Source organism: Bacillus rossius, chromosome 2, assembly GCF_032445375.1.
Source record: "Bacillus rossius redtenbacheri isolate Brsri chromosome 2, Brsri_v3, whole genome shotgun sequence".
Classification (NCBI taxonomy): Eukaryota; Metazoa; Arthropoda; class Insecta; order Phasmatodea; family Bacillidae; genus Bacillus; species Bacillus rossius.
The window spans coordinates 26,327,666-26,616,023 of NC_086331.1; the positions used below are offsets into that span (position 1 = coordinate 26,327,666).

Genomic DNA, 288,358 nt, shown 5'->3' on the forward strand with positions numbered 1-288,358 from the left:
TTGTCGGTGCTTCCAAATGTGCTGCCTTTTTGTTGTCGGTGCTTCCAAATGTGCTGCCTTTTCGTTGTCGGTGCTTCCAAATGTGCTGCCTTTTCGTTGTTGGTGCTTCCAAATGTGCTGCCTTTTCGATGACGGTGCTTCCAAATGTGCTGCCTTTTCGTTGTCGGTGCTTCCAAATGTGCTGCCTTTTCGTAGTTGGTGCTTCCAAATGTGCTGCCTTTTCGTAGTCGGTGCTTCCAAATGTGCTGCCTTTTCGTAGTCGGTGCTTTCAAATGTGCTGCCTTTTCGTAGTCGGTGCTTCCAAATGTGCTGCCTTTTCGTTGTCGGTGCTTCCAAATGTGCTGCCTTTTCGTTGGTGGTGCTGCCTTTTCGTTGTCGGTGCTTCCAAATGTGCTGCCTTTTCGTTGTCGGTGCTTCCAAATGTGCTGCCTTTTCGATGACGGTGCTTCTAAATGTGCTGCCTTTTCGTAGTCGGTGCTTCCAAATGTGCTGCCTTTTCGTTGTCGGTGCTTCCAAATGTGCTGCCTTTTCGTTGTCGGTGCTTCCAAATGTGCTGCCTTTTCGTTGTCGGTGCTTCCAAATGTGCTGCCTTTTCGTTGTCGGTGCTTCCAAATGTGCTGCCTTTTTGTTGTCGGTGCTTCCAAATGTGCTGCCTTTTCGTTGTCGGTGCTTCCAAATGTGCTGCCTTTTCGTTGTTGGTGCTTCCAAATGTGCTGCCTTTTCGATGACGGTGCTTCCAAATGTGCTGCCTTTTCGTTGTCGGTGCTTCCAAATGTGCTGCCTTTTCGTAGTTGGTGCTTCCAAATGTGCTGCCTTTTCGTAGTCGGTGCTTCCAAATGTGCTGCCTTTTCGTAGTCGGTGCTTCCAAATGTGCTGCCTTTTCGTAGTCGGTGCTTCCAAATGTGCTGCCTTTTCGTTGTCGGTGCTTCCAAATGTGCTGCCTTTTCGTTGGTGGTGCTGTCTTTTCGTTGTTGGTGCTTCCTTTTTTGTTGATTGCGCGTAGTACAAAATGTAGTGATTGAATATTTACTAGTTTATCACCTCTTGGTGTTACTAAAATATTTTACAAGGTTACTTGGTCCTTTAGAATGTATAAAAATGTCGCGATGGATTACGAAGGTCATGTGGTCCTGAAATGACTAGCCTATACGTCTGATAATGACATGACTCGGTCTCATGGACTGAATGCAATTGATCTATATGTGTGGCTTTGTACATGAACGGCTTATATGTTATTCAGATTATTGAAAAATTAGACTTTCATAATAGGCTAATCGGCACTGATTTAATTCGTTGGTCCGGTATATTGACTTGAGTTGATTTTCGTAGAGTGAATGATTAATAAACTCCGCGAAAGGTAATGGAAAACAGAACCTAACATTTATTTAATAATTAGTTACAACTGTCTCTGGTCAAGAATCGAACCGTGGACAGGGATCCATCGATTCAATTTGTGAATTAATTGATTTTTTTTTCGGAGACTATTGGAATTTTTCCCGCATTTCTAGCTAAATAATTACACTATTCCAAGATGTCGCCCAAATTTCAGGATGGCGGGGGCACCTCGGTAATAAATGATTACTGCAATGTAGCGGGTTAGAATAAAATTAACCAGATGGAAATGTACTCTATAATACGAGTACACGCACAAGATGGTGTACTCCAGCAGGTAGTCGCTCCTGGTAGCATGTACTGAACATAAAATGTCGGATCCATGATGGTCGACTAGGACAAAGTCAAATTTCAAGGACAAAATAAAATTTCAAGGTCAAAGTCAAATTTCAAGGTCCAGGTCAAATTTCAAGGTCAAGGTCAAATTTCAAGGTCAAGGTCAAAGTTCAAGGTCAAGGTCAAATTTCAAGTTCAAGGCCAAATTTCAAGGTAAGGTCAAATTTCAAGGTCAGGGTCAAATTTCAAGGTCAAGGTCAAATTTCAAGGTCAAGGTCAAATTTCAAGGTCAAGGCCAAATATCAAGGTCAAGGTCAAATTTCAAGGTCAAGGTCAAATTTCAAGGTCAAGGTCAAATTTCAAGATCAAGGTCAAATTTCAAGGTCAGGGTCTAATTTCAAGGTCAGGGTCAAATTTCAAGGTCAAGGTCAAAGTTCAAGGTCAAGGTCAAAGTTCAAGGTCAAGGTCAAAGGTGTGGTGACCAGATAATTATACTACATGATATCGGCACAATCTAGCAGATGAAAACAAGATGGTGGTCTCCAGTGGATGAAGACAAGATGGCGGACATGATGTCATATCAGTTGACGATATATACCTTGGTATTGGTGGTGATAGATCAGTCTAGGTAGCTTTCATGGAGGAAGGATCGACTGTTTACTCTCGTCGGGAATCGAACCAAGGACGTACATCGATATAATCAAACAGAATTCAAATATGTTAATTTTTTGATGAATTTTGGAATTTTTTTCATTAAAATCGGATAATAAATAAAGATTTTCAAGATGGCGTCCAAATTTCAAGATGGCGACCGTAACGAAAATTGCAACGGTGACGTCATCATCCAATATGGCGGAAAACACATCACCGGAATTTTCGAGAACACAATGACGTCATCCAAAATGGCGGATCCAAGATGACGGATCCAAAATGGCCGCCGTGATCTACTTGTCCCGTTACGATGTGTCCCGTTACGATGTGTCCCGTTACGCGGTGTCCCGTTACACTGTGCCCTGTTACGCCGGCTGCACGCACGAAAAAGTGTCACGTTACGCTTATCCAAGATGGCCGCCGTGACGTCACAATCCAAGATGGCCGCCGTGACGTCAGAATCCAAGATGGCGGAGCCGGCTCTCGGCTCCACACCCTGAACCCTGATCTCGGAGCCCCATTCATATACTACCAGTATTAAGTTCAAGATGTATTATGGTGTTACTTTTATATGTATTTTGTTGCCCCGTAATCAATATGTTTTAATACCAATGTAATTAAAATATAAAAACAAAAGTAAATTAGTTTAGTAAAAGGGCACTTATATAAATCAAACCACCAGTCTTGTTATTTCATTATTATTCATCCCCGATCCACATAGCCTACTAGAGTTGCTAGGAGGTTATAAATAAAATTCTTTTATACGACGTCTGGGCACCTCTGTGATTATTGTTGTTACTGTTTTGTTTTCTGGGCTGACGCTTCCAAGGCCTTAATTTAATTATTCACTTTTGAGTGTTTACCTGCAGCCCAGCGTTCGTTATAGTTTGTATCTAACATTAGTCACAGAAGCTACCATGGATCATTGTTTGTTATCTGCAGCTGATACGGAAGGAAGCCACTGTAGATACTGTGGCAAGGATTTTGTCATGAGAAGGAATGCTAGACGTCATGAGAAGAATGATTGTGCTAAAAACCCACTACGCAAAAAGATAAGCTGTAATCGATGTAGCAGGTTGTTAACACGAATTGACAGCTTAAAAAGACATGGTAGAACATGTAAAGCCAAGCCTACTTACGGCATAGAGGACATCGATGGATCCACTAGACTAAAGAACAATAATTTTCCTTGTCCTGAGCGTGATGGTATTAGCTCACTCGATCGTGACGAAGAACATAAATTGAAGGATGATGATGGCTTCGGGAAGACGGAAACTAATGGTAGTATCAACGCCGTGAAAAGTGAAAATACATTCAAGCCTATATTCAGTAGATCCTCCATACTTTGTTAAAATGATGGACTCCTAAAAAATAGGCAAGAAGACGATGAAGACACTTCGACATCAACGATATCGAGTTCTTACGGAAATCTGGGTGAAGACGATGCCTTCTACGGTGATTGCTACAGTGACTCTGAAACTGGCGACGTGATCGAAGACTGTGCTGAAGCATCTAAAGCAGGCAAGATCGAAGACTGTGATGTTGTACTGAGACCGAAAAGATGGAAACGACGTGTTATAATAAATAAATCTGATCAAGCTTGTGATGGTCGCTGGCTCGATGATGAAAGTTACCCTGAGGTTGGTGTTAAAACGGAAGACACCAGAGATCATAACATTTATTATAAACGTGCAAGGAAGATGGTGGTAAAGAGATTGGTTACATATAATGGAAAGATCCCAACATATTGGTTGGCCGGCTAAGACTGTTGGTGGCATCTGTTCGTAGAGGAAACTACTCTCATATCGAGGAAGTATCGTCCATACTTACAGAACTGCGGAAAGCTGGCTACATACAATAATCATTTGTTTAACTGTCACGTGTGTGCTATTGAAAAATAAATGAATTATTATTATTTTAAAAAAAGTATGTTTTATTTCTTGTATTCTGATTTCCAACTAAGCCCGTGTTTCCGCTACTGTATGTGTGATAATTCCATTTCCTGTGTGTTCGTTCCGTTTCCTGTGTGAACTGTGTGTACGTTCCGTCTCCTGTGTGTACGTTCCGTTTCCTGTGTGTACATTCCGTTTCCTGTGTGTACTGTGTGCACATTCTGTTTTTTCCTGTGTGTACTATTTCTTCATTTCGTTTCCTGTGTGTATTGTGTGATCATTACATTTATTGCACGTAAATTGCATGTATTGCGCGTACATTGCGTGCATTGCGTGTTGGAGCTGATGGAGCTTTTGGAGCCGAGTAGACTTGTATCCTTGTAGCTTCAAAGACATGTAGTTTCGTAGCCACGCGGTCTTTTAGCCATGCAGTATCGCAGCCATGTATAACTCGTAACCAGCTAGATCCTTTTAGACTCGTAGCCTTGTGGTCTCATAGTCTCTTAGACTCGTAGAATTCTAGTCAAATATCATTGGAGCTGTTAAGACAAAAGGCAGTTGGAGCCAATGACTTTAGGAGCCAATGACTTTTGTAGTCAAAAGACTGTTGGAGTCAATGACTGATGGAGTCAATGACTATTGGAGCCAATGACTAATGGAACTAAAAACTGATGGAGACATTATATCCTAACTTAACATTGACTATCGCATCCTACCGAGTTGCATGTACGTGAGAATGTACCTCCTTTTCGTTAAATGAACTTTCGTTTTGTAGAATGTGCATCCTTTTGATTGACGGTATGTCCACATTGTGGTTCCTTTTTGTTGATCGTGCTTCCAAATGTGCTGCCTTTTTGTTGATGGTGCTTCCTTTTTTGATGATTGCCGGTAGTGAAATATGCAGTGACTGAATATTTACTAGTTCAAAACCTCTTGGTGTTACTAAAATATTTTTCAAGGTCACTTGGTCCTTTAGTATGTGTAAAAATTTCACGATGGTCTAATTGACTGTAATTGGCTAAAAACGATGAAGGTTATGTGCTCCTGAAATGGCTATCCTATAGTCTGATATTGTCATGACTCGGTCTCATGGTCCGGAGACACTTGGCCTGTGTGTGCGGCTTTGTACATGAACGATTTATAGGTTATTCAGATTATCGAAAAATTCGACTTTCATGTAAGGCATAGCGGTACTGTATTTAATTCGATGGTCAGGTATATTGTCTTAAATTTATTTTTTCGTAGAGTGAATGATTAATAAATTCCACGAAAGGTAATGGAAAATAAAATATTACATATATTTAATAATATTTAGTTACACCTGTCACTCGTCAAGAATCGAACCGAGGACAGGAATCCATGAATTCTATATGTTAATTAATGAGTGATTTATTTAATCAATTTTGGATTTTTTCCCAAATTTCTAGCTAACTAATTACACGAATCCAAGATGATGACAAAATTTCAATATGGTGGGCACCTCAGTAGTAATAAATGATTACTGCATCTCTAGCGGCCTAGAATAAAACTAGCATGATGGTAATGATAGTAAGACGAGTACACACACACAAGATGGTGGACATAGCGTCATACCAGCTGACGATATATACCTTGTTATTGGTGGTGTGAGGTCAGTCTAGGTAGCTTCCACGGAGAAAGCATCTTTCGACATTTTTTAAAATTTTTTTTGCTCATAACGGTTTAGAACCAAGGACGGGAATCGATCGAATCAATCAGTATTATAATAAGTAAATTTTTTGATTAACTTTGGAATTTTTTCATTAAAATCATATAGTAAATAAAGATTTTAAAGATGGTGACCATAAAGATAATTGCAACATTACTAGGATCCAATATGACTGTCGTAACGTAAAGTGTAACGATGACATCGTACTCAACCAAGATGGCGGGCGTAACGAAACATGAAATATTTATATAATCCAAAATGGCAACCGTAACGATATGTGCAGCAGTGGTTTATAAGTAATATTTTATAAAAAAAATTTATTATTCAATTCGATTAATTAATTTTTTAATGATTTTTAAAAATTTTCCCGTTTTTCTAACATAAAAATTACGAATTTTCAAGATGGCGGACATGACGTCATACTAGGTTACGATATATACTTTGACATAAGTGGTCGGGGTCAGTCTGCCTGCAGCGACTGTGAGGGAAGGATTGGACCCCATTTTTATTTCTTTCCCTCACCGGGTTCGAACCGAGGACTCCAAGCTCCGTGCCGTAAATGTTTTTTTTTTTTTTTGTAATTTTTTATTAAAATTTTATTATTTGAATTTTTTTATAAATTAAAAAAAAATTCATTAAAATCGAATAATAAATAAAGATTTTCAATATGGCGGTCGTCACGGAAACTGCAACGGTGACGTCATAATTTAAAATGGCTGTCATGGCATCCGAATTTTCAAGGTCATGACCTCGGCGGCTTAAAGCGGCTAGCTCTTAGGACTTTTAAGCCGCTTTTAGGAATTTGGGTTCTTTCTAATGCGAAACGATTGTTGAGGATTTTCGAAATCCTAATTTTTGAATTGTGGAATTTTTTGAGATTTTTTTTGCGGAACTTTTTTTCCAAAAAATGGAAATTTTGGCGAATTTTGAGGAATTTTGGGCAAATGTTGCCTGATTCTGGCTAATTTTGACAAGTTTTGAGGGTCAAATTCAAGGTCAAAGGTCAAGGTCACGACCATCCAAGATGGCCGCCGTGACGTCACATTCCAATATGGCGGACCGACAATCATTAATCCTCACCCTGAACCCTGTTTCCGGACCGGCTATCCTATACTACTGCCCTACGTGGAGACTTCAATGGTTAGTGATTCGTCAACAACTAGCAAGCATCGATGCAGTTCCATCGTCAAGATTTTCTGATACAACAATAATGCTCGATGTCATGTGAAGAGAGTATGTGCAAAGATGTACCCCGCAAAAAGTTTGGTTGTAAAAAAAATGTCGCAAGCAATTTGCAAGAAATGATAATTTGAAAAGACACTTGAAGAAATTCAAAGGTCCTGCTGCGCAGAAGAAAGTAAATGTTTCGCTACAACAGCGATTGTTTGATGTGCTTAAGAGTAGCCAAGGAGTTGGTACTAATTCAGTTTTATCATCAACTGGTTCGAGCCCGAAAGGTTCGTATTCATCAACTATAGGCATCCTTGCAGCTACTGAGGTATGTCGTATACCTTTTTCCACGATGCACGAAGACAAGAGAGGAGCAAATGTGTGAAGAATCCTTTTCATATGAAGCTTCGCTGCGATTAGTGATATGTTTGGTTTACACATATTATGAGTTTGCGACGACATTCGAAAAACTGTAAGGGTAAGTCTGTGTTCCTACTGTTGAACTACCTGCAGACATTTAGGTCCTCGTTTTAGTTTTGGAGACTCTTATGCGTACAAGCACAAAAACCGATTTTCAGCAACCAATTGCAATAAGCCTGGACATGAATCTAAACCTAAGACTGTGCTTGGTGCATTACAGGTAAATGCTAATATATTCCACTTGGCGAAATCTGCATTTCGTGGAAAGTTTAAAGAAAACTTATATCTATATACATTTAGTAAATCAATATAATTTTGTACTTTTCTTGACAATATCAGGCAGAACATTAGAATCAACTTACTGATGAAGTAACTACATGCGGACCTTTAAAATATAAATTATGGTTGGAATGTGTATGTGGCAAACCATATACGTTCGAGGACAAAGTGAAGAAGTATGCATTCAAGACAGTGAACACTCCCATTTATAATTCCAGCGATGTGAAGCAGCCTGTTAAACAGAGTTACAAAAAACGGTGTCGGGAAGGAAAAGACTATGTAGTTCTGGCTGGTCTTCGTCTTCAGTAAACCGATTGGAGCTAAGAATTAGTCAGTTCAAGCCAATGCAAACTAAATATTTGTTAGATTGCTAACTTCAGAAAGTGTTCCTATAGCAGTGTAGGATTTATTAATAATTTTTTTTGTTTGTTATTTTGTTGGTTATTTCTTGAACCTTTTTTCTTTTATGGTAAACTGAATTTATATTTAATTAAAACAATTTTTTTTGAATTGACCAAGGATTGAACAGAAGAGGGATATCGATCGATTATATTATTACTTTAATGAGTGATTTTTTAATGGTTTTTGTAAATATTCCCGAATTTCTAGGTCAAATATATGGATTTACAAGATGGTGGCCAATGTATATTATTATTGGTTTACTGGAGGCTGGTAGACTAGTAACATAAGTTGCTTTTAAGACTTCCCAACATATATTAAAAAATAAGCATTTTTAACCCTAAATTATTAAGTTTTTTATCGAGCAAGGATTGAACCACGTACTGTAATCGATTGAATCTATAGATTAATTGTTTATTTTTTGATGAATTTTGGATTTTTTCCCGATTTTTTAGCTAAAAAATACAGATTTCCTAGATGGTGGCCAATATGGCCAATAAGAAGCCCGGCGCCCTGGCGCTAAATAATTACTGCACTCTAGCGGGTAAAATTTAAACTACAATGATGGTAGCGCCATTTATATGACGAAAACAATATATCAGATACAAGATGGTGGCCTCTAGCAGACGAAAACAAGATGGCGGGCGTTACATTATACTAGCTGGCGGTATATCTACCTTGGCATTGGTGGTGGGAGGTCAGTCTGTCTTTGGTTTCTGTGAAGGAAGGATCCATCGCTATTTTTTTTGCTCTCTTCAAGTTTGAACTGAGGAATCCGTGATTTAAGTGCATTTATAAATTAATATTTTATTGAAATTTCATTTAAAAATTTTCCTGAATTTTTAGCTAAATATTTACAGATTTTCTAGATGGTGGACATGACGTTATAATTTTAAAATGAAGGAACTTTATTAAAATTTTAATAATTAATTTTTTTATTAATTTAAATATTTTCACAGATATTATAGCATAAAAATTACGGATTCTTAAGATAACAGCTTTAGCGAAATGTGGCAGCCAGGTTATGACCTCGCCGGCTTAGTACGGCTTGCTCACGGGGAATTTAAGTCGCTTTGAAGAATTTCAGGCATTTTTGAAAAAAAAAATGGGAAATATTCCCTAAAACAGGAATTTTTCCTTCGAATTAGGAAATTTTAACTTTTTCTTATATTTTTAGAATTTTTGAATTTGGTAGTATTTTTTTTCTCGAAAAAAACTGTAAATTTTGGAGGATTTTAGTGAATGTTTGGCAAATTTTGATAAATTTGGAGTCATTTTTACAATATTTTAGCATACTTTGAAGGTCAAGGTCATCCAATATGTCCGTCGTGACCTCCGAATCCAAAATGGTGGACCGGCACCCGTCACCTCATGCCTACTCCTGCTGCCGGACATACATTTAAATACTACTTTAGATCAAAGCTTTTATAATTATTTCTGTGTATTAGTTTATTACTTTTTGTAATAAAATTAATACGAGGTGTGGCTATTAAACAACCGGACTGATGCTGCTCCCAGCAAACTGCGAGCGTGCCGCGACATGTTTGAACATGACCGTGTCTGATCTGATGGTCCTTCCCTCCACCCTGAGCTCGCTAGACAAGCCAGCAGGTCGCTCAGTTTGACTGAAGCAGTTGATTGGATTAGTCTACGCACTAGTGACGCGTCGGAAAAATACCAATTTGTCAGACGGAGTAACGGGTTAACCTCAGGTTTTTTTTTAAACTAGGGAAAACTGCCACAGAAGCTTATGCAATGTTGAAATAAGTCTACGGGAATGAATGTTTATCCCGCACACAAGTTTTTGAGTGGTTTAAACGGTTTAAAGAAGGGCGTGAAACGATTGAAGACGTTCGGCGTCCTTGACGGCCCTCAACGTCAAAAACGGACGAAAACATTGAACAAATTTGAAAATTAATCCGCGCTTATAGTCGTCTGAGCATCCGAGGGCTTGCTGAAATGACAGGAATGGACAAAGAAAGTGTTAGACAGATTTGGCATGAATAATTTAACATGCGGAAGGTTTGTGCAAAATTGGTGCCGAAAATCCTCACTCCCGAGCAAAAGGAATCAAGACAGAACATTTGTACTGGCATCCTAAACAACATTACCACTAATTCAAAATTTGTTAGACAAGGTGATTACTTGTGATGAATCGTGGATTTTTACTTACGATCCCGAAACAAAGAGGCAATCCATGTATTGGAAGAGCCCAAGCTCGCCAAGGCAAATAAAGAAGCCAGGATGAGCAAATCCAAATTCAAAGCAATGATGACTGTCTTTTTTGACATTAGTGGCAATGTCTTCGTTTACTGGGTACCCGAGCATCAGACAGTCAATCAATATTTATACATCGACCTGGTATCATGGTACAAAGACACTTGGCCTATATGTATAGCATTTTACATGAACTTGTCGGAATGTATTCTAAGTATCGACACATTAGACTTCCATGTTAGGCATAGCGACAACGTATTTAATTCGTTGGACAGGTATTTTGTCTATTGATGATTTTTGTAGAGTGAATGATTAATAAACTCCATGAAAGTTAATGGGTAAAAATACATTATTCATTTTAAGCTTTAGTTATTATTTATTACTGACCGAGAATAAAACCAAGGATGGAACTCTATCGCACCATTCATTATTTTAATAAGTGTATTTTTTACTGAATTTTGTAATTTTATCGAATTTCTGGTCAATAAATACTTATTTCCAAGATGGCGGACATAACGACTCACTGAAGGCTGGTAGACTAGGAACTTATACTGCTTTTAAGATTTTAACATGATTTATTAAATAAGTATTATTTTTACATAAAATAAAAATATTTGCATCGGTCAAGGGTCGAAGCAAGGACAGTAATCCATAAATTAAATCAGCAAATTAATGAGTGATTTTTTTATGAATTTTTTACATCTTCCCGAATTTCTAGGTTAAATATTAAGAATTTTCAAGTTGGTGAACATATCGGCTTATAGGAGGCTGGTTGGCCAGGAAACTAAGTTTATTTCAGGACTTTCTATAATATTTTTTGAAATTATAATTTTTTACATAAAATTACTTTTTTTTTGCATCGCCCAGGTATCTAACCAAGGATAGGCACTAATCGAATCAATCATTATATAAATTGCAAATTTAATTAATAATTTCTGGAATTTTTTCCGAATTTATAGATAAATAATTACGAATTTCCAAGATTGCACCCAAATGTCAAGATGGTGGATGCCACGGTAATAGTAAATTATAACTGCACTCTAGCAGGTTAAAAATGAAACTAATATGATGGTAACACACTCTAGGAGATGGCATGTGTACTACATGACACTAGTGTTCCTTATATCGATTACTGAAAAAAGATGATGACAGTGTTCTATAGTATGTGATGTGCATTAACTAGCGCTCCTGGTAGCAAGTATTGAAGATAAATATGGCGGTTTGGTCTCGAACAGGCGATTCTATTATTCCTTCAAACTAAAAAAATTATAAGTCCGAACATGTGTGTTTTTATATACCTTATTTAATTCTCAGTCTGGTAAAAGTCTTTATGGCTGTGCGGTCAAAGGCATATGTTTTCCAACCTAGAGATCAGAGCTGCGTTGGTTTTAATCACAGCACTTCCAATGTACTTTTTACAAAAAAATAAATGTTATATGTCGATAAGGTCCATAACAGCTCTGGTAGGTAATGGAACATCGACCTTATGTGATGAGACGGAGCGATGTTGGCGCTCTCTAGGAATAAACAGAGGAAACAAAGACGTCGGTATCTAAGATGTCGGCCTCCAGCATACCAGAAAAAATAAGATGGTGGATGTGTCTTCATCTAAGATGGCGGCCTCCAGCAGACGAAAACAAGATGATGGACATGATGTTAGAATCTAAAAAATGTCTTTGAAGTCAAATAAAAAATGTCGCACATGATATTAGAATTCAATATGGTGACCATAACGAAAATTGCAACATTCTATAATCCAAGGTGGTGGCCGTAACTAAAAGTGTAACTATGATGTCATACACAGCCTATGTGGTGGGCGTTATGAAAAGTGCAGAATTAGTCAGCTGGGAAATCGATTTAAAGATGGTGGATCCAATATAGTGTATCCAAGATGGTCACCGGGATCAAAGTCAAGTTTAAAAGTCAAGGTCAATGGCATCCAAGATGGCCGCCGTGATGTTACAATCCAAGATGGCGGTTGGCTCCACGGCTCCACAGCCTGAAGCCTAGCGCCGGATGAACTCTTATACACTACTTACAACATGTAATTAGTGATATATGTTTTTTTAAATGTTTCAGGTTAATATTTTAGTAATGCTATACAAGTACTATTTCTAACGTTTGCGGAAAATCAGTAGTTTTAACGGTTTAGTGAATTTTAAAAAGTTTGACATTATTTTAATAACTTTTACTGTCAAAAATCAGGTCCAAAGGCGAGGATTAGAATTTTTTCAAGTCTTATTGCTTTCATCGCAGACTTTTCTAATAGTTTAAAATTTCAGTTTGTTTCGTACTGCCATCTGCGGGTGAAAGTGGAAAGCGACATTTACGATTTAGGCAGCGAATCCTGGGCGCGGGTACAAAAAGTTTGTAATTAGCGTCTAGAAATTTTGGTTTTTACTTAAAATGCGAATATTTGATTTATAAGTATATTCATTGAGCTCGGCATTATTTTAAAGAATTCGACATTAAACTTCGTGTCCGAATTGAGTATTACGTGTTTATTTGCAACAAAAACCACATGAGAACACATGAATTTGCTCGTTATTAAAGTAAGATGTTCACACATCACTGGCGATTACTGAAAGACTCGCTTAAATTTTTTTTTCAAATTACTTTTATTTAAGAGTTACTTTTTAAATTTTAACACAATATCACCCTTGCATTTGTTGTTATGTTACCAATATTTTTAATAGCTGTTCTTTTAGTGTAATATTGGGTGTAAAAAGTCGCGCAAGTGATAACGATTACGAACACTTTCGCGACCCTCTTTCATCCATTACGGCCATTACGTTACAGTAAGTGAATTTCAGTTGGCAATATTTGTGACAGAACAACTAATGCAGAGGAAGTGTCGTGTTAAAATTTCAGAAATAGCAATTGAATGATAATAACCACATAAAAAAGGGGACAAAAAATATCAACATTGGCGAGTGAGACCTAGCCATAAGGAATACACCACACACTAACACCATAATGCCGTGTGTTTACTCAGGCATTATAATTTCCTATACACTGACAAAATTATTTTTGTTTAAAATATTCTTACCTTTATATGCCTCTGTTATTTATAAAATGAAAGAAATATATTGCATACAGTTTTACATTGAAAAGCCATTAATATGACTTTAAGAATTGTTTTTCGTATTATAATCTATGTCAACTGAGGCACTGAAAATTATAAAAAGCTTTTTTTTTTTAGAATTTAAATTCTATAATTTTGGTTACACATTATTCCATTATCAATTGTATTTCCAGACACTTTGTTACCATTGACACTGTTTGAATCAAACATTATGCGTATGATATTTTTAAACTATAACAATATTTTTTAGTGTTTTTTGTATGTTTATATACTTCTAAATAATTATAAGTCGTATTTTATTCTTCCTTATGTTTAAGAATGTGTCTGCAAAAATGTTTTGTGGTGAAATCAGTTCCGCTGATTGTATTGTGAAAAACAGAAAACTGATTTGTTTCCTTAGGTTTATTAATTTTATCTTAATTTTTAGTCTGTGCGTTTAAAGTAAACAAATTCCAAACAATTTTAAATAAGTATATTTCAGGAAAAGGAAAAAAAATTCACTTACATTTTTCTAATGAACAATTACTTTATTGAACAAATAACATATATTCATGCGATACAAAAACCTCTTAAAGAAAACAAAACTAATCGTTAATCCTCTAACGTATTGCACTGCACTGAGAAATATATTTTTAAGTGTACTGAGAACATTGCGTTCTATGGAATAGAGCTACGTCGATGGCACTACTGCATGCATTTCACTTACGACTCACTTAAACAAAAATTCTATAAATCAGTCATAAAAATGACAGAAATATTCTTTCTGAAACATTTTTTAAATATTTATATGCAGTCATGAGTAAACAGTCAATTGTTGCATAAATATCTCTGTAATATGAACACACTGCAAACGTCATTACATTTGGTATGATATTGATTTCTTCTGTTTGTGTAATCCATGGATCACCTTGTTTGAACACACTAATTTGATTTCATAAACCATACAATGAAATATGATATCGTATAAAGAATGCAGAGTCTAAAAATTACACTACTGTACGAGAGTATTAACATGTCTTTAACACTATTACCTTCTAACACGAGATTACAGGAAGCGTAGAGTATTTTAATATTATACATTATTTTAATGTTTAAAAGTACAGTGATTTACAAACTACTTTAAGTAGTGGTAATCAGTTATAGGACATCTTTTGGTGAATCATTTGATTATAAATTTTAAATCTTACAGACATTTCTATTTACAAAAAAAGTCTAATTTCATATGTCTGGGCTGTTTGATTTAAACGTAAGTTGGTCTTCATTACTATCAACATGAGAACGCTCCAAGAATATTATGAAAGTAAAAATACAAATCATTTTTTTTAAAACTGAAATTTTGAAAAAAAAAAAGAAATTTTACCGCGAAAAATTTCACAAAATGGTGTCTATTAAAAAAGTTCACGTTCAAACCTAAAATGTTTAAAAAAAGGGGGAAATTATGTTTGAACCGATTCGATAATGACATACCTATACGGTTAGCATAAACTAGTGGGAAATATAATACCGTTTGTTCAACTGAAATACTGAGTTTTAATTTACTGAAATTATATATACTAATAGAAATGTTCATAACTTTACACTACGAAATGTCTAAACAAATGTTATCTTGCAGTTAATACTTTATCAAGACCGTAAAAAATTCTGGTTTTCCAATCGTTAAATTTGTATGGAGATGATTGTACTTCTAGTTATGGCTTATTATTAGAGCCACGGAAATTTCGCGGATTCATTTAGTCGCAAGCTAGAATGCAAACCTCCACACTGTCGCACTGTGCTCATGATTGGACCGCATTTATCTGGACACGCCCCTCTACGACCGTGAGCCAACGATGTCCAGCTATAAGAGAAGTAAGCGAATCAGGTAGTGCCAAATAACAAGGATAAAAATGTTCTCGCTAAGAAATCAACCAATGGGAAAGTAAACATGGGTCGAGCACACCTATAACTTCTATCCTGAGGCCAGAGGAATCCGCGAAAGTTCCGGAACTCTACTTATGATCGTGTGTACAAAAAATTACAAAATTCACGTCATTTTATTTGCTGTCCTTTTATAAAATGCTCTTCTAAAGCTCCACATAAATATTTTTAAGAGAATTGATGACCATATATATATATATATATATATATGTTTGTACAGTTTAGGTGTTAAGCTAGACAGCTTTTGTGGCCTTTATAGATAACAACGTTGCACCCAATTCACAAAACCTTAAACGGTGGTCTTGCTAAAAGTCAGTGTCTCAAGAACGGGGGTGCTTCATTGACGTTACAAAATCATTGGCAATATTCATACACATACAAACTAGAACCAGTACAGGTCTTTCGACGACTCTTGAACTGGTGCTTCAAGACCTGAAATCAGAACAATAAACAATAATTAATTCATCACATTCAAAAAATATTCCTTTCAATTATCTACACTAAAATAGTACTAGTGTAAAAGGAATTTCAAAGAACTTATGATTAGCTAGTTATCTATACTATAAATGATGTGAAAAATATTCTCCACAAAATCATTACTTATACGTTTGTATTTTGACAAAAAAAGCTGCATACTCTGAAATCCTAAAGGAAGGACAAATATTAGCTTTTAACAAAAGTATTGGTGGATTCAAACTTTTTGAAATACATAGATTGCATTAAAATTTATCATACGTAAATGATACATACTTTACGGAAGACATTTTGGGTTTACGTATTTCTTTGATATTTTGCTGAAGACCACAAGTAACACATATTTGCAAATTGTTTGCTATGGTAGTAATAGTGTGATGTTCGTTAAATTGGAACATGTGCCTAGCATGGCCTGGTTATAAATATGACCCACTACCCACCATTTTGTTACGAACACGTGCCTTCACATGAAACTTCCAAAGATAAGTTTCGCAAATAGTCATCCATAGATGTATTACTCGTCTCAGTTGAATTAAATATCAAACATTAGGTGGGCCATACCAAGCACAGATACATTACGTACTTATAATAATTTACTAAAAAATATAGGTGAAGGATAAATAATAATATAAAACAATTCATAAATATTTATGATATGAATCACATAAAAACGTTTTATTATGTATAGGTACACAACTAATGGCATGGTACTAAACTAACTGAAAGTTCTTCTGATAGTTTGAGGATTATTAAACATGTTAAAATATATATATATATATGACCAAAAAATTAAAACAATTACAATCCTTGTCTTGTTCTGTATTTTCTGAGTCTGAAAAATAGTAAAATCAGATATATAATTGCCCTATCTTGTAACAAAATTGTACAACACATATAGGTCAATGTAACAGATAATGGTATTGAACGTTTAGGTTTTCTATATCATGCTAATTTCATTAATCTTTTTATAAATCTTAGATTTTAATATTTTTATCATCAGGAATATGTTAATATCGTCACTCTTTAATGTTTTACGTGGGTTACTATAAATAAAATATAAAACGTTATTTGGCTCGCCGATAAATCTCATTTGAACGATTTGATGAATTTTTTTCCAAACTGTAAATATGAAAATGATTGTTATGAAAATTCTGATTAGGTATTTTACGTAAAATATTTTAATGACTTCAATCACACAAAATAAAAATAAAAAATATATATTTGTTTAATTGTTAGACGAACGCTCGTATTTTTATTTAGGCCTAGATCTGTTAAACAAAGACGGTTGATTACAGATAGTTATATGCATAAACAATACGTTTTAGTCTAAGGATTTGATTAATATTTTGCCAACATGGAAATATGGAAACGATTCTTATGGAAATGCTGATTATTATATGTAAAGTAAATATTTAAACAAATTCAATCACACAATATTATATATAGGCCTATATATGTAAAATTGTTTGATATAGGTACGCTAGGATTTTTATTTAGTTCCGTTAGACAAAAACGGCTGATTAAAAAAAAAATTAGTTTAAATTATCGCAAATTATTTTAAAAGTACAGTTTTAACAGAATTTTAAATTTTAGACACATGCTAAATTTATTAATCAATGCATAGCTTTGGTTTAATATCTCAGAAAATCGAGGCTTTGACATGAGAACTCTCAAAAACATAAACGAGACAAGATAAGGAGTGTGCCTAACCGTGGCCCTAAATGACACGTAGATATTTATAATTACGTCCCTTACCGGAAACCCTACTGAAAATGCAACTGTCTGTTGTGGCTGAAAATAACGCTGAATGGGCTTCACACGTATCTATGGGCTATGTATGCTTCATTTAACGCCTACTGAATAGGGACCGGAAAAATTCGCGGGTTCAATGACCTGCAGGATGAACTCCATATTTCTACGTACACTCGGTCAAATGCCACCCACTCATTGGCTGCTGTCTTGTGAGACGTGCCATCGTAGCAGCCGGTGATTCGATAAAGCTTTAGTCGGGTGTTTCTCATTGGCCCAGAGTCATCCAGGTGAGTTGTGAGCCAATAGCAGAGGCAGCACTGAGGTATAACTATTTGTATTTTAGCCTATCGCGAAATGAATTCGCGAATTTTTCCGGTCTCTACTACTGAAGTGTATTTATATGTGCAAAAGGTGATTTTGGGTATGTTAACGCTAGAGAGACGGAATTTTCGCGCATTCATTTAGTCGCAAGCTAGAATGCAAACCTCCACACTCTCGCACTGTGTTCATGATTGGCCCGCAGTTGTTTGGACACCGACCCTATTAGACCGTGAGCCAACGATGTCCAGCTAGGAGAGAAGTAAGCGAATCAGGTAGTGCCAATTAACAGGGATAAAATGTTCTCGCTAAGAAATCAACCAATGGGAAAGTAAACATGGGTCGAGCACACCTATAACTTTCAAATCTATCCTGAGACCAGAAGAATCCGTGAAATTTACGGGTCTCTAGTTAACGCAAATGTGTTCCCCACAAGTCTACTCAGGATTCTCAGGAAATGAATAGCAAAAAATCAGTTACATATTTAAAACTCTATGTTTCAATTTCAATGATACGATGCGTAACTATTTAACTGACCTACATGGCTCCAAGAATAGCGCAATAAATAGAGTCCCGGAAATTTTGCGGATTCCTCAGGCCTCAGGATAGAATTCAAAGTTATAGGTGTGCTCGACCCATGTTTACTTTCCCATTGGTTGATTTCTTAGCGAGAACATTTTTATCCTTGTTATTTGGCACTACCTGATTCGCTTACTTCTCTCCTAGCTGGACATCGTTGGCTCACGGTCGTAGAGGGGCGTGTCCAGATAACTGCGGTCCAATCATGAACACAGTGCGACAGTGTGGAGGTTTGCATTCTAGCTTGCGACTAAATGAATGCGCGAAAATTCCGTGGCTCTAGTAATAAACAATAAATAAAGCTACTCTTTGTAGTTCACAACTTGTGGACGTGATCCCAATATTAAGACTGATATCTTAGCAGCATTTATAAGGGATAATATGTTGCTTTATAGATATAATATTTCTGGTTAAAACTGCAAAGAATTTTGTGAAATGAAGCATTCGACTTAATATGCATGTAAATTTTATCTAAATAATTTTATATACCAAAAAAACCGTCCAAAATGCTTATGAGTTTTGTAAATTTATTGTATAGGCTTTAATATAAAAAATCTCCATAAATGGATTGTTACAATCAACTGGTAAGAGATTTTTGTCATTTACGCTGAAGTTTCACACTATTGAAACATGTGCTTAGTAGTTATAAGAAACGTTAATAAAAATTATACTACTCATTAGTAGGGGCAGTCATTTATCGCGAAAAGATCTGAACACTTATTAGAATGCAACAAGGTATACCCGGACCTGTAGTTTCTTCCTTGTGATTTGCGGCCGTCTGCGAGAGAAGTCGTTACCTTATTTGACCGAGCCACTCAGGACGCGTTTACTTCCGCACTGAATTACAGTGATTGGTGTTGTTACAATCGATATGTACCTGGAAGAAACTCACCCAATCACGAAACACAGACGGTGCTAAAGTGTTTTAACTTTCATCTAGTCTCGAAATCTTTCCGCGAAATCTGCATGTCCCTACTCATTAGTTCTTGTGAGAATTTAAACACAAATTTCAGTTTTGATCTTTTTTTTGTTTTGAGTTGTTTTAATATTAGTTATTGATCTTGACAGGAAAACTTATCCTTCGAATCAAATGTACATTATCGATACGGTATTAGTAGCTGCAAAACAAATAACTGTTTAATAACTTCTAAGGTATCCAGATATTATTGTGAAATATTTAATGATGCTTAATATAATTTCAATAAAGTTAGCTAGTGTAGTATTATTTTGCATCATGACAACTTACACTCCAAAAAAAGGTTGTAAAATGTACAAGGAATTTGTATGTTAGGGTTTGTACCCTTGTCAAAGTACAACAGGTGTCGTGTATTATCATCTGCGTATAAAATTACAAGGGCAATGCTAGTAACGCCTCAACATAAACTTTTGTATAAACGCCTAGTCACCGGCAGTCGCAACATTAGTTAAAACACAAACGTGACAAACCCGATTTTTGCACGAAACTAGTAGGCTACTATAGCATCCCAGAGGTTTATAGCATGCTTCGAAACCATAAATGTCTTATTGTTTTCTTACTTCTTCACTGATAGTTTAGCTTAGTGGCTAAGGTCTCTGCTTCTTAACCCTAAAGCTGAGTGCACAATTTTAAAAAATAACAGTAACTGTAATAGTAGTTCGTGTGCACAAAATTTGACCGTCATAGGATGTTCACGTGCATGTAAGGGACATGAATACCTATATTTTATTTCTGTTCCGGACGCATGGCGCAACAGCCAATGAGGCATTTTTGGCAGGACTAGAGAATAGTTTTGTCGCAAGAAATTGTCAAAATATTACAAAGTCCAGGTGCACGTAATTCCTGCTTTAAAATTAATTATTGTCATTGCTACTTATAAAAAGTCACTAGCAATTAATGTAAATAAAAAATAAAATGTTTCGTGGGTAGAATGGTAAACCCAAAATTTTGACATAAACCAAATTATTTTGTATGTTGAAAAACTACGTTCACAAATTGCTGGTTAGATGGTGTGGTATAATCGTTTGGTAGTTCATATAGTTATTTACTAACACTACCAACAGATGTCGGATTCACCGCAAAATTTCATTGCCTAAAATCAACAGTAAGATTTCAATTGTGAACATATTTCACCCAGGTCTTGTGCACAGTCGTGTGCTTGGCCTTTTGTGCACTCACTTATGTTTTTTAATTGTAAATCCATCTTAAGATATGAAAAACAGCTTCCTTCGGTTCGAAACCAACCCACCGCGGTAGTGATTTTATATTAATATTGTTACCAACGTGATAAATGCCGGGACACGTGCAGGTGCAGAGCTGGCTGGCGACTGTCGCAACATGACATGCGCCGCGCGCGCCTGAAAGATAACAAGGATTGTCGCTTTCCCCCCTCCTTCCCACCACTCCCCGCGCGGCGCCCTGCCTTTGACACGTAACTGAAACCTGACAGCTGTGGAGTTACGCGAGCTGCCGACACGTGTTTTCGAGAGATTTCTGCCGTCGGGACGGCGCGGAATGACGCGACTGGTCACGGCCGCTCTCGTGAGTTCTGGAATGGCGCCGGGGCCTATATATATGCCCGAGGATGCCAGGGCAACAGGCAGTGGAGTTCAGAGCGAGAGTTCAGGCGGGAGCTTTCCAGTGGCGGAGTTCGGAGCGAAGTTCCGAGCGAGGCATCAAGCGGAACCTCGGCGAAGGCAAGTGTCGTCGGCGGCGGCGGAGTGCGGCGACGTAGTCCCGCGGCGGAGACCCACGAGGGGTGCTGCGGCGAGTGTTGCGCCAGAGGTGTGGCCCAGCGAGGTGTGTGGGTTATAAGAAACGAGTGACTGGGGAAGCAACATTATTTTTAAGTGCATTTGATTGTTTGGCAATTTTATAAGATTAATTGTAAGTGACATAAGTAGTGGCCATAAATAAAACAGTTTAGTGATAAAATCTTTAATTGGGCCATCCTTTACGAACCCGCGGTAAATCGCAACAATATTATTACATCTACAACCAGATGGCGTCCGATAGCAAACGATCTCAATCCAAGATGGCCGCCAACACCCACCAGAGTAACATCAAAATACAAGAGTATAATTTGTAATTTGGTACAAAGCTCTGCCTTGTAGTTTTGCAAGTGATTTCGTTGGCAACTGAGTTTACAAGGATTTTCCTTGTAAAAGTACAAACATTTGTTGTCAGTGTAAGATAAGTTTAAGTGTAAAAACGAAGTAAAGAAGACAACATGGTGTTGTCTTAATTTATAAAATTTATACATGTATGAGCTATATACACTCAAAAATACACCAAAATCCAACACCAATCAAATCAATAAAATAACATTGACTGGCTCCTAGAAATACCATGGAGTATTATAATTCAGCATTTACTTGCTGCGTTTGTGAATGAAGTACATGTTCGTCAGGTGACCCCTGAAATTTAACCTTGGCATTTGATGAAAACATGATACTAAGAATTAAATACGACGTCCTGAAAGAAACTCCATGCAAAGTTTTTGAAGCTCTATTGTTGTGTTATCTAAAAACTAAATAATTAATGAAAACAAGAAATAACAGTCCTGCACAATGTAAGCAATTTCGAATTTTAAACTACCGTGAAAGTTTCTCAGAAATATTAATTTCATAAATGTGTTTTTATTATTATTCTCAGCTCACCAGGATTGTAAACCACAGACAATTAAAAAATATATATATTGTAGTGTACAATAACTGATTTTAAGCATATTGAGTTAGATTATTAATAGAAAATCATTCACACAAAGGATGAAAGAACTACAAATTTAATTATGTGATAATGTTATGTCGCGGAATGCATGATTATTTATTAGAGACTCTGATTTATCGTGAAAATATTTTCTGACAAGTTAGTTAAAAAAATTTGTAACGTGTTATTATTTTGGTTTGAATGCATATTTTTGACGTGGCACTCTTATTTTCAAACGAGTAGTGGACTTTTATGACAAAGCAAAGCGTTATATTTGACACAAGACCAAGTTTATTTCGCCCATCAGAGCCTGTGACGGAAAACTGCTCCTTACGTGGACAAACGTATTCAAGCTCAACTAACAGACGTATTTCCTCGCTATGATTCAGTGTCCCTACCCATCAGTCATATGAATAAATTCTTTCTTCAAATGTAATAGTTCCTCTCGTCTATTATTGAGAAGCCAGCTGGGTTTATAAGCTTCCAAAGAAACTCAGGAGTGTAAGCACGCAACACGCTACAAACGGTAGAAAACCACGATAGTTTAAAAAGCACGCATGCCGTAATACATCACAAACCCTACAACTTGAAACTGTAAAACTGTTGAAAAAAGTTCTTCAGCGTGTTTCTTTTCATCAATAAAAGTTTTCATGAAAACGGATAGTTTGATAGTGGAAACGTGATACGCGTGATAAAAAGGAACTTGTGATGTTCTATATACATAACGTTATAAACTGAAAAAAATTGACGGCTCATTTTGAGATAGGTTTGAATCCAAACTCATTTACCTTTATTTGCTTCAGTGATAGGACCATAGTTCGCCTGAAGGACTCTAAGCGAATGAGAAACCCTTAATGAAATAAGTATCGAATCACGAGCATCACAGTTAACAGGTTTCATGAGTCAATAAACAATGAGCAGATGAAATTTGTCCGAATACATAGAAGATCGTGGTGTCTATCGTAGAGGTTATTGACACCGCAAATGTTTCCAGTCCCTTCATAACGTCATCATCATAAAAGTTTTCGAATTGCGTCTCTTTAAATACAGAAAGCAAAAACGCAAGTCGAATCGTAAGAGGTTTGCAGTTGGCTTATGACTGCGGTGCGTTTCTGCGTCGTCGTATTAAACCATATTTCATCCTGCGTTTATTTAATTCTCGCGTTTCTTAAGTAGTTTAAACACGGCCGTATCATCGTATTGATCGAGTATTTTAAACCATCGCGTCGTATTAATCCGTTTTGCGTCTTGTGTTAGTTGCGTACTTGCGTTTCATGTGTTGTTTATAAACCCGGCCTTTCCGATGCCTGTGAACCAAGCACAGACACTAGGACAAATTTGATCAATTTTTTCGTTGCTACTAGGAAATATTTGTTTTCAATTCAAGTGAAATCACCCCAGTAGTTTATTTTCTGTCAATTTCAATTCGAAATACGGTGTAGTTTCTACAAAGATTCAGTTATTTTAAATTACGAAGAAGTCTTCGTTAGTTAAAATTAAATTCTTTGTTAAAAAGTCTATACATTTACTGTAATTTCTAATAGTGTAGGACAGTCGGCTAAATGCTACATTACAAACTTGTTGACATTATTTCATACGGAAAACCAACCTTGTTCTTGGCTGAGGTGTGTTCTACAATAGAGCGGATACGGATAAGTTCGTTAATATCCAGATCACGTTAAATCGTGCCCACGACAGCACGCCCGCGGAAATAAACGTGTACATGGAGGTAAGAAATTAGGGACTGGCATTGACGTCAAAAAGAAAACGATCCCTAGTAGCGAAGAAAAGGGGTTCCTGCGCCAGGCTTCAGTCTGTGGATTGATTATTGGGGTTCAGTCTGTGTATTGTGACATCACGGCGGCCATCTTGGATGACCTTTACCTTGACCTTTGACTTTGACATTGACCTTCAAAATTGTTCCAATATTCACACAAATCCGCCAAAAATTTCCAGTTTTTTTTTTTTGGAAAATATTCACTTGAAAAATTAAAAAAAAAAAAAAGGTTTATTTGAAGGGAAAATTCCTGTTTTGAATAAAAATTTCCTGTTTTAGTCCTCAAAAATGCCATTAGCTTGAAAATTCCACCAAAGCGGCTTAAATTCCCTATGGACAAGCCGCGCTAAGCCACCGAGGTCATGACCTTGACAATAAGGATGCAATTACCGCCATATTAAATTGTTGCATAACCATTGCAGTTTTAGTTACGGCCCCCATCTTGAAAATCCTTGATTATTATGCTAGAAAATCGAAAAAAAATTTATAATGTACTAAATATTAACCTTATTTTAATAAAATATATTAAAACGCCATTACACATATCGTTACGGTCGCCATCTTGGATTCTAGAAACGGTGAAAATTTCGTTATGCCCGATATCTACTTTTAAGTTTTGCCTTCACCAGGTTCATACCAAGGACAACGCCCGAAGTGCCTTTTTAAATTATTATTTACTAAAATTGTATTAATGAAATCGTTTTATAAATTGTAAATTTTTTCCCATTAAAAATAATAATACCAACGGATTTTCAAAATAGCGTTCGTGACGTCATAATCTAAAATAGCGGAGTATTTTTTTGATTAATTTTTTTTATAACTTTTAAAATTTTTTCCGATTTTCTAGCATACAAAATGTGTATTTTCAAGATGTCGGCCGTAACGAAAAGTGCAACGATCTATAATCCAAGGTGGTGACAGTAACGAAATGTGCAACGATGACGTCATACACTTCTAAGATTGTGGGCGTAATGAATGTGCAACGTTTCTATAAACCAAGATGGTGACCGTAAATATATGTGCAGTGGTGTTTTAAAATAATATTTTAAAAAATTTTAATTAATTTGTTTAATTTTAATTTTTTTCTGGCATAATAATTACGGATTTTCAAGATAGCGGATGCAACTAAATTTTCAACGGTAATGCAACAATTCAACATGGCGGTAATTGCATCTTTAATGTCAAGTTCATGACCTTGGTGGCTTAGAGTGGCATGTCCATGAGGAATTTAAACCGCTTTGGGGAAATTTTCAAGCCATTGGCATTTTTGAGGACTAATACCGGAAATTTTTCTTCAAAACAGAAATTTTCTTCTCAAAATATTTTTTTTTTAAATAATTTTTTTAAATTTTTTGGTGGAATATTTTTAAAAAAAACTGGAAATTTTTGTCGGATTTGTGCGAATTTTGAGAAAATTTTGAAGGTCAATGTCAAAGTCAAAGGTCAAGGTCAAGGTCATCCAAGATAGCCACCGTGACGTCACAATACACAGACTGAAGCCTGGCGCAGGAACCCCTTTTCTACACTACTGGGGATGGTTTTATTTTTGACGTCAATGCAAGTCCCTAATTTCTTACCTCCATGTACACGTTTATTTCCGCGGGCGTGCTGTCGTAAACACGATTTAACGTGATCTGGATATTAACGAACTTATCCGTATCCGCTCTATTGTAGAACACACCTCAGCCAAGAACAAGATTGGTTTTCCATGATACAATGTCAACAGGTGTGGCAGGTAGCATTTAGCCGGCGGGTCCTACACTATTAGAAATTACAGTAAATCTACGGACTTTTTACCAAAGAATTTAATTCGAATTAACGAAGACTTCTTCGTAATTTAAAATAACTGAATCTTTGTATAAATTACGCCGTATTTTCGACTTTAAGAGTTGTATTTTTCGTTCTAAAAGGTGGACAAAAAATGATTGTTGTTGCTGTAGACTTCACCAGTTTTTGAATATTTTGTTAAAAACGAAGAATATTCATTTGGATTCATGTTCAAAGTAAGTTAATTCAGTGACCTTAAATTTACTAAGAAAGCGTAGATTTACGAAGATCCCTGAATAACTTGTAAACAGCGTTTTTCGTAAATTGAAGGTGAAAATTTTTAACAGTCTACTCAGAAGAGTGACAGTGTGACGTGACTTGATGATTAATTTGAGCAGCGACATAATTGAGGAGGTAACCCTAAGAAAATCAACTTACGGCAACGAATGCCACGTGTCTTACATGCGAACAAGCGTCTCCTTGCGAGAGGGGATTGTTCTGCCCACTGAGCCACCGTGGCTCCTCGCTTACTACCCAATATTTCGCATATTTGAGTACCTGAATCTCTGGCTTTAAACGTTAGTGTTTTCCCGTGTGTTAGACTCGCGTTGGTGACACAGTTATGATTATTTTAATGTGTACCATGTCGTTTATTATTAGACTATTACTAACTAATTCACAAGCAGTTGATAGTTTCGTAAATATTAATTTATGGCAGTAAAACTATGTTCGTTAAGTAAGTAACAGGTTTCATCTCAAAAGTCATGGCACATTTCTTAAATAAAAGTAGAGTGGTAATAATTTTTTACGATTCAGAATAACATCCGTGCCAAAGAATATTATTTGAGTGCGGTTTCGCAATAAGTGGGTTATTTTTTTACACTTCGCCCCAAAACTACCATAAATAAAGATATATACTTTTTTTAATGTATCACAATCGTGGTGATATGGCATTTCAGTTTTTTTTTATGTAGGTATAGTGGCTGAATTATATTCAACGTGAAAAGTAAGATTTTATTTTTTGCATTATAAACTTCGATGAAATAAAACAAATAAAATATTTGATTCAGCCACAGAATTTTTTAACAGTGCGAGCAATTGTGAGGAAGGATTTTAAGTCAGATATATCCACAAAAATAGATTTTTTTGTAAGTATCATAATCATAAGCATATGTATTTCTGATTGCTAAAAATATACTGCAGCTTAGTTATATTTAACGCGCGAAGTAAAAGTATTTGCATTACATGATCTTCAATGAAATAACTTAAATAAATATTTATTCAGCGTCAGCACTATGTTTAACGGTGAGGAAGGATTTTAAGTCATACAGCTATGTAGACTGTTAGAAATCACAGAACATTTACCGCTTTTTCAACGAAGAATTTAACTCAAATAAACTAAGAGTTATTCGTAATTTAAAAAAACCGAATCTTCGTAGAAACTAAGCCGTATTTCGATTTCCGAGTTGTATGTTTCTTTCTAAACAAAGGTGAACACACGCGTGGACAAAAGTAGAGTGTTCTTTGTGTAGAATTAACCAGTTATTGAATGTTTTTATTAATATACCGAGAATATTCTTTTAAATTCATGTACAAAGTAATTGAACTCAGTGTCCGTAAATTTACGAAGATAGCCGTAAATTTACGAACATCCCTGGAACATTTGAAATCAGCGTTCTTCCTAAATTGAAGGTGAAGAATTTTAACGGTGTATACATAGACCAAGTTGAAGGACCTTCCAAATTATAAAAAAAAAAAAAAAAAAGGACTTCATGAAAATTGATAAACGGCTCGGTACCAATGAATTGTATTCGGTACTTATGTGTTATCTTCCCCTTGCTACCGACCTAATCGATAAAACTACGTGATTCCCTGCTGTGCATCCAAAGCCAAGAGTCAGCCCTCGACAGGGATATGTCATAGCTAGAGACCTGAAAATTTCGCGGATTCATTTGGTGATAGGCTAGAATTCAAACACATATACCTCTTAGATAATTTTGCTATTTGTTTACTGGACGAATCTCAACCAGTTATAAACCCTCAAACAAAGAAGGATCGAATCACAGACAAACCAGCTGAGACGACTTACAAGTCGGCAGCCAATGAACTTGAGTTATTTGTCCGAGTGTACAGGGATATGTGCAGTCTATTCTGAAAGCCATCGAAACCGCGAATTTTGCAGGTCTCTAGTCATAGCTAAAGACCTGTAAAATTCGCGATTTCAAATCCCTAAAGGATAGATTCCATGATCCTCTATGCACTCGTACAAATTACATCTGCATTTTGGTTACCGACTCGTAACACCTGTTGACTGGAATGATCGTGATTCGCTAATTCTACTGTTAAAGATTTTTCATTGGTCCAGAGTCCTTATCCGCCAATTTTACAGGTCTCTAGGGATATGTCATAGCAGTATGAAGGCGCGGAGCAACTTGTTACGTGCGATAACACTTGACTTGACGTTCAAAAGGAATGTAGGTGGAAAGATAACATATAGGTAGAGACCCGTGAATTTCGCGGATTCATTTCGTGTTATGCTAAAATTCAAATAATTATACCTTTGTGCTGCTTCTGTCATTGGTTCTCTGTTAATCTGGAGGACTGAGGGCCAATTAGAGACCCTCACTCATAGAAATGTCGAATCACAGGCCACCCAGTCGAGACGACTCACAAGTCAACAGCCAATGAACAGCTGGCATTTGCCCAAGTGTGTAGAGGATATTGGAGTCTATCCTGGAGGTCATTGAATCCGCTAAATTCTCGGGTCTCTACATATAGGTACCTTGTAGTCATACCCTCACCTCATAAGCGAGTAGCCTCAGCGATGACGGCTACGGAGATCTCCAGAATGACGCTAGGGCGGTGGACACACCAAGGCGAGCACGAACGCGAGCGCGGGCGCGAACAACGCAACATTAAGGACTGAGTGCAGCAACACACACCGCCGAGCGAGCAGTTCGCGCAGCCACGTGGTCTGCGGTCAGGACGCGTGAGCTGCGAGCTGACCGCACATGCTGGGTTGTTCGCGCGGCCAGTGTGCACTTGTGAGCAGTTTGGACGAAAACATGGATTCTGAAATCACCGAACGACTAATTGAACTTGTAAAAGTAAATGAAGTGTATATGGAAGGATACAAAAACAACAGAGTAACAAACAAGAAATGGGATGAAATAGGAATCATACTAGGAATGCCAGATAATTATTTAATTATTATAGGTAGTATATAAATAATAGAAAATTGGTACACATAACTACAAGGTTTTTGCAATTGAACGTACGAAGTGATATAGGAACTTTGTTAGTTATCATTATTAGCATTAAAAAAAGGAAACAGATCTGTCGCAAATCTCAAATGCATAATTTGCAGGCCTTCTAGAAAATATGTTCTGATTTTGAAAGGCCCCAAACTCGCCAATTACAGGCTCTAAAATATGTTCTAGACGTCTTTCACCTTGTTCCCGCGACTGCCTCCGTTCGCTTTGGTGTGTACTGGGTTCGATCGCCAGTCGTCCGCGCCCGCGCTCGCGTTCATGCTCGCCTTGGTGTGTCCACCGCCTAAAGCGTTTTAAAACAAAAGAAATTATTTTCCAAAGCTCCAGCAAGTCGTAAATATTACGTTTTCTTATGTGATAATGCTTTTATTGGGCTATAGTTGACCTAACAGGACGATAGAAACTGCAGAATTCAAATGATAATTTTTCAGGATTATTAGTAAATTATAGAAGGTTTAAAAATTTACAACTATGGTTTGACATACACATAGCGTACTCGTGTCAAACAAAGATAATTCGTTTTCGACTTCCATTCTTTATGTTCCACCAACTAAGATGTTTACAATTTTTTTTCGCATAATATTTATAAGTAAGTAGATAATTATCATAAGTTTTGTATAAACTTATTGTAATGTATATTACCGACCGGTTTATCGTAGAATATATAACCATATCAACGTAAAGTGTTCCAGCCAACTTTTTTTCCAGTCTAACTAACCAACAACCAACTTTTGTCAACAACATTTCAACACAATACTTACCGAGTGAAACCACTGTAAAAATTGAATTAACTCCACTAGTAAAACCCCAATTTTTTGAATATTCCTATTGATAATAAATAACAGATGTAAAACATAAACAGAACTCCGTAACTCAGTTCAGCGTAACTATATTTGGCCTAAAGAAAAAGTTGCAAATAAAGGTTATTTGGAATACTTTAATGAAACGTTATTTACGCAAACTATGAAAGAAAAAAAGTTGTTATCCCTAAATTGTGATAATAGTCCTTAAACATTTAAGTTAAGCCTTACCCCCTCCCTCCTTTTCGTAAAAGAAAATATTCTTTAAAGCTAAAATAATGTTGGCATTATGTAGGAAATTACAATGGACCAACATAAATATAACCAACTTTGTAAAATAAATACTAAATATTAAAATTGCTTACAATGTAATTACTGAAAATACTTTCAGCAAAATGTTAACATATCACCTACTTAGTTTATAAGTTTTTGTACAAAATTTGAGTTATACGAAAAACAAAAAGTTATACCTTTAAATAGGAAGGTCAAAACATCCAAACTACACATTTAAAATCACTACTTTACACTTTGAAAATTTTGGTAATCTTTTTAGGTCTAATACACAAATTCGCGAATAACTTACTGTTGTGTAGGAAACTGAAATAAAATATTTCTTGTGAAAATTCGCTTGTAACAATATACATATATATATTTTTTTAATGTGGCCACTTAGACTAAGATAACAAGTTTCACCATAAAATACTTTTAACCTTACCAATGAAGTTAATTTAGATTGGACTTATAATGTTTAAAGCCTAACCACTGGAAACCAAATTACACTATTTTCGCAATTGGGAGTATATATATTTTAATTTTCAAATTAATTTAAGATCTTTAACAGCAGAAACTAGCCTGTGCTAAAAAAAACAATCCTAACTAATTTGAAACAATTATGAAATATTAAAGCTGGTTTAATTTAAGTATATTTACAGCTAGTTCTACTCAACTGTTGACATTTCAACATTGATCCAACACCTCACCAACTAAAATAACCGAGCGAGTTTTCACGGGAAATTTACAAGGCGAACAAGACCCATCTCAAAACTGTAATGCAACACAAAAAGGCTACGAGGCAGTCTCTTAAAGTGCAAAAGTACTTATATAGAGATATGTTAAGCCGAAAGAGAATTTTATAGGCCGGCACCAAAACGGTGATTTTGAAAGAAAGAAAAAATCGAAATGATTTAAAACTTTAGTACACATGACTTAGTGACCCTCGTATTCACCGCGATCAACTGGAGCAAAGTAGAACATCACAACCTTCCGTCCCTACGTGGTTCCTCGACCAAAGACCGTTCAAGCATGCGCGAAAGGGAATTAGGGGAATACACACTCTAAGGACGGAGCGGGTAAGGTTTGTTTTACTCGGAAGTATTTTCTTTTTACCTTTCCACTCCCGAGGCGTCCCCACACGTTTTACTTGCCGGAAACAGTTCGGCGGGTGTTCGCCCTACCCGTAGGAGCAAGATGCTCTCAGGTCACGATAGTCATGTCCTCGATGCTCTCAGGTCACGATGGTCATGTCCTCGGTGCTCTCAGGTCACGATAGTCATGTCCTCGGTGCTCTCAGGTCACGATTGTCATCCTCGGTGCTCTCAGGTCACGATAGTCATGTCCTCGATGCTCTCAGGTCACGATGGTCATGTCCTCGATGCTCTCAGGTCACGATAGTCACGTCCTCGGTGCTCTGAGGTCACGATAGCCATGTCCTCGATGCTCTCAGGTCACGATGGTCATGTCTTCGATGCTCTCAGGTCACGATAGTCATGTCCTCGATGCTTTCAGGTCACGATGGTCATGTCCTCGATGCTCTCAGGTCACGATAGTCATGTCTTCGATGCTCTCAGGTCACGATGGTCATGTCCTCGATGCTCTCAGGTCACGATAGTCATGTCCTCGATGCTCTCAGGTCACGATGGTCATGTCCTCGATGCTCTCAGGTCACGATAGTCATGTCCTCGGTGCTCTCAGGTCACGATAGTCATGTCCTCGATGCTCTCAGGTCACGATAGTCATGTCCTCGATGCTCTCAGGTCACGATGGTCATGTCCTCGATGCTCTCAGGTCACGATAGTCACCTCCTCGGTGCTCTGAGGTCACGATAGTCATGTCCTCGATGCTCTCAGGTCACGATGGTCATGTCCTCGATGCTCTCAGGTCACGATAGTCATGTCCTCGATGCACTCAGGTCACGATAGTCACGTCCTCGATGCTCTCAGGTCACGATAGTCATGTCCTCGGTGCTCTCAGGTCACGATAGTCATGTCCTCGGTGCTCTCAGGTCACGATAGTCATGTCCTCGATGCTCTCAGGTCACGATAGTCATGTCCTCGGTGCTCTCAGGTCACGATAGTCACGTCCTCGGTGCTCTAAGGTTACGATAGTCATGTCCTCGGTGCTCTCAGGTCACGATAGTCACGTCCTCGGTGCTCTCAGGTCACGATAGACATGTCCTCGATGCTCTCAGGTCACGATAGTCATGTCCTCGATGCTCTCAGGTCACGATAGTCATGTCCTCGATGCTCCTCTCGAGGAAGAGTTGTGAGGGCAAGTCGTCTGCATGTTGTTTCGGCGCGAACGTCTACTTCTGTGTTGTTCGCAATGTTCAGTGTATTGTATTTTTAGGATAATGAATAACTTATACATCACGTTACAAATCACAATCACGATCGCATATTTACAGCTCATGATATTTTAAATAAAGTACTTTTGCTATCATGAATTTATTTGATTACTACAGGTTATGTGGAGAATATTAGTATTGACTATCTTACTGTTCGGACTTTGTGACTTATGTCCTTGTTGTGTGAAGTGTTACTTGCCCCTTTTGCGTGTCGTATAAACAGTTCGGCAAGATGGCGGGCCGCATACAGTCGTGTCGTTTGTTTTGTATTTGGCTATCGTTTCGTTGTCATATTTGTATTCACTAAATCAGACTTTTAATATATTTATGGTCCTCCGGAAGAAATTCGTTGAAATAAAGAACATTTGGTCCACACGGGCCGGATATTTACCAGTAATCGTGCGTGTATTTGTGTCGTGTCTCGTGACGCTCATCTATTGTGATAGCGTTTTTTTTTTGATCTCATGTTGTCGCAGTGTTGGTGAATACTTTATTTGTCAAACTTTCATTCCCTTTATTTCTGTTTTGTGCATCAAACGGCAAAATGAATGACAAGACAGAAGTGTTAAAGATTCGTCTCGAGCGTGGGGAAAACAGGTTATGTCGTGCCGATGCACTTGCCGATAAAGTGATGAGTGACGATACGCAACGTGAGTTGTTTATCGCAACGTGTCGTGATCTGTCACAATTGCGTACTTGTTTTGAAGACGATCACTTGTCTTTGGAGATGTTGCTCAAAGATGACCCGGATTTCAATAAAAAACAGCACAGTGATCGCCTAAATGCTTTCGACGACACGTATTATAGTGTTCAGGCAATATACATTGCCACATGCAACAAGAATAAATTGCATGACGGCACGAAAGCACCAACTTCGCACAACCCATCTCAAGTAACTCTTCCAGCTATAAAACTACCACATTTCTCAGGAAATCCAACAGAGTGGCTTAATTTTTCTAACCTCTTTACCACATTGGTGGTAAACAATGCTCACTTGAACGATATTGAAAGGTTATCATACCTTAAAACATCACTGTCACTAGAACCACTCTCTCTTATCCAATCCCTGCCATTGATCAATGAGAACTTCAAAGTAGCTTGGAATTTGATTGAACAGAGATACAAAAATCTCAGGCTTATTGTGTCACACCACATTGATGCAATTATGCAGGCATCTACAGTGTCTCTTGCTCATCCTGCTTCATTAAGTGTCTTGGTGTCAGTGTTAAATGAACATATGGCTGCATTGCGTACTATGAAACTAGCAGTAAATTCTTGGGACCCACTCTTGCTACATTTTTTGGAGAGGAAGCTAGATAACCATTTACGTCAACAATGGGAACTACATATTTCTGTGAGTGACACAGAAATGCCTACATTTGCTCAGTTTTTAGCCTTCCTTGAAAGTCATCGCCGGGCTTCGGAGGCAATGTCTGGAGCCTCCAGTAAGTCAGGGTATCGAGTAAGGCAGGCAAACTATAGCACTGTATCTCAGTCTCGCTCACAACACACTTCACTGTTTGTTGGAAACACATTTGATTCTGCTGTAAAGTGCAGTGTATGTGACAGTGACCACCCACTTTACAAATGTCCACAGTTTGTACAATCCAAGCCAGAAGACCGCTACCAGATTGTCAAGAGACTTAACCTTTGTTTAAACTGCCTGGGAGCATCTCATCAAATGAAACAGTGTTGGTCAAAAACCAGCTGTCACTCATGCAAGAGTAGACATCACTCGCTTTTGCACTTCACTGAAGCCAACACGCATACACTTTTGAAAGAAGAAGCAACTTCATTTCAGCATTCTCCACCTGAATCTGCAGCAACAAAACCTACACCAGCTGTTGCATTGGCTACAGCTCAGAGACCTGGTCAATCAGAACCCAGAAACGTGTTATTATCCACTGCCTTGGTGGATGTACAAGACAGTGTTGGTGGTTACCAGAATTTTCGAGCAGTCTTAGACTCAGCCAGTCAGTCGAGCTTCATAACTGAACATTGTGCCCAGCTTTTGGGGTTGACTCGTCAGAAGGCGTTCTTACCAATTTATGGACTATCACAAGCTCCCTTACACACAGCAAAGGGATTAGTTAAATGCTGCATTAAACCAGTTGGCAAAACAAACCCACAACTGCCACTTGCTGCATATGTTGTACCGAAAATAACTGCAGATTTGCCCACATTTCCTGTACATTCTGACATGTGGGATCATGTACTTCATTTGAATTTGGCTGACCCGACATTTGCTACTTCAAGTTCTATTGATATTTTGATTGGAGCAGATTTGTTTCCATATATACTCACGGGGCACAAGCTAGTAAAAAATGTGGATTCACCGGTCGCACTGGATACAGTTTTTGGTTGGATTCTTATGGGTAAAGTGCCCAGTCCCATTGTACCAACCAACCATAGTGTCACACTCTTCGTATCGACTATGTGCCCTCCGCCATCTCTGGAAACTGTGGTTGAAAGGTTTTGGGAAATAGAGGACTTCCCCACTTGTGCACATCTATCGCCAGAAGATGAAGCCTGTGAGGCTTTCTTTAAAACCACTCACCATCGAGAACCTTCTGGACGTTACGTGGTTTCCCTTCCATTCCATTCACCTAAACCAATACTTGGAGACTCAAGAGCACACGCTGTTCGCTGTCTAGAGGCCTTGGAGTGCCGTCTGGTCAAGCAACCTGGACTGCGTACCGAGTACCAGGCCTTCATGGAGGACTACTTGCAGAGTGGTCACATGGATGTCATTGCCAACCCATTGCATGATGTTGAGTCAGCCTATTATCTTCCTCATCATGGAGTTATCAAGGCAGAAAGCACCACCACCAAGCTGCGCGTTGTCTTCAATGCTTCTGCTAAGACCCAGCGAGACGTGAGTCTAAATGACATGCTGATGACCGGACCCAAATTACAGACAGATGTTCGAGAAATTCTGCTTCGGGTTCGTGTACACAAAGTTGTATTCACTGCAGACATCAAACAAATGTATCGGCAAATAATGGTGGACAAGGAGCATCAAGACTACCAGCGAATTGTGTGGCGTTGTTCTCCAACCGATCCTATAGTGGACTATCGTTTGCAGACTGTTACTTACGGAGTTTCATCTGCCCCTTATCTAGCAATTCGCACCTTGCATCAGCTGGCCCAAGATGAGCAATGTAACTTCCCTCAAGCAGCTCATGTTTTGAAGTCTGATTTCTATGTGGATGATGTTGTCACAGGGGCCAATAGTGTTGAAGAAGCCATTGCTCTTCAAAAGGAACTTATTGCTTTGTTGGCAGCTGGTGGCTTCCATCTCAGGAAGTTTGCCAGCACTCATAGTGAAGTGCTTGAATGGCTGTCCTCAGACCAGCTACAATCCCCAGCATCTATGTCTTTTGACAAAGAACAGCCAGCTGTGGTGAAAGTTCTTGGTGTACAGTGGAACCCTAGCTCAGACTGTTTTTCTTATCAGATGACTCCATTAAACAGCTCAAGCACCAAGAGGGCAATTCTTTCAAATATCGCCAGGATCTTTGATCACCTTGGATGGCTGACGCCCATCCTCTTGTATGCCAAGTCTCTTGTACAGCTGTTGTGGCTCACTGGAGCAGGATGGGATGAACAGCTTCCTCCAGAGGTCTTATGTAGGTGGTGTGATTTTAAGTCTGAACTGTCTTTGTTGTCACAACTTCGACTGCCTCGGTGTGTATCAGGCTCAGTAAACGCTGTTCATGAACTGCATGGGTTTTGCGACAGTTCAGAGGTTGGCTATGCGTGTGTCATCTATCTCAGATCAATGTTTTCAGATGGTGGAATCAAGGTCTCACTATTGATGGCAAAATCAAGAGTAGCACCAGTGAAAAGGATCTCTTTGCCTCGCCTTGAGTTGTGTGCAGCTGTGATGTTAGCCAAGCTAATCAGTTTTGTGACCAATGTATACAAGGGGGTGCTGGACATCATGCAAGTGTATGCATGGTCAGACTCAACAGTTGTTCTTCATTGGATTGCATCATCACCCCACCGATGGAAAACATTTGTGGCAAATCGTGTCAGCATCATACAGGACTTAACTGATAAGGAATTCTGGAGACATGTTCGCACTGAAAACAACCCAGCAGATTGTGCATCCCGTGGCTTGTTGCCCTCACAACTTATTGATCATCCTCTGTGGTGGTCTGGAGCCCCATGGCTTAGACAGCCTCACAGCCAGTGGCCAAACGATACCCTGGGTAGTGTGGTAATTGATGATGCCATTGCATGTGAAGAAAAACTTACAGCAATAAGTTGTGTGACAGAGGTATCCCTAGAATTTGTTGCCAGATTCTCTTCCTTCAGCAAGCTGCAGCGTGTTGTTGCTTATTGCCTTCGGTTTGCAGACAACTGTCGTCAACCTAAGGAAAGGCGTTCTCTGGGACCGTTGACAACTACGGAACTGCAAAGGGGCTTGGAAGTTTGCATCAGACATGCCCAACAATGCTTTGCAGCTGATAAGGTTAACTTGGACAAGGGGCAGTGCAGTTCTCATCAAATTCGGCGCTTGTGCCCCTTCGTGGATAATGTGGGTATCATCCGTGTAGGAGGGAGGTTAAGTCAGGCATCCCTTCCCTATTCTGTTCAACACCCTATATTGTTGCCCAAAGATCACCCATTCACGTTAATGGTAATCAATCATTTTCATTGTTTACATTTGCACCCTGGTCCTCGAACTTTGCAAGCCATCCTGAGCCAACGATACTGGATTCTTTGTGCACGCTCTGTCATCAAAAGGGTTTTACGTGGGTGTATTAAGTGCTTCCGCACTAAACCCTCTCCATTCACTCCAACCATGGGAGAACTTCCATCTCCTAGAGTCCAACAAGTGACTGCTTTTCACCATACTGGTGTGGACTATGGTGGGCCCTTTCAGGTTACCACGACTCGCACTCGTGGTTGCAAGTCCACAAAAGCATACTTATGCTTGTTTGTTTGTCTTGCCACCAAAGCCCTACATTTGGAATTGGTTTCTGATCTCTCAACCAGTTTGTTCTTGGCAGCATTTTCTCGCTTCATCTCTCGAAGGGGAAGGCCAGCCCACGTTTACAGTGATTGTGGAACTAATTTTGTTGGAGCTCATAGAGAACTCAAAGAACTCTACCAGTTGGTAAGACAGACAACCCATAACACTGAAGTGAGCAATAAGCTGAGTGAGGAAGGAATTGCATGGCATTTCAACCCCCCAGCAGCACCGCACTTTGGCGGGTTATGGGAGGCTGGCATGAAGTCTGTTAAAAGCCACTTAACTAAAGTCATTGGCTTACAGATCCTTTCTTATGAAGAGCTCTCGACCATCCTGATTCGCATCGAAGGGGTCTTAAACTCTCGTCCTCTTTGTGAGATCAGCTCAGACCCGTCAGAACTTGATGTCCTAACACCTGCTCATTTTTTGATTCTACAGCCCATAACATCATTACCCGAACCTGACATCACCCACCTCAACATTAACCGATTAAATCGCTGGCAGCTGGTCCAACGTATAATTCAAGATTTCTGGAAACGCTGGAGAAAGGAATATTTGTACTCACTCCAGCAGAGAAGCAAATGGACACAGCCAGGTGGTCAGCCCAAGATTGGAGATTTGGTCGTGATCAAAGATGAGCACACCCCTCCACTCAAATGGGGTCTCGCTCGAATTGAAGCTCTTCACCCAGGACCAGACCGAATTCCCCGGGTGGCTACTATCCGGACTGCTACAAGTGTCTTGCAACGTCCGGTGATTAAGCTGTGCCCTTTGCCAGTGGACAATGGTTATGATCTAGGACAGAATTCAACAAGATCATGTAATCTGTAACAAATTGCTTTCTTTTCCTTGCTGTATATACCTTTGTGTTTGTTACCTGGAGCTAACAACGGGGGCGGAATGTTCGGACTTTGTGACTTATGTCCTTGTTGTGTGAAGTGTTACTTGCCCCTTTTGCGTGTCGTATAAACAGTTCGGCAAGATGGCGGGCCGCATACAGTCGTGTCGTTTGTTTTGTATTTGGCTATCGTTTCGTTGTCATATTTGTATTCACTAAATCAGACTTTTAATATATTTATGGTCCTCCGGAAGAAATTCGTTGAAATAAAGAACACTTACATTAACACACATATTACGCTCCCATTATTTGTGGCACGATATTAGTGATTGCCCAAACAGTTTTACCTACAGAAGAATCTTATTTCGCAATTTTATTTTTCAAGACGTCAATTTTTGTGCCATGTAAAAAAAGTAAAAAAAATAAATAAAATGAACCCCAAGTCGTTATCTTTGTCTATATGAGCGTTACTAACTCTTTTTGAACCTAGGTTCACCACTCCTAGAGAGCAAAGGAGACTGCAATAAAACAAATTGTTTAGTAACTTTTCGGGAGTGGACGTCCTCTAGTCCTGGGCGTGGTTTGAATCAGCTCAGATTAATTTAAATTTTCTCTAAAGAATGTCCTTTTTTTATATCTTCAAACTTCTCTACATTTATAAATGGTGATGTATCGTGGAGAAATTTTACTATTTGTTACATTTAAATGATTAGCTTTGTTTATTTCTGCAAAGAGATCTTACCTTCTTGGTTCTCGGTGAAGAATCTCGTATGGCTCTTGGATGGGCAGTGGGAACGCAACTACAGTATGTCCATGAAAGAATGTCCCAAATGTAAATTTTAATAGTGTCAACTGAAAGCATGGTAGAGTGTTGGTTCAAGGTCTCAATTAAAGAGGAACTCGAAAAGTTTTAGATAAGCGCATGCGCGAGTACTGTTTTGTTTTTCTCACTTGCAGTGCCACCTATGCAAAATGGCAACTACTGAGCGTAAAGCGTTTTGTATGCTGAAATTTGCTAAGAGTGAATCTGTTATTTGAGTTAAACGCTCGTTTCATTTAAAGTTGACTTGTCGAATTCCTTGACCGTTCGATTTGTTGAAATGGTCGAGACGACAGAGCTCTTTTTCGCTGGCCTCCACGTTCACCAAGAAAAAACGCAATGCGATTTTTTCATTTGGGGCTTTATAAAAGATCGTGTCTACGTTCCGCTGCTACCGAATGATTTGCCAGAGTTGATGCACATAATTGAAGAGGCTATTGCTTATTTTACTACGGAGGTGTTAACCAAAGTGTGGGAAGAATTGGACTTTAGGTTGGATGTGTGCCGTATTATTAAAGGTGCACATATTGAACAATAATTGCAAGAAAAAGTAGGCTAGTTAACCTTTAATTTGATATATGATTTATTGTAAACAGTCTAAATTAAACTTATTATATACTATTGAAACTGGGACATTTAGATGCGTATTTGCTTCTTAAGTATTCATTTTCAACATTTTATTGATTTGAGGTAAAAAAGCATACGTCCCTTAATGTTTCACTCTACTGCTATAGAAACAATGTAATGCTCACATATTCAAGGACATATAACAAGCCAATAAGGTGTATTTATCTTACTAATAATTTTAGTATGTCTTTAGAACCCTTCATGAAATCTCATAATCCTTGTCTTAGAAATGTATTACAGTAGTTTCATTACCTTTGTAACACTGGCCAAAATGTTGTAATACATAAACTTTACAATTATAGGCATTTTATTTTTTCTAGCATTATTACTGATAATTACTGTTAGTGCTTGACATTCCAGGGATCCAAAATATATATTTAATTTTATTATTGTTCAATGGTTATATATGTTCCCATTTTGTGTCGCATGAATCTATGTATTTGTTTATGGTTTGGTTTTTGTACTTGAATATGGTGCCAACCGATTTTGTACATTGTATGTTGGCTAGAAATAAAAATTAATAAATAATAACATAAATAAATAAATTTCGTTAATCTGTGATTCGTCTGAAAATAACTACATCCTATCATAAATATTTCTTCCAACCAAAATAGTACGAAAAAGGTTATAGTGGTATGTATATCTTTACTCAAACCATTTTCGTGATATATCGTAAGGGCTATTTATGTTATTAATAAATAACATCGTAACTTTTAAATGTGGCTAGAAAATCTTACTGGCCTAAAATTAAATTCTAAGTTCGTTCTCTTAACATAAATAGCTTATAACCTTACCAAAGCCAAGAGCTTCCTCACTGTAGATCATAACACCAAATATTTCCCTACACAGAAACATAGCACCAAACGCTCACTGGAGTGTGTGTGTATATATACACACAAATGTATAGTCAGTAATTGCAGGATCTGCTTCTAAAGGATACATATTACATAAGGGTTGTGTTTTTTTTTGTTTGGGGTTGACGATGAAGTTCCTGCTTTGAATAATATCGCTTGTCCATTCCTAAACTATTATCGGCAGCGAATAGGCCTTGCCTTGCCTTGTAGGGATAAAACCGTAATTTTACCAGCGGGCCGTGTTCCAGAACGTGTCCAAACCGAATCCCGGTAAGGAAACAAATCGGCAACCGTATTAATAAACGGTTCCCTGCGCGAGGCTAGAAACTGATTTCACTGCATTCTTTACGAAGTTTTATCAACCATCGATAAAATTGTTACGGCAAAAATACTAGAGATACCAGCACCTTTCTAATATTCTCAGAACTTTTATAGTTAAAATTATTTCTTATTGTGACCATAAAAGTGTACAAAATTTATTCCAGGATAGTTTGGCTATCAGCATAAAGTTTCACCTGGCACACCAACACGCTTGTTACGTCCCCCGATGTTCACGAAAGTGACTATATACGAGTTAATGGCGCCAGACGCGGGTCCGCCATCTGGACGAAATCAAGGAAGAGGTGAGCTCTGCGCATGCGCAGAATTTGGGCAACAGATCGGCAAAAGATAGGACACCAAAATCCGTTCCTTAAAAATAAGCGACTGGCCATGTCCTATTGTGCACTAGGAATACGGTTATGTTACAGGTGTAGCATATGCAATACCTAGAGAACTGCAAAATTCGCGTGTTCAATGACCTCCAGGATAGACTCTACTACACTCTACACACTCGGGAAAATGCCACCTGTTCATTGGCTGCTGACTTGTGAGTCGTCTCGACTGAGTGTCTGTGATTCGACACTTCTATGAGTGAGGGTCTCTAATTGGCCCTCATTAATCCAGATTAACAGAAGCAGCGCTAAGGTATAATTATTTGAATTGTAGCATATCACGAAATGAATCCGCGAATTTTGCAGGTCTCTAGCCAATACCTAAACCCTAATACCGGCCTTAGAGAACACACTAAATTCATGGAATTTCCTACTATTATTCCACATCAAACAAACGAAGGGATCTACTGAAACGCCCCTCGTGCCCAATTTTTATATTATTTTTAATTAATCAAAAAGTCCTTGGAAACTGCTGGGCAAAATATTAAGAAAATTTTAAGTTAATCACCAGAGGGGGCACGAGACGGTGAACAAGACAAAATTTACACTCCCTGCACACTAGGAACTTGGGAGTTCGTGGATTTTTACAATGAAGAAGGTATTTGATAAATAAATACACAAAATTGGTAGCTTGGTCTATAGGTTTTCCTAGTTTATTATTAAGGAATTTTATGTTCGCATTATTTATACCTGACAATAAAAATCTTAGTAATTAACAAAATTAAAAGGGGCGCCCCGGCATTATTGAAAACAATACATATTACAACCAAACAATCAAACGAATACATTAACAAAATTTCAAATATAGCTCCCAACGATTACATATATATATATAAGTTTCCTCGATTTCCCAGATTCTTGAGGATGACGTCCTTAAAACACTGCTTGCTGGTATCTTTGTTTTAGTTCCTTCTATTTAAGTGAAAAAATATATATATATATATCTCATATCACCCGGGTCTTTCCAGGATGACCTCGGACTGCCGGCCAAACTCTTCTAACAAGGGGGGGGGGGGATCAGCTGGAGGTCCCGAAGATCATGCGGGGGCAATTTCTCCCTCCGTAACTTCGACCCTATCTGAAACACAGCCCAAATTCAAAACGAATTAGACCTGCGTCCAGACAGTCATACACAGTTGGCACGAAAGCCAACAACGGGAAATTGGGGAAAGAAAAAAAAGGATTACTCACCAAACAGGGTGTGGAAACAGGGCTCGCGAGATGTCTCGCGCCGACATCAGGATGACGCGCACCGAGAATCCGCGGATGCGCGAAGGAAACCAGAATTTTGGGATTAAATATAAATAAAAAATTTAACTACGCATGACTTTTCTAAAACTACCTCTGCCTGGCTACTGTACAAATGGGATCACATCCCTTAAGCAACTGACTACATCTTTGTGCAACCGAAAATCGCCATTCCCGCGATAAGCCTCTTAGCGCAGAGGACGCCGAGAACACGTGGTCAGTAGCCGAGCTCAGAGAACTAAGTGCCCGCGGTGGCGGACAAGACTTCTAATTAAAACGGGCGCTCAAGCCCCAGGAAGGAGGGGGAAGGTTCGGTTCTAAGCCGAAAATTTCCGAAGGAGTCCGAGGCGGGCGTGACAACAACACGACATGCGCGCTCTCTACCGGACCGAAACGAAGGCAACGAACAATCGACTTCTACAGGCCGCGAGAAGAAAGCATAGTGCCTTATGGCACCGCGACGCTGCTTTCTAGCGGCGTAAGGGGGAACTACTTGAGGCGGTGAGCTGACTTGCCACCAGGTGTCATGAGGGTAAGCTCTGCACGCTGGCGACCAGGCCCGCGGTTACTTTTTCCTCCGCTAGATGTCGGGGATGTGTCTGTCGGACCAGGGAGAAGGTTTTTGTGTCAGGTCATCGTCCCGTCCGGTCACTGCTCCTAGCTTGATTTCTCAGAACTAAAGTGAGGTGGAGAGAGAGGAAGGGGGGGCAGAAATAGCCACTAAGGTGGGAACGCAGCTCCACTGGAGACTGCTTCGTGACGAGACATGCTATTCTCAGCAGGCCTCTACAAGGTAGCAGCTTGCAGCCCAGGAGCTGCTCAAAGCAGTTTTGGTCATGCAGGGAATTAAAATTACAAACTCGGGACGTGACTGCAGGCGAGAGAAATCTCAACCGGGCTGACCATGTCCACATTAGCCAGCAAAATATCAGATAGGCCCCCCTGGGAAGGGGCTTCGGTCCACTGGCACAAAGTTTAAATCCGTGGCGTACACCGGCCTAACAAAAAGTAAATCACCCCCATTAACAACCAGATAAATTTAAAAAATAAGAAAACCCCAAAAAATTTTAAAATTACAGAAAAAAATTAAAAAAGGTGACGAAATGCCTAATTTCCGGCACACTACAAAGGATTCTTCATATTTCAAGATAACTGTAGCTTCTCAGAAACTACGACTGAATACCAGGGCCAACGAGAAAAACTAAAGGCCCAGGGTAAAATATTTTGTCAGGACCCCTCCACATTAACTAACGTAAAACGTTTTCCAATCCCATAGTTAAAAAAAAAAAAAACCTGTGTGTGCGTGGAGTCCACGCGCGACGGAAGTGAAACTTCTTGTTTATTAGGTTTAGATAAAAATAAATTATTAGTATTTTTTTTATTGAACAAGAGATAATAACTGAGAATAGTAAGGACGCGGGTATGATCTCAAATAAAAAAAAAAATCCGGAGGAATAGACACACACAAGCAGCGTTACGAGAATTACTTAGCATCACTGCAGTAACATTTCTACCTATCCCCTGCTGACTATCATTCTTGCCGTTACAACTTGCATATAGCATGCTACGATAGGCCTACGTACCTATCCCCCCCCCCCCCCAACCCCTTTGTAGTCATCCTAGTCGACCGCTCGCGCATGCGTTGTAACTTTGACCATAAGGCCGGGTTTATAAACTACGCTAGAAATGCAAGAACGCAAGAAAACGCATGAGAAAAAATGCTAACCAATGACATTATCAAGTACCGATTCATAGACTACGCATGACGCAACAACGCAACGCAAGTATTTTTCAACTTCCAACTTTTTTGCGTCTTGGCTTGCGTTATCGACGACCATACCTATGTGAAGAGAAGTTCAGAATTTTTTTAAGATGCAGATATAATTTGTATAAAAGACATACATCATGTTTACATTTGTTAAACTTTCACTCTTTGAAAGAAAAAAAAATGTAAATAAAGTTATTAACAATTTCCTTGTTTTCATTGCAAATATAAACTATCAAAAGAAGCCCGAGGTAGAAATGTGTTTTCTACTGTTTTACAATTTTAATATCTTGCGTTGGTTGCGTATTACGCTGTTGCGTCGTTGTGTTCCTTGCGTAGTTCATAAACCCTGCCTAGCTATAATTTCTGATTTACGCGAACCACTTAATTTGTAAGGTTTCCAATTAATTATTTTATCTATGAACTCGTAATTTTCGTCCTATAAGAAAAAATCTTGAAACTCAACTGGCTCCTCTGGTACCTGGGCTTTGGTGATTCTTGCCCCTCCCCTTTTTCCCCAATTCACTATTCTAAGTCCTACATCTAGACGGCGCTGCTTTTTGGTTCTGTGTTAGGCCTCAACATCTTGCAATTTCATATAATTTGATTCCCCTTGCAATAAAGCTTTTGTGCCAAATTGTTTGGTTTGACATGACATAGGACTTAGCTTTGGGTTATTTTTGAAGTGTGAACTGTGTGTTTATCATGATAGTTGTAGTCACCCACGTAAAATAATAAGTTATTTCCTCTCAGCGCTTACAGACTAGAGTATGTTAGCAAATATGTGGTCACAAAAAGGTACAGGTATGGATGATATTATTTATGCCTTGACATGTTGCAAAATTAAGATAAATATTTAAAAATTATAATTATAACCAAAAATGGAGAAACTCCAAGATGGCGAAGTCAAATCCCCTTGAACTGGGCAAATATCTGCGTGGAAGAAATAAGAGCGTTTTTTCCCCCTGTGGAATTAATGACGTTTTGAACGTTTTTTAAATACTGCAAGATAAATATTGAGAGTTCACAATTACAGTTATAAACCTCAGTGATCATAAATTTACTAGTTCATCCGTGAATGAATTGTGACCAACGTACTAATTAGTTAAATTAAAGTGAAAAATATTTTAACAATTTAGGATGGTTTATAGAAGAATTAGCATTTTCAGAGAGCCAGTACATTTGGGTCGCGACTTGTATGCTTGTGCTATGATCCTATGATATGATAGTGGAGCGTTGATAGAACGGAATAAATTGGCGGAGAGAAACGGGAGTACCCCGAGAAAACCTACCAGCTCCAGGTTTGACCCCGTCTGGGGTCAACCACATAGGTCCCATTAAGCTTATCTTTACTCTTAGTTCTGTATCATTCATGCAATAAAAGCTCTTTGATATTTAAGTCGTGCTATTTTCACTTTACGTCGTAAGTTATAGTTTGCATGGCATAAATTGCTTCTGGAATTATTATTTGCGACAAATGGGTTGCATTTTTATAGCTATTTTATTTAATAATTTTTGTTGAACTTCATAAGTATATAAACGTTTATAGATATCTGAGATGCTTTACATTTGAAATACTATCTATTAATTTCCCCAACTTCCGATTTACAATGTAAATACAGCTAAATTTAAGACATAGACATACAAAATCTGTTCATGTTGACAAAACGTATAAATCGTGCTTTGAAAGATGACAAGGATGTTTTAGTTTTTATTTCAATAACCTTACTTGCTCTAAAGATGAATGTTTTAAAATAATATAGTGTTATTACATTCTGGTCATACCGATTTTTCATTTTTTATTTGTATTACAAATTTTTTTAAATGAAATTTACGCTTTAAGGAAACTGAAACAAAATTTACTTCTAAAAGGTAACGTACATATTTTTTAAATTTGTTTATAATAAAATTAATTGTATCGAAGGCTGTTTCATAAAACTTAACACGCTACTGATTCTACGCAATAATTCCAAAAATGCTTGTAGTTGTAAGCAACTTCTTAACCTTACATGCAATCGAACTACTTTTAAAGTTAAAAAAATCATAAATAAACATGATTTTTTGAAGGTATTAACACATCGAGTCTAAAGAACATTAATCTACGTTTGTTAAGATTAATATTAATTGGTGCTTTATTTTTCTGTACTCAATAATAAGTTATTGAAAACTAGTAAAATATACCCACTTACCACCCAAACAGCACACAATTTTTCAGTAAAATTTCTCTAACATTGCAAGAACGTATTTTAATATTTTTTTTAGGTACTACGTTAACGAATTAAACGCAAGGAAAATTAAGAGTCATTTCTGGCTAACAAATACTTTCTAGTCTTGACGACTTGTTTGATAGACGTTTTAGAAAGATTCCGCTGTTATTACAACTAGCAAAATTTAGTGATATCACGGAAAAAAATATTAAAACCTACCATCATGTTACAATTCACTGCCATGTCATTAGTTTTATTTATAATGGAGCCTCTATACTGAATTCCAGTTGTGTCGACACTTTCTCAGCTAACGTAGATATTGATTATATTTATGGTAGAAGAGCGGTTAGAAATTATCATTTATGTTTGGGCTATTAAATATTAATTTTTTCATGAAACAAAGGAAATTTAAAAAATAATTTAATTATTAATTTTACGTGAGTTCAATGACAAACCTAACGGGCTGTGTTTTAAATGTATCGTGAAATACACTGTGCTTACGTATGCATTCACTTTGTGTTGCTCTGATAACTGAACCGAAAACCTTGCTGATCTTTACTAAGGCTACATATAGACTTAGTGAAAAATATATACTGGGTAAAGTCTTTCTTAAAAAAATTTAATTCCATTAAGCCACTTTTTTATTAAGGATTATTTTTCATTTAAAATATCCTACTTAAGTGTTACTAAGTCTTTAAGAAATCATAATTCATTATTTTTTAGGGTACGAACATTTTCACGTTTTCAGAATATTTCAAACCTTTTCAAGTGGCGGTCAGAAAAATGTATGAAAACACCAAGTTCCCCATGTTCATTCCAGAAACTTATCTGAAATATTGTGTGCTCTGTGGGCGGATGAAACTGGACAGACCTCTCTGAAATCTGCAACACAAAGAGAAATAACTAAGATAGCATTAATTATTTTGTCACAAATGCATGATGTAAGAACACAAATGTTATCAAAATTTAAAAAATTAAAACAAGGAACTTAAGTCTGTACGATCACTATAAATGCACAGAATAAAATGCGAAAAAAATCGAATAATTCTGTTCCTATAACATTTATGAAATCATTTACTTACATTATAATTGTCACTTTTGAATTTAAACATGTGTCTATTAATCTGATTACTTATCATTAAATTCTGTTTTAATATTATTGATCTGTGACAAAATATAAAATCCATCCAATAAAATTACATGAAACAACATGTTATTACAAAAGTATTAAGTCCAAGAAAAATAATTCTGACTAATTTTACTAATGCACTAAAGTAGCACCTTGGCCTACAAACATTAAAAACACAAAAACACATAATGCTAAGGCCGTCTGCAATCATTGTTTTGTTTGTGGAACTCTTAACAAATTTTCACTATATTAGTCGGTTCGAAGCAGAATTATACCTACATTTTCATGGGTTTTATCTCTGCTTTTGGCATGGATGTCCAAAGGACTAGTTTATTTTCAAGCAATTTGCGGCCACCGGAATAAGGTGAAAACTTTCGTTTCAGAAAGTAAAAACATAATAATAAATGTAGGACACTTGGCATAGATTCTCGTTCGCTTGTAATAAGCGCATGGAAACTGCATTAACGTATATGGCATACTTTAGGCGCGGTAGTAATAATACAATCCATTGAGGCAAATACAGTTTGTGTTCTGACCCATACAGACACGGGTTGAGCTGCAGGGTGAACTCTGGCACAGAATTTTTTTTTATAAACTACTGTGTAGTATAGGCTACTTGACGTTATTCAAGGACGTGAACCCCGACAACCCACCACCAACCACCAACCACCAACATTACCAGAACTGGCTGTTGCATTCTACTTCAACGACAGGATTTAATAGCTTCATATAAAGTTAAAAATAAAAAAAAATTGTTTCCTTAATTTAAATATATGTAATAATAATAGTTTTCTTAATCTCTAAATATTGAAAAAGATACTTTAACAAACAAATCGTCTTTATACTCCTGCCAAATTATTTTTCTCGATAGAAAAAATATGTTAATTAATAAACTTACCTTTATTAAGATCTAAAAAATTATCAAATTCCCAATCTTCCAGAAACGTGATTACTCTACAATAATTAATCACGAAATTATAATATTCATACGGTTTTACATAAAAATATTCTGCCGTTTTAATGTTTGCTCTCCCATAAAATTATTTTACATTTCATATTATATGACGATACATATTTAAAATAAATTATATGTATTAGTTCAATACGTAGACCTTTACATTCTCAGACTAAATCCGTGAAAACATGTCCAACAATATTCTTTACAAATTTCGTGTTTTACTAAATACTTCGATTTTATATTTATCAAAAAGAATACGATAATTTATTTTGTAAAACTATCTTAGGAGCGTTAAACAAATATTGTTCACCATTATCAAAAACGTTTTTCAAGGCAGAACGTTTCTTCACTAGCCTTTTTTTTTTTTAAGTAGGCTTAACCATCTAGAACTAAAAAACACACTTGCCAGGAATTTGAGGTATGTAGGACATATACGATCCATAGTACACATACATACACATATATTTACTTATATATCTGAATATATAAGTAGTTTGGTTTAGGCATTTTGTGTGAAATTTCGCTACTCAGTAAAAAAAAAAACAAAAAAAAACAGGATTATAACACTCTCCGAAGCCTGTTTTATGATTTATTTCTGGGTTTTAAATCATTCTTTAAATCTTTAATTTTATAATTTATTTTATATGCATAATAATATTCCCTATTATCTAATTATTTCAATGTATATCACGCAGAACACGTAGGCCTAAATTGAAAATGTTGTTTACTTTTGCATTTGTTTTTTTAAGATTATTCTACAATCAACTGGCATGGTTATTATCCTATCGACATTAAACTATGCACTTCAACTTACAAGTTTTGCAAATTTTATTTACGTTGTAAACTGGTGTCTATAATAGTTACTAGATACCACCCTTATAATTTTTCGCTCTGTAATAATATCTCTATTAAAAACATTTATTCTCGCCCAGCGTAGTCAAATGCTGTCAGTAATGTAGAACTATAAAGGATTTTCAATGAAGGTATTCACAATAATTTCGCGGAACATTTTTACTCCAGGCTTGAATTAACTTACTTATAGACAGTATAGCCTCTTTTGAGTGCTCATTGGTCGATAACAAGGACACACCAGTGGGAAACCACTTCCCTTTGTTTATAACTGGCTCAGGGTAGTCAAGAGAGTGTTAATAGCACTTTTGTTTAATCATCAACGCGAAGCAGATACATATGTGCTTTCAGTTTACTTTGTTATCCAATGAAACTAGCAAAATATTATTGGCTATATCAGTGAGTACCTAAGGTTACTCAATTGATTTAAATAATTATATTAAACATACGAAATTTCTAGTTTCCACTGCATGGACCATCTGTCCGTTATTTGTGTTTTCTCTGTGGCATACAAATATTAATAGCTAGAGACAGGAAAAATTTGCAGATTCATTTCGCCTTATGCTAGAATACAAACCCCTGTACCTTCATATTAATTCTGTGATTGTGACACAGTTTATCTGAAGAATTTTGAATCAATGAAGACATTTAACCAAAGAAATATCCAATCGGAGGCATCCTATTTGACAGGTCTCATAAGTCAGTAGCCAATGAGTAGAGACCGGAAAAATTCGCGGGTTCAATGACCTTTAGGATAGACTCGAATATCCTCTACACACTCGGGCAAATGCCAACTGTTCATTGGCTGCTGACTTGTGAGTCGTCTCGACTGGGTGGCCTGTGATTCGACACTTCTATGAGTGGAGGGTCTCTAATTGGCCCACTGTCGTCCAGATTAACAGTGGACCAATGGCAGAAGCAGCACTAAGGTATAATTATTAGAATTTTTGCATAACACGAAATAAAACCGCGAATTTTTCAGGTATCTACCAATGAGCATGTGGCATTTTCCCGAGTATGTAGGTGATCGTGGAGTCTATCCTAGAGGTCAATGAATTCGTGTGTTTTCAGTGCCTAGAAATGGCACATGTACAAAATAATACTTAATATCAATCTTCCCCATTGCAATAACCATTCAAAGAACTCACCTGATGTTAAACCAGGATTAAAATGGAATTGGCTAAGGGCGGTAGTCCAAAACGTTTGGGTAAGGTAGCAAAAAAGCACTGCCTTGTTGAGACACAACCGTACCCCAACTCGTGGGTTGTATTCCAGATTGCGTCCGAACATAATCCCAGTAAGGAAATAGATCGGCAACCGTTTTAATAAACGGTGCCCTGCGCGAGGCTAGAAACTGGTTTCAACGCGTTATAGCGAACTTTTCGCAACCATCGACATAATTCTTACGACAAAAATACTGGATATAGCAGCACCATCGTAATTTTCTAACGTGATTTTCGAGATGTGATTATTTCTTTTTATGGCCATTTAAGTGTACGAAATATATTTGAGGATAGTTTCTCTAGCATAAATTTTCATTTGCCACACCAACACGCTTGGTACGTCCCCCGATGATCACAAAAGTGGCTATAGGCTATACGAGTTAATGGTGCCAGAAGCGGGTCCGCCATCTGGAAAAAAGTGAGCTCTGCGCATGCGCGGAATTTGGGAAACAGATCGGCAACGGATAGGGCGCCTAAATTCCTTCCCTAAAAATGAGGGACTGTCCGTGTCCCATCGTTAGAGATCTGTAAAATTCGCAGATTCATTTCGCGATAGGATAGAGTCCAAATACTTTTGACATTATTTTGCTTCAGTGACTGGGCCACAGTTTATCTGAAGGACTCTGGGCCAATGAAAAATCTTTAACAGAATAATTAGCGAATCACGATCATTCGAGTCAACAGGTGTTACGAGTCGGTAACCAATCAGCAGATGTAATTTGCACGAGTGCATGGAGGATCATGGAGTCTATCCTTTAGGGATTTGAAATCGCGAATTTTACAGGTCTCTACCCATCGTGCATTAGAGAAATACGGTTAGGACACGGGTGTCGCATATTCAACGTGGTGTGTTGGAACACCGGCCTGGCTGTCGGCGCCGCGAGGGGAAAACAAGGCCGTTGGAACGAAGTGGCAGAAGAGTCAGTTGTTTCTGTCCGTCCCGCCCGGCGATCGCTCGCGGAGAGAGAGGTATTTCGGGGCGGCGAGCCGGGGGCCTCGTTCAATATCGGAAACGTGATGAAGCACGCTAGTTGTGCAGGAAGGGGGGGGGGGGTGAAGGGTTAACCCAGGAAAACTGCCGGCACTTTGGCATTCCTCGCCGAGCGAGGCATGCAATACTCCCCCGGTAATGGCGCATCTCGAGCGAGGCGCGAGCTAGGGCGTCCTAACGGCCCCTGTGTTCGCGCCATTGGCAGCTGTCACGTCGCGGCAACATTCAGGGGCGTGGCCTGTTCCTTCCAGGATTTAAAAAAAAAAACACACACACACACACAAGAGAACACATAAGGTCACAAAGGGATTATTTTATATGGATTATTGAAATACTTAGTGGGATACAATAATTCATTTCCTCCCCATTGAAACCCGATATTCCTCATACACAGAAGCCATAGGGATTGTATTTATGAGTGGTCCATATTGAATTACGGTTTTCACACGTGTTACTGTAAACATGTCTTTCATACAAACTAAACCTGTGTGTTTCATGTATCTATTTAATAAATTTCATATATGTGATTTGTTTTAAAGAAACCATCAAACAATTCACTTAAAACAAATTATTAAAGCAAATAAATAAAAATCAAAAATATGAAATGTTCAGTTTACTATTCTTAAGCAAATAAATTACTTAAATTTCTATGTGAAAATGTCGGAGTTCTAAAAGTCTACTATTCCCTGAGATTTAAGTGTGACAGCCAATTTTCTTTCAAAAAAAACTTACTCATAAAATAGTGATATAATGTTTATGAGGGACGTCCTCCTTCACAAAAACGCAGTTATACCGACCAAACCTACTCAGTTGAGTTCAAGTTAATTCTACTACAGGCAGGGAATATCAGTGCTATACGTTTGGCACACTGGATTTTTTTCCCCACCAGATAGCAGTGGAGATATTTCTTAGTGACATTCGTCATTTCTTTGTTGTTGCTATCTGCACAAGAACGGGTGACATTCTGGCGTATTTGCCGTTTCCGACATCAAGTTTCATTCTTGAGGAACTCCCGAAGAAAATATTTGTGCTCTACTTTTATCCGCACGTTAGAAGTTACAGGCCTACTTCGTTTCGATTTAATGCACTAAAATCTTTTAAAATTAATAATGCAAAAAAAAATTGGTTACATATCTTTAATAAAAGAAAAAAAAACATTTTACATAACAATATACATAGAGTTATAAAAACGTTTATGTATAAATATATATAATTTGAAGTACATGGTATTCCCGGGCTTTATGCAGCGAAAGGAAACTTTTTTAGAGAGAGTAATGCGAATAAAAAATGTGTTTCATTTCATTAATTGAAATTACTAATGGATGAAAGATATAAATATTTTTTTTCCGAAATCATGTGTAGACGTTAATCTTTGTCTTATCTTGAATGTAAAGGGTGCAAAATTTCTTCAATAAGTGCCAAAATTATTTTTTAAAGTATGGGAATGTAGGCTGGGTTATAACTTTAACAATGCTGAAAAAGGAAAAAAAAACTCTTATGTTAAGTTCCACTAATAATCAAATAATACAGATATGAAATTTTTGTACACATCATAATCGATAGGAAATAACTGATTTGAATCCCGCTGCATTTTTTACAAAGTTTTTAACTGTACCTTAATGTTTGAAGGAGTGTTAGAAACAAAGACAGTTAGGTTTTGGGTTGTTTGAACTCTGTAAATTTATACCCCAAATATCTAACCTATTCAGGGCTCTAGCAGTGTCACGCAATTGTTTTCTTTAGAAAATTAAATGGTGAGTCATAGCGTCTTGTAAGGGATGTAGCACACAACAATATCTGCTTTATTAGTTTTTTATATCCCATAAATATTGACAGCACATTTACAGGTGTGTTATATGGAGCAGAAATTTTCCGTGGAGCGGTAATTTATCATGATATATGACCATCAAATTTACATACAGCAAACATGTCACGCAGTTAGAACAGTCGCGCACCAAGCGGTAGATATGTCCCCTGCGCCAAACTCGCCCCTAAGAAAACCAGCTGTCTTCCTAGCCTGTTGTAGAATAAACCTTAGTTGAGATTGCCATGTGAGATCAATCCAGCGGTCCTTATGTTAACAGTTTAATTTATAGTACAAATTATAAACAACGGAACAAAAAGCCAGTACACGTTGGAGGAAGTTACAGGGTTGGTAATCCTGCGTGCGCAAGGGGGATCGCAACTCTGTAAATAATGAAGGGGAAGCCTACAGTTCACAGCGATAAGAGCCACGCCCGAACAGGTCCAAAGTTATCCGATCGCTCATGAAATAAACGACATATTGCAAGGATTTATACATAGGGACTGGAAAAATTTGCGGTTTCAATGACACGATCCCATACATGCCACATGCTCATTGATAAAGACCCAAAAAAATTCGCGGATTCATTTCGCGATAGACTAAAATTAAAACACACGTGCCTTTAAGCTGCTTTTGCTATTTGCTCACTGTTCATCTGGACGACTCTAAGCCAATGAGAAACCCTCAACCAAAAACGTATCGAATCACAGCAACCCAGTTGAGATGACTCACAAGTCAGCAGCCAATGAACTGACATTATTTGCACGAGTATACAGAATACTGTGTGGTCTACCCTGAAGGTAAACGAAACCGCTAATTTTTTTGGTCTCTACTCATGACGTTTGCCCAAGTATGCAGAGAGTCGTGGAGTCCATCCTGGAGGTCATTGAATACGCAAAATTTTCCAGTCATTACTCATTGGCTACTCACTCGTGAGACCTGTCAATTGAACTGCTTTCGATTCGATACTTCTTTGGTTGAAAGTTTTTAACTGGCACAAAGTCCTTCAGATAAACTGTGGGCCAATCACAAAAACAATATAAAGGTACGTGTGTTTGGATTCTAGCACAACACGAATAATCCGCGAATTTCACCTATCTCTAAAAAAATTACGGTCATAGAGTATTTCAAATGAAGCTAATCTAATCTAACCAACCTTTCATTTCAGTTACGATAACCTAACCTAACTTACCCAGGAACCCGAAAAAAAAACTATTATTTATTACACTGAACGAACCTAACCTAAAATAACCTTTTACTTCGGTGAATTTCGGAATTGTTCGGGTTGTGGTTGTGGCTTTCATCCCTGTGAACTGTAGGTGACAATAGGACACAATGCTGTTGGGGAACGTTGAAACTCTGCGCATCGTAACTACGAGCGTTTCTGTTAACGAAGTGCAGCGTTGAAACTTAGGCTCCGGCGCTGATGAAAGGATGGCAGTTGGACCGATGTGGTTCGACAGCGTGACGCCATAGCGGGTGCGCTCTCGTGACTGAAAGGCGTCTAAAGTGTGGTTTTAACATCGACCTTGTTGGCAAACACGTCCTCCCACAAAGTTGTAAGTATGGACCGGCATTTTTCGCGAAAATATCTGAACACTTATTAGAATGCAACAAGGTATACCCGCGCCTGTGGTTTCTTCTTTGTGATTGGCGGCCGTCTGCGAGAGAAGTCGTTGCCTTACTTGACCGAGCCACTCAGGACGCGTTTATTTCCGCACTGAATCACTGTGATTGGTGTTGTTTCAATCGATATGTACCTGGCAGAAACTCACGCAATCATGAAACACAGACGATGCTATAGTATGTTAACTTTCATCTAGTCTCGAAATCTTTTCGCGAAATCTGCATGCCCCTAGATATAAGTCACGGTGAATTTAAGGACTTTTCCCCGATGAATGCACTCCAGAAACACGAAGAGTACTTTGCAGATCCTCTGGATTCCGACTAGCGAGTTCTGTGTTCCGTTTCAAACGAGATGACATACACGTGACGTGGGAGGAAGAAAAGTGCTTTACTGGCCTGATTACGTCTTACAAACCGGGATACCAGTTTGAAAAGTGGAGTGCAACGAAAATGGGATATACCTATATTGGAACGTTATAAAATTTAAAACGCACCGAGTATTTTATAGTTGTGCATACATAAAACTTACGTAGTGTATATTTACATGTCACTACGAGTAATAGGCAAGTTTCTCGAAGTTCGATATCGGTGACTCATCTACTTTGAGAGCAGATATTGGAAACACGCGCTTACCCATTTGAATCAAATTCAATTACTTCTGTGCAGAAAATAGTGAACTATTTTAACCACTTTTGAAAATTAAAAAAAAAAATGTTTGCCATTTAACAACTGTGAAACGAAATCGCGAATTATAGTGCGAAATAATTACAGTTTCGAGGCATATGGCGAATGTATACAGTCGGAATTGCAAGAAACTAAGATTAAAAGAAAGAACAACTTTTTACAATTCCAAAAGGAGCCATTCACCGGAGCCGAACGGACCAGACTCTGCAGGGAGATGAAGAAAACTAAGATGGCGGACGTCGCCCGGCCTAGTTCTGTTGTTGCCAAACGTCTTGGAGGATTTTTGCACGAGGGTGAGGTAGGCCAACTCCAGAGGGATTTGAGGAGAAGTATAGGAGGACAAACGGTTTATAGCGCACCCCCTCCAAGCTTTGTGCCGTTCTTAAAACATTTGGCTTCGTTTCACATAGTAAGGGCGATATTCCAAGACGTTCGGGTAAGGTAGCGAATAAGCACTGCCTTGCTGGGATACAACCGTAATCTAGCTCAAGGGGTGGCCACGTCTGCATGGTTACTTGGTAAGTGAAATAAGACCTTTTTTTCCCCCAGTTAATTGTTAGTACGCATGTTGGTTAGACGCCCAAAACATTGGTTGATGTGTAGTGTTTTAATTGTAGGAACAGTTTAAAATGACTTTTCTTTAAGGAAGTGACTTTTTAACGTTGGAGATTCTAATTAAAACTAACAATAATCGGACGTTATCAAACGCTATTTCCGCAATGTTTTGAGCGGAACAGAGTGGCGATGATGAGATTAAAAAGAGACTTCGTCACAGCATGCCGTCTCTTGAAGATTCCTAACTCCATGACTAACTCACGAGCCGTATTCCAGGCCGTGTCCAAACCGTATTCCAGTAAGGGATCTGATCTGAAGCCGTTTTAATAAACGGTGCCCTGCGCGAGGCTATAAACTGGTTCTAACGCATTCTAGCGGATATTTGGCAACCATCGATACAATTGTCACGTCAAAAATCCTAGAGATAGCGCACCGTCATACGAATTAAATTGTGTTATTCTAATTCTCTAAAGTACTCTTAAAGATGCGATTATTTCTTGTTATGACCATTAAAAAGTACAAAATGTATTCCAGGCTAATTTCGCTATCATAAAGTTTAATTTGTCACACCAACACGCTTGGTACGTCGCCCGATGATCACAAAAATGACTAAAATTGTTAATGGCGCCAGACGCGTGTCCACAGTCTGGATGAAATCAATGAAAAAGTAAGCTCTACGCATGAGCGGAATTTAGATAACAGATATGTTACGGATAGAGCACCGAAATCCTTTCCATAAGAAATAAAGGACTGGCCGTGTCCTATCGTGCACTAGGAATACGGTTAGGTAACAGGTGTAGCTTATTCAACGCCTAAACCCGTAGGTTTGTATCTTGGAAGATCAGCCTAAGATTCTCAATAATGGTCAGTGACGATCGTTCAGAACGTCACAATACAACTTTACGCAGTAGGGAGACCGGGTCCTGTTGATCCAATAATACGAAAATAAGTGGCGTGAGGCTGGACACTCAATTACCGCGCTTCTGTAGGATGAATTGGCTGTGACTGTTTTTACTTCGTGAGTAAAACATATTTTTAAACCATCAAAAGTATTTTTTTTTTTTATGTTCTTTCTTGAGGTCTCACGGAGGAATGGACGACTTGAAATGGGGCGGAGCCAAGCAGTTCAAGTAACGGCTGGTTGAAGCGCCACTGTGGGACACAGAATGTAAACAAACATTCATTGATAATGGAACAACTTTCGTTGAAAGCGTTTTCGTGGACAAAATCATTATTAATTTGAATTTATTTGAAGTTGGTTGAGTATTTAGCTTTGTCGAAGACTCGGGAAGGAAGGGGCTTAAAAAACGTAAAGTTTTCATGTTTCTACTACGTATTATATCGGTGTGAGGATAGCGACACGCGGTAGGACGTCTTTGTGAAAGCCTATTGCTATCCACAGTCAAGAAAATGAAAAGGTCGGATTTATTTAATTTTTGGAGAGAAAAAACCTAATGGTTTTGAAATCCCTTGAGCATAGGTACGATGCGCTAAATTAGGGCATATTTTTTTATTTTCGTTTTGTGTGGAAATGTTGCATGTGTTGATTATATGTAAACTGATGGTGATGGCTGATTACTTAAAAAAAACTTAACTGCAAAATAAATCACCATTCAGAAAAAGAAAACCATTATGCCTTCTACAATGAAGTTAGAGTTAACTTCTGTTTACTCAAAAATGTTGTCTGATATAATTTTGTTATATTTGATTTCTTTACCCCCTGTCCATTATGAATTTACAGGCACTTGCATAATTTGATAATGTAATTCAAGAACGTCACGGCATTTCCATGGGAAAAAAATTACAAAAGCAGGAACATTTGCGTTCTTCTAATATTTTTTGATTTCCCCCTCCCACCCACCCAAAAAAAAAAAAACTGCGTTTCGAAATTCCTAGTGGATTCAGAAATATTAGATGTGTGGAGGGCCATTAATTCCATGGAAACGGTGAGGTTAAAACATTAAAAACGAGAAAAATATTGAAAAAGAATATAATAATTATAATCGTTGTAACTTTGAACTCAGAAATACCATTTTCCCAGTTATCTCTAGTTTTACGGAAAAGCCGCTACCCTCCATAATTATCATTCCTAGGCTGCGCTGCAGGTATCGACGTTTACAATTTTCATGATAGCTGTGTTTTTATAGGGCTTATGCACTGTATAATTGTAAGATCTAGAAAAATTAATACGTTCAAATCTTGCGAACATATTTGTTCCACTGGTTTTGTTTATTGCTAAGTTGTGTTGTATCTAATTAGATAGTAGGCACAGCTGTAAATGTGGCGGGCCTTTGTGCTGCCCGTATAAACACAAGGTTTTAATCTTACTTATTTTTAATTTTCATTGATCTAAATGTCAATATCCAGTAAAAACATGAAACAGTCTTTGTTAAATAAATAGTTCTTGCAATGAGAAAATTTTTCATTTTTCATGTTCTGGGCCTACTTACTTTTGATCTGTAAAGCTGTTTTTTTACGTAGGATGATTTAGTTTCCTAGACGTTGTGAATGTAAAAAAAGTACTGGGAATAGAATTCTTCTTTAAAAATTTAACGTGGCAATTAACTTTTCTGTCATCTGCGGCGACGAAGTGTTTAGAACATACACGCTCGTGCGCTGATATTGTATTTGCGCGATCGTCCCTGCTAACTTAAATTTGCATTATTTAAGTTGTTTTTTTAAGATGTGAAATACTATTTCAGGCGTAAAACACGAACTCTTACAATAAGGAATTAAACAAAACTGTACCATTATTCAAACGATTGAACGGAAAAAAATATGAAATGCTTCGTTGTGGCCATTGGGCAGCCACTGCTTTCTTTGTTTCCCACAGCTCCACCCTTCTCCCCTTGTGCCACGTGACATCGTGACGTCAGAGGGCGGATACCTCAAGTCGTCCATTCACCACTACACTTTCTTTTCAAATGAAGTAGTCAAAGTGTTACTTAGTTAAAAGGTAATAATTTCTGATACAATATAGCATTTTAGCTGTACCCATTTTATTATAATTTTGAGTTTAATGTAATGGCGTATTTCGGGTAAAATTGATAAACTTTATTTGGGTTATGTTGATACGGTGTATAAACTTAACCCACAAGAGTTATATATATATATATATATATATATATATATATATTTCCTTTAGAAATGCCAAGGAACTACAAGAAAAAAACTTAAAGGGGAGAAACTTCCATTGAAATGTCCGAGAGAGCTTATGTGAATACTGAAAATGTCTCTTAGGTCCACCTCTAGTTGGTAAGACTTGCAAAGCAATGTTTTTTTTAATGATGAAAAAATTCATTTTAATCTTGTAACTGTACAAGAAGGTTGCTGACAAAAGAAAGCTTCATATTAAAAGATATAAGTTATTACACAAAAATTTTTAATTTTCCGTTTTCCATGGGATTCATACGCAATACTTTACATTTGTTCACTGCATACGCATTAGGGAGAATTTTAATCATATGATCAGGAGACTATTACATCATATATATATATATATATATATATATTAATTACACGTATTAACTCCACGGAGCTAACATGTAGTTACACGCTGGGTTTGGCTGGTGACAAGCACAACCAATTACAGTACAGTTGTTTGGATCGTATTTAACGTTAAGTCCCATCTATCGGCAGTGGACGCAACTTTCCGAGTCCAATGTTCATGGAATGAGCGCAAACAGAAGTTCTGTATTAATACGATTAATTTTTTTCAATTCTACAGATCATTTTCTTGTAATTGTACAGAAGACAGGTGTACAAAAATATTCTTGTATTTTTACAAAGACAATATTTCGGTCCCAATTATACGCGTAGAGCTTTGCGCCGCTGAGCGAGCGGCTGGTTGGTGAACGGATGCTCTAGTTTCTCACGCGGAGGAACATGAGTGCACTGGCGATGGACAGAGCTCCGCCAGCAAACAGCGCGAGGAGCGAACCGCGAGACACTAATCGCGAACTGCGATCACCGAAAGAGAGGGAGCTTATTGGTTTCCTGTCCAAGTAGGGGGGGGGGGGGGAGGTCTAGGGACGCAACATTTTGCATGGCTGGTGTCGACCCTCGCCCTCGGCCGTGACTAATCTCCACTGAATGTTTATTACTAAACGGCTCATCACAAAGGAGGGGAGGTCGCCATGGAAGGGGGACATTGGGGCGCTCGTGGGTTATGAAAACTCGGCCCCTAGCCTCGTCGAGCTGTTCACCTGTATTAAATTCCACATAATACTCGCTCTCCCCTGCTTCCCTCTCCCCTTCGCCTAGTTGCGGACTCGCATACAATGACCGCTTCGCGTGGCCCCTCCGACAGACACTCCAAAACACGTCCCTTCTCTCTCCCGCCGCGGGTAATTGCACGAGAGAGAGAAGGGGGCCACGATAAAACCATTCATTCTCGTGACTTTAATTTCGAGCATCACCCCCTCCCCCCTCCCCCACTCCTTGACAAGGAGAACGCGACCCCTGCACGCTGACCTCTCTTCCTTTGATCAATTTCCACGCGTCAATGGGCCGTGCCATCGCGAGTCATCGAGGAAGGATGCGCGGCGAATCTTATTTGAAAACTAGCTGCGTGTCCGGCGAGAGAGCGACACGTTACTTCGTCGCGTGTCTGTTGTTTGGCCCTTTTTGACGCAACTGCTGCTGTTTCATCTCGCGATACGCTACCGATACAAATACTTTCACTTTTACCTGCTTCTGCGATTGGCCCATATTACATGTGGATGACTCTAAACCAGTGGGGAATCTTCAACCTATCAGGTGTCGAATCACAAGAATTCCAGCTGAGACATCGCTCACGTGAGCGGCAATTGTATCATTTTTCCAATATTCAGAGAACTGTAGAGTCTAGCCCCGAGTTCATTGACACAGCAGAATATTCAATTCCCTAGGTGTGCCCAGTGAATTGAGACGGAAAAATTCACGGATCCATTTCGAAGTATGCTAGAATCTAAATACATGTACCGTCAGATTGCTTCTGTGTTTGTCTCACAGTTTATCTGAAGGACTTTGAAACAATGAACAACCTTCAAACCAAAAAATATCGAATCGGAAGCGTCTCAGTTGACAGGTCTCACAAGTCAGTAGCCAACAAGCACGTTGCATTTGACCGAGTGTGTAGGTGATCGTGGTGTTTATTCTAGAGGTCATTGAAATGACAAATTTTCCAGTTCCTAGGTATGCCCAATGAAGTTTTGAGTGAATAACAAATCCTGCCCAACTACTTCTTGGCTTCTGGTTCGAAATCACGTCCGTGTAAATTATGATGTTCCTTGTCGCAGCCATCTTCAAGAAGTGGCTCAGGCTATAAAAGCCCACGATCTAGATTTAAGTCCCAGTACGAGTAGAACGATAGTTGCTGGTATCAGACAAAAGAATTGAACTGAGGGAGTAAAGACGTCTTTCGTGCATCCTAGCATTCAACAGTTGTTAATTGCCCTTTAAGATGGCCGATAACAAGGCATGCCGAAACGTTGGGGACACCACCATCATAAAGTACTTGGCTTCACCACCATTGAAACGTACTTGGCTTCAACTCCAGAAACCAAGGAGAGGTCAAGTTGCGCATAATTATTTGTTTCTCAATTTTTGGTAAGGTGTAACAATATTTAAGTGGCCGCTTGCCAATAATTAGAGGTCACAAATATTTCGCGGTGTATTTGACCACCAGGCAGGACAAACAGGCAGGACCTCCAGGCAGAACTAACAGGTAGGAACACCAGACAAGAACTCCAAGCAGGACCAACAGGCAGGACCACCAGGCAGGACCACCAGGTAGGACCAACAGGCAGGACCACCAGGCAGGACTACCAGGCAGGACTACCAGGCAGGAACACTAGGCAGGACCACCAGCAAGGACACCCAGGCTAGACCTCCAGGCAGGACCACCAGGTAGGACCAACAGGTAGGACCACCAGGCAGGACTACCAGGCAGGACTACCAGGCAGGAACACTAGGCAGGACCACCAGCAAGGACACCCAGGCTAGACCTCCAGGCAGGACCACCAGGTAGGACCAACAGGCAGGACTACCAGGCAGGACCACCAGGTAGGACCAACAGGCAGGACCACCAGGCAGGACTACCAGGCAGGACTACCAGGCAGGAACACTAGGCAGGACCACCAGCAAGGACACCCAGGCTAGACCTCCAGGCAGGACCACCAGGTAGGACCAACAGGCAGGACCACCAAGCAGGACTACCAGGCAGGACTACCAGGCAGGAACACTAGGCAGGACCACCAGCAAGGACACCCAGGCTAGACCTCCAGGCAGGACCACCAGGTAGGACCAACAGGCAGGACCACCAGGCAGGACTACCAGGCAGGACTACCAGGCAGGAACACTAGGCAGGACCACCAGCAAGGACACCCAGGCTAGACCTCCAGGCAGGATCTCCAGGCAGGACCTCCAGGCAGGACCACCAGGTAGGACCACCAGGCAGGACTACCAGGCAGGACCACCAGGTAGCACCACCAGGCAGGACTACCCGGCAGGACCTCAAGGCAGAACCACCAGGCAGGACTATCAGACAGGAACACTAGGCAGGACCACCAGAAAGGACACCCAGGGTAGACCTCCAGGCAGCACTTTTAGTCAGGACCACCAGGTAGGACCACCAGGTAGGACCACCAGGCAGGACGACCAGGTAGGACCACCAGGCAGGACCACCAGGTAGGTTTACCAGGCAGGACAACTAGGTAGGACCACCAGGCAGGACTACCAGGCAGGAACACTAGGCAGGACTACCAGGCAGGACCACAAGGCAGGGCATCTAGGTAGGACCACCAGGCAGGATCACCATCAGGACTACCAGGCAGGACTAGGGATGTAGCCATGGGGGAGGTTCTGCCGGTCCAGACCACTCCCTTCCGGAATTTAAAAGAAAAAAAATACATGTGTTAACATAATTAGAAAATAACATCAATTCAACTTCATAAGTTTACAGAGACATAATTTTAGAAATATTATTGGAATCCTTAAAGAACAACATTAGTTTATTCCCTCCTTATTACAGCCCTTAACTTATACACAGAGACGGCAGGAATTGTGTTTCCAAGTACAATCTACATTTCATGCCAGTTTGCACATGTCTTTCATACAAACTTGAATGTGTTTTTCATGTATTTGCTAATATTAATATAGCCTATATGTATTTAGATCTTGTCTTAACGAAATAAAACAAATTAAAACGAAGTATTCAAACAATTAAGTAAAAATAAACAAATTATAAAATGTCCAGGTTTCTTTTCTCAAGCAAAATAATTACTTGAAAATTCTATGTGTTGGAGTACTAAAATTATATTACCTGAGATTTAAGGGTGACAAACAATTTACATTTTAATAGTTCAGGAAGAAACGCACAGTGTTTAAAGGGAAACCTGGTATTAAATAAAAAAACATGAACTGACACTTTCGTCTATACTAGTGATCATCTTCTATACAAGAAGTTACATAATTAGGTTCACCAGAAAATTTTAAAAGAACTTGGAGGTTTTTGTAAACAGATTTTAGGTTATGTTGTGAGTTTTATATGTAGAAATAAAGATAATTTTTGAAAAAATTTGGCACGAGTTTGTGACTTATTTGAGGCCATGTTATTTTTAATACTATTTAATTTGGACTGAAATTTTACTTTCCCATTTAGCACAGAATGACGTAACTGACAACATATACACTTCACAAACAAGTTTAGACTTAATAATTTTAAAATAAAGAAAATTTAGAGAAAAGGCGAAACCACGTGAAAATAAAAGACAGCGACTTTTCATTATTGCTTTGTCTATCAGAAATTAATTCTTGCTTTGACACCACTATTAAAATAGAAAAGCATAGAATGGGCTGTTTTTTTTAATTTACGTACATTTGATTGCATTTTCTTCAGCAACATTTACAAAGTTTATAATATTAAAATTCAAGATTTGTTTATCAATTATTGTTGAGTGTTTAGTGACAATTTTTATTCCCCATCAGTCTTAAACAAATACATGCATTTTTACTCACGTTGTTTCACACCTAACGTTTTATATCAATTAAAGTTTATATGAAAATATTTACATTTGTAAAAGTGCACGTTACTGCATTATGCATATTGTATGCCTCGATTATTGGAATATAAAATAAATTAAAGAACGTATATACGTGAGTTTGTTTGCGTTCTTTGTTTATTGTCTGATATTTACTGCCAATATAAATAGAGTTCATGGGTTATCATTACGTTGAAAGTAGCTGTATTGTTGAAACATTCATCTTAACCATTGCTTGGTTATAAACAGATATCTTAATCGGTCAAAGTAAATTATTAAAGTACTGAAAATTGTTTGGAAGTTCTGTTAAAATTAATAATGTGGTAAGAAAACCAATACTTTCTTTCACACACACATTGTGAAACAAATTTTTAATAATAGATGATGTACATAAATATTCCTACTGCGTAACGTTGAGTATTTTTTTACTCATATCCATAGGCCTACGAAAAACTGCAAACCATTTTTAGTTGCAAAAATATATAGTTCCCAAAACACAATTCTTTCTTAGTAAGGACCGATTGTGTTTAACTGAGAAAATGTTTCATCGGCAACACGGAATATTCCAAATTTTCTTTCGATTGCAACACATTGCACACATGTCTGGCACACTGTGGGGAGCGAGGTTATATACTTCAAGTCACTGGCTGACAAAGTAGAATTGAATCAGATATACGCCTCCTCTACGTTCTTTTCTCCGACATATCGGTCCAATGACTCTGGATTTACTGACTGCTGTCCTCTGAACCACGCCAAATATTTAGTATTTGGCATGTACAACCTTATACCGGTGCACAGCTGGTCAATAGGTAATAATGACCCCGACATCTTGAATTGTGTAATTTCACTTTAATTACTTTTTGAAGATATCTACAACAACGACTAGCATTACAAGACATAAAGAATATATTTATGTGCTTTTTGGGGCTGTTATCGTACGTGCGATATTAACGAACAGGCCCCAGCGCGTAGCTGGTTGGGAAGAGATCACTGATTAGGTCCATGTGAGTGATTTCAGTTGGTGTAATAGTTACGTTAGTCTACTAAAGTGGACTTTAAGAAGGGTCTGAGGATGGTGAAGCAATGAAATTAAACAATACGTCTTAACAGCAAGTTGTGGTCAGAAATGTACGGGCCATATGCTTTATAATTGGCTTCTATAATTTAGTGGATTTACTAATATTTTTAATAAATTCATTATATAACCATCTTTAATTCTTTATTAAATGCTGAAAGAGATAAGTAAATATTTCTTTGATAAGAAAAGTTTTGAAAACTTCAAAGGCCACTTTGTATTTCAATCCTAGAACACGAAATCGCAGTGAAAATAGTTTTGAATTAACTTATTTTCACAAAACTCTTTTGTTTTCAGTACATTATTTATAAATTAAAAAAATACTGGTTTTCCTAAAAATATGAAAAACACACTTTTCTATGAGATTTGTAAAATTAAATGCTAAAAATAAAAAGTTTAACAACAGCGGATATACACGACCACATATTTCAAAACTGTTTACGTTACAATTACGTGATCTTAGTGTACGTTATGGTTAAATAAAAAAAATGAATACATTTCTTAAAACCATTTAATAAACACTTATTAGATTAATACATATTTTTATTAATAATTTACGATATTAATATTATGAATTTATTCATTGGTTAGCAAAGTATACTTGGAGCACACATATATCTGTTTCACGTTGATAATTTAACAAAAGTGCTCTTGAAACGACCTTGAAAACCTGAGCGCGTTGTAGACATGGGAAATAAATTGTCATCCAATCACGTGTAACCTACAAATAATGAGACCTTGTTATTGACTAATGAGTATAGGTACAGGCAGGTTGAATCCAGTCCAAAGTGAAATGACATCTAGAAAATAATAGTCGCTCTAAGGAGACCATCCACTTATTAAGAGATGTTTGTAGATCTCGAAGTAGGAGTATGTACTGGCCGGTTCAGCGGTAGGTTCGGGGTTGTGGTGTCGTCGTGTCGGCAGCCATCTTGGATAGTGCCATCAAAGCGGCCAAAAATTTCACATAATTCCTCAAAAACGACTAAAATATCCTAAACTTGACAAAAAAAAACTCCCTATTTGGAGGGAAAATTTCCCATTTCCAAGAAAAATTTCTAATTTTTTCCTCAAATAAAATCTGAAGCTTAACATATTTTTGACAGGCTAAGACATTTGATTGCTTCTCTATTTGCAGAAGAATATTCTTGTACAGATGAGATATCTTCAATACTTTAAGTCTGAGAGAAATGGGATTCATTGTCAAAATCTTCAAATTGTTTTGATCTTAGTTATATATATATATATATGTATATATATATGTATATATATTTATTTATTTATATATATTTATATATATTTATATATATTTATTTATATATTGAAAATTTAACTAAACAAATTAAGATAAAATATTTATGACATTTATTTAATCACATTCTTACTTACCTAGATTAAAGTTTTTTCATGCCTAAAGCGTCCATTGAGTATATAAAATATTAGCATAACTTACATGTTATTCGAGTCAACACATAGCTATATATTCTACAGTTTAAACTCGATGTTGCAAAAGTCAGCGTCCGAAAAAAATGGGGCCAAATCCTATCGTATTCTGCTAATCGTATCCTATCGTGTCCTTGCGATTATATCCTTGCAATATTATCCTATCATATCCGTATCCTGGCGATGGTATCCTATCGTACACTGTCAATCGTATTCTATTGTATCCTTCCAATAGTATCCAACAGTATATTAGTATACACTTCAAATAGTATCCTGCCGATCATATCTTGCCAATATTATTCTACCGTATCCTGCCAATGGTTTCCTACCGCATCATACCAATCGTATCCTGTTGGTCGTATCCTACCGTATCCTGCCATTTGAATCCTATCTTACCCTATCAATAGTATCTTACCAATCCTATCCTTCTAATCGTATCCTGCCGATTGTATCCTACCATTCATATATATCGTATCCTACTGTTTTCTACCAATCTTATCCTAGCAAATGTATTATATTGTATCCTGAAAATCGTATCCTGCTTATCGTATCCTATCGCATCCTGGCAATCGTATCCTGTTGCATCCTGCCGATAGTATCCTACCATATCCTTCCAATCGTGTCCTGCTTATTGTATTCTTCCGATCGTATCCTACCATATCCTGCCAATCGTATCCTGCCGATCGTATTTTACCGTACCTTGACACTCGTATCCTACCGTATCCTATCGTATCATGTCGTGTTCTGTTGTTCATATGCTACCATATCCTAGCAATCGTATCATGTTGTATCCTGCCAAATGTATCATGTCGTATCATGTCATATTCTGTCGATCGTATCCTACCGTATCGTAGTAATAGTATCATATTGCATCCTATCAAATATATCCTTTCGTTTCGTACCAGTTGTATCATGTCGATCATATCCTACCGTATCCTATCGTATCCTGTCAATAGTATCCTAACGTATCATGCCGATCGCATCTTACGATTGAATGTGAGTAAAAATGTGCATCCTCTAGCATTTGAATGAGCGTAATCAAGTCTATAGTTAGGACAGAAAATTTAACTTTTCAGAACTTTGTCGTCTTGTAGTAGCTAAGCTTAAAACATACTTCAAGGGTGCATGGTTCTATAGTAATCGTAAAACATGGTTAGTTAATTGGTCAATATGCTTATAATTGGTTATTGTCATACCTTAGTTCTGGCAGTTCTGAGACTCTTGTCTTGTCTGCTTGAAATACGTCATGACTTGTTTGAACGTTTTGTCATGTATCAAAAAAGAAAGTCTCGTGGTTCGGAGACGCTTGGCCTATATGCTTGTATTTGGAAGTCTAGCAGTCATAGGTACACCGAATACAGCTCTCATGGTAGGCATAATGATATTGAGAAACCTTTTATTCAACCTGGTAGTTATTTTCTATAGTCTCCTAGTTTACAGAGAGGATGATTAATTTTAATAAGTTTCTTTAAGCTGAAATTGCTTTTTTCCGTTAACCAAGGATCGTGGCAAGGATGTTAATACATCCAATTAATCAATATATTATTAGGTATTATTTAAAAATAGGTTTTAGATTTTTTCAGACATTTTTTTTTGGTTGATAATTACAGATTTTCAAGACGGCCTCCAAGATTGTGTTGTTGTCTTGCCAGTGTGTGGTAAGGAGTTTTTATGCAAATTTGGGGACATTACATAATATTTAATGAAATAAAATTTTAATACATAACTATTTTGAGCATAAATATTTTTTTGCATCGACTAAGGATCGATCCAAGGACTGAAATCCATATAATCTATCAGAATATTAAGAGGTGAATTTCAATAATTTTTATAATTTGTTCCGAAAATCTATGTTAATAATTACAGATTTTCGGCCAAGATGGTCGATAATTAGGCGGATGCTTCGATATTTGATGATAAGGTAATGAAAACTGCTGCACTCCAGGATGTACTAAATAAACCAAAATTACGGGTGCACATTCTAGCAGAAGAAAGTAAGATGGCAGATCCAAGATGGCTGCCATGACGTCACACTGAAGAAATTAATAAATGCGTTGGTATTATAAAGGAAGGGGGGTCAATTGTCTGGTAAATATTGTAGAGGACGATGCGGAAGAACGTGACGCCATTTTTTTATAATAATTCTTACACAAGGAATTGAACGAAGGACCGTAATCGATTTAATCAAATAATGTAATAAAATTTCTTAATGTTTTTGGATTTAATAAAAATGGTCAAAATTCAAAGATTTTCAAGTTGATGGTCAAGGTCAAAGGCTTGAGTTTTTGCCATTTTAAGACATTGAAGTAAGACTCGGAGATTAAAATTAAGGCTCTCTGAGGAAAATTAATCCTCCGGATTTTTTTTGTTGAGAAAAAATGCTAAATTTTCCCTCCAAATAGAAATCATCCCACAAATTAGGGAAATTTTTACTTAATTTGAGAATTTTTAAAAGTCATTTTAGAAGAATTCTGTGGCAGTTATGGCCGTCATGACGTCACTATCCAAGATGGCTGCCGACATCACGACACCACAACATTGAACCTGCCGCGGACAAACAGTAGGTACCTAGGCCTACAGATTATTTTAGACCCAGTAGTGAGTTGTTGTTAAGGATGACATAAGCGCATGTATAATGCAGGCCATCCCCTCTACGTGCAACAAAACTAAACAGGCGCGTAGTATTTTTTCGTCATGCACAGTGCAACTGAGACATTGAACGGTGACCCTGTAGTATTGTTGCGCGCGACAAATGAAAATATGCTTTATCGCCGTCGACTACCTATAATTGGTTGATGTTATAAAATGTTAATTTTACTACCAAAAAAACTCTCAGACAATGCAATTTTCCAGACTTTTTACAATCGTAATAAATCAATTCATTAAGCCCGCCTATTCATTGAATGTTATACCCAGAATTTCCGACTCAATACTACCAATACACAGGGCAACGTATATATCGCGGGAAGATTTCCATACCAGTTGTATATTACAACTTTTGTCTGTGTTTCGTGATTGTCTGGGTTTATGTCAGGCACATGTCTACTATCGGCACACCAATCATAGCAATCCAGTGCGGAAGCAAACGCGCTCTTGCTGACGGCCGCCAATTACAAGGAATCAATCGCTAGCGAAGGCATAACTTACTGAAATCTAATGAGCGGTTGGATTATTTCGCAAAAAAAAGGGGGTTGTCTGTAAATTCGGTTTACTGACGATAATTTTACGTGATAACGTCATAAGAAAACATTGATGAAAAATTGCAAACTTTTTAATTTTCAAATATTATTCACCTACAGTTTTTGGAAATTTAATTTAAATAATTTGTTTAAATATAATAACGAACAATTAGTTAAAAAGCCCGCCTTAACCTGTTTGATATTATAGAGGATTTTCTCGTACGGTGGTTGGCCGGTTCTTGCACGCTCGGCTCAGGCGGAACGTGACAATTTTTCGTGCGTGCAGCCGGCGTTCATCGATTTATAAGACGTTATCACGTCAAAAAAACATTCTTCTACAAACAGTCTACACGAAATACTTATAAAGTAGGTAATTACTAAAACGCGACACACTTTATAAAGGAATTTTAAAAATATACATTTTCAGCTAGTGCTGCCTGCCCCTAACCAACAAGGGCAAACTTCCCTCTATGGGCTAGCCTGACAAACACACGTACATAAGTGCAAATGTTCTTGCGCGACATTTGAACACAAAGTCTTCAACATAACGTTACGTAGTTTACAAAACAGCGCACCGATTTCCAAACCTATAGGTACGCGCTACATGTATGACAACATTTGCTATAACTGTCCCGTTGACAAATTGGTAGAGACAGATTAAATTCGCGTTATCATTTGAAAAAAAGCCGTTAAAACGCACACCAAAACACATTTGAACGAAGATCTGATTAAACTGTGGGTAGTTTGTCACGTTCTGAACGACCAGAAACCACATCATTACAAGATTAAAATTACCCAATAGTAAGCTATCCCGAATGAATACAGGAGCTAATTAACAGGAGACACCAACTTATTCGTGTAACAGTGAGTGGAGTCCAGCCATGTACAAGACAATGGTGCGAAATATTCTTCGACAGGTCAACCAACAAGAAACAGGCGGAAACATTCACCTCGAAGTACGGCAACCCGCAACATATAAGTGTTGGTGCTGGTGGCGGCTATTCAGGCTCTACTTCAACTAGTCAGACAAAAATCTGACAAGAACGGCAGTCACTAAAACCTGGTCATAAGGAAAAACGTAAAAAAAATATTTAAAAAAAATGCATTGTGGAGAGTGAATGGGGCTTTATGACAGTGGTAGAGGTAATAAAAACATCCACGTGTGACACAATATTTATTTCTCTAACACCCTTTGCGAAAAAAATCAGAATCCTAGCTTTGATGATTAATGTCCGTTTCCAATAACGTTTTAAGTGGGAAACTTATATAATTCTTGACATTAAATTTAGTCTCTATACTTTTGTCTGCTATTGTCTAGAACCCATTAAAATTTCTTATTTATGTACAGATTTATCAATATGTCAAATTCTAAGATGCATATTCTACTAAAATAATTATGTCATTAGCTTACAGACGAACAATTCGTATAATATAAAAAAAAACCCTATCACACTTATAATTAAGACCTGCCAATTTTACGTGTTCATTGGCAGCTTCCACATTTCACTTTCTCTCCGATTCGAACATCATTTGATCGCTGTATTTTAGGTTCTATTAAATAAAAAAAAGCCATTTAAAAATATAAAACTTTGCAATTCTAAACTTTCGCAAAATAAAAAAACGTAAATTAATGAGTTTTCTCCTGACGAGATATTCGAACACACGACCTCACACGAAACTGCAAGTCATGCATTCTGCCCGGCGTGTACATGGCCGAGGGTAGGTTTTCAAACGAAGAGTGCGACTGGAGTTGGGAATATGCGGGAGGGGTGTCGACTCTAAAGTAATAACGGGCGAATACCGCTCTGAGCACGAGTCGCTGGGGCGATTATTTTGTTGTTTAAATTCCCCGCGAACAGCCGCAATAAAGCGGCGATGGCGGTCGTTGAGGGCAGCTGCAGCTCGGCGCCAATCGATGGCAGCGGCGCGGCGGAATGCGGGTCGCCGCCCCTCTCGCCAATCACGCGCCGCCATTGACTGACCACTCCCCTGCCCCCCCCCCCCCCCCCTCCGGCGAGAGAGTCGCCGGCGCCCGGCGCTCTCGCCCGCTGCCATGGCAACCGCCGGATATCTGATGACGTCACCGGGCCCGTCCTCCGCCTGCAGCGCCGCCTGCGCTCGACCTGTCCGAGCAGTGCCAAGAAGACGTATTTACTATTCGAGTCAACCGAGTGCTCGTTCGAGCAATGCCGAACAAATGTATTGTTCCGAGTCAATAAACTGATTGTCCAAGCAGTGCCAAGAAAATGTACCTATTGTTTGAGTCAACTAAATGCTTGTCTAACAAATGAAAAAAAATTGTGCACTGTTTGAGTCAACCGAGTTCTTCTCCAAGCAATGCCAAACAAACGTATTGTGCCAAGTCAGTAGTAAATTGCGTGTCCAAGCAGAGCCAAGGAAATGTATTGTTTGGGTCAACTAATTTCTTGTTCAAACAATGCTAAACTAAGTATACTTGTTCAAGCTATGCCAAACCAATTGGTTTTTGAGTCAATAAAGCGGTCGCTCAAAAAGTACCGAACGAAACGTCAAGTGCGTCAACCAAACGGTGCTTGAAATAGTGCCAAAACTATTTTGTTGGAGCAGACCAGACGCCTGTCCAAGCAATGACAAGCAAATGCATGTTTGAGTCAACCGAATGCTTGTGAAAGTAATGTCAAACAAGTGCACTGATTTAGTCAACCGAATGCTTGTTCGAGCAATTTGTTACTCCTAAATGGTTTGAGTCAATTAACCGCCAGTTCAAGCAGTGCCAACACAATAAACCTGTATATGTGTTTTAAATCAGTTAAATAATGGTGACTGAAAATTGTGTTAACAAGTTTGTTCAAACAGGTAAATCAGAGACTTCATTATGGATAAGTTTTATTATTATTATTCTGAAAATAACTGCTACATGAACGAAATGGAAATAAGATTCAGGCGGAGCAGTTTCAAAAGTTTTCCGATAACATTACACAGACTTAGAATTTATAGCGAAACAAGTGTAATGTCTTAGAAAAAAAACTCTTGTTCAAATAGCGCCAAACAAATGTACTATTCAAGACAGTCGAGCGGAAGTTTATAAAAAAAGTCGGAGTTTTAAGTCACAAGCTTCTGCACAGAGGCGCAAGGAACGTACCTCACAGACAAGAGAGGAGCGTGGAATATTACGGTGCCGACACGTTGTTACAAACTTCAGTCAAACTGGGCTGTTGGAATGTTCGTTTATGTAATAATGACAAACTATTAAATTGTTTTAGACCACCAAACTCTATATTAAATAATATCAAGCATGTATATAGGCTCTATACACGATTTTAAAATTATTACTAAATTCAATCTGCCTAAGTGAAGATTAAATATGTTCTGCCAAACAAATTATAGTGTCAATCCGATTGGAGAATTTTATTGGTGGAGCAAAATACATAATTAGGCATATTTAAACTTTTTATTTATTGAAACGGACTTTTGTGGTTTTGGGAATATTTCAATAAATAATGGTTGTGTGAACAGACATTCCTCTCAGTGTGTGTAAAATATAATATTCTATTGAAATTGCCAAATATTAGGGGTTCGTATTTTTGCGGAGAAATCTGAACGCTCATTAGACTGAAATAAGATTTGCCCACGACAGTGGTTTGGTCTTTGTAATTGGCGGCCGTCCAGAAGACGCCGGGCCAATCAGGACGCGTTTGCTTCAGCGCAGACTGGCTGTGATTCGTGTGCCGACAGGAGACATGCGTCTGAGAGGAACTCAACCAATCACGAAACACATACGACGCTAAAGTGTTGACGAACAAAAAGTTCGAAATATTTTTGCAAAAAATATATATGCCTCTACTAATTGTGATTTACGCTTAAAGACTGCTCTTGGGTCTCTGAATCCCTAGCGATTTCTTTTACAGTCACTTTTTTATATCTTATAACTGCAGTCTGGCAACCCTGATGTTACCTTCATATTATGAATGAGGGATGGTGACGATGCGCAGCCGTCAGTCACTGTCATTCTGTAAACACGGCCTTAAAGTTCTGTGAGACCCAGCTTCAGTAAGTAGTCTAGAATTTCTTTACACGCTTTAAGTTCATCCGGACTACGGGAACAAGTACCTACATACGTGTTAGTGATAGCAACTTCGAAAAAATTAAACATTTTCTCAATAGTTTGAAGAAATATCTAGTGATGTTAGTGATCTCGTTTAGAGTTCCTTTAGAGTTTGCAAATGAAAGCGATCATCAAAGTCGAGCAATCAGAAGAAGAAATTCCCGACAGTAAATGGTATGAGCTTGCCGGTCCGGCGCTTGGGTTCTGGGTGAGGATTGATATTGTGGGTTCCGCCATCTTTGATTCTAACGTCATGGCGGCTATCTTGTATGACCTTGACCTTAAAAATGTGCCAAATTTGACCCATGATTCGCAAAAAACATCGAAATCTCTAGTTTTTAAATAATTTAACGAAAAATAAAAAAAACTGATGGTTAAAAAATGTCTATTTTCAACAGAAAATTTCTCATAAAATTTTTTTAAAAATTTGAAATTCTAAATGCCTCAAAAAATTTTTGCTTTTATAAGAACTAAATGTGCCCAAATAGGCTTAAATTGCTCATCTACAAGCCTCCAGTAAGCATCTGGAGGGATCGTTTGACCTTGACGCCGGCGGCCTTTTTGTATGACATCACAGCCGCCATCTTGGATTCTGCCATTTTGAATTATGACATCACGCCTACCACTTTGTTTTCTAAATCTTTCCGCCATTTTATGATGTCATGTCCTCCATATTGAACATATGTAATTATTTTAAAAAATCGATAAGAATTTTAAAATTTAAAAAACAAATTTTAATTTAAATTTTAATACAATTTTGAAATAAAACGCACTTACGTAATGGTACTTGTAATCCTTGGTTCTAACCTGGTCAGGGCAAAAAAAAAAAGTTGATATACCCATCCTCCACACTGGCTATAGCAGACTGACTCCCACCACGAATGTTAAGAAATATAATACGCAAACCAGCATGACATCATGGCGGCCATCTTGAATCCACCATTTTGTTTTTGTCTACTAGAGATCGCTGCCACTATAATTCAGACCTGAGCCAGTTGCTGATGTTACTGCGTCTCCAATGTAATCTTAATACTCTTACGCGCACCAGTGCATCGTTGTTGTAGCGAAACCTTTAATTTCTGCCGCGCATGATAACCTTTATACGTCTTCAAGTGTCTTTTCAACTTATCATTTCTTGCAAACTGCTTGCGACATTTTTTTACAGTCAAACGTTTTGCGAGGCGGTTTCTTAGCACATTCTCTCTTCTCGACGAGCATTACTGTTGGTCGAGACATCTTTCCACTGTGGCGGCATCGATGCTCGGAAGATGCTGCTGTACCTTCAGTAGTCATAGTTAGAGACCTCCAGGATATAATCCATTATCCTCTACACAATCGGGCAAATGCCAACTGTTCATTGGCTGCTGACTTGTGAGTCGTCTCGACTGGGTGGCATGTGATTGGACACTTCTATGAGTGAGGGTCTCTAATTGGCCCTCAGTCCTCCAGATTAACAGTGAACCAATGACAGAAGCAGCACTAAGGTATGATTATTTGGATTTTAGCATAACACGAAAAGAACCCGCGAATTTTTCGGGTCTCTAGTCATAGTCGATAGGTTCACCATAGTCGAACTAACTGATGATGAGGACAACATGAATGTTTCCTCAGCAGTCAGCACTGCATTAACTAAAGTCTTCTCTAGCATTGTCAGTGGCGATGTTACACTTTACATCGAGATCTCAGAGATAGTCGGCGTCGCTTCCATCAAGATCTCCGATGTCGATTGTTCGATTTCCATCGAGGTGTTTGCGCTTGTCATCGACGATGCCAACGATATCCGCGCTGTCTCTGGTTATGCCGGCACCTTGATCTCTGCCGTCGATAGTTAAACTTCAATCGAATACTGCGTTAAAGACGGTAAAGTTACCAAGGAGTTCTCAAGAATATCCAGTTACTGAACGTATGTATCAGACGGGTCAAACTAGATGGATACTCACGCCACCGTAGTCAGTAACAGACTGGGAGTCGCACCGCCTGGCCTCCACTTGTGTACAAACTGTCGGCGACTGTAATAATACATAAATCAAAACAAGGACCATTTTTGTTAGTTTAATATTATATAATTTTGTACGAGTTTAAGTTAAAGAAAATTTACAAATAATATTCGAAAATGGCTCCAATTGGTCCAAATGCAGTTGGCTCCAACTTCTCCAATTGATCCAACTGCTACAATTGCTCCAACTGAATTTGGTTCCAGCTACTCCAACTGCATTTGGCTCTATCTGCTCCAACTGCATTTTGCTTCACCTGGCCGCATTTGACTCCATATGCTCTAAATCATTAGGCTTCATCTAGCAGCATTTCGCTGCATTTGACTATACCTGACTGCATTTGGCTCCAACTGGTTTCATTGACTCCAAATTGCAGGTTTTCAACAGATTCATGTAGGTTATACAAGTAATTATTGTATGTAGAACGCACTTCTGAATTCACGAAGTATAGTCCATGTTTATATGGTAATGGATACATATCCGGCATTTTGGGAAGCAAGTAAAAGTCTTAACCGGTTGACCAATATGTCAGGATCTTGTCATGACTCGGAGGCCCCGTCGCCGCATAACCGCAAGCGACGTAAGACACTAACTTCGCTAAGTTATTTTATTTTCGACCGTGCGCCCATCATAGGTCAGGCCAGCGTTTCACATCGGCACGCATAGCGAAAAACGCAACGACAACTGATTCGTAGGGGCAGGCGTTTATCGCGAAAAGATCTGAACACTTATTTGACTCCAACAAGGTATACCCGGACCTGTAGTTTCTTCCTTGTGATTGGCGGCCGTCTGCGAGAGAAGTCGTTACCTTATTTGACCGAGCCACTCAGGACGCGTTTACTTCCGCATTGAATCGCTGTGATTGGTGTTGTTACAATCGATATGTACCTGGAAGAAACTCACCCAATTCACGAAACTCAGACGGTGCTAAAAAGTTTTATCTTTCATCTAGTCTCGGAATCTTTCCGCGAAATCTGCATGCCCCTACTGATTCGTTTTGGTTTGCAAGCTGAGCCGAGTGACTCCCGGACAGCGCACCTGAGGACTTCTTCTCGGCGATGTGGCCCCCAGATCCCCGACCGTGATCCCTGGAGCGCGCAGTCGTGCCACAGTGGCGGGTAGGCCTACATATGGCGGGCGGCCCAGGCAAAGGGAGACCCCTCCCCCCCGCTCAGATCAGTCACAGTCAGCGACATGTGTGTCGCGGAACTGATACTGCCATCATTGCCGTTGGCGAGCCGCCGGCCCGAGTGCCTGTCTGTGGCCTCGAACCAGGGGGGCTCGCTAAGAGTCCCAGGCCGCCTTCTGCCGCCCCTAACCTCTTGTTTTGTTTTGGCCTTTTGTGCCCTCGCCGAACATGTTACACAATGCACATTCAATCGCGTTCATGCACTTACCCAGAACGACTTCATTATTATAGATACTAACTCATATTTTGCTCGAATTGACTTGATGATTTGTTACTAACCCATAGATCGAAAAAATTATTTTTTTTTACTTTTAGCACAACCCCCCCCCCCCACCCCAACCAAATAGAGTTTTTCTGTATCTGCCACTGGCCTGCCATGAGTAGCCTAACGTACGAAGTAACGAGTTCTGAGAAAACTCTAAGTCAAACCAGAAATTAAATCGACAACCAGAAATTAAAATCACGCAAAATGTATCAAACCGCACTGGATTTGCAAAAATACGAAAAAATTTATATAATTTGTAATCATACAAAATATTCCGTTACAATTTGTGTATTTTATGCCTTAAATAACCAAACTGTTACAAACTTAGTATAATTATTATATTTCATCGTTAGAATATTATACGTATTTTTATGTGATGTGTACTGATTTGCAATTTAATGGGAATTAATTATTATATTGGTTTTTTCTTTGTTTCAGTACAAAAATATATATAATTAATTACATTCACCCAACATTATTGCATTCAGCCATAATATTTTGAATTAAAAACTTATTAAATGATTACCGCAATGGCATGCTGAGATATTTTCCCATTCTCATTTAAACGTGGAATTATTTATTAGCCTTAGCAAAATCAGTAATCAAAAATAGTATTTTTTTTAGAAGAGGTGACGATGGAAAATAAAATCATGTAGGCTATTAAAATAGTTATAGTGTTATACGATATATATTCTTCTTTCATAGATAAGGATTAAAATAGTGTTTTTTATTAGTCTGGCACTTGGTAAAGTAGTGTTTAAGTACCGCACGATTTGTTTTCCTTGTTTCGTCTGTGCTTGTAGAGATTTCAGTGAAATACGGTTGTGTACTTCAAAGTCAAGCCCAGCTACATTTACTTTTTTTATTGAATATATAGCGTTAGAGGCATTTAAAGCTCGCGATAATATTTCGTGCCAAGATATTCCTGAAAACACTTTAGCTTCTTCCTTTTTCCTGTAGTTGGAGGAATTATTTTTCACGTGGCATTGTTGTTTTCACGATTATTCCGTTGAACAAAACAGAAGTGCAGATCCAACCAAAATAAATCAGCTCTCCTCACCAATGAAGGTGCCAGAACACTAGGACATCAGTTGTTTATAGCCGTTAATAGTCATGCCGAAAAATGGGGCATGCCATTATTTCCACGGTCGTGGCCTCAATATAACAGGTAGTTTTATTTTGAAAGGTATCTAATATTATAAATGAAACGTGAATCATAAAGTATGAAACTGTAACGATGCAACACATTTTAAAACTTATGACCTTTAGAACATCTTGTTTACTGGCATGTTCAGCGCCTGTTCATGGGAAAATTTACTTGAGGTTCATCCATCGTAACCAACCATCGCCTGTCTGACCACGATGCATCCAAACACCTAACCTTGAAATAAATCGATTTCAGTTATTCGCAACACCTCATGGTAATGCTGGAAAAAGTTTTTTTCAGTATTTTGACTCATGGTTTTAGGTTACCTGCTAACCAATGAAATTAAAATCTCAACAGTTGTAAATAATTTTTTTCTGTTTAGTTATTCGCCGTCAGTTACTATGCTCACGGTACACAGTCAAATAGATTTTAAGTTACTTCTAACATTGTTGAGATTATTAACTTTACTTTTTATACTGAGTTTTCTATTAAGCAACACAATTCTTAGAATATGTTAGGTTGCTGAATACATTATGTTTAGGATTTTACTTCATAACTCAGCTTTTCCAATATATTTGTTGTTATTTTATAATAATTGTTTTCATGTAATCAAATAAAAAGTGCGTGAACTTGTGTACACGCGTTAGAAGTTTTTACTTCTATGGCGTTATCAACAATTTTGAAACACACACAACATAGGGGAAGGTCGGGTAATACCGGACAGCGGGTGATACCGGACAGTACCAGTTTCCAGAGGTGCGCGCTAGGGGCAGCACCAGTCGGTCGTTTGTCTCGTAGGTCTCTGTGAAGGACACGCAGTGTCGCCATTATGAGTTCGTGCGTTGTCTGCTTGTTGAGTAGTGCTACGTTTTATTGATTTTAGGCCAAGATCTTCTGCACGAAGATAACTTTGCCGGGTTGTTACAACATAACAAGTAAGATATTTATAAGTTTAAGTATAGTAACTTGTGTACTAACCATTTATATATTACCATACAGTGTAACATCTGTGTGCGACAAATACTAAATATTTTATGACGTAATTTCGATGGCATGTCCGTCGGGTAATATCGGACAACCTGCTGGAGGGTTATATCGGACGGTTGCGGGTGGTATCGGACACAATGGTAGAGTAATTTCCCGTCTATTCTGATTCAAGTATTCTTTCTATTTGCAGAAAATGGAGAAAAGAAGGGGAAGGTGGAAAGAAGAAGATATGAAATTAGCAGTAGAGCATGTTATAAATAAAGAAATGAGCATTAGAGAAGCAAGTGAACAATTTTCTGTTCCGAAGAGTACACTAGGTGATCGACTCATTAAACTTGGTTCGGGAAATGAGGCAATTATGAAACCACACATGGGTACTTTTAGTAATACATTCAGTGATGCACACGAGGAGCAGTTATACAACCATGTTAAAGCTTTAGATAGACAACTCATGCCATTAACTCGAGATGAATTTCTTAAATTATCTTTTGACTTGGCAGAACACCTAAATATTGATCATCGCTTCAATAAGCAAAAAGAGAGGGCTGGGAAAGACTTCTATTATGAGTTCATGAAGAGGCACCCCGATTTGAGCCTAAGGTCTGCAGAATCCACAAGTTTGCAGCGAGCTGCAGGGTTTAATAAAGAACAAGTTGATCGGTTTTATGAAAAGCTGACTGAATTAATGGACAAATATTCATTTAGTCCATCGCGGATCTTTAATGCATATGAAACTGGGGTATCCTGTGTTCACAACAATCAACTGAAAGTCATGACAATAAAGGGAAAGAAACAAGTGGGGAAATTAACATCAGGCGAAAGAGGAAGAAATGTAACTGTTCTCTTATGCATCAATGCTTCTGGAGACATGTTTGTTCCCCCACTCTTTGTTTTCCCCAGAGTTCGCATCGATAAGGATCTCACTAAAGATGCTCCTGTTGGAAGTGTGTTTGACGGACAACAAAGTGGTTGGATAACCAAAGATGGATTCCTAAAATGGTTCAAATTATTTGTTGAACGAGTTGTGCCAAGTGAAAAGAACCCTACACTGTTAATTGTTGATGGTCATTCAAGTCACAAGGACTTAGAAGTGATTCTGTTTGCTCGTTCCCACCACGTCCATATCCTGAGTTTACCACCTCATACAACTCACAAAATGCAACCACTGGACAGAGTAGTTATGAAGCCATTTAAGAATGCTTTCAATGAAGCATGTTCTTTGTGGATGCGAAAATATCCAAAGCTGAAAATTGCTCTCAAGGACATAGCTGGACTGGTTAACTATGCATTAGCAAAAGTCTGCAGAATGGAACTCGCTCAATCAGCATTCATGTGCACTGGAATTTACCCACTCAACCGTAGCATATTCACAGACTTGGATTTCCATACTAGTTTGAATGACTTACCAATCACTGTTCAAGAAGAATCTCCACCGTGTGTTCGAAGACAGAGTTCACCAGAGCCTTCAACTTCAGATCAAGCAGTAGGTCTAACAACACAGCAAATGTCAACTCCATCATGCTCCAGAATGGAAGGTTCTGAAAGCACTGTACTGCACACTTCAGCCTTCAATGTAGTAGAACAAATTTCTCCACTTCCTAGCAGTGCAGTTGCCAAGTTGGCCTCACGAAAACGACGGGGAGACAGAAGTGAAGTTCTAACATCTAGCCCATACAAAAATGAGCTTGAAGCAAAAAGATGCAAGTTGAATGTGAATCAAAAGTCGCAAACCACTAAGAAACTAAAAGGGAAACATCTCAGAAAAACATCAATGCATAGAACACCCCAACCAAAAGTTCCATGTGCAACAAACGAAGAGACTACTGACTGTATCATTTGCGGTGAAAATTTCAGTGAGGATTGGATACAATGTACCATATGTAAAGGATGGGCACATGAAAACTGTGCTGACCTTGAAGGGGATGCTGTATTTTATAAGTGTGATGTTTGTAAGAAAACCTAAATGTTATTTACAGGCGGTATTTTGTAAAAATCTGAAGGGGAAATGACTGTCCGATATAACCCTCCAGTTTACTGAAACTTCCAAATACCACTGTTTGTTCAAATGTAAAATACTAATATTTCTAAATGTTTTGGCCCATTTTCTTTATTAGGCATTATAAATAATTAAAGTACAATTCCAGAGACATATGTACATTTCATTTTTTGCAGTAAGTTATATTTTTATTAAAAGAAAACCTAAGGTGTCCGGTACTGCCCGACCTTCCCCTAATACTAGGTGTATGATCATCAATTTTCCACTTGCACGCACAGTCAATCCTACGTAATAAAAAATTGGTTGTCTGTAAAGTCGGTTTACGGACGATAGTTCAACGTGACAACGTCATAACAAAACATTGATGAAATGATTGCATACTTTTATGAATAAAATTGAATCATTTTTATTTTAATAATAAAAGAATAAATACTTGAAATGATACTAGTAATCAGACTTTCAAAATGCAAGAATAATTAACCTTTATTGCCGAAATTGTTGTCGTAATAAGCAATGAAAACCACATTAAAGTTTTCACTTCACTTTATAAACAGTCGACGAAACAGTTCACGTGTAGATGACTTATAATTAATTTTAAAAACTGGCGTTTAGCTATAAAGTTTAAATAATATTATGAACAAGTTTTCATATAAATAAACTGTAATCAAATATCTATCATCAATTATATGAATCACCATAATTTTTTAGTCAATTGTAACATAACCTATTATTACTGCACTCGCCGACAGCGTAACAGAACACAGCGTAACGGAACAATTAGCGTAACGGGACACAGCGTAACGGAACAATGAGCGTAACGGGCCACAGCGTAACGGAACAATGTGCGTAACGGGACACTTTTTCGTGCGTGCAGCCGACGTTCATCGATTTATTAGACGTTGTCACGTCAAAAGCGTTTCAGTGACAAATCTCAGCTAACTCGATCTGTTGCACGAGTGACAGATGGCAGAGTGTCTTCTGGCAGATTGGTTCATGCCACGCAGACGTCTGGATCAGTTGAGTTCGAAGGCAGCTGCCACGGAGCCCGCCCGAACCTAAGTGAACAGCCACGCCGGCCCTTACATAGACCCAGCACAGTTTCGCAGCCGCTAGAAAGAAAAGAGGCCCTAATTTCGCGGTTGTATTTTTTTTTCTGTTTAGTTTAGTGAGGGTCGCTGTTGGTTAAAGCACTCGCCTCCACCACGACCCTCCTATCATCTCACTCCAACCACTAGGCCCGTGTTATTAGTACGAAACTAGACGGGGGATTTGAGAAAGCGCTTCTGTGTTGTAATTTAGCTTGGATATAAAGTTACTTCGCCATGGATGACTCCTCCGAAGCCCCTGTCTTCACTCGCCATGTAGGTATTTCGGCTTGTCTTACCATTGTTTCTCATTAAGGGCTACTCCCGTAATTTTTATCTCAACAGCTATTCTGCATTCGTTTTTTTTATCACATATGTTTGCTAAAGCTTATTTGCGAAGTGTAAAAAGTACGATAGTGATATTTATTTATCACTATGAGGTTACACTTAGAAAATATTTAGTTACAAAACTTGTGACTAAGCATAATAAGAAAACGAGCTATCGTGATCAGTTTGAAGATTGCCCATCGGCTCCGAGTTCTCCACTTGCAATATGGACCAACTGCAAAAGCAGTCCAAAGGTATAAGTATTTGAATTCTAGCATATTTCTAAATGAATCCACGGATTTTCCCGGTCTGTAGATATAAGATATACCTTCATACCAGTTTCACATTCTTCCCCACTGTTAAATTAGTTACGTTAAATGTAAGATAATGTAAGCAAGTACGTGAGTGGTTGCTCTCGCTATGTTTGGGCTCAAGAAATCATAATGGTACTAATTTACGATGTACAACATACTTTATACAAAATAGAAAAAAAAATAGCATCGAAAGAAACACATAAAGAACCGCTTTTCACAGAAAGGTAGATCGTGCTGGATATTAGTTTATCAGGTAATTTATGCTCTATTAAAAATATTATTTCATAAAAACATTTTATTGTTAATAATATTATAAGTTATTTGGCTAAATACTTGTCTTGATTTTCTGCCAACTGGGCTGGACTTAGACTAAGCGATGTTTGGGTATAATTACCGAACATTTTTGATTATATAAAAACTTAAATATTCTTGATAAGTATTGACATTCAATTAATGATATATTGAAATACTTGAGTACTCGTGATCGTATGCTGTCAGTTGAAATAGTTATAACCCAAGTTATGTTTGATATAATTTATGTGCAGATACAGGCTGTGATTATCATTATAAGTTGATGAGAAATGTTTGGATTAGATGTAACGCGAAAAGCATTGTTGCTTCACATGCAACTGAAAAATTTTGCTTCTCAGAGCACAGGCGTAGCAGAATCATCCACATACCTGCTTCGGTTCATTTTTATACATGATTATGCATATAGAAATTTAACGTTTCGATGGTCGCTGTTTTCCAGAATTGTTACCTGGGGAAACGTAATCTCTCAATTAAATTTTAATATAGGCCTATAGCATATGTGAAAATAGCAGAAGCAACAACATACTGAATAAAAAGGTAGTACATTATACATGAATGTTGCATGAGTGCTGTAGTAGTGATATTGACATTGACTTAAATAATTCGGCATTACATTAGTTATTTTTGGCCTTAATTACGTCATATATAACATAATAAATATGATTTACTTTTATTACTTTAGTTCAACATGGCTGCATTTGAGATATTTTAAACTAATTTTTAATAATAGATATACAAAATTTATTTGCCCAGAAATTTTAATTCTTATATTAAGTACCTTATAATGATGGTTATCCTTTATCTCTTGTTTTCTATCTGCAAGTGGTATTACCCTAACTGAAGTCTTTATGCTGCAGTAAATATTAATATTTTTATATGCATTTTAAAAGTCAGATTTTTAAATTGTGTTAGTTTTCTGGTTCGTGACCATCATAAAACGACAATATATTATCTACCTTCACGTCTTAGTAAGCCTAATAAGTTAGGGTAGATCACTAAAAAAATCCATAGTGTTTCCTGTCTTACCAAGGTCAAAATAGACGAAGAAAAACGGAAGAGTAGTATAGGAAAGTATTTCCGGGCGCACGGCGCTGGCGCGTGGAGCCGGAGCCGGTGTCCGCCATCTTGGATTGTGACGTCACGGCGGCCATCTTGGATGGATGTGACCTTGACCTTTGACCTTGACCTTGAATTTGACCTGCAAAATGTGTCAAAATTCTCCAAAATTGGGCAAAATGTGCCCAAAATTCCTCAAAATTTCCATTTTTGTGGAAAAACATTCCGCCAAAAATTCGCAAAAAATTCCTCAATTCGAAAATCAGGATTTCGAAAATCCTCAAAAGTCGTTTTGCCCTAGAAAGAACCCTAATTCCTAAAACTGGCTTAAAACTCCTAAGAGATAGCCGCTTATAAGCCATTTCTAGGAATAAGGATACCATGACCGCCATCTTGGATTATGTCGTCACCGATGCATTTTTCGTTACGGCCGCCATCTTTAACTTTTTTATTTATTATCCGATTTTAATAAAATATTTTTTAAAAATTATAAAAAAAATTAAATAATAAAATTTTAATAAAACATTTATAAAAAACACACATTAACGACACGGAGTTCGGAGTCCTCGGTTCGAACCCGGTGAGGGCAAAAAAAAAATTAAAAATGGCGACAGGCTCCTGCCTTAATGGTGGCTGCAGGCAGACTGACTCCCACCACTTTTCTTAAAGCAGATATATCGTCACCTAGTATGACGTCATGTCCGCCATCTTGTCTTCGTTGCTGGAGACCACCATCTTGTTTTCGTCGGCGAGAGTGCGCTGACGCCATGTTAGTTTAGTTCTTATCCGCTAGAGTGCAGTAATCATTTATTACTAAGGTGCCCGCCATCTTGAAATTTGAACGCCATATTGAAAATCCGTAATTATTTAGCTAGAAATTCGGGAAAAATTTCTAAATTCGTTAAATAAATCACTCATTAATTTACATATTGATTCGATCCGCTCCTGTCCTTGGTTCGATACTTGATCGATGCAATAATGTTTAATTTTATGTAAAAAATAATAATTTCAATAAACCATGTTCAACATTCGTAAAGAGACTCTAAATCCTCTACGACCACCATCCTATCAGACATCAAGACCACCATATTGGAAATGCGTAATTTTAATGCTAGAGATCCGGGAAAAAGTTCAGAAATCATTAAATAAATTTCCGATCAATAAACTGATTAATTAGATCGACTAAGGTCCTTGGTACGATCCCAGGCCGATACAAAACAACTTTAATATTTTAAAAAAGCACCACTAAAGTGTAAGGTTCGAGGAATTAAACACCGCAAGTTCTTTTACAAACATAATATTTATTACATAATTTCTATTCTACTACAGGATCACTTACGAAAGCCAGCAATCTTATAATCATTTAGTTTCGCAGCGGTGTGAAATGACTAATTCTTAGCTCCAATCGGTTTATACTAGACAGAGTCCAGCCAGAACCTTTACAGACATAGTCCACCTCTTCTTGACAGAGTTTCTGGATACCGTTTTTAACAGTTTGCTTCACATCGTTAGAACTGTAAATTACTGCAGCCGATGTCTTGAATGCACACTTCTTCACTTTGTCATCGAACGGATATGGCTTTCCATATATACAGTCCAACCACAAGTTATATTTCAAAGGTCCGTTTGTTGCTACATCATCAGTAAGCTGATTGATTATCTTCTGTCTGATATCGTCAAGAAAATTACAAATGTCCTTCGACTCACCGAACGTATTTAGATAATAGTAGTCTTTCAAAGTTCCACGAAATGCAGACTGCGCCAAGTAGAAGCCATTATCGTTCACTTGTAATGCTCCGAACACAGTCTTAGGTTTAGTTCCATGTTCAGACGTCATAACAATCGGTTGCTGGGCATCTGTTTTTTTGGTTGTACGCTTTCGTGTCTCCAATCTAAAGCGAGGAGCCGAAATGTCGGCAGGTAGTTCAGCAGTAGGAGCACAGACTCCACCTTTACATTTTTTCGCATGATGTCGCAAACTGTCAATTCGAGTAAACCATTTAAGGCACTCATCACATCGAAACTTCATGCGAGAAGGATTCTTCGTGCATTTGCTCCGCTCATGTCTTCGTGCATCATGGGAAAATGCGAACGACGTATCACAGTAGCTGCAAGGATACCGTGGTGATGAAGACGATCCTTTCAGACCCGATCCAGATACAGACATTGCAACAGTAGTACCATTTCCAGGCATTCTCTTATGCACATCGATGCATCGTTGTTGCGCCGAAACCTTTACTTTCTGCCGCACAGCAGGACCTTTGCATGCCTTCATGTGCGTTTTCATATTATCTTTTCTGGCAAACTGCTTATGACATTTCTCACAAACAAACATTTTACGATATAGGTTCTTGGCACATTCGCTCCTCTCGTGTCGCCGGGCATTGCTGTTGTTTGAGAAAATCTTGTCGCAGTAACAGCACCGATGTTCGCTAGTTGTCAAATCAGCATCCATTGAAGTCTCCATCGAGGTCGTATCGTCGATCGTCGTGGTTTCCTGCACATCCAGCTCAGTAGTCATTAAGCTATCTTCTGCTGGTGGTATCACATCTGTTGAAATCTCCTCCAATGTCGACGTCGTCGTCGTTGCCAACGGGATCTGCTCCACCATTGTCGTCGCTGACGTCAAGGTTCCCGTAGACGATGGTACAACGTCCATCGAGTTCGGCGTTAAAGTCGGTAAAGATGTCATCGAGTTCTCAAGAACAGGTAATTACACGACTTATGCACCAGATGAAATAATCTAGATGATCCTTACACCGTCGACGACAGTAACAAACTGAGCGACCTGCTGTCTAGGACTCGCTTATATACATGCACCGGATGGAATAATACGCAAGTCAAATCAAGAACCATTTACTATAATACTAGAGTCAAAACAACATTAAAAATAGAAGGACCATCAACGAAAAGGCAGCACATTTGGAAGCACCGACAACGAAAAGGCAGCACATTTGGAAGCACCGACTACGAAAAGGCAGCACATTTGGAAGCACCGACTACGAAAAGGCAGCACATTTGGAAGCACCGACTACGAAAAGGCAGCACATTTGGAAGCACCAACAACGAAAAGGCGGCACATTTGGAAGCACCGACAACGAAAAGGCAGCACATTTGGAAGCACCGACAACGAAAAGGCAGCACATTTGGAAGCACCGACAACGAAAAGGCAGCACATTTGGAAGCTCCATCAACAAAAAAAAAAGGCAAAAAGGAAGCACAAGTTACGAGATCTATGTCTTAGTTAGAAATCAGAATACAAGAAATAAAAACATTAAATTCTTATAATTTAAATTATTTATTTTATTGCTTTACACTATACAAATGCAAGTAAAACAAGCCATTATTGTATGTAGCCAGCATTCCTCAGTTCCTTGAGTATGAAGGATATTTCTTTGATGCACGAATAGTTTCCTGCACAAAGCGAACCATGTAGAAGTCTTAGCCGGTCAACCAATATGTTTGGATCTTTCCATGATGTGTAATCATTCTCTTCTACCACCATCTTCCTTGCACCTTTATAATTATTATGATCTCTGGTGTCTTCCGTTTTACCACCAACCGCAGGGTATCTTTCATGTTTGAGACGGTGATCATCACAAGCTTGATCAGATTTATTTAATATATCACGTCGTTTCCATCGTTTCGGTCTCAGGACACCGCCACATTCTTCAATCTTGGCAGCTTTAGGTGCTTCATCATAGTCTATGTCTTTGTCAACAGCCTCAGAGTCACTGTAACAATCACCGTAGAAGGAATCGTCTTCACCCAATTTACCGTAATAATTCGATGTTGATGATGTTGAAGTGTCTTCATCGTCTTCATGCTTCCTTTTTAGGAGTCCATCATTTTTACAAAGTAGGAAAGATCTACTTGAATTCGGCTGGAATATATTCTCACTTTTCACGTTAAGGATTCTTCCATTGTCTTCATTCTTCCGTAAATCATCAACCTCCTTCAATTTAAGTTCGTTGTCGAGATCGGAAGAGCCAAGAAAATTATTGGCGTAATGCAGATCACTCTTCCTTAGGCTAGTATATTCCTCGTTGTCCTCTAGCCTGTACGCAGGCTTGGCGCTACAAGTTCTGCCATGTCTTTTTAGGCTCTCTCTCCGCGTAAACGACTTGCTACATCTAACACAACTTATCATATTGCGCAGTGGATTTTTAACACAGTCATTCTTCTCGTGTTGTCTTTTATTCTTTCTCAAGATAAACTCTTTACTGCAAAACTTACACCTATGTTCTTTCGATACAGCGTCAGATCCCAAATCGGAATTCATATTAGTTACTGAGACTAACGTCAGATACCAATTGAGTGTTTTAAATTAGATCCAATACTTAAATAGAAATATTTTCATATTTCATCAGCGAGAATTAATATATCTCATGCAAAAGTACTTTATGCATGTAGTTCTGCTTTTCAACAACAGATGTCGCCACATGTTGCTTGCAGGTAAATAATATTTAGTTCTTTTATGCGGGATGCGGGATGCTCACTAACGATCGCAAAAGAAGGATGGCTTCGCTAGACTCCAAGGAAAAGGAAGTTCGTCTTGCATGTTGGTGCTCCACAGATGTCTCATGGTGTAATATTAATTTGACTGAGTAATGATATTTTTTAATTCCACCTGATAAAAATATTGCAAGTTTTGATTTAGTAGCAGAAATTATCGAATTAAATGTAACTCCAAATAAAATGACATGTCTCATTAGTCAAAAAAAAAAATCCATGCAGACAGCGGTTTCTCAGAATAGTCAGAAACACTTGAAGAAACCACAGGAATGATTGCAAGAACACGGGAAAAACCATCAAAATACTGACAAGAATAATCAGGAGCACACGGGAAAAACCATCAAAATACTGACAAGAATAATCAGGAGCACACGGAGAAAACCATCATAATATTAACAAGAATAATCAGGAGCACACGGAGAAAACCATCATAATATTGACCAGATTAATCAGAAGTACTCGGAGAAAACCACCACATGTTTTCTTTGATATCATAAAATTACAGGAAAAAATATTTAAAAATAAAAATAAATTAATAAAAAAAATGCATAAACAGTTTCTGCTAGCTTGGAAACTATTCGTGCATCAAAGAAATATCCTTCATACTCAAGGAACTGAGGAATGCTGGCTACATACAATAATGGCTTGTTTTACTTGCATTTGTATAGTGTAAAGCAATAAAATAAATAATTTAAATTATAAGAATTTAATGTTTTTATTTCTTGTATTCTGATTTCTAACTAAGACATAGATCTCGTAACTTGTGCTTCCTTTTTGCCTTTTTTTTTTGTTGATGGAGCTTCCAAATGTGCTGCCTTTTCGTTGTCGGTGCTTCCAAATGTGCTGCCTTTTCGTTGTCGGTGCTTCCAAATGTGCTGCCTTTTCGTTGTCGGTGCTTCCAAATGTGCCGCCTTTTCGTTGTTGGTGCTTCCAAATGTGCTGCCTTTTCGTAGTCGGTGCTTCCAAATGTGCTGCCTTTTCGTAGTCGGTGCTTCCAAATGTGCTGCCTTTTCGTAGTCGGTGCTTCCAAATGTGCTGCCTTTTCGTTGTCGGTGCTTCCAAATGTGCTGCCTTTTCGTTGATGGTCCTTCTATTTTTAATGTTGTTTTGACTCTAGTATTATAGTAAATGGTTCTTGATTTGACTTGCGTATTATTCCATCCGGTGCATGTATATAAGCGAGTCCTAGACAGCAGGTCGCTCAGTTTGTTACTGTCGTCGACGATGTAAGGATCATCTAGATTATTTCATCTGGTGCATAAGTCGTGTAATTACCTGTTCTTGAGAACTCGATGACATCTTTACCGACTTTAACGCCGAACTCGATGGACGTTGTACCATCGTCTACGGGAACCTTGACGTCAGCGACGACAATGGTGGAGCAGATCCCGTTGGCAACGACGACGACGTCGACATTGGAGGAGATTTCAACAGATGTGATACCACCAGCAGAAGATAGCTTAATGACTACTGAGCTGGATGTGCAGGAAACCACGACGATCGACGATACGACCTCGATGGAGACTTCAATGGATGCTGATTTGACAACTAGCGAACATCGGTGCTGTTACTGCGACAAGATTTTCTCAAACAACAGCAATGCCCGGCGACACGAGAGGAGCGAATGTGCCAAGAACCTATATCGTAAAATGTTTGTTTGTGAGAAATGTCATAAGCAGTTTGCCAGAAAAGATAATATGAAAACGCACATGAAGGCATGCAAAGGTCCTGCTGTGCGGCAGAAAGTAAAGGTTTCGGCGCAACAACGATGCATCGATGTGCATAAGAGAATGCCTGGAAATGGTACTACTGTTGCAATGTCTGTATCTGGATCGGGTCTGAAAGGATCGTCTTCATCACCACGGTATCCTTGCAGCTACTGTGATACGTCGTTCGCATTTTCCCATGATGCACGAAGACATGAGCGGAGCAAATGCACGAAGAATCCTTCTCGCATGAAGTTTCGATGTGATGAGTGCCTTAAATGGTTTACTCGAATTGACAGTTTGCGACATCATGCGAAAAAATGTAAAGGTGGAGTCTGTGCTCCTACTGCTGAACTACCTGCCGACATTTCGGCTCCTCGCTTTAGATTGGAGACACGAAAGCGTACAACCAAAAAAACAGATGCCCAGCAACCGATTGTTATGACGTCTGAACATGGAACTAAACCTAAGACTGTGTTCGGAGCATTACAAGTGAACGATAATGGCTTCTACTTGGCGCAGTCTGCATTTCGTGGAACTTTGAAAGACTACTATTATCTAAATACGTTCGGTGAGTCGAAGGACATTTGTAATTTTCTTGACGATATCAGACAGAAGATAATCAATCAGCTTACTGATGATGTAGCAACAAACGGACCTTTGAAATATAACTTGTGGTTGGACTGTATATATGGAAAGCCATATCCGTTCGATGACAAAGTGAAGAAGTGTGCATTCAAGACATCGGCTGCAGTAATTTACAGTTCTAACGATGTGAAGCAAACTGTTAAAAACGGTATCCAGAAACTCTGTCAAGAAGAGGTGGACTATGTCTGTAAAGGTTCTGGCTGGACTCTGTCTAGTATAAACCGATTGGAGCTAAGAATTAGTCATTTCACACCGCTGCGAAACTAAATGATTATAAGATTGCTGGCTTTCGTAAGTGATCCTGTAGTAGAATAGAAATTATGTAATAAATATTATGTTTGTAAAAGAACTTGCGGTGTTTAATTCCTCGAACCTTACACTTTAGTGGTGCTTTTTTAAAATATTAAAGTTGTTTTGTATCGGCCTGGGATCGTACCAAGGACCTTAGTCGATCTAATTAATCAGTTTATTGATCGGAAATTTATTTAATGATTTCTGAACTTTTTCCCGGATCTCTAGCATTAAAATTACGCATTTCCAATATGGTGGTCTTGATGTCTGATAGGATGGTGGTCGTAGAGGATTTAGAGTCTCTTTACGAATGTTGAACATGGTTTATTGAAATTATTATTTTTTACATAAAATTAAACATTATTGCATCGATCAAGTATCGAACCAAGGACAGGAGCGGATCGAATCAATATGTAAATTAATGAGTGATTTATTTAACGAATTTAGAAATTTTTCCCGAATTTCTAGCTAAATAATTACGGATTTTCAATATGGCGTTCAAATTTCAAGATGGCGGGCACCTTAGTAATAAATGATTACTGCACTCTAGCGGATAAGAACTAAACTAACATGGCGTCAGCGCACTCTCGCCGACGAAAACAAGATGGTGGTCTCCAGCAACGAAGACAAGATGGCGGACATGACGTCATACTAGGTGACGATATATCTGCTTTAAGAAAAGTGGTGGGAGTCAGTCTGCCTGCAGCCACCATTAAGGCAGGAGCCTGTCGCCATTTTTAATTTTTTTTGCCCTCACCGGGTTCGAACCGAGGACTCCGAACTCCGTGTCGTTAATGTTTGTTTTTTATAAATGTTTTATTAAAATTTTATTATTTAATTTTTTTTATAATTTTTAAAAAATATTTTATTAAAATCGGATAATAAATAAAAAAGTTAAAGATGGCGGCCGTAACGAAAAATGCATCGGTGACGACATAATCCAAGATGGCGGTCATGGTATCCTTATTCCTAGAAATGGCTTATAAGCGGCTATCTCTTAGGAGTTTTAAGCCAGTTTTAGGAATTAGGGTTCTTTCTAGGGCAAAACGACTTTTGAGGATTTTCGAAATCCTGATTTTCGAATTGAGGAATTTTTTGCGAATTTTTGGCGGAATGTTTTTCCACAAAAATGGAAATTTTGAGGAATTTTGGGCACATTTTGCCCAATTTTGGAGAATTTTGACACATTTTGCAGGTCAAATTCAAGGTCAAGGTCAAAGGTCAAGGTCACATCCATCCAAGATGGCCGCCGTGACGTCACAATCCAAGATGGCGGACACCGGCTCCGGCTCCACGCGCCAGCGCCGTGCGCCCGGAAATACTTTCCTATACTACTCGGAAGTGTGTGATTCTCACCGATACACCCGGAAAAAAATTGCTGGAAAATATAAAAAATGCGTAAGAAAGAGCAGGAAGAAACACAAACAAAAAAGTAAAATTTGCTCATCGAAAGTAGTCCGACGGATATATAAGAAGAAAACAGGAAGCAAAAGGAAACTCGAATTCAGTGCTGATACTTCTGAGAATGAAGAAAACACTTACTGTCTAAACTATGGGGGAATATATAAGGTGAAAAATGTGGTCATATTGGTCATGAGCTGATAAAAAATCAATTTTATTTGTGTATTGATTGTACAGATAATGACGCAGACGATTTAGGATATGAAAATTCTGAATAACTTAATGTTTCAAAGTGCCACTTCCGTTGTTGCTATTTGCCCCACATGCAAGGCCAATTGCAACATGTGCAAGAGCTTTTTAACCGATTATGTGAATGAAAAATATTTCTTTCCAATAATCATTTTTATTTTATGTTGTGGGCTGTAAGAATAGTTTAATTTTTCATAAAAATAAACTAGGAAATAATTGATAAATATTTTTTGCTGCAATGAGTCCCGGCTCCTCTTACTTGCAAATTGTTTCTCGAAAACAAACTTACTAATTTCGGACTTGAAACACCGATCTACTTAGATCCTTTGAATGTAAAAGCTTGTTTTTTTTTTTTTGCACCATTTTTTTTTTCATTTAACAAGATAGAATTTTAGAATATTTTATGTTGATAAAAATAAAGTTTTTTATGTAAGATCCGACCATAAAATATATTCTATAGAAGGGGTCTCCAAACGTTTTAGCCTAAAGGTCACACTGGCACCTTCACTAAGACCCAAGGCCGAGACCAAGGTAGCTCATCAGTAGTATATTTTGGCCGGTACTGGCACAGGGTCCAAGGTGTGGAGCCTGTGGAGCCGACCGCCATATTGTATTGTGACGTCACGGCGGCCATCTTGGATGGTTGTGACCTTGACCTTTGACCTTGAACTTGACATTTGTCCTTCAAAATGTGTCAAAATTGTCCAAAATTGGGCAAAATCTACCCAAAATTCCTCAAAAATCGCCAAAATTTCCATTTCTTTGGAAAAAAATTCTGTCAAAAATCTCGAAAAATTCCACAATTCAAAAATTAGGATTTCGAAAATCCTCAAAAGCCGTTTTGCCTTAGAAAGAACCCAAATTCCTGAAAGTGGCTTAAGCATCCTTAGAGCTAGCCGCTCTAAGCCGCCGAGGTCATGACCTTGAAAATTAGGATGCCATGGCAGCCATTTTGAATTATGACGTCACCATTGCAACTATCGTTACGGCCGCCATCTTTAAAATCTTTATTTATTATCCGATTTTAATGAAAAAAATTTAACATTTATAAAAAAAATAATTAATTAAATTTTAATAAAATATTTAAAAAAAACATACATTTACGACACGGAGTTCGGAGTCCTCGGTTCGAACCTGGTGAGGGACAAAATATAAAAAATGACTACCGATCCTTCCCTCACAGTGGCTGCTGGCATACTGATCCCCACCACTTATGTCTAGGTATATATATATCGTCACTTAGTATGACGTCATGTCCACAATTTTAAAAATCCGTAATTTTTATATTAGAAAAACGGGAAAAAATTTAAAAATCATCAAAAAAATTAATCAATCGAATTAAATAATAAAAATCGTTAGAAATACCGTTGCACTTTTCGTTGCGGCAGCCATCTTGAAAATCCGTAATTTTAATGCTAGAAATTCGGGAAAAAATCCAAAATTCACTAAATAAATTTACAATATATATACTGATTGACCCGGTCAGTTCCTATCCTTGGTTCGATACTCGATCGATGCAATTTATTTTTATTTAATGTAAAAATAATAATTTCAATAAATCATGTTCAAAATTCTTAAAGAGACTTAAAACCCTCTACTACCATCATCCTATCAGACATCATGTCCGCCATCTTGGAAAATTCGTAATTATATTGCTAGAGATTCGGGAAAAAGTTCAAAATTCATTAAATAAATTCCCAATCGATATACTGATTAGTTAGATCAACTAAGGTCCTTGGTACGATTCGGAATGAAGATGAAAAAAAAATAAACATAATATAATAGTGGCAGGTCCGAGAAATAAAACAACACAAGTTCTTTCACAAAATAAACTTTATTACATAATTTCTACTTTACTACAGGATCACTTGCGAAAGCCAGCAATCTTATCAACATTTAGGTCCGCATAGGCGTGAAATGACTAATTCTTAGCTCCAATCGACTTATACTTGACAAAGTTCAGCCAGAACCTTTACAGACATAGTCCTCCTCTTCTTGGCAGAGTTTCTGGATACCGTTTTTAACAGTTTGCTTCACATCGTTAGAACTGTAAATTACTGCAGCCGATGTCTTGAATGCACACTTCTTCACTTCGTCATCGAATGGATACGGCTTTCCATATATACAGTCCAACCACAAGTTATATTTTAATGGACCGTTTGTTGCTACATCATCAGTAAGCTGATTGATTATGTCCTCTCTGATATCATCAAGAAAATTACAAATGTCTTTCGACTCACCTAACGTATTTAGATAACAGTAGTCTTTTAATGTTCCACGAAATGCAGACTGCGCCAAGTAGAACCCATTATCATTCACTTGTAATGCGCCGAACACAGTCTTAGGTTTATTTTCATGTTCAGACGCCATACCAATCGGTAACTGCACATCGGTTTTCTTGCTTGTTCTCTTACGAGTCTCCAATCTAAAGCGAGGAGTCGAAATTTCTACAGGTTGTTCTTCAGTAGACGCACGGACTTTACCGTTGCATTTTTTCACATGTCGTTGCAAACTATCAATACGTGTAAACCATTCATGACACCCATCACAGCGAAATTTTATACGAGAAGGATTCTTCTTGCATTTACTCCGTTCATGTCTACGTGCATCATGAGAAAATGCGAACGACGTATCACAGTAGCTGCAAGGATACCGGGGTGATGAAGACGAGCCTTTCAGACCCGATCCAGAAACTAACGTTGCCGCAGTTGTGCCATCTCCAGGCATACTCTTATAAACATCAATGCATCGTTGTTGCACCGAAACCTTTACTTTCTGCCGCACAGCAGGACCTTTGCATGTCTTCATGTGCGTTTTCAGTGTACAGGTTACACGAAAATTTTACTTGAAAAAACATTATGAATTTTGTAAAGGTGTTACACTCCTGATCTGATGTATCGTGATCTGTATGAATTAGTTGTATTTTGTCACTCTAAAAACGAAATATAATAATTTATTTTAATAAAAATGAATGTCACATGAACTGAGAAATGTATACGATATATATATATATACAGTGTCAGATTTTAATGTGTATTAATGTACAATTTTAAATAAATTATAGAATTAAAGAAATTTTTATTTATTTTTCTAAACCTACATCGTTTATCTTAATGTAATAAACTACATGTGACACGAAATTTAGGTCGGAGTTGTAATGCGTGTTTTGTCTTGTTTGTGTGTATTATTATTTTTTTACAAATAATGTTCAAGACAGTTTATTTTGCTAAAATTATCTTTGTCTGAGTATGCCATCTGAATTCTTAAGATTTTTTATGGTAGATGTTTTTGTATTGTGTTGGTACAGGTAATACCTTAACATTAGTGCAAATCTGATAGGAACTTGATTTATTATTTCTGAGAAATAATTTATTACTCCCCGAAATAGACATAACATACTTGTGGGAAATTTATGGTTTTAAATCGTAACCTGTTATATAATGGTGTACACTACGGTGGTGATATTAAAAAATTAAAGAATGTTAATCAATTGACCACACTTCGGAGTACTCTGGTGCACTGTATGGGCTGTATCAGTAAGATTCTGGATACTTGGTAAGCGGTTCTTCGTCCAAGTTACTCACTCCTTCGTTGCTGATTACTAACATGAATTTTTACAACATGGAAAAAAGAATGTATACTGGCCGGGGTCTTGATTTAAAATATTTTGCCGCTTATAATTATCAGAGTATCGAATTTTACAGTATGGTATGTGGGGTTCGACTCCTCTCGTATATGTGCTACAAATTTATTTTTGTTGGTAGCAAGTTATACATACGTAGGCTGATTTTCTGCTCTGGTTCGGTGATGTATACTTTGAAGTGGTTCCAGCAAGTACTTTACGTATGCTGGATTACTATTTCACTGGAGTTTTACTTGTAGTGAGTTGGAAGGCTAGCGACGTGATGTATGCATGTCTCGAGCAAATCATATGAGTGTCGCAGCATTCTGCAAGCTTGAAACTCCCGCGCGAGGGGTCAATGTTCATTTGCAGGTGACGGTATGCGTGTCTCGATCGTGTAGACTCTGCCTCTATCCTTGAGATTTTTTTAAATTTTCTTTGAGGTTAACGTGCTTGAATTTAGGTACTTTTGACTATTCGCACGTGGATAAGTTTAAATTCGTATGCATTGTAAGATATTTTTCTACATGAGGTAAGAAAAATACATAGATGCTACAATGTCTGAGATAGGTATCGAACACATGTTCCTTACCCTATGAGGGACTAGCACTTGTCGTTTGACCTATCTCCTCTACCCTCGTTTACTTTGTGATATAGATGAGACATGGTTGATTTCAGGCAGATGATGGTTAAAATGTCTTGGGAAAAGAGTTCTTTGTAGAAATTACTATGAGTGGTAATTATTTTAGTCGAAGTGATAATTTAATAAAACATGTAAAAATAACGTGAAGTTTTTTTATGTGTAAACAAATCATTGATAGGATGGATTTGTATGTAGAAATGGTGGTATACCACATCTCTTGAAAAACACTGCATGGTATATAATGAAAGACTCTTGGGCTCAAGAAACTAAAATATAGGTGGAAAGGATTATGCGGTTCCTAAGATTAAATGAAAGGAACTTTGTTGATTTATTTTTCTATATACGAAGATTATTTAATTTAGTTTGGGATGATGGGTTGATGGATTAAATAATAAAACTGGACACATAGGCTTTTAAAGAAAATGAGAATGGAGCTAACCATGTCTAGAAAACAATAGAGAATATTGTAAAGCTCACAAGATCATAGATTGTGGTACATCTCTGACAACAGAAATGTGGAAACGATATCATAAAATGAGTGATATTGATGCAGCTCCTGGTATTATAACTGGTAGCTACGGTGATGATGTCTTTACGTCTGTGATAGTGACACGGACGCGAAATTTTTAAGACTAATAATAACATTTATGTAAAGAAGATGGAAGCCGTAGCACGCGAGACCAAATTGATCATCGAGAGTCAATCCAAATGATTGGATAATAGGCTAAAACTTCTACTTGGTTCGCAAAATGTTGAAAATTTATACATCCTCAAAGAAACATGAACTACGAAATGCAGGGTTTATAGAATAAAACCTGCTTTTTTTGATCAGATGTATATTATTGGAAATAAATATACAATTTAATATTAGTTTTATTAAATATCATTCTTACATAGGGTAACATGGTTTGAATCGGGTCAGGGGCCGAATCGGGTCATTCTTGTTCTCGGCGTCATTTCTCGTAAACGAAACGGAGAGAGGTCGCTGCTGCTATCTAGTGTTGAAGAGCGTAACTAAAACGCTGCTGTGAATGAGTATGCAACGTTACCGTGCGTTCGCTCTTCCATTTTCTGCAGTTTTGTAAAGGTAAGAATTCACGAGTGTCTCTTTTTAACCGTTTTCTTATTTTCGTGAGTTTTAATTCACAGAAAAGTAAAACCAATATCAGTATTTAAGCACAGCGGGTCATGCATGCAACAAATACACAAAGTAACGATTAATTGTATGTTTCCGTTTAGTTTTTAGCTTCAGTCAGTTTAGCCAACTTAACATTTAGAATTTTTCGCGTCACTAGGGTGAATCGGGTCAGAGTTCATAGGGCGAAAAGGGTCATCTGTTTAAAAGGTTTTTATTGAGCGATTTACTTACGCGGTATTTTTTTTCTTTAACAGATGGGTAAGTACAAGCGGAAAACGACGCAAACGTGGAGTGAGGAAAATATGAGAGAAGCAATGGAAGCCGTAAATAACAGGTACCTTAGTAAACGCGCAGCAGCTAAGACATTTGGCATGCCATTTTCGTGTCTTCAGCGGCGTTATACTCGTGGTGTAAAAGTGCAGTTAAGAAAAAAGGGAGGACAAACATTTTTACACACGAACAGGAATTAGCATTAAAAGACAGAATTGTTCGACTCTCTAAATGTGGTTTCGGTGTTACAAGAAAAGATGTAAGAAAAGTCGCGTTTTCTTTTGCTCAAGCAAATAACATACCAAACAAATTTTCAAAAAAATGTGAAATGGCAGGACCAGACTTTATGACGGGATTTCTAGAAAGGCACCCTGACATTAGCCTGCGTAAACCAGAAGCTCTTTCTTTCTCTCGCTGTGAAGGCCAAAACAAAGTCGAAGTTAACGAATATTTTGAATTGTTGGAAAATGAGCTTAACAAATTACAACTAATGACAAGTCCGGCAGCAATTTATAATTGCGATGAGTCTGGTTTCCCCCTGAATAATAAACCAGCCAGAAAATTTTTGGAACAGAAGGGTTCACCAACAGTTGTCAGCCAAACATGTGTTGAAAGAGGCGAGAACGTTACTGTTGTGGCTTGTACCAATGCAGTGGGGAATTATATTCCCCCATTTGTAATTTTTAAAGGAAAGCGATATCATAAGGAATATAAAGATGGTTTCCCAAATGGCACGGAAGTAATCATGCCTGAAAGTGGTTGGATTAATGAGGCTTTTGTGAAATGGTTGCATCATTTTCAGAAATTTAGGGTTGCTGGTCGATGTTTGTTAGTTCTAGATGGTCATTCTTCTCACAAATCCATCCAAGCTTTGGAGTTCTGTGAAAAAAATTTGATCAGCATCATTTGTCTGCCCAGTCACACGACTCACAGACTCCAGCCTTTGGACAGGTCTTTTTTTAAACCTTTAAAAACATTTTACAATGAAACGTGCAACAAATTCGTTCAGCAGCATGGCGGGGAAAGGAAAATAACCAAATTTAACTTTGGAGGAATCTTCAGGATTGCATGGTCACAGGCAGCCACGTCTAGAAATGCTGAGAGTGGTTTCGCGTCTACAGGGATTTATCCTTTAAATAAAGATGCAGTTCAAAACCATGAATATCTTCCATCTTCTGCCTGCGAGCAAGTTTCAATGCCTGAAGAAATAGCTGACAAAACCCAAACAGAAACTGTGCCTGCACATGTACCTAGATCTGAGGGTCTAGTTCAAGGTACTTCTGGAGCAGTCCTGGAACCCTTAAACAGTCCTGGTACTGTTTGCTTTCCTAGCCCTAGCAGACCTAAAACAAGTTTTCACGATCTCTTGCTTACTCCAGTGAAACAAGTGCAAAAAAGAAAACGAATAGCAAGAAAACCAACAGCTAAATTACTTACTTCCCCAGACTTCATTGTTGAAACAAAGTCTAGAAAGTTAGGTAAGAACAGAAATGAGACTGTGGAACACAATGAACCAGGCCAAAATAAACAACAATGGAATAACACTTGCACTAAGAGAACAATTGGCAGGCGTAGTGACGATGACTATCATCCCAGCAGCTGTAAATCCGCAGATGAAGAAAACGATACTGCATGCTGTTTCTGTAACCTAAAGTATTCAGATCCGCGATCCATCGCCAAAGGAGACTGGATACAGTGTCAAAAAGGCAAAGAATGGTATCACGAACTTTGTGTCGGAGCAGAAGGGAAAAAGTCATTTGTTTGTGGCAGATGTTTTACATAAACTAACAAAGTTAAACAAGTAAGACTTTATTTACTATAACTTTTTATAAACATGTTACTCTTAATATAACCAGTATTAATTTACAAGTGTACTTTTATTTGTAAATTAGGTTGTTTATCTGCAATAGGCTATTTTTCTTCATAGTAACATTGCAACAATGTAGCAATTTGCATTTTTATTACATTTTACATTTACTTGAAAAAATTTGTTCATAATGTAATTTTTATTTTCAATGCAGTTTCTTTGTGTCTTTTTTTACTGTTGTAGGTTAATAGTGTTAATACCATAGAAATTAGCTTAATTTTTAAAATGGTAACTAGAGCAGGTTTTTGGAATATGGTCATGTTGAGAATTTTATGTCAAAACTCAAGTTCAACACAAACCAAAGTAATATGTTTAAGTAAAATTAGACAAATATTATTTTATATAATTTTTTTTTTTCAGTTTTTGTATTTATTTTCTAGTGTTTGTTGCTGACCCGATTCGCCCTATTTAGTGACCCTATTCGCCATTAACCTTGGGCGAATAGGATCAATTGCAGGGTTTGATATATGACCTCGTTGTTTGGAAAATATTTGAAGCAAAATTTGTTTTATTAGTGTAATCTGTATTAAATTAACCAATCTTTCTTCTGATAGCATAATTATTTAGTACTTTGTATTTTGGTGTTTTTAATTGAGTGTTTTGCATTTTTTGACCCGATTCAGACCATGTTACCCTATGTACTTTCAGGGTTTTTGTGCCTACAGTGTCCATAAAGTATATAATATATTTACGTACCTAGTTCTTCAATTTAACAAGTACTTACATTTTACATTTTTAAATTCGAATTTGTTAAAGAACAATGGCTGAAATGATGTGTGTTATAAACTATAAGTCCTTCTATAACTGGTGTGATTTAAAGGACTATGAAATTTTGAGGATAGTATGACCAATAGGATGTTAATATGATGTGACATTGGCTTGATACTTCGCTTGAATGATATTTAAATGTTAACTTTGTGATGAAAGCTGCTAGTGCGTGCATTGCGTGTCCATTTCATTTGATGAATTTGTTCCAAATGCGTTACCTTATTTTAGTGTGCTTCTTTTTTAAATGATGTTTTGACTCGAGTATTATAGTAATTGGTTCTTGATTTGACTAGAGTATTATTCCAACCGGTGCGTGTATATAAGCGAGTCCTGGACAGCAGGTCGCTCAGTTTGTTACTGACGTCGACGGTGTAAGGATCACCTAGTTTGATCCTACTGGTGCATACGTCGTGTAATTGCCTGTTCTTGTGTACTCGATGGCATCTTTACCGTCTGAAACGACGAACTTGATGGATGTTGTACCATCATCTACGGGAACCCTGACGTCAGCGACGTCGAAGAAGGTGCAGATCCCGTCGGCAACGACGACGTCATCACAAGAGGAGACTTAAACAGTCGCGATACCGTCAGCAGAAGAGAATTTAATGCCGGTGGTGCTGGCTACACAGGAAAACTCGACGAACTTCGTTTCGTCCTCGATGGAGACTTCAATGGATGATGATTCAACAACGACTAACGAACATCGGTGTTGTTACTGTGACAAGATTTTCACAAACAGCAGCAATACTCGACGGCATGAGAAGAGAGAATGTGTCAAGAACCTTTATCAAAAAATTTTTGTTTGTGAGAAATGTCACAAGCAATTTGCAAGACAAGATAATATGAAAACGCACATGAAGACATGCAAAGGTCCTGCTGTGCGGCAGAAAGTAAAAATTTCGTTGCAACAACGATGCATTGATGTTCATAAGAGTATGCCTGGAGATGGCACAACTGCGGCAACATTAGTTTCTGGATCGGGTCTGAAAGGCTCGGCTTCATCACCCCGGTATCCTTGCAGCTACTGTGATACGTCGTTCGCATTTTCTCATGATGCACGGAGACATGAACGGAGTAAATGCAAGAAGAATTCTTCTCGTATAAAATTTCGCTGTGATGGGTGTCATGAATGGTTTACACTTATTGATAGTTTGCAACGATATGTGAAAAAATGCAACGGTAAAGTCCGTGCGTCTACTGAAGAACAACCTGTAGAAATTTCGACTCCTCGCTTTAGATTGGAGACTCGTAAGAGAACAAGCAAGAAAACCGATGTGCAGTTACCGATTGGTATGGCGTCTGAACATGAAAATAAACCTAAGACTGTGTTCGGCGCATTACAAGTGAATGATAATGGGTTCTACTTGGCGCAGTCTGCATTTCGTGGAACATTAAAAGACTACTGTTATCTAAATACGTTAGGTGAGTCGAAAGACATTTGTAATTTTCTTTATGATATTATAGAGGACATAATCTATCAGCTTACTGATGATGTAGCAACAAACGGTCCATTAAAATATAACTTGTGGTTGGACTGTATATATGGAAAGCCGTATCCATTCGATGACGAAGTGAAGAAGTGTGCATTCAAGACATCGGCTGCAGTAATTTACAGTTCTAACGATATGAAGCAAACTGTTAAAAACGGTATCCAGAAACTCTGCCAAGAAGAGGAGGACTATGTCTGTAAATGTTCTGGCTGGACTTTGTCTAGTATAAGTCGATTGGAGCTTAGCATTAGTCATTTCACGCCTATGCGGACCTAAATTTTGATAAGATTGCTGGCTTTCGCAAGTGATCCTGTAGTAAAGTAGAAATTATGTAATAAAGTTTATTTTGTGAAAGAACTTGTGTTGTTTTATTTCTCGGACCTGCCACTATTATATTATGTTTATTTTTTTTCCATCTTCATTCCGAATCGTACCAAGGACCTTAGTCGATCTAACTAATCAGTATATCGATTGGGAATTTATTTAATGAATTTTGAACTTTTTCCCGAATCTCTAGCAATATAATTACGAATTTTCCAAGATGGCGGACATGATGTCTGATAGGATGATGGTAGTATAGGGTTTAAAGTCTCTTTAAGAATTTTGAACATGATTTATTGAAATTATTATTTTTTACATAAAATAAAAATATATTGCATCGATCGAGTATCGAACCAAGGATAGGAACTAACCGGGTCAATCAGTATATTGATTGTAAATTTATTTAGTGAATTTTGGATTTTTTCCCGAATTTCTAGCATTAAAATTACGGATTTTCAAGATGGCTGCCGTAACGAAAAGTGCAACGGTATTTCTAACGATTTTTATTATTTAATTCGATTGATTAATTTTTTTGATGATTTTTAAATTTTTTCCCGTTTTTCTAACATAAAAATTACGGATATTTAAAATTGCGGACATGACCTCATACTAGGTTTCGATATATATATACTTTGACATAAGTGGTGGGGGTCAGTATGCTAGCAGCCACTGTGAGGGAAGGATCGGTAGTCATTTTTTATATTTTGTCCCTCACCGGGTTCGAACCGAGGACTCCGAACTCCGTGTCGTAAATGTATGTTTTTTTTAAATATTTTATTAAAATTTAATTAATTATTTTTTTTTATAAATTTTAAATTTTTTTTCATTAAAATCGGATAATAAATAAAGATTTTAAAGATGGCGGCCGTAACGATAATTGCAATGGTGACGTCATAATTCAAAATGGCTGCCATGGCATCCTAATTTTCAAGGTCATGACCTCGGCGGCTTAGAGCGGCTAGCTTTAAGGATGCTTAAGCCACTTTCAGGAATTTGGGTTCTTTCTAAGGCAAAACGGCTTTTGAGGATTTTCGAAATCCTAATTTTTGAATTGTGGAATTTTTCGAGATTTTTGACAGAATTTTTTTCCAAAGAAATGGAAATTTTGGCGATTTTTTAGGAATTTTGGGTAGGTTTTGCCCAATTTTGGACAATTTTGACACATTTTGAAGGACAAATGTCAAGGTCAAGGTCAAAGGTCAAGGTCACAACCATCCAAGATGGCCGCCGTGACGTCACAATCCAATATGGCGGTTGGCTCCACAGGCTCCACACCCTGGACCCTGTGCCAGTAACGGCCAAAACATACTACTCTCATCATTATGGGCAGGCATTTTTCGCGAAAAGATCTTAACACTTATTAGGCTGCAACAAGGTATACTCGCACCTGTGGTTTCTTTCTTGTGATTGGCGGCCGTCTAGCAAGAGAAGTCGTTGCCTTATTTGACCGAGCCACTCAGGACGCGTTTGCTTCCGCACTGAATCACTGTGATTGGTAGAGACCCGGAAATTTCGTGAATTAATCTAGCATCAGGGTAGAATTCAATGTCATAGGTGTGCTAAACCCAAGTTTGCTTTCCCATTGGTTGATATCTTAGCGAGAATAGTTTTAGCCTTGTTAATTGGCACTACCTGATTCGCCTGCTTCTCTCCTAGTTGGGCATCGTTGGCTCACGGTCGTAGAGGGGCGTGTCCAAGTAACTGCGGCCCAATCATGAACACAGAGCGAACGTGTGAATGTTTTCATTCTAGCTTGCAACTAATTGAATGCGCGAAATTTCCGTATCTCAAGTGATTGGTGTTGTTACAATCGATATGTACCTTTAAGAAACTCTCCCAATCACGAAACACAGACGATGCTACAGTGTTTTAACTTTCATCCAGTCTCGAAATCTTTTCGCGAAATCTGGAAGCCCCTATGTATTCATACAAACATATTGTAAAACTATGGCGGGCCGGATATCAAGCATGGCGGTGCTGGAGGGCCGTAATTTGGAGACTTCTGATTTGTGTCAGTCTCGATAAAAAAAACAGTTAACAACAGGTTTACGTTCTTTGAATGATTCTTGCAATGGTAAAAACTGATTTTAAAAAATGTCCATGGCCATAACCCATTTCTGGCTTACTCTGGTTGTCGTAGAAAAAAAAACCTCAAGATTGGATGGACAACAAATATTAACACATAAACACAAGTATCAGCTTATATCAAATGTTGCATGCGTAGACGGCAGAGATAATTACGTGGAAGTAATTTAGTCAGAATCAGAATAGCCATGGCTTGTCCTACATGTGTTTTATAAATACATCTTCGTTGTCCAATCTTGAGTTCATTTTTTTACGACAACCAGTGTAAGCCAGCATTGGCGTATGTCCATGAAATTTTTTAAAGTCAAATAACATGTATATTTCACAGAAAGGTGTTGATAACAATAACAATAACAGGTTACAATTTCCATTTACAATTCACTATTTTTTTCCAGTTCACAACACTAGCCTTAAATTTCATCTTCTCTTAACAACACTACCCATAACTTGGTATTCTCTAAGCACTGAACGAAATAAAAGTTAAGGTTAAATGATTTGGCAACACAGCCTTTTGGCCTCCTCAACACAAACTTTTGTATCAAAACAGCCATAGGTTTAAAAACAATTTCTCTTCTCAAATAAGAAAGAAAATGTGTCATTATTGTTACCGCATTCCTTTTCCCGCATTGTTTTTATACCATTCCTTAGCCCAATAAAAGCCATGGTTGTTTTAAGATAGAGCAAGTAAAATAATAAAAAAAATATTTTGGAATCAGGTACCTAGGTTATAAGGAAATCATAATAGGTATTTCTTTTTGCGAAACCTTCAAATATGAATTTCAGTTCTTAAGCTATTTTTTGCAGTTTACTTTTTAGTAATTATATTATAACATATAGTGTTAAAATATGTTTTTATACTTACATAGCCCTTAAAATTTAAACAAGTTAAATTAATAAATATGTTAGTGAAATTTTCTTGTTATAAAATATAATAAATTATAGGTGTGCTAAATAATTATATGATAGAACATGATTACAATATTAAAATTTTTTATGAGTTAACAGTCAATTTAATGCTTTATTTTAAAAATGCATCCTCTAAGAACAATATAGGTAATTATCTCCTGCTGGTCGATTACGGATATTTTAGAGTAAGGCATCATTACTTTGACGCCTTATTGTTAAGACGGTTGCCTCATGAAGGGGAGCGAAAAATTCGATTACGTTTTTCATCATACATCGTATAAAATGCTGTAGTTGACGTTACTGAAAATTAGATTCTGTTAACTCTTAGAAGACTTGTGGTCTATTTACTATGTCAACACACTAGTCGCATGAACAACAATCACAAGATACTAATGTTTCGAATATTATTGATTTGAAAAAAAAAATCATCATATAATTTCCAGTTTTTAAATAGCTTAAATGCGTGAACGAAAACACTTAATAAACTTTCCTCTTGAAATATTTTAAGTTAGGTATGTTTCTGGATTTACTCCTTGTGATACCTTTTATTTTTGATTTATCTACATAATGTTGACACTGTTGGATTCTCCCATATAATAATTTCTAAATGCTCAGTACATTGTAAACTTACATGAGATTTATATTTGGTGGCTTTTTTCCCTGACTTATAGTGTTATGCTCCAATCAATTAATAGTAATTTGAACATATTCGCTAATGAAGCTTTGTCTTTTTTAAACTGTAGAAGTTTTAACAGCAGGAAAAAAAAAATTAATGTGTTTATCCTTTCCTTTGAAATATACAACATTCATTAAAAAAACTGTTTTTTTTTAAACAATTATAAACAAGAATGTATAATTATCCTTCTATATCATATGAGTTTTTAAATCGAAGAAAAGTATGTGTGCATTCTTGTATGTATCTATAATTAAAAAGGAGTTCACACTAGTAGATATGTATTCAAAATAAACCTTTTTCCAAATGTTCCATATGCCACATCACAATTTTTAAGGGTAAATTTACAGATTAGGGGCTTCTGGGAAATAAAGTGAATAAAACTTATGTGAAATGTTGGTTAAATAAGCAATATAATAACGTATAAAGTATAACTTACATATTAAAGAAATTATTTTAATGTATTAGACTCGACCCAATAAAACCGTTCCCTTATGTTATTATAGCAACTTTCTTTCCAAGAATCCGCTACTCTACAAAATTACTAAATTGTGAACCTAACTTCAGTTTAATTGGTCTAATTTAGCATCACACTCCTCGTGAAACATAAACGAATCATAAATAAATGATTAGCCTCCATAAGTTGACTTAATAATAATCAGATTAATAATATAGGGTTTATTTTAGTTACCTACTAGTAATATTTTCTGAACATTAAATTATTAAATCTTTGAAATAGGGTGCGCCTTAACTGTGTAGTCTAGCATTTGTTAATAACTTATTGTTAGAGACACCTGTATTTCGCGATTTCATTTCATGTCAAGGTATTTCACAAAACACTGTAGCTTTTTCTAAGAGTCATGGCAAATTGTGAGGGTGCAGCAGTACGGTGACCACATTCTCATTGGCCCCGTCAAGAGCGGGACGACACCTCTCCCCGACCTCAGCAAATAACCACAGGAGAAAAGCTACAGTATTTTGTGAAATACCTTGACACGAAATGTATTCGCGAAATACAGGTGTCCCTACTTATTGTTTTACAAAAGCCATGCTGATTTATAACAGAAAAAATTTCTAAAGCTGATTTTGAATGATACATGGTTTTCACTCGGATTTGTGGTAAAAATGATTTTTGGCTCCACAACAAAGTCTACAGAACTGCATGTAGGGAAAGGAAAAGCCAAGGATATTTAATCATAAAATATATTTAATCATTTAGTTTTTCTTGTAAGATGCCCTAGCTCCTTTTGTGGTTCTACAGCGACCAAATTACTAGGATGCGAAGCACAATTCGCGGGTAGAACACGAGATGTAAACATATCAATACCCGATTATTCACTGTCATTGTATGGCACGTCTTTGATAAAAACATATTATGTATTCCTGTTGTATGTGATAAAAATTCCAGTTCAATGGTTTCATAATTTAATGTATTTAAACATTCATACAAGAACCCAGGGAAAAACCTTGTGGAAAAAAAAAATCCAAGAGTTGAGACATTTCGTAACTGTGTAGACATTGAAATACATATAAACGTATTTATTAAACATTTTTGAAGGTAATAAATTCAAATATTAATAAAATCTCTCTCATAAAAACCTCGTTTCTGTCTTATGACGTGAATTGTTAACTTATGACGCCCGAATTCGGGCGTCTTCGATTATTCGATTTGACGGGGCAAAATGAGATCCGTAATCGACCTACTAAAGGATGTTTTAAAAATATTTGTTTATCTATTGTATATTTCACGTCTTATTTAACCTCACTTTCGTAAATTTTATTAAATTATTCCAACATTTTATCTGGGAAGTTAAGGTCAGTAGCAAGTTAACGCCACTTAGAGCATGCTAATAAGGGGGGAACCTGGCTGGGCGCATGAAGACTAAAATTGCGGGGGGCGGGGGCCTAAGGACTAAACTGGCTCGCATGCCTCTCCACATCTACGCGCCATGCACCGAACTGGCATGTAGTCTTTGTGTCGGTTAGGCGTCTCTGTGTAAATTTTATAGTTACCCATTTATTTTAAACTGGAATATTTCAAAGAAAAGGCTCCCTGAGTAGGGAGAGGCGCAGGGGTTCTGGGGCATTTTTAATTCGACATAAATGGATCCAGTCACCCCAGGCACCTTCAGCATTGCTCCTAGTCATCATACACAAATGGATCCAGTCAAAGTGGCCTACCTTCTCCTTAGGCATCGTCTACAGTGCCCCGCTATTTTGTAGTCTGCTGTAGGCCGACATATTGTTTTGGTCAGCTGTCGGCGGCCATCTCAGTTCCGAATCATAGAGGTAGGTGTCACCAGTGTCACTGATGAATTTTATTATTATTATATTAAACTATATTAAACTTTTAAAGAATATATATGGAATATATGTATTTTAAGTATTTTATGAGACAATAGTTGTAGTGGCATTTGGTAGAGAGCACCACATTTAAAAAAAAAAAAGTAGTTTTCTTTAGGGTACCAACTTTATTGCTAGCCATTGCCGAAAGAGGGTGCAATTTTTAACTAAAAATTTTGCTGCCAGAGGGGGCCAAAATTTAATTTTCAAATAGTGGATAATAGATAGCACCATTCTTTAACTACAACACAGGCTAACAGATAGTGCGAGTGTTGGCCATATTTAGTGTCATTGTAATTTGTTAGAGAGTACTAGTGTCACTCCACCCCCACCATCTTGGGTAGAGAAGTGTAGGTATGGTGCACCTATACCACCTATTCCTCATTGTGCATTGAGTGCAAATAAATCTTTCAATGTGCTACATTTCCCGCCATATTTGATTCAGCACCCCACCATCTTGGATGGAGATGTATACACGTTGCACATAAGGATCTGTTATGTATCATGCAATATATGCACTCACAAGATGCATAAGAAAGTTTATAGATTATTTCTTTATTAATGTTGTTTGCCATTTTAATATTCATATTGAAAGTTTAAACGCAATCTCACTCATTCTCTCCTTTTGTAATAAGATGTTTATAAAATAACATATAGTCTAATAGTGTTGTGTGTACTCTTCTTCTCAAATTGGTGGCATATATCTTGCAGGAAGTGTTAACGACTCTGTATAGGCATGCTTTTTGATGTTCAGTAAAACTTATATTAATACATTTATTAAAAGGATAGTGGCAGCTGTGAGGTTATATAAATACTCCAATGTATAAATAAAGAATTTTTTTTTATACTGGAAGCTGTCTTTCTCCTATCATTCATACTTATTCCTATAAAAAAACCTATAGTAATAGTTTTCTTTTTAAAAAAAATGTTCATACTAAGTTTATAAGAATAGTGGTAGATTTTATGCTTGAATTCAAACATTGTTTATTAAATACGTAAAGTGGTATTTAAAGTTATGAAAGTTATATATATGTACTAACTAAAGTTATGTTTATCAAGGTGGTAAATAAATGTTTCCATATATTTAATACGTAGAGGTAAACTAATTAAATTGTGTATGTAGTAAATAATAATTAAAATTATATTTATTGTCAAATATTATTTTATGAAAAAAATTTTAATCTCTTTTTTTTTAATAATAAAATACAATAATAATTAGTATTATATTTTGAAATAATTTATAGTGATATACTCATAAAATAGAGATTGTAGATATATGTATCCCCCACATTTCAACAAGCAAAAGTATTAATATTTCCTCTCTCCGCCTGCTCAAGTAGTAGCTTAAGTATTTAATAAAACAATTTTAATACTTTAAATAATGTGTAGTAATATCATTATTCTTATAAGGAAATTCTATGTACATTTTCTCATCGAGTATTAATTATTAGTGAACGCCACCTCCAGTCTGAGAGAACAGTCAGCCTGCACTTTATTTCTCTGAAATTTAAATAAAATATATCCAAGTATAACTAGTGTAAGCGTCAACTACCGACAGCTAAGCTGTGTAGTGTTCAATCCAGATATTTGAAAGAATTGAATAAAACACATTATAAAATGACATCTTTCTTATCAGTTTCCACGAAGCAAGTTTGTTTTTGGACCGTGAAACCTCTTGTGCTTGAGAACAAGCAGCGCAGTAGTCTTACAGAAATAATTTCTCATTGACATAAAATACAGTGCTGGCATATTAAGCCCTAAACTAATTTAGCCCAATATTTTAAAACTAATCCATCCCAATATTTTTTATATATAACCATCCCATTCCCCCACATAAATATCCCTTCCTATAACATCGTCTACCTCCGTAAATAAATCTGCAGGTTAAGGGGCCCGCCTCGTCAGGGGTGTATGTGTGTTAGTGAGGCGGGATGGTAAGCGCGACGCTCGATGGTATTTCCAGCGCGGTATAGCCTCTAAGCGCAAGGCTCTGAACTGGCGCGCAGTCTTATCGTCGTTACGTGATAACTGTGAAATTTGAGCGGTGACCGTAACATTATTTTGCGGAGAAATGAAGATAAAGGTGTAATGCAAGTCCCTTAAGTGCTTTCAAGAATCTGTACTGGTATTTTTACGCTTAAAAATTACTCTGAAAACATGCGTTTTAGCCATTTTAACTCTCCTTAAAATACAGTTTCAAAACTTCATCCAAAATCAAAAGCACTTTTCGGCCCTCGGTGAACTCTTAAATGCTTTTCGTAAACAGACCCAACTCGGATATCTTGAGCAGTTTTGAAATCGCGTTGTTTTTCCTGAAGCTCTGCACACCGTGTGTGTGCCCGGGTAGGCGGAGCCCTTAAAGTCCCACACCGCTTCTGTAAAATTATCCACGTCGATCGCGGAAGAACTGTCTGTGTCACTGTCACTACCGCTGTCTCCCACGTCCACTTCATGATCATCGCATTCATCATCGTCGTCACCCTCATCCTCATACAGGACAGCTGTGCACGCAGCAAGCAGGTCCATTGGTGCTGGAGCCACAGACCAAGCCCTCGATAGCTGGATGGACTTTGCAGGTGTTGTCCCCTGGTGGAGAGGACGTACTGACATTCATGTCACTTTCACTGGATGAACACATGGTGTCCTCGGTGGTGTTAGAAGCGGAATGATCTTGCCGGCCGTCACGTGCAACCACGTGGTTGGTGAACCACGGAAATACGGCGGAAATACATCATAGGAACGCATTCCGAACAATCGCTTCCATCACGCCTCCCCTCCGGAAACCAAGTTCATCTGGCCCTCCCCAGAAACATCACAAGCAAGCAGCTAATAATGCCGTGGCCGGCTCGGCGTGACGTTACCTCATTACCCCAGAAGCAGAGAATGCGATTCGATACAGAACGCTACATCAAGCAAAAACTGACAATATTAGATAAAAATAAATAAAAATCGCACATCCTGCTTGAAAAAAAAAAACGTAAATTCCCCATGTCTTAAATGTCTCGGAAAACAAAAATAGCCATTGCAAGTCATACCAGCTTTAGAAGAAAAAAATATATTTTATGTCAATATATGGCTGGGAATATAAACTGGTGAACAAAAATGTTAAAGACATATAAACGGGTTGGAAGCGAAATATTTCCCGTGTAAGCAAAAATACCGCAAGTCATAATAGCCTTAAAAGAAAAATAAATTAAATGTCAATATATGACTATGAATATACCTACACTGGTCAACAAAAATGTTGAAGACATACAAAAAGGTTGTGGTATAAGTATTTCCCATGTAAATAAAACGTACTTGCTAGTCATACTTTCTTAAAAAAATATCTGTGCAAGAACTCTAGTTAAAAAAATTAATAAACATGTTTAAAAAATATAACTATTAAATAATTTTTATTTATAGTGGAGAGAATTTGCGTCTGAAATAAATTATGTATTTTATAGTGTAGAATTGAACGGAAACGGGTGTTGCCATATGCGAGGCATCAAGCCAACTCGCGCTCAAACTAGTCCATTCGGTCAAAAAAAAATGGTTGTCTGTAAAGTCGGTTTACGGACGATAGTTTAACTCGACAATGTCATAACAAAACATTGATGAAATGATTGCATACTTTATGAATAAAATTTAATCATTTTTATTTTAATAATAAAAGAATAAATACTTGAAATTATACTAGTAATCAGATTTTTAAAATGCAAGAAAAATTAACTTTTATTGCCGAAATTGTTGTTGTAATAAGCAATGAAAACCACATTAACTTTTCACTTCACTTTATAAACAGTCGACGAAACAGTTCACGTGTAGAACACTTGTAATTAATTTTAAAACTGGCGTTTAGCTATAAAGTTTAAATATAATTATGAACAAGTTTTCATATAAATAAACTGTAATCAAATATCTGTCATCAATTATATGATTCACGATTATTTTTTAGTCTTTTGTAACATAACCTATTATTACTGCACTCGCCGACAGCGTAACGGAACAATGAGCGTAACGGGACACAGCGTAACGGAACAATGTGCGTAACAGGACACTTTTTCGTGCGTGTAGCTGGCGTTCATCGATTTATTAGACGTTGTCACGTCAAAAAAAACCCTCAATGGGGATGTAATTTTACAAGTATATCTACGAGCCGTATGTGACAGATCCTGACTCTGGCGGACTCTATGCCTGTGACTGCAGGAGGACGATTTGACATGAAAACAGGCTACGTGCGTATCATCTCAATCAGTTAAGATGCAATTATATGACAAGCTGCATTATTTTCGTATTACACAATCATGTAGCTGATACAAGTCTGTAACCCAAATCTAATACGATTGAGACGCAAACAGGTAGTATAACCCAGCTGTCATGCGACCACACCTCTGTTCATGGCACTTCTACCACACGGCCCACGTAAGACGAATTATAAATGTAATACTACTCCACAGCTTGTTCTCAAGTGCGAGAGACTGCATATATTAATATGTTGTAGGGTGTAGTCATTTTTCAGGAATGCGAGTGGCCAGATTTTTTTTTTTTTTTAATATTAACAAACTTGCTTCGTGAAAACTGATGACGAAGATGTCATTTTACAATTGGTTTTATTAAATACTTTTAAATGTCTGGCGTGCACATTATACAGCTTAGCTGTCGGTGGTCGACGCTTACACTTGTTTTACTTATATATGTTTTTTTTTTTTTTAATTTCAGATAAATAAAGTGCAGGCTGTCTGGTCTCTCAGACTGGAAATGGCGTTCACTAATAATTAATATTCGATGAGAAAATGCACATAAAACTATAGAATTTCCTTATAAGAATAATGATATCACTACATAATATTTTAAAGTATTGCAATTGTTTTATTAAATATTTAAAACTAACACTAGAACATCTGGAGGGAGCAAAATTTCAATAATTTTGCTTGTTCAATTTAGGGGTATACACATACCTACAATCTCTATCTTATGAGCAAATCACTATAAATTATTTTAAAATATAATTCTTTTATAACATTGAATACTTTTATTATTAAATATTAAGAGTTCCACAATTAAGTTTTTCTGTAAGAATATATAACATTATATATCAATTTAATTATTATTTACATCTTTACACAATAACACACTATAAAATATACACATAACTCTTCATTTATTTACCAACATGTTAAACACATATTTTATTATCTATCTCATAAATTTTATTTCATTATCACTATACATATTTGATAAGCAACGTTTGCCTATGAGTATAAGATCTACCATCACTATCCTTACAAGCTAAATTATAAACATATCGTCAAAAAGCGAATTATCACTATATGTTTTTATAAGAAAAGGTATAAATAAGAGGAGAAAGCTACCACTGTAAAAACATTTATTTAATTAATTCATTAGAGTATGTATATAACCCCACAGTTACCATTAACCTTATAATAAATATATTAAAAAAAAGTTTTACTAAACATGAAAAAGCATGCCTATTCAGAGTCTTTAACACGTAGTACAAAATATCTATTACTATTACTACTATGAGAAGAAAAGAGAGTACACACAACACTATTCGACTATATAATTATTGTTTAATAAACAACATATTACAAAGGGAGAAAAAGAATGAGATTGTACAATATTTTTAAATATTAAATTTTAAATGGCACATAACATTAATAAAGAATTCAGCTCGAAACTTTCATATGCATCTATTTAAAAATTTGGAACACATCCTTATGTGTGCCATGCCTACACTTCCCCATTCAAGATTGCGGGGTACTCAATCCACTATGGTGGGAGATGTAGCAACATTGCAAGATTTCTTGTGCACTCTACACTCCATACGGAACAGATCCATAGGAGCACTATGCCTACACTTCTCCTTCCAAGATTGTGGGCTACTGAATATAATATGGCGGGGGTGGAGCAGCACTAGCACTCTTAGCAGACGATACTAAAGTTGGTCGACACTAGGGCTCTCTGGTAATCTGTGCTGTAACTAAAGATGGGCGATAGTGGTGCTATACAACAAGCACTTTTTAAATTTAATTGTGGCTATTTCGGCAGCAACACCTTGAATTTAATATGTCCCTTTCTACCATAAATGGTTAGAACTAAAAATGGTGCCCTCTGGGAAAATAATTTTTGAAACATAAATTTGGTGCTCTCTACTAAATATCACTGCAATTATAGTCTTATAACATACTTTAAAAACATATATTTCCTATTTATTTCAAGGCTTCCCAACTAATATTGTAGCTTAGTGGTTAGGGTCTCTGCCTTCAAACTTCAACATGCTGCTATATCTCGGGTCGATCCCGAGCCACTTCATTCAAGGATTTTGTACAAAATAAAATTCATCGGGACACTGTTGACACCTTCCTCAATGCTTCGAAATTAAGATGGCCGCTGACAGCAGCCCATTGCAGATTACAAAATGGCGGGGATTTAGAGTAAAGCTTCTTTCACTCGGAGATCTGCATGGTCCTTTAGGGCGCGCGAGTGAAGGCCGGTATGGCTCGTGCATCTCGCCGGGCGTTTGAAGGGGGTCGCGTGTCTTCCTCGAAGTGCAAAGGGAGGAGGGGAGCATTTACAAGAGAAGGGTGACAATTGCACCCCACCATTAAGTCAAGATGGATTTTGATGTTCGAGTTGTTAATTTATTCAGGGTGTATCCGACCAGAATGAAGCTGCTAAAACTTGGAGGTAAGTGTCCGATGTCATCAACAGGTTTTTGAAACATTGTCCGGGCCTGAGAAAAAGACATACGGTAAGTTGAAAGAAAACAAATAGTAAATTGAAATTATATTTATTTCTTTGAATCACTTTGAATACACATGTCTTTTTCACAAAGTCTACAGCGAAATCTAGTTGCACATTGATTGCATTATGATGTATTCGCCATTTATTGGAAAAGATTAAAAATCTGCATTCTACAAAACGTCTTGCTCTACTCAAACGGTAGTTAAATACTCTCTTTTCAAATGAAGGGGTTCGTCCTTCAAAGGGTCTCAACAAGTTTCTCTGCAACCCAAAAGCTTCATCAGTGATGAAAACATGAGGTAGTTGAGGTCCCATTGCAACAGGAAGACATTTTCGGTCGGAAGTTCAAGGGTTTCATTTTAGATTGATCTCCAAAGCTTCGACCATTGAAAAACCGAAGAGTCACAATCCTTTCCGTACTGCCAATATCCATGTACACAAAGCGGTATTCAGAATCCGCTATGACGATGAGTACCACAGAAAAATATTACTTGTAATAGTAGTACATGGATCCACTTTTAAAAGGTCATACCTAATGTACATGTTTTCCATCATTAGCGCCAAGACAATTTGGAAAGTTAGCTTTTGTTTCAAAGCCTGCTTTAAGGCATTCCCACTGTTCTTTTGTTGGGACTCAGAGCACTTCTGCTTTCATATTTGACCTAATGGCTTTGTAAATGCTTCTCTCAATAATGGATTCAGTTGAAATCCTGAATCTGAAAATATTATAGAGCTCGGTAAATGTGCAACCACTTGCAAGGTACCTGAAAACATGGCAATGGTGCAAGATAAATTACCTGTTGATTGTCTCAAAGGACAGGAGGGGTCATTTGACCCTTTTTGCAGTTTTAAACATATATTTAAGCCATTAATAAATTGTTGTGTAATTATTCCAGGATGATGTGACTTTTGGCCTTGAGGAACACATTTAATCTTATATCACCATCCCCCTTCATTTATGGAATTTATTTTCAAGTGATTCCAAACGTAATGAACAGCTGAGTTGGGCATACAGCTTACGCAAAATGAAGAATTCCTCATTTATCGTGGGTAGTATGCAATTTAATTATTTGTTTGACATAATTTTTATCATTTAGTCAATGATTACAATAAACTTAAAACAAGTTAACTTGAAAATAACAAGCAAAAGGGTGAAAATATGGTTTAGGGTTAAATGACACCTCTCCATTCTTGTAGGTAGATCAAAACTCACGTCCTTCTAGTGTAAATGGGTGTATTTGTATAACGTAATTCATTACTGTATTACAAGTATTATTAATGCTATGTTGTTACAGTCATTTCTTTGTTGTTAAAGAAAAGGACTTAACGACGAAATGGAAAACTCTCAGAGATGGATACCAGAAAGCACTTGACAGGGCAAAAAAGGAGAGGAAATCAAGAAGTATGTTTACCACAACCAAATGGATTTTTTAAGGAAAGGTTTTAAAAGAAGGGCGAATGAAGATTCGCTTGCCAGTGATAACAGTGACCCAGAAAGCTGCATCGGAAGTGTAGAAGGTGAATCTGAGGATCAATAGCAGTTTACTGTAGGTGCGGGACATTCGAATTCGGAAAGCCATACCACCCAAGAAAAGGAGGCTTATTCAAAAAAAGGAAAGGACAGAAAGAAACACCCAGAAGCCACCCAGGCGAATTTGAGCGGAAAATGCTGCATGTAATTGAAACCCCGAACAGACACATTTGTTTTATGCAAGGACTAGTGCATCACTAGAAATATTTACTGATGACAAATTCGTCAAATCTCAAGCTGGTGCACTTAATTTGATAAATGAAAATAAAATCTGTGAGGAATATTCTAGCTCACTCTGCTGTTCCACTGTTTATCGATCCAAACAAGACAAATCAAGTCTTCGGATGGGGACAACACGACATTCCTGCTCAGCATTCCAATCATCATTCCTTCAACTATCCACAAATGATGCCAACCTCATGTATGTCCTCCCCAAGCCTAAGAAATACCACAACCCTATCTCCCTCTCAGACTTCATTTCCATATGATATGGGATGATAACGTAAATGTCTTGTTTCGATGAGTATATGGGTTCCTATTTAATGTATCATTTATTCCATACTGTCCTTTCTCACTACCCACTATTTTACTAAATTATTTACATTTTTTCTATAATCAACTTTTGGACTATCTCTCAAGATTTTTTTAATTCCATGAAATGGAAGTTTTGTATGTGTCGGAGTTGGTGGTCATAGTTTATACGTTTTTTTTTGTTAAGTCAAATTCTGTTTTTTTCCTTCTGTTTAGACAGTGCACTTCACGTACCTTAAGGTTGCAGCCAGCCTCAGTTCAGTCTGAATGTAGTTCCTCATGTTAGTATCTTTGAGCTGAATACTATCCTTGATCTTCCCTATGAGCTCATCAGATGAGACCAATGACATTCGAAAGTAATTGTAAAATTGTTACCAACTCGTCGAAGTTCTTAATAAAGTGTGGCAAAAACACATGTTTCATCGCGCCTTTGGTTGATAGAATGGACCCAATACGTTCTGGTAAGTTGGTGTTTTTGTCGTCGAAGACGGCGTCGATAGGAAAGAAGATACACGGCCACAACACGGTTTACGATCCATTGCGACGCTTACTTTGCGTTTGAAAGAGAGGAAGTTAGGAGCGGAAAAAGCTTTCCTGCTCACGAGGACGAGCCTTGTGGCTCTCCTTGTGAATGAGGCCTAAGACACCTGAGGAGAACTGAGTATGCTCTGACTGGAACCATTTTCGTGGGATACCTAGCAGGATTATGGAAGGTGCCCAAGGTGATTGGATCCGTTTGTGTCCATTTTTAAATGCTCTAAAACCCCTGCGCTCCCTATACTTCCCTACCATTCCCTATACCCTTTACAATACTGTGTTTAGGAATTTTCATATCTTTAAATGAAAGTGGTAAGCATTCATCATGGTCCACAAAACACACGTTTAAAAAATGAAACATAACTTGTATAGACAACTGTAATGGCCCTTAAATATTTTTAGCACCCAGACGCTTTCGAGAAATGGAACATTAACAATTGGAGCTTGGACGCCATTTGTTGACCTAGCCAGGCGGCTATCTTATGTTAAGGACAGTAGGGTCCGAGATTAGGTAACCAAAGAGCAAAGTGAATAGCTCTGAAATTCATTAATAACAGTAGCATGACACCTGAACTTAAATTACAGACAAGTTCACCCTAAATAGTGAACGGACCGCCTAGTTAAGCAGGCGGGCCACTGACCTGCCATGGAAGGGTAGGCAGTGTAGGCGGCCGTGTCGAGCGCGTGCGAGTGGTGCGCGTGGTGCGCGTGGTGCGGGTGGTGCGCGGCCGAGTGCGTCGCGGCGCCGCCCCACGCCTCGTGCGCCACGGTGCCCTTGGAGTACTGGTGGTGCGGCGCAGTGACGTGCGGCGGCAGCCTGGTCGCTGGAGGCAGCAGCAGCCCGCCGTACTGTGCCATGTTGTGGTGGTGGTACTCGTGCACGGCCCTGCCACAACAACACATAACCTCATAAAACAAGTCAAGTGGCATGACATGCGGCTGCAGCCTAGTCGTCGGTGGCAGCAGAAGCCCACCTTACTGCGTCATGTTGTGGTGGTGGTACACGTGCATGGCCCTGCCACAACAAGACATAATCTCACAAAACAAGTCAAGTGGCGTGACATGCGGCTGCAGCCTGGTCGCCGCCGGCAGCAGCAGCCCACCTCACTGCGTCATGTTGTGGTGGTGGTACTCGTGAACAGCAATCTTCTGTGTGTAATGTTATTTACGAATGTATAGCTAAAGAAACACTCTTGCCTGTTGTATAATTAAAATGATGTATAGAAGTTACTTTAAAAAGTTTAAGGTGTTTCAACTGAAAGTGAGTGTAATAGCCCCGTCCTATTCTACGGTGTGCAAAAAGCTAGCTGTTGAAGTATAGGGCAAGAGTAGGTCTGGGAAAAGAGTTAGGCCGGGCAGAAAGCTCCGACTATGCTTGGGCCGGGAAAGTGAGTGTAATAGCCCCGTACTATTCTGCGGAGTACAAGAAGCTAGCTGTAGCTAGGAGGTCTAGGACAAGAGTTAGACCGGGCAGACAGCTCCGACCATGCTTGGGCCGGGAACTCGGACCTCGTGGGCGATGCCACTCACCTGTGGTGGTGATGCGCTGCCGCCGCGCTGTACTGCTGGTAGTGCGAGTGCCACGGGTCGGAGGCGGCAGACGCTGAGCTGTGGTACGGGTCCGGATAGATGTCGCCGGCGTGGTGCGATGTCACGGTCGCCGTCGACTGGTAGCTGCTGTTCCAGAAGGACGGCGGGAAGTTGCGCGCCGACATCGGCGAGCTCTCTGCGCAGAGAACACCGCCCCCTTGTTGGTCGTCGAAGAGAACGCCTACGCGTTATTGGTCGTCGCAGAGACCATCGTTACTCCGTTGGTCATCGCAGAGAACACCATCCCGCTGTTAGTCGCCGCAGAGACCAATTTCCCCTTGTTAATCGACGCAGAGACTATCTTCTCCATGTAGGTCGTTGCAGAGACCAACATCTCCCTGTTAGTCATCGCAGAATCCACCGTCCTCCTTTTAGTCGTCTCAGAGACTGCCCTCCCCCTTTTAGACGTCGCAGATATCACCGTCCAACTCTTGATCGTCACAGAAAGCCATGTCCCTCCTCCCTTGGTCATCACAAAGACCACCGTCCCTCTTTTAGTCATAACAGAGACCACTGTCCCCCATTAGTCGTCGCAAAGACCATCGACTCCCTGTTTGTCGTCACAGAGACCACCATTCCCCTGTTATTCGTCACAGAAACCATCGTTCCCATGTTGTTCGTCACAGAGACCACCTTTCCCCTGTTGGTTGTCACACAGACAACTGTTCCCTTGTTGGTCGTCGCAGAAACCACCATTTTTCTGTTGGCTTTAGCTTGCTGGGGTTTGTGTGAAGTGAGAAGTTACGATCATGATGGTAATGATAAAGAGGGATTACAGGCTATCGTGTTCATTGTTTAGTAAATTTTTTTGGCAAGACCTCTTAAGCTAACATAGTTAATTCGCCAAAATTCCTTCAGTCCCATGCAATCTTGGTCACTTAATTTTCTTGCCATTGCTATTTTTTATGGGCTCTTACCTTAAATATTTTACGAAAACTTTCTTGCATATAAATATTCGTCAAAGATTTTACTAATATATATTTCCTCAATTTTATTTCGAAGCTTTAAAATGTTACACTAATTATCGTTTTTTTTACAAATACTGGCGTGAAGTTTTACCGAAGTTGGAGAACAATTAGAAAATATTTGGCTACAAAATTAGTGAAGAAACACCAAATGTAAGAGTGCAATCTTCATGAACTAACAGGAATTTTAACTGATCAATGATAATGACAAAAAAATTAAATAACCAAGACATGCGTAACCATGCCTTTAAACTCGCGTCCGAGCACACTGGCCCCAGATAGCACCGCAGTGGTGTAAGTCAGGGTGACACTACTACCAGTCTTAGCCCGGGGATGAAATTATTCCCGGTCGTGATCCACGCCCGGAACTCTTGGCTCAGCAGCCAGGACATCCAACCACTGAGCACGTGTCGGACTAGGACAGAAATGGCCAACCTTAAAATTAAGGTGATTATGATTATGATTATAGTGATGGTTATGATGATGTTGCTGATAATTCTAATTATGATGAATATGGTGGTAATAATGATGGTGATGAATATTATGTTGTTGATATTGGTGTTGGCTTTCATGATGGTGATGATGGTCATTTTGGAAATAGTGATTTGGTGATGATGAGGGTGATGATAATTGGTTGATGGCAGTGAAAAATCCAGGAGAAAGAGAATTGTGTTTTGTCCAGATATTGCTATTTTTTCCTATTTGCACACTCTCCTTTCTCACTAGATATGGACACAGTCTACACTGCAAACCAGGGACTTTGCATAAGGACACGGCTGTGGCCTGTAGTCAAGAACCAGCCCAGACTTCTCCTGAAGTGATAGGGAAAAATCGTAGGAAACCGAAATCAGGTTGTCCGGACCAGGAATTTAACTCGACTCCTGTGTAATGAACATGAGAGTCCAAACCGCGATGCCAGGTTTGGAGCTGGCTGGCGGCCCTGCATGGCCACTGGCGTCACCCGCCATGTCATGTGCCGTACACTGATGCAAGGCATGTCACGAGTGCTGCCCGGATTACAAGGGTCGTCGGTACACCCCTCCCCCTTCCGCATCACGCGCATCGTCCTGTCTCAGCGCTGTTATCTTTCGTTGAGCGGCCTTAGGAATTCCGTGGGCTATCACGCGGAGCAGCATGAATTGACGACGCTCTTCTGGACTGTTCAGGTGTCGGTTTGGCCTGGGATGACGCGACTCGTCACAGCTGCTCTCGTCGGTTTTAGAAGGGCGCCACAGTACTTAAGCAGCGACGCCGGCCTCCACGGCAGTTCCGCGACGAGTCCCGCGACGGGTTCCGTAACAGTCCCGAGCGAGTTCCGAGAATTCGGATAGTTCTGAGCGGATCCCGAGCGAAGGGAAGTGCGACATCGGTGAAGAGGGTGAGAAACCACCCCCCCCCCCTCCCCAGGAGAGTGGCGCGACATAGAGTTCGACTGGATCGTGAGAGTGCGGGGACTGATTGACGCGAGACTGTGTGTGTGTGAACAGGCACGAGGTAAGGGACGAACCACTGTTGAGCCTAGCTTCAGTGGGAAGTGCGAACTATAGAACTTCACAGACATTGAGTGACTTAGGGATAAATATTTTTAAGTGCCAGTGATTTGTGTTCGGGCATTTTCAAGTTCAATTATTTAGGTATTATAACAAAAAAATAAGTGGACTATCCCTTACGAACCCAGTTCTCCTCAAGTTATTAATCGTAACATTTTTGTGTCAGAAGTGGGACAGCCCTGATTAAATAATTCAAAAACAGTCAATAGAAAATTAAAATTAAGAAAAAATTATAATTAAGAAATATGTTTTTAAAATTAGTTTTAGGAACTGTAGTTAGTGTTGAGTGTAGAAGAAGTCAAAGTTTTTCTTGTAAGCAACCAGGATGTATTTTCCTTGGGGGATACTGACCTTGGGAGAACAAGCCTGGTCTACCATTGCATCAACACAGGTGATGTGGAGCCAATCCGACAAGCATCACAGTGGATACCTCTAGCGAAACAGGAAGAAGCTGAGAAGTTGATCGCGGGTATGATGGAGGGTGGTGTAATAGAACCATCAGCGAGTCCTTGGGTTTTCCATAGTTGTTTTAGTGGCAAAGAAGGATGGCCAACTGAAGTTCTGTGTGGACTGTCGGAAGCTGAATGACATCACCAAGAAGGACAGCTAACCCCTCCCACATATCGATGACACACCTGATACACTCTCTGGCACCAGATTGCTCTCTACATCGGACCTGAAGAGTGGTTACTGGCAAGTGGAGCTGCACCCCGAGGATACGGAGAATACTTCTTTCACGACAAGTAGTGGGCTGTTCCTGTTCACCGTGTTACCATTTGGGTTATGTAATACACCTGCGACTTTTGAGAGCATGATGGTACTTGTCCTGCATGGCTTGACATGGAAAACATGCCTAGTTTACTTGGACTACATTATCGTGGTAAGGAATACAATGAAGGAACTTTTACTAAATCTCCAGGATGTATTCAAACAGTTTTGTTGTGCTCAACTTAAGTTAAGTAGTAAGGAGTGTTTATGTTCCAGCATGAGGTAACATTCCTAGGGGCATATCACAGGATTGAGTGCGTACATATCCTGAGAAGATCCAATGTGTTAAGGAGTTACCTCAACCTAAGAATAAGCATGAAGTAAGACGTTTCTTCGGACTCTGTACCTACTAAAGACGTTTTGTAACTGGGTTCTCGACAATCGCAAAACCATTGTATCAGCTAACCGAGGGCAAGGGACAATTAATATGAATTTCAGCTTGTAAGAGTGCCTTTCAAGACCTCACGGAATATCTGTGCACTATCCCCATACTTGCGTCTCCCCTAGAACATGGAGTGTATATCCTCGACACTGATGTAAGTGTAAATTATTTGGATGTTGTACATTCCAAAGATTCGGATGGAAATGAATGAGTAATAGCGTACTACAGCAAAGTTTTTTCTAAGCCTGAACGCAAGATGAAAACTCTTGTCTGTAGTGAAGTCTCTGCAACATTACCACAAATATTTATATGGGAGAAAATTAATTTGTCATACTTACAATGCGCACAATGCGCACATAAGTGGCAACAATATTTCAAGAATCCAGAGGGACAACTTGCTAGGTGGATTGAAAAGTTACAGAAATATGATTTGTCGAATCGAACACAGGAAAGGCCGAATTCACAGCAATGCCGATGCCCTCTCCCGAAGAAATCCACCGAGTTCGAACCAAGGACTTAGATGCGTATTTAAATATATTTTATTAAAAATTCATTCATTATTTTTTATGAATTTTAAATTTTTTTCAAAATTTCTAGCATTATAATTACGGAATTTCAAGATGGCGGGCGTAACGAAAAGTGCAATGATCTAGAATCCAAGATAGTGTCTATAATGAAACGTGCAACGATTATGTCATACACGTTTAGATAGTGGTCGTAATGAAATGTGCAATCTTTCTAGAATCCAAGATGGCGATCGTAGAGAAATGTGCAACAGTGTTTTTAAATATTTATTATTTAAATTTAATTAATTTATTTTTTATTTTTATAATTTATTCGCTATTTTATAGCATAAAAATTACGGATTTTCAAGTTGGCGGCCATAACGGAAATTGCAACGGTGATGTCGTAATCCAAGATGGTGACCATAACATCCTCACTGTCAAGGTGCGGCTTAAAGCGGCTATTCGCTAAGGAATTTTAGCCCTCTTTAGGAATTTCTACGCCGTTGGCCAGGGTAACTATTATATACTACTTATACAAAGTAGCCTATTTACACTATTGGCCTTTCACTGCGTAAATGGTATCAAGTGTAAATCATTATAATTTAAATTTAATTTTCTGTAAATACATTTGAGAGAAGACAAGCTGAAATTTTTAAAAATCCAATGTTAAAAACTTGTTAATGTTTTTTTCAAAAACAATAAAAACATTTCTGATAAAAACTATAGAATTGGCAATTTTAAGTTTGAAAACTTATGTATTTATTTCCTAGGGCAGAAACTCAATTTTTTGCTAATTTTCTTGCCCATTTTTTATTTAAAATTAAGCATCCTATTTTAAAGAGTTTAAGATGACATGCAATACCCTATCATGAAATATTTTTGAAACATTTCCGATCACAACCTGTTAAAAAGAACATGTACCTACCCTTGCTAATTAAAGTTAATTTTCTTTGGACTCTGAAGAAAGTCTAAATCGTGTGTTTTCACGGATTTTCATGAGAGTTCAAAATTCGGTATCCAGTTCTGTAAGCAGTAGAGTCTATTCCAGCACAGGATTGTAGGGACGCCGCTTGAACTGCCGTAGAAGCGCGTCGCAGACGTGGAGACTGCAAGCGAGTCACGCGCCGAGCGCGTAGACGCTGCGAGCAGTGTCGCTCTTAGGTCGAGTTAGGAAACTACGTGACAAACGCAATATCACCAGAAACACAACACGCACAAAGATCAATAGCGGCGTTTTCAAACACTAGTTTACAAACCACGGAAGATGCAAAAACGTGACGCAAGTATCGGCCAACTTTCGACTTCCTGCGTTTCGGCTTGCGTTTCCGCCTTCCATAATTGAATTGAAGTTTGTCGAAAACTTCCAAAGACGCTGTTATGTGCATAGAAGAACATGATGCTGTTTTTTTCTATTATTTTATACCGCAAGTTTTCATTATTTTAACATTTGTACTGTGAAAGAAAACATACATTTTAACCCAATTATTTATGAGCCTCGGTGAAATGGTGTGTAATGTGTTCGTATATGTGATGTGTGATGCAGTCGAAAGAGAATTCACCCTAAAAGTTGGGTTGAAACCTTGTTCTTCGTTAATATTCGCCCCAAACAATGTCATTTGAAAGGAATTGTTTTACTTTTGTGTATTCTGCAAGAAATGATTCGATTAAGGTTCGTGGCCAGAAAGCAATGATGCCAGAGGCTCTGGTGGTTCATGATAAACGCGAATTATCAAAAGACGCCCGGGGATGCAATTCGTTTTCTACAGTTTTAAAGTTTCAGTTTTTTAGGATTTTTAGGACTAGCGTGCTTTATAAATGACAGTGATTTTAAGCGTTGATTACGTGTTGCGGCGTTACGTTTCTTGCGTAGTTTATACACACGCCCTTGTAGCTCGTTGGAACAGCCAGGGTGCTATGACTAGGTAGAAACCACGCTGCTCACATTTTAACAAAAGATTTTGTTGATACTAATATGGGAGTGTCACATTCAATCAGATGTAATTTTTTTTTCAACGACGTGACTTGTAAACAAACTTCATTGTTATGCCCTAAATGTAATAAATTTGTCTCGTACGTTTTAGTGTTGATGAAAAATTAAAAAAAAAATGTTTTTAAATAAAGGTGCAAATCATTAAATGTTCCATCTGGTTGGTTTCCTTGTTTTTTTTTTTTATGTGTAACATTTTAGATCTCAGTATACGTAATTTGGAAGGAGTAAGATTCGTTAATGGGACGGAAGTCTCATGGTACGAAAATGTGTAACCACAGTGCTGTCATCTGTGGGGGATGGTGCGTACCAAAGTTCACACAGCCAAATGTATAGGTATCTACTTTAGAATATTAACTGTTTAATGAATTTTAAAAATATGGACAATATTTGAATAAAATTCCCTGTCAAAAATCAGGTCCTAAGCCGGGGTTTAGTATTTTTCCAGACTTTTTCGCTTTTATCGGAGCCGATTTTCATTGTGTATTTTAAGATAAATCTGCAAGTGGAATGATTCGATAGTCGACGTAGCTGCTCCGGCAGCGAATACTTGCGGCGGATGCGGAAACTAGTATGATTCGCGTACCAAATATTTAGTTGAAAACACAACCTAATTATATTTATCACGCTCGGCATTATTTGTAAAGAATTCTACGTAAAATTTCGTGTTTAAGCTTTGTATTATAAGTATGTTTGTAACATGAGAACACATGAATTTGCTCGTTACATGGGTTAGATGTTACACATCTCTGACGAGTACTGAAAGACTCGCTCACATTTTTAGTCGCACTCGTTGCACATCGTTGGGTTTTGCACGTGTCTGTCTAGTGCATTGTAAATAATAAATAGGATGCATAACTTTTAATAATGTGTTGTGCTTGAAATGTGAATGTATATGGGGTAGACCTCGGTAAACGTTTGTGCTCAGATACAAACATCTATGTTGATAATTTTGTTTCTGTGTGCCCATATGTGTTTGAATTTAAAAGTTGATTTTTTAAAGACACTAGTAAGTATTTTCATATTTGCGGTATTCACACCCAAGGGCGCAAATCTGTGTGAATATCAAGGAGGTTGTGTGGCCCGAGAGTTCTGCACGGGGTTTAACGTCACGTCATCTCTGGATACGGAGCTTGTATGCTGTATCTGTGGCCTGCACGCATGCAGCAAGCAGAAAACTGTAAAATACACAGAAAGTTTTCCATAATACATAGCTTTGACATTCAAACCCGTTCAAGGGCGGATACAGGATTGACTTCTGGGTGGTGCACCAGTAGTCTGGACCTAGTATAATACCTAGAGACCCGGAAATTTCGTGAATTCATCTAGCATCAGGGTAGAATTCAAAGTCATAGGTGTGCCAAACCCAAGTTTGCTTTCCCATTGGTTGATATCTTAGCGAGAATAGTTTTAGCCTTGTTAATTGGCACTACCTGATTCGCCTGCTTCTCTCCTAGCTGGGCATCGCTGGCTCTTGGTCGTAGAGGGGCGTGCCCAAGTAACTGCGGTCCAATCATGAACACAGCCCGAGAGTGTGAAGGTTTGCATTCTAGCTTGCAACTAAATGAATGCGCGAAATTTCCGTATCTCAAATAATACCTATTTATTACTTCAGAAGTCATACTATCCAGTGCATATTTTAACCTTTTTTTTGGGGGGGGGAGGGTGGAAGTACGTGCCCCTCTAAATCTGCCTCTGAGCCCGTTTCACAGTCACACTTTTGCAAGCGCAGGCAGGTCCCTTTCAGTGAGAGACTTCTTAATTCCTTGAGAAGGGGAGTGAATGTGGGCATGTTCATAGCCACCACTTTAAAACAAGTCAATTTGTGTTTATTGCATTAGATGGGCATTTATGTGAGTAATTATCGTGATTTGGAAGTCAACCTTGTTTATCGCGAAACAAATACTTTAACCAAACATTCTTCGCTTCTCATCATTAACGAATACAACTTTTATGAGCCTAATAAAACCGTACGGATATTACAAACTCTTTTTCATGGATATCAAGACACGGGAGAACAAATTTGACATTTTGTAACGTAATATTCCGCAAAGTAATGATAGAACACTAAATATTCTTTTACTTGAAATACGTTTCTACGACGTAAATAAACATGGCTACCATCAAGGCCAAATACTTGCATTTATTTCTGCACGGAGTAGCGTATACGTAACTGCTGGACATCGCCGAGCTAATCCGTACGGATACGTGTCCGCGTTGCGTGCCATTGTAGATAATCGGTTCCGTGAGTTCCGTATCAGCTTCCGTGTCATTGTAGAACGAGACTAAAAATTATAAATTTATAAAGTATACCTAGATCCTGAGCCCGATGAATTCTCTAAACTACCCTAGATCCTGAAATCTTTTCGGGACGAAACTGTATTCCTTTGGTTTTACGTTGCGTGGTTGCTAATGTGAGAATAGTCTGTGGAGATTTCAAAGAGAAAGAAACAAGAGATGGTGTCTCAAGGACCTGTTACACTGTCAAATATTTGTCTCCAACTATATTTGATAATAGAGTCGGAATAGTAATATTGGACGATAATGACTTTCAATTTTCTCCATCAGATAAATTTGGACAGGTAACTGCAAAACATATTTAAGCCATATGACACCTTCAAAGTTTATTTTTGGTTTCATCCATTTAAAACATAGCAGTTTTCATCCCATTTTAAATTAAATTATTTCATCACAGTGTTGGATATAATTTTTTAATTCGTGTTGTTTTTGTACATTTGAAACTTTTAAAACAGCTATAAATTTAACTCTGAATAATATTCGTTACATAATAAAATTGATGTTGAGTACTTTTTTTTAAGTAACAGACACGTAATTACCTTTTTACTCATAAAACTACTTCGCAGACGATACAGATAATAATTTTATTTAAATTATCTCATTGTTACAACCTTTTTCATCGCCCATGTGTTTTTAGCCATTTTAAAGATTCTTTGAGACTTAAACGTTTTAGCTAGGCACGATTTTGTTTGGCTGATCGCATCCAACACCCAGCATATTTTAGAAACCGTCCTTTATGCAACATTTTTGATGTGAACTTAATTCATCAACTTGTCAAACAAACGTGGCGGCGCTAGTGACATTTTTCGGTGACGTCATAACTATGGGCAGGCATTTTTCGCGAAAAATAAAATAAAATATGAACGCCTATTAGACTGCAACAAGTTATACCCGCACCAGCAATTTGTCTACCTGGGCACACATACGGTGCGCAGAGCTTCAGAAAAAAAAAAACACGATTTCAAAACTGCTCAAGATATCGAGTGGGGCCTGCTTACGAAAAGCATTTAAGAGTTCTCTGTGGGCCAAAAAGTACTTTTGATTTTTGGTTAAGTTTTTTAACTGTATTTTTAGAAGTGTTAAAATGGCTACAACGCATGTTTTAAGGGTAAATTTTTGGCGTAAAACAACCGGTACAGATTCTTGAAAGCACCTAAGGGACTTGCATTACACCTGTATCTTCATTTATCCGCCATATAATTTTACGGTCACTGCTCAAATTTCACAGTTATCCTGTGTCGACGAGAAGACTGCGCGCTAGTTCAGAGCCTTGCGCTTAGAGGTGACACCACCCGCCTCACAAACACACATACACCCTTGACGAGGCGGGCCCCTCAAGAGAGGTGTTGGCCTTGATTGACCGAGCCACTCGGCACGCGTTCGCTTCGGCACTGAACCACTGTGATCGGTAGAGACCTGTAAAATTCGCGATTTCAAATCCCTAAAGGATAGACTCCATGATACTCTACGCACTCGTGCAAATTACATCTGCTGATTGGTTACCGACTCGTAACACCTGTTGACTGGAATGATCGTGTTTCGCTAATTCTTCTGTTAAAGATTTTTCATTGGCCCAGAGTCCTTCAGATTAACTGTGGCCCATTCACTGAAGCAAACTAATGCCAAAAGTAATTGGACTCTATCCTATCGCGAAATGAATCCGCGAATTTTACAGGTCTCTAGTGTTCGGTAATAATGTTCGCAGGCTTTCACGGCCATTGTCTGAAGTAGCTCGGCTTCTGGGTTGTAGCCGTGTCCCAGGCGAATAATTCACCGACGTTTCGGTCGACATTGCAGTCGCCATCATCAGGTAGCAATTACCCACTGAGGTTCTTACAAGTTATCCTGCCTTTATATACTCTCCCCGCATGGTAGACTCTTTCTACTCTGACCAACTCTTCTTCCTGAACCATCCTTCTGTTCCTGTAACCAACCTGCTTGTAATTAATGCATGAAATTTTGCATCCCGCATGAAAGTGCCCACGGTTTTCCCTCTGTCTATGGAGGTTTTACCTGGGCCCAACTTATCTAGTTATAGTCTAGCATTAAGAAGGGGAGTTAGTCATGGCGCCAATTGCAGCCATGGCTGGCCAATCCCCGAACAAGCACACGATGCATGCTCCCTTGTCTGCATGGCTTAAACCCAGCATGAATAGGCGTAAAGGCTTCGGCCTGGGACGCACCTAGAGTCTTCCCTAACCCAGACCCTCCCAAACAAAATACACTTAGTTTTTAGTTAGGTTAGGAAAAAAACAAAAAAAAAATTATATACTCTCGCCTGAGGGGAAGGTGATTCCTGATTGGCTGTAGCTGTGGGCCAGGAAGGCTCTGATTGGCTCAGTGTAGCCAGTCACCACCATCAGGGGCGTTTGCGTCTCTGGTCACTAAATCCAGTCCTGGATGAAAAGCAAAGTGGACCACGAGTCCAAATGCCCAACCCCCGCATGGTAGACTTTTCTACTCTGTCCAACTCTTCATCCAGACCACCCTCTGTCTCCTGTATTCTCCTACACCTCATGCATGCAAATTTGCACCCAGCATGACAGTGCCCAGGGTTTTCCCTGCGTCTATGCAGGTTTTACCTGGGCCCAACCTATCTTTAGTTATAGTCTAGATTTATGAGTGAGGGGAGTTAGTCATGGCATCAATTGCTGCCATGACTGGCCAATCCCCTCCTAGCACACGATGCATGCGACCCTCTACCTGCATGGCTAATCCCAGCATGACTAGGTGTATAGGCTTCGGCCTGAGACGCATCTAGGTCCCTCCCTTAACCCGGACCCTTCCCAAAAACTCTTAGTTTTAGTAAGGTTAGGAAAAAAAAAATTGGTTGTCTGTAAAGTCGGTTTACGGACGATAGTTTAACGTGACAACGTCATAACAAAACATTGATGAAATAATTGCATACTTTTATGAAACAAATTGAATATTTTTAATTTTAATAATAAAAGAATAAATACTTGAAATTATACCAGTAATCAGATTTTAAAAGTGCAAGAATAATTAACCTTTATTGCCGAAATTGTTGTTGTAATAAGCAATGAAAACCACATTAACTTTTCACTTCACTTTATAAACAGTCGAGTGGAAGAGAGATAGATGCGGCGCAAGCGTACAATGTGCGTAACGGGACACTTTTTCGTGCGTGCAGCCGGCGTTCATGGATTTATTGGACGTTGTCAGTCGATAAGAAGCTCGGCGGGTAACTGCTCCCGGATGATGGCGACTGAAAGGCCGACTGTGACCGGCGCTGCACGCCTGGAAGGAAGTCGCGGGAAGCGGGCGACAGCAGGCCCCGCGGGACCGCAAGTCCCGGGCCTTCGCCCCCGCCGTCCCCGCTGTCCCCGGGAGCGACAGGAATGTCGGCCGGGCGCCAAGCGCGCGACGCGCCAGCTCCCCTGGACTGCAGCCACGGGTTCGATTGTCTCGTAATGACTCACTCTGGAGCGGCGCGCCCGCAACCACAGCCGTCCGACGACTGCAACCTCCCAGGTTGTGTCCGACCTTTGAATATATATACTGTATATAAGTCGCGAGTGGATAGGATTTACTCTACGTTTTTCAGAAGTGTATGATGAGCAGCTTGGGAACTTCACCGCTGCAGTGCGCTGCCGTAACGCCCTGTATCGTCTTAGGTTGTTATTTACACGTTAGAGCGCAGCACTGTCGCCCGCTGTCATTCCCCGCACCCCCCACCAATCATTCACTAAAACTCAAGGTCGTTCAACGGGAGGGGGAAGGGGTGTTTGAAGAGTTCGACACTTGTCCGCTAGGGACCACCACAAGTCGATGCCCTAGAGATGGTGGCGATTGAGGCGGTGAATTAACCAACTACCTCAAAACCGTATTAGAAATTTTAACCTGGGCTGGCGACTTCTATACAGTATATATTTTCAAAGGTCGGACCGACACTGGTCGCCGTGGTCAGGAGGGGTCCGGCGTCACCATCTTACAATTTTTTTTTTTTTGCTGAGAAGGCTATTATTTTCGAACGTTACTTAAACTCCGATCGCACGAGGGGAATAGTCAGGTACGTGATTAGTAGAGACCTGCAAAATTCGCGGATTCATTGACCTCTAGGACAGACTCCACAGTCCTTTAAACACTCGCGGGAATGACACCTGTTCATTGGCTACTGACGCGTGAGACGGTCTCAACTAGGCTGTCCGTAATTCGGCAATTTTCTTGGTTTAGTGTTTCCCATTGGCTCACAGTTCCCCGGATAAAATGTGGGTTAATCGCACAAGCGGTACGAAGGTATATTTGTTTTGATGCTAGCCTATCGCGAAATGAATCCGCGAATTTTGCATGTCTCTAGTGATTAGGTTCTTAATCCATTTCGGTCCTCATTTCGATTCCCGGTGAGATAACAATTTAATTTATCAATAAAAATTTTTAAGAATCTTAATTTCAATTTAAATAAAAAATTTGATGAAAATCTTGGGACGCCACTCCAACTCATGCGCTAGCGGTCGACTGGGAAGACAAGGGGTGGGGGAAGGTTAGGTAGGCCTACGTAGCGGAGCACGCTATATGCTAATTGTAACGGCCGGAGGTGGAGACGGAAGGGGAGACTTGGAAATGACGCAGCAGTGATGCTACGGAATTCTCGTAACTCTGCTTGTATTTGTCTACTCATCAGTTTTCGTAACGGCTAACGACTGACGTTACCACATTCATTTTATTTTATTAAAAGTAACTAAAATTATTTATTCGTGTGAAAAAAGAGCTATTGATTTGTGCAATCAACTTTATAAGTATCATTCATTTTTATGTGACTAGTGTGGTTGAAAACGTAAAAAGACATATGGACTTAGCAGGTAAGCTTGATAAGTGTAATTTTTTTTTGGTATGATGAGACTCTAATTTGAAATTTTTGAAGGACTTATATTTTTGTAAGCTAGACTTCATAAGTGTAATTTATGTTCGATTGGAGTGTTTTATTTTTGTTTCATTTTATTCAGCTGTATATCGTGATTCAATATCATGCCTAAAAAAATGGCCGAAGCAGATAAGATGTATTATCAAAGGCAATGTGGGAATAAACCACCTAAATATGCGCCGAAAATTGTCAGTGAACACGTGAGAGTTCAGAGCGTGGAAAGATGCATTTTTTTTATTTGAATTCATACCCACATCCTTACTATTCTCAATTATTATCTCTTGTTTAATAAAAAAATTATTATTAATGTATCTCTATCCAAACCTAACAACCAAGATGTTTCACTCCTGTAGCGCGTGGACTCCACGCACACATTTATTATGAGTAAGTTTACTTACTAATAATATTTTAAAAGAAAATAGACTATTACTTTAAAAGCTCACGGAATAGTAGACTTTAATAACTCTGTAGTTTACACACAGAAGTTTAAGTGATGAATTTGCTTGAGAAAAGAAAACTGAATATTTTATATTTTGGTTTTTAGTGAATTGTTTTTTAAACTTTGTTCTAAAATCAATTTTTATTGGTTCCGTTAAAATAAATCATAAATATGTATAGATTACCGTTATTAAATACATGAAACACACTTGTCTTGTTTGTATGAAATACACACTTAGAGTAATACCTGTGCAAACTGCCATTAGAGACTACTTGGAAACACAATTCCTGCGGCTTCTGTGTACGAGGCATGTCGGTCTATGATGGGGTAGAAATGCATTAGGTATCGTAGCCCACTAAGTATTACAATAATCCTTCCAAACTATTCTCTCTGTAACCTTGTGTACCTAAGCTGAGATAATTTTCTTATTCTCTCTTAGCTTTTTGACGTGACAACGTCTAATAAATCGATGAACGCCGGCTGCACGCACGAAAAAGTGTCCCGTTACGCACATTGTCCCGTTACGCTAATTGTACGCTTGCGCCGCATCTATCTCTCTTCCACTCGATTGGAACAACCATCGATTTGACTTTTTCGAGGCACATTAAACTTGAAACACTCCCATTTGTTTCTTACTTATCCTATCATCGTCCTATCCTTAACAGAATAACACAGATTGGAAGAAGTTAAATAGCAAACATGTATAAAAGTTATAGTTAAAATAAACTGTTCGTTAAAGTAATAAACATATTTGAATTAATGAATGCAAATAAAAGTAAATTTATCAATTAAATTGTAGATTTCATTTCACTCCTTCTTTGTATCCATACAAAATAGTGATAATTAAAAAAAATTATTCAATTTTATTCATAAAAGTATGCAATCATTTCATCAATGTTTTGTTATGACGTTTACACGTTAAACTATCGTCCGTAAACCGACTTTACAGACAACCATTTTTTTTTATATTCAGGAAGGGATATGTCCGGACCCCAGGACCACCCCTGGTTACGTCTCTGGCCCACGTGACCCTCTGAAGTCATGTTGGTGTGGGCGATGGTCAGAATCTCCCCGGCCCGAACACATTGGTCAACGTGAACTTCTTGTCCCAATCTGTGTCCTCTGGTAGCATAGAAGAAGAACACTCGTGATATCAGCTGTTTCTGGTTCCCGTTTCAAATTGGTAAACAGAAAATAACGGACAATGTGGTAGGAGCAGGAATCCAAGTAGAACAAGACGAAATATTGATAAGTGCTGTCCGTTTGCGTCCGGCGATATTCAAAGGCCGAACACACGAATTTGTTTTTGGAAGTGTGATTGGAATTAATTTATTTTGCATTTACTATTACTTTACTGGATAACTAAATATTATTGAACTCGGGCAACTTTCACGCGTTGAATAAATATTCAAAACTAAGCTGCCTTTTCAATTACAAATGTATGAAAACGATAAACAATTACAATCGAAAAACAATAATTTTGGCACTGTTTATTTACAGCGTTCTAGTGGCATTTAAGAAATCAATGGATTCGGAATCTGACATCCCAATTGTAGACAAGGCAGTATTCCATGCGACAATGTGACGTCACTCACATTCTGATGACACTGGCCACCTACAGGTTAGAACTATTGCAGACAGGCCTTAAACAATATAAGTCGCGCGTCTTGAAATAGCAAATAGGTGGAAACAAATTTCTACAGTGGGCTTCTTTGGATAATCCAAATTTATCACGAAAAAAAAGAAATTGTCAATAATTTTTTTTAAAGTGTTATTTGCTATCACTTTGTGAAAGTTAAACATGTGTTAACATGATGTATATATTATAAAAATAACAACGTGGGCTTCCGTGCACATAACGTCTGCGTCTTCAAAAGTTTTCGGAACACTTATCTTCAAATATGGCCGTCCGAAACGCCAGCCAAATCGCAAGAAAGTTGGTAGTTGAACGATACTTGCGTTGCTTTACTGCGACTTGCGTAATTTATAAACCGATACTCTAATATGTAATTTATGAACATTTTGCGTCTTGAATTTCTTGCGCTCTTGCGATTCTTGCGTAGTTTATAAACCTGGCTTAGGCCGGGCTTACGAACTACGCAACGTCGCAACGACTCAATACGCAATCAACGCAACAAAATCACTGTCGCAAGAAGTAACCCAACCCTACATCTTGGAATTGCAAAACTGTAGAAAATAAGTCTCTTGACTGGGGTTTATTTTAAAAGTTTATTTTTATCATGAAAGAAATTTAATCAACATTAATATATTTTCGTCCACTGTGCCAAAACTGATCAAGTGAGAATGTGTTATATAAACTTAAAACAACATCGTAGCTTCAATGCACGTAACATGAGCGTCTTTAAAAGCTTTCAGAACACTTCGCTTCAAATAAGGAAGGCGGAATCGGAAACCGAAACGCACGAAGTTGATAGTTTGGCCGATGCTTGCGTAGCGTTTTTTTGTCTTGCGTGGTTTATAAAAGGGTATTTGAAAACTTCGTTGTTGAACTTTAGCGTCTTGCGTTCCGTGCGCAGTTTATAAACCCGGCCAGAGGCCAGTTCTACGATGTCACGGAAACGTAAACGGATCAAGTAAATGGAAACGGATCTCCCGGAACATCTCACTATCGCGTCTGCTGCTTCCAAGATGTACGGAACGTAACAAATGACAACCAATGGGATTGCATTTAAAATATACGAAACATTAATTTAATTAAAAAACATATTTGGCTTCAAGATCATAACGTGAACTGAATTTACACATATAATAAGAATAAAACACAAAATAATAGTAAAACACTACACATTATTTTAGTTAAAAACTATTTTTAACATATTTAGAATAAAAAACAAACATGGCTACCACCGCAGCCAAATACTCGGCTTATATAGGTCTCACGGAGCAACAACGTAAACGGAAGAGCTCAGCATTGCCGAGTTTATCCGTACGGGCCAGTCTCCGCCTGCATGCTATTGTATGAACTCTGTGCCGTGATATCCGTCTCCGTTTACGTGATCCGTCTCCATTTCCGTGTCATTGCAGAACGGGCCTAAAGGCCAAGGAGCATACAAGTAAAAAGGCCTTTCACTCACGGGTTGACCATGGTGCCTGCAAAATTCACGAAAAAGTTACAATACATTCCATTATACATTTGGACTGCGTTCTCATTGGACCCTAGGTACTTTAGGCCCGCCCCAAAAAACAATGGAACAATATCAACATTTAAGAATTGAAATGACCCAATTAAATCCAATCCAGGCGAAACTATAAATATGGCAGTAGCCAATGGACCACAGACATCTAATTATTTGTGTACAAGTGCGTGCAGTTCATACCGGTATAACATAATAACGCGAATTTTTCAGTTCTCTAATACTACCTTATAGAGTAGGTCCACGAAAGAATGTTTCAGTTATAAATTTTAATAGTTTTAACTGTAATCGTTGTATAGAGTTTTGGTTCAATGTCACTATTAAAAAGTAACTGAAACGTTTTAGAATAAGCGCATGCGCGAGTACTGCTGTGTTGTTTACTCGCTTTCAGCGCCACCTATGTGGAAAGAATGGCTTTTTCTACAAATAGTAGATGGTTAACCTGTAAACTTTATTTGGCAACAGGATTAAATTCTTCCCCATTGGAATCTCTTTGTACGATAGTGATTAAAACTCGAAGTCCCATACAGTTGGATTGGTCGTAATGGTTGAGAAGACAAAGCTGCTTTACATTGGCCTCCAATTTCACCAGACATAACGCCTTTCGATTTTTTTTCCTTTGGGGCTTTATAAAAGATCGTGTCTACGTTCCGCCGCTACCTAATGATTTGCCAGAGTTGATGCACAGAATTGAAGAGGCTATTGCTTCCATTACTCCGGGTTTGTTAACCAGAGTGTGGGACGAATTGAAATTCAGGTTGGATGTGCGACGTGTAGCTAAAGGTGGATATATTGAACATTTGTAAGAAAAACTAGGTTAGTTTACCTTCAATTTGATGTATTATTTGTTGAAAGGAGTCTAAATTAAACAGTTACAATTAACCATTGAAACTGGGACATTCTTTTACGGACACCTTGTATTGTAAGATGTAGGTAATTTTAAAAAAAAACTGAACGCTCATTAAACCGCAGTAAGGTATTCCCGCGTAAGAAGTTTGTTCCTTGAAATTGGCGGCTGTCTGTAGGAAAAGTAATTGCCTTATTTGGCCGAGCCATTCAGGACACGTTTGCCTTCATATTGAATAGTTGTGATTCATGTGTCGACAGTAGACGTGTCTGAAAATGAGACTCAACCAATCATGAAACCCACACGATGCTACTGTGTTTTAATGCACAGCTATTCTCGAATGGGTAGAGAGCCACGAATATATCGCGTATTCATTGGATGGAGAGATAGACTTGAGGCACAAATACATATGCTTGACGTTGATGATTTTACTAGAGCGCTCTTGACTCGAGTCATCAGTAGGGGCACGCATTTTTCGCGAAAAGATCTGAAAACTTATTAGACTGCAACAAGGTATATCCACACCTGTGGTTTCTTCCTTGTGATTGGCGGCCGTCTGCGAGATAAGTCATTGACTTATTTGAACGAGCCACTCAGGACGCGTTTACTTCTGCACTGAATCACTCTGATTGGTGTTTTTAGAATCGATATGTACCCGGGAGAATCTCACCCAATCACGAAACACAGACAGTGCTACAGTGTTTTAACTTTCATCTGGTCAGGAAATCTTTTCGCGAAATCTGCATGCCCTTAGTCATCAGTTATAATTATAGACCCGGAAAATGACCTCCAGGATAGACTCCAATATCCTCTACACACTCGGGCTAATGCCAACTGTTCATTGGCTGCTGACTTGTGGGTCGTCTCGACTGGGTGGCCTGTGATTCGACACTTCTATGAGTGAGGGTCTCTAATTAGAGTCCCGGAAATTTCGCGGATTCCTCTGGCCTCAGGATAGAATTAAAAGTTATAAGTGTGCTCGACCCATGATTACTTTCCTATTGGTTGATTTCTTAGCGAGAACATTTTTATCCTTGTTATTTGGCACTACCTGATTCGCTTACTTCTCTCCTAGCTGGACATCGTTGGCTCACGTTCGTAGAGGGGCGTGTCCAGATAACTGCGGTCCAATCATGAACACAGTGCGACAGTGTGGAGGTTTGCATTCTAGCTTGCGTCTAAATGAATTCGCGGAAATTCCGTGGCTCTAGTTATAATTTTAAATATGGACAGGACAATAATTCGTGGTTTCACTGACATCTAGGATAGACTCCACGATCCCCTACATACTCGGGCAATAGCCACATGCTCATTGGCTATTGACTTGTCTATATTTAATGGCTGTTTGCACACGCGTTACTGTAAGTATGTATTTAATTCAAACATGGCATCCGTGTTTAATGTACTTAATAACGTTAATATCTATATATACATATATATATGATTATTTAACTTCGATATTTAACTGCCAACTTTGATATTTCTTTGGTTGAAGGTTTTTCACTGGCTGAAAGTCATTCAGATAAACTGTGAGCCAATCACAGAAGCGACATGAAGTTACATGTGTTTGGATTCTAGAATGACGCGAAATGAATCCGCGAATTTTTCCTGTATGTTGTGTGTAGGCAAGTTTACTTTAGTCTCGAGTAAAATGTATCCGCGGAGTAATCGCGGCCCTGGATATCGCACGTTTTGTCCGTTTTGACACTTTGCTGAAGCGAGTGTGCGGGGGCTATTTCGTACATTCCGGGGAATATAACGCCGTGGACGCTGCATGGCGCATGGGTTGTGCGTCCGCGCGAGTAACGGAACACTAGTTCGCCGCCGCGCGACCCTTCAGGCCGGTCCTTTGTTCTGACGTCGGCCACTCGGTGATCAATGATGCGCCCGCGGCCGATGTTATTGGCACGGCGCGGTGTTGTCCTCTGGCGGACAAAGCACGAGCTTACCCGCAGCTGCGCGGCATTCACATGAATCTGGTTTCATGTTCTGTGGCAAACCACGTACGGAGGTATTATATATTTTAAAAAAAGGCACCTTTCATTGTTGTTTTCCTTGTTTGTCTAGTTTTCTGTGAAAATTTAGGACATTAATGGGAAAATAAAGTATTGAATTGTCATCAGCATGTAATTAAAACTTCCGGTCCATATCTTTCAATGTCAGCCGAGTGTTCGCGATTCCTTAAAAAAAAAAAAATTGCTTCGTATGACGCGATTTCACCGGAATTTATAAAGCTAATGCAAGCTATTATATTTTATCGGGAAAGAATATCAGTAGAGACCCGTGAATTTCGCGGATTCATTTCGTGTTATGTTAAAATTCAAATAATTATACCTTAGTGCTGCTTCTGTCATTGGTTCTCTGTTAATCTGGAGGACTGAGGGCCAATTAGAGACCCTCACTCATAGAAATGTCGAATCACAGGCCACCCAGTCGAGACGACTTACAAGTCAACAGCCAATGAACAGTTGGCATTTGCCCGAGTGTGTAGAGGATATTGGAGCCTATCCTGGAGGTCATTGAATCCGCGAAATTCACGGGTCTCTAAATATCAGCATTTTTTTGAAGAGAAATTAGCAAAACCGTCGACAAAATTTAGATGCCAGTTTGGCTTTTAAAAAAAAAAAAAAAAAGCTGTTTTAAAGACATTTTTTTTTTCCGGGGTTGAGCCAACCTCCCCGCCCTTTCTTTGGGAGCAACCTATACACATCCTGCTCCGTGGTCCGTGATAAGGCCAATCTCAAAAATATCAAGGACTCGCAAGTTTAAATGGCCCAAGGTCTAGGGTCGCCACTGCCGTGATTCATTATTAAATCACAATTAAGATATGTTATGGTTGTAGGAACCATACATTGGTACTCACAAATTATAACGTCTGGCAATATAAGGACGTTTTACTGATTGCTTGATAGTACCACGTAACTGTTACTGCAACACACATTAATGTGGCTTAACGTTGAGTACATATCATAATGTTGCTGTTTCTGAAGTTTGGTTTCTATTACCTTACAAACCTGTTCACATAACTGTAATAGTGTTCTTTCTCTGCCCAAAGTTCTTAGTGCCGTCACTAGGCAGCATGGTTTCGAAACTATAGTTCTCTTTTTCTAAAATTATCATCAGCGAATCTATACAAAATGCCATTAAAAATGTACCACAAAATAATATATTTAAATCACAAATGTTTTAACTTCGTCTATTTTATTTGCGACTGAAATACATTGTCAGTAGTCCCAAAAAAATCAAGTTCGACAAAGCTTTTACTAGATAAACCAATTCTAAGTGGCAACATTTTTTGGCAAAAATCTTTGTTTTTAAAAACCTAAAATATAGAAAGATAACAAGAATGCAAATGTGTTTAATTGACATAGGCGAATCAATATTTCTCCTATGATTAAAAATAAAATAAAATGGTGCGAGCCACAAATATTTTTTACATTTATTTCTATAAATTATTATTATTTAGTAGATATAATAATTCAATATTTAGTTGGTTTGATTTTTAAGAACATTTTGAGTAATAAAATCACAGCTACGTACTTTAAGTCTTTCTACTACAACGTTATCATTAATTATAAAACATAAAAGTGAATAATTATTTTTTTACAAACAGTGTTTTCTATGTGACCATAAATTTTAACTGTTACTTTAACTTAACGATCTAAACGTTTCTCAGCAATGCATGAATTGCATTAAAAACCCTTTATAATAAATGCATATATTGTAACACAAAGTTATTCTGCTACTGTCTAGCTAGTTATATCAGTAGAGACCGGAAAAAATCGCGAATTCATTTCGCGATAGGCTAAAATACAAATAGTTATACCTCAGTGCTGCCTCTGCTATTGGCTCACAACTCACCTGGATGACTCTGGGCCAATGAGAAACACCCGACTAAAGCTTAATCGAATCACCGGCTGCTACGATGGCACGTCTCACAAGACAGCAGCCAATGAGTGGGTGGCATTTGACCGAGTGTACGTATAACTATGGAGTTCATCCTGCAGGTCATTGAACCCGCGAATTTTTCCGGTCCCTATATATCAGTCTTCGTTTCCGTCCACGTATCCTGTCTATTATGGGGAATTACAGGTATCTACCGAAAACTTTCATTATGTTGATCGAGTCTTCTAGGTTGGCAAGGAACATTCGGGTAGGTGAGCAGACGCCTGGCTTTGGCTTAAACTGCTAGAAATTGTTAGTAATTTTACCATTCTAACGCATGGCCAACAATAACATTTTTTTACTAATACTAATAATCCTGGAAAAAATCGCGGATTTATTTGGCTCACAATATATCTGAAGGACTTTGAGCCAATGAAAAACCTTCAACCAAAGAAGTATCGAAACGGAAGCATCCCAGTTGGCAGATCTCACAAGTCAGCAGCCAGTGAGCATGTGACATGTAGGGGCTCGTGGAGTCTAGCATAGAGATCATTGGAACCTGCAAACTTCGCGGTTTCGATGGCCTTCAGGATAGACTGCACATACCCCTGTACACTCGGGCAAATAACGCAAGTTCATTGGCTGCCGACTTGTAAGTCGTCTCAGCTGGTTTGTCTGTGATTCGATCCTTCTTTGGTAGAGGGTTTATAACTGGTTGAGATTCGTCCAGATGAACAGTAAGCCAATAGCAAAATTATCTAAGAGGTATATGTGTTTGAATTCTAGCCTATCACCGAATGAATCCGCGAATTTGTCAGGTATCTACCTATCACGGACGTAGAGATAGGTCTAGCAACTTCTTGTCCTTTGCCTTGACGTGTCCCGTCCGCTTATTGAAGCTCGCGGCGACCTGCGAACTAACTGCGCTGATAGTAGTTCAGCCCGTTATTAGCATTCTGCTCAATGGGAGTTTCGTATATTGTACAATATAATAGCTAATTCCTAGGGGCATTCAGATTTCACGAAAGGATTTCGAGACTAGATGAAAGTTAAAACACCATAGCATAGTCTTTGTTTCGTGATTGGGTGAGTTTCTGCCAGGTACATATCGATTGTAACAGCACCAATCACAGTGATTCAGTGCGGAAGTGAACGCGTCCTGAGTGGCTCGGTCAGATAAGGCGACAAATTCTCTCGCAGACGGCCGCCAATCACGTGGAAGAAACCTACAGGTGCGGGTATACCTTGTTGAAGTCTAATAAGTGTTCAGATCTTTTCGCGAAAAATGCCTGTCCATAAATTCCGTCTCAATGTTTTAATTTTTTTCCCAGATTAGTATTTTTTTTGTTTGTTTGGGTGCTTGGTAAAAGCCTAATCCGTACCAATGCCTTAAAATTTCTCAGCATTTCTCAGTTAACCTTAAGGGGTGAGAGAGAATGCCTTGCTCTTATATTGCGCCTTGTTGTGATGAAGTCTACGGCTCAAAAACGGCATGTTTTTACTAAACCATAAATTATAAATCTCATTCATAGAAATAAACGGGAAACTTTTGTGGGGGTTAATTATTGTTATTAATAAATCTATGTTACGATTCTTACATAACTCTATCTGTAAAATAATCCAACACACGTGTAAGCTTTCCTTAAAACCATTACATGGGTGAAAATTTTGCAGCAACTATACGTGAAGGTGAATTTTTTTTTGTTTTTAAAAAAAGTCTATGAGTTCTAACATAATCGTCTCAAAATGAATTTTAATTTGAAAATCACATTCTTGGCACAAAATAAAACTTGAAAATGACAAAATACAAAAATATCATCATTCAGAGAAATAATATTTTACATCCCATTAATAGAGACCGGAATAATTCGCGATTTCAATGACCTGTAGGATATACTCCATGATCCTCTATGCACGCGGGAAAATTACATCTGCTCATTGGCTACTGACTCGTGACACCTGTTAACTGGGACGCCAGTGATTCGATACTTCTTTTGTTAAAGGTTTTTCATTGGCAGAGTATCATTCGGATAAACTGTGGCCCAATCACTGATGCAGTAAAAAGGTAAACATTTTTGGATTCTAGACTATCACGAAATGAATCCGCGAATTTTTCCGGTCTCTACCCATTAATCATACTTACATAATACATAATGCTTAATGCAGCATAAAAATTTTATTACATGTAAACGAAGCTCTTGAATACATAAGCTAAAATTAACAGCAGTAAATGATGGCTTTTATGTTATGACAAAACAAAACGAACTTCTGCATACTTACATTAAAACGAGTTAATGGATCTCAAAAATCACATTTAAAAGAATAACACTTGCTTAAAAATTAATATATATACCAAACGAATATTATTTATGTAAACACGTAATTACTTTTAAACCACGCTTTCTTATGGACGATCCCAGTTTGTTTGTGAACTTTATTCTCGACATTCTAACTTTCAACTGACAACTGTGGCAAAGTTACGTTATTGCCATGCATTTACCTCCTAAAAAGCTTCCAAATAAATTTAAAGTCCTACATTTTAACCGAGGTTTAAAACGAAACAGAGCATTTTTTTTTTAAATATGCCCACTTGTATACGAAACACATATTTAACACAATGTTAATGATGGGTTCCACTACAACTAGCGCCGTTAATTCGCAGGCCGCCGCGAGCTTCACTAAGCGGACAGAGACTGAAGGAAAGTTTCACGACCTTTCTATATGACTGTGGTCTCTAATCATGGTATTTGATCTACATTTGTTTGGTTAAAATTTATTCATAGGAAATGTACAATATTTGTAATGCTGTAAATGTTATAGACTATTCCACATACGTTTACACTTTTCTGACAACAAGCTTTATCAAAGTATTTTTTTGTTTGACAACTGAATATTATTCCATTTCTGATTTTAAAAAATCCTGACGAATTTTTTGCTAGTTAAGTTCTTTGGAAAACTAAGTCTTATATTCTACCAAAACGTAATCAGTGTACAAAGGCGTGTAAATCTTCGTAATTATTATCTTGGCGGTTAAACACTTCTCCTTGTTTATAACTGGCTCAGTGTTGTCCTGGGCGTGTCAAGAGCACTGTAGTCAAATCGTAAACGCGAAGCACGTGTATGCGCTTAAAGACTTCTTTGCTACCCGATAAATGCCCGAAATAATCGTGGCTTAGCGACTAGGCGTGGTTGCAACTCAGAAATCAAATCAAAAGATCGCGCGCGAGAAGGAACGAAGGTTTCCAGACACGGAATGTAGGTATCGCCGTAAGCTTTTAACTATTGTGTATGAAAAATTATGGGGGAATCCTTCTGGTACCGCTCCCTGCTTGTACTTTGTTAGAAATTACAGTAAATCTACGCATACTTCAACTAAGAACGAACCCTTAAATAAAAGAAGTCGTTCTAGGCAATTGGTTTTTCGTAATGCTGATGCCTAGGGGCATCCAGATTTCGTGAAAAGATTTCGAGACTAAATGAAAGTTAAAACACTGTAGCGCCGTCTGTGTTTCGTGATTGGGGTTTGTTCCTACCAGGTATATAGCGATTGTAACAACACCAATCACAGTGATTCAGTGCGGAAGCAAACGCGTCCTGAGTGGCTCAGTCAAATAAGGCAACGACTTCTCTCGCAGACGGCCGCCAATCACAAGGAAGAAACCACAGGTGCGGGTATTCCTTGTTGCAGTCTAGTAGACGTTCAGATCTTTTCGCGAAAAATGCCTGCCCCTACTGATGCCAAATTCCAACTTTTGGATTATATGTTCCATTTTGAAGACGTTACACAGGCACTATGAAGGATCAAGAGAGTTTGCCCGTTTTTATATTCCAATCTAGTCGCTGAGGGTTAATTTTTTAAGTAAATGACTATTGCACCCACATATTGACAAAAAAATCAGTTAACTCTATTAAGAACGCTGAATGATCTTTGATAAGTTCTTTGTAAACTATAATTGTAAATATTTAACAGTGTAGTCTCCCACTCTGGCAGTCTCACAGCGAGGCTGGCAGTCCCACAGCGAGGCTGGCAGTCCCGCAGCGAGTCTGGCAGTCTCACAGCGAGGCTGGCAGTCTCCCAGCTACGCTGGCAGTCCCACAACGAGGCTGGCAGTCCCACAGCGAGGCTGGCAGTCTCACAGCGAGTCTGGCAGTCCCACAGCGAGGCTGGCAGTCTCACAGCGAGGCTGGCAGTCCCACAGCGAGGCTGGCAGTCCCGCAGCGAGGCTGGCAGTCTCACAGCGAGGCTGGCAGTCCCGCAGCGAGGCTGGTAGTCCCACAGCGAGGCTGGCAGCTTCGCAGCGAGGCTGGCAGTCTCGCAGCGAGGCTGGCAGTCTCACAGCGAGTCTGGCAGTCCCACAGCGGGGCTGGCAGTCTCACAGCGAGGCTGGCAGTCCCACAGCGGGGCTGGCAGTCTCACAATGAGGCTGGCAGTCCCACAGCGAGGCTGGTAGTCTCACAGCGAGGCTGGCAGTCTCCCAGCTAGGCTGGCAGTCCCACAGCGAGGCTGGCAGTCTCGCAGCGAGGCTGGCAGTCTCACAGCGAGGCTGGCAGTCCCACAGCGAGGCTGGCAGTCTCACAGCGAGGCTGGCAGTCCCACAGCGAGGCTGGCAGTCTCACAGCGAGTCTGGCAGTCCCACAGCGAGGCTGGCAGTCTCACAGCGAGGCTGGCAGTCCCACAGCGAGGCTGGCAGTCTCACAGCGAGGCTGGCAGTCCCACAGCGGGGCTGGCAGTCTCACAGCGAGGCTGGCAGTCTCACAGCGGGGCTGGCAGTCTCACAGCGAGGCTGGCAGTCTCACAGCGGGGCTGGCAGTCTCACAGCGAGGCTGGCAGTCCCACAGCGAGGCTGGCAGTCTCACAGCGAGTCTGGCAGTCCCACAGCGAGGCTGGCAGTCTCACAGCGAGGCTGGCAGTCCCACAGCGAGGCTGGCAGTCTCACAGCGAGGCTGGCAGTCCCACAGCGGGGCTGGCAGTCTCACAGCGAGGCTGGCAGTCCCAAAGCGGGGCTGGCAGTCTCACAGCGAGTCTGGCAGTCCCACAGCGAGGCTGGCAGTCTCACAGCGAGGCTGGCAGTCCCACAGCGAGGCTGGCAGTCTCACAGCGAGTCTGGCAGTCCCACAGCGAGGCTGGCAGTCCCACAGCGAGGCTGGCAGTCCCACAGCGAGGCTGGCAGTCCCACAGCGAGGCTGGCAGTCCCACAGCGAGTCTGGCAGTCCCACAGCGGGGCTGGCAGTCTCACAGCGAGGCTGGCAGTCCCACAGCGAGGCTGGCAGTCTCACAGCGAGTCTGGCAGTCCCACAGCGAGGCTGGCAGTCTCACAGCGAGGCTGGCAGTCCCACAGCGAGGCTGGCAGTCCCGCAGCGAGGCTGGCAGTCCCACAGCGAGGCTGGCAGTCCCGCAGCGAGGCTGGTAGTCCCACAGCGAGGCTGGCAGTCTCGCAGCGAGGCTGGCAGTCTCGCAGCGAGGCTGGCAGTCTCACAGCGAGTCTGGCAGTCCCACAGCGGGGCTGGCAGTCTCACAGCGAGGCTGGCAGTCCCACAGCGGGGCTGGCAGTCTCACAACGAGGCTGGCAGTCCCACAGCGAGGCTGGTAGTCTCACAGCGAGGCTGGCAGTCCCACAGCGAGGCTGGTAGTCTCACAGCGAGGCTGGCAGTCTCCCAGCTAGGCTGGCAGTCCCACAGCGAGGCTGGCAGTCTCGCAGCGAGGCTGGCAGTCTCACAGCGAGGCTGGCAGTCCCACAGCGAGGCTGGCAGTCTCACAGCGAGTCTGGCAGTCCCACAGCGAGGCTGGCAGTCCCACAGCGAGGCTGGCAGTCTCACAGCGAGGCTGGCAGTCTCACAGCGAGGCTGGCAGTCCCACAGCGAGGCTGGCAGTCTCACAGCGAGTCTGGCAGTCCCACAGCGAGGCTGGCAGTCTCACAGCGAGGCTGGCAGTCCCACAGCGAGGCTGGCAGTCTCACAGCGAGGCTGGCAGTCCCACAGCGGGGCTGGCAGTCTCACAGCGAGGCTGGCAGTCCCAAAGCGGGGCTGGCAGTCTCACAGCGAGTCTGGCAGTCCCACAGCGAGGCTGGCAGTCTCACAGCGAGGCTGGCAGTCCCACAGCGAGGCTGGCAGTCTCACAGCGAGTCTGGCAGTCCCACAGCGAGGCTGGCAGTCCCACAGCGAGGCTGGCAGTCCCACAGCGAGGCTGGCAGTCCCACAGCGAGGCTGGCAGTCCCACAGCGAGGCTGGCAGTCTCACAGCGAGGCTGGCAGTCTCACAGCGAGGCTGGCAGTCTCACAGCGAGTCTGGCAGTCCCACAGCGAGGCTGGCAGTCCCACAGCGAGGCTGGCAGTCTCACAGCGAGGCTGGCAGTCTCACAGCGAGGCTGGCAGTCTCACAGCGAGTCTGGCAGTCCCACAGCGAGGCTGGCAGTCCCACAGCGAGGCTGGCAGTCTCACAGCGAGGCTGGCAGTCCCACAGCGAGGCTGGCAGTCTCACAGCGAGTCTGGCAGTCCCACAGCGAGGCTGGCAGTCCCACAGCGAGGCTGGCAGTCTCACAGCGAGGCTGGCAGTCTCACAGCGAGGCTGGCAGTCTCACAGCGAGGCTAGCAGAGTGGCGCCGCGCGCGCCCAATCGATAGCGCTGGCCGAGCGGTCAGCAGGGCTCTCGAGTCGAGTGGCCCGCCTACCTGCAGTCAACACTGCTGAGGACCAGCCGTCCCTGTGGCCGGGCTTGTGAACCCAGCCAGGCAGAACAAGTGCTTACCCAACCACGTGTAACATGCCGACGGATTAGACCTCGTCGTCGATACTGGGAAATTCGCGGTTTCAATGACCTCTAGGATAGACTTCACGATCTCCTACACACTCGTGCAAATGTCACGTGCTCATTGGCTACTGACTTGTGAAACCTGTCGACTGGGATGCTTCCGAATCGATAGTTCTTTGGTTGAAGTTTTTTCATTGGTTAAAGCCTTTCAGGTAAACTGTGAGCCAATCTCAGAAGCAATATGAAGGTACATGTGTTTGGATTCAAGCATGACTCGAAATAATCCACGAATTTTTCCGGTCTCTAGTCTTCCGCAAATGAGAAGTCTAATAAAGGCTTGCTTATGTGTAGGCAGGTTGAGTCTAACCTGGAGTGAAATTAATCCGCGAAATAACCGCGGCACTAGTTATAGCGAATCATGGACGTGTAGAACTACATTAACAGTATTATCATTGGCATACTGAAATGTGGAAAAACACCCTTTTTTTTACCTATAGGCTTTAATATAACATGTTGAGCAAAAATATGGAAACGGCATGTAGAAATCTTTCTATTTTTTTTTTAATGTGAAATAGGGTCTCTATCGTATTGTGTCAGGAACATGAAGCCAAAATCTAAACTTAAAATGCGACGATGTCATCCACATGAAGCCAAAATCTAAACTTAAAATGCGACGATGTCATCTACATGAAGCCTTGCTGCACAAGAGATGCGGATAAAAATTCACACCTCAGATCGAAGATACAATAACTGAATGGGTAAGTTCTGATCATACGTAAAGACTAGAGACCCGGAAATTTCGCGGATTCATTTAGTCGCAAGCTAGAATGCAAACCTTCACACTCTCGCACTGTGTTCATGATTGGCACATAGTTACTTGGACACGCCCCTCTACGACCGGGAGCCAATGATGTCCAGCTAGGAGAGAAGTAAGCGAATCAGTTAGTGCCAAATAACAAGGATAAACATGTTCTCGTTAAGAAATTAACCAATGGGTAAGTAAACATGGGTCGATCACACCTAAAACTTTGAATTCTATCTTGAGGCCACAAGAATCCGCGAAATTTCCGGGTCTCTAGTAAAGACTCAGAAATTTCGTGGGTTCATTTGGCGTCAGGCTAAAATTCAAAGTCCTGTGTACACTCCTTTTCCTGTTGGCTGCTTTGTTATTATAGGTCCGCCCCTTCTTTGAGTGAGTCAAAGTGATTCTGCCTCTCTACTGCTAGCTAGTATTTGACTGGCCCAAAGTCGTAGAGGGGTGTGGTGTATCAATTGTGATTCAATAACCAATTAATTCTAAATTATAACTGTTTCAATCTCCCTTGAAACCGGAAGAATCCGCAAAATTTCCGGGTCAATAATCGTAGGTCTTTTTGACCAAAGTTGCTAACTACTTCTTAGCTTTTTTTTGGCTTGCCATTCTGCAGGCATTCTCAAGGGGCATTCTCATAGTTCTCCTGTACAGTATTAGTGACGTAGCCAGGGGGGGGGGGGGTTCGTGGGGTTCAGACTCCTCCCTTCAAGGATAAAATAAAAATAAACTAGTTAAGACAGAATAAGAAAATTACAACAACCTAGCTACATACGTTGAGATACGGAAATTTCGCGCATTCAATTAGTAGCAAGCTAGAATACAAAACTTCACACTCCCGCACTGTGTTTATGATTGGACCGCAGTTACTTGGACACGCCCCTCTACGAGCGTGAGCCAGCGATGCCCAACTAGGAGAGAAGCAGGCGAATCAGGTAGTGCCAATTAACAAGGCTAAAACTATTCTCGCTAAGATATCAACCAATGGGAAAGCAAACTTGGGTTTAGCACACCTATGACTTTGAATTCTACTCTGATGCTAGATGAATTCACAAAATTTTCGGGTCTCTAAATACGTTTACAGATATTTTTAGTTGGACGGATTATTGTAACCCTTATAGTGGGGCTGCAATGAATGCATTCCTCCCACATCTAGCCCTACATGCCTCAGACACAAAGCGGCAGGAATTTTGTTTGCGAGAAGTCTATATTTAATGCCGGTTTGCACTCATGTTAGCAGTAAGCATGTCTTTCATACAAACTTGACGTGTGTTTCATGTATTAAATAATATAAATATTTATGTAATTATAACTTTTTTAACGAAAATAAAAAATGACGAGAAAACACCATATATTAAATTTTCAGTTATTTTTTCTCAAGCAAAATCAGTAATTAAATTTCTATGTGTAAACGTTGGACTTCTAAAAGTCTACTGTTCCTTGAGATTTTATAGTGTGTCAATTTTCTTTTAAAAAAAAATTAAAACGAAAATTTACTTATAAAAAAACTGGGTTGTCTGTAAAGTCGGTTTACGGACGATAATTTTACGTGTTAACGTCATAAGAAAACATTGATTGAAAACTGCGTACGTTTTAATTTTCAAATATTATTTACAGTTTTTGCAAATTTAATTTTTAATAATTTGTTTACACATAATCACGAAAAATTAGTTATAGAAATAAACTGAAATCAAATCAATGTCAATAAATTGTTAATTTGAAATGACGAAAATGGACAAATAAATCAAATTTTTTAAATTGCTTCTTTTAAAAAGCCCGCCTTAACCTGTTTGATATTATATAAGATTTTCTCGCACGGTGATTGGCCGGTTCTTGCACGCTCGGCTGAGGTGGAACGTGACAATGAGTCATGCTTTTTCGTGCGTGCAGCCGGCGTTCATCGATTTATAAGACGTTATCACGTCAGAAAATTATATAATGGTTACACTTGACCCTCTCCTTCACAAAATCCTGGCTACGTCCTTGAAAAGACCTTTTATAAATAATTTGGCAGCAGACCAGACCTTCAGCTGTTCATCGTCCTTGAGATTGTTTGTGACATGGCAAGCCGAAACGTCGGGCACATCTTTATTTAGTCGAACGAGGTGTTAGCCCAAAAAAAGTCAAGATGTAGTTAATGTATAGTTATTGTTTTTTAATTTCTTAAATCATCTTAATAAGACTCGCCGCACAAATTTCCCTTCAAGCTGGACTGAATTTTTAAATCGGAACAACAACATTCCAGTTCTTGTTGCCTGTGATCAGTCAACAGTCGAGGGCAAGGGAGTAAAAGGAAACACGACTGAAATACAGCCTGTGTCAGAATTCTACCAACAAACTTCAGCTGCTGATTCGCCATGGAAAAATTAACTTGAAAACATAAAATGTCTTAGGTTCGAAAGTTCTTTGCAAAGGCTGGTATACGCCATTGAAGTTAGAACTGAACTATTAGTTTATTGCAAATAATTAGGGACTGAAAAAATTCGCGTTTTCAAACATCTCTAGGATAGAGGAAACACGGATTTATTTTGCGTCACGCTAGAATCCAAACACATGTACCTTCATATTGCTTCTGTGATTGGCTGTCAGTTTAGCCGAAGGACAAACGGCCAATGAAAAACCTTCAACCAAAGAAATAATGCAAATTTTTTCTGTCCCTATATGTATGACCATGTAATTTTCGTGAAAAAAAAAATCTGAACGGTAGATCAAACTGCAGTAATGTATGACCACGATAGCAGTTTCTTCCTTATGGTTGGTGACCGTCTGGAAAACATATAATTGCTTTATATGACCAGGCCATTCAGAACGTGTTCGCTTCCGTACTAAATGGCTGTGATTCGTGTACTAAAAGTACACATGTACCTCATAGAAACTCGACCCATCACGAAACACAAACGATGCTAAGTCTAATAATAGTCTAATAATATTTTCGCAAAAAATACATGCAACTACTTATATGTCAGCCTTAGGACTCGCTTTAGACCGTAAGTAGAGATACGGAAATTTCGCACATTCATTAAGTGGCAAGTTAGAATGCAAACCTTCGCTCTCTAGCACTGTGATCTTGGTTGGACCGCAGTTACTAGGACACGCCCCTCATGACCGTGAACCAACGATGCCCAGCTTGGAGAGAAGTATGCGAATCAAGTAGTGCCAGTTAACAAGGATAAAAATGCTATCGCTAAGAAGTCAACCAACGGGAAAGCTAACATGGGTATGAGCACACCTATGACTTTGAATTCTACCCCGAGAACAGACGATTCCGTGAACATTCCGGTTCTCTAACCACAAGTCGTAAATTTGTTTTCAAGTTGTTTTTTTCTGAGAGGTACCGGAAGCTCAGGTTTGTCGGCCGCAATTCTGGCTCGGCCTGTACACGGGCATCGACTGAAGGGAATCTGGCGTACGTTCAGACGAATCCGAAGACTGGGCATTAAGTGCCGCTCGGAAACAAAAGCGAGAGGGAAATAACTAAATGGGCAGAGGACAGGCCGCGAAGGGAGGGGAGATGCTTGTCACCTGACGGTCCAAAAGGGAGTCGGTGAAGGGAAAAAAAGGAAGGAAAAGGGGAAAGCCGAGTCGAGGAACCTTTGAGCGGCCTGCGATCGGCGCGTGGATAAGCGGCGCGGCGGGGGATAAAGCATCGGGCCGGCCGGCCGTGGCCCGTGGGAACAAACGCGCGTAATTTATTACACATCGGTCTGCGGGCGCCCCTGCACAAGACACTCCCGGGTGCTCGGCGGGGGAAATAACGAGCCCGGGGCAGCGACAACCACCGCGGCCAGGAGGCGCTCGGGCGTCCGCGCGGCTCCCTATTAGTTATTCCCGCAGGCGCGGCTCCACGCCTCCAGAGGACCGCCTCTCCGCTTCTCCTCCTCTCCTCCTCTCCGTCTCTCTCCTCCTCTCCACCTCTCCTCCTCTCCTCCTCGCCGCCTCTCCTCCTCTCCTCCTGTCTCCGCCTCTCCTCCTCTCCACCTCTCTCCTCCTCTCCACTTCTCCTCCTCTCCTCCTGTCTCCGCCTCTCCTCCTCTCCACCTCTCTCCTCCTCTCCACTTCTCCTCCTCTCCTCCTCTCCTCCTCTCCGCCTCTCCGCTTCTCCTCCTCTCCTCCTCTCCGTCTCTCTCCTCCTCTCCACCTCTCCTCCTCTCCTCCTCTCCGCCTCTCCTCCTCTCCGCCTTTCCGCCTCTCCGCCTCTCCTCCTCTCCGCCTCTCCTCCTCTCCTCCTCTCTCCTCCTCTCCGCCTCTCCTTCTCTCTTCCTCTCCTCCTCTCCGCCTCTCTCCTCCTCTCCTCCTCTCCGCCTCTCCTTCTCTCTTCCTCTCCTCCTCTCCGCCTCTCTCCTCCTCTCCTCCTCTCCGCCTCTCCGCCTCTCCTCCTGACCTCCTCTCCTCCTCTCTCCTCCTCTCCGCCTCTCCTCCTCTCTCCGCCCCTTTCCGTCTCTCCGCCTATCCGCCTCAATCCGCCTCATCGCCACGCGATTACAAATATTTCAAGACCGTTTGCGATGAAGCTACCGTGCTGAATTGCTTAGTTTGACCAGCACAGGACTTGTCTTCGGCCTCTTGTTGAAGGTCGACACATAAGAACTGCTGTGATCATCACGAGAGTTGTGGTCACCAGCGTCAAATAACAAGTCATTTCCTTGCGGTGCCGTTTCTAAACACTTGGTTGCAACAATATCCGGGACATATAATTTATGTATTGATATGCTATAAAACTGGGATGTATATTAAAAGACTTTAATTATAGCAGAACATATAATAATCCAGAATAGCGAGATACAACACCCCCTTCCCTTTTTTATAGGGTGGTATCATAAATTATTTTCCTTTATAATTTTATAGAAAGTATTTTTTTTTTAAATTAAAATAACCACTTCTAATTGTTTTTAAAAGGGGTTTTCAACTAAATAAGTCCTTATTTAATGGCTTTTCAGGAATTTAACGGCAAATATTTATGTCAATCCTAGTATTATCTAAAAGCATTTAATCACGTGACATACCGTTTTGGATTAACCGTTAGAATCTAGCATTCGTTTTGTATTTATTTATTTTTAGTTTTTTATCATTCACCAAACAATAAAAGTTTTGGTTATTCCGAAACCCTTGAAAGCTTAGGTTTTAATGATTTTGGAAAACAACCCTTTTTTTATTTATGAATAATATACTTATAATAAATAAATGCAAGACGAAGTGTACATACAAACGATTAATCCAAAACATTATATATCACATTAAAAACTTTTAGCACACGCTAGGACTGACTTAAAAATTTTACATTAAGTTCCTACCAACCATAAATGATTTATTTGGTAAAAAAAAATTGGTTGTCTGTAAAGTCGGTTTACGGACGATAGTTTAACGGACAACGTCATAACCTCATAACAAAACATTGATGAAATGATTGCATACTTTTATGAATAAAATTGAATAATTTTTATTTTAATAATAAAAAAAGAATAAATACTTGAAATTATACCAGTAATCAGATTTTTAAAATACAAGAATAATTAACCTTTATTTGCCGAAATTGTTGTTGTAATAAGCAATGAAAACCACATTAACTTTTCACTTCACTTTATAAACAGTCGACGAAACAGTTCACGTGTAGATGAATTGTAATTCATTTTAAAAACTTGCGTTTAGCTATAACGTTTAAATATAATTATGAACAAGTTTTCATATAAATAAACTGTAATCAAATATCTATCATCAATTATATGAATCACCATAATTTTTTAGTCAATTGTAACATAACCTATTATTACTGCACTCGCCGACAGCGTAACGGAACAATGAGCGTAACGGGACACAGCGTAACGAAACAATGAGCGAAACGGGACACAGCGTAATGGAACAATGTGAGTAACGGGACACTTTTTCGTGCGTGCAGCCGGCGTTCATCGATTTATTAGACGTTGTCACGTCAAAAACTTTTATAAATATTAAATATTGTTATAATACTAATTTATTTAAAATCATGTGCAGAAACACGATATAATGGAAGCTAAACAATTTAGAATAATACATCCACATCCGTAAAGACTCGGTCTTCAGAATGCGCCATGTTGGTTATTTAATTTTTACTGTCGGTGCTATTACTTGACGGCTTTACCTGTAAATTTATCACAATGTCTCACTAATCGTTTTTTACGACTACAATTTTCTCAACACATATTTACTAAATATTATGTAATATTATCACTTCCGTGAACTTTCCGAGTTGGGAATTTTCGTTTAGTAAATATCTGGTTACCAAATGTGTCTCCCTACAATAAATGTAAAAGAGCTAGCGGATTAAATTAACAGTAAAATAACCCCTAATTAATAATAAAGAAAATAAAAGGAATTTGCCAACTCGGCATTTAAAAACCAAATCTTATATAAATGGAAATAGGTGGTAACTTGGTTGTGCTAGCTGTAACAAGTAGGGACTAAAGAATTCGTCTTTCACTGACCTCTAGGTAAGGCTCCACAGTCGTCGGCATACTTGAGAAAATATTCCCTGCTCATCGGCTGCTGACTTGTGAGTTGTCGCAACTAGGTACCTAACTTGTGATTCGATACTTCTTTGATTGATGGTCTTTAATTGGCCCAGGTTAACAGTGAACTAGTAGCAGAAACAACACAAAGGTACAATTATTTGAATTTTAGCATATCACTAAATGAACCCGTTTATTTTTTGCAGTCTCCAGTAATAAGTTTATTAGATAAATACTTTCCACTTCGAGTATATCTAAAATAGTTTACGCTTTTTATCGTTTTTGTAGGTCTCGGTACACTTAATTAATTTATTGCGTTCGTATCGTGGTCGCTTAAAAAAAAGTTTTATTACGACTCAAAATATTTCGACAGGGCAAATAAAAAAAAATGCAGCAGCCACAGTTTTTAAAATGTAATCTCACCAGTTTCGGAGCAGGCCAGGACAGCTTCCTGGTCTCACGGGGAGTCGAACCAAGGCCTCTCGTAGCGGCGAGCGGTGACTCCCAACTGAGGGCTTGTGAGGCAATCCCGCAAGTCCGGGCGTGCTTTACGTAGAGCAGCCTTTACAAAAGGAACACTACCCCAACCACGTTCTTCAAATGGTTCTTGCGATGGGAAGATTGTGTTAAGATTTTCTTTTTCGGACATTAGCCATTGGCTAGGGGCATGCAGATTTCGCGGAAAGTTTTCGAGACTAGATGAAAGTTAAAACACTTTAGCACCGTCTGTGTTTCGTGATTGGGTGAGTTTCTTCCAGGTACATATCGATTGTAACAACACCAATCACAGTGATTCAGTGCGGAAGTAAACGCGTCCTGAGTTGCTCGGACAGATAAGGCAACGACTTCTCTCGCAGACGGCCGCCAATCACAAGGAAGAAACCACAGGTGCGGGTATACCTTGTTGCAGTCTAATAAGTGTTCAGATCCTTTCGCGAAAAATGCCTGCCCCTCTACATTACTATTCCGTAAGTAGAGACCCGACAAATTCGCGGGTTCAATGACCTCCAGGATAGACTCCAATATCCTCTACACACTCGGGCAAATGCCAACTGTTCATTAGCTACTGACTTGTGAGTCGTCTCGACTGGGTGGCCTGTGATTCGACACTTCTATGAGTGAGGGTCTCTAATTGGCCCTCAGTCCTCCAGATTAACAGTGAACCAATGACAGAAGCAGCACTAAGGTATAATTATTTGAATTTTAGCATAACACGAAATGAACCCGCGAATTTTTCGGGTCTCTATCCGTAAGTCATGCTCTCATCTCAGAACCAGGTGGAAGGCGTGTGCCGCAACTCGGACCACCAGGGCAGAGCAGTGTGAGAATGCAAGAGATGGGGGAAACACGAGCGGATGTTTCCGCCTTGCGTTTCACACGCGAATAAAAAAAGCCGGGTCTGCATCAAGGAGGTCACTCACAGTAATACACCTGGAGAGGCTACGAAGTCAGCCGGGGTGGGGAATCTTCCAGTCTGCTGGACTGGAAGAAGTGCCGAGGGACTGCGCTTTCACGAAGAACGTCAACACTTGATCGCGCCGATCTTCCCCCAACCACTCGTTCAACGGATTGATTGATTTTTTTTTGGGGGGGGGGGGGAGTGCATCTTCTGATACTTTCAATCTCACACGCCGTGTTAGTTGATTCTTTTTATTGACATTACCATTAATCAAGGGCCATTCCTGTAATGTTTTCTCACAAATACTGTCACCAGATTTTTTAATAAAAATTATTTTTCTGTCTACAAAATGGCAGGCTAATAAGTGTGATTTGGAACGAATGTGTAAATTTTTAAAGCTATTAGAAAAATATATATATATATTATGACATTATTTGCAACAAAACTAAACTCAATATTTACATATACTGACAAAAAATTAATAACTAACATTGTGTGTGAACCGAGACATAAGACCACATTAAAATTTCATTATTTTATTTGTTACTTTTTTAATTCTGGTACAAAAAATTAACATGCACTTTTTTATAGTGATAGTTGAGGGATGAAAGTGTCCAACACGCAAAGAAAGAGCGTAGGTTTTGCGTGAAGGCTTTCGCGTTGTTGCGCGTGACACAATGTTCATGCAACTGACAAGTGCAAGCGGTCATGCTGTCGACATGAAGTAGCAGGCATCAAGCTTACACAGCAACACAACATATTTTTAAAATTATTTATATTAAATACGTACAAAAGGTAAGCTGAAGTTATTTTCTTTGCCTGACTAAATTTGTCTCTTCAAGAATGAGACTAGTTGTAGGTTCAAATATATTATTAAGTTATAAATTCGGGAAAAATTCAAAAATTAATTTTAATTTAATAAAATAAATAATAAAAATGAAATAATATAATAAAATAAATTTAATTTGTTCAATCCTTTTGTCAATGCAATTTTTTTTTAATTTTATGAAAAAATAAAAATAAATATGGGTTAATGTCCTAAAATCAGCTTAGTTTCCTAGCCAACTTTCCCGTAGTAAGTCGATGGGGACATATTGACCACATCTTGAAAATCCGTAATTATTTAGCTAGAAATTCGGGGAAAATTCCAAAATCCATCAAAAAAATCACTACTTAATTTATTAATTTATTCGATCGATATCCGGCCTTCATCAATGCAAAAAAAAATTAAATATGTCACACCAATTTAACATAAAAGTGGCAGGTTAAAATAAAACACTTTTTTTACGAATAAAATGTATTAGATAATTTCTATCCTACTACAGGAACACTTGCTAAAGTTAGCAATCTTATTAACATTTAGTTCTGCATTGGATTGAACTGACTAATTCTTAGCTCCAATTGGTTTACTGAAGACGGGGACGAGCCAGATTCTTTGCCTACATAGACTTTTTCTTCCCGACAGAGTTATTCGATACTGTGTTCAACAGACTGCTTCACATCGTTGGAATTGTAAATGGGAGTATTCACACTCTTGAATGCACACTTCTTTACTTTGTCCTCGAACGGATATGGATTTCCATATACACAGGCCAACCACAAGTTATTTCAAAGGCCCGTATGTTGCTACTTCATCAGTAAGCTGATTGATAATGTTCTGCCTGATATCGTCAAGAAAATTACAAATGTCTTTCAACTCACTAAACGTATTAAGATAATAGTAGTCTTTCAACGTTCCAAGAAATGCAGATTTCACCTAGTGGAATCCGTTATCATTTATCTAAATGCACCGAGCACAGTCTGAGGTTTAGATTCATTCGGTTCTGAACATCTGTTTTTTTTTTTTTTTTTTTTTTGCTTGTACGCTCACGAGTCTCCAATCTAAAGCGAGGAGTCGATAAGTCTGCTGGTAGTTCATCAGTAGGCACACGGACTTCACCTTTACATTTTTTCGCATGCCGTCGCAAACTGTCAATACGTATAAACCCAACTATGCACTCATCGCAGTGAAACTTCATACGCAATGGATTTTTCATGCATTTACTCCGCTCATGTCTTCATGCATCATGGGAAAATGCGAACGACATATCACAGTAGCTGCAAGGATGCCTAGTTAATGAAGACGAACCTTTCACACCCGAACCGGATACTGATGTTGCTGCAGTTGTACCAATTCCTGGTGTAATCTTACAAGCCAATAAATTAATCGCTGTTGTAGCGAAACCTTTACTTTCTGCCGCGCAGAAGGACCTCTCCATGTCTTCAAGTGTCTTTTCAACTTATCATTTATTGTGAACTGCTTGCGACATTGGTTACAGTCAAACGTTTTGTGAGGTAGATTCTTAGCACTTACTTACTGGCTGGTCTCAAACCAATGACTACATAATGTAAGTCCGTTTTTTAATTAAAATTTAATTAAAATTTGTTTAGTTAATTTTTTATAAATTTTAATTTTTTTTCAATTTTCTAACATAAAAAATACGGATTTAAAAGATGGTGGCCGTAACGTCATAATCGAATATGTCGGAATGCTTTTATTTAAAATTTAAGTAATTAATTTTTTTATAAATTTTAAAATATTTCCCTATTTTCTAGCATAAAAATTACAAATATTCAAGATGGCGAGCGTAACAATAATTGCAACGGTTATGCAACAATTCAATATGGTGGTCATGTCATCATAATTGTAAAGGTCATGACCCCGGAGGCTTAGAGAGTGTTTTAGATATGGATTCTTAAGTCTCATTATGGACTTTTCAAGCCGTTGGCATTTTGAGGACTAAAACGGGAAAGTTCCCCTCAAAAAGGGTATTTTTCCCTTGAAATAGGGAAATTAATTAAAGGTCAAGGTCATCCAAGATGGCCTCCGTGACGTCACAAACCTAAATGGCGTCAACAATTCTGAACCCTCAGCCAGAATCCATTCCCAGGAGCCTTTTTTCTATACTACTAATATACGGCTAATTAATATCTATATAAACAATGATTTTAAAAACCAGTATTACTATATTTATTTTATATTACATTCTCATCAAAAGCATTAAATTTTTAAAAATAATTATTTTATAATATTACACACAAAATGCAATATAAACTGATGTTAACTGCTAAGATATGGGTAAATTATCAGATTTTGATAAAAGTTTTACCTAATAGACTAAAATTGTACTGTTCACATCTAATCGAGATTTAAATGTACATATCATTAAATATTTTAAACAGAATGTCAAGATTAAAATTCTTTTCACACGAATACTAAAGAACCAGTTTATGAAAATCTTGCGAGAAGTAGCCTATCTTAGTAAGTTTCATAATAAACAGCATAAACTTAAAACACCAATGATTTTATATAATACATGGAAATAAAAAATACTGAGCTAACAAAAAAGTATACCTACATGCTATATCCTAAAAATATTAATTGAAAACTTCAGTTATCAGGAAAATGTTCCAAATATGAGTTTTTAAATCAAGAGATAAATAACTGAGGGATAAGTACAGCCAGTGGTGTATACGAAGGGGACCAAGAAGCAAGAAGCATCCACATACATGGGCGGAGACACGGTGCGCAGAGATTCAAGAAAAACAACACGATTTCAAAACATCTCAAGATATCTGAGTAGGTTGTTAACGAAAAGCATTTAAGGATTCGCTGAGGGCCGAAAAGTTCTTTTGATTTCGGATTAAGTTTTTAAACTGTACTTTTAGAAGAGTTAAAATGGCTAAAAGGCGTGTTTTCAGATTAATCTTTAGGCGTAAAACAACTGGTACAGATTCTTCAAAGCACTTAAGGGACTTGCATTACACTTTTACCATCATTTACATGCCATATAATGTTACAGTCGCGGCTCAAATATCTCAGTTGTCCTGTGGACGACTAGAAGACTTGCGCGCCAGTCCACAGCCTTGCGCTCAGAGGCGACGCCACGCTAGAAGCACCAGCGAGCGTCGCACTTATCAACCCGCCTCACCAACACACATACATCCTGACTATGCGGACCCTTTAGCCCCTTCCTTACACGGTCGTGCGAAACCAATAATTTTTGACATAAAATACCTTTTTGATGTGTAAACATCTTAACTGTTGGTATGCAGCATTCGGTAGGAGCAAGGTCGTGAAAATGGTACGGAAGTCGATGGACGGAAATGTGACAAAAAAATCGCGGAACCACTTGCAACAACTTAAACACGTATTTAGTCACTTTTGTAAACTCTAGGGTATATACTAAACGTATTGGTATGCCAAATCAAAAACTACGATAATGAAACTACCCTGGAATATATATGGTAAACTAAAATAGTCATAGTAAAAAGTAATCTTAAGTTTTAAAATACCTATGAAAACTGGTACACAATTATAATTATACATATTCTCCTTGCAAGTGGTGAACGGGCTCGGTAGCACAGCAGTAGAGCGCGCGCTTGTTAATTTGAAGGAATATGCTTCAACTCTCATCCCTAAAAAACGTTTTTATTTTTTTAATAATATAACGACATAATTAAATTATCTTATAATAATGTTAAATCAGCTTATTAAGGCTAGGTATTGTTTATATTAATTATCTACATACTTATTACAGTCGTTTCAGCAAAAACAAATATACAAACATATACTTAGTACGACAATATGTGTTTTAAAATTTTTCAGGTTAATATTATAGTAATTCCATAGAAGTATATATTCTAATGTGTGCCGGAACTTTATAGTATAAACCGATTAATGAATTTTAACGTGATGGACAGTATTTCAATGGAATTTCTTATCGATAATCAGGTCTAAATCTGGGGTTTAGATTTTTAAATTAGTTTTAGCTTTTATCAGAGCCGTTTCTAATAGCTTACAATTTCAGTTTGTTTCGTGTTGCCATTTGCGGGTAATGGTGGCAAGCAAAGTTTACGATCCAGGCATTGAATTCTAGAGGCAGGCGCAGAAAGTAAGTATGCCAAATCAAAATTCGCGTCTAGAAATTTTGGTATGTATGCCTACTTGTAAAGCAAATATATTATTGATCAGTGTACTTATCACACCACTTGGCATCGTTTTAAAGAATTGTACTTTAAATTACGTGTCCGGATTTCTTATTATAAGGTTATTTGCAACGTGAAACACATGAGAACATGTGAGTTTGCTCGTTACACATCACTGGCGAATACTGGAAGACTCCCACGCTATTTTTTTTACTTAAAGCACTTTATAGTGTCGAATCCAGGCTATGTTTACAAGTTTCAGATCGGTTTTCAGTGCCAAGTCATTTCTGAGAAATACTGAATGTTCGCTAGTGTGCATAGAATAAGGGGTGTGCTTGCGGCGAGTCTAGACCTGCACCCTGGCTGTGCACCCCCCCCCCCCCCCCGCCCCCTTCTGCACGAGTTCCGCGACGGCGTCCAGGCTTGACATGTCTGTGCCGGCTCGCCAGATGTTGGCTGCTGCACATCTGAGTTGAAGTGGGTCCTGTTTTAATTCACAGTCTACACAGGTCTGTGCGTCAAACACTCTCGCTGGTACCGCAATACAGGTGACAACAGTGAATGCATTAAACATTAATATAAACTTATAAACTATCAAGCTTATACTTTATGAATCTTGTCTGTAATAGGCCTAATGTCAATTAATCTTTTGTCTTTTTATTTAATTTTTAATATATCATAGATTACATGAAATCGCTTTTAGCATTTTATATGTTTTTAATTGTTAATATTATTTTGATATGTGCCAATATATTTTTATTTGGCGTGTATTGCATTTGTAAGTTTGTTTTCATTTTCTTGATCATTGTTATTATTCAGGTTAACTTAGATAAGCTTTATTTTATTATCAATTTGCATATACTTTATAAAACATTAACATGGTTAGGTGGAAAACAAAGCCTTAATTTCGCCAAATATAATAAGTCAGTAAAATAAAAAATAGGGCGATTTTATCCCCGACGATGCATAATAATACAACTTCTATATCTGGTTTCAACCCCAATTCTGCTATAGCCTATCCCGTTGTTTAATGTTCCCAAATCGCTTTTTCTAGATCTTTCGGTATTGAAATGCATTGTGTCACACATGAGAGTCAAAATATTTGACTACTACACCACTATGTCATGCGGGATAACATGGTTCCATATATTACCATTGTGTAAATTACACACCAATACTGTCCAAGCCAAATGACCGGTATGCCATGTAGTATTCGTTTAAAAATTACACTACTGTGCTCCCATTAAAAGTACACCGTTGTAGTCCTACACTATTTGGTCGTTCACTCATCTTACTAAAAAATGTGAGTCAATATATTTTATAATACCGTGGTCATATATTTTGGTACACCACTGTGACCCCGTACTCTATACCCATAGCCTCATAATACTTGACACTACCGTGAACACAAAATACATTACCTACTGTAGTCCTATACTTCAACACTATAGTCCCATAATAAATCAGTACACAACCTAAGACCCATCACTGTTGTACACCACTGTGGCCCCCAGAATGTATCTTTATGAACCTACACTCATTTGTGGTCACACATTTCATCACCGTGGTTATAACTTTGCCACCATATTCCCATACTAAGGCAGCACACCATTGTGTCCCTATATTAAATATTTGATCGCAAACTGCTTTGCGCAGACGTGGACAGACACCACGTCACCGTAGTCCTATACTTCACCAATGTGGTCACTAATTATAACATGAGAACAACGTGGTCCTATCTGAGATGTACACTGTTGCGACACTGTACTCTATCGCTATGGCCTCATACATTACCGTGGCACCATTCTACAACCACTATCGTGGTCCCGAAATATATCACTGCGAACCCCTAATTTACCACGAACTTTCTATAATTTACCACCAATTATCTATTCTAAAACACAACGTCACCATGTTGCTATCTAAACTGTACATTGCTGCGATCCTGTACTATACCGCTATGATCTCATACATAACCTTGGACCCATTCTACATTACTGTAGTCCCATACTCCTATTTCAGCACACCATTATGGTACCATTGACACTTCACACTACTGTGGCACAAAACTTTATAAATTGGATAGTATTCTGCTTCATAAGAAGGCGTCTCCTCTCTAAATCACAGTGTTTCCATGGTAAATCAGAACACCATAGTGGTTAAATCAATAGTGAATACAACTTTGTCTCATAACTAAATAAAATTTGATTTTTAACTGCTGTATATACATATACATTCTAATCTATACTTACTAACCATCATTAGAATTGGTCAAGTACCATATCCGCAATGTTTTGGATGGAACCTTATGGCGATGGCGACGTTAAAAAGTGACTTCACCTACGTCACAGCAAGCCGTCTCCTGACAACTCCTAACTCCATGCTGCATACAGTGGTGGTCTACCACTTCACCACCATGGTCCCACTTAATATTACCTTGGTCCCACTCTACACTACTGTGGTTTCACACTTCACTACCGTGGTTCCACAATACGCCCCCATAGTTCCACTTTACATCGTTTTCGTTCACATTTCACCACCGTGGTCCCACAATACATCACAGTGGTCCCACTCTACATCATTGTGGTCCCACATTTCACCATCGTGGTCCCACAATACATCACAGTGGCCCCACTCTGCATCATTGTGGTCCTACATTTCACCGCCGTGGTCCCACTCTATGTTACAATGGCCCCGCTCTACATTACGTATGGTACCATATTTCACCACCATGGTTCCACTCTATATTACCGTTGTCCCACACTACATCATTGTGGTCCCACACTTCACCGCCGTAGTCACTCACGAGAACTGCGAGGTGGAGCATGGCCGGCGGGGCGGGGGAAGCGAAACGAAGTGTCAACATGTTCACGGTTGCACGGCCGATGGAGGCGTCGCGCCGGCAGACGGGGGAACGCGAAGGCGCCGCATTCCGTGGCAGCGCTCCAAATGAGCGCGCCGCTCCGCGACCATAAAACATTTTCTCTGGCCGCGAGGCACGTGCGGAGGCCATGCGGGCCCACCTGCTGGCAGCCACTGGGCTCTCGTTACCGCCGGAGATTTCAGAGTCGGCGGCAGTGGACTGCAGGCTTGCCGAGTGTTCGCGACTGAATCTCAGCTAGTTGACCCTGTTTTATGAGGAAAACAACTAAAACACGCCTTAAGAGTTCGATGGTTTTGTTTCATAAGCTCAGTGCACACGGACCTCTTCCTTGTACACGATTAAGTGAACACCAATTCTAATTCAGTGTCATGTAACTTTTCTCAAATTTTGAAAGCTGTAATTACGGTTTATTTATAGTTTACACCTGTGTATGGTATTTAAGATAAATTAAGTCTTGATATTATTGTAAATTACGTAGAGACCTGCAAAATTCGCGGATTCATTTCGTGATATGCTACAATTCAAATAATTAGGGGAGACCGGGGTAAGTTGGCGAACGGGGTAAGATGACAAATCGTATGTAACTAATCCAGAAACACAGATAGACGGTTGGCGCACCTGTGACCTTGTGTGTCACCATCTGCACCTACTAGGCAGGTGCAGCGGAATTTTCCAGTCAGTTTGAATGTGGCAGTTTTGAGAGGCAGTCTGTTTCGTGAGCCATTGTTGTAATATTGAAGGTACGTATGTTAAGCTATTACGAGAAAAGAGTCCATTTGTTTGAAATGTTTATATATGTAAAATGAAATGCTGACTTTTGGGAGTATTTTAGTGTATAGATTGTTGAAGAAAATTTGTTAATGTTGTTCGTGATTTTGGTAAAGCAAAAATACGGCTGCTGGGGCAAGTTGACGGGGGCAAGATGACGAATTCGTCATCTTGCCCCTGCAATCGTCAACTTGCCATACGTAATGACAGTGTGAGCATTATTTCGTATTATATGTGTTATTTAAACCAATGATGTACAGATATGACGAACATTTAAGTAAAATAAAAATAATAATGAAATTATAAAATATTATAAATAGTTCCTGTGTTAATAGTAACAATTTTGTTTGATTTTTTTGTAGATGCCTAGGCATATTATAAGCGGAAAACGGAAAGGAGGCGTTGGAGTGACGAAGAGATAGATAGAAGAAGCAGAATGAAGAGAAGAAAAATGAAAGAAAAACTAAGAAAACTGAAAAACAAAGCTCTGATCATTCTGTAGCAAAACCATAAAGCCTAAATAGCGTTTCTTGCTCTGCATGTGAAGAAGTTTACGTGGAACTTCCAAATGAAGACTGGATTCAGTATTCCACATGTTCTGAGTGGTGGCACGAAAACTTTTCCAATTATGAAGTCAAGGAATTATATCAAAGTCGTTCAAATATGTTACAATATATCTTCTTTACATCCTGCACGTTGTTTAGTGTAGGATATCTATAAAACTATTGTTTACTTTGTCCATAAATATATATATTTTGGTTTCGTCATCTTACCCCAATAGGTTCGTCAACTTACCCCACTCCTGGGGCAAGATGACGAATGTGCTAACTAATTGGTTTCTTGTCAATAACTTCGGAACTACGCAAAGTAATACAACCTTTTTACATATTTAGGTAGAAATTAGTATGTACTTCGTATTGGTACCAAATTAGATATTATATAAACTTATTTATCTGTTAAAGGCCATTTCAAAGCTTAACATCGTCAACTTGCCCCGGTCTCCCCTATACCTTAGCGCTGCTTCTACCATTGGCTCACTGTTAATCTGGATTAATGAGGGACAATTAGAGACCCTCGCTCAAAGAAGTGTCGAATCACAGACACTCAGTCGAGACGACTCACAAGTCAGCAGCCAATGAACAGGTGGCATTTGCCCGCGTGTGTAGGGTGTAGTAGAGTCTATCCTGGAGGCCATTGAACCCGCGAATTTTGCAGGTCTCTATACATTAGTCGTATTTATTCAGCTTGCCCGTTTGAATCAAATGGCCGGACTCTGGGACTGCTGTGGCTCTCGGACAGAGAGTTTGCGGACGAGGTAGGTTCTAGCCGGGACGCGCTCTATGGCGAGCGGGCTGCGCGGAGTGACGTCAGTGGTGGTGGAGTCGGGAATGCGTGACGGGCCGCAAAGACTGACGGGCATCGGCGCAGCGCGGGTGCACGCTACTCGTGATTATGGGAACAAGGTGTCGTGTGCCGTCGTGCTGAAACTTGAGGCTCTGTTTCACACGCCTAGTGATATTTTTTTTACAGTTTTTTCCTAATTACTTTTATTTATGGACTGTTATTAAATTTTAACTTCATACCTACATAGCATTTATTTTTTTGTTTTGCCACAAATATTTCCAACAGATATTCCCTTCATAATTGTAAAAAGTCACAAACGGTCGCTCATTTAAACATAATCAAGACCCTCAGTGTTCTACCTTAAAACTTTCTCTATTATTCACGAAGACGTATGCCTTTGGAAGCACTTCTGACCATTAGACTCATAGATGTTTTGAACTTATTTTGTCATGATGAACTTGCAGCCGAAATTGGTCAGGTGAATTCAGACACATTCTTGCATAGCTAGCTTGCTAATACGATCTTGAGTTTGCGTTGCTGACGAGTGAGATATAGTTGGTGAAAAAGGGGTGATTAGGTTATCTGTGTATAGCGGTTCTTGTGTTTGATCGACTCTCGTGATAATGAGTGCACTTTGGACAGTGTTTCTTTGTGAAACCATCAAGTAATTGTAAAAAAAAAAACCTTTACAAACGGTGTGTTTGCCTGAGTCCGCGTGGAGCCAGCCGACAGCACGGACCACGCGTGTCGCCCAGTGGGCGCACTCAGGTCCCGCTGTGTCCGATGCAGTTCGCCGACAAGTGCTGGGCGCTGCTGTTTCTTGTCAGCAAAGCATGCAGGGCGGGGAAGACGCGGACTTTGACCTTTGCCGTGCGTGTTCGGCTCGCCGGAGCCCTTGCTCTCGGAGTAGGAGAGCGGGCGGTTGAAGTGCTCGTCCACGACGGCCGCCACGTCGCCGGAGTAGTGCGTGAACACGACGCAGTTCGCCGACACGTGCTGGGCGCTGCTGCTTAGAGCTTCCTTTGTTCCTCGTCAGCAAAGCATGCAGGGCGGGGAAGACGCGGACACTGACCTTTGCCGTGCGTGTTCGGCTCGCCGGAGCCCTTGCTCTCGGAGTAGGAGAGCGGGCGGTTGAAGTGCTCGTCCACGACGGCCGCCACGTCGCCGGAGTAGTGCGTGAACACGACGCAGTTCGCCGACACGTGCTGGGCGCTGCTGCTTAGAGCTTCCTTTGTTCCTCGTCAGCAAAGCATGCAGGGCGGGGAAGACGCGGACACTGACCTTTGCCGTGAGTGTTCGGCTCGCCGGAGCCCTTGCTCTCGGAGTAGGAGAGCGGGCGGTTGAAGTGCTCGTCCACGACGGCCGCCACGTCGCCGGAGTAGTGCGTGAACACGACGCAGTTCGCCGACATGTGCTGGGCGCTGCTGCTTAGAGCTTCCTTTGTTCCTCGTCAGCAAAGCATGCAGGGCGGGGAAGACGCGGACACTGACCTTTGCCGTGCGTGTTCGGCTCGCCGGAGCCCTTGCTCTCGGAGTAGGAGAGCGGGCGGTTGAAGTGCTCGTCCACGACGGCCGCCACGTCGCCGGAGTAGTGCGTGAACACGACGCAGTTCGCCGACACGTGCTGGGCGCTGCTGCTTAGAGCTTCCTTTGTTCCTCGTCAGCAAAGCATGCAGGGCGGGGAAGACGCGGACACTGACCTTTGCCGTGAGTGTTCGGCTCGCCGGAGCCCTTGCTCTCGGAGTAGGAGAGCGGGCGGTTGAAGTGCTCGTCCACGACGGCCGCCACGTCGCCGGAGTAGTGCGTGAACACGACGCAGTTCGCCGACACGTGCTGGGCGCTGCTGCTTAGAGCTTCCTTTGTTCCTCGTCAGCAAAGCATGCAGGAAGGGGAAGACGCGGACACTAACCTTTGCCGTGCGTGTTCGGCTCGCCGGAGCCCTTGCTCTCGGAGTAGGAGAGCGGGCGGTTGAAGTGCTCGTCCACGACGGCCGCCACGTCGCCGGAGTAGTGCGTGAACACGACGCAGTTCGCCGACACGTGCTGGGCGCTGCTGCTTAGAGCTTCCTTTGTTCCTCGTCAGCAAAGCATGCAGGAAGGGGAAGACGCGGACACTAACCTTTGCCGTGCGTGTTCGGCTCGCCGGAGCCCTTGCTCTCGGAGTAGGAGAGCGCGCGGTTGAAGTGCTCGTCCACGACGGCCGCCACGTCGCCGGAGTAGTGCGTGAACACGACGCAGTTCGCCGACACGTGCTGGGCGCTGCTGCTTAGAGCTTCCTTTGTTCCTCGTCAGCAAAGCATGCAGGAAGGGGAAGACGCGGACACTAACCTTTGCCGTGCGTGTTCGGCTCGCCGGAGCCCTTGCTCTCGGAGTAGGAGAGCGCGCGGTTGAAGTGCTCGTCCACGACGGCCGCCACGTCGCCGGAGTAGTGCGTGAACACGACGCAGTTCGCCGACACGTGCTGGGCGCTGCTGCTTAGAGCTTCCTTTGTTCCTCGTCAGCAAAGCATGCAGGGCGGGGAAGACGCGGACACTGACCTTTGCCGTGCGTGTTCGGCTCGCCGGAGCCCTTGCTCTCGGAGTAGGAGAGCGCGCGGTTGAAGTGCTCGTCCACGACGGCCGCCACGTCGCCGGAGTAGTGCGTGAACACGACGCAGTTCGCCGACACGTACTGCGCGCGGCTGCCGGCCGAGCTGCCTCCGTCGTCGTCGTCGTCGTCGTCGGCCACGCCAGCGCCACCTGTACGGCACGCCATCGTCCGGGGACATAACATTTGCATTTCATTTCAGCTATTGTTAGAACATGCTAGATCACATTACAAATGACTTTATCTTTCATAAATTACATGAAAAATTAATAAATTTAGTTTATAACAAACATGAAATTATTTTAATCTTTATGGATTTATGTATGCTGAAAAAATTAAACTTTGAACTGTCGATATTATTGTCTCACTTTGATTCTAGTTAACCATTAAATAGCAATTCTTTAAACTAACTTAAACCTCAATAACATTTTCAAAAATACTATCTATATACATGCTGTTCTTATGATAAGAGACCGGAAAAATTCACGGAAGCATTTCGCGTTATGCTAGATTCCAATAACAGGTACCTTCATTGGCTCACAGTTTATCTGAAGGACCTTTGAGCCAATGAAATTTTCAACCAAGAAGTATTGACTTCGAAGCTTCCGAGTTGACAGGACTCACAAGTCATTAGCCAATGAGCATGTAGCATTTGCAAGATCGAGGAGTCTATCCTAGAGGCCATTGAAACCGCGAATTTTTCTAGTCCCTACATGATAAAAAAAGCTGCTGTGCCGCTGTGATAGATTTAATTGACACATGTTTGACTTAGTTTAATATTCCATATTAAAAGAAATAAGTAATAGAAAAAACATGTAAAGCATAAAATTATCTCCTGCCTTATAGCTGTGCAATAACGCCAGCTATTGCAGTTTTTTGCAATACAAAAACTTATTCGATTATATTTTGAGGCGTTGTTAGATCGATAGCAGATGTTTGATATATAAATGAATTTATTAAAATATTTTACTATCTCAGTTTCAAGCTAATTCTGGTGCAAATCTGAATGTTATCTGGCAATGGGATCTTAATTTTCGTGATCTATGGTTACAAAGGAAAACCGAACGTAACAAAAAATTCCACTGAGCATGGGAAGTAGGCTACATCAACTTGAAATGATATGTACTTGAAGTATAGTAAATTGTAAACAAGCAGATTTAAGATCATAGAACGCTCATGTTTCTGATGTTTTTTTTTTCTTCTCCGGTCAATACTTGAACTGCTTGCAGCATCTTCAATCTATCGACCAGTAGGTGACTTTGTTACTCTGCATCACGCCAGTCATCGTACAAGATTGCCATCAGGGTGGAAATGAGAGAACAAGATCAACGATGGGGTTTATTCCATGCCGCTTCTTATGTTCACTGGCCTTTAATTTAAGAACTTCAAATCATATTCATAAAAATTTCTTGTGCTCAACAAAAAACGTGACTTAAAATTTTCACTCAGTTCAAAATTGTATAATTATAACCACAGGGAAATAATATTTGGAATTTCTGAGCTTCCAATGTGCCTTCAACGTTAAATAACCTCCCTTGACTTCAAAGTGGTGCCATTCAAAACTCATTATTCTGACAGTTTGGTATGTCTGCAACTCGTGTGCTAATGCTGGGGACACGTGCAGAAGTCAATAATACTCATTCCTCATGTTTCCTCTATGTCAGTGAACGGCAAGCTTCTTTGCTCATTTCGCAAGGCAAGGTTGATTGTTTTCATCCCAGCTCCCACCCAACAGCACTTATATCAAGTGGACTGCCGTCTTTGTAACCCTTTGGGTGAAGCTCAGTGATCCAAAAGCACGCATTTCCGTTCCGTTTAACGTTGGGTAGGCCCGATCTCCTTTGTCTTTGAAGGTGCGAGTTGAAGTTTGGTCTATTCCCCATCAACACCCTACAGTTTTTTTTTTTTTGTAAATGGCACGGCACTATTACTTAGGGTAAAGGACAACACTTTTCCTCTTAGCTTCTACTGAAGCACTTAGTAAGTTATTTCTGTTTTAATCAACAATCATCTTCCTTCTACTTAAAATTGTTTACTTACCAGTATCGTTCAATTGATAGTACCTAATTTTCTCGTCCATCCAGTCAATTTATCTATGTATGCTAACTGTTAAAATCTAAATAATATCCCCTCATAATTCTTCTCTTCCTGGCTATAAAATTGTTGAAAAGATTGTCGTTTATTAGTTGTTTCTAGGAAAAAGTTGGAGTTTGTGTATTTTGAAGTAACGCTTATGAATCTATTGTTCTGCTAAGATATTATAATTTCAATATTCTCAAACTTTGGTAAAAAAAAAATACAATGCTGAATGATTGATCATCTGTAAATAATAACAGATATCAATGAAGTTGAGGACGTACGAAATTGCTTTAACATTTTCCAAATTTATTTGCAACTAATATAGCTGACAAATTGAAAGCATAGCAATAAGGATTTCATACTTGCATCAGTGCCCATTAATTGCTACGAAATCCCGTGTAGATGAAAAAGAGACATTTTCAGGTTTTCTTGTGTATTCGAAAATTATATTCATACTAATAATATTTAATTTTTTGTTTCAGTCAAAAAATGTTTTTGTTAATCAACTTTGTGAACCCTCGTCCTATGTCAATCAGTAATAACCCTACAGTTTCAGAAAACTATGCTTTTGAGTCTTGTCAGTGAACTGGTAAACACTCTCTCACTGTGTACATTTTCTTAAAGACGGTCATATCTAATGTGATCTTCTGGCTGCGTATTATACAATAATATAAATTTCTTTGCATAGTAATTCTTTCTTGGAGCTAGTTTGAAGCAGGTAGCAATTATATTCATGAACATAAAATTGAGACATTTTGCATACTCTTACCAATAGGCCTGACAGTTCTCTCACAAATATTTAACTCGTTCAGGAATTCTACCGACATAGGAATTTTCAGTCGCCAAATAAATATAATAAATTGCGGCATAACTTTCTTCACATAGTAAATTTCACCTTCGCTTTTTATCTCTTCATATCCAAGGTGAATAACCAGCGTAGCTCATCAGGCTTTGGACGACCAAAACTATAGCCAAGAGAATATGCATTAAATCGTCCAAAACTTATTAAACTATAAGTAACTTGCACAAACTCAAGCAAACCATCGAATGACTGATGACTCACCCATGTTTACAACTTTCTTCTTCCTCAAGAATGAGTCACCATTTCGTAAAACATTTCAGTTAAACATCTGAAGGCTGTTTCATGAATAATTATTTTATCTTTTGATACACAATGTCAGGTGGTAAATGATAATACTCAAAATTAATAAAAAAAATAATTTTACTATCTCCTGTAGACAGTATACAGCATAATTTTTTTCATTAACAATTATTCTTTAATTGTCTCCAGTAGAGAGATATTCAATACGCTAAGTGTATTGTGGATGGTGTACTTACAAACTACAATTACAAATCATTTTATAGCATATATAATTCTCTCAGATAAATAAACTGTTTTAACTGGCAAGCTTTCAGTTTTACTGAGAAAGTGTGTATGAACCCCAACTCTTTGTTGGTTTATTCAAAAAAGGAATTGAGCTGAACTGTTCAATGCAAAAAATTTATTAAAATTCATTCATAACCTTAAACAGAATGTAATCAACCTATCATTTGAGCAATGATGCAGAATCTTGATGTGGTGTTACTACTAACTTCCTTGCTTGCAGCATTCTTTGTATTAATAAAAAATACAGCAGACCATAAATTATATTCATCCTCTATGTTTGTTATGTACACATGTTCAAATCTGAGGTCAAGTATATTCAATAACATCATTTTGGTTTTGTATATATTTTTTTCCTTTGGCACATAGTGTGATTATTGTAGGTAAAGGACATAATATAGCTAGCCTGGTGTGTTCAATATAATATTGCCCCTTAGTTGACATTCTTTTAAAGAATGTCATATATTCTTCCATTTACAATTATCATATTATTTTTACATGAAATGTACCTAGGAATACAGCAGTGTCATTTGTAGGAAAATTTAAATTTTCTTCGCAAGGTCAATTTTTACAAATTGTTTATTATGGTTCATTTGCTCACCAGCTGTCAATTTTTTACAATGATGATAAGTCTCTTGGCTATCTTTTTGCAAGCTTATCATTAACCCGAAAAATCTTACTTTTGTTTTAACAAAGAAAGACTTACGTGATGCCTATGCCAAAAACATTCACTGCCGCCAGTACACTGTTGGTCTAAATTTTTGAATCAATTGTCATGGAAGTATTATTCTTCATCGTTAGTATAGTTATTCAGGCATTATTATACATATTTCAAATGCACTATTCAGTTCATCCTGAGTGATATGCTGTGCTCCAAAGTGCATTATATATCCAAATTTTTAAACAGACTATGATGAAGGCCTATACGAAAAAGCCTTCCTTGATTAATTCATCCATGAAGAGTAAATATACTTCTGATAATCCGTTCTAAAAGACAACAATCTAAAATTCCTCCTGGTTATCTCACTAATGAGACTGATTGCGGTTCACTTACCCACCACTTGCACTGAAGTACTAGTTACTACACCGCTACTCGCCCTGTGATTCACTGGTTGTGGCAGCTATCTGTCGCACACTGGTTGAGGTTTTCATTTCTTTACTCGTCGCATTACTCTTTTTATTTGTCGCGTCTCTTTTTTTTTATTTGTCGCATCATTGCCATCCCCCTTCTTCCCTTTATTAACTCAACGCTTTCTCAATTTTACGTGCAATTATTTCAGCATATACACCGACACTTTAAAGTTTGTACACATTGTAAACGTTTCACTGTTTGACATTTAAGTTTGTTTTTAGGTAGACTGCATGCTTCTTCACTCTCACTTACCGTTTATTCATTCCTACCTCTTAAGAAACGTTCTTGAATGTATAAACTGTCTTTGATAGAGTGTAGTCATGTTTCTAACAGGATGGAGGAATTTTTTTCATTTAAAAAGCATAATTAATATTATTTCAATTTATTTACTGCGTTATATTAAAATAAAAACATACAATTCATGCAACAAAACATTAATCACAATAATGTTGAAATAACAAACAGTTCAATATACAAACTAACCTCTTCTTCTTCTTCACGATAAGAATCTAATTATAAACCTGGCATTGGTAGTGCTTGTTCAATAACGATATTGAACTTTATCCATCCACAAAGAGCTCCACACTTGGCATTATTACATGGAGGGAGTGATTTTTTTTATAGATAGCATTCAAGTACTCAAGTCGTAATACACTTTCCTTACCACTGTGACGAAGATCCTAGTAGTTCATTGATTTTCATGTCAACAAGTCCGGCTATCGCTAAGCAAGCCACTTTCAGCACTCTCCTGTCTTAGAGCGGCCAACAACTCGTAAACTCTTACAGTTTCTTCTTAGTTGATACATCTGTTAACTCTTATCTGGACATAGTTTACTCTGTATGTAGTAGAATGTTGTTATAATGGCAATGCTGTTACTCTTTAGAAAACTGTATGTTTATTTTATAGTTCATAGCCTGAGATAAGTATTAGTGGTGTCCAAAATATTCTTGATGTGTAGTTACGTGAATCCCGGAGACATGAATGTACATTTCTCGGTACATATTCCACCACTTCTTCCTTGGACTCGTCTCAATCAAGGACAGGGAAAGAAATGCCTGGCAAATACTGTAAACCAATGTGCACGTTTTAAACATATGGGATGATATGCAGGAAATTGTAAATTTTTAGCCAGCAGTACTTTATATTTCGTTATTAATAGACAAGATGGAAACATCGGAATGCTAGTTATGCATTTTAGCACTAAGGTAGATGTTTCAGTAGTTGTTTGATGGTATGTTAGGATGCAGGTAAACTATGTAAATGGCTGGTGGTTGTACCAATAATTAATTACAAAAGTAATGATTGTGTAGGTTTAACTGTTGGTGAGTAAGCATGATATATGTCATAGAGTGGTCCATAAGAGGGTCATGCGTCCTTGTAAATCGAGTTTTGAAGCGGTATTTTGTATAAATAATAGATAATATATGTGAGATGCAGACATTAAGTTCAAGTTCCTAAATTGTATTTCACGGGATGAAGATAGTAAATGTCATGCAAATTTGGACGGAGCAAAGTTGCGTAGTGGTAACACACTGAACTCGCATTATTGGGGACCTTGGTTCGAATATCGATCCAACCATTCTGATTTCAATTTCCATGGCTTTTTTAATCACTCCAGGCAAATTCTGGGATTGTTGATGGTTCCTTACTATTGCCATGATCGAGTCATTCCCCTGTAGGCCTGTTCTGTATTGCGTGTTACCGTCTTTGATGACCCCGCTTTTGACGGTATGTTCTAAATTTAGATTGCAGTATAAACCAAGTCTATTCTAAAATAATGAGTGTCAAATTATTATTGTACAAAATTACTATCGCTGACGTTTTATTTATTTTTGTAATTTATCCTCAAATCAGAATTTGCACAGAGAAAAAAGATGTGTTGAATTCAAACAAATAATTGTTTGTACACTGCGAAACAAATATTTGTTTGATGTAACGAAATATTTTGTTAGCCTTGCCAAATTTTACTTGTAACAAAATATTTTGTACACTTCACAACATCTCCATTTGAGTTGACGAAAACATTTTTGGGTCAACTAAATCTTTCTTACTGCATTATATTTGTTTGAACCAACTGTATATATTTGTTTCGATGTAGGTATACAAACATACATTATTTAGACAAAGAAACCTTTATTTCGGCGTGTACAAAAACAAAAAAGTTATCCTATTTTCACACTACATTAATTATTTCTTCTTTTAAAATTAAATGTTAGATTTTTATTCGTTTGTAAATCAAGCCATTAGGTCAAAAATATTTCAATTTTCATTAATTTGAGAAGAATTCTTTGTTACATTATGTAACACGAATTTATTTACATCCGATGTGCGTAGTATGCATATATGCAAGTGTATTTAAGGATGAGCACGTAGGTTAGTAAAAGATATGTGAGAAAAATTGGAAAACTGCAAGATTACTAGTTAGGTGTGCGGTTATTTAATTATTTATATAGATTTTTATGGATGTAATAATGTAGAAACCATGTAGGTAGATGTGTATGAATGTCAGTTATTATCTTTAAAACAATAAAGTTTAAATTTTTTAGGCAGACTTAAAATTTGGTATGAATAATAAATAAAGTAAATGAAACTGTTTTACAGATATTTAAATATATTTATGTGGGAAAGTAGTTACGTATAACAGATGTGTATTCCACGTGTGTGTGTGTAAGAATGAAGTTAAGTGAATATATAAATAGCGAGGTGTCAGATACCTATTTTATTAGTTTTGTAGCAAAATAATTTCTTCATAGCGGTTTGTGGCTTAGATGGTGTATGTAGTAGGATACGAAGATTGCAGTCTAGGTAAATGTATCCGTACGAATGTCGGTTCGAAGGACGGTATATTTTTCAATACTTACTTTGCCATCCTAAATTTCGGGCTCAAATTCAAGATTCTTATGTTGCTATTATTTTTATCTGTTACATCACTTTCCAGCCATCAATCTGGAAGTTGTAAGATTGACTAATAAAATGAATTTTCTCATAAGTATTGTCTAATCCCGGGGGAAACTAGTTTTTGTTCAAGCAATAAAGTACTTTGACTATGCAGCTTCTCAACCTGAATGGTATAGTGAATTTTAAAAAAGCTAATTATCCAATTTTTTTTTTTAATTCAGTGAGGAAAATAATTTATGTAGTTCTTCGTTTTCGAAAACTTTGAGATGTTTTACTTTCTAACCCAGTGGCAATAGTTGAGGATTAGTGACAGCAGTTATATTAAATCTAAGTGCAGGTGCTGCATTCAAACTTTCATCCTGAAAGTCAATGACCATAATCTGGTCGTTAAATTTCTGTTCGGCCTCGAACCCTGTCCACATGACTTAGTGATAGGTACAAACACATGCTGTTACATAATTGCAAATAAATAGCACATCTTTTTTCCAGAAATGTGCAGTCAGTGCTTCTTGAACCACCATTCCTCGGTTCGGCGCATTCTGTAATCCGGCCCCGAACGAACCCCTCGTGTTCATAATTTTTTCGGTTGGGTTCGGGAGTTCCGAAACACAGAAGCAACCTGGAATCAGAGATTTCTTCCACAAATCAACTATCTTTTTATTCCCTTTCCATAGCTTATTATATTTCTTTTAGATATAATTGCACTGTATATTATTTTTTATTTGATATTCCCGTTTAATCTATATATTCATTCGATAATCCGGCAAAATCGCTGTATTAAAGAGGCTTTACTTATCGTGGGTAACGGCGTTAGAAAAAAACCAGCAACAGTTTATGCAGTTCAACATTCTCCCCTGCTCCATGGTATATTCAATCATATTTTTTGTCATAACATTTCATACTTCGTTGAATTTCGTGTGGTGTCGAATTTACATTTTCGTATGACTTTGCATTGGATGAGTATTTATTTTACGTGTTTGATTAATTATGTCAGACATGTTTGAATGTATTCGTAGGAACGCTTGTAGTCTTCAGTTGCCAATGTGAAGAGTTCGTCTAGCATTGTCAAGATTAGCTTGGGTGAAATCTTCTTTGTTGTTATAGTAGTCTGTAAAAGAAGGTCTGTAGAAGAAGGTAGTTTCAGTCCCACTTGCTTGTTCAACGAATCAACGTTACTCGTACAGAAATATGCCTTCTCAGTTGGCGACTGTTGTAAGCAGACAAAAATCTGTTAAAATTGTGTTTAATGTCAAACTCTTGAATTAAAAACACGAAAAGGCAAATTTCTGCTCAGCTAAATTTGAGTAAATTTTTAAGATATATTTTCAGGGATTTTTAAATAAATTAATAAATACATATATATTTAGCAACTCCCACGTTATACGATTATCGAGTTCTCATTTTAAGATGTAAAAGAACATGACCGCATTATTAGACCTATAATAAATAAATTCAATATTCCACCGATTGGCTTTGAATCATTATTTATCTTCTGTAGTGAGGCAGTAAGTAGACTTGTGTTAATAAAATAATTTTTGGGCACAGAAGGCAAACGTCATTCTTCACTACCAAAATTAATTTACTTATATTCCAATGTCAGCAATTGGTTTTAATAATATTTGTTTAAATATAAAAAAATTGTTTTATGTGGCTTTGCATAAACACACAAAAATAAAATACTTTTGTAAATACAAAAAATAATTACATTACAACAATTTATTATCCACTGTTGATTATAAATATTTATATTATGTACCACATATAGTTTTCTGCAGCACCTACAGACCCAATAATTTTCTCAATAAATTTACTCAGTTTACAAATCTTATTTGCTATGAATTTGTAAAAAAAATTGGAGATTTGCTTGCCATGTATCTATCTATAATCACCATACAGTTACGAAACCACAGTGTACAATGATAAGAATTATATATTTGTAATGGCAACTTCGAAGTTCAGAACTGACACTTCCTTGACCGTAGCACATCAGCGTATACCTGCCATGTAAGTCACAATATATTCTGTGTTGCTCTAAATTCTGTCCTTCCATGAGTCTTGACTTCAATCGATGGTCAAAGAAATGTGTAAAACATATATTTTATACATGTTCATTAAATAGATCAAATAACTTTAGTGTTCCAAAATTCTTAATTGAGCAAATGTTCAAAGAATATGTTTATAATGTGAGACGAAGTAAATCAACACTTTCTGTGGTCATACATCTCTCTTCCAAATTAGCTACACGACATTGTACTTTTTTTGTTTAGAGAAAAATTTTAAGAAACTCCCATGATATTTATGCCTGAAAGAGTTTTTTTTTCCAAACGAATAACCAAATCTTTTCGTAAATTTATATTTTTTTCTCACAAGTAGTGTCGCCTGTAGATTCAATAAAAAGTAAGCTAATTTTATTAATCTGGTTAGGATCATTTTCATCTTCAACTTATCACTCCATCTTGTTGTCTGTCATAGATGCAAACAAATATATATAAGACAAAACTGGTAGTTCAATGACATTGTATTTATATTTACAGTTAGAAATTTTTATATAAAAATTATTATTCTATTATTTGGATTTCTTTTTTGTCTCTGCCTTCGCTGTGAAGGGTTTAGTACATTGTACCCACAATGTAAGATATAACTAGATTCAACAGAGCAAAAGTTAAGTCTTCCTCTTGAACTTTTTTCATTAAATGCCACAGCTGAAACTTTTAACAACGTAATTTTTTTTAAGTTACTCCGCAATATCGCTAACGCCTTAAACATGCCTTCTTGATAAGGCAGGCCTCCACTTGCTAGAGTTTCATGACAGTTAGATTAAGCCTATGACAGGAATTATTGCAGATATCGCCTGACAACTCAGGTAGGTCTTGCAGTGATGCCAAGAAGCAATAGTTGTTGGCAGGTATTATAGTTATGCCTCTTCAAGCAGGTACTTCAGTCGTTATTCAAGCAGGTACACCATAAAAAAAAACATATTTGCACTTACTGAGCACAAGACAAGTGCTATTAAACAAGTTGTGTATAACATGAAAGTATTCATACATGCTATTTTGTTGTACATTCTTGACTTAAGAGCTGCACAGAAAGCCTAAGAGGAAGATCTCCCAGCACGATTGTCAAAATTGTCTTCGTGGTCCGCAGCACGCATGCTTGTCGCACTTGCAGCGTACAGTTTGGACATCGACACACTTAGCATTTTGTTTCAGATAAAATATTTGTACAGTGTAGCTCAAAAACATTACGTGCGATACGGTACTTACCAAGTTTGTAGATGGCAATGGGCTGAGACTAGAAAATGAGAAGCAGTTATGCAAGGAAGCAGATAATACTCATTCCGTCTTGAAAATCTGTAGGGCAGAATTAGACCAATTACCAAGCTATACTTTTTTTAATCCAGAAAATCTTATCATCTTGTTTTCATTGTTTTTACTCACCTACGAAAGCGGTGGGTTATGGACGAGGAAAAGAAGGCTCCCGAAGAGCAAACAGTGAACTCGGATGTAGTAATATCTAATTACTGGGCTTCTGAAATGCAAATGCGTGCAGAAATGGGTTATTCTGTCATGTGCCAGCTCACTGTATTTGGAGAAAGTGAAAATCATAGAAGATAACTAATAACAAAGTGAGAGTTGCATATATACGTTTGACATTGGTATGACTTATTGTAAATAGAGGCAAAGCCGAGTAAATGTGCCAGGATCCTTTTTAAGCAGTTCTCAAGCAGTTTGTACCATGTTTACATTGAACACACAAATTTAACATTCAAGCCCAAAATTTTGGTATTCCTGTGTAATTTAATGTATGAATACTCCAGCATTATTGAGGAAACCCATAATACTCAAAATGGCATTAGAAAACGTGTAATGAATCAAACGTGGACTTTTAATAATCTTTGTAGAATGTCAAAGTGATAAAAATGACCGATTTTAATACATTTAAAAATGTTTTCCGTAGTTTACTTCGCCTATTCAGTAAAGAAGCAGTGTTTATGAAGAAATAATTGGTTATTTTAGATATTACTTTTTAAAAATCAGAACTGTCATAATTTTTCCTTTCTTTTTACAAACAGTAACATGATTGCCTAATAAACATGGATTCAGTTAAAAAAATTGAAATGCTTACAGTTAGTTCATGAGTTAAATAGAAATTTTAAGAGTCATACTATAGTTACACTATAGTTAATTCTATATAAATGTTATATTAGTAATAAATCTGTAAGTTCTAAGCGTATTCTTTTAGTAATAGTTTTTTATCTACAAGCTATTAAAATTTTGGAGACTTTCATACACATTTTAGTCGCCTAAACTTTTAATCTAAAAAAAACCATACCCGTATAATATAATTTATTCCAGATTAACTCACAAACTATCTGTAGTTGCTTGGCTTCGCAAGATTAGCTATAGCGATTTCGATACCACCTTCGTTTATTCAAATAGAAATATAACAACTCATGCTGCTTGCGTTGTCACTCTGAATGAGACAAATTCAACGACTTAACACACTGTGAAATCTGATAAGTATTTTAAGAGGAAAACGGTATATCGCCTATAAGAAGTGACTGGAGTGAACCTCAGACCAAGTACGTCAACTGTGGCAGTTCGTGATGTAAAGCTGGAGCAACAAGTCAGCCGGGCGAGTTTTCAGTTCAGGTGACAAAACCTGTATATTATGATTTGTAGTTATTATACTGAATCGTATTATTTTTGATAAGATTTAAGGTTTTAATTTAGTAAAAAATCTAACTCTATGGTAGTTAAGTTTAAACAAGGCAAAGTTAACTTCAAATTTAAGCTTCCAGTGCAGAAAGACTTACATTGCCTGAAGTAAGAAAACATTTTCAGTTGTAGGACTGATCATTTATTCGCGCTACTGCAAACTAAAAATTTAGCTTCTGAGAAAATTAACATATTTATTTATTTTATGGTATTAATGTAGCTTATATTACACACAAGCCCTTTCCTTTAGCTGTGATCACATGACACGCACTAGTTGTGGAATGTAAGTGAGAATTGTGGATCGCGGGACATCCGCGGGAAGCTACCTTCAGCGGAGGTGCGGCCGGCTGTGGGAGGCTCTTCGTCCTTGTGGCGGAGGGCAGGCGAGCCGGGACTGCCCATGCCGCCGCCGGAGCTGACGGAGGCGGCGCTGCTGTGGCTGTGGTGAGACGAGCTGCCCGCCGCCTGGCTGCCCGCCTCCGCCAGCGAGTAGCCTTGGCCGTGCTGCTCCAGCGTGCGCTGCATGTTGAACTGCGACAGAACCGCCAGTATTCATCTACTAACCTTTTTGATACGGCAGGTTTACAGTCTGCTTGCTAAATGGCTCGCGCCTCTGCTGAATATTGAACTGTGACAGAACCATCAGTATACATCTACTAACACCTTTATTACATTGGGCAGTATTACAATCTGCGCGCCAACTGGCTGTGGTGTACCTCCACCAGCGAGTAGCCTTGGCCGTGCTGTTCCAGCGTGGGTTGCATGTTTAACTGCAACAGAACCGCCAGTATTCATCTACTAACGCTTCGATGCTGTGGGCAAGATAACAATCTTCCCGCCGACTGGCTGCCCGCTTTCGCTAGCGAGTAGCATTGGCCCTGCTGTTCCAGCGTGTTTTTACTGTTGAACTGCAACAGAACCGTACGTATTCATCTACAACACAGCTAGTACATTGGGGAAATACACAGTCGGTCCTCCAGATGGCTGCAAGACTCCACCAGCGAATAGACTTGGCCATTCTGCTACAGCTTGTGCTGCATGTTGAGACAGAACCAACAGAACCAACAGTATTCATCAACTAAGTCCGTCCGTGATTTTCGATTGAATCCTTATAGTAACTGAGTAATTACTATGTCAAAGTATTCATAAATTGAACATCCAGTAGCCAAGTTTAACAAACGGCCACTTTTTAAATTAAATTGTTTCAACTGTTTGATCTTGCAACCATAGTATGTGACTTTACCCTAAGCCTAGCCGGAGCAAGGACCAGAACAGTAAAAAGGACGTAACTGTCGTCATTCATGAAGAAGAGCGGGCTACAGGCTAGAGGTAGGAATTTAAAAACATGAGCTGACTTTTTTTTTAAACCATAACATGAAAATGTATTTCCAAAATTCTCATTGGTAATTTTTCCTTACTGGATAAATGGTTACACGCATATAAGATAATGTTTCGTCACCTTACCAAACCACTGCAATTTTTTCTTAAACATTACGAAGTTGTAACTGAAATGTTTGTGCTCTATGGCCTACTTCTGGGAACAGTGCGTTCTGAAACAAGTACAGTGCTAACGACATAAGAAAGAGTACATGTCCAGTTAAATGTACTCTGCAAACCAAGGATGAGACGCGCTTAAGACACACGCAGACGATAAGGACGACTATGGCTCAGCATAGCTGCATTCTTCCACGCGCAAGGCGCTGAAATGGTGTTAGCTTTTTCCGTCGCCGACTCGCCACTACGGATCTTCAGGCGACAACTCTTTATCTTCTTATCGTAAGGTAATAAATATTAAGGTGGAACGATTCTACCGTCGGCATCCTTTTAAGATTTCTTGCTGAAATTTTATCAACACGATCGTGAAAATTCCTTCTTTTTTTATTGGCATCCACAATTTGTTAAATGCTAGTCGTAAACACATGACAATCAAAAATCTTGAGAATTTTTCAAGTGACGTAAACTGACGCTCTGCACCCTGTTTGGTAGCCAAGATATCCGTGCAGCTATTAGTTTAGCCACAGAAGCAAGGAAGCCATGAAGATGGCTCAAACAGCTTGGTTGAGTGTTTTGTCTCACTTACTCGCAAGGCGGCGTGCTGGCAGGCACAAGTTTCGTGGCGTAGCGCGCCACAATAGGGCTCTACATAAGGTCTTTACTAAAGCAATTTTTGCTCTAAGCAGGCATAAACAACGTACTCTGGCATACAAGTGAACTATTGGGCAGGATTGCGGTTGGAGTAGAAGATGAAGGTGACCGATCGTAGTTGACGAGATCGCGATGTTTGTTATTTAGCGTCAGACACACCCGATCAAGGCCGAAGGTACACGAAAAGCATGCCTCAAACCTCAAACTGAAGTCCCAAAAATAACACATTGTCCCCGTATCGACTCCTATAATGTGTTGTCGGCAAGTGTGTAGAAATTTTTATTACTCCTCTCCTATGCTAGTTCCGTAGTTTATTAGTGAAATTTTTTAATATGTACCAGCGTGAGAATGTATTTTATGCCTGAGTTTATAGGTACAATATTGTAGGTCAGATGCTGAAAGTATTGAAAACAGTCTTTCGGAGTAGACATAATTATGTTTACTTTTCGTTAGGAAAACAAAGTTCTATACCACAAACAATTTCAATTGTATATTGAAGTAAAGTGCATTTAAAATGTTATTTAATTTACGCGAACATTTCAAATGTTATTTCGTGCAGTATTTCTTTAAAGAAATACTTTCCGAAATTAAGTTTTCATGTAATTTAAATGCCAAAAAAACGTAAAAAATGAGCAATTGTAACATTTATTAAATTTTCATCGTTGGAGAGAATGTTATATTAAAAAAAATAGTTTAAGCATTTATGATTCTATACCATTAATTAAAATTTGTATTACCAAAATAAATATTTAAAAAACTTATGTTTATATCACTTTCCTTACAGGATAGAATTCAGATGACGATTTCGTCTTAAGCTCATGAAAACAGACACAGAATAAGAGGAAGTAGTTTAAGATTCAACTCTTTAATTCCGAATAAAGCGACGTACTGACCACAATGTCGAATCTGAAAAAGAACAAATAAAATATTTCTGGTGGAACATCACTGTCTGGATTCCGTTTATGTCCATCAATAAAAGTGTGCAGTGATCAAATAATTACTTATAGTCAACCCAGTCCTTCACATAAACTGTGGCCCAATCACTGAAGCAAAATAATGTCAAAAGTATTTGGACTCTATCCTATCGCGAAATGAATCCGCGAATTTTACAGGTCTCTAATGATTAGGGCCATGCAGTTTTCGTGAAAAGATTTCCAGACCAGCTGGGTGTTGAAACTCTGTAGCATTGTCTGTGTTTCGTGGTTGGCTTGGTTTGTTTCAGGTGCATGTCTACTGTCAACACACCAATCATAGCCAATGAGTGCGGAAGCAAACGCGTCCTGAATAGCCCGGCCAAATAAAACAATGTCTTCTCTTTCAGACGGCCGCCAATTACAAGGAAACAATGGCTAGAGCGGGTATACATTATTGCAGTCTAATGAGTGACCAGATTATTTCGCGAAAAACACATGCCCTTATGAATAATCACTGATCTGCATTTCATAGGTGATAAAAATGTATTTGTGGGGCACCTTGAGACCATATATTTTAAAGGAAATCGACAACAAAGATAAAGGATGGCTGGCATGCCAACGGACTTAATGTAGACAGCATTTTCGGCACAAAAATAATTGCAGCTCTGAAAAGGGCAAACCTATAGCTTTTTTTAAAGTAATACATTCGCAGGGCAAATGTGAAAATGACCAAAACTTTAGTCATGTCATTTGCTTTAACAATTTATGTTAACATGATAACTGAACTAGGTTAATATTTAGGTTTATGAAAAAAAAGGACAGTTATTAACAGTTTGTCTTGAAAGTAAATGGATTGATCCTGGCAAAGACAAATTATTACATACAACATGTTTTACATTTTAAAATCTTCAAAGCAGGGCCCTTGTGAAGTCATGCAGTGCTGCTAACGTTCTTCCCTTTGCTTGTACGCCCTCTGGAACTCCTTCTCTGGAATGCTGCGAAGGTAACTCGTCGTGGCATCTTGAATGACTGGAACAGTCTGAAAATGGCGTCCTTTCATGACCCTTTTCAATCGGGGTAACAGAAAAAAGTCGCACGGAGACAGGTCTGGGCTGTACGCAAACTGTGGCAAAGTTGAGATTTTTTTCTTGGTCAGAAACCTCCTGGTCGCCAAGGCGGTGTGTCATGGTGGAGTACCAGCTGTCGGCAATCTCAGGACGGACGCGATGGACTAGTCGACGAAGTCGTTCGAGTACTCCAACGTAAAAATGTGCATTTACAGTTTAGTTGGTCTAGGAGGAACCAACTCAGAGTGGACGACACCTTTCGAATCATGAAACACAATAAGCAATGTTAAGATTTTTGATTTGCTCACGCGGGCCTTCTTCAGACGGGATGACCCTTTCTGGTGTCATTTGGAACTTTCTCTTTTGGTTTCCGGATCGCAGTCAAACATCAAGGATTCTTCTCCTGTGATCACCTTGCACAGAAACTTTGGCTGTGCTGCCCCACGCTCCAACAATTCTTGCAAAATTGTCACACGGTCTGCTTTTTTTTTTTTCGGCTGTTGGCATTTTTGGCACCAACGTTGCACACACTTTCCGCATGCCCAATTCTTGCGTCGAAATTTTTTTAAACTTGCGGTTTGGGAAAGTTTTTTTCTCCACAATTAATCGCACACTCTTTCGTCGATCACTGTTAAAACTTTCCCGCACACGGTCCACGTTTTCCTTTGTTTTGGTGGCGGAAGGTCGACCCACCATCTCAAGTCTTCATCTCTTCCCTCCTTGAAGGCCTTATGACAGTTAAACACCATCGTCCTTCTGGAACACTCATTGCCGTATGCTGTCTTTAACATTTCTGACGTATGTGTTATGCATTTTCCAAATTTTAAAGCAAAATTTCATTGCGTAACGCTATTCGATGGAACGTTCCATTTTTTTCACGACACGTCACTCGTACAGGGATTCACGACTTCCACTACTCCAACTGCTTGTTGACAACTGGGACTGGTTGCAACGTGTGGCTAACACCCCTCACCAACCCACCCAGACGCAGATCTCCCAACCCACGGCGCATGCGTGAAACTACCGCGTTTTTCCAATTACTTGCAGGACAAACTCTATATAACGCTGATACAGTTATTTTAGTATAAGCTTTATATTTCACTCTGACAATCTTTTTCTGTAAATACCAAATGATTCTTTAATTGTAATATTATATTGTAACATTAAAACTCATCTAACATTGTCACTGAAAATGACTCTAATTTGGAGCGGTAATACTGTATTTACCGGTTATCGTACTTTTTTAACTTTAAAAAGGTTCATATTTATGTCAAACAAACTTAGCACGCGAAACTTCCAAATAGTTCATCAATATAACCTTTAGAAAAAAGCTACGTATTAACATGTTGGGTTTCAGAAAGAACAAGAGCAAGTTTGTGAAGTTACTCCGTGATTCCATGTTTAACAAAGCACACCTATTGTTCAACATATTTTGCTTTATTTAACTTAAATCATTTTTTTTTATCAATGGAGACCAGTAAAATTCACGGATCCATTTAATGATTTGCTAAAATTCAAATAATCTTACCTTTGTGCTGCTTCTGCTACTAGTTCACTGTTAACCTGGAGGAGCCTGGGCCAATTAAAGTCCCTCAATCAAACAAGTATCAAATCACAAGTTACTCAGTTGAGAAACTTTTCAAGCCAATGAGGAGGGAATATTCGCTCAAGTATGCAGAAGACTGTAGATCCTATCCTATAGGTAGAGACCCGTGAATTTCGCGGATTCATTTCATGTTATGCTAAAATTCAAATAATTATACCTTAGTGCTGCTTCTGTCATTGGTTCTCTGTTAATCTGGAGGACTGAGGGCCAATTAGAGACCCTCACTCATAGAAATGTCGAATCACAGGCCACCCAGTCGAGACGACTTACAAGTCAACAGCCAATGAACAGTTGGCATTTGCCCGAGTGTGTAGAGGATATTGGAGTCTATCCTGGAGGTCATTGAATCCGCGAAATTCACGGGTCTCTACCTATAGGTTATTGAAACCACTAAGTTTTTTAGTCCCTACCTATCAACTGCATGTTTAATGAAATAAATAAGGTGCGAAAGGAATATGTGATATACCAGTCAATGAATACAATCCAACTCAACGAAAATTTTAATGTATAAAATACAATGGTGTCAAGTGTTATTAAATAATGTGACTTCCTAGGGTTAAGGGGCCCGGCTGTTCAAGAATATATTTGTGTTAGTGAGGCGGGGCGATAAGTGCGACGCTCGCTGGTGCCTCTAGCATGGTATCGCCCCTAAGCGCAACGCTTGTCGTGTACAGGGCAACTATGAGATAAGAGCGATAACCATAATATTATATGAAGGAGAAATGAATATAAAGGTATACTGCCAAGTTCCTGAATTATTTCACGAATATCTGCTCCACTATTCTAAAAACTCAGTTTGAAAATGAAATACGGAAACAGAACTATCCATACGTAGAGACCTGCAAAATTCGCGGTTTCAATGGCCTTCAGGATAGACTGCACATACCCCTGTAAACTCGGGCAAATAACGCAAGTTCATTGGCTGCCGACTTGTAAGTCGTCTCAGCTGGTTTGTCTGTGATTCAATCCTTCTTTGGTTGAGGGTTTATAACTGGTTGAGATTCGTCCAGATAAACAGCAAGCCAATAGCAAAATGAATCTAAGAGGTATATGTGTTTGAATTCTAGCCTATCGCCGAATGAATCCGCGAATTTTGCAGGTCTCTACCCATACGCTCTCAGCGTATTCTCAAATGCTTTTCGTTAACAGACTACACCTGAATAAATCGCGCGGTTGGTTCTGAAGCTCTGCACACCGTATGTGAATATGTATGAACGGTAGGCCGCATACCTCGTCGTTATTGAGCCGACATCTTTCTAAACGAATATGGTGTTTTCGGTAGCGAAGTCAGCGAAACCGCGAAATTGACGCTGGAGGAAAAAAAAATGACAAGTCGGTGGGGGGTTTTCAAAGCTTCCGAAACGTTCCTTTGATCCTGCTTGCGAGTTCGTCATCCTCGACCAAATTTAAATACTTTCTTGTTTTTGTTTTGTCCGCCGCCCGGCAGCCGAGGGGGCCTCGAGCCGGGAAGCAGTCAGATAAACGATCCGCACCTGCCGCTTGTAGCTGCTCGTCGGCGCGCCGCGGGCCACAAGGGCACAAGTCCGCCGCGCTTGCGCCCCGTCAACTCCTGCGCCCAAGGAGCAAACAGAGGTTACTAGGGGCAGGCATTTTTCGCGAAGAGATTCCAACACTAGATGAAAGTTAAAACACTGTAGCAACGTCTGTGTTTCGTGATTGGGTGAGTTTCTTTCAGGCGCATGTCGATTGTTACAACACCAATCACAGTGATTCAGTGCGGAAGTAAACGCGTCCTGAGTGGCTCGGTAAAACAAGGCGACGACTTCTCTCGCAGACGACCGCCAATCACAAGGAAGAAACAGCTGGTGCGGGTATACCTTGTTGCAGTCTAGTAGACGTTCAGGTTTGTTCGCGAAAAATGCTTGCCCCTAGAGATTGCATTTCCATGCTTAACATGATTCCTTACTTTTTTTCACTCTCTGAAATCCGCCACAAACGATACTGACACCACCAACCTCACAGCATAAAACCACAGAAATTTCGTTTGCTGCCGAACGATATCAGGATCTAGGTTTTCTTCATAATTAATCATTTTCGCAGGCTTTCACGGCCATTGTCTGAAGTGACTTGGCTTCTGGGTTGTAGCCGTGCCCCAGGCGAATAATTCACCGACTTTTCGGTCGACATTGCAGTCGCCATCATCAAGGAGCAGTTACCTACTGAGGTAGCAGATGATTTCGCGAAAAACACATGTCCTTACCGATGACCCCATCATCATGGTCTTCTTTCTGTTATGTGTCACAGATGTCACAAAATAAACTGCACATATGACAAACATTAATGGAACAGGTGAAGTATCATTAGCGTCGTGATTTCTGATTTCAAAACCCTTTATGTTAAGTGAAGGAACGAAGAAATACATCAAAATTTACTCTCCTCGGGTATTGCGCATTTATAGGGACTGTAAAAATTCTCGGTTTCAATGACCTCTAGGATAGACTCCACGATCCCATACATACTCGGGAAAATACCACACGCTCATTGGCTACTGGCTTGTGAGACTTGTCAACTGGGATTCTTTCCATTCGATACTCCTTGGTTGAAGGTTTTTCATTGGCTAAAATTACTTTATGTTAAATCTGAGCCAATAACAGTATCAATAGGGAAGTATATGTGTTTGAATTATAGCACAACACGAAATGAATCCGCGAATTTTTCAGGTCTCTACGCATTTATGTAGACCACCCGCCTCTGTTGCCTCCGGAACAAAGAAAACGTATGCCGCTGTAGTTATATAGGCCTATGGGTTTACATTTTATAGGCTGTCATTAAAACTGTTTCTTAAGGCTTGATATTACACGCCATGATGGAATTTTATTTTTCCATCATAGGGACCTCTAGGATAGACTCCACCATCCTCTACATACTTGGAAAGCAGCCACATTCTCATTGGCTACTGACTTGCGCGACCTGTCAACCAGGATGCTTCCGATTATCTATTTCTTTGGTTGATGGTTTTTCATTGGCTTAAAGTCATTTATATAAACTGTGAGCCAACCGTGTGAGCTTAACGTGAAATGAATCCGCGATTTTTTTCGGTCTCTACGCATGAGTAGGGGCAGGAATTTTTCGCGAAAAGTTCTGAACATTTATTAGAATGCAAAAAGGTATACCCGCACCTGTGGTTTCTTCCTTGTGATTGGCGGCCGTCTGCGAGAGAAGTCATTGCCTTATTTGACCGAGCCACTCAGGACGTGTTTGCTCCACACTGAATCACTGTGATTGGTGTTGTTACACTCGATATGTACCTAAAAGAAACTCACCCAATCACGAAACACAGACGGTGCTACAGTGTTTTAACTTTCATCTAGTCTCGAAATCTTTTCGCGAAATCTGCATGCCCCTACGCATGAGGTATGCCCGTGTTAGCGATTGTTCCCTTGTAATTGGCGGCCGTCTACAAGAGAAGCTGTTCGTCTGGGCCATTCAGGACGCGTTTGCTTCCGCACTGGATGGCTGTGATTGGTGTGTTGACAGTAGACGTACCTGCAATAAACCCAACCAACCACGAAACACATACAATGCTACGGTTTTTTTAACACACAGCTGGTCTGGAAATCATGTCGCGAAAAATACATGGACCTACACATAATCAAATGAGAACGTCAGCCAAATGTGTAACGGTTTTCATTCTAGCGAGACTTCGAATGATTAGGTGCAATTTGAAGGCAAGGTCCTGCAGGTACGTGCAGGTCTCTGGACCGTCTCAGGCATGGACATGCATTGAAGACACAGAGCACAGGTGTTACGAGATGCTTTTTGCAAGCAGACGTTACTGAAGAAGTCATGTTGAAGTCCCTAGCAAGTCCAAGTTCGCCGCTCGCTTGTGCAACATCGCGTACGGGATTAAAAAAACACACAATTTTTCGAGTTTCATACAGTTTAAAGATTTCATACATCCTACATGTCGCTGACCTAACCTGACCAACCTTTCTTTTCTGTTGCGATCATCTAAACGAGTGGAAATCTACCTTCCCGGTAAAACTAAAGCACACATGTTTTTGCAGTTATTTTAATATATTAACACTACATTACGTATTTGTATGTATTTACGTAAATGAACTCATCTAAACAACCATTTATTTTTATTACTATCCTTAAGATCGCTTCTTAAAAAAGAGGACGAATTTTTGCGAGGATTTCATTTATGTAGCACACCTAAAAAACAATTTATTTACAACAGCAAAAAAAATAAAAAATCCGATAATTCACGATTGAGGGTTATTTAAGAGTCTGACTCTGGGTCAATGCATATTAGTTTTCTTCCATTTGAGGCGCCTAATTGATGCACTCCAGCCAAAATGAACACTTTAAAAATCCCCGTTTAGTGTTTTCTTTCGTTTAGTAAGATTTTGGCGAATGATAATCATAATTATTCTCCGACTGTTTTTGTCGGTTTGTAAGACATGTATGTTTAAGTGAGCCGTCTAGTCAGGGGTGTATATGAGTTAGTGAGGCGGGTGCTTCTAGTGCTTCTAGCGTGGTATCACCTCTAAGCGCAAGGCTGTGACCTAGCCCGCAATCTTCTCGTCGTATATAAGGCAGTAAGCATAACATTATATGATGGAGAAATGAAGATAAAGGTGTAATTCAAGTCCCTTGAGTGCTTTCAAGACTCTATACCGATGTTTCATGCCTAAAAATTATTCTGAACACACACCTTTTTGCCATATTCACTCATAAAAATACCGTTTGAAAACTAAATACGAAAATAGAGTATTCTTTCCGCCCTCAGAGTATTCTTAAATGCTTTTCGTAAACAGACACCATTCTGATATCTCGAGAAATTTTCAAATCATTAGGGGTTTTTCTGACGATGCATTGTTTAATTCTACGTCTCGAAAAACCACGAGACATATTTGTGGACATTTGTTACAGTCAAATTTTGTGGCTTGGAGTAACCATCACCACTTCAACCGCAGCCATTCCCGTGAGATAATCAACGATTTTTTCCTGACGCAGTAAAAAGTGTAGATTTCAAAATAGGAACCATAAAAAACACATAATCCAAAATGGCGGGGTGTATTCACAATTCATTAAAATATTGTGTCTTGTGAACAGGGATTATTTTTACAAATGGGTTTCACAGGGAAATTCCACTGAATAATAGTCATAGAGTTTCAGTGTTCATGTTTGCAATGGTATTTATTTTTTCAACGATATATGAGCTGGGTTTGTTCCACACTTGGCGCGTCCAATGAGGACGCGATTCGTTTTGCAACGGTACGTCCGCGATTAGTTTCGAAATAAGGCCTGTGATATAATGATACGGAGACGTGAAAACTGATCCCGACTCGCAAAATATTTACGTTTATTTAACCGTCTGCAGCTTGCACAGTGCACGGAAACGTAACAATGGCAATCAATAAGATGGAATTTCGTGTTACGAAAAAATAATTCAATTAAAAAATGTTTGATATGTTGGAACAAAACATGGCCAGTGTTTGTATGTACATGTAATAAAAATAATCCACAAAGTGATTATATAAATTTAGATATTGTTACGAGTAGGGGAAAACGTTCGAAAAGTATAGACAATTAATGAACTAGAGTTTTATTTCTTGAATACTATTTACATTATTAATTAAATTACAACATTTATAATGTCTGTATACAAATTTATCACTCGTTCATTATTTCAATTGTTCACTTTCTCCACCAGAGCTCGGATACACAGTGGCCCTTTTACTGTTCGTCTCTTACCGCGCACATATGTCTCAACACACTGCCTGGCACTACTCACTCGTCCGTCACAGATACGACACATTCCCGGATGCTTCGATCTGCGCACACTACGCCCGTCGCTCGTAGACCACTTGCACACACCAAGGCGTCACTCGCCCTCTTTACTTCACAAACTAGAAATTAAATTTTTCTTATGGTCCTGCACTGAGTAACGTAGATCGAAGAGCTGAGCACTGCCGAGCTAATCTGTACGGGTCCGAGTCTGCATGCGTGCCATTGTAGATACTCCGTATCCGTTGAGGTACGAGATCCGTCTCCGCCTCTGCGTCATTGTAGAAAAGGCCTAAGTTTCTGTCAATAATGGTTCCGCTATCGCACGGAGCAAGAATGAGCTATGCTGTTTTGAAAAATATCTATTTTAGCGAGATGCTTGTGAGTTGATTACGAGGCGTTCATTCGGTTTGGTTGGAACGCTCTGTAGCAGCGGCTGCGGCCTGCCTGTTTTATCACGCGATTGCATCGGGCGCTCGAAGCCGACTCTTCGTATACCTGCCGCCGGTGGCGCGGCGCCGCGGCCGAGACGCGCACTAAAGGGAGCTCCAGCTGCCGGCTTCGCTGGCGCCGCGGCGCATGCGCGGGAGATATCGCTGCTGATAGACTATGGAGGTAATAGTGTGCCTCACTCGTGGTTTGCAGTACAGAGTAGATGGCGCCCACTGTTGCCAGATATATACTTACCGGCTTGTTGCCAACAAAAATGTTATTTTGAATAACAATGTTAGTTAAGTACAATAATTTTTTTTTCTAAGACAATAAAAAAATATATTAAGATTTATTATTGCTGTTGAAGTTTACATGAAAGAAAAAATAAATAAATTGGCGGCCGTCTGCGAGAGAAGTCGTTGCCGTATTTGACCAAGCCATTCAGGAGGCGTTTACGTCCGCACTGAAACAATGTGATTGGTGTTGTTACAATCGATATGTACCTGGGAGAAGCTCACCCAATCACGAAACACAGATGCTGCTAAAGTGTTTTAACTTTCATCTAGTCTCTAAATCTTTTCGCAAAATCTGCATGCCCCTATTAATTAGTAGAGACCCTGAAATTTCACAGGTTCTTTTGGTCACATGGTATAGACTGCAAAACTATTAACATTGTTTTGATGATTGGGTCAAAATGCTTTCGGCACACGCCTTTGTGACTGTGAGCTAGATAACCATCAGTAGAGCCACGGAATTTTCGCGCATTCATTTAGTCGCAAGCTAGAATGCAAACCTCCACACTCTTGCACTGTGTTCGTGATTGGCACGTAGTTGTTTGGACACGCCCCTCTACGACCATGAGCCAATGATGCCCAGCTAGGAGAGAAGTAAGTGAATCAGGTAGTGCCAAATAACAAGGATAAAATTGTTCTCGTTAAGAAATCAACCAATGGGAAAGTAAACATGGGTAGAGCACACCTATAACTTTGAATTCTATCCTGAGGCCAGAGGAATCCGCGAAATTTCTGGGACTCTAACCATCAGCTATCAGCGGGGAACCCGAATCACGATGACCCACTCCAAAAAAAGAGCGGTATCGGAGTATGAATCAGCCAATAGGCAAGAAACTGTGGGTGAAGAATACATATGACTGAGACTTTTAGCCTGGCAACAAACGAATTCGTGGAACTTCCTTGGTCTCTATTAATAGGGACCTGAAAAATACCCAGGTTCGGTGACCTTCAGGATGGACTCTACAGTTCTGCGTATACCTGGACAATTGTAACCCACTTATTGGCCGCTGTCTTGTGAGACCTTTAGTAGCCTGTGATTCGATACAGCTTTGGATCTATGTTTCTCATATGCCTAAATTCCTCCAGATGAGTTGTGAGCCAATAGCAGAGGCAGCAGTAAGGTATGGCTATTTGAGTTTTATCCTATTTCGAAATGAATCTGCCAAATTTTCCGGTCTCTATTTATTAATAAGAAGGGCCAAGCATATTTCGCGAAAATATTTCTAGACCAGCTGTGTGTTAAAAATTTTGTAGCATTTTCTGTGTTTCGTATAGGAATGGCAGTCCGAGGACAGGTTACAGGTTGTGGATTGATGATTGTCGACGCCATTTTGTAGTATGATATCATGGTGGCCATCTTGAATGATGACATCACCATTGCACTTTTCTTTACAGTCGTCATCTTGAATTATGTCACGGCCATCTTGGATGACCTTGACTTAAGACTTTGACATTTGACCTTGACCCCGGCGGCCATTTTGAATACGTCATATTGACATCTAATGTCCCATTCCCCGAGCGTTGCACTTTTCGTTACGATCGAAATCTTGAATTATAATGTCACGGCCGCCGTATTGTTTTTTTTTCTGCTGGAAGCCGCCATTTTGGATACCATAATCTTTGTTTCTGCTGTTTGTTCCTAGAGAGCGCCAGCATCGCTCTGTCTCCTGCACATTATGTCGATGTTCCATTACCTACTACCAATGTTGTTGTGGTTCTTATCGACATACTAAATATATTGTAACCGCGGTGATTCAAACCATGACAGCTCGGACCTCTAGGTTGGAAAACATACGCTTTTGAACGCACGGCCATCGGGACAATTACTAGACTGAGAATTAAATAAGATATGTAAAATATAACACACATATTCAGACTTGTATTTTTTTAATTTAAAGGAATATTAACATTACCTGCTAGAGGGCGTCACCACCATGTATTTTCCCAATAATTGCTATCAGGAGCGTTATTTAACACACATCGTCTGCTAGAAGACGCTACCGCCATCTTGTTTTCAGTATCGGTACAAGTAGCACCAGTGCCACATAGTTCACATGGCATCTGCTAGAGAGTGCTCCCACCATATTAGTTTAATTTTTATCCACTAAAGTGTAGTAATTATTTATTACCTTAACATTCGCCATCTTGTTGGCCATATTGACTATTATCTAGGAAATTCGTAATTATTACCCTATAATTTCGGGAAAAATTACTAACTTCATTAAAAAATAACTCGTTAATGTAATTAATTATTCAATAGATTTTCGTCCTTGGTTCGATTATCGGCCAGTGATAAGAGTAGTTAAAGCTTAAAATAAATTTTTAATCTGTTTCCTGTTAACTTTCGTAAAGTTATTAATCAGTCTCTCTACGGAAATTGACTCTATACAAAATAATTGTCCAACGAAATAATTACGTTGTCATTGTGCCTACCATGGAGGTCTAATTTCTCGATACTTGGAATGCCTTCCAATCAGGGCATGTACAATGTTACGCGTATATGGAAAGTGTCTTCGAACCAAGAGGCCAGGTCATCTACAATGTCAGGCGTATATGCCAATTTTATACGAAACAAGAGAACTTATTTTTTTGATAAGTACTTGGCATTCCTTTAAAACAAGTAATGACTAGAGACCTGCAAAATTCGCGGTTTCGATGGCCTTCAGGATAGACTGCACATACCCCTGTGCACTCGGGCAAATAAAGCAAGTTCATTGGCTGCCGACTTGTAAGTCGTCTCAGCTGGTTTGTCTGTGATTCGATCCTTCTTTGGTTGAGGGTTTATAACTGGTTGAGATTCGTCCAGATGAACAGTAAGCCAATAGCAAAATTATCTAAGAGGTATATGTGTTTGAATTCTAGCCTATCACCGAATGAATCCGCGAATTTTGCAGGTCTCTAGTAATGAATGACCTATTTCAAGCAGACAAGAGTCTTCCAACTGTCAGACCAATTATATGACTCTAATCTAATACAAGACCAAGAGGTTTTGCTTCATTAAATATCCAGTCATGAAGATAGATTGACTACGTAAATTTTAACGAAAAGGACGAACATCTGCACGAACTTTCAACTCAGTAGAATACGAGTTGTAGGATACGATCGCAGGATAGGATCACATCAGGGGGATACGATCTTGTCATAGGGATAGTATCCCATCAGAGGGATGCGATCTCATCAGAGGGATACGCTCTTATCAAAATGATAGATCTCATCAGGGGTGTACGATCCCGTCTACAATTTCATCAAAAGGAATACGATCTCATCAGAGGGATACGATCTCATTAGAGGTATACTATATGCTCTCATCAGTAGGGATACGTTCTCATCAGAGGGATCGGTGGCGGCCGTGACATTAGAATACAAGTTGGCTACCGTAACGAAAAGTGCAACATTCGAGGAGTGGAACGTTCGATGTCAACATGGCGGATAAATATTGGCCACCGGGGTCCAGGTCAAGGTCAAATGTAAAGGTCAAAGTTAAGGTCGAAGGTCAAGACCATTCTAGATGGCCACCGTGACGTTATAATCCAAGATGACGATCATAACGAAAGGTGCAATGGTGACGTCATAATTCAAGATGACCGCCGTGACGTCAGAATCCAAAATGACTTCGACAATCAACAACCATCACCTGGAACCTGTCCCAAGTTTTCGTAGTTGGCTGGGTTTATTTCAGGTACGTGTCTACTGTCAGCACACCAATCATAGCCATCCAGTTCGGAAGCAAACGCGTCCTTAATGGCCCGGCCAAATAGGGCATTGGCTTCTCATGCAGACGGCCGACAATAACAAGGGAGCCACCTCTGCCTTCTGCAGTCTGAAGAACGATCAAGCGAGAGGCTGGACAACCCTTGGGAGCGCTCCTCGGCGGCCGAAGACGCTTAAGAGTGTTTGCTTGTTTGCCGGACGCGGCCCGCGGGCATCAAATAACCTCCCCCTCCCGTCGTCAACCCTCGCTGCGCTGATTTATCTGGGACAGTCGTCGGGATGCTGCTAAGAATGTGATCGGAATGTCTTTGAGCGCGGCCCGCGGCGGCCGACAATGCTTCGCGCGGACTTCTCCGGGGAATCCCCCCTTCCCCTCTCCAGCCCTCGCCCCGTCCCCTCCGTCGCAGCGTGTCCCTGGTGCCGCCGCTGCAGTGTTTCAAATCCTCGCCGAACTGTGCGGCGGCGCGCGCGAGACAGTGCTACGTCCGCTTGCCGGACTACCGGGCTGCACCTCCCGTAGAGCGGAGACATCTGCGATATGTAGGGGCATGCAGATTTCGTGGAAAGATTTCGGGTCTAGATGAACGTTAAAACACTGTAGCATCTTCTGTGTTTCGTGATTGGTAGAGACTTGCAAAATTCGCGGATTCATTGACCTCTAGGATAGACTCCACAGTCCTTTAAATACTCGCGGAAATTACACCTGTCCATTGGCTACTGACGCGTGAGACGTCTCAACTAGGCTGTCCGTAATTCGGCACTTTCTTGGTTTAGTGTTTCCCATTGGTAGAGTCCCGGAAATTTCGCGGATTCCTCTGGCCTCAGGATAGAATTCAAAGTTATAGGTGTGTTCGACCCATGTTTACTTTCCCATTGGTTGATTTCTTAGCGAGAACATTTTTATCCTTGTTATTTGGCACTACCTGATTGGCTTACTTCTCTCCTAGCTGGACATCGTTGGCTCACGGTCGTAGAGGGGCGTGTCCAGATAACTGCGGTCCAATCATGAACACAGTGTGACAGTGTGGAGGTTTGCATTCTAGCTTGCGACTAAATGAATCCGCGAAATTTCCGTGGCTCTACCCATTGGCTCACAGTTCCCCGGATAAAATGTGGGCCAATCGCAGAAGCGGTACGAAGGTATAGTTGTTTTGATGCTAGCCTATCGCGAAATGAATCCGCGAATTTTTTCATGTCTCTAGTGATTGGGTGAGTTTCTCCCAGGTACATATCGATGATATCAACACCAATCACAGTGATTCAGTGCGGAAGTAATCGCATCCTGAGTAGCTCGATCAAATAAGCAACGACTTTTCTCGCAGACGGCCGCCAATCACAAGGAAGAAACCACAGGTACGGGTATACCTTGTTGCAGTCTAATAAGTGTTAAGATCTTTTCGCGAAAAATGCCTGCCCCTAGTGATATGGCGTGTGGCAGCAAACGTTGATTAGCCGGAACATTAGTATAAATATTATTATTTTGGTCGCGACGTAGACTGTAAATACTCATACCTCGATTTTCGAATCAATTTTTTTTTACAATACCCTCTATTGCTGCGAGCTAGTAGAAACCGATCAGCAGTATCATATCTGCCCAGGAAGAATCCAGCCTATAAGAAAAGCTAATATTGTTAGAGTATACATAGGACTGCGAGTTTTAAGCCTGACACCAAATGAATCCGCGAAATTTCCGGAAGCTAGATAGAGACCCGGAAAATTCGCGGATTCTTTCGCAATAGGATAAATTTCTAACACATATACCTTCAAGCTGTTGTTGCTATTGGCTCACTGTTCATCTGGACGACTCTGAGCCAATGAGAAGCCCTCAATCGAAAATTTATCGAATCACAGCAACCCCGTTGAGACAACTCACAAAGTCAGCAGCCAATGAACAGGCATTATTTGTCCGAGTATACAAAAGACTGTGAGGTCTATCCTGAAGGTAAAATAAACCGTGAATTTTTGTGGTCTCTAGGTATAGGTATAAACATTTTAACACAAAAACTGGCCCACTAATTTTTTTCTTTTGGTTTTTACATTTTAAAGGCTCGTGTGTGTACACTTCCCAACGATCCCGAACCGCGCCGAACGCTTCCGACTACCACTCAAGTGCGTACTGTACACGCGTTTTCGAGCTTAGATAAAAATTACAGTTTTTATCTTAAGAGTGAGCGACAGGCCGGAGACGGAAGGAGGAAATGACAAAATCGAGGAGGAGCCACCGAGGTCACGAAAAAGCCTCCCAAAAAGTTCCAGAATATCCTTACAGAGAGCGTTGTCGTAGCTGGGTAGCTGCTGTCAATCAAGCAGGATTAGCTGCCGCCACTGTGTCTAGCTAGAGAGGTTAGGGTTGGGTTGGGCCGTTATGAAGAGCAAAACAGGTTGGGGGGGAGGGGGAGGGGGGAGCGATCTCGTCCTGCGACGTACCTGGGATGTGTAAGGCGCAAGGAGTGTGTATGCGCGTCCGCTATTTTTGATCGTCAGTTGCTAGCGCGTGCAGTACATGTTTACGCGCATCAAAAAATCTGTCAAACTCAACTCGCCATAAATCAAAAACCATTTAGTCAAACGACGTCCAAATTTGTCAGTATAATTGTGAACTGTTTTACCAACAATATCCGTTAATCTTCTTAATGTAAATAATTTATTTAAATATATATCATAAACCTAGGAGGCCTTAAAAAACCTAACCGTGACCTGATGTATCTGATTTTTCATTGCGAAGTATTTTAAATAAAGAAAAGAGAATTTTTCTGAATGCATAATATTGCAAAATTTATAGAAATAAAAATTGTATAAGTTTCAACATCTGTTCCAAAATGCTGTAATTTAAAACAAAAATATAGTTGATTACTTTTTTATAGTTAGGCCTTTTGTTGCAGCCGATTTGGATAGAATTTCAAAGAAAATATACATGTTATATGGCACGTCATCTGCAAAACGAAAATGCAAATTTTGTAATTTGGTTTCAATTTGTATAATATTAACATATGTCTTCCAGGTAATGTAAAACACCTAACAACATTTGAATCGTTAAGTGCAGAATGTAAGTAAGCCACTTTATGCATTAACTTTTTCAAAATGAATTTACTAATTTTCCAATTAAATTTGTTTTTATTGTGTTTATCATTATGCATGAGGAAACATCTATTTAAAAAAAAAGTCAAAATATATATTTCGAAGATAATATATTAAAAGTTTGTATTGATATTACCTTTTGAAACATATTAATTTGGAATTGGTAACTTGTTGACACTGGATGATTCATTTATGTAACTATCTCGTGTGCGTCAGTAAATAGATATAAAAAATAAATTTCAGCAAAGCCTACAGGCGTACGTAGATTTCAAAGTGGAAGTGATTTGAAGATTTTTACAAACTCCTGGAAAAATTTATAAACTTAATGTACATAACATTATTTTATAGATACCTATGTTACCCAATATTAAAAAATGTCCGACCAAACATTTTCTTGCATTCCAGACAGCGAAACTATTTTAAATGTATTTTCTCAACTCAATGCATTCAGCATTTAATGTCTAAACGAATTTAATATTGTACCTACTAAGTAGTTATGTAATTGTTTTCAACCTTCATTCACTACTTTTCATCCTTGCCACTAATACGTGGTCGTACAAAAATATCCTTTGGACAAAGGTTTAAGTTAATATTAAAATAAGGTAATAAAAATTAAAATTCGATTAAATTGATACTTATTAAGGTTACTGTTTTTTATAATTCCAACTTCGGTTTTTATTGTTCTTTTTATCAACAATTATTTCAGCTTAACGTTTTAGGAAAAGTTTCTAAAGTTTTATAAAAATATTTGTTAAAAAAGTAATAACATTTTTAGATTTCTATCGTTTTTATTCCCACCCCACGCAGTAATGGTTTGTAACATAAAATTTACTTAGGACAATATTTGCAACACTAAATATGTAAACAAAAACAATTAATTCTATAGAGTACATGATAATGAGCTTTTAATTATTCTCATATTCCATACCAAATTTTTTAAAATCCCTTGCAGCAATGGTTTGTATTATCAAGAATGTTCTAAGACAAAATGTATTGGATGAATATTAAAAGATTTAAACACAGTTTGAACGAATTTTATGGTATGCCTAAGTAGGGAACTGTGTGTGTTATTAGACCACTCTTTTTTCAGTCCCTTGCAGCAATTTTTTGTGTTATGATTTTTTTTTCGTTCTACAACTTTGGTTTTTTTAGCCCCTTGCAATATTGGATTTTTAGATAAAAATGAAAAATGAACAAAAAATTTGAACGGATTTGGTAGTGTTTCTACTAAGGGCGTTATGAAGTATTTTTAATAATTCGCCCCTATTTTTTGACCCCTTTCAGAAAACGTTTGTCTAACCCAAAAATGTTTTAGACAAAAGTTTTAGATAAAAATCATAACAATACTACAAAAATCGCATAGATCCGAAGTTGTGCCTACATTGGGAGCTATGATTTTTTTATTGTCCTCAAACCCTTGTTTTATCATCCCCCTGCAGTTATGGTTGGTCGTATAAAAAAATAGCTAAGACCAAACTTCATTGCATTACTTGTACAAATTGTAATACGTTCAAGCGAATATGATATTTCTCATACCTACTATGGGAGTTATAGCGATTTTTCAGGTTTTCGAAAAACATTCCCCATTTCTACCACTTTGGTCAGATATTGCCTATTAACGAACTTGATCGAGATTTTCCACTTTCAGAATTTATTTATCAGTTTAGAAGTGATTGGTAAACAATTTCTGCAGTTATAGTGTCCACAAATTGTATTTGAGGTCTATGGACCATGAAACGAAAAACTATATAAAAATTTCCCATAATTCGCACCGTGGGTTCGGCTACAATAGGTAGTATTTACTTGAAATTTACCTAATAACAATCAGTGTAAATCGTGTCAGTAGTAATAAATATGCCGTGAAAGAAATTTCATGAAACGTTGCGTATAGAATTAGGATTAAAAGTAATGCGTACTACATAAAATATAAAAATTCATTCTAAAGGTAAAATGATTCATTCGTCTAGCTCTGCAAATTATGTGTAAACAGTTTTGGGGGAGCATTGTTTAAATCCTATTTTAAATAATAATATTACTCAAAATAAATTATTAAAATTTTACGTTTGTTTCGTTTTACATGAAATCTTAAAACATCGACAAATGTGCATTTGGAAAAAGAAGGGGAGGAAAGTATTTTCAGTACATAGTTGTAAGTTTGTATTGTAAAAGTAAATACGCAAGGAAAACATTTTAACTGAATCTGTTTGTAAACACCAAACTGAATTTTCCTTATGTGTGGTTGGCCTGAAATTGGTGAAGAAACATGTTAAGCAAAGCTGTAACTCGTTGGATCACATATTGTAGAACCAAATGTATTGATATCATTAGTTTTGCATGGATTTAACACAAAATTACATAAATTAAATATGATGTATTTGTTAAGTAACATAACAAGTATGCTGACAATATTTTAGTGTTCTAGTCGTATTGTTTTAAATGGAAAATTACCATGTTAGGTTTAGCCATTGTTTTAATTTAAAATCGTAATTTTTCAGAGTTCTCCATCGTGCAAGTTATCAATTGTAATATGTGGACATAGTTTGACATTGTCTGCAAGTAGATGTATTTGGTTCATCCTGGCGCACCGGTGGGTGGTGGGGGATCCGGGGATCCGATCCAGACACCTTAAGGCTTCGCTTCATCAGCCATGTTGGATTACGTCACTTCCTTCGACCATACACACATGAAAAAGTGTCCCGTTACGTTCATCAGCCATCTACGCACGAAAAAATGTCCCGTTACGTAACGAACGAACGGAGGAGGACGGACAGACCAGCTCGCCAGGACGTCTCGCTATGAAAAGTATTAGGCGGTAATAAACAGCCAGGAGGTAACGAATATAAGCCTACTTCTACACGTGTTATGAACGCCGGATACATACGGCCAGGCAACCCTGTGTTTTGGCGCGCTCTACTTCCACGACGCGCAACGGCACCGGCAAGTTTTTATTACTACCTCCTCTCAAGTTCTGATCTCCTAATACTTCACAGCAGAGAAGCGCTGTTGGTAGGAGCCCGTAGGTACTTCCCTCGCACGCCTAACCTAACCTAACCTAACCTAAACTACCCTCACCTAACCTAATCCATATGCTAATCTATGCTAACCTAACCTAACCTAACCTAAACTAAACTAAACTAAACTAAACTAAACTAACCACACCTAACCTAATCCATATGCTAATCTATGCTAACCTAACCTAACCTAACCTAACATAATCCATATGCTAATCTATGCAAACCTAACCTAACCTAACCTAAACTAAACTAAACTAACCTTAACCTAATCCATATGCTAATCTATGCTAACCTTACCTAAACTAAACTAAACTAAACTAAACTAAACTAAACTAAACCAAACCAAACCAAACTTAACCAAACCAAACCTAACCTAACCTAACCTAACCTAACCTAACCTAACCTAACCTAACCTAACCTAACCTAACCTAACCTAACCTAACCTAACCTAACCTAACCTAAACTAAACTAAACTAAACTAAACTAAACTAAACTAAACTAAACTAAACTAAACTAAACTAAACTAAACTAAACTAAACTAACCTAACCTAATCCATATGCTAATCTATGCTAACCTAACCTAACCTAACCTAACCTAACCTAACCTAACCTAAACTAAACTAAACTAAACCTAACCTAACCTAACCTAACCTAACCTACCCTACCCAAACCTAACCTAACCTAACCTAACCTAATCCATATGCTAATCTATGCTAACCTAACCTAACCTAACCTAATCCATATGCTAATCTATGCTAACCTAACCTAATCCATGCCAATCTATGCTAATCCATATGCTAATCTATGCTAACCTAACCTAACCTAATCCATATGCTAATCTATGCTAACCTAACCTAATCCATGCCAATCTATGCTAATCCATGTCAATCTATGCCAATCCGTATGCCAATCTATGCTTATTCGTATACCAATCTATGCTAACCTGTATGCCAATCTATGCTAATCCGTATGCCAATCTATGCTAATCCATATGTTAATCCATGCTAATCCATTTGCCATTTTGTATTTCTAGTAATTTCCACCAACTTCGAATCGTGACGTCACCGTTGCAATTTTCGTTACGGTCGCCATCTTGAAAATCCGCAATTTTTTATGTTAGAAATTCGGGAAAATTTTTAAAAATCATTAAAAAAATTAAATAATCGAATTAAATAAAAATCTTAAAAACCTCTGTTGCAGTTATTGTTACGGTCGACATCTTGGATTATATAAATGTTGCATATTTCGTTACACCCGCCATCTTGGTTGAGTACCATATCATTCTTACACTTTTCGTTAAGACCGCCATATTGGGTCCTATTAATGTTACAATTATCGTTATGGTCGCCATCTTTAAATTTAGACGCCATCTTGAAAATCTTTATTTATTATCCGATTTTAATGAAAAAAAAGTTCAAAATTCATCAAAAAATTAACTTAATAGAATTCTGTTTATATCGATTCCCGTCCTTGATTCGAAACCGGCGAGGGCAAAAAATATAAAATCAACAGATCCTTCCTCCACAGAAGCCACCTTCAGACTGACCTACCTCCACCAATAACAAGGTATTTACCATCAGCTGGTATGACGTCACCACACCTTTGACATTGACCTTGACCTTTGACCTTAAACTTGAAATTTGACCTTGACCTTGAAATTTGACCTTGACCTTGAAATTTAACCTTAACCTTGAAATTTGACCTCGACATTGATCTTTGTATTTAACCTTGATGTCCATCACGGATCCGTCATTTTATGTTCAGTACATGCTAGTGGTCATTGCCACCATCATGTTTTCGTCTGCTGGAGGTCACCATATTGTGTGTACTTGTCTTACCATCATGCAAATTCTATTCTAACATGCTACAGTGCAGTAATAATTTATTATTGCTGAGGTGCCCACCATCTTGAAATTTGACCGCCATGTTGAAATCATGTAATTATTTAGTTAGAAATGCGGGAAAAATTCCAATAGTCTCCGAAAAAATCAATTATTAATTTACAAATTGAATCGATGGATCCATGTCCACGGTTCGATTCTTGACCAGTGACAGTTGTAACTAATTATTAAATAAAATTTAAATTCTTTTTTCCGTTACCTTTCGCGGAGTTTATTAATCATAAGTCAATATACCTAACCAAAGAATTAATACAGTGACGATAAGCCTATCATGAAAGTCTAATTTTTGAATAATCTGAATAACCTATAAGCCGTTCATGTACAAAACCGCACATAAAGAACAATTGTCTTCAGTCCATGAGACCGAGTCATGTCATTATCAGACGTATAGGCTAGTCATTTCAGGACCACATGACCTTCGTCGTTAGCTAATTATATTCAATTAATCCATCGTGACATTTTTATACATTCTAAAGGAGCAAGTAACCTTGAAAAATATTTTAGTAACACCAAGAGGTGATAAACTAGTAAATATTCAATCACTACATTTTGTACTACGCGCAATCAACAAAAAGGAAGCACCATCAACGAAAAGACAGCACCACCAACGAAAAGGCAGCTCCGCCAACGAAAAGGCAGCACATTTGGAAGCAACGACAACGAAAAGGCAGCACAGCCAACGAAAATACAGCACATTTGGAAGCACCGACAACGAAAAGACAGCAGCGACAACGAAAAGACAGAACATTTGGAAGCACCGCCAACGAAAAGGCACCACATTTTGGAAGCACCGACCACGAAAAGTCAGCACCGCCAACGAAAAGGCAGCTCATTTGGAAGCACCGCTTTCGAAAAGACAGCACATTTGGAAGCACCGTCAACGAAAAGGCACGGACCGCAAGACCGGGCCATGAACAATGTCAGTCATATAGTCCATGAACACAGTACACACAGAAAAACGAAATGTACACCCAGTACACACAGGAAAACGTAATTTACACACAGGAAAACGGAATATACACACAGTACACACAGGAAAACGGAATGAACACACAGTACACACAGGAAAACGGAATGTACACACAGTAAACACAAGAAAACGGAATGTACACACAGTAAACACAAGAAAACGGAATGTACACACAGTACACACAGAAAACGGAACGTACACACAGTACACACAGGAAACGGTACGTACACACAGTACACACAAGAAACGGAACGTACACACAGTACACACAGGAAACGGAACGTATACACACAGTACACACAGGAAACGGAACGTACACACAGTACACACAGGAAACGGAACGTGCACACAGTACACACAGGAAACGGAACGTATACACACAGTACACAAAGGAAACGGAACGTACACACAGTACACACAGAAAACTAAACGTACACACAGTACACACAGGAAACGGAACGTATACACACAGTACACACAGAAAACGGAACGTACACACAGTACACACAGGAAACGGAACGTACACACAGTACACACAGGAAACTAAACGTACACACAGTACACACAGGAAACGAAACGTATACACAGTACACACAGGAAACGGAACGTACACACAGTACACACAGGAAACGAAACGTATACACAGTACACACAGGAAAAGGAACGTACACACAGTACACACAGGAAACAGAACGTACACACAGTACACACAGGAAACGAAACGTACACACAGTACACACTGGAAACGTATACACACAGTACACACAGGAAACGGAATGATCACACATACAGTAGCGGAAACACACAGGCTTAGTTGGAAATCAGAATACAAGAAATAAAAACATTAAATTTTTACTTTCAATATTTAATTACTTCTCAACATTACACAAATACAAGTAAAAGAAGCCATTATTGTATGTAGCCTGCTTTCCTCAGTTCTTTGAGTATGAAGGATATTTCTTTGATGCACGAATAGTTTCCTTCACAAAGCGAGCCATGTAGAAGTCTAAGCCGGTCAACCATTATGTTTGGATCTTTCCATGATGTGTAATCAATCTCTTCTACCACCATCTTACTTGCTTGTTTATTATAAATACTGTCAATATCACAATCATCCCAGTGATCATAATAAGCATTATCAGATTTATTTATTATAACACGACGTTTCCAACGTTTCGGTCTCAGGACATCGCCACATTCTTCGATCTTGTCAGCTCTAGGTGCTTCATCACAGTCTATACCTTTGTCAACAGCCTCAGAGTCACTGTAACAATCACTGTAGAAGACATCCTCTTCACCCAGATTACCGTATGAATTCGCTATCGATGATGTCGAAGTGTCTTCATCGTCTTCATGCTTCCTTTTTAGGAGTCCATCATTTTTACAAAGAATGGAGGATCTACTGAATATAGGCTTGAATGTATTCTCACTTTTCACGGTGTTGATACTGCCATTAGTTTCAGTCTTCCCGAAGCCATTAGCATCCTTCAATTTATGTTCTTTCTCACGATCGGGTGAGCTAATACCATCACGCTCAGGACAAGGAAAATTATTGTCGTAATGCAGATCACTCTTCTTTAGTCTAGTGGATCCATCAGTGTCCTCTATGCCGTAAGTAGTCTTGACTTTACATGTTCTACCATGTCTTTTTAAGCTGTCAATTCGTGTTAACAACCTGCTACAACGATTACAGCTTAACATGTTGCGTAGTGGGTTTCTAGCACAATCATTCTTCCCATGACGTCTAGCATTCCTTCTCATGGCAAAATCCTTGCCACAGTAACTACAGCGGCTTCCTTCCGATTCAGCTGCAGATAACAAACCACGATCCATGGTTGCTTCTGTGACTAATGCCAGATGCAAACTAAGAGTTTTAAATTAGATCCAATACTTAAATAGAAATTTTTTCATATTTCATCAGCGAGAGTTAATTTATCTCATACAAAAGTACTTGCTGCAACTAGTTCTGCTTTTCAACAACTGATGACGTCACGTATTGCTTGCAGGTAAATAATATTTAGTTCTTTAATGCAGGATGCGGGATGCTCACTAACGATCGCAAAAGAAAGATGGCTTCGCTAGACTCCAAGGAAAAGGAAGTTCGTCTTGCATGTTGGTGCTCCACAGATGTCTCATGGAGTAATATTAATTTGACTGAGTAATGATATTTTTTAATTCCACCTGATAAAAATATTGCAAGTTTTGATTTAGTAGCAGAAATTATCGAATTAAATGTAACTCCAAATAAAATGACATGTCTCATTAAGAGTAAAACTCCTTCATGGAGAGATCGGTTTCTCAGAATAGTCAGATACACTTGTAGAAACCACAGGAATGATTGCAAGAACACGGGAAAAACCATCAAAATATTGATAAGAATAATCAGGAGCACACGGAGAAAAACCATCATAATATTGACAAGAATTATCGGGAGCACACGGAGAAAAACCATCATAATATTGACAAGAATTATCGGGAGCACACGGAGAAAACCGACAAAATTTTGACAAAAATTATCGGGAGCACACGGAGAAAACCACCACACATTTTCTTGGATATCATTAAATTTAAAAAAAAAATTAAAAATAAAAATAAATTAATAAAAAATTTAAAACAAAAAAAATCTACAAAAAAAATACACAAAATTCTGGCTTGTACTAAAACTCTATCTTTGCTCATCAATGATAGAGTTTTAGTACAAGCCAGAATTTTGTGTATTTTTTTTGTAGATTTTTTTTGTTTTAAATTTTTTATTAATTTATTTTTATTTTTAATTTTTTTTTTAAATTTAATGATATCCAAGAAAATGTGTGGTGGTTTTCTCCGTGTGCTCCCGATAATTTTTGTCAAAATTTTGTCGGTTTTCTCCGTGTGCTCCCGATAATTCTTGTCAATATTATGATGGTTTTTCTCCGTGTGCTCCCGATAATTCTTGTCAATATTATGATGGTTTTTCTCCGTGTGCTCCTGATTATTCTTATCAATATTTTGATGGTTTTTCCCGTGTTCTTGCAATCATTCCTGTGGTTTCTTCAAGTGTATCTGACTATTCTGAGAAACCGATCTCTCCATGAAGGAGTTTTACTCTTAATGAGACATGTCATTTTATTTGGAGTTACATTTAATTCGATAATTTCTGCTACTAAATCAAAACTTGCAATATTTTTATCAGGTGGAATTAAAAAATATCATTACTCAGTCAAATTAATATTACTCCATGAGACATCTGTGGAGCACCAACATGCAAGACGAACTTCCTTTTCCTTGGAGTCTAGCGAAGCCATCTTTCTTTTGCGATCGTTAGTGAGCATCCCGCATCCTGCATTAAAGAACTAAATATTATTTACCTGCAAGCAATACGTGACGTCATCAGTTGTTGAAAAGCAGAACTAGTTGCAGCAAGTACTTTTGTATGAGATAAATTAACTCTCGCTGATGAAATATGTAAAAATTTCTATTTAAGTATTGGATCTAATTTAAAACTCTTAGTTTGCATCTGGCATTAGTCACAGAAGCTACCATGGATCGTGGTTTGTTATCTGCAGCTGAATCGGAAGGAAGCCGCTGTAGTTACTGTGGCAAGGATTTTGCCATGAGAAGGAATGCTAGACGTCATGGGAAGAATGATTGTGCTAGAAACCCACTACGCAACATGTTAATCTGTAATCGTTGTAGCAGGTTGTTAACACGAATTGACAGCTTAAAAAGACATGGTAGAACATGCAAAGTCAAGACTACTTACGGCATAGAGGACACTGATGGATCCACTAGACTAAAGAAGAGTGATCTGCATTACGACAATAATTTTCCTTGTCCTGAGCGTGATGGTATTAGCTCACCCGATCGTGAGAAAGAACATAAATTGAAGGATGCTAATGGCTTCGGGAAGACTGAAACTAATGGCAGTATCAACACCGTGAAAAGTGAGAATACATTCAAGCCTATATTCAGTAGATCCTCCATTCTTTGTAAAAATGATGGACTCCTAAAAAGGAAGCATGAAGACGATGAAGACACTTCGACATCATCGATAGCGAATTCATACGGTAATCTGGGTGAAGAGGATGTCTTCTACAGTGATTGTTACAGTGACTCTGAGGCTGTTGACAAAGGTATAGACTGTGATGAAGCACCTAGAGCTGACAAGATCGAAGAATGTGGCGATGTCCTGAGACCGAAACGTTGGAAACGTCGTGTTATAATAAATAAATCTGATAATGCTTATTATGATCACTGGGATGATTGTGATATTGACAGTATTTATAATAAACAAGCAAGTAAGATGGTGGTAGAAGAGATTGATTACACATCATGGAAAGATCCAAACATAATGGTTGACCGGCTAAGACTTCTACATGGCTCGCTTTGTGAAGGAAACTATTCGTGCATCAAAGAAATATCCTTCATACTCAAAGAACTGAGGAAAGCAGGCTACATACAATAATGGCTTCTTTTACTTGTATTTGTGTAATGTTGAGAAGTAATTAAATATTGAAAGTAAAAATTTAATGTTTTTATTTCTTGTATTCTGATTTCCAACTAAGCCTGTGTGTTTCCGCTACTGTATGTGTGATCATTCCGTTTCCTGTGTGTACTGTGTGTATACGTTTCCAGTGTGTACTGTGTGTACGTTTCGTTTCCTGTGTGTACTGTGTGTACGTTCTGTTTCCTGTGTGTACTGTGTGTACGTTCCTTTTCCTGTGTGTACTGTGTATACGTTTCGTTTCCTGTGTGTACTGTGTGTACGTTCCGTTTCCTGTGTGTACTGTGTATACGTTTCGTTTCCTGTGTGTACTGTGTGTACGTTTAGTTTCCTGTGTGTACTGTGTGTACGTTCCGTTTCCTGTGTGTACTGTGTGTACGTTCCGTTTTCTGTGTGTACTGTGTGTATACGTTCCGTTTCCTGTGTGTACTGTGTGTACGTTTAGTTTTCTGTGTGTACTGTGTGTACGTTCCGTTTCCTTTGTGTACTGTGTGTATACGTTCCGTTTCCTGTGTGTACTGTGTGTACGTTCCGTTTCCTGTGTGTACTGTGTGTACGTTCCGTTTCCTGTGTGTACTGTGTGTATACGTTCCGTTTCCTGTGTGTACTGTGTGTACGTTCCGTTTCTTGTGTGTACTGTGTGTACGTACCGTTTCCTGTGTGTACTGTGTGTACGTTCCGTTTTCTGTGTGTACTGTGTGTACATTCCGTTTTCTTGTGTTTACTGTGTGTACATTCCGTTTTCTTGTGTTTACTGTGTGTACATTCCGTTTTCCTGTGTGTACTGTGTGTTCATTCCGTTTTCCTGTGTGTACTGTGTGTATATTCCGTTTTCCTGTGTGTAAATTACGTTTTCCTGTGTGTACTGGGTGTACATTTCGTTTTTCTGTGTGTACTGTGTTCATGGACTATATGACTGACATTGTTCATGGCCCGGTCTTGCGGTCCGTGCCTTTTCGTTGACGGTGCTTCCAAATGTGCTGTCTTTTCGAAAGCGGTGCTTCCAAATGAGCTGCCTTTTCGTTGGCGGTGCTGACTTTTCGTGGTCGGTGCTTCCAAAATGTGGTGCCTTTTCGTTGGCGGTGCTTCCAAATGTTCTGTCTTTTCGTTGTCGCTGCTGTCTTTTCGTTGTCGGTGCTTCCAAATGTGCTGTATTTTCGTTGGCTGTGCTGCCTTTTCGTTGTCGTTGCTTCCAAATGTGCTGCCTTTTCGTTGGCGGAGCTGCCTTTTCGTTGGTGGTGCTGTCTTTTCGTTGATGGTGCTTCCTTTTTGTTGATTGCGCGTAGTACAAAATGTAGTGATTGAATATTTACTAGTTTATCACCTCTTGGTGTTACTAAAATATTTTTCAAGGTTACTTGCTCCTTTAGAATGTATAAAAATGGTTCGATGGATTAATTGAATATAATTAGCTAACGACGAAGGTCATGTGGTCCTGAAATGACTAGCCTATACGTCTGATAATGACATGACTCGGTCTCATGGACTGAAGACAATTGTTCTTTATGTGCGGTTTTGTACATGAACGGCTTATAGGTTATTCAGATTATTCAAAAATTAGACTTTCATGATAGGCTTATCGTCACTGTATTAATTCTTTGGTTAGGTATATTGACTTATGATTAATAAACTCCGCGAAAGGTAACGGAAAAAAGAATTTAAATTTTATTTAATAATTAGTTACAACTGTCACTGGTCAAGAATCGAACCGTGGACATGGATCCATCGATTCAATTTGTAAATTAATAATTAATTTTTTCGGAGACTATTGGAATTTTTCCCGCATTTCTAACTAAATAATTACATGATTTCAACATGGCGGTCAAATTTCAAGATGGTGGGCACCTCAGCAATAATAAATTATTACTGCACTGTAGCATGTTAGAATAGAATTTGCATGATGGTAAGACAAGTACACACAATATGGTGACCTCCAGCAGACGAAAACATGATGGTGGCAATGACCACTAGCATGTACTGAACATAAAATGACGGATCCGTGATGGACATCAAGGTTAAATACAAAGATCAATGTCGAGGTCAAATTTCAAGGTTAAGGTTAAATTTCAAGGTCAAGGTCAAATTTCAAGGTCAAGGTCAAATTTCAAGTTTAAGGTCAAAGGTCAAGGTCAATGTCAAAGGTGTGGTGACGTCATACCAGCTGATGGTAAATACCTTGTTATTGGTGGAGGTAGGTCAGTCTGAAGGTGGCTTCTGTGGAGGAAGGATCTGTTGATTTTATATTTTTTGCCCTCGCCGGTTTCGAATCAAGGACGGGAATCGATATAAACAGAATTCTATTAAGTTAATTTTTTGATGAATTTTGAACTTTTTTTTTCATTAAAATCGGATAATAAATAAAGATTTTCAAGATGGTGTCTAAATTTAAAGATGGCGACCATAACGATAATTGTAACATTAATAGGACCCAATATGGCGGTCTTAACGAAAAGTGTAAGAATGATATGGTACTCAACCAAGATGGCGGGTGTAACGAAATATGCAACATTTATATAATCCAAGATGTCGACCGTAACAATAACTGCAACAGTGGTTTTTAAGATTTTTATTTAATTCGATTATTTAATTTTTTTAATGATTTTTAAAAATTTTCCCGAATTTCTAACATAAAAAATTGCGGATTTTCAAGATGGCGACCATAACGAAAATTGCAACGGTGACGTCACGATTCGAAGTTGGTGGAAATTACTAGAAATACAAAATGGCAAATGGATTAGCATGGATTAACATATGGATTAGCATAGATTGGCATACGGATTAGCATAGATTGGCATACAGGTTAGCATAGATTGGTATACGAATAAGCATAGATTGGCATACGGATTGGCATAGATTGACATGGATTAGCATAGATTGGCATGGATTAGGTTAGGTTAGCATAGATTAGCATATGGATTAGGTTAGGTTAGGTTAGCATAGATTAGCATATGGATTAGCATAGATTGGCATGGATTAGGTTAGGTTAGCATAGATTAGCATATGGATTAGGTTAGGTTAGGTTAGGTTAGCATAGATTAGCATATGGATTAGGTTAGGTTAGGTTAGGTTAGGTTTGGGTAGGGTAGGTTAGGTTAGGTTAGGTTAGGTTAGGTTTAGTTTAGTTTAGTTTAGGTTAGGTTAGGTTAGGTTAGGTTAGGTTAGGTTAGCATAGATTAGCATATGGATTAGGTTAGGTTAGTTTAGTTTAGTTTAGTTTAGTTTAGTTTAGTTTAGTTTAGTTTAGTTTAGTTTAGTTTAGTTTAGTTTAGTTTAGTTTAGGTTAGGTTAGGTTAGGTTAGGTTAGGTTAGGTTAGGTTAGGTTAGGTTAGGTTAGGTTAGGTTTGGTTTGGTTAACCCTTTCACTCTAAAATTTTTTTTATTGGGTAAAAAAATTATTGGCTATGAAATTCTTTTTTAAAATGACTTATTTACCCTAGAAATAGTTTCATAAAAACGAATATTTAATTTTTTTATACAATTTGATTACGTCCATTGTAGTGGACATATAGAGTCAACCGTGACAATTTAGAGTGAAATTATTTTTAATGCTGCAAGTAAAAAAATTACAATAAAATCAGTAAACATACACCAAATTTGTTACAGACACAGAAAATTCAAGTCATATATTAGCATAAACACTGTTTAAGACATTTATAAGTGATATTGATCCTCAAATTGAGGAAATTACATGTTTATAATAATTCCATTTACAAAGGTTTTTATGCTTCAGACCGTGAACGCTGATTTGAAACATGTCCCGTCTTTTACAGAGCATACAAAACTGTACACTTATTACAATTACATTTATTACCCTTGTAATGTATAAAAATAAAGATAATTGTACAACAAAATTTTTTTTTCAGTCATTAGATACACGATCCATGGAAAACGTCTGTGGAAATTTCTTCAAACACATATTTGGCACAAATAAATTTACACTTATCACAAAAAATTCTTTAGCCAAAGAATAATTGTCAGTAGCAGATGATATGCACACTGAATATATCTTTCAAGAAAATTACACTCTGACTTGAAGATTTTTTCTGTAAATTTGAAGTCAAGTTTATATGAAAATTCTTGAAGCAGTTTCTTCCTTACACGAAACACAAATGAACTTTACATTTATCACAATAAACATGTGTTTTTCCAAGACATTTCTTTTCTTTACAACGTGTTGCTTCTTTGGCATCATCATACTCTGGCATATGATCTGTCAATTATTTTTGAACTTCTTCCAGTGGTCGCTTTTCAAGAGATTTGCACTTTACTGTTGGACTATCACTTTGCCTCGGGCGCCCTCGGTTTTTTGCAGAACCTGAAGTAGGTCTGTACATTTTCACCAGTGACTCGCCTAACCTCAACTTGAAATGTAAAAGATCAAGTAATTTCTTGTCATTTATGTGTTTGTTGTCCTGCTTGTACTCGAGCCATGAATTCACGATAGCCATGTCTATTGCATGGAAAACATACGTAGGGTCTACTTTCTACTCTTCAAGTAAATTCTGTAGAGTGAAACTAACATATCGTATTTGTCAACCCCACCCATGCTTTCATTGTACATTTTGACAAATTGTGGACGTTTCACATTTACATGAGATTTTTTAGTTTTGTCCCATCTCTTGACTTCATCACATTCACCAGTGCCGATGAAGTTGGATGCCAAGTGTACACTGCGGTTATCAGTCCATTTCACGAGAACTGCTTCTCCATCTCGACTCACAAGCTCTTCTCAAAATCCACGCCCTGTCTTGGCTGACTCTTTGTCACTCAAAAATTGAGGCTTACCAAACCTAGCGACACGAACAGTTCCAGCAATGTGTAACTTCTGCTGCCTGAGTTGTTCAACTAAGTTGTAGGTATGAAAATAGTTATCACAGAAGAGAATGTGATGCTCTTTTGTCAGTCTTATTGACAAGTGTATCACTATTGCTGCACAAAAACCAAATGTTTTCAGCACATTTGGGTCGATTTCAGTGCTACTACCCTGATAAAGAAGAAAACCATAACATAAGCCACTTTTCACACAAAGAACAAAGTTTTTTATCCCCCAAGGATTTGGCTTTCCTCGCATGAACTGTTTTGTCTGGAGTGTTCCTCGAAATGGAATCATTTGCTCATCTACACAAACATTTTGTTCCACATTCAACTCTAGGCAACGACAACGTACTGCATCATAAATCAGCCTGACTTTATAGAATTTGTAAGTATTATCGTTTGGTCGTTGCAAATTGTTTACAATGTGAATATGTGAACGTAGTTTGTAAAACCGATCTACTGTCATAGTATCTGGAAAAATGTTTACTTGTAGTGATTTTTCCCAGTACATGCTTATCCTGGGATACTTCAGACAACTCATGACTGCGTGCAACCCTATAAAAGCTCGTATCTCCAAGTCATTTGTTGGAATAAAAGAAGTCCCTTGTTGGAGAGCAAAGATGTTGGTCATGGATGAAATAGTCGAAATGTCTTAATCTGAAATGTATCTACTAAAGTACTGAACAGGGGTCAATTCTGATATTCCACTATCACACACCTCGGAATCATTCCACTCAATACTTGGTGGGTCGAAAGGTCTTCGCCTCCACCCTATATCCTTTGTTTTGGTAAGTTGTTTGTAGGAGATGTAAAATCTCTCTGAGGAATATCTTCTTCAAGAGTGTTGTAGGCATTCTCCAATAAATCGAAAATACGTGCCACGTCTTTAGGATCCGACAGATTGAAACGTTCTGAAAAACAAGTAAACATAAAGTTAACTCTTCAAAATGTAGTAAAACAAATTATTCCTGTTTCTAAAATGAAATTTATACTAGAATTTATTTTGTAGACAGGTGTAATTATTAATTATACATTATTCATACATATATGTAAAGTTTTATAATATTTATTTGCATGTATATCAAATAAATTTCCATTCCAGTGGACAAAAGTATTTAAAAGGCTTGAAGGCGATTTGCAACTCTTCAAACGATATGTCCATTCTAATGGACAAACAATTTGAAGTCATATTATGATAAAACCTTTAGATTAACAGTGGTATACATATTTTTACAACTTCATTCTATCTTAGCAATGCAATCACAAATGATAAAACATTTAAAACCACTTAAAAATAATATTAAAAATGTAAGGACAAAATGATGATACCTTGTCTATTGCGCGCCATGACGACATGCAAGAGATAGAGTGGCCAGGCAGTTCCAACCTTCGTCACAAGATAGCACCACACGTCAGGTAGTGCGCTGGGTTGAATAAGGGTGCGTTCCAATACTTGTGTGGAGCAAAATGCCGCTTAGTTTGAAATAAAACTTCGTTCAAAGTTTGTGTCCATTACAGTGGACACCAGGAGTGAAAGGGTTAAGTTTGGTTTGGTTTGGTTTAGTTTAGTTTAGTTTAGTTTAGTTTAGTTTAGGTAAGGTTAGCATAGATTAGCATATGGATTAGGTTAAGGTTAGTTTAGTTTAGTTTAGGTTAGGTTAGGTTAGGTTTGCATAGATTAGCATATGGATTATGTTAGGTTAGGTTAGGTTAGGTTAGCATAGATTAGCATATGGATTAGGTTAGGTGTGGTTAGTTTAGTTTAGTTTAGTTTAGTTTAGTTTAGGTTAGGTTAGGTTAGGTTAGCATAGATTAGCATATGGATTAGGTTAGGTGAGGGTAGTTTAGGTTAGGTTAGGTTAGGTTAGGCGTGCGAGGGAAGTACCTACGGGCTCCTACCAACAGCGCTTCTCTGCTGTGAAGTATTAGGAGATCAGAACTTGAGAGGAGGTAGTAATAAAAACTTGCCGGTGCCGTTGCGCGTCGTGGAAGTAGAGCGCGCCAAAACACACGGTTGCCTGGCCGTATGTATCCGGCGTTCATAACACGTGTAGAAGTAGGCTTATATTCGTTACCTCCTGGTTGTTTATTACCGCCTAATACTTTTCATAGCGAGACGTCCTGGCGAGCTGGTCTGTCCGTCCTCCTCCGTTCGTTCGTTACGTAACGGGACATTTTTTCGTGCGTAGATGGCTGATGAACGTAACGGGACACTTTTTCATGTGTGTATGGTCGAAGGAAGTGACGTAATCCAACATGGCTGATGAAGCGAAGCCTTAAGGTGTCTGGATCGGATCCCCGGATCCCCCACCACCCACCGGTGCGCCAGGATGAACCAAATACATCTACTTCTGCAGTCTTGTTGTAAACGAAATACGTTTAACAAATTTTCTGGGCATAAAATTTCATAAACTGTAATTCAATTTCTGTGTACATGTACAAGCACATGATAAAGAAAGATAAAAAAAAAAAGGACGCGTGTACTTAGGTACGCGCGTGAGAAGTTATACTTCTTTGGCATCATTAAAAAATAGTTTTTAATTGCATGCAAAAATAGTGCGTGGAGACCCTCCGTGCGGAAGAAGTGAAACGTCGTAATGTGGAAATGAAAATAGGAAGGGGTATAAATTGATTTTTAGTGAAATCATATTGTATCAAATCAAACTAAAAAAAATAAAGGAAATAAATTTGTAACAATTTATAGATTGATATTTAGAGAGAGAGAGAGAGAAAGAGAGAGAGAGAGAGAGAGAGAGAGACCTATTGAATGTCTATAAAACTAACTTTTTATGAGAGCAGATTTTCATGAAATAAATCATGAAATCATTCAACGATAAAAGCTGTTTATTTAACTAAGCGGACGGGTTCGCCCCAAGGAGAAAATTGACGCGGCGAGACCTCGTGGACATAGAGAAATGACACACACTCACTATTTATGTGTCTATGAAACATGATTGTTTTCTGCAATTTGATTTGTTATATACAAAAAGGGTATTGAAAATTGAAACAAATATGGCGACACTACAAACTGTCAGGATCTTTATTTTTTTTCTTGAGAGTAGTTGCGACGTTTCGGGAACTGACATCTGTTCCCGCCATTGAAAAACTTCTGTGTTCGTTAGTGCTGTCGTCGATGTGTTGTTCATAGAATTCTTTATTTTCATCGTTGTGTTTATGTGTTTGCTGCGTTGTACAGTTTTTCTGTCTAATTGCATCCAATCTGTCTCACTGTTTGTCCACTGTGTTCGTCTGTGTTTAAAACATTATTTTTCTTGACTAAGTTCCTTTCATGGAATTCTTGTGCTGTCTAGTTTTTTTTTTTTTTTTTTAGGTTAAATATTTGGTCTGTGATGTTTTCGTTGTATTGTCCATAATTATTTTTATTTTCCTTGCTGGTCAGACTGTGTTCGAATACATCTGACTCGGTCTTGTTTTTCTTTGGAAATTATTTTTTCTGTTTCTAATATTTTATTTATTTATTTGGTTTTTGGAGGTTTTTAAATGACTAACAGTTCAAAACAGAAATGGCGTATGTCCATAATAATTCACTAAATCATGGTTGTTATAGTAGTATTGCAACCAGGCACTATAAGACACATCCGCGCTTATTGTATATTGTATATTATATGCTATTGTAAAAAATTTTTTTATTTTGTACATTTTATGCTAATTCTGTTAAATATTTTAGTTTTGGTGCTTACTGTTCATTTGTTCTGGGGCATGTTTAGTTAGCAGTGTTTAGATTAATATAGAGAAAGTGTTTTGTGGTTCGAATCTTCATAGAGACGCGGTTTCTTTAAAGTTAACTAGGGTCTATTTTCTTAAAAATTCCATTAACGTATTTTTAGTAAATAACCAGATATATAAAAAAAGTTTTAATTGTAATTTAAATTGTTGTAGTGTTATTTGAAAGCAGCGTACTTCACCAGTGTTCAGGCCATATGCACTTATTTCAGATGAAAACCAAGATAATTTTTTTTTCCAAATAAATGACAAACTGTCGTTGAAATTAATAGTGTAGTTAGGATGATTATATAAAACAATAGAGACTTCAGTAACACGTGCATTACAACTATGCCATAATAACAACTGCCGTGACATCACGTATGTGGTATTAATTTTACGAAAATACAGCAGTACGCATTCAGAAATGTTAATAAATTTAACTAAAATACACGTTGTATACTAAAATAGTTGCAGCAAAGTCTTAGCATCGCTAACAAAGTGCCTATTTAGTTACGAGCAGTTTTCTGGGCACAGGAGTTGTACATTTAATTTTAAGTACTTATTTATGAAACGGATATGCAAGTAATGATTAGGCCCGTTTGACCGTGACACACAAACGTATACGTATCACGAAAAGGGAAACGTAAGACACTCTAAGTTCGTTCTACATTCACACGTAAATGTACACATATTCGCATCCGCAAGCGTAAGAGAGATGGATAAATGGGCAATGCGGAACTCTTGTGCATGCGTTCTTCCATGCAGCTAATAGCAATGCACTACTTTAAAACCAAAAGTGACATTTCAGTACATTGATAAATTTACCGTGAAATACAGACAAGCTAATTGTTTAAGTTTTGTCAAAACAAAGCCGAATGTGTTGTGTATAAATGCATTCCGAGATGTACAAATTACAGTAAGTGATTATTCATAAATTAACGTACGTGTGGTACGATATTTGACATATATTTTTTAAGTGCCCAGACGCACGAGAGTAACAAGCACCCAACCAGTTACGTGAATACGAGATGCAGTGATATGCAATACAACCGTCACGAAATCTATTCGCGAAATTCAGGCGTCTCTAATTATAAGCCGTTTGACTAGTTAAATGCATCAAACAGAAGTCATCATGCACAATTCAACATAAAATAAACATAAACATGTTTAAAATTTCACGTTTGAGCTTGTTTACAATGATGTTGCGTGACGTCAGTATTTTTTACGCTTGTTGGCGCAGGTATTGTTATGTTTCCGTGAAATCCGTACACTGTAGAACGATTTGACGCAGTACCGTAAATGGTTTTCTTGCGTTTACGAGATGCGTTTCCGTTTGATTACGTTTCCGTACTGGCCATGAAGGCGTACTGAGAGTAGTGAGGCAGATGTGTGAGATAAACCAAATTGTAAGTGAACAGAGAAAAATACGGTAACGTTAATAAAAATTAATGTTAAAGAATTCAATATGATTACTAATTAGCTCTTTGAACATAGAAGCTGTTGATGCAAGTTTCTTTCGGCTGGCACAATGAACTTGAACGACAGCACTGATATACTCTGCACTTCCATGGTTCAGTGGTCAGAAAAAGGCAGGTAAAAATGCACTGCCCCCTTTCCTGATCTTGAAGAGAGATAAGCGGCTTAGCGCGGTCTCGCCAGTCCCCACTACGAGCAGGTAGTACCTGGTTCAGGGAAGTTCCCGCTGCTCAATCCTTAGCAGCACTGTTCAGCGCTCTTGAGCGCGTATTATTTTTAAACGGCTGTGTGTAAAATTCCAAAAACAACGCGAAATTGGACTTTCAACTAACCTTCGATTGGAGTTTCCAGGCAATGCACAGACATATGTTAGGTATCAAACGATGCAGTATTCTTTCTACTGTATAATAGTTTAACTTCCATTTTGATTCGTCGAATACGAACTTAGGTAGAAATAGTTTCACAGACGTCTGCACTCGCTAAGTGTGAAAAATTGGTAATATTAACTGATCATCGTTTGGCTTTCCCAGATATAGCTCTGACATATTTTAGCCATAACAAATATCCATGGTGCTTTGTCTCTATAAGGGCTTCATCCCATCTCTCTACAATATGTTAGTAACGTGTAAGAGGCGATTTCATAAAAGACTGCACTTCTACATTATACAGAACTTTATAATTTAATTATTTTATGATAGAATTATTGCACCTATTAAAACGAAATTTTATTTTAGTATACAAGAAGGTTACCTGCATATATAGTTAACGCGTCAGACACGAGACTTTATAAAATTCTGTATAAAACTGCTTTGAATTATTAAAACTTAAGGTTTAATATCTCAATTAAAATGTTATGAAAAATTTCGAAACTACATACAGACAACAACAGTAGCTAAATACAACTTTTGACAAAATTTCATTCCAATCTGTAGCAAAAATTTTTACTATCGCTCACTCTTAAAGTCGCTTTAGTTGGCTTTAGACCGTACATTCCTTGCTGGTGCCGGACCATTCGGCATCCCGAACCGTTTGAACGACGGACTTTCGGAGGTTTACTGTTCAGATGTGGGACTAAGCTCACTTAGCTCGCCATCGCCGTCACTTTCCTCTGCATACTCGTGCAAAAGCTCCTACGTAATGTATGCGATTCATAGAGCTGCGATATTGTGGCAAAGGAATTGAAGCACTTGTACACGTTATTCACGTTGGTGATAGTACTACAGTGTTGATGACCCTGAGACAGTTATAAACACAGATAAGTTGTTACCCAATAACATGTACCCCAATAAAGGATGTGATCTCGTTATCGACCAATGAGTAGAGACCTGCAAAATTCGCGGTTTCGATGGCCTTCAGGACAGACTGCACATTCTCCTGTACACTGGAAAAATAACGCAAGTTCATTGGTTGTTGACTTGTAAGTCGTCTCAGCTGGTTTGTCTGTGATTCGATACTTCTTTGGTTGAGGGTTTATAATTGGTTGAGATTCGCCAAGATGAACAGTAAGCCAATAGCAAAATTATCTAAGAGGTATATGTGTTTGAATTCTAGCCTATCACCGAATGAATACGCGAATTTTGCTGGTCTCTATCAATCACATTAAGTCAGTGCGGAATCAAACGCGTCCTGAGTGGCTCGGTAAAACAAGGCGTCGACTTTTCTCGCAGACGGCCACCAATCACAAGGAAGAAACCGCTCATGCGGGTATACCTTGTTGCAGTCTAGTAGACGTTCAGGTTTTTTCGCGAAAAATGCCTGCCCCTATGTATAAGACTGTTCATCTGTCGATAAAAAGATCACATACATCCGTTTGCGGGTTACATATAATTGGTTAACAAATTCTTTGCATTTTTTATAACTGGCTCAGGGTCGATAAAGGTGCGTTAGGATCGTTGTAGTCCAATAATTAAAGTGAATCAGATGTTTGTGTGCTAAAAGTTTACTCTTTTACCAGATGAATCAGCGAAAAAAACCGTTACTATTTACAACTAACATACAGGTAAAGACAGCTGCATTTCGTTAAAATGTTAGGTGTTAAGTTAGTTCTGAAACACTGTTTCTCATTCTTACTTCTTAGGCTGGAAGGAACTATTTTTTAAAAGCCTTACTTATAAAAACTATCACAGACTTATGTATCAGTATTCAGTATTTTCATTGGACGTGCCAGGTTTAGTAACACCAATCATAGTAGAGACCCGTGAATTTCGCGGATTCATTTCGTGTTATGTTAAAATTCAAATAATTATACCTTAGTGCAACTTCTGTCATTGGTTCTCTGTTAATCTGGAGGACTGAGGGCCAATTAGAGACCCTCACTCATAGAAGTGTCGAATCACAGGCCACCCAGTCGAGACGACTCACAAGTCAACAGCCAATGAACAGTTGGCATTTGCCCGAGTGTGTAGAGGATATTCGAGTCTATCCTGGAGGTCATTGAATCCGCGAAATTCACGGGTCTCTATTTATGTTTAGAGACCTCCAGGATAGGCTCCAATATCCTCTACACACTCGGGCAAATGCCAACTGTTCATTGGCTGTTGACTTGTGAGTCGTCTCGACTGGGTGGCCTGTGATTCGACACTTCTATGAGTGAGGGTCTCTAATTGGCCCTCAGTCCTCCAGATTAACAGAGAACCAATGCCAGAAGTTAAACTAAGGTATAATTATATGAATTTTAGCATAACACGAAATGAACCCGCGAATTTTTCAGGTCTCTAGGTATAGTTAGTTAACGTCCTATATCGTATTTTAAATATTTTTGTATTATTGAACACTTCTTTGCTGAGGGGGCAATAATTTCGAGCGTTGCGAAAATTCCGATCGCATGAAGGGAAATAACTATAAATGTGGTGGGGCACCCAGGAAATGAGGTTAATATTGGTGGGAGAACCGGTAGAGATGGCAGGGAAAGGAAGAAAACACGCAGCACACTTACGCACTTGCATTTTAACACTTGCGCTCTTGCCATCTTCCGCACTCGCGCACTTATGCACTTGCCCAATTCCGCATTCGAGCATTCGCGCTCTCGCACTTTGTGCTATTGCGCACTCGCGCCCTCGCAAATGCGCAGTTGTTTCTTGTGGGTGGACGTCACGCTATCCCCACTCCGGGGCCGTTGGTGCGGGCGGTGATCGCTGGAGCAGCCTTGAGCGGGCTCCACGTGGCTGAACCCCGCCATGCTGCAGGGATAGGCGGGTCACGGCGGTAGGGACCCGCCTGCGCCTGACGCCACTCCGACTTAAGGGAGTATTTGGGCAGGGTTTGAGCTTATTGTTGTGCACTGCGCCACGGAAAATATTAGTAACAAATATTGTTCTTTCATGTACGTATTATTATTTTAATTACTTGTGGAAATCAGTATTGTTAAACGGTGTTATGTGAGTGTTGTTTTAGCTGTGTAACTAAAAATTTTTACTGCTATAATGCCTTTCACGCTTTAGTTTGACATGGGTAATTATTTGTAACTAATTATTATTCGATTAACTAAATAACCGTATTATAGTTACGAGCCCACGAGTGTGTAAATATGTTAAGTCCAACTAAGAGACGTGAATATTTCTCGAACGGAGTGTAGCTGTGGGCGACTGTGGCTCAACAAAGTAGCATTGAGCTAGGTGCGGTTAGAATGCCATGCTGTCACTTACACTTGCTAAACACCTACCTCAGACTCCACACATCCATATGGACAATTTAATAATACTGCATAAACTACCTAATTTGCGGCAAGTTTCTAGTTCAAAAATGATTTAAAATAAAATTTAATTGTACTTTTCGCAAGTTTGTTTTAAAGGTACGAGAAAAATTTTATATTTTTTACGTGATAACGTCTTATAAATCAATGAACGCCGGCTACACGCACGAAAAATTGTCACGTTCCGCCTGAGCCGAGCGTGCAAGAACCGGCCAACCACCGTGCGAGAAAATCTTCTATATAATATCAAACAGGTTAAGGCCGGCTTTTTACCTAATTGTCCGTGATTATATTTAAACAAATCAAATAAATTAAATTTGCAAAAACTGTAAAGAATATTTGAAAATTAAAAAGTATGCAATTTTTCATCAATGTTTTCTTATGACGTTATCACATCACGTAAAATTATCGTCCGTAAACCGACTTTACAGACAACCCCCTTTTTAATTTAAAGAATCTACAATTTATTTATTCGTGTGGAAAATAGTTCTAGATAATACGCGCATTCTTATTAATCTGAATTATTATCTCTTATTCTATAAAAAAACTAATAATTTATCTCTATACATACCTAATATGTAGGAACACCTGTATTTCGCGATTTCCTTTCATGTCAAGGTATTTCACAAAACACTGTAGCTTTTTCTAAGAGTCATGGCAAATTGTGAGGGTGCAGCAGTGCGGTGACCACATTCTCATTGGCCCCGTCAAGAGCGGGACGACACCTCTCCCCGACCTCAGCCAATAACTACAAGAAAAAAACTACGGTGTTTTGCGATGTACCTAGACACGAAATGTATACGCGAAATACAGGTGTCCCTACTAATATGCTAGAAGTTTCACTTCTGTCGCGCGTGCTCTCCATGCACACATTTTTTTCTGTTAACGTACGTCACGAACGTAAAGTAAAAGAATGCTAAACTCATTTGTGAGTAAATAAGTAACCAATAAACAAAAAGTGTTTAGCAACTTTTTACTTTTGAATAATGCACGCCGGAGACAAAAAAAAAACGAGGAATTTAAAATAAGAAAAATAACGTGAGAAACTTTTCAAATGATATTCGTGATAAGGCTCCCATCAGACATCTTGAGCAACTTTTAAATAAAGCATCCTTTTTTTTTACTGACGCCCCGCGCGCTGTTTTATTGCCCGGCTGGGAGGCCACCGTAACAGGGTAGCCACAAAGATGCCGCCACATGTCTTCCGCCGATAAGAAAAATAAATTGGGGAAACTTACTAGAAGCAGAAACCCCTCACCTTCCTTGCTTTCTCACGCTTCATTTGACCAGCAAACTGAGTGGACAATAACGACACTCGTTCAGTGTCAACGTATGCACGTTCACCTTAGAATTTCAGTAAGACTCTTTGTGTGACAGAGCACATATTGATATTACTCCTTCTCCTAGTTGTATTTACCAAACATGAAAGCTGTTTTACTCTCTCGGAAGCATAATCTATTCCAAACAGAATTTTTTTTCTGAACATACACTATTTTATATCATTTTTTTCTGTTTGTAAAAGTTTAAATGTTAACGCAGGAAAGGCTTAAATTCAAATATTTGGAACTTTTTGCTGATTCTGCTATTGGCTCACTGTTTATTCGGAGGAATCTGGGCCAGTGACAGATGATCGACCAAAGAAATATCGAATCATAGATCATAGGTAGAGACCTGAAAAATTCGCGGTTTCGATGGCCTTCAGGATAGACTGCACATACCCCTGTACACTCGGGCAAATAACGCAAGTTCATTGGCTACCGACTTGTAAGTCGTCTCAGCTGGTTTGTCTGTGATTCGATCCTTCTCTGGTTGAGGGTTTATAACTGGTTGAGATTCGTCCAGATGGACAGTAAGCCAATAACAAAATTATCTAATAGGTATATGTGTTTGAATTCTAGCCTATCACCGAATGAATCCGCGAATTTTGCAGGTCTCTACCTATGTATATGGAATGATGGGATGTGCTGACGTGGGCAGGTACTTATGGTCAAACTGAAAACGTATGTTTAGAGCCACGATTAATTAGCGGATTAATTTCACTCCAGGATAGTCTCAACTCGCATGTACATAATCAAGCCTTTTAGAGCGCTCATTGGTCGATAACTAGAGACCGGAAAAATTATCGGATACAAAACATGTACCATCATATTGTTTCTGTGATTGACTCACAGTTTATCTGAAGTACTTTGAGCCAGTGAAGTATCGAACCGGAAGCATCCCAGTTGACAGTTCTCACAAGTCAGCAGCCAATGAGCATGAGGAATTGGGCCAAGTATGTAGGGGATCGTGTAGTCTATCCTAAAGGTCATTGGAACCGCGAATTTTTCCAGTCTCTATCGTTAACAAGGTCAAAACCTTTGGCGGGTTGCACGATATTGGGTGACCCTTTTCTTCTACTTGTGTATTACTGGCTCAGGGTTGTCAAAGGCGTGTCAAAGGTACTGCAGTCGAATCATCAACGTTATACTTTGCTACCAATAAATCCGCAAATCAATCGCGGCTGTACATATGTGTGTTTGTGTGTGAGAGAGATACATGTTGGGAAAATTACGTGTGGCATCCAAAAGGGGCTTAGATATCTTTAAATCCTTGCGTTATTAGTAGAGACCTGCCAAATTCGCGGATTAATTTCGTAATATGCTACAAATAATTATACCTTAGCGCTGCTTCTGTTAATCTGGATTAATGAGGGCCAATTAGAGACCCTCGCTCAAAGAAGTGTCGAATCACAGGCCACCCAGTCGAGACGACTCACAAGTCAGCAGCCAATGAACAGTTGGCATTTGCCCGAGTGTGTAGAGTGTAGTAGAGTCTATCCTGGAGGTCATTGAACCCGCGAATTTTGCAGGTCTCTAGTTATCAGAACACTATCGAACAATTCGCTGACGGGTGTGGATTTGAAGAAAAAAAAAGGAAACTTAGACCTGCAATTTAATAACTAGGACAATAGCCAACAAGTAGAAATTGACAGCATTATCGTAATTGAGACGTGTTCCCTGTGATTCGCCGCTGGTGGCAAAATAAAAGAGGTCTGGCTTCCAGAGGCGCTGACGCGGCAGTGTTCACCGGGCGCTTGCTGACTGCTGGCATACGGCGGGACTGCTAACGGAAGCGGCTTGCTGGCGTGGTCGCCGCGACAACAGCTTGTCGTGCGATGAAGTAACCGGACAGCTCGCCGACTGCTCGCGACCTGGGCAAGCCGAGCCGCGCCGGTGCAGCGGGCAGCAAAGTAGACTTGAACCACCTTTACATCAGCTCCGCGTCCGTGGTTGGACCGCAGTTCTCGTGACACGCCGTGAAACCGATTATTAGGGGCATGCAGATTTCGCGAAAACATTTCCACGCCAGATGAAAGTTAAAACACTGTATCACCGTCTGTGTTTCGTGATTGGGTGAGTTTCTCCCAGGTACACATCGATTCTAAAAACACCAATCACAGTGATTCAGTGCGGAAGCAAACGCGTCCTGCGTGGCTCGGTCAAATAAGTCAACGACTTCTTTCGCAGACGGCCGCCAATCACTAGGAAGAAACCACAGGTGCGGATATACCTTGTTGCAGTCTAATATGTTTTCAGATCTTTTCGCGAAAAATGCATGTACATACTGATCCCGTCTCAATATTTTAATTTTTTTCCAGATTAGTATTTTTTACATTTGTTTGGGTGCTTGGTAAAAGCCTAAACCGTACCAATGCCTTAAAATTTCTCAGCATTTCTCAGTTAACCTTAAGGGGTGAGAGAGAATGCCTCGCTCTTGTATTGCGCCTTGTTGTGATGAAGTCTACGGCTCAAAAACGGCATGTTTTTACTAAACCTTAAATTATAAAATCTCACTCATAGAAATAAACGGGAAACTTTTGTGGGGAGTAGTATGCAAATGTATTTTCTGAAATAGGCGTCAGGCGGTGGATTGTGATTGTCGGTCCGCCATCTTGGATTGTGACGTCACGGCGGCCATTTTTGACTCAAAATTCCTCAAAATACCTCAAAATTGACTCAAAATGACTCAAAAATACCCGTTTTCGAGGGAAAAATTCCCGTTTCGAGGAAAAATTAGGATTTCGAAACACCACAAATGTCTTTTGCCTTAGAAAGAACACAAATTCCTAAAATAGGCTTAAGCATCCTTGTCTACAGCCTCCGATAAGCCTCTTTTAGGATTATGTCATCACCGTTGCAGTTTCCGTTACGCCCGCCATCTTGAAAATCCGCAATTTTTATGTTAGAAAATCGGGAAATTTTTTAAAAATCATTTAAAAAAATTATTTAATCGAATAAATAATAAAAATGTTAAAAACCACTGTTGCAGTTATCGTTACGGTCGCCATCTTGGATTATATATGTTGCATATTTCGTTACACCCGCCATCTTGGTTGAGTACCATATCATTCTTACACTTTACGTTACGACCGCCATATTGGATCCTATTAATGTTGCAATTATCGTTATGGTCGCCATCTTGAAATTTAGATGCCATCTTGGAAATCTTTATTTATTATCCGATTTTAATGAAAAAAAGTTCAAAATTCATCAAAAAATTAACTTCATAGAATTCTGATTATATCGATTCCCGTCCTTGGTTCGAAACCGGTGAGGGCAAAAAATAAAAAATCAACAGATCCTTCCTCCACAGAAGCCACCTACAGACTGACCTACCTCCACCAATAACAAGGTATTTACCATCAAATGGTATGACGTCATGTCCGCCATCTTGTCTTTATCCGCTGGAGACCACCAACCTGTTTTCGTCCGCTAGAGTGTGCCGATACCATGTTAGTATAATTTTCTGGGCACCATACCATTGTCCTCAACTGTTGACCTTGAACTTTGACCTTGACCTTGAACTTTGACCTTGACCTTGAACTTTGACCTTGGACTTTGACTTTGGACTTTGACCTTGACCTTGAACTATGACCTTGACCTTGAACTATGACTTTGACCTTGAACTTTGACCTTGACCTTTAAATTTGACCTTGTTCTTGTCGACCATCATGGATCCAACATTTTATGTTCAGTACATGCTACCAGGAGCTACCGCCTGCCAGTGGTCTTGGACACCATCTTGTTTTCGTCTGCTGGAGGACACCACCTTGTGTGTACTCGTCTTCCATCATGCTAGTTTTATTCTAACCCGCTACAGTGCAGTAATCATTCCTTACTAAGGTGCCCAACATCTTGAAATTTGGTCGCCTTCTTGAAATCATGTAATTATTTAGCTAGAAATGCGGGAAAAATTCCAAAAGTCTCCGAAAAAATCAATTATTAATTTACAAATTGAATCGATGGATTCGTGTCCACGGTTCGATTCTTGACCAGTGACAGTTGTAACTAATTATTAAATAAATTTTAGATTCTGTTTTCCATTACCTTTCGCGGAGTTTATTGACCATTCACTCCTAAATTCACCTAAAAAATCACTCATTCAAGTAATGATTGATTCGACACTTGGTTCGATCTATGGTCGAAGCTAAAAAATAAATTTAATTTAAATACCAGATAAGTGTAAGGTTCGAGAAATAAAACACCGCAAGTTCTTTCACTCACATAATATTTATTACATCATTTTTTCTATTCTACTACAACTTGCAAAAGCCAGCAATCTTATAAACATTTAACCCTGCATAGGCGTGAAATGACTAATTCTTATCTCCAATCGGTTTATACTAGACAGAGAACAACCAGAACCGTTACTGACATAGATCTCCTCTTCTTGACAGAGTTTCTGGATACCGTTTTTAACAGTTTGCTTCACATCGTCAGAACTGTAAATTACTGCAGCCGACGTCTTGAATGCACATTTCTTCAATTTGTCATCTAACGGATATGGCTTTCCATATACTTATACAGTCCAGCCACAAGTTTTATTTTAATGGTCCGTTTGTTGCTACATCATCAGTAAGCTGATTGATTATGTCCTGTCTGATATCATCGAGAAAAGTACAAATGTCCTTCGACTCACCGAACGTATTTAAATAATAGTAGTCTTTCAACGTTCCACGAAATGCAGACTGCGCCAAGTAGAAGCCATTATCATTCACCTGTAGAGCACCGACCACAGTCTTAGGTTTAGTTCCATGTCCAGATACCATAGCAATGGGTTGCTGCGCATCTGTTTTTTTGCCTGTACGCTCACGAACCTTCAACCTAAACCGAGGAGTCGAAATTTCTGCAGGTAGTTCTGCAGTAGGCGCACGGACATCACCTTTACATTTTTTTCGCATGTCGTCGCAAATAATCAATTCGAGTAAACCATTCATGACACTCATCACAGCGAAACTTCATGCGAGAAGGATTCTTCATGCATTTGCTCCGCTCATGTCTTCGTGCATCATGGGAAAATGCGAACGACGTATCACAGTAGCTGCAAGGATACCGTGGTGAGTAGTATAGGATAGCCGGTCCTGAAACTGGGTTCTGGGTGTGGAGCCGAGAGCCGAGAGCCGAGAGCCGATCAAAGTTAAAATACTGTAGCACCGTCTGTGTTTCGTGATTGGGTGAGTTTCTCCCAGGTACATATCGATTGTAACAACACCAATCACAATGATTCTGTGCGGAAGTAAATGCGTCCTGAGTGGCTCGGTCAAATAAGGCGACTTCTCTCGCAGACGGCCGCCAATCACAAGGAAGAAACCACAGGTGCGGGTATATCTTGTTGCAGTCTAATAAGTGTTCAGATCTTTTCGCGAAAAATGCCTGCCCCTAGTTTTAACTTTGGACATAGGTTGGTTTTGGCTTGATATCTGTATGTTTGCGTATAGGCCTACGACTTGTTTTTTTGTTATATGACATACCGTGTAACTAGCAAGGACGTATGTCAAAGAACACATTTTAAATCAATCTGTCCATTGCGGAATCATTCAAATGACATATATTTTCTCTTCATCTCCTCTTATCAGTAGGCAGTGATTTTATGACTTTCATTTCAAATACAATTGGATGACGAGAACGTCAGGCAGATGTACATAACAGTAAGAAGTCATGGTTTGGGTGCTAATGGCTAGATACATGTAAAATTCGCGGATTAATTTCGCGATAGGATAGAGACCAAATACTTTTGACATTATTTTGCTTCAGTGATTGGGCCACAGTTTATCTGAAGGACTCTGGGCCAATGAAAAATCTTTAACAGAAGAATTAGCGAATCACGATCATTCCAGTCCACAGGTGTTACGAGTCGGTAACCAATCAGCAGATGTAATTTGCACGAGTACGTAGAGGATCATGGAGTCTATCTTTAAGGGATTTGAAATCACGAATATTACAGGTCTCTACTAATGGATAAAGACCTGCAAAATTCGCGGTTTCGATGGCCTTCAGGATAGACTGCACATACCTCTGTACACTCGGGAAAATAACGTAAGTTCATTAGGTGCCGACTTGTAAGTCGTCTCAGCTAGTTTGTCTGTGATTCGATCCTTCTTTGGTTGATGGTTTATAACTGGTTGAGATTCGTCCAGATGAACATTAAGCCAATAGCAAAATTATCTAAGAGGTATATGTGTTTAAATTCTAGCCTATCACCGAATGAAGCCGCGAATTTTGCAGGTATGTAGGTAGTTTAGATTCGGTAGCCAGTGCTTTAATCAGTATTTAAGTTGATATTCCTAATGTAAAATAACAAGAGACAGTAAAAATTCGCGAATTCGTTCCGCGATAGGCTAAAATTCTAATACTTGTACCGTTACGCTGATTGTGCTGTTGGCTAACAGTTTATCTGAAGAAATCGGGGCCAATTAGAGACCCTTAACCAAAGGAGCATTGAAACACAGGCTAACCAGTCGAGACCTCTCACAAGTCAGCAGCCAATGAACAGGTGGAGTTTTCCTGAGTAATCAGAGGATTGTGGAAGCTAGTCAGGAGGTCATTGAACCCGCGAATTTTTTTCTTGTCGCTAAAAATAATTTCCATCACTGAAATAAACATGTAGTTAGGTATTTAAGGCTGTTTTTTTATATACTGCCACCAAAATATTGCATGTTTACGCGGAGTGAATCAGAAAAATCAGATAGTTATATGAACACAATACAAGATTGCATGTTGAGTGACTAACGTCATTATGCAATTAGCTATTTTAGCGATTACATGCCTAGTCTGCACGATACTTAGGGAACGGAAAATTTCGCGGGGTCAATTACCTTCAGGATGAACTCTACATTTCTGCGTATACTAGAGAAAATTTCATCCACTTATTGGTTGTAGTTTCGTGAGAAGTTCCAACGTAGTAACCTGTGATTCGATACAGCTTTGGTGGAGTTTTTCTCATTGGCCCAGATTCCTTCAGATTAGTTGTGAGCCAATAGCAGAGGCAGCAGCAAGGTAAACATATTTGAGTTTTAACCTATCGTGAAATGAATCCGTGAAATGTTCCTGTCTGTAAGTCGATACCTCACTCGTCACTTTAAGGTATAGCTATAGAAAAAATGATATCGCATCGTTCACGTATACATCAAGTTTATTTAGTGTGTGAGAATACGCTGTCTTTAATACATTTTTAATCTTAAAACATTTAAAAAGGTTAATTTGATTCCTATTTATATTTTGTATAGGTAAGCGCATGTGTTTTTCATGAAAATAATTCGGAACCACCTGCACTTTATAACACTGTAATATCGTCTGTATTTCGTGATATGTGTAGTATCTTCTACCCGCTAACTTTCGACAAAATAAGGGCGGAAGCAAGTTATTCCTGAATTGTTCGGCCAAACAAGTAAAGACTAGAAAAATTCGCGGTTTCACTGACCTCTAGATAAGGCTCCACAGTCCAAGCATACTTGAGCAAATATTCCCAGCTCATCGGCTGCTGACTTGTGAGGTGTCTCAACTAGGTTACTCGTGATTCGATACTTGTTTCATTGAGGGTCTCTAATAGACCCAGAGTCCTCCATGTTAACAGTGAACCAACAGCAGAAGCAGTACAAAGGTACAATTATTTGAATTTGAGCAAATTACGAAATGAATCCGCGAATTTTTCAGGGCTCTATAAATAAGGCAATGGATACTCTTGCAGACAGCCGCCAATTACAGAGAAGAAACCGATCTAGCAGACATATTTATTGCACTGTAGTGAACGTACAGATTTTTTCACAAAAAAAAAGCCTGCCCCTATGTATAGTGTGGTTGAGCCTTCTGGGATACAACCCAGTTCTCCTTTGGCAGAGGGAGACTGATCTGACCATTTAATCACCTCTGTCCGAATAATAGGCGTCACTATAATTCCTACTCACCCTGCTAAGATAATCGCAGTGGAATAGGCTTGGTGCGTGTCTACAAGCCATTAGGCCTACATGTACCTACGTATGTTAATTTTTACACTTGCGGCGAAAGTACACTTCTTAAATTGTAAGTAAGCCTATTAATTAATTTATTTTTTTAGGTATAAACATATTAGCTCTCGGTATACGACATTTGGTAGGAGTAGGGGAAGGTTGCCTATCTTGGACCACTTTTTTGTTTTCTTTAACCATTTTTTTGTTAAGTAAGCAATTTGAACAAAACAGCACACAAAATACTCATAAATGAATTCTTTTTCACTAGATATTTCGATTTTCTCAAATATATGACCCCTTATATGTACCTATTAAATGGAGAAAACTAGAAGTAGCCTATGTAAACGGTACAAATTTGGAAACCTGGTGCCTAAGTTTGACCGATGGTTGCCTTAATTGGACCTCAAAATTACATATATAAATAGCATTAACCATAGTACAATAATGGCACAGTAAATTAAACAAAATGTTTCTAAAGTCTATTTGCAGTTTGATGCTAGGCCACACTTTGGCACTTAGTGTGTGTACCCAAGACTTACAGCCCATGCACTGTATCATGTCTTCTACCTTTACCTCCTCATATAAAACACATAACCAGTTTGCATAATCTTCTGCGTTATTCTCATCGTGTTCCTTGAAAAGTGAACCTGTCTTCAACTTTTTCAACTGAAGCCTACCGTTCGCGTGCTCCAATTCTCGTTTGTAGGGGCTGCTTGTGATTACAACTGTGCACCTCGAGACTTTCCCCCTCTTTTTACCTTTCCACGAATATACAGTAGACCAACTTTTTATACTTTTGGTGGCGGTGATATTTCTATTAGAGTCTTCTTAAAATACTCGCGATTTTTGGCCATCTTAGGAACCTAAACAGACAACTCCAACAATAAATGTTTTAACACATAAGCGAATTTAGTCAAACTTGCCCAAAACGGATCCTCTATGTAACACAAACCTGTACAAAACGAAAAAAATATATATTACAGCCGAATTATATTGACAGAAAATATTAGCTTATCTAAAATGTTACCATTCATGTTGCCTAATTTTGACCAGTCCAATTTAGGAGTCACTGATCGGTCCAACTATGGCAAATGGTCGCCGTAAGTGCAAAAATTGCGTTAAAAGAATAAAGGAATTTCATGAATAATGTTACATTATGCTATTTGTAGCTAATGAAACACACTTTAAAAATATATTACAGAAACTTTACATACGTTCTCTTATTCGCTACAGTAGTTTATGTTCCGTAGTGCAATAATAACAACATGAACTATGGAAACACTAATACGACGATCCTACTGCTCCCAATGGCTGAACCTCGCTGCTCGTTGTGTGGCGTGACCTGGGTGCTATAGACTATCAGTAGAGCCAACTCGACAGTTTCAAATGTTCCTACGTGGTGAGAAACAAGGGTGGTCCAATTTAGGCAACGGTCCAATTTCGGCGACTTTACCCTAATTTGGTGGATGGAATGGAAGTCGATTGGAACGGAAATATGTAAGAATGGTGCTGCCATCTGCGGAAGTGATACATTCGTGTCTTGTGATAAATTTATTATTTATAATTATTGAATGGGGAATTGTTTTAGCTCGTGTGTTGTCATGAACGATGCTGTTTTGTGTGCATTACAAAGATTTACAAGGTAACCTGCATTTAAACATATCCTTCCGTTTTTTTTGTTATTGTGTAAATTGTATTTAATATTTTTGACTCTGACATTAATTTGTATGTATTTATTACTCTTTTCTTACTTACTTGCCAAATGTTTACATGAAAACTCCCGTGCTTTCTATATTTTCGCAATTTTTAACTGTCTATTCTTCCCGACCATTGTGGCATGTGTGAGTAGCGTCTCGCATGGAATGGAATACCAGAATGAAGCGAACATAGCCTACACCACTGCTTGCACCGTGCGCACGAACTGCATCGTAACTGTTCCGAAACCACCCGGAGTGCATCAAAAGCACAGAAAATTATTTTCGTATATTTATTTACTCCTAACCCACACTACCAACACCGTGCGCACTAACTGCATCGTGCCTATTTTTAAAAACTACCCGAAGCGGATCAAATGCGCCGAATTTGAGAAAAAATGTAGGAAATTAATTCAAAATTGTAATTAATAATAAAAATTGAAGGAAATAAATAAAAATTAGTCTAACATAACGTAATGTAATGTAACCTAACCTAACTTAACCTTGGTAGTCCATTACTGTAATAAGGAGCCAACCTAAGATGAGAATGTTGTAACTTTGGGAGTGGATAACATTTCTCAACTCACAGAAAGATTGCTAACTCTTGTGAGGTGTGTAACCTCCCACCGCAAGTATGGTGTAGTGAGGACTCTGGCTCCCGCGTGTTAACTTTACTTCATCACTTTGAGCCGGCGGCGGGAGAATTGCCCACCTTGCCTCAGTTAGCTTTGCCTGGTCGAGATATACTTCCCCTCCCCCCTTAACAACACTCCACAACATTTGGAAGGGTAACCATTTTCCATCCGCGCATTCGCAATATAGTTAATATAAAGGTGTTGTTACATGTTTTAAATCAACTGGTTTCTTCATCGATTAGACCTCTTACCTGGTAGCTTGCAGCATTCTAGTTGAATTTACTTAAACACAGGGTGGTGTGTGAAATGTAAGTTCATTATTATTTGAGCTGTTCTTTTATAAATTTTCTATCGGCCCCACTCTTATGGAAATTTCGATTTTTGTTTAGCTGCTCGTTTGGCTACGCCGTGCCTTGTTACCTTTGCTTTACTTCACTTGCCTGTGGGCCCACCTGAGATTTCAGTCATTTGGCTCACAATCATGTTAACTAACTTTGCTTGCTTCTTTTGATGTGTAACATCTTAGCTTTCGGTATGTGGCATTTGGTATAGTAGGGACCCGAAAAATTCGCGGGTTCAATGACCGCTAGGATGAACTCCACAGCTCTATGCATACTCGGTAAAATGTCACCCACTCATTGGCTGCTGTCGTGTGAGACGTCCCAACGTAGTAGCCTGTGATTCGTTACAGATTTGGTTGAGTGTTTCTTATTGGCCCAGAGTCCTGAAGATGAGTTGTGAGCAATGGCAGAAGCAGCATTGGTGTATAACTGTTTGAATTTTAGCATATCGCGAATTGAATCCGTGTTTTTTTCAGGTCTTTAGGTAGGAGAATTTCGTGAATGTGATGGAAGATGCATGGAACGGCACTACGGTGCTGTCATCTGTGGCGGATGGCACTAACCAAAGTTCACAAAGGTAAACTTTATATTTTTCACTTTTTAATGATTTAAAAAGCTGAGCAGCATTTAAAAATTTTTATCGAAAATCAGGTCCAAAACCGGGGAATTGATAATTTTTTTCAAGTCTTTTTCGCTTTTATCGGAGCCGTTTCATTATATGGTTTAACCTTTCGCTCTGCAAATCTGATGATTCGCCAGTCGACGTAGCTGCTCCGGTAACGAATTCTAGCGGCGGGTGAGGAACATGCGTGTGATTCACGTCCAGAAATGTAGTTGGAAACACAGTTTTCGTATATTTTTCACATTAGGGATTATTTTTATTAATTCTGCGTTAAATTTCGTGTCCGAGGTTCGTATTATACTTTTATTTGCAACATGAAAACATTTATTTGTTCGTTACCGAGGTTAGATGTTTACACTTTACTGGCGAGTACTGAAAGACTCGCTCAAATGTTTTTTACTTAATAATCTTAGGTGCAAGCCAACATATTTGGCCAAAAAGAGGCTGGCACAAACCTATTTCAAATACATAAGTACAAGCCCAAAAATAAATAGAGAAACAGGCACAAACATAGAGGGGATATATATATATAAAGACCATCATTAGTAGAGACCCGGAAAATTCGCGGGTTCAATGACCTCCAGGATAGACTCCAATATCCTCTACACACTCGGGCAAATGCCAGCTGTTCATTGGCTGCTGACTTGTGAGTCGTCTCGACTGGGTGGCCTGTGATTCGACACTTCTATGAGTGAGGGTCTCTAATTGGCCCTCAGTCCTCCAGATTAACAGTGAACCAATTGACAGAAGCAGGACTAAGGTATAATTATTTGAATTTCAGCATAACACGAAATGAACCCGCGAATTTTCCGGGTCTCTAATCATAAGACAAAATGTAAAATGTATATACTAATAACAGCACTGTTTGAGGCAAAAAGTCTGCACATTGGATGAAATGATGGAAAAACTATTGTAAATGGTTATGTACATTCTTGATAATTCAAAAATATAGTTTTTTTTATATTTTTTGTTTGTTTTTCTGTTGGTCTGTTTCTCTGTTTGTTTGTTTGTTCGAGCTCAATCGAAAACTACTTAATTTATTTTAATAAATTTTCTAATTAGAAAAGTCTTTGGCTAACTTAAAAACTAGGCTAAATATAGTTAGAGAATTCCACCCCTAAGGGGGTGAAAATGGGTATATATGGTTTTAAGAAACATAATTATATCTCTAAAACTACTAAAACTAAAGTAAAAATATTCTGTACTTATAGTTAACATATGAAAACATCCAACCGAAAATTTTAAATTTTGCAAAAATCAAACCTTAAGTGGTGAAAAAGGGTATGTTTTTAAGATTAATAATGTTATCTCTTAATTTAATTAACCGTAGTATATGAATTTGGGTACCAATAATTACAATACGAAAACTACCATACTCAAATTTTATATTTAGCGAAATTCAACCCTAAAGGGTTCAAAAGGGGTAAGTAAGTTTTAAACATGAATAATAATATCTCCGAATTTAATTAAGTGTAATAAATGATATTGGGTACCAATAATAATCATACAAACACAAAGAAATATACAAATTTTATTTTTTGATAAATTCAAACCCTAATGGGTGCAAAAATGGTAAAACATTTGATGATATTTAATTATATTATGTCCGAATTTTATTAATGTTAGTTAATGATTTCGGATATAAAAATAACAATATGAAAACTACAAACCACAATTGTTATATTTTACAAAATTCAACTCTTAAGGGGAGAAAAAGGGGTAAGTATGTTTTAAACATGAATAAAAATATCACCGAATTTAATTAAGCGTAATAAATGATATGGAGTACCAAATATAAACATACTAAAACTAACATTAACAATTTTTATTCTATCAGATATTCTCATTCTCACCCTAAGGAGTGAAAAAGAAGTACGTTTTTAAGATTAATAAATATATGTCCTAAGTTAATAAAAATAACAAATTATGTCGGGTACCAATAACAAACTTACGAAAATTACCAACCACATTTTTATATTTTGCGAAATGCAGCCCCTAAGAGGTAAAAAAATAACTATGGCTTAAATATTAATAGTTACATCTCCAAAAAAGTTAAGCATAATAAATTATTTTGGCACCAACAATAAACATAAGAAAACTAACAACCAAAATTTTACTATTTTGGGAAATTCAGCCCTTAAGGGGTGAACAAAAGGTAAATATGAATTGAAGATAATTAATTACTACTCCTATGCTAACCAAGTATAACAAAAGATAAAAGGGACCAATAATAAACACACAAAACCTACCAACTACAATTTTAAAATTAAGTGAAATTCCAGGCCTAAGCGGTGAAAATGGGGTGGATATGGTTTTAAGATAAATATATTTACCTTCGAATTTAATCAAGCATAACTTAATTAAAATAATTGGATACCAATAATAAACGTACGAAAACTAACAACACAATTTTACCAGTTTGCGAAATTCAAACCCTAAGGTTGGTAAAAGGACTAGTGTGTTTTAAAAAAAATACCAACACTTCAAATTATTAGACTTAGAAGTTAGAAACTAAAAAAATCGAATCTTAAGTTACGTATTGCTTATTTTTTGCGTTTATTAAAATTCGTATTTTAAATGGGTTGAAAAAAGGGTACGTCTTCATTTCTTTCAAATAAATCCTATCTCCGAAACTATTGAAATAAGAAGTAAATTAATGGTAAAAATAATTAACTATTAAATTATTATTTTACTTATTTGCAAGATTCTGCTTTTAAGGGCGGTAAAGGAATAAAGTTTTGTTTAAAGAAAAAAAATGGATATTTCCGAATCTACTTGATCAAAGGGCTGGAAATTAAGAAATAAACTAAACAAAGGGAGTAACAAATTGTATTGTTTAAGTTTTCCATATTTAGACTTTTAAGGGAGTGAAAATGTAGTAAGTTTTGTTTTATCATAAAAAATTCGTATCTCCATAGAAAACAAAGATGGATGTAAGAACCTTAGCATAAATAACGTAAATAATTAATTACGAAGAGTACTTTTACCATTTTTCGATATTCGACCCCAAATTGAGCTGAAAGGCGGTAAATTATTTTTATTATAAAAGTCGTATCTCTGAAGGTAATCAAGCAGGATGTAATTTTTGTGGTATGACTTATAAACATGTAAAATCTACCAATTCTTTTTTACAATTTGCTGAAATTCTACTTTGTTAAAGGAGAAATATTGTAAATATGGTTTAAACATTGAAAATTAATAACTTCTGATCAAATCAAACTTAATTAAAGATATTGGGAATTATAAATAAACATACATACACCTATATTTTCTTATTCAATGTTTTCCAAAATATTGCCTTTTAAGTTGTAACAAATGTTAGTATTATTTTTAAAAATAATAACTTTTTGTCAAGTCCATTAAATCATTTTTGACAACGTAAATTTAAACTTAATATAAATATAAGTTTTTTATAATTGTTTTGGATTTCACATATGCGGTAAAAAAATGGGATGAGTTTGGATTTTGTATATTTAACGGATATTGCCATATGTACTTAGTTCTGATATTTTACACATGATCCATGTTGGAAAAAAGGAGATGGGTAAAAAATTTGGGACTTTTATTTAACTGATACTTATCAAATGTAAGTTTCACCTAATGCGTCGGATAATAAATTTATCTTCTGCACTCTTTATTTCAAATAAATATGCGATTTTACGAATATCCTCAAATAATAGGAGGTATTTGTAATAAGGTGAAATTATTTAAGTATTCTAAGCAAAGCTTTCACTATAGTAAATGAAAGTGTTAGTTTAAACGATGGCATAAACAAAGTTAAATTGAAATAACTGCTTCTTTAACAGTATTTTAAATTGTCTACTTCATGAAATGAAAAGGAGGTAAGTAAGTGTGATTTCATAAAGGTAAGATATATAATTTAACACTCTAAAACAGAAGTTTAAAAAACAGATACATTATCTATACTAAAAAATTAAAAAGGCCTACGCATATTCAATTTAAAAATATTATTCTTATACCTTTTTTATGAAATAATCTTTTATGCATCTGACAGTTTTATTGTGTTTATTTATTTATTAAAAGGTTTGGAATAAATCCTACTTATACTTTTCCTTCAATAGTATTATTTTGGCAATACCCTGAAATTGCGAGAGCGAAGCCACTGTTTTTAAACTATTTAACAAAATAGGAATAAGTTAAAAAAATTCATATCCGCTGAGTATCAAGAAATTATCAGTTGTTATCGTTCATGCTGTTAATTAAAATTGAAATGATAAAAATTGTAAAAATAAATAATGTTTTATATTATATTGGTCAATGTTACAATGATAAATACACTACTGTAATTAATCGCTAAGATACATATAATGGTCTACAAAGGGCTCAAAAGACACATCGCATTATCGCATTACAGAATCTATGTCATGTGTACAAGTTGAGTCTGATTCGACCGACAACCTTCAGCCGCAGGTTCATTTGAACAAAATAAGTTGCGAACATATCTACTACTTAAGGTCAAATTCCTTCGCAGGGCTGGTTTATGTCTTTGAAGTTGGAGCTTAACAACATTTTTATTGTAAATAATAGAGAAAGTATTTTCGATGTAACACGCAGCGTCTGAATTATGTCTAATAGAATGTTGTTCTACAATCACCGAAAATTTTATCGCTGAAGTAAAATTACTTCATTGAAATAATTGGGAGTAACACATTTATTTTTCTCAAACGTAATTTTGTGACGTGTTACTACGCTCAATTATTTCAATGAAATAATTATGTTACAGCGAACAAGTTTGCGGTGGTTGAAGAGCTTGAGTCGATTAAACATAACTCAGTCTCTCAGTGTTCTATCTCAATTAGTACCTACTTTATTTACTATTTACAATAAAAATATTGTTCAGACCCAACTTCAAAGAAGTAAACCAGCCTTGGGAAGCACTTAAGACCATAACTAGAGACCTGTAAAATTCGCCATTTCAAATCCCTAAAGGATATACTCCGCATGATCCTCTATGCACTCGTGCAAATTACATCTGCGGATTGGTTACCGACTCGTAACACCTGTTGACTGGAATGATCGTGAATCGCTAATTCTTCTGTTAAAGATTTTTCATTGGCCCAGAGTCCTTAAGATAAACTGTGGCCTAATCACTGAAGCAAAATAATGTCAAAAGTATTTGGACTCTATCCTATCGCGAAATGAATTCGCAAATTTTACAGGTCTCTAACCATAAGTCGTATGCTGTATAGTTGTATCAATGGCAGTAAACTGTAACTTAAATGTATCTTCTTTTACCGCATTGCAATCATACATTAAAAAAATTAAAAGCTTTGTAAAAGTATAGGTACATGTGATACCTGAAAGGAACTTCAAAATGTGCGTTATTAGGTTATTACATACTGGGCACCAGACTACTCTGCAAACTGGTATGCGTTTTATTGATCTCTGTCATTGGTTCACGAGTTAGCTCTGAAGGTCTTAGAAGCAGGTAACAATATTGCGGGAAATATGTGAACCAATATAGTGCGACCAGGACATAAGGTACAATGCGGCATCACGTAGGGCTGTGTACTTCTCGCAAAAAAATTTCCATACCAGCTGTGAGTTACAACTTTGTAGCATTGTCTGTGTTTCGTGGTTGGCTGGGTTTGTTTCAGGTACATGTCTGCTGTGAGCGCACCAATCACAGCCATCCAGTGCGGAAGCAAACGAGTCCTGACAGGTCCAGCCAAACCGGGTAATGGCTTCTCTAGCAGACGGCCGCCAATCACAAGGGAACAATCTCTGCCTTACTGCAGTCTGATGAGCGATCAGTTTATTTCGCGTAAACAACGTACCATCCAAAAAGCGACACCGTTATGATTATTATGAAAAAAATTTCTATCTACCTTGACGCTAGAAAATGCCTTTATTGCTGGCTGAAGTGTGTATCCATGGGAAGTTCTGTGGGGAAACAGTAGCAGCCAGAGAAAACCCGCTTGCTTACGGCAACGTCCGACACGTTTTACTCTTGCGACAAGTTGAGGTTCGAACCCGGACCGCCTGGCCGAGAGGCACCTGACCTGACTGTTTGAGCACCGAGGCGCCTACCAGCTGAATGGTCGTCAGATGAAACCACAAGTCCGGGACACGCAGCTGCGATGCTCGTTGCTATTAATTTAATATGTACTCAATGTCGGAATGGTCTTTCGACTGTTAAACTACATCATAATTCCCGTAGAGACCTTTAAAATTCGCGGATCCATTCGGTGATAGGCTAGAATTCCAACACATATACCTCTTAGATAATTTTGCTATTGGCTTGCTGTTCATCTGGACGAATCTCAACCAGTTATAAACCCTCAACCAAAGAAGGATCGAACCACAGACAAACCAGCTGAGACGACTTACAAGTCGGCAGCCAATGAAATTGCGCTATTTGCCCGAGTGTACAGGGTTATGTGCAGTCTATCCTGAAGGCCATCGAAACCGCGAATTTAGCAGGTCTCTACGGGTAATTCGTAAAAAGCTAGGTTTTCGATAATAATCAAAGGTTACTAAAAATAAAGGAAAAGTATTCGTCTCCAAAATTTTATACTTAAACTGACGAGTAGGTAGGTGTTAGTTTTTATTACAAAACGCAAATGAATGTTAAGTGAAAAAGTATTTTATGCATGAAGTAAAAAAAAAAAATGCTGGTTTCGTGAACGTCACTGACTCATAAGATTCCTCTTGTTTCTGAAATGTTCGCTCTCTCGCATGGGCTACCCTTGTTGGCTTCCCTAAGAGAAGAGTTAATTAAAACGAAGAAGTCCTCTTAGCTCAGCTATGAAGATGAGAGTCCCTACGCAATAAAAAAGTGAAGTCTTGAAATACTTTACTCGGTGGAAGAGGGAGGCAGCGCTGGAGAATCATTAGTTACAAACATAAGCGCTGGCGTTATCGAACGCATCGGCAACGCAGCATTTTCAAAATAGTTTATTTTTCTGAAAGAATTTCAACAGCGAAGTGACAGTAATTTTTTTTTGTCGCAAGAATGGTTTACACTTAGCCTTTCTCGCTTATGGTAACAACTGAAATATTCCGGTTGAAATTATTTTAACTGTTTATAGTGGATTCCGCCAAATAAGCTGCCTGCATTAGATGATCTCATCGTTCATTTCAAGTTATTTTTCAGGTAACAACCAATGTTCTTAAGGCAGCCGTGATCCAATTGGTTTGGTAAATTTTGATTTTTTGCGTACCATATTTTAAGTCAATATAACTTAACTCTTGCAATGAGTTTACTTAGATTGGACATGATCTCACAAAAACCATCTTTGCGTATTAACGAAACATATAAAATTCAATTCATTTCACAAGAGAAAATACTCTTCTCGTCGCTTTCAGAATCAAGTTCAAGTAAATTTCTTCTCAAGGATCCGTATCTACACTGTATTTTTTGTACATGGAGCTTATATAATCATGAAAAATCACAGATATTTGTAAATTTACATGAAAGCAAATGTATTGCTACAAAATAATTATTTCGCAGTTGTACTGAATTCGGATTCTATCCGAGCGTTTATGCTTTGTGTTGTTCCAGTAGATACCAACTTTAGTTAATATTTATTTATAAAAAGTTCCCTGAAATAGCTTTCCAGTGTAAGCTATGCATATTAATAAGCGAAATAAAAAATGAAATAAAATTGCTGAATATTCGATAATCTTTTCCATGGTTTAAAAAATATATGCTTGTAAAACACATAAATAAAAATGAAAATTATGCGCCAATTTTCATAAGCTCAACCAGAAAAATTCAGTGTTCTTTTTTTTTTCTCAAAAAGGTATGTATATCATGTATGCCAATATAACCACAAATTTACAGTAATTTTCACGTATGCTTGTAATTTACCCGCTTAATATTCAGGCTGTCAGGTCTTCCCCTTAAGTTTAGCAGAGGGCCCTCACCTTTCCTCTTTTATACTTCCAGCCCTTTTTCATCTCCCGACGTCCATTAAGCCTACATTACGTGCAGCGCTAAATGTTTGACCATCGAGGACGGTGAAGCGACATATTATTTACGGGCCGACTTCATAGTACATCGGCAGTGGCCACTGGTTTCTAAAGGAATCTTTTCTAAAAGAAAAAGAAAGGGGGTTGTCTGTAAAGTCGGTTTACGGACGATAATTTTACGTGATAACGTCATAAGAAAACATTGATGAAAAATTGCATACTTTTTAATTTTCAAATATTATTTACAGTTTTTTCAAATTTAATTTAAATAATTTGTTTAAATAATATCACGAACCATTAGTTATAGAAAAAAAACTGAAATCAAATCAATGTCGATAGATTGTTAATTTGAAATGACGAAATTGGACAAATAAATCAAATTTTTTTAATTGCTGCTTTTAAAAAGGCCGCCTTAACCTGTTTCATATTATAGAAGATTTTCTCGCACGGTGGTTGGCCGGTTCTTGCACGCTCGGCTCAGGTGGAACGTGACAATTAGTCATGCTTTTTCGTGCGTGCAGCCGGCGTTCATCGATTTATAAGACGTTAAGTCAAAAAAAATTGGTTGTCTGTAAAGTCGGTTTACGGACGATAGTTTAACGTGACAACGTTTTAACAAAACATTGATGAAATGATTGCATACTCTTATGAATAAAATTGAATCATTTTTATTGAATTATCCCTATTTTGTATGGATACACAGAAGGAGTGAAATGAAATCTACAATTTAATTGATAAATTTACTTTTATTTGCACTCATTAATTCAAATATGTTTATTACTTTAACGAACAGTTTATTTTAACTATAACTTTTATACATGTTTGATATTTAACTTCTTCCAATCTGTGGTATTCTGTTAAGGATAGGACGATGATAGGAAAAGTAGGAAACGAATGGGAGTGTTTCAAGTTTAATGTGCCTCGAAAAAGTCAAATCGATGTTTGTTCCAATCAAGTGGAAGAGAGATAAATGCGGCGCAAGCGTACAATGAGCGTAACGGGACAAAGTGCGTAACAGGACACTTTTTCGTGCGTTCAGCCGGCATTCATCGATTTATTAGACGTTGTCGGGTCAAATGTGTGTGCAGCAGATGATCCACGTGGCCTGCGGAAGCACGTGACGCACTCCATGGCTACCAACCAGCATGCGGAGTGTGTTTTGTACAGTCCGCGAGACTTACGAACCGCGGTAGGTATCACGTATCAATCACCTCAGAGGGCAAGCAACCACTCAATAGTTCATATGTTTGTGAAATGAAATGTATTCTCAGTACAACATGACAACTTGTTTTTTTAGTATTTTATCTTCTAAATGAACACATTTTGGCCTACATAACGTTGTCGCCCATTTATTTCATGAATATTTGAACTAACGATGCAGTACAAAATTTTGTGTTGTAAGTGTTGCTAAACGCGTGCATAGCCATTAAAAAAATTAAACCATATATTTAATAAAAAAAATTACAACAGTTACAGTTCCTAACCTCAATTATTATTTAAGTTAAACTCCAGTTCTAATAGGTTTGGTTTCCAAATACACTCAACATTAAAAATAGTATCGAGCTTTTAAAATTTCGAATGATTTCATATACTTGTTATAGTTTAATTACATTATTAACCTTTATTTTGCTTCTTACCACTAACTGATTCACACGGTGCGATAAATATCATCCAAAATGAATAGAATCGAACAATTCGCACCAAATTAATTATTTTGAATTAGGCAAGCACAAAATCAGCTGAATCCAACAATCCGCACCAAATTGGTGATTTTGAACTCGGCAAGCACAAAAACAGCTGAATCGAACAATCTGCTCCAAATTGGTTATTTTTACCTCGGCAATCACAAAAAACAGTCACGATCCAACAACGCGTTCGGGCCTTCCAATGAAGTCTCATGTGTTTTCCTCATCTTCTTGTTAATTATCACAAACAAATGCACTCTTGTGTTCAACTGACTGATCACGACATTCACTCTCGCTCGATATCAGGGCCTCGTATAGGGTCGAAGGGCTTGTCAGATAAAGGTGATTCCCAAGTTTTTCTTATGTTTATGGAGACGTCTATAAACTGGTATAAACTGGTAGCCTAGACGATATTTAGAGTATTTACTTTTTCTGTGAATATGCTTTTAAGATCATCTTCTGTAGGCCTACGTATTATTCCGAATAGAGCTAGTCTTAAATAAAAATAAACCACTATGAAATGTCTTTGTGTGATTTCGACAGCGTTTGTGTACCCAGTAATAAATTGCTCATAAATATACCAAACTATTTAATGCGAATACTAAGGCATTACAAATGGTAAATATATTTTCTTAGAAGTATTTGATCTTACAAGGTTTGTTATTGAAAAAGTAAAATTCATCAAAATCATCATGGTTATTTTCCCATTCATTATAGTCCTATAGTATGTTAGTAATTTCATACATTTTTGGGGAAATTAAAAAAACTACTGTGTAGAATTATTCTTCACATAATCGGTTGTTTAAACTACATAGTTATACTTGTGATAAATTTTGTAGGAAAAAAGAATTTGTTATTTCTTTAGTAACCATTTTGAAAACTCAAGTCCTTTCTAGCTGTCAGTTAAATTTTATACACAATCGGTAACTTATGTAAAGTACAAAGCGAAATATTTTATGTTATTCTGCAGTGACAAAAGGCTCTAAATAATACATATGAAGAAGTTTATATATTTAATATCAGAGTAATACGAGGTTGGGGTGCTTTTGCATTTAGTCATATGCCTAGGCCCCTTACGTTCAGCTAATATAACACCCATGCTATTGTAATGAAACTGCCGTATTCATAAGTATGACTAAATCAAGGAATCGTAATTTCTACTCAATTCACAACATCTGAATGTTTAAATTAGTCCTGACTTTTCTGATAAGACCTAAATGATCCACAACTATTTCTTTCAAACATAGGCCTAAGTACTATTTTAGTATGTTTGATGATAGTAATGTGTAGAAAAATAAAACATATGTACTTGTGCTATGCCAATGTAAAACCAAACTGTTTAATGTGTAATATCTTGTGTAATATAAGGAGAGTGTTTATATCGTGTGTGTGTATATATATATATATTACTTAAACAAATAAATTCTTTGTAAACTAGTTACCAAACATTGTATTGAAGATCTACAAGTAGAATATTGTAAACTGTAGCCAACAATTTGTGAAAGCGTAATGGTAATGTTTTATCTGAATAAGCAAGTATTGTTTCTCAAATAATGATAAACGTGCCGTTACAGCGTACATGCCTATTACTGGTAGCATTGCAGTTATAAAAATACAATAGAATAAGAATTATTTTCAACTATTATAATATATTTTGAAAGGTACATTACATTGTTATTATTGCTTGGTGATTCATCAGTTCTTGTAAAACTTGCACAAATAACTTACAGCGTATCTTATAAACCACTGCGTGTTTTCTAAATGCCTACACTTTAAAGTGCTAAGCACTTGTATGCTGCATATGACCATTTTTTTAGGATAGGTATATATAAATTCTATAGGGGGCGGAATAAAGGGCATACGTCTTATGGAAACCCAGATGACTTGTGCTTTTTATACCAATAAATTATATACATAGTCTTGGCTTTATTGATAACTAGGGCCATGCACTTTTCGCGAAAAGATTTCCAGACAAGATGTGCGTTAAAATGTTGTACCATTGTCTGTGTTTCGTGGTTGGCTGGGTTTATTTCAGGTACGTGTCTACTGTCAGCACACCAATCACAGCCAACCAGCGCCGAAGCAAGCGAGTCCTGATTGGCCCGGCCACATAGAACAATGGCTACTCTTGTAGACGGCCGCCATTTACAAGGGAACAATCGCCCACGCAGGCATGCTTTATTACAGTCTAATGAGCTATCAGATTTGTTTCGCGAAAAATACATGCCCCTACTGATAAGGTGTCAATAAGCGAAAAATTATTTTTTTTAACACTAATTCTATTTCCATATTTTTGGCGACAGTAATATGTAGAACAGAGACGTCTGCAATAAATTATACTTGCATACATAAAAACCTATGGTTTCCTTCATTTAATTTTTTTTTCTTTGCGTCTCTTCGAGAATAAGTAGAGACCCGGAAATTTCGGGGATTCTTCTGGCCTCAGGATAGAATTCAAAGTTATAGGTGTGCTCGACGCATGTTTACTTTCCCATTGGTTGATTTCTTAGCGAGAACATTTTTATCCTTGTTATTTGGCACTACCTGATTCGCTTACTTCTCTCCTAGCTGGACATCATTGGCTCACGGTCGTAGAGGGGCGTGTCCAAACAACTGCGTGCCAATCATGAACACAGTGCGACAGTGTGAAGGTTTGCATTCTAGCTTGCGACTAAATGAATCCGCGAAATTTCCGGGTCTCTAAGAATAAGTAGGGACAGGAAAAATTCGCGGGTTCAATGACCTCTAGGATTAACTTTATAGTTCTACGTACACTCGGTCAAATGTCACCTTCTCATTGGCTGCTGTCTTGTGAATGTGTCCCAATGTAGCGGCCTGTGATTCGACACAGCTTCGGTTGAGAGTTTCTCACTGGTCCAGAGTCATGCAGGTGAGTTGTGAGCCAATAGTAGAGGCAGCACTGAGGTATAACTATATGAATTTTAGGCTGTCGTGAAATGAATACGCGAATTTTTCCGGTCTCTAAGAATAAGGTCATCTGCACAGACCGGAAAAGTTCGAGGATTCATTACGTCTTATGCTAGAATCCAAACACATATACCTTCAACTTGCTCACAGTTTATCTTAAGGAATTTGAGCCAATTAAAATCCTTCAACCAAAAAAGTATCGAATCGGAAGCATCCCCGTTGACAGGTCTCACAAGTCAGTAGTAAATGAGCATGTAGCATTTGCCCGAGTATGTAGGGGATTGTGGAGTCTATCCTAGCGGTCATTGAAACCACGAATTTCTCCAGTCCCTATTCATCAGAGATGGAAACGCACACAACTAGAGTCAGGTACTGGGAAAAGGATTGACCATAGTCAGTGTACAAAATGATCATACCAACATTTGTGTCGAGAAATTTTGGGTAATCATTCATTGCTGAGACCAGCATTCGAACGCCAGTCGTCCCAGATTATACCAATTTGTAGACGTCTCCATGAACGTAAGAAAAATTTTGAAGCACCTTTATCTGACAAGCCCGTAACCCTTGAGGCCCCGATATCGAGAGAAAGCAAATATATGGGTTCACCCATAGTTGAACGCGAGAGTGCATCTGTTTGTGATAATTAAAAAGAGTAGGTATGCTGGAAAACAGGATAAATTAGATAAAACCTCCTGGGTGGCTAAGAATTTTAATTGCTTCACATATACCGGAATTTTGTCTGCCACGAAGCCGTTATGCATGGTCTTCAGAAAATTTAGAGGAGTAGACAACCAAAAATTAGTAATTAATTGATTGATTGTAAAACATGTATCAACTATAAAAATTTTTTAAGGTGTGAGTAAATTTGTAAAAAAATAATAGTACTTATAATTTAAATAATTTTGACTTTTGTTTCTCGTAAAAAATTTGGACCTTTTTCTTCACGCCACGTGCAACTAAATGCATTTTAACTGACTCATTATAGAGGAGAACATAACACCCTTTTGCAAAAAGGTTTGCATAAATTCGTTCATGACTTGCAACATCCACAAAACTTAAACATCTCAGGACCAATTTAGTTTATTAGGGTCAAACTGCATCTCATTGTGTATTCAGTCTGGTTACATGAATAAAGCATGAAGTGCTAAACTCCCTTAATTAAAACATATGTTCGCAAGTATTTAAATTTTAGGACATAGGCCTACTCTTTATTAGACAAAAGTTTGTTAAAAATTTATGCAAAATTGTAAGCTTGGTCATGTTTAAAATTAAGCTAGGGTATTCCTTTAATTACAACAAGAGTTTTTGGATGGTAAACCTGTGAATGAAAAACATTTTTTCTTTGTAAAAATAAGTTTCATAACTTTAAAATTTTAGCACTTACATACAATTGTGTGTTATATTCTTACCCACATTACAAAACCATAGTTACAATTATTAATTTGAAATTATATTTTGAACATTCTTACAACACGTAATTTAAAAGTTTATTTATTTCACTCCTTGGAATGAAGTGAGATAGGGAGGCTGCCTTTCTGAGAGCGACAAGAGTCTACATTTATTAGACTAAGGTTTTATTTAAAAACTTATCAACAATCATAAATTACATCACGTTACGAATTTAGTTTCAGATTTAGTTCATGATTGTGCAGTTGATTATTTTTTATTAGTATTTTCAAGGCTCGATCTCATACGCCATATTATTTTTTTTTCTCTTCATGATGTTTACTTAAGTGCTCTTTCTGAAAATTTAACGCAATATCTTTCTTTCATTTCTTGTTATGTCATTAATATTTTCAACAGATATTCACAAAGTGTAATATAATATAAGTAATATGTCATGCAAGTTTTCATAATTATCATTTATTTTTCAGACATAATCCTTAAATAAATTTAATGTCGATAAATTGAAGGAAAAAATCTACATGACATGGGACCGAGCCATAAAGAATGTACCTATTTAAAGAATTTTTTTGGACATACGCCGTTGCAGTTTTGCACTGTTTGTCATGGAAAAATTCCGAAAATCATGTTATTTATTTTTAATTTAGGCCTATATTAAATTTTTTTGGGAGGCTAGACACTTTAGGCATTTATTCTTATTTATTTTTGTATCTATGTGTGCATACAGAAAACTCTAGAATGTGCGAGAGACGTATCTGCGCGTGCGCGCGCAACAGCGGCACAAGGCGCGGCCATTGCGTGTGCGGGCAAACACCAGACAACTCTAGCGGAGGAAGGCGGTTGAGGCTGGTCGCGGCATGGGTTCCCAAGCTGTGTGCGTCGCGATGCGTGATTGGAACTGTAAAATTAATAGCAACCGTGTCTACGAGGATGTGTGTTACGCCGGTAGCGAACGGGATGACAGAATGTTTAGCCAAGTGGTTTATGTTCCTGTACTTTACGAGTCGCGAGAGCAAGATTTTCGTGTTTCAATGTGAAGTGCATATTCGGAATCGCGCAAACACCATGTTCGGCTGCTACTGGGAAGCTGACCGTGAAACCTGGTCGGAGCATTTAAGGGCGTCCTTACGTCCTTTTCACCTTCTGCAACTTGGCTCGCACGAATGCTGTTCCAAACCGGACTTCGCAAGCACAAGTAAGTGGGGGTTGCAAGCCGTTCGAACCCAAGCAAGACCGTGTACCTATGTGTTTCAAGGAGAAATACACAGCTGTGAACCTTTTCGAAAGCACTAATAACTGTGAATTTTATGACTTTTTGCACAAAAAATACTTATGTTACGATTCACAACGAATTTTTAAGTAAATTATACCAGCATAACTTTTTAATAAAATTTTTGAAAGACTTTTTCTTGTAACAAAAGTTTAAAAGTTTTTTTTAGCTCCCAAAAATTAGTTCGTATCTATAAACCTTTTACGGACCTTTTTTTAATAAGATTTAGTGGATATTTTTAAAGGTATTTTTAAGTGTCTAAATAATTTGTACCTATTAAAGTTATGGACTTTTTTTATAATTGACAGAATATTCCAATTTGCCCATTTGTGGAAATTAAACAAATAATTTTATAATTGCATTATTTATTTGTGTCTCGCGCGCGCGAATTAAATGTTAGTTGGTACTAATTATTTAGGTAAATGCAGTGTAAAGTAATTTCAACTTGTTGCTATTGGATTGTTTTTCGCATCATTTGTTTATATCTTATTTTTATTAAATGTTTGGCAACCATTTTAGTGAGTTTAATATTTTTTTTTGCCACTATCACGCATCCTTAAGGTTTTTCTTTCTTTCGATTTATGTACCAGTTCTCTGCTTGTATGTTTGCTTTGGGCCCAGACCCTGTGACAGTCGGGGCCGCGGTGTTTTAAGATGATTTTAAAGTTAAATGTTGAATGGTTATGAAATCGCCGACAGATGCAGTCCCAACCCGGATATGGGGACGGAAGTTGGTCGCTGCTAGATACAGCACCCACCTTCATAGTATACACACACTGTTAGAAATTACAGTAAATTTACTAACTTTTCAACGAAGAACATAACTCAAATAATCGAAGAAGCCTTCGTAATTTTAAATAACTGAATATTTGTAGAAACTACGCCGTATTTTTACTTCCGAGTTGAATGTTTAGTTCTAAACGAAGGTGGACACACGTGTGGACAAAATAATAGTGTTTTTTCTGTAGACTTAACCAGTTTTTGAATGTTTTGTAAATATACCAAGAATGGTATTTTGGACTCATTTTCAAAGTTAGTGAGTTCAGATAGCGGTAAATTTACGAAGATCCCTGGATAATTTGTAACCAGCGTTCTGCGTAAATTGAAGGTGAAATTTTTTAGCAGTTTATAAAAGTGATTCATTCAATAATTAAAGAGACAAATTGATTTAGAAAAAAACTGTGCATTAAAAAAAATAGATTTTTACTACTTCTCAGCATAATCCCCAACAATATTAGTACACTTGTCCTAGCGATGAACTATTTTTTTGCTACCTGATGCAAAAGTCTTTGTTTTGTTGTTTGACCTACTCTCCCACAAATTCCTTGACCTCCTCGTAATTACAGAACTTTTTTTCCCACGTAATGCCTCCTTGAAAGCACTAAACAAGTAGAAGTCCGAGGGAGCCAAATTTGGACTTAAGGGAGGATGAGGAAGTCTCTCCCAATCCATATTCTCAATGGTTTCTTGGGTCAGCTTTACGGTGTGAGGGTGAACATTGTCGTGTAGCAATATCACACCTCTCTTTGAGATCTGTGACTTTTTTCTCATTGCTAGCTTTATTTTATTCGTCAGCGTGTCTGAGTAGTAGGCACTGTTTATTGTACGCTGATCTTTCAAATAATCACAAAGGACGACACCTTGGGCATCCCAAGAAATGGTCAACATGAGTGCTTCTGATTATTTTTGCCAATATTTTGTTGTCTCCGAGTGCTTTCTTTCATTCCTGGTGAGAATTCTGCTGGTATTCATCGTGTGCAATCTGGTTATTCCTAAGCAAAAATGAATTGGTATTTGCATTTTATCAATATGATACATGCAATTGTATTTCATGATTAGTTAAATTGGTGGATTATTTTAGCAAATAAAAACTAACTATATTTTAATGAGGTAAAATTCAAACAAAAACATGGATTACCTAGTCATATTCCAAGACTTAAAAGAGCAGAGATACACTGACATGCGAGACGATTTACCTTCCCCTTAAGGTCTAGTGAAGCCCTCCTTCTCTTGCGATCGCTAGTGAGCATCCCGCATTCCATGTGAAAGAGCGATTGACTGTACAACACAGCTCGTGTCGACAAATGTTGACAAGGATTGGAACTACTTGCAAAAAGTTTATTTGTACGAGGTCAATTAACACTCACGGCTGAATGGAGCCATTGTAGCCAGTTGGAAACATGTAGCCTTGTAGCCTCGTATCCTCTGAGTCTAGCATCTTCGTAGTCCTGTATCGTTGTAGCCTCGTAGCCTTGAAGTATTGTAGCCAAATGTCAGTGGACTAGTTTGACCAAAGACAGTTATAGTCAAAGATAGTTAGAAGCATTGTGGTCTACTGTAGAATGGCGAACGAATAATGCCGAGTTGAATGTTCGTGTGAATGTACATTTTTTCGCTAAATGCGCATAGTCAAGTCTGTAGTATCGTATCCTACTGATGGGATCAATTCCTACTGATTGAATCGTATTCCTCTAAAGAGATCGTATCCCTCTGATGAGAAGGTATCCTACTGATTAGATCCCGATTAGATCGTATCCCTCTGATAAGATTGTACCGCTCTGATGATATTGTATTCCTCTGAGAGATCTTATACCTCTGATGAGATCGTATTCCTCTGATGAAATCATATCCCTCTCATGAGATCGTATCCTACTGAGTTTAATGTTCGTACAAATGTTCTTCCTTTTTGTGAATGTCCTTCAAAATGTGCTTCCTTTTTTTTGACTGTGGTTTCCTCTGTCTTCATTTTTTACCAGTGTGTGTCCAGTGTTTTTTTGTGAGTGTGTGTCCAGTGAGTGTCCTTTTTGACGAGTGTGTGTCATTTTTGATGAGTTGCGTCATTTTTGGTGAGTGTGTGTCCAGGGTGTGTTTTTTGTCAGTGTGTGTCCAGTGTGTGTCCTTTTTGACGAGTGTGTGTCATTTTTGATGAGTTGCGTCATTTTTTGTTAGTGGATGTCCACTGTGTTTCCAATGTCTCCATTTTTGACGAGTGTGTATCAATTTTGTGTCCAGTGTGTGACCTTTTTGATGAATGTGTGTCCTTTTTGTCGAAAGTGTGTCAGTGTGTGTCCTTTTTATCGAATGTGTGTCCTTTTCGTTGATGATGCATCGCCAAGTATGTAGTCAAGTCATGGTTTGCATCGTGGTTCTGAGATGCCTGGTCTATATGCCTGGCATTGTACATGACTTGTTTAAAAGCTATTTCAAGTATCGAAAAATAAGACCTCTTGGTTCAGAAACGCTTGGCCTAAATGTCAGACATTATACATTACCTGACCTCTTGGTCCAATGATACTTGGCTTATATGGCTGATGTGTAAATTATATATTTGAAAAGCATTTCAAATATCGATAAATATTTTACCACTTGGTTAAGAGACACTGGCCTTTACATCTGACACTGTGCATGAACTGTTTAAAATGTCCATCAATTATCGATGATGGTCACTTGGCTAATCAACATCAAATGGACATGCATGGCCAACCTACTAGTTGTGTCTGGCCAACCTGCAAGATGTGTCTGTCCAACCTATCTGATGTGTCTGCCACAGACTGGATGCCTAGCCTCCGACTGGCCGACTTATCTTCAACTGGACGTGTTAGCCTGACGAACCGACTAAACTTGTGTGCCTGGCCAACCAACTGGGCGTACCTTGCACCAATTGGACGGGTTAGACTGACCAACTGACTAAAATGTGTGCCTGACCAACCGACTGGGAGTACCTTGCCACAAACTGGACGTGTTAGCCTGACCAACCAACTAAATGTGTGTGCCTGGCCAAACGACTGGGCGTACCTTGCCACCAACTGGGCATTCCTACCATCTGATTAAACATACCAGGTTAATCGACTGTCATGTGGATATGCCCTGAAAACACATGTCAAGGTATGCAAAGGACTCGCTTCCGCCTTCTAAGAAGACTGTAGGAATCGATAAACGTTTGTAATTTGCTAGTATTTTTTGTACTTGTAGAATTTATGAAATTATTTTTTATTTTTTTCTTGAATCTGGCTTTTTGTTTGGTAAATTGATGTGTTATTTAATTTAATTAATTTTTCTGTTGACCAAAGATTGAACTAATGACTGTAATCGATCGAATCAATCACTATTTTAGTAAGCGATTTTTTGAATCATTTTTGTAATTTTTCCCGAATTTATAGCTTAATAATTACTGATTTTCAAGATGGCGGCCAAAACGGCTGATAAGATGGTGGATGCCACGAAAGTCTGTCGATTGGCACTCTAGCGGGTAAAAATTAAACCAATATGGCGGCATCACACTCTGGCAGACGACACGTGTATTACGTGAAACTAGCGCTTCTAGTAGATATCTATCGAGTACTGAAAACAATATGGCGGCAACACTCTCTAGCAGACGAAGTGTTCACTATTTGACACTAGCATTCTTGGTTGCAAGTACTAAAATTTAAGATGGCGGCCTCCAGCAGATAAAAACAAGATGGTGGACGTGACATTATACTAGCTGACATAATTTATACATTGGTATTAGTAGAGGGAGGTCAGTTCGCGAGTGGGCTCCATGGTGGAAGGATCCATCGCCATTTTTATTTTTTAACCAGGTTTAAACTAAGGACGCCGAGCTTCATAATGTAAATGTGTTTTTAATTAAAAATGCATTTTAAATGTATTAAAATATTTTTTTATAAAATTTAAAAAATTCTAATGTTTTGGATATTAATTTACGGATTTTTAAGATGGCGGATGTGATGTGATGATTAAAAAAAGCGGAATTTTTTTTAAATTTTATCATACAATTTTTTCATGAATCTTAAATTTTTTCCTAACTTTTGGGATTATAAATACGGATTTTCAAGATGGTGGCTGTAACGATAATTTCATGTTAGGGAGCGGGTAACTAGGTGTCGGTAAAATGTCAAATCAAAGGTCAAATTCAAGATCAATGTCGAGGTCATTGTTCAAAGGTCAAGGTCAAGCCAAGGTCATGACCCGGAGGCTTGGTTTTTTGGCATTTTAAGAAATGTAAGCCTTTCAGAGGAAAGTTAATCCTCCGCGAGGAAAATTAAGCTTCCGGAAATTTTCGAGGTTAATTGGTAAAGTTTCCCTAAATAGATTAATTTTTCCGTCGAAATATGGAAAATTTGAGGAACTTTGAGGAAATTTTACACCAATATGGCCACTGTGACGTCATAATCCGAGATGGCTGTCGGGGTCATTGACCGACACCACGTACCACAGCCTTCAGTCTGGGCTCGGGGCCCCATTTATATACCATTTTGAACTAATGTGTAAACTTCAAGAGGAAACGCCATTTTTAAATGCATTAGTGAGGTTATAAACAAACCAATTTTTATCCATCAGCTGTTCTTAGATTATACAAATGATGCTAACCTAAAGTCATGAATGTTCAAAACTTCTACAAACTGTTTAATTGCTCTATCAATTTGTCTCTTTCATTATTGAATTTCTCTCGTAATACTAATATATTGACTACCATGAAGCTTGATTTTTTCCTATGTTTTCACCCTGGAAACGTTCTTACATTAGCCTAGAGAAATTAAAAAGAATTCTGATTATAGTCAATGAATTTTTTTTACTTAAATCATACAGAACATAACCAATCGTGATTTTTAGAGTAAATAACACAAAAACTACACAACCTAGGCAATTGATGTCGTATGAAGATTGTTTTAATTTATTTATGCATCCCAAAGGGCTTGTTTTGTGTATAATTGTGCAAAGACGCAAGAAGTGCTCATAACTTTGGCAATCTGAATGTTTGAAAACGACTGAGCAATCTGTTGTAGATGGAGGCTGGCAAAATAAATGCTTTAAATGACCTGCAGTACAAACTGCACAGATATTTTGAGGCTCGGGCAAGAGTAATCTGTTATTTATTTGCTGGATTGTGTGACGTTTTGTTAGCGCACATTCCTCCAGACAAATTTTGAGACAATCACACTGTACAAAGGTAAACGATTTTGAATTTTAGACTATCGCGAATTGGTCCAGTGATTTATTCGGGTCCATAGATATAAAGTATGAATTTTAATTTCATTTTAAGACATTTACGCGTGTTGGCGTGTTCTTGCTCGCTAAAGCCTACTAACGTAAGAAATATTTGTAGTTGGTCGCCTGCAGTAAAATTATGAGGTCACCATTCAGTCTCATTGTTGTATGGAGCACAACAAAAAATATCGCAGCATATTTAGCGCTATGGAAATAACTTCTACTACCCACTTTGTAAGTTATTTAAAATTATATCCTTACGTAAAATTAAAATAATGAACTCAATAAATATTTTCAAGCTTAATGCAAAAATAAAATGAATAAGTACAAAATAGAAACAAAATGTGTCTTAAATATTTAAGAATGTTTCTTTACTTTTGGAAAAATCTACAGATCATTTTTCAATTAATTATTTTGTCCTTCATCCGTTAGATTTGTTACATAATACTTTTTTCAATTTAGGCCTACAACTTAATAAATCATACCATTGGGTTTAGAAATTTAAAAAAATCATTATAAAAGATATTGAAGATAATTTAACTTAACTAAACATGAACAAAGATAAAAGTTTGTTAAGAACAATTTCTTACAAAAGTAATAACGCATTTTTCAACAATATTTCTCTTAAAACACAAATTTACTTCTAACAAAATTAAAGCGCATTTTTATCATGAATTGTTTACAAAGTTATCGAAACAAAAATATTTGTTCCACGTGGCAATGAAAATATTAAAAGTGTTTTATTTATAAACAACATACCTAAGTTTATATTTGGGAGGCAATAAATGAGTGAATTTATGTAGGCCCTGCCTGTATCCACTATCGCACAGTTTTATATTTGATTTCGATGGTTTCATTAAAAATTTTAATATTAGGATCCTTAGAAATTTATTGTACCCAGATAAACAATGTAGGTACTATTTCTTTTATTCACTGATCTTTTTAGTTTTCTTATTTTGTTAATTTGGCTATAATAAATTATATCGCAGATACAAAATTTAATTTGTTCAGTATCCAGAGAACATTCTCCATATTTTAAATTTTAAAATTGTGTATTTGAATTTGGGAGGCGGGAAATAGCGTTGTGGCAAGATAAGGGACTATCTTATCCTGTTCGGCCACCTATGTTTGGTTGGCTCGATATCTCTCCGGGAAAACGCTGGAATGGTTTCTTAAAATAGGTTGGTTTCATCCCAAGTATACTGATTAACAGTTCTCTGCGTTTCCGACTCTAATCACCTCACAGCCACCGAGACGTTGAAATAAATTAATTTAAAACAAAAAGATTTTAAGACGATAGCAGTGTCTAAGGTAGGCATATTTCTGTAAGGACAGCAAATTTTGTATTCCTGGTTGCCAAAATACAAGGACATACGCTTTTTTCTACGTTAATGACGTGGGGTTTCGACTTTGGGTAAGCCTAATGCATCATACCGCTACGGTGGCCGCAGCACCTATTAGCAGGATTCGATTTCTGACCGGTTTTTCATGTCAAAATACTTCTCTCTCTCTTTCTTGCTCTTTCTCTCTCTCTCCCTCCCTCTTCCCAATAGCTGAACTCGAAACTGTTAAAATCACTGTGCCAATCACAGTTAGGTACTTAACAGGGTATCTGTCAATGCTATTAATGCGTGGTTTTGACAAGTCTCACATGCTATACTTAGTTAGTTTAGTTTTTTCAGTTAATACAATTTTTTTGGACATTGGTCATTGCAGTTTTTTACTGTTTGTCATGGAAAAAATTTACGAATGTAAAATTTAAAAAAATTGAAAACAGAGAACATGCCGAAATCAGCTGATCTCGAACAGATGGACCCAACGATGGAACTAAACAGTCATTGCGGACAATACAACGACGACAGCACAGACGAACATATTAAAGCTTTAAATTTAAGACAGCACAAGAAATTCCGTGGAAGTGAATTAGTAAAATAAATAACAGCACTAACAAGCACAGTGGGTTAACAACGACCAGACCGTTTCAACAAGAACAGTAACTGCAGACAGGCAACATATCTGGACAACGCGGCAAACATACGAACACAACTATGAAACTAAACATCCTATGTGTATGTATATATATATGGCGTTTACGTGTGTTATAAGTACATTTATTAAACATATTTTTTTTTGTCTGGAAAGAAAATCACAGTAATAACTTAATGATACTATAATTTCAATACAGTTAAAAAAACTTCTGCTTCTGCCATTTAACAGTAAGAAGGCTTTCATTACTTATATTTTTATTGTTGGTTAAAAAAAAATAAACCAATGACTAATGATTTGTGGGTCGCAAGCACAGATCCTAACTATGACTGTTCCTATTTTCGAAGTATCTATAAACCCCCTTTGAGAATTTTTCTATCCACTTGAACAGGGCGCGCGCACAGCTAGTACCTATGTAGTACAAATAAAAGAAGAATTAATAAAAGGTCGTATTATAATATTATAACTGTATGTACTGAGTGCTTAAATCGATGTAGGCTAGGCCTATGTTCGCTAGCTAACTGCAGATCCAGACAAAATACTTAATTTTACCATCATCACATTTATTTTCACTCTAGCATTGTAACATAGCCTAATACTAGCTTACTTCTTCATGACTGCAAATTTAACAATAAAAATTTCAAAATCATAATCATAATTGGTAGAGCCACGATTATTGCGGCGGATTCATTGGGTAGAAAAGTAGACTTAGAATACATACCTTTACATCTACTGCACGTTGGTGATTGGACTACAGTTCTCTTGTCGACTCTGAGCCAGTTATAAACAAGGAGAGGAAGTGGTTACCCAATCACGCATAACTTGCCAAAGGATGTGACCTTGTTATTGACCAATGGGCACTCTTAAGAGGTTGGATTACCTGTATAGGCAAGTCGAGCTTAGCCTGGAGTGAAATGGATCCACAAAATAATTATGACTTTAAGCATTGATCACGTAAAATAACAGTTAAAAGTGTAATAATCAGTTCAAACTTATTGAATAACACTCGCTACGTCAATCTACACGATTATGAGTTAAGCGGGAATCTGTCTCTAACCGACGAGACTATATGCCACAGTTACACCAAAACTCGAACATTCTTTTTAAGATTATTAAACATTGCATGTTAGGTTCAAACGTATTTGATAGCCTGAAGAGAATTATAAGCATTTATATGTTTGGCATGAAAACACCCATGTTTCTAATATTAAATTCAACCACGGATGTGTATATATGTTGATACTTATTATAACTGAAATATCACAATACATTTTTGTTATTATTGTTTTTTTTTTAATTTTAAGTGCCTGTTAGATAATGGATAGCTCATTCAACACACATTGTTTGTGAATGAACATTTTACCCTCCCCATCAAATGAGTTAAAATCATTTATATGTTATCTTGGTATGTTATTGAAGTTTTAAATACCATGCAATGACAATACTCTATAAAACATCCTCTATCAGCAATATTAACTAATGCATGCATTACTGACTGAAATCTGCATGGGGAAAAAACAGTTATTTTATTAAAATAGCATTGAAGAAAAATTCTCAGAAACTTTCATAATGAAATGCAATTTTAAAGTAATATTGAGTAAGTAAACTGCAGAGAGACATTAGAACATCATTATTTGTAATTATTTTTTACTCGTATTATTAATGCCTTCACTTTTATACCATTATTTCGTTTGTCGGGCGGCAACAATAGAAATGTTTCATCAACATACGACAAGTAGTTTTCGATCGATGGGCAAACAAATACACAAACACATAAAAAAATTTAAAACTATATTTTTCAGTTCTAAATAATGTTAATGGCCACTGTAAATTTTATTTTATTTTATTCAATGTAGTTTACATACTTTTCAACTCAAACAGTTTTTTTTTTTAGTATAGATTGACGAGAAACAAATTAAACTCACTGCACGCCTATAGATATGTATGTTTGCCTAAAACGCACACATACATATTTGGCCCCTACACATATATATGCACTAGAAAGTATTTTTTAGCATAACAAAATGGTTTCATCAAAAAAATCATTTTGATCACAAATTAAATGTTACTGGTACATATAACATTTTTTTTAAGAGGTATGCAGATTTAACCTAATTTACTTAATTCCTACTTAAATTTTTATTTAAATTTATATTTAATTACTCAGTTTTAATTACTATTCAGTCAAAGCTAAATACTTTTAAACAATAATAGTCATTTCACAACAATCTAACGCAAAATATTATTAACATTTGAATAAAAGTTAACAATATTCCTTCATGGTATTTTAAAGCAGTTATAAGTAAAACCAAGATAAGGCAAGGTTTTTGACGTGATAACGTCTTATAAATCGATGAACGCCGGCTGCACACACGAAAAATCATGACTCATTGTCACGTTCCGCCTGAGCCGAGCGTGTAAGAACCGGCCAACCACCGTGCGAGAAAATCGTCTATAATATCAAACAGGTTAAGGCGGGCTTTTTAACTAATTGTTCGTGATTATATTTAAACAAATTATTTAAATTAAATTTTGCAAAAACTGTAAATAATAATATTTGAAAATTAAAAAGTATGCAATTTTTCATCAATGTTTTCTTATGACTAGAGACCTGTAAAATTCGCGGATTCATTTCGCGATAGGATAGAGTCCAAATACTTTTGACATTATTTTGCTTCAGTGATTGGGCCACAGTTTATCTGAAGGACTCTGGGCCAATGAAAAATCTTTAACCGAAGAATTAGCGAATCACGATTATTCCAGTGAACAGGTGTTACGGGTCGGTAACCAATAAGCAGATGTAATTTGCACTAGTGCGTAGAGGATCATGGAGTCTATCCTTTAGGGATTTGAAATCGCGAATTTTACAGGTCTCTACTTATGACGTTATCACGTAAAATTTTCGTCCGTAAACCGACTTTACAGACAAAACCCCTTTTTAAATTATTAAATTGGTCTGATTTTGATGAAAGTAAACCAAACGGTGACTGGCAGGAAGCAACCCGACCGGGATCCGACAGGAGGGAAAGGTATTAACGCCGGTAGCTGGCTGCGGCTGTCAGACATCTTGCTCGTCGGCGGCAGTTCGCACTTATCTTCCGCGGCATCACTGCATCTCCCTGCGCTGCCCGCCAGCATCACTGCATCTCCCTGCGCTGCCCACCAGCATCACTGCATCTCCCCGCGCTGCCCGCCAGCATCACTGCATCTCCCTGCGCTTCCCGCCAGCATCACTGCATCTCCCTGCGCTGCCCGCCAGCATCACTGCATCTCCCCGCGCTGCCCACCAGCATCACTGCATCTCCCCGCGCTGCCCGCCAGCATCACTGCATCTCCCTGCGCTGCCCGCCAGCATCACTGCATCTCCCTGCGCTTCCCGCCAGCATCACTGCATCTCCCTGCGCTGCCCGCCAGCATCACTGCATCTCCCCGCGCTGCCCGCCAGCATCACTGCATCTCCCTGCGCTGCCCGCCAGCATCTCTGCATCTCCCCGCGCTGCCCGCCAGCATCACTGCATCTACCTGCGCTGCCCGCCAGCATCACTGCATCTCCCTGCGCTGCCCGCCAGCATCACTGCATCTCCCTGCGCTGCCCGCCAGCATCACTGCATCTCCCTGCGCTGCCCGCCAGCATCACTGCATCTCCCTGCGCTGCCCGCCAGCATCACTGCATCTCCCTGCGCTGCCCGCCAGCATCTCTGCATCTCCCCGCGCTGCCCGCCAGCATCTCTGCATCTCCCTGCGCTGCCCGCCAGCATCTCTGCATCTCCCTGCGCTGCCCGCCAGCATCACTGCATCTCCCTGCGCTGCCCGCCAGCATCACTGCATCTCCCTGCGCTGCCCGCCAGCATCTCTGCATCTCCCCGCGCTGCCCGCCAGCATCACTGCATCTCCCTGCGCTGCCCGCCAGCATCTCTGCATCTCCCTGCGCTGCCCGCCAGCATCACTGCATCTCCCTGCGCTGCCCGCCAGCATCACTGCATCTCCCTGCGCTGCCCGCCAGCATCTCTGCATCTCCCCGCGCTGCCCGCCAGCATCACTGCATCTCCCTGCGCTGCCCGCCAGCATCACTGCATCTCCCTGCGCTGCCCGCCAGCATCACTGCATCTCCCTGCGCTGCCCGCCAGCATCACTGCATCTCCCTGCGCTGCCCGCCAGCATCACTGCATCTCCCTGCGCTGCCCGCCAGCATCACTGCATCTCCCTGCGCTGCCCGCCAGCATCTCTGCATCTCCCTGCGCTGCCCGCCAGCATCACTGCATCTCCCTGCGCTGCCCGCCAGCATCTCTGCATCTCCCTGCGCTGCCCGCCAGCATCACTGCATCTCCCTGCGCTGCCCGCCAGTATCACTGCATCTCCCTGCGCTGCCCGCCAGCATCTCTGCATCTCCCCGCGCTGCCCGCCAGTATCACTGCATCTCCCTGCGCTGCCCGCCAGCATCACTGCATCTCCCTGCGCTGCCCGCCAGCATCTCTGCATCTCCCCGCGCTGCCCGCCAGCATCTCTGCATCTCCCTGCGCTGCCCGCCAGCATCTCTGCATCTCCCTGCGCTGCCCGCCAGCATCACTGCATCTCCCTGCGCTGCCCGCCAGCATCACTGCATCTCCCTGCGCTGCCCGCCAGCATCTCTGCATCTCCCCGCGCTGCCCGCCAGCATCACTGCATCTCCCTGCGCTGCCCGCCAGCATCTCTGCATCTCCCTGCGCTGCCCGCCAGCATCACTGCATCTCCCTGCGCTGCCCGCCAGCATCACTGCATCTCCCTGCGCTGCCCGCCAGCATCTCTGCATCTCCCCGCGCTGCCCGCCAGCATCACTGCATCTCCCTGCGCTGCCCGCCAGCATCACTGCATCTCCCTGCGCTGCCCGCCAGCATCACTGCATCTCCCTGCGCTGCCCGCCAGCATCACTGCATCTCCCTGCGCTGCCCGCCAGAACACTGACCCAAAATTCCCGCCGCGGTCTCGGCACGGCCTTCCCGGGGGGCGACGACAAGTGGTTTCTCCACAGGCGAAGGCTGTCGACGATAAAACATGTGAAATGAAACACAAAATGGGATATCGTTAGAAGACAAATAAACACCAAAATATCTAAACGACTCGTATCATAAAACCGAAAATAATTTGAACTAAAATTCCAAAAACCTCAGAAGAGCTAGAAAACAACGTTACACCATGTATGCTTAATTTATTTATCTTAAATAACATTACAAGTTTTCTGTTACATTTAGGTAAAAAAAATAATAAAATGAAAATTTTCTAAATTATTTCGGGGTTGATTTATATTACAATGTATAGGCACCTATAGCTGTCTGTTTTATACTAACGTATAGAATTATGATATAAAATAATTTACACAGAAACAGAAAATTTTGTAACCTGGTGTTTAACAATTAAGAAAAATAATTACGTTTTAGTTGGCTGTGGGTATTAGAAATTTGTTGTGAAATTCTGTAAAACTACAATTTGTTGATTTAAGTTGTTTTTATATCATATTTGATTTTAAAAATTCAATACATAGATCAAATGCTTGTTAATTTGTATGTGATTATTATAAAGGCAAATATAATATTTTCATTTGTTGTGATAATATTTTTGATGTAATGCATATCTCGGATGTAATAAAATTACTTGCATACAACCCTCGAACAATGAAATTTATGTCCAAAATATACATAACGAGTAAAATAAGACTAATCAAACATACAAATCAGTTGTACCGGAACTCATCATACCTATTATATATTTTTATTGCATCTACATAAAAGTAGAGAAAATTACTAAACTGCAATCCGGCTAAGAACAAAGAATCAATATGTTAATGCTCCTTCAGCTGTAGCCTTACAAAACAAATATTTCCTTAACTTAATCATAGAATAATTTTTAGTTAATTTTATAGTGTAAATACAAAAAAAAACTTCAAAAATAAAGGTAAATAACAAATATGTTTTCAAAAAGCCGACACAAATTTAATTATTATTTTCTCGTAAGGGTTAAACTATTTTAACACTTAGTATTACAATCATGATGAAAACACGTTAATTTGGGGATATAAATAAAATATCTATTATAATACGCATTTTATAAATTTAGTAGTGATCGTTACAGACGATTTGCCCAAAATCGGGAATGCTTTTTTTTCTTCGTTAAAACTCTGATCTCAATATTAATATATATACTTTTTTGCTTTTAATTCTTTCTCAAACAGTTTTTAATAAGTTATTATGTAAAGGATTTCTTTCCAAAAGGATTGTAGGGAAATTTTTCTTTGGTATAGTTTTATGATAACTTATTTCATAAAGATAGTTGCGCGACGGTTCAAATTTTGAAATTAAAAATATCCTTTCTTAAAATAATTTCTAAATTTTATATTTTATGACATCCGAATAAGCGCAACTCCTACATTTTCTTTACTTTCTCCAGCTGAGGCAGATCTGAAAGTGCAGTGCGTCCCTTGCACACACGCCCAGCGGACGGCGGCAACACGACTACACTGTTGGAAATTACAGAACATTTATGGCCTTTCCCACGAATAATTCACCTCGACTAAACTAAGATTTCTTCGTGATTTCAGATAACTGGATCTTCGTAGAAATTACGCTGTATTTCAACTCCTGAGCTGTAGGTTTCGTTCTATAAAGAAAGCTAAAAACACACACGTGGACAAAAAGATGAGTGTTCTTGATGTAGACCTAACCAGTTACTGAATTATTATTATTTTTTTTAATATACCAAGAATAATCTTTTAAATTCATGTTCAACGTAAGTGAACTCAGTGTCTGTAAATTTACGGATATGCCTGGATAGTTTGTAACCAGCGTTCTTCGTGAGTTGAAGGTGAACATTGTTAACAGCGTGCATTGCGCACGGGGCTGAGGTCAGCGAGAAAGTCACCTAACCTTTGTTGACCAGCGACCCGTCCCGGACTGACTGAAGTCGGGTATAATATCGGCCCTGAAAGGCCACTTCGTGCTAGGCCTACCTAGCGCTTCCTCGTAACAAAACTGGCCTCGTCAGTCATATTAACTATGAAGACCCCGTGGTCGCTGCGTACTATGAAGTATACAATGGCGCTTACAGAACCTTTTCTAGGCACCTATTGAGTCCCTAGACGACATTAAAAGAAATCGATTTTTTTATAGCTACCAAAGCAAAAAATGATGATATAGCCTAACATGGGTCACCCAACCAGCTACATGTCCGCTATGCCACATTATTGCAGCATATTGCAGCGTTTAAATGTAATATGCTGAGTAACAGATCAAGGATCGTTGAAATAAACAGTAGCTTTACTTTTAAACAAAAATGTTTTCAGTTTTTTAATCAGTTAAATTTTCCTGTTAGTTCGACGCAAAAAGTTAACAATTATATATATATATATATATATATATATATATACTATATATATAAGTTATATATATATAGAGAGAGATGTATATGGAATTTTTTAAGGTTTAACCACAAAAACATTTACTAGTTAAACAGTGTTTAAAATTAATACAAAATAATTACCTGAAATGGGACACATCTATTTAAGAAAAGTATGTGATCAACTGAAAACATCTGTTCTAAAGCAAAAAGTGCAATAAAATGTCGGTTTTTATTATGTTTTATTCATTCAAAACTATGTATAAGGCTTAAAGGAATTGTAAAAGTGGTAATACTTAGGCTACATAATCTTAGAAATTTTTAGCGTGTGTCTCATGTGCCAATCTCTCGTTTTAGTGCATTTAGTGTTCCTATAGGTATCTCAAATTAATACAATAACACATTATTTCCACTCAAATAGGGAGATAAATTTTTATTATGTTAAAACCCACGCTTTTTTTAAGTGTAGGGAATAATAATTTTTATATTTCCCGTTTAATTTGACTTAGATATATGCATAGAATTTAAAAAATCACTTCTTCTACTTTTTCACCTAATTAGGGATAAAATATTTGAAAAATTGTGAAATAGCGTACTCGAATCTAATTTTATTTGTAGATCACACGAATCAAATTTCTTATATTCCGAATTTGTGTATACGTACTTAATGCAACCAAACTCACAAATATTCAACCCTCTGCCCAATTCCAAATTGTTTAAAATTCAATTTATAAACAGGTCCGTTTTCATTTTTGGTGAAACATATGAGTGTAAAAATTCTTATTTCTGCTTTTGCGCCTGATTAGGACTGGAAAATAAAACATGGTAAATAATATGTTCTTATGCTCATTTTCTTACCTCCTACTTTAGTACATTTTGGCTTTTTAAGACGATTTACCAATGAATTTCACCCCTGTGTTCGATGTGTTTTTTGACTAATAACGTTTATACCAGACTTTCAGTAATAATTTATTTATTTCACTCTTTTATTTAAACCGTAAAATAGGCAAAAAAATTGCTGGTCAACGTTAAATTTGGTTCAATTAGCATACACTTAACACATATAGCAGTACAGTTAAAAATATAAAATGTGAGGAAAATTTTTAGGTCTGGCCTGGCAGAAAAATCTTATAAGTAAAATAAAAGGCCTTTCTGTCTAAAATTATTTTAACATTATGAACGGCTCAAATCAGTCTGTAAATACTTCCTACAAACCAATCTTAACTTTATTGAGCGTATTCAACATTATTATTATGTGATATTATTATATTATGTTATTATAAAAGTAAAAAAAAATTCCACAAGCGAGATCTGAACCATGTCCCTTGAGGTTAAAAAACGCGCGCTCTACCACTGTGCTTCTTAGCCTGTAGGGAAATTGTAGTGCCAGTTTTCTTACGTATTTTTAAAACTTGGTGTTATTTTAACTGTGACTATTCCAGGGTAGTTTCACATTCACAAAGTTTCATTCGGCACACCAACACGTTTGGTATGTACCCTAATATTTACGAAAGTGACTACATGCTGGTTTCGATAGAAAATTACATAGACAAAGATAGTTCGCTTACTGTTAGTACACGTAAGTCATTTAAAATGTTAAAACCATGGATTACAATCGGGTTGGTTAAATCTATTAGAACAAGAGACAAAATTAAACAACAATTAAACAAACAACCATTTAATACGCAGCTAAGACAAACATTTTGTAACTACAGAAATAGGCTTACGTCTCTTATACGAATAACTAAAGACAATTATTATAAAAAAATTGATGAAGCACAAAATGATACTAAAAAAATGGAATATTATTTAAGAGGTAACTGGCTCAAAAAATTAAAAAGTAGATATTCAAAATGTATTAAATGATAATTATGTAATAAATGCCATGTCAAATCCTGAGAAAGCTGCAAACATACTAAATAGATATTTTACAAATGTTGGAAATGTGATGGCTTCAGAAATAATTAAAAGTAATTATAGTAATTAGTCCAGAAATTATTCAGTTGTTACAAAAATTGTTCAAGGGTCTTAATTTTTAGCTCCTGTGTCAGAGTATGATATAAAATCAATTATTTCTGAAATTAAAAACCCCAATGCGTTGGGTTCTTATAAGATAAGTGTAAATATATTAAAAGAACACAGCTATAGATTGTGCAAACCTATAGCTCATATAGCTAATTTAAGCTTAAGTTTAGGGAAATTTCATAGACGGCTCCAGGCAGCGATTGTAATACCATTGCATAAAGGGGTTAGCTTTGTATCCTCAAATTTTAGACCAATCTCTATATTAATCAACTTTTCAAAATTTTTAGAAAAATGTGTTAAAAACAATTAATGTAATTTTTGTATAACAAAAAAATACTATTAGTAAACCATATGGCTTTAGAAAAGGCTTAAGTAAAAATGATGCTTTAAATAAAGTAATAAACTTTGTACACAAAGCCATAGAACCAGATTAAAATGTGTTGGTGTAATGTTGGATCTTGCTAAGGCTTTCGATACAGTCTCACATAAAATACGTTTAGATAAATTGGATAAAAAAGGAATAAGTGGTTTGGCAAATACTTGGTTTAAAAGTTATTTTGAGGGTAGGTTTCAGGGAGTCAACGTAAATAATACATTAGGAGACACCTCATATATAAATGTAGGAGTCCCACAGGGCAGTGTTCTTGGGACAATTTTGTTTCTGATATATAAATTATTTATGTAACTTATGCATAACGGGGCAGATAGTTTATTTTGCAGATGGTACTGCAATTTTATTTTCATCCGACCATTGGCCTTCGGTTTTTGAAACGGTAAATAACCATCTTAAAAAAATTAAAGAAATATTAAAAGATAGTTTGCTTTCTCTGAACATAAATAAAACAAAATTTATAACACTCTCTGACAACATTTTGGGTTCAACCTATCGAACATGAACTAAAAAATTATGTAACTTATTTAATGAAATAAGTGTAAACTGTGACAAATGTAATGTCATAGAAAGAGTAGGTACATGATATAAAATCCTTAGGTATAGTGCTCGAATCTTTTCTAAAATGTGTCAAACATGTTTCTTATCTCACAAACAAAATTCGAAAAATTGTGTATAAATTTGTTGAACTAAGATCAATATTATCTATGGAAGGTATTAGAATGGTTTACTTTGCTATTTTTCAGTCTGTTATGCAGTTTGGCATTCTGGCTTGGGGAGGGATGAGCAAAACGTCAATAAGCCACTTAAAACAATTCAAAAACTTATTTTATGACTAATATTCAAAAATACCACACGTACCCACGATGGAAAATTTTAAACTATTCAATGTATTTGATATTAAAAGATTGTTTATTAGAGCTGCAATGATTAATATGTATCAAAGGAAAAATCAGTTAAATTATGTAGATCATATCTATCCTATACAACATAGACAGAACGTAAATTTAACAATCCCTCTATTTTATAAAACAATTTTTCAGAGATTTATAGAAATTTTGCATCCAAAAATTTGTAGTTATTCTTCCTAAAAAAAACTAAAAACAAAAAATTATCTTCAATTAAAATATATTTTAATATTTGGCTAAATAATTTAACTGATGAAAAGATTGCTTTAGTATTTAAGTGAGTTTTATATACTGTTGTAACTTTGTACTTGTACTTAACATTAAATAATAATTTTTATTGATATATATTTTTCATTTATTCATGAAAGAATGTTATACTTAACACGATTTAACGTTATAGGATTAAATTAAATATAAATAAATTGCTCTTTTAAATTTTTTACTTTAATAAAAAAAATTCTAGGGTTCTCAGGTTATATATTTTAAATTTATTTCTCAGTTATTTCAAATTTATAAGTATTACATTTATCAAAATACCGCATGCTATTTAAATTGACTAGAAGCACTCATATTTAAGCTTGCTTTCGTGAGTGCTAAATTTCCTGGTTAATTCATTGAATATTGTTAACAAAGCGTTAAAAAGAGAAATAAAAAATTATTATTATGTTGCTATGCATGTGCCCGCCAATTTTGTGTCACATTTCCGTTTCATTTCCACGAAATTGCTCACACCAAATGCCGTATACCGAGATCAAAGAAGCTTAGTCATCAAAGTTATTCTGACAGCACACCAATTTGATTCTTATTAGAAATAATCATTAGATTTGTAAAATGCTTTTCGCAAACAGACGGCACTACGGTGGCGGGAGCAGTTTACAACCCGCGTGGTTTCTTCAGAAGGACGCACGCCGCGTGCTTGTGAGCCGAGTCTCGCCGCGACTCCTGCCGCGTGCTTGTGAGCCGAGTCTCGCCGCGACTCCTGCCGCGTGCTTGTGAGCCGAGTCTCGCCGCGACTCCTGCCGCGTGCTTGTGAGCCGAGTCTCGCCGCGACTCCTGCCGCGTGCTTGTGAGCCGAGTCTCGCCGCTACTCCTGCCGCGTGCTTGTGAGCCGAGTCTCGCCGCGACTCCTGCCGCGTGCTTGTGAGCCGAGTCTCGCCGCGACTCCTGCCGCGTGCTTGTGAGCCGAGTCTCGCCGCTACTCCTGCCGCGTGCTTGTGAGCCGAGTCTCGCCGCTACTCCTGCCGCGTGCTTGTGAGCCGAGTCTCGCCGCTACTCCTGCCGCGTGCTTGTGAGCCGAGTCTCGCCGCGACTCCTGCCGCGTGCTTGTGAGCCGAGTCTCGCCGCTACTCCTGCCGCGTGCTTGTGAGCCGAGTCTCGCCGCTACTCCTGCCGCGTGCTTGTGAGCCGAGTCTCGCCGCGACTCCTGCCGCGTGCTTGTGAGCCGAGTCTCGCCGCGACTCCTGCCGCGTGCTTGTGAGCCGAGTCTCGCCGCGACTCCTGCCGCGTGCTTGTGAGCCGAGTCTCGCCGCTACTCCTGCCGCGTGCTTGTGAGCCGAGTCTCGCCGCGACTCCTGCCGCGTGCTTGTGAGCCGAGTCTCGCCGCGACTCCTGCCGCGTGCTTGTGAGCCGAGTCTCGCCGCGACTCCTGCCGCGTGCTTGTGAGCCGAGTCTCGCCGCTACTCCTGCCGCGTGCTTGTGAGCCGAGTCTCGCCGCTACTCCTGCCGCGTGCTTGTGAGCCGAGTCTCGCCGCGACTCCTGCCGCGTGCTTGTGAGCCGAGTCTCGCCGCGACTCCTGCCGCGTGCTTGTGAGCCGAGTCTCGCCGCGACTCCTGCCGCGTTCTTGTGAGCCGAGTCTCGCCGCGACTCCTGCCGCGTGCTTGTGAGCCGAGTCTCGCCGCGACTCCTGCCGCGTGCTTGTGAGCCGAGTCTCGCCGCGACTCCTGCCGCGTGCTTGTGAGCCGAGTCTCGCCGCGACTCCTGCCGCGTGCTTGTGAGCCGAGTCTCGCCGCGACTCCTGCCGCGTGCTTGTGAGCCGAGTCTCGCCGCGACTCCTGCCGCGTGCTTGTGAGCCGAGTCTCGCCGCTACTCCTGCCGCGTGCTTGTGAGCCGAGTCTCGCCGCTACTCCTGCCGCGTGCTTGTGAGCCGAGTCTCGCCGCGACTCCTGCCGCGTGCTTGTGAGCCGAGTCTCGCCGCTACTCCTGCCGCGTGCTTGTGAGCCGAGTCTCGCCGCGACTCCTGCCGCGTGCTTGTGAGCCGAGTCTCGCCGCGACTCCTGCCGCGTGCTTGTGAGCCGAGTCTCGCCGCGACTCCTGCCGCGTGCTTGTGAGCCGAGTCTCGCCGCGACTCCTGCCGCGTGCTTGTGAGCCGAGTCTCGCCGCGACTCCTGCCGCGTGCTTGTGAGCCGAGTCTCGCCGCGACTCCTGCCGCGTGCTTGTGAGCCGAGTCTCGCCGCGACTCCTGCCGCGTGCTTGTGAGCCGAGTCTCGCCGCGACTCCTGCCGCGTGCTTGTGAGCCGAGTCTCGCCGCTACTCCTGCCGCGTGCTTGTGAGCCGAGTCTCGCCGCTACTCCTGCCGCGTGCTTGTGAGCCGAGTCTCGCCGCTACTCCTGCCGCGTGCTTGTGAGCCGAGTCTCGCCGCGACTCCTGCCGCGTGCTTGTGAGCCGAGTCTCGCCGCGACTCCTGCCGCGTGCTTGTGAGCCGAGTCTCGCCGCGACTCCTGCCGCGTGCTTGTGAGCCGAGTCTCGCCGCGACTCCTGCCGCGTGCTTGTGAGCCGAGTCTCGCCGCGACTCCTGCCGCGTGCTTGTGAGCCGAGTCTCGCCGCGACTCCTGCCGCGTGCTTGTGAGCCGAGTCTCGCCGCGACTCCTGCCGCGTGCTTGTGAGCCGAGTCTCGCCGCTACTCCTGCCGCGTGCTTGTGAGCCGAGTCTCGCCGCTACTCCTGCCGCGTGCTTGTGAGCCGAGTCTCGCCGCTACTCCTGCCGCGTGCTTGTGAGCCGAGTCTCGCCGCTACTCCTGCCGCGTGCTTGTGAGCCGAGTCTCGCCGCGACTCCTGCCGCGTGCTTGTGAGCCGAGTCTCGCCGCGACTCCTGCCGCGTGCTTGTGAGCCGAGTCTCGCCGCGACTCCTGCCGCGTGCTTGTGAGCCGAGTCTCGCCGCGACACCTGCCGCGTGCTTGTGAGCCGAGTCTCGCCGCTACTCCTGCCGCGTGCTTGTGAGCCGAGTCTCGCCGCGACTCCTGCCGCGTGCTTGTGAGCCGAGTCTCGCCGCGACTCCTGCCGCGTGCTTGTGAGCCGAGTCTCGCAGCGACTCCTGCCGCGTGCTTGTGAGCCGAGTCTCGCCGCGACTCCTGCCGCGTGCTTGTGAGCCGAGTCTCGCCGCGACTCCTGCCGCGTGCTTGTGAGCCGAGTCTCGCCGCGACTCCTGCCGCGTGCTTGTGAGCCGAGTCTCGCCGCTACTCCTGCCGCGTGCTTGTGAGCCGAGTCTCGCCGCGACTCCTGCCGCGTGCTTGTGAGCCGAGTCTCGCCGCTACTCCTGCCGCGTGCTTGTGAGCCGAGTCTCGCCGCTACTCCTGCCGCGTGCTTGTGAGCCGAGTCTCGCCGCGACTCCTGCCGCGTGCTTGTGAGCCGAGTCTCGCCGCGACTCCTGCCGCGTGCTTGTGAGCCGAGTCTCGCCGCGACTCCTGCCGCGTGCTTGTGAGCCGAGTCTCGCCGCGACTCCTGCCGCGTGCTTGTGAGCCGAGTCTCGCCGCGACTCCTGCCGCGTGCTTGTGAGCCGAGTCTCGCCGCGACTCCTGCCGCGTGCTTGTGAGCCGAGTCTCGCCGCGACTCCTGCCGCGTGCTTGTGAGCCGAGTCTCGCCGCGACTCCTGCCGCGTGCTTGTGAGCCGAGTCTCGCCGCTACTCCTGCCGCGTGCTTGTGAGCCGAGTCTCGCCGCTACTCCTGCCGCGTGCTTGTGAGCCGAGTCTCGCCGCGACTCCTGCCGCGTGCTTGTGAGCCGAGTCTCGCCGCGACTCCTGCCGCGTGCTTGTGAGCCGAGTCTCGCCGCGACTCCTGCCGCGTGCTTGTGAGCCGAGTCTCGCCGCGACTCCTGCCGCGTGCTTGTGAGCCGAGTCTCGCCGCGACTCCTGCCGCGTGCTTGTGAGCCGAGTCTCGCCGCGACTCCTGCCGCGTGCTTGTGAGCCGAGTCTCGCCGCGACTCCTGCCGCGTGCTTGTGAGCCGAGTCTCGCCGCGACTCCTGCCGCGTGCTTGTGAGCCGAGTCTCGCCGCTACTCCTGCCGCGTGCTTGTGAGCCGAGTCTCGCCGCTACTCCTGCCGCGTGCTTGTGAGCCGAGTCTCGCCGCTACTCCTGCCGCGTGCTTGTGAGCCGAGTCTCGCCGCGACTCCTGCCGCGTGCTTGTGAGCCGAGTCTCGCCGCGACTCCTGCCGCGTGCTTGTGAGCCGAGTCTCGCCGCGACTCCTGCCGCGTGCTTGTGAGCCGAGTCTCGCCGCGACTCCTGCCGCGTGCTTGTGAGCCGAGTCTCGCCGCGACTCCTGCCGCGTGCTTGTGAGCCGAGTCTCGCCGCGACTCCTGCCGCGTGCTTGTGAGCCGAGTCTCGCCGCGACTCCTGCCGCGTGCTTGTGAGCCGAGTCTCGCCGCGACTCCTGCCGCGTGCTTGTGAGCCGAGTCTCGCCGCGACTCCTGCCGCGTGCTTGTGAGCCGAGTCTCGCCGCGACTCCTGCCGCGTGCTTGTGAGCCGAGTCTCGCCGCGACTCCTGCCGCGTGCTTGTGAGCCGAGTCTCGCCGCGACTCCTGCCGCGTGCTTGTGAGCCGAGTCTCGCCGCTACTCCTGCCGCGTGCTTGTGAGCCGAGTCTCGCCGCTACTCCTGCCGCGTGCTTGTGAGCCGAGTCTCGCCGCGACTCCTGCCGCGTGCTTGTGAGCCGAGTCTCGCCGCGACTCCTGCCGCGTGCTTGTGAGCCGAGTCTCGCCGCTACTCCTGCCGCGTGCTTGTGAGCCGAGTCTCGCCGCGACTCCTGCCGCGTGCTTGTGAGCCGAGTCTCGCCGCTACTCCTGCCGCGTGCTTGTGAGCCGAGTCTCGCCGCTACTCCTGCCGCGTGCTTGTGAGCCGAGTCTCGCCGCGACTCCTGCCGCGTGCTTGTGAGCCGAGTCTCGCCGCGACTCCTGCCGCGTGCTTGTGAGCCGAGTCTCGCCGCGACTCCTGCCGCGTGCTTGTGAGCCGAGTCTCGCCGCGACTCCTGCCGCGTGCTTGTGAGCCGAGTCTCGCCGCGACTCCTGCCGCGTGCTTGTGAGCCGAGTCTCGCCGCGACTCCTGCCGCGTGCTTGTGAGCCGAGTCTCGCCGCGACTCCTGCCGCGTGCTTGTGAGCCGAGTCTCGCCGCGACTCCTGCCGCGTGCTTGTGAGCCGAGTCTCGCCGCGACTCCTGCCGCGTGCTTGTGAGCCGAGTCTCGCCGCGACTCCTGCCGCGTGCTTGTGAGCCGAGTCTCGCCGCTACTCCTGCCGCGTGCTTGTGAGCCGAGTCTCGCCGCGACTCCTGCCGCGTGCTTGTGAGCCGAGTCTCGCCGCGACTCCTGCCGCGTGCTTGTGAGCCGAGTCTCGCCGCGACTCCTGCCGCGTGCTTGTGAGCCGAGTCTCGCCGCGACTCCTGCCGCGTGCTTGTGAGCCGAGTCTCGCCGCGACTCCTGCCGCGTGCTTGTGAGCCGAGTCTCGCCGCGACTCCTGCCGCGTGCTTGTGAGCCGAGTCTCGCCGCGACTCCTGCCGCGTGCTTGTGAGCCGAGTCTCGCCGCGACTCCTGCCGCGTGCTTGTGAGCCGAGTCTCGCCGCTACTCCTGCCGCGTGCTTGTGAGCCGAGTCTCGCCGCGACTCCTGCCGCGTGCTTGTGAGCCGAGTCTCGCCGCGACTCGCGCTGCGTGCTTGTGAGCCGAGTCTCGCTGCAACTGGCGCCACGAGGCCGGCTCGAGCGAGTAGGACGCCGCCTGTGAAGAAGCGCCCGGCGGCAGAATCTTGTGGTTCCCGGCAGAAGCGTCGTCTGGCTCGTCTTCAATCTGACTGACGGCTCTCAGAAGCAGTAATTTAGGTACCAGTTCTCCCAGTTATCAATATGGCATTTGCAAAGCGACACGTGATGATTGTTTACAATCGCTAACGGCCACGTGTATTTGTTTACAAACACGAACGACAGACTAACGGTCAAAAGAGTATATGGCTAAGTAGACTATTCTTAGGTACTATTTTTGGTAACTCTCAAATTTTGAGACTAGTCACATGACACAGACTATATAGGCCTACGAGGGCATGGGTGAAAATCGATCGGATTACTCAGGGCAGGAGGGGTAAGGGGGGGGAGGAGGAGGATGTTTAACATTCCTGTTTCACAGTTACGATTATGTACGAGGGCACGTTGCATTTCGTGGAAAATTCACGTGCTAAGTTATGTCTCAGAGCACTGCGGGGAACCTTCTTAATTAATTGGTAAGTATGTATACGCAATTTTTACAGGGCTTAGCATTTTTATTAGACGAATCGCGAAACATCTGTAACACAAGGACTAACATGGACGAGACTAGGTATCATAGCAAATAAAGAAAATTAATTGCGAAGATGTACATATGAGTTTCAATTTTAACAAGCAGTTGAAGTACACCAGTCTCTAAATTACAATTGTACTTTTTTAATTTTTATTTTTGAAACTAATTAGCGCAAGGCACTGAGTGGGCGTGCAATCTTTTCGCCGTGTAACATATACTACAACTATAGGTACTTATGAGACTTCAAGAGGATCAGTGTAAAGTGTATAACAACGTTAAATGCACTCTGGTAGTTTCGTAGATATTAAGTTGGAAAGTTTTACAAGATGTAGGCTACACCATTGCTTCGAATAGGTAAATATCTAACAAACGCCAAATATCTTGGAAGTAGGTACGTATCATGCTTTCTCCCAAGATTATTATTTTTGTTTTCGATGAACGCAGGCTGCACGCACGAAACAGTGTCCCGTTACGCACATTGTCCCGTTACGTTGTGTCCCGTTTCGCTCATCGTACGCTTGCGCCGCATCTATCTCTCTTCCACTCGACTGTTTAAGTGAAGTGAAAAGTTAATGTGGTTTTCATTGCTTATTACAACAATTTCAGCAATAAATGTTAATTATTCTTGCATTTTAAAAATCTGATTAGTCTACTAGTATAATTTCAAGTATTTATTCTTTCATTATTAAAATAAAAATGATTCAATTTTATTCATAAAGTATGCAATCATTTCATCAATGTTTTGTTATGACGTTGTCACGTTAAACTATCGTCCGTAAACCGAATTTACAGACAACCAATTTTTTTCGTGCGAAAACATATTGCGAATAAGTTAAGTATTGTTCTGTGAACATTGTTCTTTGAACACCATAGCGCATAATTTCGCTCCAGGTAGGTGACCCCTTAAACGAACAAGTTGACATCTGTCAAGGAAGACGGCGACTTACCCGGTCATACTGGTGCGAGAAGGCGGGGAAAGGGTTCGTCCTGGCGACGCCGGAAGCGGAAGCGGCCGACCGCTGGTACAGGTAGGGGTAGTAGGCCTGGTACACCACCTCGGGACAGCTCATCGTCAAGGGGAACAAGGCGCCCGTCTGCTCCGTGCTGCGGCGCGGGGTCGCCACTGGGTCCACCGGGCCGAGCTTGCGGCCCGCGCCTGCACGCTACAAGCCCGGCTCCACGCGATGCGCGCGCGACGACGAACACGCGTCGACTGCCCGGCTCGCGCTCTCTCTCTCTTCCCCCCTTCGGCCCCTCCCGCCGCCGAGGCCACGCCCACCGCCGCCCCGACTGGCCGGAGGGAGGGGCGTCTGCGGGCTCGGCCAGTGAGCGGCTCTGCCTCGCTCCTCGAGGCGTTACTTCCGCGCCGTGATTTCCCCTCGCCCCCCCGAGATCATCAGTCGAGCCACGATTATTTCGCGGATCATTGGGTAACAGAGTAGACTTGAAACACATATACATCTGCTTCGCGTTGCTGATTGGACTACAGTGCTTTTGAAGACGACAAGGCGAGGAAGTGGTTACCTAAACACGTGTAACGCTCTAAAGGATGTGACTTTGTTATCGACCAATGAGCACTCCAAAGAGGCTTGATTATACATATGTATAGGCAAGTCGAGTCTAGCCTGGAGTGAAATGAATCCACGAAATAATCGTGACTTTGATCATTGCACAGGAGATAGCCTACTGAACACCGCAGCAGTTTAAAGGAATGATGAACTATTATCGGCTGCTGACCATGAAAATAAATAGAGTCCCGGAAATTTCGCGGATTCCTCTGGCCTCAGGATGGAATTCAAAGTTATAGGTGTGCTCGACCCATGCTTACTTTCCCATTGGTTGATTTCTTAGCGAGAACATTTTTATCCTTGTTATTTGGCACTACCTGATTCGCTTACTTCTCTCCTAGCTGGACATCGTTGGCTCACGGTCGTAGAGGGGCGTGTCCAGATAACTGCGGTCCAATCATGAACACAGTGCGACAGTGTGGAGGTTTGTATTCTAGCTTGCGACTAAATGAATGCGCGAAAATTCCGTGGCTCTAGTAATAAACTACCCCAGCATTTACCTAGGATTAATTTTGGAAACTGTGGGAAATCAAAATCAGAATGACTGGTCTGAGTTTTGAACCTCTTAAAACGTGGTACAGTTTGTAGAGAAACAGTTTATTGTTGGTTGAAATCTTACCTAGTTTCCTCAGTACACGTTTCATGAACGCACGAATTTCTTTCTTTCGGTGAATTACCACGTCCTTATCTTCTGCCTACCAAACATTCGGAGTGACCTGTGTCCATCCATAGTGATTTCTATTTCCCGAAATTCATTAGCCTACTGTAACTTATTTTGTTTCATGCATCGCAATCAGTTACAATAAAACTTTGATTATTCATAAAAGTTTACCTGACATCATTAATAATTTAAATGATATTCTACAGCTTCAATTACGCTCAGTGATACGATTTAGTTATGTGTATGAATAAAAAAGGTACCTACAATAAATGGTTTCGATATCAATAGGAAATAATCAAAACAGTTAAATTATTCGTTCGATAATTGACAACTGGACATTTTTCAAGCCTTATTTCTCGCCCTATTAGATTCAATCACGGTTTTTGCAGTCTATCAATGCGACGCACGCAAATATTAGAACGTCTCCACACTTTTTGAGTTGCCCAATTAACACGTTCTTAACATATAATTTCCTTTAGCGATTGTAGCTTGAAATGTACGTGAATAAAATGCACATGCTTCTGGAAAATAATCACCCAGTTCATTAATAGTATCAAGTGGCCTAAATAATGGTAAATTTTATCATATTTCCCCCGTAGTTTGGTGTTTACAAACATTTGTTTATATTACTCACAATGTTCAGTGTCAATTAGTTTGAAAAAAATATTGAGTGTGCAGTCGCTTAAATATCCTCGGAAATGTGTGAGAATTATCCAGTTGCGAAGTTAATTGTTAAAGCCTTCACATCGAAAGCATTTCCTTTCATTACAGTTATGCTTATTTCTTAATAAGATTTATTTCCCTACGGTATTATAGACCTTACGTAATTACAGTGCTTTATATGATCTTAGATCTTTGTTAGTTATTGGTAGTGATAGGTTAACTGCTATTGCAAAAGCACATGTAAGAAAACAAATAGATTTATTTAGTTTTTAATAAATGGGAATATCTGTATTTATGCCTGTGCAAAAAGTTGCGAGCATCTATAACAACGGGTTTTAGTAAGAAGATTTTATGAGTTTGTGAGTTTTAAGAGGTTAACACCTGCATTCAATTTGCATTTTAATTAAATAGAATAAACTTCTCGTGTGAAACTTAAATGTTTCCGTGTAAAAAACACACCAGAAAAATTACACAGTTGAGAAAGGGTGGGTCAGTGAAAAAAGTTTGCTATGCTAATTAAGAGAGAGAAATGTCGTATTGGTTGAAATTTCTAAAGATGCACCTGCGAGTACGCCACCCGCAGTGCTGGACAAGTGACATGTGTCCTGACGGATAGGCAACCCGTCAGAGTACTCACAACAAGGAGTAAGCCTATATCTAGCGAGATGCTATAACACCACAGAGGATACGCAACCCGCCTAAGCAATTACAGAGGGTAGTCTAACTAGCGAGGCGCTTAGCCAGCACAGTGGATAAGCAATACGTCTTAGCGCTCACAGTTGGGAGTCTACCTAGCGAAACGCAATTATAATAAAGTGGATAGGCAAACTCCCTGAGCTATAAGCGTCTATCTAAGGATTTGCAATGCTACCACAGTGAATAGGACACCCATCTCAGTTCTCACAGCGAGGAGTCTACCTATAGAGCATCCCACTCTTAGATTGCAGTGTGGAAGTAAATGGGCGCATTCTCTCTCTCTCTCTAACACACGCCAATTGCCGTTAGCACTGTCCTTGTTTCTTCGTGCGTTGTTGCCAAAAATCAAACGAAATTAAAATTTTAATTTTTGGACCAAGCTTTTTTCATATTGTATAGCATCGAAATACGCATCAGTCAATGCTTATTTTGAATACTTAACAATATTTTAAGTGTCCGAAAAAATTAAAAAACATAACTTATTCACTGCGAACTGTTTTGAAGTATTCCGAGATGTTTCACATAAAAAAAAAAAACCTACATGTGTATTTCATTCAGATTTTTTTATTAATAAATTAATGCCTTAGGACGCCACCGAACAAATGTTAAGACAAAAACTATACAGGTTTCACTTAAATAATTTTTTTTAATATATTGAAATGCATTTTCTCACAAACTGACACATCAAAAAGTTGACCAGCGGAAAACGTTTTTTCTATTAAAGATAGATGGGTGACGAAAGCGTGAAAAATGTTCACAATGAATTGAATTAGTTTTTAAAAGCAGCTCCATCTCAATTGCTTCTTTAGTTTCCGTGTAAACAGCTGTTAAAGATGTGTCTTATCAGTACAAGAGCGCGCTGCAATAGAGGTTTCTCTCACAAGCTGCCGTCGTAAGAGGAAACAGGGTCGTGTGTTTAGATAAGTGGGGTTCTGTCCTGCAAGCAATTTCAAATACACTGCTTCCTTAGTCAACCATGTATTTCCTTAGACACGCATTTCTGAAACCAGACTGCCAGTTAGTATCGCGTCTCGCGACGAAGCAACGCGTTGTGTCCGGTGACTCGTTACAGTTATGATTTTGACAAACAAATTATATATTAACATACGTGATTTTATTTTCTACATTTATTTTTATTACGTACATATAAAATATGTAAGTTAGAACACCGAAAAGAAATTATATCGGTAGGCTACGCGGTAGGGAGCGCAAGATTGTGTTGAATGTATTTGAGTATTTTTCAAAAAATATGAGTTTGTGCAATGCAATTAATGAAGCTTACCATTCTTCTGGTCAGCTCTGTGCTACTCTTATGGAAGGGGTATCAACATTAGTCAGCGGTAGCGATAGTGATTAAAAGGTATGTGATGTTATTAATTTCTTAATCAAGTTAACATTACATTTATCGTATAAATTTCTATGAATGAAATGTGTGTGAACAGATTCTTGTTGTAAGTTAAAGTTCAAAAAAATTCCTTATCGACACAGCCTAAAGGCGCAGGAAGATTTTAATGATTATATTTCTTTACATTAGAACAAAAAGGAATTTTTATATCCTTAAACCCATATTTTTTTCTTCCCCTTGCAGTAATGGTTGTTACAAAATATATTTTAATCGAATCTTGAACATAATATGTAAAATGTATCAAATAAATACGAAGGAATTTAATAGCGATGATGGCACAAAATTTTGAATTATTTTTCTATCCTTCTCAACACCAAGCATCTTATCAAACATTGTTTTTGACAAAGTTTTGGAAATTAATTATGATATTAACAAACAATTTAAACAGATTTGATAAGGTGTCTACTAAGGCAGTTATGTTTTTTTTGTCCGGTGAAAATATTTTTCGAACCCATGCAGTTATGGCTGGTCGTATCAAAAATTTATTTAGAAAACATTTTTTGGCATTAGGTACTCCGAGTCATCATACGTTAAAACGGATGCGATATTATTCATATTATAGGAGTTGTTACGATTTTTCTGTTTTTCAAAAAATCTTCCCCATTTCGACCCAATTGTTCGGATTTTTCCTATAACTACTCTTCCGAGAATTTCCATTACCGTATTTTATTTATCATTTTGGACATTACTTGTCCAAAAATACAGGATTTATCGGGCCCATGAAAATGTGATTATATATATATATATATATATATATATATATATATATATATATATATATATATATATATATGGGATTTTTAGAACATAAAAGAAAACTATAAGAAATTTTCGTCTACAATAGGTAGTTTTTATTTGAAATTTACATTAAAGTGGCAGTAGTATAGTTTGGGGGCTCCGGAAACAGGGTCCAGGGTGTGGATTGAAGATTGTGTGGATTCTGACGTCACGGCAGCCATCTTGGATGAGCGTACGGGACACAGCGTAATGGGACAAGTAGGACCTTGACCTTTGACCCTCAAAAGTAGTCAAAATTGGGCAAAATTTGCCCAAAATTCCTCAAAAATCGCCCAAATTTCCATTTCTATGGAAAAAAATTCCGCCAAAAAATATCAAAAAATTCCACAAATTAAAAATTTCTCTTTTCGAGGGAAAAATTTCCGGTTTCGAGGGAAAATTTCCCGTTTTATTCCTTAAAAATACCAGCAGCTAGAAATGTCCATATGTAGGCTTAAGCATCCATGTCTACAGCCTACGATAAGCCTCTGACGTCATCATAAATAATGACGTCACCGTTGCAATTATCGATAAGGTCGCCATCTTTAAAATCATTATTTATTATCCGATTTTAATAAAAAAAATTAAAATTTATAAAAAAATTCAATTAATAAAATTTAAAAAACATAAATCTACGACACGGAGCTCGGACTCCTCGACTCGTACCCGGTGAGGGCAAAAAATTAAAAATGGTGACCCATCCTTCCCTCACAGTGGGTGCAGGCAGACTGGCCCCCACCACTTTGTTAATAGCATATATATCGTCAGGTAACATGACGTCACGTCCGCCATCTTGTCTTCGTTGCTGGAAGCCATCATCATGGTATCGTCGGCTAGAGTGTGCTGATGCCATGTTAGTTTAATTCGTACCCCTAGAGTGCAGTTCTCATTTATTATTACTATGACACCCGCCATCTTGTCATTTGGCCGCCAACTTGAAAATCCGTAATTATTTAGCTAGAAATTCGGGAAAAATTTTAAAAATCATCAAAAAAATTAATCAATCGAATTAAATAATAAAAATCTTTAAAAAACACCGTTGCACTTTTCGATACTACAGCCATCTTGAAAATCAGTAATTTCAATGCTATAAATTCAGGAAAAAATCAAAAATTCATAAACAAATTCACTCATTAAAGTAATGATTGATTCGAGACTTGGTTCGATCCCTGGGCGATACAAATAATCCTAATTTATATGTAAAAATACCTAAAAAATGACACGTTCCTAATATAAAAAAAACACAAGTTTTTTTACAAAATAAATTTTATTACTTAATTTCTATTTTACTACAGGATCACCTGCAAAGGTTAGCAATCTTACAAACATTTAGGTACGTATAGGCGTAAAATGACTAATTCTTAGCTCCAATCGGTTTATACTAGACAGAGTCCAACCAGAACCTTTACAGACATAGTCCTCCTCTTCTTGACAGAGTTTCTGGATACTGTTTAGAACAGTTTGCTTGACATCGTTAGAACTGTAAATTACTGCAGCCGATGTCTTGAATGCACACATCTTAATTTTGTCATCGAACGGATACGGCTTTCCATATATACAGTCCAACCACAAGTTATATTTTAATGGGCCGTTTGTTGCTACGTCATCGGTAAGCTAATTGATTGTATCCTGTCTGATATCATCAAGAAAAGTACAAATGTCCTTCGACTCACCTAACGTATTTAGATAATAGTAGTCTTTCAACGTACCACGAAATGCAGACTGTGCCAAGTATAAACCATTGTCGTTTACTTGTAATGCACCGAACACAGTCTTAGGTTTATTTTCATGTTCAGACGTCATAGCAATCGGTTGCTGCACATCTGTTTAATTGCTTGTACGCTCACGAGTCACCAATCTAAACCGAGGAGACGAACTTTCTACAGGGAGTTCAACAGTAGGCGCACGGACTTCACCTTTACAGTTTTTCACATGTTGGCGAAAATTATCAATTCGAGTAAACCATTTATGACACTCATCACAACGAAACTTCATGCGAGAAGGATTCTTCGTACATCTACTCCTCTCATGTCTCCGTACATCATGCGCAAATGCAAAGGTCATATCGCAGTAGCCACAAGGATGCCTGGTTGAAGACAAATCCGAACCAGATGTCGATGTAACTGTAGGTGTACCATTTCCAGGCATACTCTTATGCACATCAATACATCGTTGTTGTATAGAAACCTTTACTTTCTGCCGCAATGCAGGACCTTTGCAATTCTCCAAGTGATGCTTCAAATTAGCATTTCTTGTAAATTGCTTGCGACACTTAGGGGAAAGGCACCTAAGAGTGCGCATCCCCTAAGAGTACGCATTGCTATTTTCTTACAGTTGGCAACATTGAAAAAAAAGTGTATAGCCTCAGATTGTTCGTTACTGTGTGACAAACGAGTGGCGTGAAACTTGCAGCTGCACAAGATTATTTGTAGATTTGAAAGGTGAGAGTTAATTTGTTGTTGTTTTCATGTAATATTTTTATCGGGTAACTTAAGCTATAGCAAGTAGGTAAACAGAGATGCGTTCATTATCTTTATATTACGTAGCAGCTTTGGTTTTCAGCATTCGTGTCGATAAAGCCATATTAGCTTTTACGGTATGTGCTGCTATCTGTCGACTCTTTTAGATACTTCGTGTTCATTCCCTAAGAGTGCGCACAAAGTTTGTCCACAAGAGTGCGCGCGCACTCTTTGGAGCACCTTGCGTACTCTTTGGGACAAGTTTATATTAATGCAAAAATGAACAATTTTAATCAAATAGGCCTATATTTGTTTCAGAATGTCATCTTCTTATAAGAGAAAATCGGAAAGAAAGTTAATATTTTCAGAATAAATCTTAAATGAAGCAAGAAACAGAATACTAAATGGGGAAAGTCAACGAAAAGTTGCAAAGGATCTGGGCACAAAGGAATCTACACTAAGGAAACGCCTAAAAGCAGTAAGTACTATTTAATTAGCAATAATTGTATTATTTTGATAAATGTAACTTAAATGCATGAACTTATTCATGTTTCTTAGTCCGAGTCTTCATTAGAATTAGTAGTGAGTTGAAATCGGCCAAATTGAGACCAACCTAGTATAGGCCAATCAATAGCAATTACTTGACTTCCCATACATAATGTTCCAAAACAAAATTATTAATTACATTTTTTGTAAAAAAATACACAACAATTTATATATATTTCATAAAATTGCTAAGTTACAATAAAGAAAATTTGAGATAATTTATTATTACCTACTTTAGAATTTTTATAAATATAATAAACTTGCATTAATTTAATTCCTTGTCAGTTATCTAGGCTTACTTAACAAAATGTTAATTCATTTCCCATTATACAAAAATAAGGTTTGTTAAGCCTGCATAATTAAAGCAGTCGTTTGTATATTTAGTTATTATTTAGCGATTACTATTCGAAAACTGGCCATCGCTAGCTCAGAATTAATGATTTAGGCTAAATTCAGTCGATTTCATCGTAAAGAAAAATAATGTACTGTGTCAGTTTAATGGATATTTTTGTGTTCTTGTTTGTGTGTCTCCTTACTCATTTCATTGCTGTTTCATCTACATAACATTCCATTCTTTGAAGCGCTGTTAGGGTAGATTGACCCACTAATATTTCCTTCCTTGCCTTTCCTAGCTGTCATTTATTTTCATTAGTAAGTAGATTCCTGATATATTATCCTGAGTTGAGTTCGATGATTGTTTCAGGGATCCATACCAGTGTCACTAGGAAGATTGAAACGAGTTTTTACACCGGCTCAAGAGCAAGAACTAGCAGACCACATAAGGGATTTGGACAGCCGATTCTATGGCATAGGGAGAAAGCAACTGATGAGTTTGGCTTTTGAGTATGCGACTCTAAACAATATTCCACACAGGTTCAACAATGTGACAAAGGCAGCAGGGTGACACTGGGTGCAAGATTTCTGCAAGAGGCAGAATTTGTCCCTTCGAGCACCCGAAAAATGCAGTCTTGGCCGTGCCATTGGATTTAACAGAGTACAGTGTCCGCGGTTTTTCCATAACTTG

The 288,358-nt window shown here is 38.9% G+C and overlaps 2 protein-coding genes across 2 annotated transcripts; one reads left to right on the forward strand and one right to left on the reverse strand.

The window, feature by feature from the left end:
• Positions 1–14,025: 14,025 nt before the first annotated feature.
• Positions 14,026–182,918, reverse strand: LOC134529924 (protein vestigial). Its single transcript, XM_063364479.1, has 6 exons — positions 182,840–182,918; positions 170,253–170,453; positions 120,591–120,786; positions 119,702–119,946; positions 47,357–47,367; positions 14,026–15,817 (listed from the first exon to the last, which is right to left on the reverse strand). The coding sequence occupies exons 1-6, from the start codon at positions 182,913–182,915 to the stop codon at positions 15,740–15,742; spliced, it is 807 nt and encodes a 268-aa protein (XP_063220549.1). The 5' UTR covers positions 182,916–182,918; the 3' UTR covers positions 14,026–15,739.
• Positions 182,919–250,653: 67,735 nt separating this feature from the next.
• On the forward strand, positions 250,654–266,286 carry LOC134528865 (putative protein CRIPAK). Its single transcript, XM_063362532.1, has 2 exons — positions 250,654–250,659; positions 264,430–266,286. Exons 1-2 carry the CDS (start codon positions 250,654–250,656, stop codon positions 266,284–266,286), a joined length of 1,863 nt encoding a protein of 620 aa, XP_063218602.1.
• Positions 266,287–288,358: the final 22,072 nt, after the last annotated feature.

Excerpts from the sequence above, each read along its gene's own strand:
- LOC134529924 (XM_063364479.1), bottom strand. The coding sequence starts at position 182,915 with ATGGGCAGTCCCGGCTCGCCTGCCCTCCGCCACAAGGACGAAGAGCCT. Across the intron at positions 120,787-170,252 it reads GCCGAACACGCACGGCAAAG|AGAGCTCGCCGATGTCGGCG; the intron begins GTCAGTGTCCGC and ends TTCTCTGCGCAG. Across the intron at positions 119,947-120,590 it reads GCAGCGCATCACCACCACAG|GGCCGTGCACGAGTACCACC; the intron begins GTGAGTGGCATC and ends TTGTTGTGGCAG.